The sequence below is a fragment of the Melanotaenia boesemani genome, chromosome 4 (assembly GCF_017639745.1).
Source record: "Melanotaenia boesemani isolate fMelBoe1 chromosome 4, fMelBoe1.pri, whole genome shotgun sequence".
Lineage (NCBI taxonomy): Eukaryota > Metazoa > Chordata > Actinopteri > Atheriniformes > Melanotaeniidae > Melanotaenia > Melanotaenia boesemani.
Window position 1 is genome coordinate 26,338,767 of NC_055685.1, and position 288,358 is coordinate 26,627,124.

At 37.5% G+C, this 288,358-nt stretch overlaps 10 protein-coding genes and 1 long non-coding RNA gene across 23 annotated transcripts; 5 read left to right on the top strand and 6 right to left on the bottom strand.

Moving 5' to 3' along the window:
* Positions 1-1,885: 1,885 nt before the first annotated feature.
* LOC121637686 (voltage-dependent calcium channel gamma-1 subunit-like) lies at positions 1,886-14,316 on the top strand. The gene is made up of 4 exons (XM_041981895.1): positions 1,886-2,407; positions 9,762-9,836; positions 12,911-13,057; positions 13,212-14,316. The coding sequence occupies exons 1-4, from the start codon at positions 2,170-2,172 to the stop codon at positions 13,442-13,444; spliced, it is 693 nt and encodes a 230-aa protein (XP_041837829.1). The 5' UTR covers positions 1,886-2,169; the 3' UTR covers positions 13,445-14,316.
* A 1,600-nt stretch (positions 14,317-15,916) lies between these two features.
* helz (helicase with zinc finger) lies at positions 15,917-70,787 on the bottom strand. Its single transcript, XM_041982743.1, has 33 exons — positions 70,704-70,787; positions 61,020-61,262; positions 60,740-60,776; positions 59,931-60,055; positions 59,017-59,073; positions 58,647-58,695; positions 58,434-58,509; positions 57,986-58,184; positions 56,643-56,750; positions 56,316-56,457; positions 55,235-55,390; positions 54,833-55,103; positions 53,162-53,288; positions 52,816-53,028; positions 51,554-51,684; positions 48,917-49,096; positions 45,790-45,891; positions 44,193-44,371; positions 40,121-40,239; positions 39,013-39,158; positions 38,511-38,658; positions 34,413-34,596; positions 33,386-33,614; positions 32,312-32,594; positions 27,395-27,440; positions 26,791-26,978; positions 26,353-26,557; positions 26,139-26,221; positions 25,504-26,014; positions 22,920-23,175; positions 20,907-21,549; positions 20,474-20,759; positions 15,917-20,362 (listed from the first exon to the last, which is right to left on the bottom strand). Exons 2-33 carry the CDS (start codon positions 61,242-61,244, stop codon positions 19,995-19,997), a joined length of 6,072 nt encoding a protein of 2,023 aa, XP_041838677.1. The 5' UTR covers positions 61,245-61,262; positions 70,704-70,787; the 3' UTR covers positions 15,917-19,994.
* A 1,045-nt stretch (positions 70,788-71,832) lies between these two features.
* psmd12 (proteasome 26S subunit, non-ATPase 12) lies at positions 71,833-81,803 on the bottom strand. The gene is made up of 11 exons (XM_041982097.1): positions 81,590-81,803; positions 81,152-81,211; positions 79,442-79,570; positions 79,128-79,235; positions 78,793-78,897; positions 75,393-75,542; positions 75,105-75,239; positions 74,405-74,517; positions 72,589-72,763; positions 72,367-72,444; positions 71,833-72,259 (listed from the first exon to the last, which is right to left on the bottom strand). Exons 1-11 carry the CDS (start codon positions 81,695-81,697, stop codon positions 72,050-72,052), a joined length of 1,371 nt encoding a protein of 456 aa, XP_041838031.1. The 5' UTR covers positions 81,698-81,803; the 3' UTR covers positions 71,833-72,049.
* A 4,319-nt stretch (positions 81,804-86,122) lies between these two features.
* Positions 86,123-99,004, bottom strand: LOC121637816. Its single transcript, XR_006009953.1, has 3 exons — positions 98,890-99,004; positions 98,826-98,827; positions 86,123-86,133 (listed from the first exon to the last, which is right to left on the bottom strand). It is a non-coding gene; the product is annotated as an uncharacterized LOC121637816 (long non-coding RNA).
* On the top strand, positions 88,324-160,869 carry LOC121637815 (cytoplasmic phosphatidylinositol transfer protein 1-like). Of its 3 annotated transcripts, none has more exons than XM_041982099.1 (10): positions 88,324-88,624; positions 140,907-141,055; positions 144,716-144,804; positions 146,008-146,015; positions 148,203-148,274; positions 151,632-151,727; positions 152,253-152,408; positions 153,120-153,183; positions 154,345-154,484; positions 156,114-156,248. In XM_041982099.1, exons 1-10 carry the CDS (start codon positions 88,577-88,579, stop codon positions 156,117-156,119), a joined length of 828 nt encoding a protein of 275 aa, XP_041838033.1. In that variant the 5' UTR covers positions 88,324-88,576; the 3' UTR covers positions 156,120-156,248. The 3 variants fall into 3 exon arrangements, with proteins under 3 accessions (XP_041838033.1, XP_041838035.1, XP_041838032.1); XM_041982101.1 differs by having other exon boundaries at positions 154,345-154,478; positions 156,114-156,196; XM_041982098.1 differs by lacking the exon at positions 154,345-154,484 and having other exon boundaries at positions 156,114-160,869.
* A 4,175-nt stretch (positions 160,870-165,044) lies between these two features.
* On the bottom strand, positions 165,045-189,479 carry LOC121639049 (von Willebrand factor A domain-containing protein 7-like). Of its 4 annotated transcripts, XM_041984218.1 has the most exons (19): positions 188,392-188,517; positions 185,095-185,463; positions 183,524-183,731; positions 174,679-174,764; positions 174,465-174,558; positions 174,019-174,147; positions 173,729-173,918; positions 172,365-172,537; positions 172,119-172,231; positions 171,823-171,939; positions 171,492-171,683; positions 171,287-171,416; positions 171,043-171,195; positions 170,864-170,956; positions 170,451-170,560; positions 168,147-168,311; positions 167,301-167,633; positions 165,900-166,302; positions 165,045-165,800 (listed from the first exon to the last, which is right to left on the bottom strand). In XM_041984218.1, exons 2-19 carry the CDS (start codon positions 185,284-185,286, stop codon positions 165,706-165,708), a joined length of 2,976 nt encoding a protein of 991 aa, XP_041840152.1. In that variant the 5' UTR covers positions 185,287-185,463; positions 188,392-188,517; the 3' UTR covers positions 165,045-165,705. The 4 variants fall into 4 exon arrangements, with proteins under 4 accessions (XP_041840152.1, XP_041840151.1, XP_041840150.1 ...); XM_041984217.1 differs by lacking the exon at positions 188,392-188,517 and adding an exon at positions 189,348-189,479 and having other exon boundaries at positions 165,045-166,302; XM_041984216.1 differs by having other exon boundaries at positions 165,045-166,302.
* A 2,544-nt stretch (positions 189,480-192,023) lies between these two features.
* On the bottom strand, positions 192,024-195,028 carry LOC121637677. 3 transcript variants are annotated; one of them, XM_041981886.1, is made up of 3 exons: positions 194,931-195,028; positions 193,372-193,501; positions 192,024-192,921 (listed from the first exon to the last, which is right to left on the bottom strand). In XM_041981886.1, the coding sequence occupies exons 2-3, from the start codon at positions 193,492-193,494 to the stop codon at positions 192,079-192,081; spliced, it is 966 nt and encodes a 321-aa protein (XP_041837820.1). In that variant the 5' UTR covers positions 193,495-193,501; positions 194,931-195,028; the 3' UTR covers positions 192,024-192,078. The 3 variants fall into 3 exon arrangements, with proteins under 3 accessions (XP_041837820.1, XP_041837819.1, XP_041837818.1); XM_041981885.1 differs by lacking the exon at positions 194,931-195,028 and adding an exon at positions 193,996-194,129; XM_041981884.1 differs by lacking the exon at positions 194,931-195,028 and having other exon boundaries at positions 193,372-193,636.
* Positions 194,094-196,058, top strand: LOC121637679 (ecto-ADP-ribosyltransferase 4-like). 2 transcript variants are annotated; one of them, XM_041981887.1, is made up of 5 exons: positions 194,094-194,191; positions 194,286-194,331; positions 194,469-194,501; positions 194,710-194,849; positions 194,958-196,058. In XM_041981887.1, the coding sequence occupies exons 4-5, from the start codon at positions 194,712-194,714 to the stop codon at positions 195,828-195,830; spliced, it is 1,011 nt and encodes a 336-aa protein (XP_041837821.1). In that variant the 5' UTR covers positions 194,094-194,191; positions 194,286-194,331; positions 194,469-194,501; positions 194,710-194,711; the 3' UTR covers positions 195,831-196,058. The 2 variants fall into 2 exon arrangements, with proteins under 2 accessions (XP_041837821.1, XP_041837822.1); XM_041981888.1 differs by lacking the exon at positions 194,094-194,191 and having other exon boundaries at positions 194,286-194,343.
* Positions 196,059-198,325: 2,267 nt separating this feature from the next.
* Positions 198,326-201,285, top strand: LOC121637738 (ecto-ADP-ribosyltransferase 5-like). Of its 3 annotated transcripts, XM_041981980.1 has the most exons (3): positions 198,326-198,500; positions 198,706-198,791; positions 200,189-201,285. In XM_041981980.1, the coding sequence occupies exons 2-3, from the start codon at positions 198,726-198,728 to the stop codon at positions 200,933-200,935; spliced, it is 813 nt and encodes a 270-aa protein (XP_041837914.1). In that variant the 5' UTR covers positions 198,326-198,500; positions 198,706-198,725; the 3' UTR covers positions 200,936-201,285. The 3 variants fall into 3 exon arrangements, with proteins under 3 accessions (XP_041837914.1, XP_041837915.1, XP_041837916.1); XM_041981981.1 differs by lacking the exon at positions 198,326-198,500 and having other exon boundaries at positions 198,516-198,791; positions 200,195-201,285; XM_041981982.1 differs by lacking the exon at positions 198,326-198,500 and having other exon boundaries at positions 198,516-198,791; positions 200,198-201,285.
* An 8,812-nt stretch (positions 201,286-210,097) lies between these two features.
* Positions 210,098-214,340, bottom strand: ftr84 (finTRIM family, member 84). 2 transcript variants are annotated; one of them, XM_041981928.1, is made up of 7 exons: positions 213,656-214,340; positions 213,311-213,406; positions 212,957-213,190; positions 212,109-212,265; positions 211,966-212,022; positions 211,803-211,856; positions 210,098-211,632 (listed from the first exon to the last, which is right to left on the bottom strand). In XM_041981928.1, exons 1-7 carry the CDS (start codon positions 214,226-214,228, stop codon positions 211,088-211,090), a joined length of 1,716 nt encoding a protein of 571 aa, XP_041837862.1. In that variant the 5' UTR covers positions 214,229-214,340; the 3' UTR covers positions 210,098-211,087. The 2 variants fall into 2 exon arrangements, with proteins under 2 accessions (XP_041837862.1, XP_041837861.1); XM_041981927.1 differs by having other exon boundaries at positions 211,803-211,859.
* A 2,755-nt stretch (positions 214,341-217,095) lies between these two features.
* tppp2 (tubulin polymerization-promoting protein family member 2) lies at positions 217,096-220,520 on the top strand. 2 transcript variants are annotated; one of them, XM_041981893.1, is made up of 4 exons: positions 217,096-217,243; positions 218,228-218,419; positions 218,659-218,827; positions 219,733-220,520. In XM_041981893.1, exons 2-4 carry the CDS (start codon positions 218,229-218,231, stop codon positions 219,922-219,924), a joined length of 552 nt encoding a protein of 183 aa, XP_041837827.1. In that variant the 5' UTR covers positions 217,096-217,243; position 218,228; the 3' UTR covers positions 219,925-220,520. The 2 variants fall into 2 exon arrangements, with proteins under 2 accessions (XP_041837827.1, XP_041837828.1); XM_041981894.1 differs by having other exon boundaries at positions 217,103-217,243; positions 218,674-218,827.
* The last annotated feature ends 67,838 nt before the right edge of the window (positions 220,521-288,358 follow it).

Sequence of the window (288,358 nt, forward strand, 5' to 3'; positions counted from 1 at the left end):
GTGAGGTATGATGGTGATGGTATCATGATATCTGAAAATAGTTCAGTTAAACTTTTGCTTGTCTATAAATTGGAAGTGGAATAATAATCACAACAATTTTAATCTAATCCCTCCATTCAAACACCCTTCAACAAAACTGAAGAAGTTGAATGTTTTAGAGCTCTGGATGCTAACAAATATGGAAGGAACACTGAAGGTTTTGAAAGGCAAAAGAAGACAAAGAAGGAAATAAGTAAACTGTCTCTCTATAGAAAACTTGACACATTGACCTTGATACAGCAAAGTGTAAGTTCAGCTTGGCTTTGCAATCGATTCCCTGAAGCATGACACACATCATCCATCAACTGCTCTGAACCTAACATTCAACACTGAATTCATTTGGAAGCTAAAACAAAGATGAAAACCTGCTGTAGGTATTATATAAATACCCACCAGCTTTCAAGCAGCACGGCCTGTTCAGATGGATGCGTGCAGTAATTCGTATGGTCACTTTGGATCCAAACACCTTCACTTCACTTTCTGTCCAAATTCTCTCTCTGCTTATAAGCCTGATGATTCTGTTTACAATATCATGCAGAACTCATTGAGCTCACATGTTTCCATGTCCCAATGGATAAAATAGCAACTTAAATAGAATCATTACTGATAGAAATATGAATAAGATGTACCAAACATGAAGCAGATGTAAAGGAAAATCTAAAAAATAGATGACAGCATGTGAGAAGGTGAGATAAAGCAGAACATTGGGGTTGTCGAGCCCAGTTCTGGTTTGCAGTGATCTCTCAAGCTTTTGACTTTGTTGTTGTGGCAACCTTTTGACTTTGACTGGTCAAGCCAGAGGGAACTGGGTCACAATTCTTATAAAGAGACTTGAAGTGGGCCAGCTCTTAAAAATGCCTCACCATATTTTACTGCAAGGGAGTTATCAAAGGGATGAGAACACCTTCATTTGGTTTTCTTTTAGTTTTCTGTCTCTATTTTTCCTGGTGTTATCCTAAATACTTCCAACGATTAACCAAATCTCAATGATTGTGTTATGCATGATGTGATCATGTATTGTTACAGGGAGATGTTTCCTTGCTCTTTTACATGTGTGTATAATATGTGGTGGCGGTCCACATCTCTAAGTGTCAAGAGCTATTAATGAGAAATGCTCCAATGTCCATAAAAGGGTTTTGCTTTACTACGTCTACTTAATTCACAGTTTTAAGAGTAATCTTGATAAGGTTAGAATGATGTGTAAATTGTGCAGGAGCAGAGTGTGTGCTTTGTTTTGAGAGATAAGTGATACCTTGAAACACATCTGCAGCAGGGATTATTTAATGTGGCCAGAAAAACAAGAAGCTTTGAATAGGTTGTCAGGTCCAAGAAATTTTCATTTTAATATTAACTAACCAATAAATATGAACCTAAGTGGGATTTTCTGACAGAAATGATTAACAGCAGTTTACCTCCATCAAGGAAACTCGCCTGTTGGCTGCTGCTCATTATAAACATATCCACTTTCTTCTTCTAAATAGTTTATAGAGTCAAATCCACACAAGTGCAGTGTAGAGGAGAGGCACAGTGTGCATAAATGGAAACTAGAAGCAGGGGAAGCTATTCTCACATGGCTAAAATAACTATTTGAAAGTTTGCATGTACTGCAGAGGAGGAAAAACTGTTTATGTTGGTGTGCTTCATGTGGCACATTATGAATCTCAATACACTGGTGCTGTAACCGGATAAGCAAGAAGCCTGACAACTTGACTCACCAGTCACATTTATAGCATACGACACCCCAAGAAACACACCCATTACCCACCATGGTAGACAGTCTGGTCGTCAGCTTCCCTGATCTACCTCAACAGCTGACTATCTGAGCTTGCAGCTCCTCCAAAGTGCAGCAGCTCGTAGTGTGTGGGGAGAGAGGGACTTGAAAGTAGGACAGAGGAGTCTGGCCCCCTTCCTCTCGAACCAGAAGCACAGATTTGCGACAGGGTGAGAGAAGACTAGTCTTGGGTGGAGAGAGAAAAGGTTTTCTGGAAGACTTGCTGCAGTCACTGAGTAAAGAAGCCTCTGGGACACCGACCAGTGAGTCCACACTGCAGAACCTCCAGTGTTACAGGTTTTGTTTTATCTCATCAGGAGAACAATATTCACTGAACAGGAATCACACCACCGGGAAAAATGCACAAGCGCACCAAGATAAAGATTGCCATCTTTGTGTTGCTGGTGGGTATGGCTTGCATGTTCACGGCAGTTGTAACGGATCACTGGGCAGTGCTGAGCCCAGAGGTGGAGAGGATCAACATAACCTGTGAGGCTGCCCACTTTGGCCTGTGGAGGCTGTGCAAGAAGCACATCACAATCACTACAGAAACCTACGTGGAGGGGCATGGCTGTGGACCAATTAGCCTGCCTGGTGGTAAGTAAAACTCTTTTTGTAACTGGCTCAAAAATCATTTGAAATCTAAAAGACATGTTTCACTCTTTGTCTCTGGGGCTGTAAAGTTTCATAAAAGATTGATCACTATAAAACAATAAGCTTTTTATGTAACACTTCAGCTAACTGAGTGCTTCTTGAAACACAGTCCATGAGGATTATGTATGAAGCTGAATGCAGATCCTGCAGAGTCTCAAGACATGTCGTGTGATTTTCTAAACTGTCTTATGTGACACCAATAAAAGTCCAGCTCACATGTTTATGGCTCTTTAGAATGCAATAAGCTGTCTTTGTTTATTAATACATCACATAAGGCCCATTTGATCAGACTCAGGTCTCAAGAAGGTCGCAGTGTAAAATAGACATAGGCCTTTACTTTAGTCACACCCATTTATTCAGGTTATCTTTTACTCTGCCTACACTGTGGCTCTTCATTCATTGGTCCAAAATTTGAAGCCCATTAGTCAGAGCATTAATGATATCAGTGTATTCATAATTTCAAAGAACTTTTTATTTTTTTACTTTTATTTACTTCAAACCTCCTTATATTTTAATATAAAAACCCATCACGTGTTTTGAGATAATGAGGAGAAGATACTGAGGAGGTCGTGTGATTAGTAGTTTGTTGGTCTGTTTTATCTGCAGAATCAAGCAAAAATTACCAAGCAGAATCAAATGATGGTGGAGAATTGAGGTTTAAGCAAAGATGGGACCCATAACAATTTAGAGACTGGGATGAAGTTTATTAAAATGATTAAACACAGCAATAGTCTTGGAAGCTTCCCCTTATCTCTTTTATTTATGTTTGTGCTGCTTTATTTTCTGTACTTATGTCTAACTTTGAATTTACCTGAACAATGTGCTTTAAATAAAATATTTTCATTGTCCAATGTTCATTCCAAATGTAAATTTGACATGATTATAAGTAATATTTGTTGTACAGGAAATAGTTTAGTGCAACAAAGTTTGGTTTATTTCAGGTTAAGAGCGACAACTAAACTTTACAGAGATTCAGAAAGATGTTTAAACTCTTATTTCCATAAAGTATTTTTATCTGGTATCACTTTTAAAACCAGCAGGTACAATCTAATTTTTTAAAGTTTGTACCACATTTAAGCTCTCTTTGAAAGTGTCAGCTCCTCCTGTCACCCATCACCACCTAAGGTGACCTCGAAAATGAGTATTATACCAGTATGTTGCATCAGATTTGAACATGCAATGCAAACAATGAAGAGAGGATTTTAAAGGCTTATAGAAGCAAGATATTTGATATATATACCATGGAGTCTTAACAGACTTCTAAACACCACAACAGCTGTCAACAGATGACCCTGACATGCTCTTATATTATTACAATGAACAGTGTTAACACAAGTCCTGTACTTCAGGAGGATTTCCAGCCATTTTACTCATACTGTTAATATTCTATAACAGTTTCACATGAATTTCTAAACAATTTATCCAAATAATCTGTCTTTTCTTTGGATGCAATTTGGTAGTTATGAAAGGGGAAACTGTTTGGCTTTGTTTTCTTTTCAATATTGTCCGTTTTGTTTTATTGCACTTTTTTAGAAATTAAAAAAAAAATAAAAAAAACAGCTTAGCTTTCATCATACCTAAAGCAGTATAAGGCTGCATACATCAGAAATAGAATCATAATTTTATTATTCATATAATAATTAAATAAAATAATGACTAAATTTCTTCACAAATGGTGACAGGGATGCTTTTAAGAAGTTTTCTTAAAACAATTTTACATAAGTGGCTGATCTGAACACTTTGTCCACCACAGTTTGCAGGTCGTGTGTATTCTGTTGCCTTAACAAGGATTTCATCTCACTCTGAACATCTCAAAATAAACATCAGGTGACATAATCATCTCTTATAAAACATTGATTATAAATGACTAAAATCCATGAAGATAGCATTGAGCTGTTGCTGTCAACAATGACTCACATGACATGAGTTTATGGTATGAGTCATTCATCTGTAGGATGAAGGCTTTCCTGCTGGCACATTAAGAAGCGTTATCAGTTTGTGATGTCATATAATTGCTTTGCCCTTATGTCGATCTTTGGAGACAGTACCCCAAATCTCACTACTCACAAAGGGGAACTGTTGTGACTGCTGGTGGCTGCTGTCTACTCTGCAGAACTGTGCCAAGAGCAGATGAAATGCCTGGGGGTGGTTCACTGGTGCAAGCATGTGTTGGATATTCTAAGTCAGCTTGACCCACCCAGACATACAGGAATTCTTTAGTCTGCAACAACAAGTGACAAATGTCTCAGCTAATGGAGGATTTTACTTAATGTTCTCTTTTGAATTCATACATTAATATATAGTGAAAGGTAGGATCTGTCGCATTATCATGTGGACATTGATTTATTATATTCAGTGTGTCCAACACTGAAATTTTTACCTTGCCACAGTACAGTACATGGAAGCTAAGTACAGTAGCTTCCATGTCAACCATACAACTTGTGGTGACCATAGCAGCCTCTATTTAAGATATAAGTAAATTTAGCTTATGTTGCACCAGTCTCCGGGGGCTTCCCCAGGCCCAATAGCTGTATTTGGAAAGGAACATTATTGTTTATTGTAGCCACGTGTCTACAGAGACATGTCACCGTCTGATCCAAAGCAGGGTTCAAACTGTGCGCGAGGAGATCCTCCTCACTGTGAGACAAGCAACTGGAAAGAATGGGATGGCTCATTGTTGAGGTCAGCTGCTGACAAAGTACAGATGTTGGATGATAGCAGATAAATGTGAAATGTGTATATAATACAGGTATACTTTATAACTGATGTCAGCTGTATAAAAAAAATTCCAACCACAAAGCTGTCTGAGGACTAAATATCTAAAGTGCTGCTACAATTTCATGTTAAATTTGGATCTCACTTCACATTGACATTCAGAGCTGCTGCGGGCTGTTCATAAACAACATCAGATAAACAATTAAGCTACAAAGTTCTTCCATTCAATCACCCATTTAGATTTTAAGGGAATGAAAAAAATACCTTTTTTTCATTTTGGCAATTATTTTTTTAGAATATTGTGCTCAGCAAGCAGTGCTGTAGTTATAAAAATAGTCCACGTAAATACTCAGCTGTGCTGGGTGAAACACATGAGGGTCAAGTGTTCACACAATCCTAGCATCTCTCTGAGTGACAGGGACATCTGACACAGTCAGCCTGCACTCCCACCAAAGACCTTCCTGCAGCTTCACATCTCCATGCATCCTACACAGCCACTCACATTACTTCAAGTTGTCTGGATGGGATGCATAGTCCAAAAGGGAAGTGGAATGACTGGTATTTAGCCCTTATAAGTACTCAAGCTTCATACCAACCTAGGGATGGGCATCTTTTATAGGGACAGGGTCCCAGTGAAGTTTGTAGCACCTACACAGACATGTATACGTTTTGTAAAGTTTAAATTTGTCCACAGTGAGTGTGTTTGCATTTATAGAGCTAGAAATAAGTTAAGTCAATGCATAAATGGTACAGGCTTTTACTACAATTAATACATTTTGCTAATGATTGTTACAAAAGTACAAGAGAAAAAAATCACAGGTCAATCCATTCAATAATTTAGGTAATATGCACATTTTTCTTGACTTTCCCCACAACATTCTTCTTCAAAATAGCTCACAAACTAAATAACAAGCCCAGAAAAGGTGGCTGATTAGTACATATGGTCAAAATAGGAGTATAATATGTGAGTGGTTGCCAGTGAACTACACACGCTTATAGAATTTTTTATCTCCAGTTTGTCCTCATATTTTTGTTGAAGAACACAAATGAGTTAAAAACCTTTATACAAATCAAACCATTTGCCTGAAGGAGACATGAGTAGTGAGTTTCATAACCAGCAAATGCTGTATGAAATTAAATGAGAGACTCTTCACCAGCCAAGGTTTTTGGTCTCACATATATAAAGGTAATCTGGAAAAATCAGAACATGTTTCCTGTGTTAAAAAGAAAAGACAGTCAAAATCTACAGAATGTGTAACAGCAAAAGGATAAAAAGGATCATTCTCAGTAAAAATTCCCAGAAACACAAGAAATTCCAGAATATTGGGCTGACTTTTGAAGATGCCTCTCATAAAAATGTGAGGTTTTACTCTGAGGTACAAGTAGTTAAAAAGCCTCTATCACAACTGTCTACAGTGAAAACAGCAGGGCTTGTTGCTTAGTAACAACCCCTGTGTTTTCTCTTTCTCTTTTTTGTCCAGCCCCTATCCTCATTCATAAAAAAATAAATAAATAAAAAAATAAACAGATTTTTTTAATGAAGGCCCACACAATATAACACACAGAGCTAAAAGCTTTTGTGCATATTGTTGTCTTAGCTTGTAAAAATATTAATCATAGATCTATTGTTTGTGCGTAATACATCAAATTACTCAGAGTTGTTTCATTTTTGGAGAGCCTGACACCTCTTTTAGCTGATGTTAATGGTTCCCTGAGTAAATATGAAAATCAACCTAGCATGGAAAATGATGCTCTTTCCATAATTTGTAACCGTGCATTGCTACATATTTCCACATGACAGTTTCACCTAAGTGTCTGGAAAGAGATTAGAAATGTATGTGAGTGGAGCCATCATATCACCACAATCACTGGTATGGATTTAACTTGGCTTGATACTAATGCTTTTAATCTTTCAATCTTTCAACATCCAGGATAACCGAAGTCTTTGTGTTATGTTTTGTTTTTAATGCCAAGACATTCTCTGGCTTTCAGAGACTTCTGTTACAAGAACAGGGCTTTGAGTGTTAGGTGTAAGCCTGCCTACATGCTCTTATCACTTAACCTCAACTGGGTTTACATTTTCAACATTCAAAATCAACCAAGCGATAAGTTAAGTGAAATGTCATTGAGATCTGACAATTAACCCAGCCCTACTCTAAACTGGATTTAATCTTTTATAGCCTCGGCACAGCATCAAAGAGTGTTTCCTCAAGCAAAAAAGCACTGAGTGAACACATAAAGCAGCTCGGCTTTATTCAAGCAAATCCCAAAGGTTTAACACCCCATCTGCAGGAGAAAAAATAAATGTGATGGTTGTTGTAACTATATTTACTTTGAGAGTCAAGCCATCCAAAGTAGACTGAGGTCCTATTCTGTAAACATTTTTGTGGTCATATTTTCCAGAAGCTGTCAGCTTTCAGATGCTTTTAGAGGATAAATGTAAGATGCATGTAAGAAAGTGTGAAGAGTGCAAGAGAAGCACTGCGTTTGCAAGGTGATCAGCAGCCGGTGGAGTTCAGAGGATGGTGCGAAAGTATGTGGGGCAAGACTTCAGGAGTGGGAAAAGGTTCTAGGGCTGAGCTTAGAAAGAGGACATGACTATAAATACAACTTCTGATTAGCTTTTCTTACAGAGATTCATTTTAAAACATTGAATAAGATTTAGAGGAAAGAGCAGTATGGGTCTTGACATCCTTGTTGTAAAGTAAAACAGCTTTGATGGTGATTAGATTCATTTGCCAGTCACTGAATTTTGGTTGAATTTAAAGGGGTAATATACGACCTTTGGTAAGTGCTGTGTGTAAAATATTCAAGCAGCTTATAAATCTTTCTCTTAAATAAAAACAGGAAAACATGGACTTTAATTTCCTCTCTTTTTTGTGGGCTGAAACATATAACAGAAAAATTTGGTTGGGAAAAATTAGAGCTGGAAGCTCCTACAAAGGCGGGTGTGTACAAATAAGAACATGAAATAGGGAGAGACAGGCTGCACATGCTGGTACAATCATCATCACACAGCGATATCTTCCAGCAGCAGAGCATTAATGCTTTTACAGGGGTGGATGGGCTATGACCATGATGTCTCAATATTTTCCACATTTCTTCCTGTTCATATTTATTCCCATCCCATGGCATGATTGCTAGGTAGAAGTGTTAAGGTAACTTGATACCAGAAGGTTTTCAAAACTGCCGATAAGAAGTTATAAAAGATTTTTCACCTAAAACATATAAAATAACTACAGATTTTTCATGCAGCATTCATTTCCAATGCTTATGAAAGTTGTTTTCATCCTGCAGTCTTTAAAGGTTTAACTAAAATTAGGACTAACACTTAAACATAAACAAAAATAAAAAAAAAAATATGTAGATTCTTCACTTACTGCACATATAAACATATTAACAGCAACTGTGGCTGCAATTAATTATTTATGCCAGAAAAAAAAAAGTTTTTCTAAAGCCCACAAGAGATTAATATCTTCTTTAACATCTTATAATTAATTAAGGTTGGCATTACAGTTAGGACCTGTAAAAAATATTTAATGGGTAGGGTGTCCAAACCCATGTGTAAATTTCTTTGCTGTAGTTTGATCCCTCCACTACAGCCTGTAGCTGCCCATCAGATAATCCCACTGTCTGCAGTGGTGAAATAATTAACTTTACTAGGCCTAATTAACAAAATACATTAACTTATTATCTTGGATTGATATAATTAGAAAAATGTTTCCATGCATGTTTTTACGTCTGTGCAAGTAAAACCAAAAGGTGGATTATTTGTACTGGGTGTCAGTATGAAAACAATGAATGGCTGCAGAATCCATGTTAACATGTTCTGTTGGGTCATTTTCATGTAGTGATGACAAATTTCACCAACCGCATACAATGCAAACACAATCCTCTCTAGAATTATTCCTCTGAAAACAGAAATACAAGAAGAAGCATTGTATAAGATTTAGTGGTGTGTAGCTTACATTGTGCAAAGTTGCAACCTTTAGAATTTCCCTCTGGGATTAATAAAGTATTTTTCATTTCATTCCTTTCATACTAACCTCCCCCCACAATCCACCCCCTTATTCTTCAAAAGGTCAAAAAGAGAAACCAGCGGCCGCTACAAACCATAAATATAAAATCTACAGTCAGTTCTGTTTGACCCTGACGGAAAAGAGATGGTCCTCAACGTCTGTAGATGGAAATGATTTACTCAAAATCAACTAAAAATCAGAACTAATTAAAACACTTATGATTATATTGCACTTCTTTTGTTATTCTATATGTCACTGTGCCACATACATTAAAAAAAAAAATTTTTTTTTTTCAGTCGTTTTGGTTTTTCTTCATTTTCACTGCATATTTCATATTTGTGCAGTAATCTATATTTTTATATTTGTATGTGTATGTTTGCAACACTGAAAAATTAAAGTACTAGATGGCTTTAATTACTTTCTGATTCATATTAGTTTGATGTTTAAGTACACCTGTTAGCCATGAAGATTATTTCAGGTAATCGTATATTAGTATTAGCCTATTGTTGGACACCAAGTGGTGAAGAACTTTGAACTGAAGTCTGTTTTGTCTCCTTTCACAGATGAAAACTGCACTTATTTTGGCCACTTCACTCCGGGGCAGGACGCTGAGATATTTGAATATAAAACGCAGAAAGGTAGGTTTTCTTCATTTGTTTCATATTAATAAATACTTTATCCAAGGAAAGAGATTCATTTTCTCAATACATGTTATAAATACGTTGCATCTATGTGTGAATTTGAACATTAAACAACTCAAACCACTTCACAGTTTCCTTACTGACCTTTCCTGCTGCTGCTGTGCAGGTACAACATTTCACTTATGGCTCTTTTCATAGCACAGCTGGCTACTGGTGTCAAAATCTGTCACAAGACATGAAAAGTACCAAATAATAAAACTACAGAGTTTTCCTCCACTTTTTTTTACATCACCAATCAGTTGGTATATATCAGGTAATACAGTTCACCCACTAAATTACAAGAACCACAGTGTGTGTACTGACATAAACAGTGACAGTTTCGCCTTAAAATAAACCCCAAAATTGGTACAGTTTGTACAGTTAATATTTCAGTGGCTGCATGTTTATTCCAGCCTGAATTTCCCTTCACCTTCCATTTCTTCTAGCCTCACACCACTGACCCCGTCAGTCCCACTGAGCCTGTGTGTTGGGGGTCAAGCACATGTGGAGAACTGTCACACCCAATTATTGGGGTGTGAATGTGAATAGGCCTGCATGTGAAGTCACACACGTCCCCACAAACTTAAAATCCTAGATGTTACTGCTAGCTTTCATGAGTGCCCCTCTCCCCATCCTCCAACACAAACAGACACACTCAGGCTTCTGTACACACACATGCAAAATCCTTTTGCTCTTCAGAGATCCTAAGTTTCCTGTAATAACTGCAGCGCTGACCTCAGTTCCCTGTGTTTTTTTGCACTGACAGAAAAATTAGGCTTTTCTATGATTGTGCACAACACTAAATAGTAGACATATGTAAACCTAGCCCATCCAATGTGTTGAGTTTAATCTGCTGTAAGCAGGTCGCCAATAAAAGGTAAATGAAGTGTGTGAAGTGAAAATTTTTCCAGACTGAAAATCAGAGGAATATTACAATTAAGAATTAGGCTGCATTCAGCTTCTATGCTCCACATGTCTGGAACAAACTCCCAGAAAGCCTCAAATCAGCTGAAACACTAACCGATTTATTTAAATCCATGTTAAAGACCCACTTGTTCTCTGCTGCATTTCAATAGGTTTTATCTAGAAGTCCAAATCTGCATCTGGTTCTTTTAAGCTGGAATCATGTTCTACTGTTGTCTTTCCCAACACTGGAACTTTATTTCTTGCATTTTATCTATTTTATTTTAGCTTTTTTCTTTCTTTCTGCACTCTGCTGTAATGTTTTATGTAAAGCACTTTGAATTGTCTTGTGCATGAAATGTGCTATACAAATAAATTTGCCTTGCCTTACAAGGATGAAGCAAAAAAAAATGAAGTTTAGGGTTTTGTTAAATCATAGAAAAGACAGAAATATTCAATTTACATAAATCTTCATATCCTTTTATTCATGACACCTCCAATTTGTTCCTGGTGAATTCCTTTGTTGGTGGAGCTACCTGACTGAAGACCACTTTTCTTAGCTGACATAATGAAAAAAGGCACACACCAGTCATTGATGGGGGTGAGAGGGAAAATTAAACCATAAGGTTCAAAGCTTTGTCTGCTGACCTTTGAGATGGGACACATTTGTGGGATACAAGAAAGTTCTTGCAGAACTGAAAGTATAAACCTCCAGTATTCTCTGGCTTCATCTCTCAGGAACAAAGAAACATGGTCTCCATTCTTTTGCCACATCCAGTCGGTCTCAGGGTAGCTGTGGCTACGTATGAAGCTTAACTCCACCAAGTATGACTGTGGAATTAATGAATGGATTCAATGTAAAGTGCTTTGGGTGCCTTGAAAAGTGCTGTATAAATCTAATCTATCCATCTTTTTAATCATACTGAGAACTTGATGAAAGAGATTTTTTTTCTGGAAATGATTATGGAAGGACAAATGTGAATGCATTTGACCAATCTAGGCCTTCCCTAAAGGAACTTAAATAATTGTGAGACCATAAATTTGAACAGTTTGTATTTTCTTCAAGTAATTCACTCAAATGAGATAATGTCTGTATATTTTTATGGTCATGTTTTCTGGTGACATTGTATGGAAAACTGGTCAGGATAGATAATAAAAATAGATCTTAAAAAAAGTCAGGAGAGAGTTTCACTTTTTACTGAGACAAGGAACTAAGAGCAAGAAAGCACAAGTGAGTTTAGTTGTAGAGTGACCATATCACATCTGAAACCAGAAGAAGAGCAAAATGCGCCTGCACCAGCACTTTCATTCATACTTTAAACGCATTAAAACACATCTATATAAATATACGAGAACCAAAGCAATACATAGATTAGCAATGTCATACTGTGTCATTAACGCACTGTTACTGCAATAGTACGATTTAAGTTTAAAATGCTTTTTTGGCTTGAAATAAGTTTCAAACGCCTCCATGCTCAGGGAATCAGTGGTAAATTTGGCCACATGTTCCTTTCATATTCTTTCTCAGATGTGAGGAACCTTCCAGCTGTACAGTGAAGTATGTCTTGTATTAATGAAATTCTTAAACCTTTATGGTGTTGCGAGTCAGAAATTTGTTTCAACTTGAGTTAGCTTCACAGGCTTGCAATATATCAGAGAACGCATTGCTCAGGGAGCAGTTCCTCTCCTGCCAGCACAAGATGAAGGCTCTGACCCCCAAAGGAGTGCCTCTCCCATGGGTATGGTTCACAGGCAAAGAGGCAGCAGATCAAAGGGCTCTGATCCCATCCACCTCTCCGCTCGGAAAACAAGCCAGCTGCTGTTCCAGTTAAATAGACAGTATCTGTAAACACAAAAACCAAAGTACTTTTATACTAATATATCTGCAAATATCAAAGCTACTGCCTTTGTAGCTAGTTACATGTCTATATTTTGTCTTACCATCAGCAAATCTCATGAAAAGACCTAAATGATCAATAGCAGGATCTTCTCAAGTGTTACTAGTGAAGCCAAAATAAAGTGACCTCTTTCTGAGCCACAGACTTATCTTCCACCTACAGTTATGTGATGTGGTTAAAATGGAATAATTCACTGATTTACGGATGTTTTTGTTTTGTTTTTTTTTCTAGAGTACAACATCTCTGCTGCCGCCATCTCCATCTTCAGTCTGGCTTTCATAATCCTCGGGTCTTTGTGTTTGATTGGATCGTGTACTGGGAAAGGCAAAGGAAGAGAGTACCTCCTTAAACCAGCTGGCATGTTTTTTGCATTTGCAGGTGGGCTCAGTTTAGCCGATAAAATGTCTCCTCCCCTGCAGATTTTACAGTTTGAAATGCATTTGCCTTTCTTTATTTAAGGCTCGATGGTGGGTCACCATGGGAACCTATGGTGCACCGCTGTTACCATATTTACGCATCTTTTCTTTCTCAGGTTTGTGCTCTTTCATCTCAGTGGAGGTGATGCGTCAGTCGGTCAAACGGATGATCGAGAGTGAGGACACGATTTGGATGGAATACTACTACTCCTGGTCTTTTGCTTGCGCATGTTCTGCCTTTGTCCTGCTCTTTCTCTCGGGCATTGCACTCCTCCTCCTCTCCATGCCTCAGATGCCTAGGAATCCATGGGAGACGTGCATGGATGCAGAACAGGAGCAAGTCGAGTGATCAAAGGATGGACAAAACTATATCTTTTGTTTAGACTAAACGTGTTAGATTTGTTTCAAGAGTTAGAGTTTGGCATCAGAAAATAAGGTAACACAAGGAAAACTGTGCTGGTGTTTGTGGATCAGTCATCTTCCAAACAGAAACTGAATGGGCCTTTTGTAGGAGTTGAGTTCATCTGCCTCATCCTTCAGTCACAGTTTTAATCCAACTTGTTGCTTAAAATCCACCGTTTCTCAACAAGAGCAGAAGTTGCCAGGTGGGGTTTGCAAACACTTGACAGCACTTTTAATATACTTCTCTTTTAATGTACAGCTCATCCTTCACTGCCAGTAAATTCAGTAGAAACTTTTAGCAGTGATGTTATTTTTAATACCATCACACGCCTATGAGCTTCCTTACCCAGGTGTCATTATGACGTACATCTTGGCTTAAACAGTCATTAACAGTTTTAGAATAAAAACATTACAGCAACAGCCTGACATCAAGGTTACTTGATTTTTATACACCACATAATGTTTGATATCTTGTACATAACTAATATTCTTCCATATTTTCTATTGTATCACTCAAAGAACTATTCGCCTAAATAATTTCATGAGGATCTAAATCTGTGCATGTGTAAAATTTATTAAGAACCTTTACAGAAGCAGAATATTGCATTACACCTAGAAGTTTAAAGGAAAGATTTGGAGCAAAGCAGCTGCTCAGAGCAGGTTTGTGTGTGTGTGCAGGGAGGGGCCAGGCTGAATGCTAAACACCCACACAGCCTGCAGCACCAGTCGTGTTGGAAACGGTTCAGTTCTAGCAGGTGCACTTACAAGGCCTTTCACTTCTTATTTGCCTCCACAAAATAAATAAATAAAAATATATATTAAAAAAAAAGAAATTTTTATTTTGATGACACCTTGGTTCATCAAAATATGTCAATAAAATTTAATCATGTAATAAGTCTATTAATATATAAAATTTAAATCTATACTGGTTACTATATTTAAAAAAAAAACCTTATCACACAATGAAACCCAGAAATAAATGAGTCATCTGTTTACTGTAAAGTTTTATTTAAGGCATAGCAGAGTAAGCAGGACTGTTCTGTGACTTTCATTAGCAGTTTTGAACATATTACCTGGGTAGATATGGAAGGTGAAGTTTCGTTTGCAGCTGTACACACTAAGGGTTGGAGTCTATGCAGAGGAAAATAGAAAACCTGAAGAGATGATGCCCGAGAAAATGTTTTAAATAAACGTTGCTCTGCTTGATTTGATAAAGAAGAAAAGTTTATACTTAGCATCTTGTTAATTAGATGTAATGCCATTAAAAAGCATCCAGAAGTTTGAGCAGTGGATATTTTAAGGCACTGTTGTTTAAGATGTTTTGTATTTCTCTTGAATTCACATATATCAGATGTTGCCTTTTTTTTTTTATATGGTTTGCAGTGTGAAAGTTTTCACCCAGTTTTGGTGCAATTTCAGAGAGGAGCAAACTGCTGTTTTGTCAGGACTGCAACTAAAAATAATTTTGCAGTGTTTTTTTAGTAATATTATTTCAACCGTTTCAGTCTCTTTTATCTCCAACAGCTAGAAAATCCTTCAGTCACCCTTCTTTTTTATGTTTAACTTCTAAGCAACCAAACTTTTTTGTAATCTTTTGAAGTTAACTTGAGCAATAGTTCTCCTGACTTTCAGGTCTTTCAAAGTTTTTAAAAACCTTGAACCACTTTACTAGTTGTATCTCACAAAGACACATAATTTCTTATTATTTACACCTACCAAACATGTCAAAGATAAGTTTGAAAACCATAAAATTGTATCTCCAACTAATGAAGTGTCTGAAGGTTATGTCCTTAAGAAGCACGGGGAAAAAATTATTCAACCAACACCTGACAGAACCTGAGAGATGCATTTAGCTCTTTAGCCAAGCTGCTGGCCTTCATCTATTCAGAAAAGGTCTCCATGAAAAGGTGGCTGGCAAGCTTTTCTCAGAGAAGGGAAACGGGGAGAAAAGGTTGAGGTATGTCGAAGATCAGCAGCAACAAGTCTTATGAATGAGTGATGAATCCTTCCCAGAGCCTGGAGCTCAACATTAATGAAGCATTGTGGGATCAACTTGATAGGAAACAGAGCAAAAGGCAGCCAATGTCCAAAGAGCTTTGGAAGGTAATTCAAGAGGCCTGGATAATGATACGAGGGTTTTGAAGGCTGATTCTCTTTATTAAATACCTAAAGTTCAGTTATCAGACTTAAATTTAATTAATCCTTCGTTGTATCTTTTTTAACTGACTGTGTCTCACTGTTAAATAGGTTTTTGAGTGTGGTAGATGATATGTGTTTGTTATATATATATTACAACTTTGTAAAGAAAATAAAATCTTAAGCTTTGGAAATCTTGACTGGGATAATTTTGTTCCTGCACATGACATTTGAAATATCCTGCAGATTAAAAACAAAGAAAAAAAAAACTGAACTCAAGCTGTTTCAATAAAAACACTTTAATAGAGAAACAAATAAAATCAAATAAAAAAAAGAAAACTTTAAAACACAGACTAAATCCTTTATTATGACCACCACCAACCGAAATGAAGAAGAGTAAAACCAATCTATTCATTATTTTGTACCCACGAGGGAGGAACCAATGGGAGTGGGAAGCTGAGACAACAGGTGTGCCATTGATTCACTGCAGCGAGGGAAGAACAGAGGAGTCCCAACAGATAACAAGAAAAAGATGGTGTTTATCGAAGGCTGAACACAGTGCTCTCTGCTGGCCGGGCAAAAGGTTGCTCCCTCTCCTTTCCTTTCTATCTGCCACACCCAAGTTAGCTTCACTTCATTTTAACAAAGCAAAACAGGCTTTTTTCTCCATTTCATATGATATTTATTGAAATGTTGGGAGCTGAAACACTTACAAACTAACTTAAATGCAGGAGTAAATTTAGTTATCGTTCCTTTTTAACTGAGTTAAAAAAAAAAAGGCTGGAAATAAATCCCTTTAAAATGACTTGGCTTAATCTCTTCTGCTTTAAAAATAAATATAAGCGTAGCTAAAGAAGCTGTCATATATTAGTATTGCAAAACTTCAGAGATTAACCTTCAGCAGGGAGCAACCTCAGCTTTAGCCTGCTAAGTAACTGCAGGGGGGGGGGGGGGGGGGGGGGGGGGGGGGGGGGAATATAGGAGCACTAACATGACCATTACATTATCTGATCAACACATTAGTAAAAGTAGCATAACAGTTTTGTTGATAATGTAACAAGTTATTGTACACATCAAATAATATACCAGAAATTTGACTTTGAAGGTTGAACAAATGCTTTTTTTTTTTTTTTGCCTTTTTTTCATTTTTCATCCATCCATAAAATCAATAAAAACTGATAAAAACAGGGATAAAAACCAGTCAGGTCATCTCAACATGCATGAAAAGAAAAAAAAATATATATATATAGACATTTAAAAAGTAATCCGTGTTGATTGTTGTACAGCTGTGGTGAGAAAACATAACAGGACAAATCCAGCAACATGTAATTAAAAACATGTATTGTACAGTGAAACAAGTTGTCTCAAGGGTGCCGAGAAGATTATCTGCCAAATTAGCCAGACACCGTCTTTTATTTAACAACAGCAACAAACTAAAAATAAAATAAAATAAAGGAAAAAATCTAAAAAGTTATAAGATGTTGCAACTACCAATCTGGTTGTTGTCCATTTCTAGAATGATCTCTTTTTTTTTTTCCTTCCTTTTTTTTTTGTGAATTTGCATAATTAAAAAGGGCATACCTCTTCTTGGAACAGCTTCTACAAAATTGAGGCGCTCCCAAAGTTTTCGTTTGTAAATACATAGAAAATGCATATTTACAAGTACGTGTACTCTGTTAAGTCAGAAAATCTGGACCTTTGAATTAAAATGTCAAAACTTGAAAAGAAGACCACACCTTTAACAAAGCTTTCCACTGACACTTCAAAACACATCTGATATCAGCTGAGGGATTTCTATGCCACTCTGAAGCTTTGTAACAAAAGGAAGATTTATATATATATATATATATATATATATATATATATATATATATATATATATATATAAAACCATCATGTCATCTTTTTGCAGAAGGGGCAGTGATGTTTAAGAGTTATTGAATTAAAGACAACAGGTTAACGTAAAATTTCTGTGACCTACTTGGCCTCCAGTAATTCAGTCAAAGACAAAAAAATAATGTGGCTGCAGTAAAAAGCAGAGCAGGGTCAGAGATATTGTACCAAAACAAAACTAGATTTATCAACAGCTGTAACAATTTATCAGATGTATCAGGTCAGAGGTGGAGAATTTAATACTTCGACAACTTCCACATTCATTCTTATTATGCAGAGCCAAAAACATACTAACAGTCAAAGGTTTTTGAACAGACTTTTGTTTTTGTTAAATGTTGGTGAAGGAAAATCTTTTTATATCTATTTATCTACCATATCCGAAATGACATCATGTAAAATAAAAGCAAGGCTCACAAAGTGTCTTTAACTCTCAAAATGACAGAAAAGTGTGCAAATATCACATCAGAAAAGAAAAAAGCTGACTCATCAAAAGGTCCCTTTTACAGTATTAAAAGACTAATTCTATAGAAAAAAATGGCAAATGATCTTTGGCCATTCTAGTATTAAAAAAAAAAAAGCCACTGAGAAATTGAGACACATTAACGGTAAAAAAGAAAACTTGTTAAACTGCGTGAGGCTGTTTTTTTTCTCCACAGCTCATCTGTATCACAGCTACATTAAAGTTGAATGGATCAGATAAAACAAAAGTTTTCCCAAAAATCATTGATCGACTTCCTGCATGGAGACACAAATGTCCTTTGTCTACAACATTGTGGTCAGTTTGTCAAGTTTAATCATTTGTCTTTATATATGGAGTGAAATGTAGGCACAAAATAGAAAAATCGAATAATCTTTTTTTTTTTTTGCTTCTTTTATATTTAACATCTGACCTTTTGATTTTCATGTCTACTTATTGACAGACCTGTTTTCAACCATCAGTAGCATCAATTCTGCAAAAGCAAAGGTTTGCTCTAAAGTAAAGAACGGGGGCCACATGATCTTTTGTTTTTAAGCAGATGTAACAAAAGAAAACAAAATATTCGGGACTGGGGCTGCTGGTTGACTGTTAAAGCAAACATGTCTGACATATGTGAGTGAAAAGATAATTCAGATCACTTCAGAGGACATATCAAAGCTTTAAATGTTTTACACCATCTTTGTTACATACACTTCCATTTTCAGGGCATTTACTCCTTAGTACCAGCAACTTTAAACCAAAAATGTTTTTTTTATTAATTTTTTTTAGTTTGTTCAAAAACATCTGACTGGAAGCACGGATCATCCCACTTACTGTATGACACACCACTCTGACTTCACCACTCTCTTCACTTACACTAACCTTCAGAGTACAGCAAACGTTCCACACAATGTGGTAAAAAAGGCTGAAAACGAATTTCTAACAAATTAAAAAAAAAAAAAAAAAAAAAAAAAGATCACCCATTCCCAGTAGTCACTGGAACAATGTTCCTGGGAAACATGCTGGGAAGTCATCCAACATAAAAGGGGTAAAATAAAACAATAGTCCATCTCGTGGCAGAAAGCAAAGTTTTGTGTTTTTTGATCTGAAAAGATGACAGGAAGAATGGCATGGTTGTTGATATTCTGACGTTTTCACACCGTTTCTATTTTTTTTTTTATGAGCATCAGTGAAAATTAAATGATGAAATCATTATTTGTATAGTTATTTTTCTATAAATAATCACATTTCCCACTAAAATCACTGAAGATGATTCCCAGGTCAGGATGACTAAGAATTGAAGAAGAGAAGCTGAAAACAAACAAAAAAAAGAAAGAAAGAACTAATAATACAATACTAGCATGATGTCTTAGGCATACAATTCAGTCTTTTTATTTTCTTTATCTGTACAGATTAGAGGAAAATTCATCTACTTCTATACACTGTTCCATGAAGTTTGTGTCAGTTGACCACTTAGCTTTCGTCTATTACCACAACAACAGTAGTATGAAATTAAAGACGCCACTCAAATCTGAGGAATAGAAAAAGAAAAAAAAAAGTCAACAATTTTCTTAGTATCAACAAAACTACAGTCAAGGAAAAAAAAGTGAATAGCTAAGTGGTCAACCAAGATTTTTTTTTTTTTTTTTTCTAGTTTTTTTAGCATTACGTACATATACAAGTGTAGATAATATAAGTATATATTCATATATACATAATAAGTATGTATATATACCAGTAATGCATTCATTATATATACTTACTTTCTTCACAGATATGTGAAACAGGAGGAAAAAAAGACAGTTTACGATAAAAAGTTAAAATGAAACAAAATGCAGAAAACAAACCTACTAATAAAACCAATTTTAAATGCACTGACTTTTTTTTGTCTATTTTATTTAAGAAACTTTTTTCACTTTTTTTGTTTTTATTTTTTTAAATCAATGTTTTTCTCTTTTTTTATATATATTTTTTTCTTATGCCATTACATATTATGAAGGAGAAGTGAAACTCATTTAAAGTAGGAATAGTACCCATTGCTACCATTTGAACTTCCTATACTCAGCTCTTGTAGGAGGGAGAGGGGATCGCTGTTCTTTTTGACCTGTTCGGGCCGAACAGCTCGGGGCTTGGGTGGAGCGCGGAGGGCGCTCGCATAGGACATGGTGGGTGGTTTGCTTAAATTTGGAGCCCCCTGGGTGGGTTCTGTGGGAGCCTGTGGTGGTGGCGGCGGCGGCGGCTGCTGCTGCTGCTGCTTTTTGTTTGACATGAGTGGAGGAAACTGATGCTGAAGGGAGTTGATGGTGTGTGGATAGGTCTGCTGTGCTGCTGTGGGCTCGGCCTTTACCTGCTCATCTGTCTGACGGAGGACCTTGGAAGCTGCCATTTAAAATGGGGCCAAAATAAACCAAAGTGGTAGATTAGACATGGACATGAGATGTCACCAACAGAATAGACGACAATAACAACACTGGCCATAGTGATACTTACCCAGAAGGTCCCGATGCTGAGCGAGTGTGCCGGCTCCGTTACATGGAATGTTCTGAAACGGACCGGGACCCCCACCATTACTGGGCCAGAGGTGGTCGTGTGAGAGATAGTTGTAGGGTGCGTGTGGATGCTGATGATGTAACTGTGGGTGGTCCTGGGGTTCTGATGGACAGGGCTGGGACTGCTGGGACAGGGTATTGTGGGTGTTGGCTGGAGATGATTCATCTGGGTAGCTGGAGGAGATGCGGCGCTGATAGAGGGGCCGACCTGGACCTCTGGGTTCATACTAGATGAAGAAGTGGGAAGCAGTTAAATAAAGTTACTTTTTTTTATACTTGACTTTGATAGCAATATCAATAAAATGAGAATAAAGCAAGCAACAATGAGCAAAGTCATACAGCAGAACATTTAGAATATGCAGAATGATTATTACCTCATCTACATTGTGAAGGGCTGTTGCTGCTGATGTTCTCGGGGACAGTGGGTGGTAGGCTTCCTGGTCTGGACCTTGACTTTGTTGTTGTTGCTGTTGATGATGATTATGCTGCTGCTGCTGCTGCTGTTGTTGGTGCTGATGGTGAAGTTGCATCAGGTGCACCTGCTCTTGCCTGCTGGGGTGAGCCATAATGGGCAGCCCATAAGGGAGGCCGTGCCCCTGGTTTGCTAAAATGTGGTTCTGTTGTGATGCAGATGTTGCGCCGCTTTGGGACCACTGGGCTTCTTGCAGAAGGTATTTGACCTGGGAGGGAGGTGGGCTGCCAGAATGTCCTGGTGGCTGATGCTGATAGCTACCAGTATTGTATAAGGGATTCACAGGGTGCTGTTGCAGCAGAGTTTGATTGTTGAGAAGGTTGTCATTAAGGACACTGCGTCCAGTTTCATGGGAGTAAAGTCCAGCTGGATAAGGGCCAGAATGATTGGAGATGGCAGCTAAAGAGGATGAAGGGTCACCTGAGGCACGGGACTGGGACTGTCTGTACTGGAGGAGACGGGACTGAGGTGGGGGCTGCATCTCAGCTGCTTCTCTTGCTTCAGGTTGCTCCTGTGGAGGCATCTCTCTCAAGAGGCCAGGATACCTAGGGAATAAAAATGCACATAAAGACCTAAAAGTTGCATTGAATTTTAAAATATCATCAATGAGCAAAAATTATTCAACAATTTAACTATGTCTAAGGAGGGGAAACAGCATAGCAGTTGTTAGAGTCAAAGGTCGATTTTAGTTATCTTGAACCCTGTTCAATAAAAAACACACAGCCTGGCCAAAAAAGAAGTCGCCACCAAAACAGAAAAGGTGACACTAATATCTGCACCACCTACAGCTTTCATTACGGCAGCATTTGCTGTGTCATTATTTCGTTTCTGCAATGTCACGAGATTTATTTCCATCTAGAGTTGCAGTAATTTTTCATCAAGATCTTGTAGTCATGATGAGAGAGTCCAACCACAGCACAAAGCCTTGTCCAGCACAGCCGAAGATTCTCAATGGGGTTACGGTGTGAACTCTGTGGTGACCAATCCATGTGTGAATGATGTCTCATACTCGTCTCATACGTGAAATACTCTCACAATATGAGTGATGAATCCTGGCATTGTCATCTTGGCATATAGCTGTTACATCAGCGAAGAAAAAAATCCATTGTTACAATAATCGGCTAATTCAGTATATTCAAGTAGTCAGCTGACATCATTCTTTGGACACGTAATGTTGTTGAACCTAGACCTGACCAGCTGCAGCAACCTCAGATCACAGCACTGCTCCCACGGGCTTGTACAGTAGGCACTAGGCATGATGGCTACATCATTTCATCTGCCTCTCCTCTTACTCTGGAACAGGGTAAATCTGGACTCATCAGACCACATGACCTTCTTCCATTGCTTCAGAGTACAATCATTATGCTCCCTAGAAAATTAAAGCCTTTTTCTCCAGTTAGCCTCACTGATTAGTGGTTTTCTTATGACTACACAGCTGTTCAGTCCCAATTCTTTCAGTTCCCCTCACACTGTGCATGTAGAAATGCTCTTACTTTCAATACTGAACACAGCCCCGAGTTCTACTGTTTTTCTTTGATTTGATTAAGTTTCAGCGATTGCTGATTAAGGTCAATCAGGATTTTTTTTTGACCACTTTCTTCCTGGAAGACGATAGTTCCTCATTATCCTTCCAGTTTTTAATAATGTGTCAGATATGTTTTTTGACATGACTGTTTAAGAAATAAGACACTACTCATTGCATCAGCTGGGGTTAAATAACTTATTGGCAGCTGAAAGATAATCACCCATGTAGTAGTTATTCAATAGGTACAAATTTGCTTAGTTACATCCAGATGGTGACTTTTTTTGTTTTTGGTCAGGCAGTGCATAATACAAGATATTAAATAATAATAGTGCAATATTACTTTTGCATCTACTTTCAAGACTCCTGGAGGCAAAAACAGTCTAGTCTAACCTTGTGAACGATGGCCCTGTAGAGGCAGCGGGAGCAGCCTCGTCATCCATATTGGCACTAAGCCCCCAGCTGGCTGCCCGAAGCAGTTGATGGGGAAAGCGAGCCATGCCGGGTTGAGCAAGGTGGGCAAGATGTTGGGGCAGAGGAAAGGTGACGCTCCCTTGAAGGAAAGGGCCTGCTGCCTCCCCCAACTGGCCCAGCCTGGCTGCCTGCTGTTGCTGGCTCAGGGCCTCTAGAGCCAAGGGACTCTGGAGGTCTGAAAGGACAAACGTGATTAGTCACTGCTGACAACACACAGCTCTTTAGAAATAAACATGAGTTGAATAAACATGAACTCTTTTTATATTTAATCAGTTATGTAAAATAATAGCAATAATGATGAATATGTCTGGGAAAAGTACAGTGAAGTAAACACAGGTTTTACATTACAAATTACAAAATGTTGTACATCTTTCATATTTTTAACACAACACAAACCCTGAGAAATTAGAACCAGCCTTATGTTTTTGTCTATTTCCAGTATTCTTACTGCAAAAATTGGAAATTAGAAAACCACACAATTTTTCTCAGCTTTATCATTTAACAGACATGCACAGCTTTTTTTCCCCTTCAAATACACGTTATTTATTATTTGCCACCTACAGTACATTCAACAATTTCAGGGGAGAACAGGACATGCATGTGTGAAAATCAGTCAAATAACAGATCCATCAGAAATTTCCTATGGACAATATCTGTCCTTTGGACATCCAGAACTCTACTTCCGTTAACTAAAACCTAGTAAATCTCACAGATCATATTTCCTTGCCCTAAACTCTACTGGTTTGGATTTTCTCATACATCTAACAAATCTGAATATCTTCTAGTGATGGCTGTTAAATAGTTACAGACTCAACATTACATTACTTAATTCCTTTCAATTCAGTATCTTACTGTATATGAAAGAGTGTACGCCTTGAGACACGACATTTCCAAAAGAATATTTTGGTAAGATAAAATCTAATTAAATATAAAAATGACTGTTAATTCTCGCACCATGTATTAGCAAAGTCATATTACCCCGAAGAGCATCAATCCTCCTCCAAGACAATTAAAAATAAAACCACAAAAACAGAGTTTCATTACGGAGTGTCGCCTTCATGCTCATTATCGACTTTAGGGCACATGTTTTGTGCTTTTTTAATCAAACTTTAAACCCATTAGCTATCCTTATGATTGAAAATGAATGATTTAAATGGAGAGGAAATGACTGCTTGAGCTGTGGGATAAACAAAAGTTTTACTTCCACAGTTAAAATCCAAATATTGCTTCTGAGCAAATGAAAAACAACTGAGGCTGAAAAGTGCCTTTAAAGACAGAGGAGGAAGCCACTGATTGGCCTCTGAGCCAACAACATTAAAATCAGGCAATATATCGAGATTTTCAAATACATCAAGACTTTATCAGACACAATATAGAAGGAAGGAATATCGTTTATATCGAGATAGCTTCCTTTGAGTTAAAAGCATCTTTTCTTTTGCATTTTGCACAGCTGTATTTTTTATGGTCATTGAAAATTATTTTTAATTTATTTTGTTTTAGGAGTATTTAATTTAATATAAAGGTACTTTGATGTAATTCAGCTGTTTCAATGCACATGTGCTGCTGATCCTTAATAAAAGTATATTTGGCACTGAACGCTGTAAATTAGAACTGTCTTTTTGGTTACTTGACAAAAAAAAGTATTTCGAGATATATATCGTATATCGTGATTCAGGTAAAAAAATATCGTGATATAAGATTTTGTTCATATGGCCCAGCCCTATCAGGTCTGATTATTGTCAAACTAACGCTTCTAAAAATAAACATGTGTCTTCATTTCTAGCCTGTTCTTTCTGAAAAACACTGAAGTATATTATAATAGTATTATATAGTATAATAGGCTTAAGACTATTTTAACCCTTGACACAACTGTTACAAATCTGCTACAAACCATTTGCAGTTTATTTATTTTTTATTTTGTACTAATTAATTTAATTTATTTACTGTTATTTCTAAATTTAGTTCTTATTTATTCGTGATTTTTTACTTATTAATATGCTTATATAATAGCATTTTATTTGTCTTTTATTTTGTTTTTTTCTTCCCTTTTTTTCCCCGAAATGGGAAAGATACACGAAACAAAAAAACTTTAATTTTTTTATTTTTCATTACATCTTTCTTCCTTTTAGTCCCTATTTCTGCTAAATGTAATAATAATAATAATAATAATAAATTTCATTTGTAGAGCACACTTTAAACTAACAGCATCTCAAGGTGCTTTAGAGTTCTCAGATAAACAAGCTTAAAAGCAATAAAATTATCAAGATTACAACATAATGGCCCTAAAATAACTATATTAAAAGTGACAATCAATTAAGAACATGACACCAAAAAAAAATAAATAAATAAATAAAGGCAGTCGGCTACAAGACTATTTTACAAATGATCAATTTGTCTAAAACAGCAAAAAGTAAATTAGTAGTTTAATTTTAGCTCTCTGGAAGCTTGATCAATGTCATTTAAAATGATAATTTAAAAAAAATTAATTCTGATTTCAACTTACCCAAACTGTCTCCCAGGTTTCCATCCTGTCCATCCTCCCCAAAGTTGCCAACCCTGTTATGTTGTGACAGACCTGGGTGGTGCCCCCCTTGGTGGCCCATTGCAGTCCTAATGGAGCCAATCTCCTCCACCCCTCCAGTCTCTGGTCCATCCACAGAGGGTGACTGGACAGATCTGTGAGAGGGGATCGGGCCGCTGAAGAAGGAAGAGTTATGGGTTCCACCAGCGTAGGCAGGACTGAGCTGTTGCTGCTGCTGTTGACTCTGCTGAGCCATTCCTGGGTGTTGAGGCTGGTTTACTCGGTAAGGAAGCCTGGATATTGGATACTGCTGGGGGAAGGCTCTTCCACCTGCAGGATGTGGAGGAAAAGCTGGACTGGGGGGTGCTAGGTGATAGTTGAGAGGTCTTTGAGCAGCTGATGGGTCTTTTCGATGGAGCAAAGCATTAGGAAATCCAACTATGCCTTCGGTATGCGAATCCAGATTTCGACTTTGGCCTGTGTCTAAATCTCCCTGGACAAAAAAAAAACAAAAAATTAAACTTATAAAAATCAAACATCATTGGCAAATTTATTACTTGCTCAAAGTTGGTCATCATCTTTTAGTCTATCAGCAATTTGTGTGAAACAAAACTCACCTGTTTTTCCTTCATGTCTGCATTTTTTCTCTCTGGGGTCTGAAGACGGTTCTGTTCTGATTTTGGACATCCTTCTACTTTACCTTAAAAAGTCAAAATAAAAACAACAAAAAGAACATTTTTAAACATCTGGCTGTTCTTTATTATTGCCTTTTATTGGTTTTTACTGACTATTTGTGGCTGAAGCTAAGGGAGAAAAAAAATCCAAGCACACCATTTCTGATGGGGTCAGCCGGTAGCTCCTTGTCAGGGCTAGGCTGTCCCATTCCTAGAGAAGAGGGGTGGGCCACCCCGCTATACGGGATGGGGGAGCCTCGATTTTGTGCCTGCAACAGATTGAAATTGTAGGCCATGGCTGCTGGGTGGCTCATGATGCGAGGATCGACAGCAAAGCGGTTCTGGTAACCTGGCCATGGCAGCTTAGGAACAGAAAAAAATATATATATTGATAAATAACACGTTTTCTCCATATAAATGAAAGGCTACTATGTAAGAGATTTACATGGAAGTTACTTTGATCTGTTTGCATGTCAAAAATTTAAATAGTTACATTGGTTTAAAGTCACAATAAGAAGAATAAATAAAAAAAGAAACAAAAGAAAAAGATATATGTAATAGTTGACAGGGAAAAAAAAAGCCTGCTGAAACGCACCGGTAGAGGCATGGACATGACCATGTTCCCACCATACACAGCTGGAACGTAGAGAATACTGGCGCCTGTATGAGGATCGATTCTCTGCACGGGGCTCGGTGACTTGCCCATGCCAGCTGCTGTGCCACCCAAAGGTGGTGTGAAAGCACGAATAGGATTTCCCATCAACACAGCAGGGTTGGGTTGAACTGCAATGAGAAGAAATGGCAAGGTAGCACAACTTAAGATAGCTAGCAGTAAATCTGATGTATCTTCATTAAAATCTACAATGGTAAACAGCTGACAGAACTTAGTCTTCTCTGAGTAAACATGTTCATGGATGCATTCTTTTGATGGCATTAACAAGTATTTATGCAACCATCTGGGTTCGGGATTAAAGAGCCCGCGTTGTCCTTATTTAGAGGTTGATCTTCAAATTGTGTGGTTGGTGTTCCTGATCATTTCCCTCACCCACATTAATAGCATTATGGCAGGTAACTATCAACAAACCTTAAAAGACTTGTTCAAACAAATCTAGAAAGTTCAATGAAAATCTTTTCGATTGTAACTTTCTGGTTCAACTTCTTTAAATGCCCCACAGTGCAAGTCAAGAGGACGCACTCACCATATCCTTCAGGTGGGAGGTGCTCTGTGTGGTTTGCATGTTTCCCCTGTAAGAGAAAACAATAAATAATAAAGAAACAACCAAGTACCGATTCGGAGGAGAAGGCATGTTGGTACAGAACTGTGGAGGAAACTTTTTCTTCTCTTTAAAGAAGTGTGGGTGTTGAAAGCTCTCACCGGGAAAAGTGTTGGGGATGAGGGAGCATTAATTCCATTTAAAAAATGAACGCAATTAATTACATACATTAGTTAAGGTGTTAATGCGTCATTTTTGATAGCCTAAATATTTATTTATATAATCATGTTCTGTGGCCATGATGGCCCCAGAACATGATTATATAACAGGACTGAGCTATTACAGCAACATTGTGCTTAGTCCTAAAATATGAAGTGATGAGATGACAAGTACTGAGCATTTAACCAAAAAGCAGTAAATTACATTATAAAACAATCAAAAGTGAGAATTAATTAAATTCTGCTGATAAAACAGGTTTGATTTACTTTAATTTGGAAAGTAGGACCGCATCTTAAAACTGACTGAGGTTTAACATGTGGCAACAGAAGTAGCTTTGCCTGGATGCTATTTTAGGGTGTAACATAAACTGGTCACTGGTTCACACACCCAATTAAAACTAGGGCCTGAAGTCGTGTTATTTAATTTAAAAACTACTGCTAACAAATCCCGGTTGAGAGTATGAGTGGGAGACTTCGTCTCAATTGATAAATTTAAACAAATACCAAGAATGAACTGAGGCTTAAAGATTGTTTAGTTGATTTTAAAAATGCTATGTGACTATGTAGACACCAATAAATAAGATTTGGCTTGTTTTAATTTTGCTGAATTTAACCAAACCACCTTATTATTCAAATGCAAACAAAGAGCGAAAGGGAAAAAATAGGTTCAGGTTGTCACAGATGTTTTAAATGATCTAAATAATTAGTCTGAGAAGCAGTAATGTTTTATATTATGCTGAGAAAGACTTGCTTGAAAATATAAAAAATAAAAGAAAAATTTAAAATTAAAAATTTGTTTAAAAAAAAAGTTAAAAAAAAAACAAAAAAAAAACATGGCTGTAAATTTTCAAGTTTTGACACGTGGTTTTAATGATTGATTTCTATAAATGGCAAATTTTTTCCTACAATGACCCCTTCAGAATAAGGTCAGAATCTCAACCCACTCATATATAAGTAGTTGTTTAAGTTATGCTGCACAACACTTATAAAAATAGTCAACACCAGAAGCACTCAGGTGTGCACACCTCCGTCAAGCCATTCTTGTTTTTTTTTTTGTGACAATGATTGTGGGCATTATTTTTTATTTAGAGGCTCTAATGGCAAAGTTATCCCTAGCTCCCCATAGTGAAGAATCCTTTAAAAAAAATCCTGGATCTCCCCCAAATCACAATTCCTTATTCCATTTCTGATATTTCTTGAAAATTTCATTAACCCCATCCAGAACTTTTTGAGTTATATTGCTAACAGACAGGAAGACCAAAGCTGCCAAATACCTGACCTCCACCTTGGTGGAGGGGGGAAAAAAAAAGATTCTAGACAGTACATGCTAAACAGTTCCTAATAAATGAGATTTCTATGTAAAGACACCTTTAATGTTATGACCTTTAAATTATCACACTGCAGTACAGAAACCATGAACTGCATAGTTTCCTTGGTGGTAGCTCCATGTCTGAGCGCTGCTTAGTGTGAATGTGGAGAGAAAGGAGAGGAAGTGCGTGTTTATCTGTAACACTGGCTGATACTGCAGAGCTTCAGCTCATTAGGCTCAGTGGGTGATGGCAGCAGGTTGGCAGCTGTGCTGATTTCGTTAACCTTTACCTCAGGGCAGGCAGGGAGGAAGAATAGACACACACACGGAGACAACACAAACTGAGCTAAACAATCTAATAAGAAACACTTTCCACCCACAAACCCACAATTCTATTTTTTTCCTGGTTTTGTAATCTGTCCTTCTGGAGCTGAAATTACTAAATTGCAAAATCATGTCCTGTGGTGAAACTTAAACGGAGTCATTTCAATAGATTTGTGATTTGTCCCCCCTATAGTCACAGCTTTTATCTTTTTTCCTCTGTAAATACAAGAAGAACTCGTTTGTTATCATTAAACCTTTATAACATTTGAGCCTCCTCTATCTGAGTAGATACCATGTTCTTTTCCACATTACAGGGACCCAAAGCCAATGAATATACAATTCTCTGATTCACTCATCTTGATATAATGATAAGCGGAACTATATATTAGAGTTATTTTTATATATCAGGTTAGGAATGGTGCTTAATAGAAACATTTATCTAAATAATTAAAGGCTCTGTAATTAATAAATCTCAATCGCATTTTAATCACATAATATTTGCACCAAAAAGCAAGGAAATTTTTTTTTATTTTAATGGATTGTAGTGGATGACTGAATCAAATAATAAACATTAATATTGTAAACTCAAACTCTAGTAATGTCTGGAAAATTAATTTCAATTTCATTTCAATTGAGAACAATAAAAAAAAAATCCCTGACTAAAATAGAACAGACCTAAAGTTAAAGTGCCATTTTAATTACTTTAACTAGCAGCTCTAGCTGTTCTCTGATTAAGTCTACATCATGTTACAGTCCTTTTAACTTTTTAAAATGTTTTCGTCCACGCTCTTCATTAATGGGCATTAATATCTGACAGTAAGCCAGGTTGGGATCAGCCAGTGGCAACTTTGCATGTTTCATTTTCAGTCTGGTCATGGAGCAGAGGTGAACGTCTCCTGCTGCAGCCGGACTGCTGCGTAATGGGCTCGACACACGGGAGGCGACCAACGACAGCGATGGCAACAGTGCAGTGCATCGCGCCATAAGATCGCTTTTCTCCAAGAAATTTGACTGGTGATGATATTGGTGGGGATTTTGACATTTTCAAACCAGTCCATGACGTGACAAAGTATGACAGAGAGTCAGAAGATTTTGCATGAATTGATAGAAATCTTGCTGTTTACTGTATAAAAGAAAGACAACCCTGGGTTCATCCGAGTGTACATAATAGGAAACAGCATCATGAATATCATCATTTGATGGACCTCTAGGTTGATCCGGATAAAAACAGAACCTACGTTGGGACTAATTCACTCTGGCACCACGCGGCTGCCTTTTATTCAGCTAAAATGATCTATTCTTCCATGTTCGAAGTGTTTGCAGACTGAGCTGGCTAGCCTGCTCTCATTGGTCAGTCCATGAAGCCCCTCGCTGGTCGGTTGTAGTGCCATGCGACAGCGACAAAAACTAAACATTTTTGTATTTTCTTGTGTCGCGTCGCCAGCCTCGTGTGCACGTCTACATGAACGAGCAACATTTCACATGCAAGAATGTCGCCTGTCGCTTGGCTGGAGGAGGACAGAGATTTTTGCCTCAATACGCAGGTTCCATAGGAAATTAATAAAGAAAGTGCAACGTCGCCTCCCGTGTGTCAAGCCCATAAAGGCCGAGCCTCTTGTGTGTTCTGTTTGACGGGGAGGGGTCTGCGGCAGCACCCAGTTGAGAAGAGTAAACTACACATGCTTTCAGTCTCAAAGTCTCCAATTACATAACAAAAAGTCGCTAGATTTGTCGCTAGTCACTTCTTTGAAACTAATTCACTAGGGGGATCTGAAAACTTTTTAAATATAGCACCAAAGGCTGTAAGTTGTTAGCCGAGCTCTACCGTGTGCACCAGTTTATTTGGTGTACCAGGAACACGTGCACTGACCAACGTATTGCGTTGCTTTTAGAATTTAAACTGCGGTTAAATGTGTTCATTTATTGTAATTAATTGATGATAAATAACACGTGAAAGTCCCACCACCAATAAAAATACCAAATACACAAATAAATTAACCCTTTTCCCGCAACTGGCAAGACATTCTGTCAATTGTGTCACAATGATTTCTTGCAATTGCTGAATTTTCCAGCAATCCGTATTTTCTCAGTTATAATGTGGAGATCTTCTGGAAAAAATGGAAGTCATTTTTATTTTCATAATTTTGAGAATATATTTTGTCAGTGACTGAACTTTGGCCACCAACACTAATCAGTTCATCACTGAGATGAATGTTTGTGACAAATCTGAAAAAAAGTCAAATAAAAAAAACCTCAAGCCATTCTAGACATTGAGTTTGCCTGAATGTTTATTTGTACTCTGCTATTTTTTTATTTTTTTATTTTTTGTAAAATGAACAATATGGAAGTGTTTATAAAAAAGGCTAAACTGATATGTGGAAGAATTAAATTGACGTAAATATGTAAAGTTCATAGTAATCTGCATCTTTAAAGGTTTTGCTGTCCCTTAACATTCTGGGGAGTGTTGGGATAAACCCAAACTTTCAAAAAGTAACTATTTACTATTATTATATTTTGTTATTTGTAATACAGTGTTAATTTTTGTAAATGAGAATAATTTGTTTTATCTTGAAAGGAATAATTTTTAATAAGAGATTTTCTAAGTTTTTTGTTCAAAATCAATTTTTTTTTGCTGAAAAAATTTATATTTATTTATTTGTTGATAACTCAAGAATGAATCAAGATAGAAAAACTTTTTTTTTGGTTAAAAGTTTAATTATTATTATTTTTTTTTATTTTATTTTTTTTTAAATAGTCACAGTTTACATAATCCTAACATTTTCAGTGGCCCTTCAAAGATTATTAGATATGATCTTAGATATGTTTTCTCTTTATATGATGTTTTGTTTTACATTGCAAATTTTCTTAAATTTGTTCAACATGAAACTGATTAGTCTCTCTTATGCTGCTTGACTTGTTTTAAGAAATATATCTCACTCTATAAATATGCTTACACTTCTTTTTAGTGTCAGTATTAATAACATAATTCAAGGATGTCCTTGAAAAATAAGTATATAGGAGTACTGTGGCATTCTTCTTTTTTTTTTTTACCTTAGGGGGTGACTGCTGCTGTTGCTGCGCTGGCCCCGGCTTGTTGGAGGCTGGCTGTAAATGCTGAGGATGCGGATGATGGAGGGAGTGGAGGGTCTGTGATGAAGACTGGTGTCCTTGAAGTGGCCTGAGGGCACGGGGAATGAACTCTGGGGCCAGAGGGTTGAGGACGTAAGTCTTCTTGAGCTCTAGGGCCTCCAGCTGAGCCTTGATCTGCTCAAAGGTGATGCCATGTAGGCTAGAGTTTTCATGGCAGATAGAAATAAAGTGCTCCCAGAATTTTCTAGAAATAGAGAAAAAGCAGGAAATAATAATGTGAAATGGTTTTTTCCACTTGGATACTAAATGTAACAGATGATGTTTGTTTAGATCAAAACTTGGAAAATGATTCTAACTGCATTTTGACAAGAGGGATGAGAGAAAAAGGAGGGAAAGCTAAATATAATCACACACAATTATCAGTTGTATAGTCTTTAACTAGTCAGGGTTAAAGCCATTAACCCTGACTCACCAACAATGCTTTCTATTAAGTCTGTTTTGAGATGTAATTCAGCTGCGTAATCAGCCTAGACCTTTGTTCCCGAATACTTAGTGCTGGGTTAACAACACACACATCGTTAGCACATAAACTTTACTGGTTGTTGTCTGCAGGCTGACATTTGCAGCCAGACAGTGAAACCTCCAACATACTGCACCAACTAGAACAGACAAAACAGTCACAAAGGAGATAGTTTGTGGTGGTGGACGGAACTGATTATAACAGAGAAAGGGGATCAACTGGAACCTGATTATGGCTTCATCATATTACAAGATGATTCAATCTAATAAAAAAAATACTTAAAAAAAAAAATAAGCTAGCTTAGATTTATGTTATGCAACTGTAAAAATCTATCAAACAGCTTAGAAATATGTGGGAATATAAAACTATGATGATAAAAATAAGAATAAAAAAACCTATTAACAGAAGAGCTTTCAAAGTTTTGACTACCTTCTAAACGACTTTAAACAAAAATCTTCACGTGACAGAATTAAGGGCAATAGCTACAGATTAGAACATTTTATTTCAAAGGTTACCTGCAGCGTCCAACAGAGCACAGAGCTATGGGGTCTCCCACAACTGCAACCAGGGACTGAGCTCTGGTGATGGCCGTGTTGAGTAGCTTGTAGTTGGACAGGAAACCGTAGTCGAGATCTTCCGTTGAGTCTTCGACAAGCTGCTCTTTGCGTTTGATGGCTGTTTGCTTGTGCTTGCAGGTATGCCTTGTTCGCACTGTGCTGAGGAACAGCACCCGGAACTGTTTTCCTGTGGGGTAAAAGTTTGCCGTTTGTTTACTTTCCCTAATAAACTTTTACATTTTCTGTATAACTTTAGAAAAACAAAAAAATGTGTGGTTGTCAAACACTTAAACTATGAAGAAAAAAAAACTAAAATTTTATTTCTGTTATCTTTACTATCTTTCGTGTATGTGCATCCTCACCTATTTATTGCTACAAATGAACTCACCACAACAGGAAAAAGGTCTAGTACTAAATTAATCTTTGTGTAACTCCAGAGGCTGTTGACATAGAGAAACACCACATGTTCATATTCATTTAAAATTCTAAACACTAACTAGAAGATAGTTTTCTTCTGTGTGTGCACATGACCACATGTTCCATGAGTGGTTAATGAGGGAGTTAATGACCTGTAAAAAGCAGCTGGATGCAATACAAATGGGAGCAGCGCGACACGGGAGCAGAGCAGAAACTAGTATAAGAAATCTTAACTGCATAATTTTGCTCTTAATAATAAGATCATAGATGCTTAAAAACTGCTCGGTCTTCAAGATAATGCATTGCAACCATCGTTTTAACTGCAGAAAGACGTGACCATCTCACACAGAATGTGTGTGACAAGCTTCACAGAGGAAATAATGAGCTGGTGAGGGATTAAAATTTTAGGATTTCTTTCTAATCTATTTTAACAGATTTAAGATACTACAAAGCAATCACATGCAGGACCCCATTCAAATCAGATCAAATATATAAATACTGAGACAGTAGTTCCTTAATGTAGCTCTATTTTCAGTGCATAGGCATATTTCATGATATAACTGCTCACCTTGGACATTGAGCACTCTTTCAACGCTGACCTCTGGCATTCTTTTCTTTCGGAGCTCAGCACGAATACGAAACACTTGGTCAGCATATGGCGACACCACCCCAATGCTTCCCTCATCCAGCTTACCCCACGCAACTGGCCACTTTTTGCGCAACTCCTCCACCCGCTCCACAATCTCAAATACCTGGAAAGATGTAAGAGGAATTAAACAGTTTAATACAAGATTTCTGGGGACTTTATGATGACTTTGATGAGCTGAAAGACATAACATTTACAACACAGAAGTGAAATGTTGCACCATTAGACCCTGGGCCAGCAAAAATACTGGTTCATGAAAGCACAGGGATCAGCTCACATCCATCTATCAACAGCTGACGCTGGTGAGTTTGCTCTCACACTCAAGCGTCGGGGGTATCATGATGCAGTTTCTTCTCCTAATCTGAAGGTAGCAGCAGGGCTGGTATCGGCTGGTAAACTCACCCGGTTGGAGTTCTTTTGATGGTTCCCTTTAATTCCTGTACGTATTTTCTGTTTTAAAACAACAACGGCGTCCAGTTTGGTTCACTGTCTTTATTAGCTTGTTAAAGAAAACAAAATAATTTGAATCTCGTCAACTTGATCCATTGGGTGTTGTTTTTAAAAATGGTGGTTACTACACAAATTCAGCAAGAAGATCCAGAAATCGTAATCCTAATTTTACCAATCATAAGGGAGAACATCTGCGTAGCAGAGGTGTACGTCAGGTCTGGAAGAGGTGGGCATCGGGCCTCTGCGGAGCTACGCAGTACCTATGGCGGAGAAGCAGACACCCTGCGAGTATAAATCCCTCTTTACAATGGGAATATGACCCATGATAATGAAAAAATAACCTTATTTAAACATCATGTGAAAGCTAGACTGAGCTGTGAAGTCACGTCGCATATTAACACTTTATTGCGGGTCTATTTTTCACATATGACTGGAAGGCAGTGAAAGAAAAAAAACACTCGTCAGAGAAAGCAGTTAAACTTTTTAAATGTCGTGATGATGATAGTTTTACTTAGTGGAGTCAGTCTAAATATTCTTAAAGGTCAGATCTCAGCTAACGTGTTGACGTTAATAAAACCTATAAAATAGTGGATCCATTTAAGCCGTAATGGAACTCAGAAACGACTACAATGACGGCAGATTCTGCTTGTTCAGCTGTGCATGTTCCTACGATGGACAAGTTCTCGGTCTAACATCGGAGCAGGAGAAATACCCGGTTCTAGAAATATAGTATAATGGTAAGGGAAACACTGACTTTAATTCAACATGATATGATTGGAATATATTCGATTTGACTGTGTTATTTAACATGATCTTGTTGGACTAATGGTTGAGAAAAAAAAGGCATTTGCACTTTATGCCACACAACGATGGCTGAGATCCACTTTTTTGTCTGCCGAAATAATTCTTTTCAATGCAAGAAAATGCAAAACTTTTGTTCTTGACCTTTGACTGATCAAATAGTTCAGACAGTTCAAGAGTTACTCTTCAGACAGATGTGGTCTCTCTGTTGAACAAATACATTTTTTGCTTCTTTGTGGAACAACAAACACAGTGAAAAGACAAGATGTGAGAAAATGGGAGCAGATGAAAACCACCATGCCATTTTCACACCATGAGCCTTCTATCTACCTGACCTGAAACAAACTGTGGGAAGTCTGGGATATTTTAAACTAGGGTTAAAAGGCATCAGCAGGGGATAAAATATTTGAAGAACAAAAGAGGCTTTGTTACTTGTGTAGTAGTGAGACATCAAAGTGAGCCCATCAAAACAGGAGGCCATGACTTTCTGAATGTGGGAGTGTTTGAAAGCCTGTAAGATAAATACTGACCAGCACTGAATGAAGTCCTGAGTTTTGATTTAGCAAAATAACTTTGGTTCTCTAACAAAATAATGGCATTTCAATCTACATTTTGTTCTAGGTTCCCATTATTAAAGAGCTTTTGGATAAATTTTATTTTCAATGTACGTGTGTGTGATATGTGCAGATTTTTTCTTTCCCCCTTTTTTGCTTTTGTTCCAAGTTCAGCCATATTCCCTAAGGCTTGGAAATGTTGTCTCCCAAGACACTTGCAGAAGGAAAATTAATGAACAGTTTTGGTTGTCTGTTTTGTTGTTTTTCCCCTGGTGTATTGTAATTCTCCAGGATTATGATCATGTAGAGGTTCATTTGCTTTTGCTGACAGTTTTAAAGCAAATATCAACAAGCATCCATGGTCAGTGTATGCCAGCAATGGGTTAGGGGCCTCAGTTGGCCAATTGCTGTACTTTCATCTGATTGGTTATAGTGTTTTGAAGCCACGTTTTGAAATGTCACTTATGGGAAAATGTGCATCAGGCATGGTTTCATGGTACAATGGAAGGTGGCAGGTGTTAGCATAGGCAACATCATACATGGATGTAGGAAACAAAGCAGCAACCGCTAACAGAAAACAAAGCTGCCTTGGACTTACACTGTGTGAGAAAAAGGAGAGATTATTCAATCCCAGAAACTAAATTATCTAAATGTGGGAGCAGCTAATCATCAATATTCTACAATATTTCTGCAGTATACTTGTAAATATATTTCTAAATTATTCACCTACACTGCCTGGCCAAAAAAAAAAAATAAAAAAAAAAAGAAGTCACCACCTGGATTCAACTAAGCAAATGGGTACAAACTTCCTGCTTGATAATTACTGCATGGGTGAATATCTTTTAGCTGACAACAAGTTATTTGATCCCAACTGATGCAATGAGTACCTTCTCATTTCTTAAACCACTATGTGAAAAGACACATCTTGTGGTCGTGGAAAAGACGTTTGTCTGTTTAAGAAGAGTTAAAGCATTTGCATGCATCAAGCAAAGAAAACATCTAAGAAGATGCATAAACTACTAAAACTGGGTCAAGAAATGTCCAACGCATTATTAAAAACTGGAAGAATAGTGGGGAACCATCTTCTTCCAGGAAGAGATGTGGTAAAAAAAAAAAAAAATCCTGATTGACCTTAATCAGCAATCGCTGAAACTTAACCGAATCAAAGAAAAACAACAGTAGAACTGAGGGCTGTGTTCAACTTTGAAATTAAGAGCATTTCTACATGCACAGTGTGAGGGGAGCTGAAGGGATTGGGACTGAACAGGTGCGTAGTCATAAGAAAACCACTAATCACTGAGGCTAACTAAAGAAAAAGGCTTTTTCCAGGGGAGCATAAAGATTGGACTCTAAGGCAATGGAAGAAGGTCATGTGGTCTGATGAGTCCAGATTTACACTGTTCCAGAGTGATGGGAGCATCAGGGTAAGAAGAGAGGCATGATGATGCAGCCATCAAGCCTAGTTCCTACCATACAAACCTGCGGGGCAGTGCTGTGATCTGGGGTTGCTGTAGTTGGTCAAACAAATGTTGCAAACAATCCGGAACATTTGTTAGTGCACAATTTCCTGGTACATCGTTTACACTGGTGCACACATCACAGTTCAGCCAACACAGTGTTGCCAACTTAGCTACTTTGGCGCTATATTTAGCGTCTGTTCAGACCCCTTTAGCAACTCTACTAAAAAAAAAAAGCGAATAGAGACAAATCTAACAACTTTATCTGGTGTTATTGGAGACTTTTGGAGACTGACGTTAAAGCATGTATCATTTACTTCTTCTGCAGCGGATGCTGCCACAGGCCCCTCCCCTTCACAAAAGCACTCACCGCTGCGGTCAGAGCAGATGTTCACCTCTGCTAGAGGGTCAGACTGAAAACCTCGCGCCTGGCTTACCATCGGATATTAATGCCCAGTAATGAAGAGTGAATGAAAACATTAGAAAGGTTAAAGTACTGTAACATGTTGGAGACTCTTAATAAGAAAACAGCCAACTAATGCAGTGTTGCCAAATTAGCAACTTTAGTGCTATATTTAGCGAGTTCTCAGATCCCTCTAGCAGCTCCATGCACAAGTACAAAAATCTATAGTTCCAATTATAAAACAAACCACCTGTAATGGCACCTAAACTGATTAAAATATTAGTTTCTTTAAACATGAGATAAATGACAAATGTTTAAAAAATGGTTTTAGTGTCAGATATGCCGCCATCCATACCTCAGCATTGTTGTAGTAGGCAGTGCTATTCTTCTCCTGGACATCTTCTCCTCTGGCTGTGAAGAAGGTCAGAGGGTAGAAGTCCTTATGGGAGGGTTGCTTGCCACTTGCCATCAGCTTCCCATCATAAAATAATTCGGATGTGTAGCTTTGGGATAAGGGGGAAGAATAGGAGGGGGGAGGGAGATAAGAATATGTATTGAATTTGCTTTGAAGATGATCACAATTTTGATGCAATTAACTTGACTCATCAGGCAGTACACAGTAACAATTGTTAACTAAAAATCAAGGACTTGTTCTAAATTGAATATAACCCTCTCTTTCCTGCAGTAAAGTTTCCTATAGCTCCAAAGTTGTCCCTTCTGTTTGGTCAAAACTGTTCTCAGATGAAGAAGTTTTATCAGGGTTTACGTCAACAGTGTCACCCACCCCACCCGCTCCACTGTTCCTGTGTTTACTACCGTTGTTTACACACGAGGCAGTGTTGAGTGCTCAGACCTACTTGATGATAGCTTCATGTGAGCGGTAGTTTTCACACAGGAGGATGCGACAAGGGAATTCAGGAGGATAGTGCTCATACAACCGGTCCAGTAGTGACACATGCAGATTACGCTCCCGTGCAAACTCGCTGTACACAAATGGACTGAGCTGCAAGTTGAGGGACAGAGAAAGACATATATGTCAAGTTTCAATGCATATCCCTTACAATTCTCTCGTGACACCGCATATAGGGTTTATTCCAACAATCACAAAACAATATGAAACCCTGTTTCCTTGTTAACCAAATGTTAATGTAAAAAAAAACAACACACAAAAAAAAACAAAAAAAAAACTTGGGTGCATCACATGTAGTAGCTGACTGCAAAGTTCTTCAGTCAAAGGTTTGGACACAACTACTCATTCAAAATGCATGGGTGAGTGAAGACTGATATGTCCGCTCTAATATTACTGATCAGAAGAAGACACAACTTTCAATTACAATTAAAATGTTTCTTGCGCCACTGAAAGGAGAACTATTGTTGTGGCAGAAAATGGCACAGATTAGAGTCTAAAAAATATAAAGCTAGCATGTTTACTTTACTTGGTAAATGAATAAAATGTTACTCATGATACATACAAGATGAAGGAACGTGAGGAAGTAATTGAGACAGAAATGAACATTGATGTGGACACTGTATAAAAGCAGTTTTCTTGGCTCAAAGCAATGAGAGATTGAGTTCAAAAAGCTGTTATTGCATGACAGACTCTCGTCTCATCTTCATCCACTTCTTACTGGTAATCCTGCACACTGTCTCAAAGCCAGAAAACGAGGAAATTAAGTTTTAATTCTTTATGTTGGTTTTCAAAGCTTGACCGAAAAGGCTTTATATTTTTGTTATCTCTCACTGACGTGGTCTTACAACTCTTCAATAGAAATACCTCTACTTGATTTAGTCTATATTTACAGTTCAGAATATAAAGAAAAGCCATTTGAAACATTTGTAATAGGTAATAATCACTGGTGACTCATATTTTCTCCTCCGTGGCAAAACTTACAATTTCAACATAGTAAAAATACAATAAATCCTACGTATGAATTTTACATTTACCCCTGTTGCCCCTTCATTTACCTGCATATGGTCCCCAGCCAGCACAATGCGGGTGGTCTTGCTAGCCAGAGCAAAAGGCATGATGGTTTCACACTCCATGGCCTGAGCTGCCTCATCCAAAAGGATATGAGTGAACAACCCTTCAAAAGAAACAAAACATGAGCATCAATTTACTTTAAACTACATTTATATACAGTTATGCATACGATCAATTTATCATATTCATACCACACCATACTCCTCTGTGCAGTTTCAATATAGTTTCAGGCCAATCGATTTAACAGGAAGAAAAATTCCCATCAGTAAAATGGTTTTTCACTTTCTGCAAGGAAATACATTTGAAGATGAAACCTGTATATTATCTTAAAATGTTGTAATCTGTTTTTAACCAGCCCTGCAACCCTAACGCAGGGTTTTGTGAAAATATTGAAAAGGGTTGAACAGTAACCTCACCCCGATTTAAAAAAGCTCAAACAGTGCTGGGGATAAAACAGCATGACAAATGTGTGCTGGAGCAGCAAGCAGAGAAAAAAGGGGCTGAATATCAACCAACAAACAGCCTCTAAAGCTACACCAGTTCCACAGGAAAGTATATGCAGACATGAAATGTGACAGCTGGAATAACAAAATAAACTTGGGGACTGTCAGAGAGTAAACAAACAACAAAAACATGCCTGGCATGAAAAGAGGAGGAGCAGTCTTTAGTATATTCCTTTGGACAAATGCTTGCAGAATGTATTTTTCCAGGCATTTTTTCCAACAGTAAAGCCTCAAAACAGCTTTCTCCTTTGACTGTAAAACATTTCACTAAAGCATAAGTAAGCACGGCTCCCCCCACTGCTATCCTGATAAAAAATGGCACACACTTTGCTACAAAGGTCAGTGTACGTTCATACTTATTGGGTTAATTTATCACATTTTGTTAAGTGAGAAATCCTTTAAAAGTTACAGTTAAGTTGTATCAAACAAAAGCATGCAAAGTGTGGATAACTGTGACTATGATTAAAACCATGACATTCAGTGCACACATCTTACAGTAGAAGTCGTGTTTTAACAAGATGAGTGTAACTAAATGCTAAAAACATCATTTCAAACTATGCTGCTAAACCTTTTGACCTCTTTATTTTTCCAAATCCCTATATTGACTATAACCTGTTTATATGCAACAATAACATCATGAAACTTTCGGTAACCCTTGATAGAAACTGTGAAAAGAAGCCTTAATGCATTTTGCATACCTTTTTTTTCTCCTTTTCATATCAACACATATCAGTCTAATAAAGTTCCCAAATGATGCACATGGGTCATTACAAATGAGAATACTTCCCCTAGGCAAGGAAGATTAGCTGATGCAAAAAGAAAAAAGGGTTTTCATGAGCAGCAAATTGGCAGAGAAGCGAACATGAAGGAACACAGCACTTTAATGTTTCACCTGGGACACAGCCGCCTGCCTTATAGAATACATGTATAACACAAAACGTCCAAATTACATTCCTGTTGCTGCTATTGGTCATTGAGCTAATAATGCTGACTGAATTTGGACGAAATAGTGGAAAGAGCAGGGTGAGGGTGGGGGGGATTGATGACTTTTTAATAATAAATGGCAGCTGCTTCCACTCACACACCCAGTCTCTCACACTCTTCCTTTGAGTCTTTTCATCCTTGTTACTTCGCAGATGAGATTTAGAAATGTTCTGAAAGGATATATACATGCAACTTCAATACACATCACAGGGTTTGTGAAGTCTGGGTTAATAAAGGTTTGTATCCCTATCGCAATGTTCTGAATGAAAGATTTGGTAACCTAATTAGTATTAGCTCAGTCCTTTCATTAACATCAGTCCAAGTCTTGGAGTTTAATCAAACGGCTTTATAATCCAGTGCAATCAACGTGTATGAATATAAACAATATCCACGGCACATTTGCTAAAGGGGGAAATATGACAGTTCCAGACATCCCGTGCATGACTCCTGTCATTTCTCCCCAATTAGAGTACAGCCTAAGAGTTGAGTGGGTAATATGTAAACTCATTGGCATATCCAGCAACTTCTAAGTTGTCCCCATCATTTTCCATCACACAAACAGCTGAGAGAGCCGTGTTTTCTATGTGTAGCATCCCTGCTGCAAGTCCAGCATTATAATCCATTTCAACTGTTGTGATTGGCGCTGCTATTTTGTTTCTTGTTAATATGATACTGAAATGTAATCAAAGTTACATACTAAAATGTCTACTTGCCCTTCACATAATATTGTACACTTGAAGAAAGAGACTTGTTTGGTACACATAAAAAACAAGGACCATAATAATTGTAACATGTTTTTAAATTAAAAGAATAATGAAGCAAAAATGAACATTTACTTTAAAAATCACAAATTCTATATAACTGCAATGACTCCAAGTGACCACATAGAATTTCTTTTTCCAAATGATTAGGTACTTTTTAACAATCACTGTGTTAATAATTATAATTGTCATAGTTTCCTTCAAGCTTTCATTAAGTTGATGAATTTAAATAGAATCATTGTACGGTGTAATTAAAGTTCATCTCTGTGATGTTGATGATTGCACCATAGCACAGACTACTTTCTTGTGTGGACAATATTGATGTGCAACAAATATGTCAACAGTTATCTTCAACTCAAAATGACAGAAAACATAAAGTAACATAATCCTGTATTAGAGTTTAGCCAATTACCTAAAACAAACAAAAATCTTCTTGTCAATCTCTGCATGCAATATTTTGATTTTTCATCTTCTTGTTTGTATGCCCTTGCCACTCAGTTACGTGATACTGGAAATAAACATTTATCATAAATGTGACGAAAGACTTTCAGCTGATCTGAGGCTTTCTGGGAGTTTGTTCCAGACATGTGGAGCATAGAAGCTGAATGCAGCTTCTCCATTTCTGGTTCTGACTCTGGGAACTGATAAGAAACTGGATCCAGATGACCTGAGGAATCAAACTGGGTCAAGAGGTCACTGATGATTTTGGTCCTAAACCATTAAGAGCTTTATAGACCATCAGCAGAACTTTAAAGTCTATTCTCTGATGAACAGGCAGCCAGTGTAAAGACCTCAGAGCTGGACTGATGTGGTCCACTTACTTGGTCTTAGTGACGACTCGAGTTCTGAATTTGTAAAAACACTGTTACAATAAGCATGGACTACTTTTTCCAGGTCCTGCTGAGATATCAGATCTTTTACCCTTGATATTTTCTTAAGGTGATAGTAGGCTGATTTTGTGATTCTGAGGTCTGAGTCCATCAATACACCCATATTTCTGGCCTGGTTGGTGGAAGAGGAAAGCCCCCCCTTCAATAAAAAAATAAAAATAAAAAAGATTATAAAAATGGGTGGGTGGGGGGTGGATTTGTTGTTGCTACTTAGGACACTTGCTGACTTTTAATTGCCTCGTTTCCTAGCAATTTTCATTACCATCAAACACCAGGAGAGAAGTAGAGATGAACACAGTGAGGATGCCTGATGATGTCAAGTATATTAGAAACAGGCAGATTGTGTTCCCAAGCAACAGACAAAGCCTCCTCCACTGGTATTAGTGTCGGTTATTAGCCTGCTCTGACAAATTGGTTTTCCACGTCGTTGGCTAAACTTAAATGAGATCCATGCCTCTCTAAATGATGAGCCCCAACAAGTGCTGGTTGCCATAGAGAACAACCAAAGAATTCACAAACATTAAAACTATATGTGCAAAACAATATGCATATTGGAATTAACAAGTGTAATATTTATATGAAAAAAACACAATACACAACCACAGAACAGTATAATTTAATCAACCTGAAACAGTGTGCTTGCGGTAGCGTGTTTAGTATATTGTGCCATTTGACAGAATCTGTTAATCTAAATCCTGAAAGTCAAATATTTCTGCTACTTAATTACTTAATTTTAGTTGATTTAGACTAACGGCTGCTGACATTTTATGTACCATGTAGTGAAGGAATCGTAAGCTATCTGCAAGGCCTGCCATAAGAAATAAGAGTTACTGAGGGCAACCGTTGTTTGCATCAGCAATCATTGGTAAGCCTTACTAAATTATACTGGAAATGGCTAAATATTTTTTCAGGACTTACCAGGCTCCAAGTCAAGCTGGCAGAGGTACTGGGAGGTGCTGAGGGTGACCACAACCACGCGGTGCCTGAGGATGTCCTCCCTTGTGGGCATCTGGAAAGTGATCTGTGTGCTGGAGATCAGACAGTACTGCTGCACTGCTGGGTGGACCGTCTTAACCCAACGGTTCCTGAAGTATACCCTGAAGTGAGGAAATAAACCAGAATGATAATGAGAAAGGGGTACAGCCAGGAGTTGACAAGGGCAGCAAAATAAATTCAAAAGTATGCCCATTGCCTTTCTTTTAAGCATGTTTACTTAGAAGCAAAACATTTCATTCAACAACTGCTCATTTACCATTAAGCATTTTTCTTGGTTAATGGTGGGGAAAAATGTTGATGAAGCATCAAAAACAGCTCAGGTGTAATTTCAAGATGGGTCTTGTAAAAATACCAATTTTTCATTGTATTTTACAGGTGAAAATGTGAGGTGAAAATATGTAGACATGCATGGGTTGTATGCTCATGTCTCAGCATTCATCATCATCAATTTACTTAGTGTTTTAACACCAACCACAGATGAAAAAAAGTCTAAAGTTTTTCCAGTATAATAAAATTAAAAGTAGTAAAATAGATTAAAACAAATCCAAACAATAAAAACTAAATGAAAATAAAAACCAAATAAGGTCAAGTCTTAAGCTGGTTTGAGGATTTTAAAATGGACTCTAAAGTGCACATGCAGCGAGTAAAGCTAGCATTTAATAAAATTCAAGTGAAACCATACAAAAAGCCTGAATGTAAAAACCTTGTGGACATTCTTCATGTAATGTTGCTCTGCAGCCTCTGTCTGGAGTAACTGAGTCCATTTAAAAGAAACAACTGAAACACTAGTTTGCTCCACTGATTTAGGAGAAGTTTGCACGTGAAACTGTTGACATCAGACTGACCACTCAAGTGAAAGAAGCCATTTGATTGTGCCCATGTTCCCTCTCCTTCTATGTGATGACACAGACACAAAAAACACTGCTGTCACATTGAGCCTGGGCCTGTCAAGGCAGACATTGCCTCCCTGTCCTTGGTGCCTTCTGAGGCTGCTGAAATGTGATTACAAGTCACTGATGCAGTGCAAGAAAAAACACAGCAACTGTGCTTCTGTGTCTACGTGTTGCCTCAAGGTGGCTTTTGAGATCACGTCCCCAAAGTCAGCAATTGTCTGCTTGTTGCCGCTGTGGGGCAAAAAACAGTCTGGTTACTCTAGAGAGTAGAGAGGCTCTGTGCTGTGCAGATGTATCAGCCTGACCGCAGGCTTCGCAATAAAGGCAATTCAGTGGATGTATTGGTGTCAAGAGAGATGTTCTCGAAGATGGTCTACTCTGACAGAGGCCGCAGAACAGATCATATACGGAACTGTTAATGCTAGATGGCAGATATTTAACCAGTAGGATATTGCTTTGACATCAAAAACATGTGTCACTGACATAAAATGTGCTCTCCTTAGATATATTATTTCACTATTTTTAGAAGGAAAATATACACACAGCATCTAGTATGAGTGGAGGTGTATGACATGCTTTTTGGCTGTCATGAAACACATGTTTCTTTAGTAACCAAGTTACTATACCTGAGAGGTCTGGCGTGCGCATTGCCTGCTTCAACATAAGGATGAAGGTAGTCCTTAATGTAAAGGTCAGCCGCACTGTTGGAATGAGTGCAGATCAGGACCCTGTAGACACAAAAGAAATGATTTCACCAATTAACTACAATACGCAGGTGCTGCTACGTTCAGCTAGAAGCATCCACAGAAAGATTTACAGCAGGGATCACCAACTCCAGAGCTCTTGGGCCAGTGTCCTGCAGGTTTTAGATGTTTCCCTTGCTGAGCAGTGATCACCCTGATCACGGACCTGTAGTGAAGGAATTCACCGACTTGTGCAGGTCATCCTTCTTAAATATCAACATCAGCAAAACAAAATTGTGGGCACTTTCGGAAGAAATCTCTGAACATCTCTCCTGTCAGGATTGAGAACCAAGCAGCAGAGCTGGTTAACACTTGCAAATATCTGGGCACCCACTTGGATGACAGGCTGACCTTTGATCTTCATGTGGACGCTGTGTGCAGCAAGGCTCACCAGAGCATGTATTTTTATTGGAAGCTTCATAGTTTTAATGTTGACAGGACTTTTATGCAAATGTTTTATTCTTGTTTTACTGAATTGCTTTTAACCTGCTCTTATCGGTTGGTACGGCTCCCTTTCCCTCAAGAACAAGAACAGATTGCAGGGGATTGTTAGACTGTGTGGGAAAATTGCAGGGATCTCCCTGAATGACCTCTCAGTCGAGTATCAAACCAGAGTGCTAAACAATGCTCATTTAATCCTTGCGGATCAAAGCCACCCATTGGCTCGTGAATTTTTGCTGCTTCCCTTAGGGCGCAGGTACATCCTACCAAGATGCAGGACTAACAGACACAAATACTCTTGTTCGAACAAGTAGCTCTACTTTGTTTTTACATATCATAGTCCTTTTAGATACTTATTGTTGTTTGTGTGTTTGTGACGGATTGTTTTTACTGCTGGCTGTACAAAAATTACCCTCAAGGGATAATAAAGATTCCTTGAAAGGTTACTTGAACCCTGCTACTGCACACATGATTCAAATTAATGGTTATTAAAAGGTTGGTGCAGAACTTGAAGCAAGCTGGTGGATAACCTTTTGATTTGAATCAGGTGTGTTGCAGCAGGAAAACATCTAAAATCTGCAGGACACTGGCCAACATGTCAGGAGTTGGTGATTCCTGATATACAGGATATATAATATTAATGATTATGATCTTTGGGCCCAGGGCAGCACTACATTAACACCAGACAATTCTTGACTGAATAGACTCTAGAAGACTTTAGAAACCATCGTTAATCAACAGGCCACTGCTGCATCCACAAGAACAAATAAAATGAATAAAAAAGCAAAACATTGCAAAGAAAAAAAGCTGCTGAACAACATCAAGCAAGTTTTAAGGCAACTTTAGTTGATGTCAAAGGAAAATTTTTAAGGGAATTTATGTGAGTCAAAAACCAAACACACACTGTGCATGAACAACAACATGGCTTAACAATGAAAACCTGAGTCCAGACCTGTCTGACACTGACAATTGTTTGCTGTATGATCAAACATGCTCCTGCACAAGTTTCCCAGTTCAGTGCAACATTAAAATAATCACATATTAAAAATAATAATAAAAAAAATCTCATTTTCAACATTTGATGCTGTCTTTGTACCATTTAACAACGTTTTGTCAAAATGGTTTGCAAACCAGTGCATCCTTCTTTTTCAATTAAATACTTTTCTAAAGTGTAAACTTGTTTGTAAATTTCAATTTATTCAGAGATAACAGTGTCTGTGGAAATATAGTCCTACACTTAATCAAAACATTTTCCTAAACTGCTGCATTTCTCAATAACCAAGTTCAGGATAATTAATGAAGCAGGTTTCACGCTTGTGTGTAAAGTACACTTCCAAATCTAACAGTAAATGCAAGAAGAACAGCGGAGCCTGAACTGTACATTCATAAAACCGAAAGAAGTGTGACTGTCTTCACAGTTACATATTTAAACATCAGTGAAAAATCATACTGACAAAGTTCAGAAAAAAACCTCTGGCATTGAGAACAATGACTTCTGAACCTGAGTACAATATAATATTTTCATTGAACTTTGTTCTTTAGCCCAGGGGTTTGCCTCCCCTTGACTTGGCTTTTAAAACATCTATAATTCTTCCACACAGCGAATATTAAATGTACTCAGAATAAAATAGGAATAAATATCACAATGCGTTTCTCAAGGGCCTATTTTTTTCTTTTATTACATATACACACATAGCTCTCTTTTATTAAAAAACAAAACATTAGCTTCTGTTAGGGGATGCTGGTGTGAGATATTGCATTCATTTTTTATGAGGACTAGGAAACTGTTTCTTTGCTGGTGCTACATCGTTTTGTTTCCAGCTCTAGAAACTGCTAACTTTCCAGTGGGTATCTGCACAAGTGGGGGAGCTCACTAATGAAGAAAAATGCCCACTGAAGAAAAAAATCTCACAATGTTTTATTGTTATGCGAAACCGCGTGGTCCACTGAAATGACATAATTTGATTTCATGTATTAGGGTTCAATTGGACTTCACATTTTGACCAAAGAAATGAATTGTAATCAAACTAACCATGTGCATCAACCAAAAATGACACAAATTCAGCCAAATGATCAGCATGTTTTCCCCTTGAATGAAGGAACAGGCATAGCACAAAGCACTTATAGCAAGTCAACAAACAGAAGAAAATACACACACACACACGCACACAAACACAAACCATATAAAACACAGGGAAGTTACACAATGACCTGTAAACATGGATTTCAACTCAGAGATGTTTTGCTGCTGTGAAATTTACAGTAAACCAAAACTTTACATAAAACCGTAAAATATCTCGTCACATGTCACGTGTAAAATGTGGGGACCGGGGCCGCCCCTCGGCGAGTCCAGGGCTCAGGGCGCCGAGGGGCAACCAGTCCACCGGGGTGGGCTTTGATATACACACAATTAAAATATGTTGTCCACATTTTCAATATCACCTATCAACTATAAAAGAGGGTGGGGACGTGTGCACAAAAACACAGCTTTCCCTGCTATTAGCAAATACTGGTCAAATGTTCAAGCAGATCTTAAAACAAAAAACAACAATACAATGCATGCACAGACCTGCTGTTCTCCTGGCGAAGGATGTGCTTGACGGCCTGAGCCAGGGTGAAGGTCTTGCCGGTACCATAGGGCCCGATGATAAGGATTGGGGGCAGATGGATAGAGACGGGTGTGGTGATGGCCAGAATGGCCTCTTTCTGCTTGGCATTCAGACGAGGATCCAGCTGCTCATCCCACTGCCTGGGGGCAAAAAGAAGATGGAGACATTGTTGATCTTTAATTATATGTTTTGTCTCAGAGTAGCCTCTTCCAAACACTTAAGAAATGTACACAAACACTGTCCAAGATTTTACTGACTAGATTCGTGAATCTATGATAATGAGCTGGATAAACAAAAGATCTTGGTTGACGCAACAGAAGAAAGCTAAGGTGTGTGAATCCAGTGAGAAAAGTCTGATATATTGAAAATGTTTAAATCTAAAAAACAAACATTTCAGATTACAGATAAGTTGCAAGTACCTGAATTTATCTTTTGGTAGTTTTGCTGGGGTTTTTGTTATTATTTTTGCCTTGGTCACCACTATAATTCTACATGAATGCTCAAGTTGAGAGTACATTCCTTTAAGAGGAGCAGCACACATTAACTGTAATACAGGTGTGGGTGAATGTACAAACTAGTATATTGAGGATTCCACACAGCAACTTATTCAATTATTTGAATAAGTAAAACTAGACTTAAAAACAGCACACAAACTCCAGCAGCTTCATTCATTATTTTTCTTTCTCACTGGCTTGTAAGCAAAGAGGACTCTCGCTCTGAGAGGCCTAGGCTGATGACCAACAAGTGCACATTCATGATCAAGTGAGTTATTGTGTAGTCCATCTGTCTCTAAGCATCCCCGTCCTCATTATGACCCTCCGAAGCTGTGAATACACAGCTGACTGAACTACATACATTTATTTCAGTTATGAAATATAAGGCTTCATTTTTCATTTGATCAACAAATGTAATCATTCACTTAGCCGTGATACAAGGTACGAGTCACTTATATAAATGGCTATTTTTATTTGTATTGTGTTAATTTCTGACGTTATGTCATATTTACAGACTGACAGCATAAACATGACACAACCAAGCTCTGCACTCCTCTTAATTGTAGTGAAAACTGCACAGTCTGAAAAACCTTGAGAACCACACAGAATGTCCTTTCAATAACCAGCTTTACATTAAACTCTTCAACTTAATCTGTCACTTTCTGCTATGATGCACCATCATACAAAAAAAGATGGAAAAATTTTTTACTGCTTTGAAAGAACTGCCAATGGAGGTGTATCCACATGTACACTAATGTTAAAATTCAATCAAAAACTATGTAAAACAGTGGGCTCAGACATGATGTAAATTCAAATTCTGGCACGCTGTTCATTAAAAACTCCCTCACTTATGCAAAATCCAATTAAAACAAAAGTCGACATGAATGCTATTCTGAAGTCCAGATAAAGCAGCAGCCAAGAAAAGCACGGGGGATTATATGACTTTGGCTCTTGTCAATAAAGATTAGTGCCTCACTTCCATCACCTGTCTAACTGCAGAGAGAGATATGTAAAGCTGAAGGGAGATGAAAGCATTTCTGAATGGCCGACAAGTCAGCAAGGTGAGGGATATTCACTCAAGACTCGAATTGAGGTTGTGTCCCCGTGTGAGGGTATTTGTCAAACTAATATGATGAGAAGGTATTAAAGAAGTTTCTGCATAATATAATTTTTTAAGGATTAGCTGCATTTACTGTATAAAATGTGTGTGTATGCAAACATAACAGCCTAACTTTTGCGGCATTATAACCTAAGATGTAGTCTGTGCAGCACTCAACAATATGAAAGACAGCTCACACTCCCACACAGTGAAACTACAGCTAATATTTGCAATAAGCTTTTGTTTGCATCAATTTATATGAATAACGCCTCATGGTTGAATATACCAATCTTGCTTTTCCATCATAATAGTGATAAAAGAATATGTGCAGTATAATATTTGTTGGCTTTATACAATATTATAAATGTAAAGGCCAGATCCACATGTTCTACTGTTAATATATTTGTCTTTTGGTTAATCATTTTTATACTTTTTATCATGTTTAAATGAAAACTTGTGCTTCCAACATCTTTTTTTTTTACCAACTGCATAGAATAACAGGGTTGATAACGGGCAACAGTCACATTGTTGTACATACAATGCCTAGCGGGGCTAATCCACCCTGGTTATTTGATACATTATTTGCAGAACAAATACTGACGACTTCACCAGCTCTCACTATCTACAACCAATTTACAAGAGATGCCTGCCTGATTAAACAATTTACTCAAGATTCAGTTCCCCGGGATATGCAGCTTTATTAAGTATTTTAAACCATTACAATAAAGATGCTATTAAGCCACATGCAGCTTCTACATGCACAGCAAAACTATGAATGCTTGGCTGGGGAGAAAATAAATAAATAAATAAATAAAAACAGGCTGGGGAGATTGGGAACATTGTGTTTTGGTTTTATGTGTGATAACTTCCAAAGGTGGAGGAGGCTTAAAATGTTTGATATTAATTGCAGCTGAGTTTTCTGAGGTCAGGCAGTGATATCAGAGATGGCCTACTACATCAGTTCACCTCACGCATATGCATTTGTCACATGGTTGGATACAAACCTGTTGGGGCTCCAGGGGATGGTGGGTACCAAACTAACATCAGGAAAAAGGATGGTGTTATCTTTGATGCGATCCAGGGCATATTGCATCTCACATAATGGCAGTCTGTTCAGCTGAAACTGGAGCTCCACCTGGGAGAGAAGCAAAACCAACAGCTTGTTTAGCTATCTTATTGATCCATATAAATCTACAACGTCTATGATTTTTCTATCATAAGCAATACAAATCAACGCTCCATGATTCAATGCAACAAGTATGCATTTCTTCAGTAAACTGTGTCAAACAACTCTGGTTCAAAATTTAAGCATGATTATTTTATGATTTAGAGAATCCACATCCCACAACAAAAATGCGTCACATTTGCAACATGGGTATCTGTAAAATTACATAAAATGGTAATAAAAAATTATATTCAAAATCTATCTATTTGATGTTTTTTTGTAAACGATTCTGTACTCCCTTTGCCACACCTGAATATGTTAAACTGTGTTATTTTTAAACATAATGTTTGTAAGAACAATTCAATGAATCATCTCTTCCACCAAAAGTTCTTTATAATCCTTTGCACAAAATGTATACATCAAGGACAGGTTCTTTTTAAATGCTTAGCCAAGTCACCTAAGAAGCATGTGATGCTTTTAAATTGGGGAAATTGAAATAAAGATATAATAAATTTAAAAAAAGAAAGAAAAAAAATAAGGATCAGCAAAAAACATAAAAGCCTGGTAAAAATAAATATAGAAAGAAAAAAAGGAGGGGAGTGATTAATGGAAACAGAAATTGAAATGACAAATACAAAAGAAGAGTAAGTTTTAGATATGCAAAGGATGGAAGAAGGCTTGAAGTTTTTTGGAAATAAAAACCTATGAAGGAGACAGGGAAATGAAATTGTAGCACATAAGCAGGCAGACAGGAGAAGCATTTCCAGGAGGAGGAGGAGATAATGCCCCCACAGTGATGGAAAGAGGGCTGTTTGATAACAGAAACACAGCGCCTCGCTCCCCTTCCCAAAATATTTTTTAACCACATAATGGCATTAATACTCATACTGATTAATTCATCAAACTTTTATGAAAGAACTTACTGATAGAAGCACAAGCCATGTTTTAAAATTTAAGTAGGAAAAGCTGCCTAACAAATATGTAACAAAAAAACTGCCTGTAAAGAATGAGATCATTTAATTGCCCAAATCTTTAGGTATTAATTTACAGAGGTGGTAGTAGAAAGGTGGTACCACCTGGTTAAGTGGCATGCACCCATACCTGTAACTCTCTGTCAGGCAGCAGCCCCAACTCATCACAGCAGTTCTTGCAGATCCTTAGGAAGATGTAGTCCTTGGTTTTCTCCTCAATCACAGCCTCATAAACACGCTCTTTGACGCCAGGAGGCGGCTGGCTGCTGCCCACTTCGCGGCCCAATGGTAGCAGCAGAACTGAATTTACCTTAGTCATCACTAGCCGTCCAGCCAGTGTGTCCTAACATAAGATAAAGAGTTTGGGACGGCAGGTGAGAACATGGTTTTGGGCTTCAAGCAACACAGTAAATACACTTCCTTATAACTGAGTGAAAAGGCACAACAACATGAGCAACTGCAGCCAGCATAATTACCTCGGAAAGTGTTTCAGTAAGTTTGAAACGCGCAAAGAGCTGTCCGTTCTGAGCGTACTTGGCTCCAACAGAAATGCCAGTCAGCATAAAGCTAGTGACCAGCTGCAAGTTCACCTTGATGTTAAACCTGGGGGACAAACATAGACACCAGTTATGCATATTACTAAGCATAAACGCTGACTAATACCATACCAGCTAAGAAAAGAACAAGCAGATTATCTTAACAAGATGAATCTTTGGAAGAAAAAAATAAAAAATAAAAACATTGGCCTTGCAGATATGTGGTGAAAATTTAAGTAGTTTGGAGTAGAGAGAATGTCAGTTTCAACTGTTTAAGATTCCCTCTGTGGTCTCTGTAGTAGGTGAAATGATGAAATGGGAAGAAATATTCATGCTGAAATCTGATGGATGATTGACATCTGCAGATAAGTAAATGCATTCTCTATTAGGACACCAGCAGTGTAAAGGAGCTTTAAGGTTTCTTAAAATGGCTTTGCATCAGCTTTATGACAAGTGACTCTACAAGGGAGTCCTTCAAAAGATACAGCAACTCGACTTTTTCTCCTTCAATGATCATCTTAGATCTGACCCTCTTATACTAAACAAAAAAGAGAAAATACAATTTTTATAAAGCAAAAAATAAAAAATGAAAGGATCATAAAACAAAAAGTTCTTAAGTTTTGTTGTATTTAATGACTCCAGAGTGTGTTTTAGTGACTGCTCATCATACACACATCCAAAGGAATTCACATTTTATAAGACACCACCTGCTAGAACATGATCAACCATGAGAAGCAGAAGGAGATTTTCATCCACAGAATGATAGTTGTTGATATTAAAAGAACATTTTAGGCTGAAAGTAATAACAGTAAGGAATCCATTATTTAGCTCCATATTAAGTTAAATGGCAGGATTAGTCATTCCACAACATCAATTTAAGAGACATTTAAAGGGCAGAGAGAGACTACTATACTTAATAAAACTGACTTTTTTTTTTTTTTCTAAAAGCGAAATCAGTTCTTAGTCTATGCAAAGAAAACCCTTTTTCCTCTTATCAAACCAAAAGGTATATTTACATCCAGTATAAACATTTATATATAACAGTTTGTGATGCTTTGTGTCAGATATACACACACTCCTTGTTTAATGCTGCAAATTTCTGAGACTCAAGTCTGACACCTTGTGTTAACATTTCATCACAACCAACTCTCGCATGATTTCATCTCTGTGTATGTACTCATGATTGTTCTCAGCAGTCTGATTATATGAATTCAATAAAAATGCATAAACCTGAACTCAGACAAAGAATCTGGACATGTGTCATATTTACACTAAAAAGCTTGTAAATGTGTTTCTTAAACACAGACAATGGCTAAAACAAGGTGACAAATCTTTCCAATTTTGTGTAGTAGCCATCAAAGCTCTTAAGGCTAAAATGTACTAGTATAGTAAACCTCTACCTCCCAGAGGACAGGTGTGTCACTAGACAACATAAAGGGAGGACATTAGAGTGTATCCTACAGGCCGTTTTGGATAATAACCTGACTTGTTTTGTACTTCAAACTGGACCGTGGGTGTTAGCCCCACCCAACAGGACAGAAAAAAGCTTCATAGCCAGCGATGAAATCACAAAACCCCAGAAAGAAGAAACCCAAATATCCAGCTACTCACTTGCTAACTTCCTTATATTGTGCAATCTCCTCTATGTAGAGCAGGTCATGTAGTCGGGCCTGGTAGTTGTCTTTGGTCAGAGACTTGTCCAGAACTGACTGGGTGAAGAGCTGGTCGGCTGACAGAGGTATCTGATAGCGGGAAAGGAGGCTACGCTCCAGTTCACCCATCGTCTCATTGGGACAGAATTCTACAATGGTCTTACAGGAAGGGTCCCAGCGCTTTGCAGTCATCAAGAGTTGTTGTCTGGCTGCCATCAGGTGTTCTAGGTCTGGAGAACAAAAGACAAAAGAGTCTGCCAAAGAAATCTTCCCACTAACGTCTTATAGGTTATATAATACAATTCATGTCTAGCATTTAATATGCACTTATTTTCAGATAAAATTGCTTCATTAATCATACCCTCAATGGAGGCAGCATCCACCATGATTCGCTGCATTAGCACTGGCTCTGAACCAAAGTCAAAAACAATGGTTTGTCTGAAGGTACCAAAGATCTCAGTGCTGAAGCCGACTGCTACCTTGTAGACACAGTGATCGAGGCCATTGTCTGCAGCCACTGTTAAAAAAGAAAGTTTTTTTGTTTAGTGCATTAAAAATCAAAATCCACTGTCCTCAAAGAAACCTGTCACTTAAATGTTTACAAGAAAGAGCACAGCATGTTATGAGTTTGTGTCTATGACTTTAAGAAACTGTAACGGGAAAAACTGCATATGATTTTAAATAAAATCTTATGTATGAGCTACAAACAAGACAATATTACTATCTAATTTATTACATCATGGACCAAGTACAAATATTTAGCAAAGAAATAAGAGATTTCTACTCAATTCAACCCTGAAACATGCCCTTTTCTTTCTACTATCAGACTACTAGACTGTCTATTAACCAATCATGAACTGGAGGGACTTAGAAGTTGTTTTATAGCTCATGCCTGCAGCAACACACAAATAACATCAACAGACAAACTATTCTAAACTAATCTTGTAAAAAACTACTGAAATAAAACTATTGATTAACACAAGGACACAGTCAGGAATTTAAAATAAAATCTGAAGCAAGTAGCTTTCATTTAATCTTTCAGCTTTCTTCAGAGAAACCATTAAGGTTACAGTTTAAGGGTTTCTTTAGTAAATGGCCTCAGCTTTGAATATGTTCAGACTTTTCCAATAGGCTAATTTTAAAAATGCAATAGTGACAGATGGAAAATTACAATAAACACATGCATTTGAGCAAAAGAGCATCTTATTTAATGCAATATTAACTACACTTCATATGTTTTAAAAAGGTAAAAGACTAATATTTATGTTTAAAATTTTAAAAAGTATCCATAGCCTTCAAAACCGGACCAGAAAATGTGACGACAAATAGGAAGAAACTTTTTTTAAAAAAAAAGACAAGACATAAAAAAGTTTGGTGATGTTCAATAGACATCAAATGAAAATTAATACTAAATTCCCTACCAAAAAAAATAGACTACAAACCTGCCGTCTCCTCTCCTGGTGTCCACTCTTGGCATCCTTTGGGAACAGCTTGGAGGCGTTCCCCAGCTGACACACCTGTGATGAAGAAGTGCGGTCGATGGGCATCATAGAGCAGAGCAATGCGGTACAGCTTTCTAGCCGGCTGGAAGAGAATAACGCAGATAATCAGATCATTTAGTAAAACACAATCAAGCAGCACTGACAGGAATGTAGTAAAAACATGTTCTACTCCAAAATGTTTTTTTTTTTTTTTTAATAGCTTTTTCTCACAATAAAAGATGATCTGGTTAGACAAAAATAAATAATAAAACAACTTTTTCACCTTACCTTGCACAACAAGGAGAAGATCCAGGAGTGGGAGGATTTTTTGGTGGTGACTGTAACAGAGAGGCTGGAGCTGGTCTCCACATTCACTCCTTCTAAACTGTCGCTTAGCTAGAGACAAAAAGAAACAAAGAAAAGAAGAGGAGGAAAAAGAAAAGACTGAATGACAGTAAGTAATGGCAGAGGTTTCTTAATATTCTCCAGTGTCACACCAGTGTAAAATCTATAGTTCTACAAAAAAAAGTTACTGTTTAGCTTTAAATGCTGAGGACAAGAGGACAGGTTTTCACCATTTCTTTTCCAAATTAAATTTCCAGATTTTACCTCAAAACACATTTCTATGTTGGAAAATAACTGTGAAAAAGGTGCTTTGATGTTGTGCATCTGTACTGAGGAGCTAATTAGTCATGTAGTAATTATTTTGCAATATTACAAAGTCTCTGCTGGGGGGGGGGGGGGGGGGGGGGGGGCTGGAAAATTGTTACTACAGAACAGTATTTGCATTCCACTGAAGATTAGCCCACTAACTCTTATCCCTGCTTTCAGATATTGTCTTTTAATACAAGTAATTCCCAAATAAAGCTGTTCTTGTTTACATTTTTATCTTTGTGTATCAAGACAGCAAAATTAGTCAGAAATAGCAACTTAAATAATGCTTGCTGAGATGACACTTAAACCTGCAGAAACTGGTTTTTAAAATTGCAAAATTCTGATAACAATCACTTAATATTGCCGGGGGAGGCAGCTGCAGCGCAGAGAGGACAGAGTAACTCTTCTCCCTCCTCATATTATAAGGTGGGCTTGGCAACCGTGGGGAATGCAACGTCCAAACTGTTCCCAGTGAGAGGTTTAGTTAGTTAGTTAGTTAGTTAGTGTCTTCATTTGAACAGTATATAACAAAACAAATATCATCAACATCTAAATAACACACCAGTGTTCAAAAAGTAGTGGGAAGATAACTAAGCTTACTGAATCCTACCCCCTTCTTCCTGTCTTTTACTTCCAACTAACCTGCTTCCCCACATTTCTTGCATTTTCTATACATGTACAAAATCTTAACAAGAACAACATTAGAAATTATACTTTCACAATCCACTTTGCTCCATAGCAGACAAGATTCATCATAAACTGATTTAACAAATTAACATAACAGCCTAAGAAAGAGCAATATAATTAAGACTAGTAATAGTAACTGGTAACTAGTGTTTACATCTTTACCTCTCTCGGTGAGTTTAAAAACCAGGATTTCTGTCTGATTTTCAGGTGTAAAACTTTGGCCACTTTAGTAGAGTTTTTATACATTTTCTACAGTTACTCATGCTTGTATGCACCACAAAGCCACTCACCACTTTCTCCGGGCAAAGGGAGTTCATCCACTTTTCTATCAGAGTCTCCATGTAGTTTTCAGTGAAGTGTTTGCTCTCCTGCTGCTGTTTGAGGCGAATGAGTCGTGATGCATAACGCTTCTGCCACTCCATAAGTTCCTCCTGCGAATGGGCTGACGTACACTGGGCCCCATACCGGCACAGGCCCTGCTCCAAGAACCTACAAGAAAAATGAAATGGCATACTAATGCGGTACGAAAACATACAGATATTAGATAAACTGTGGAGCTAATGGTTTTCACATCGTGACTGTGCTAACTCAAAAACACTGGGTTCTGTGTTCAGATGGGTTCAGACAAATATGAGAGAAACAACAACTGCAAAAACATCCAAAACCTCATATTCTGTGCAATAACTTCTATTGTGTTTTTATACTCATGTATTTGAATTAAAAGACCATCTGTATTACCTTTTACAGAGGGTGTACTCCTCACTGCTAGTGACTCCTCTGGGAGGAGGCCGGAACTGCCAGCCATCTTGAACCTCTGTCAATACACAAAACAAGAGGTCAACAAAACACTGTGCCAAAACCTTTAAATAATATCAACTTTAACCTATAAAGAATGTGCTCATATGCATTAAAAGAACTTTAGAAGGAATATTAATATAAATAATGGTTCACCTTCATCCAGGTCGTCTGTGTATTCAGGTGCCATGTCTCTATTTACAGCCTGACATGAGATGGAGCAGGTTGGGGTGGATATAAAAGATTATCATTGTTATTATGTAAAGTAGTAACTAAGCTGCACACAAGCAATTGGTCAACTATATTTGCATAAAATGATAAATAAAAAACAGAAAGAAATTTATGCAAAGTAGCACAAAATAACTAAATCCTAAAATCTGGACCAAAATAACGTGATCTTATGATTCTCATCCAGAAGCATTGAAACATTATTTGGGATACTAACAAAAACTAACTGAAAGGCTCGAACAGGAGGGCAGAAAAACAGTAAATTTGACAGTCCTAACTCATAAACTTCAGAACTTGCCTCTATTTCAGAGAAGAGCATTTTTAATCGGGTCAGGTCCTTTGTAACAATGCCATTCTGTGAAGAAGAAGAGGATCTTCGTTAAATCATAACAGTAATGAAGTCGTTAATACCACTTCCTTAACAAGTATATTTAACTCTCTTTTATCACATTATGCACTATAAAAAAGATTGCATATTAAAATTTGCATTGACAGGGAACTAACACCTTAAAATCTGCCACCTTGCCATATTTCTACCCTTCTTGGTCATAATATACGTTACATACAGTTAATCAAGAATTCATTATTTGCTTCCTCTGTTCTTTTTTTCCCCCACAGTATTTTCATTGTTTGTGTCAGCAATTATACATTACAGAATATATTTTGATCTCAATGTGATTTTTTTTTTTTACAACAGTGACTCTAGTTCTTCTCTGAAAACACATTTTAAATTAAAAATGTCGAGGAGGGGCTTTTCTGTGGCATAAACATGTTTTTACTGCAACCTGATGTGTGTATTGCTCTTTTAAATATCAAGAATTAAAAAAAAAATTATTAACATAATTGTATTGTACAATGTCTTCTTTGCCCTCTGACCTGGTATGTAACGCAGTGAACTTACTGTCATATTTCAGTCCTAACAGCCTTACATAGCTTTTTTTTTAATCCACCATCTGCATTGTTATGTTCTATTTACTCATGTATTTGCTCATGAATTTGCCACTTAAGTATCATTTGCTTCTACATATTTATCAGTTTCCTGTGAAAGCAAAAATTAGAAAACCAAAAATTATGGATTCTCCATGATACACATATACAATTATTTCAAACCTGAAAATAATACCGATGTTTTAGCTTTATAATCTTATTATTGCCAATGTGTAGCTTGACCATATGCATGCATTTATTGTTTACAAGCCTTGTTAATCATACCATTGGTTCTCCATACAAGGCTTTGGAGAGGATGCTGGCCACCTCCTGCAGGCTGCCATCCAACAGCATGGAGCGCAAACTAGACTGTAGCGAACCGTCTCCCCGAGCAATTTCTTCAGCCAGAACTGTGATTGAATAGAGAAGAGAAGAGAACAGCTCAATAGATTTAAATCATCAAGGTTTCCAACAATGTGTCCATCTGTAAGTCTCTTCATGAGAAAGAGAATAAAGTGATGGAATAGGAATACTGTAACACATCGCGATCTGTGTGGCACACTTATAAATCATATCAACTACTGGGGGCTAAAGCTTAATCATTAACAACATTTTGAGCCAAAACATCAACATCTGTTTGCTTGTTTTTTTTCTTCTTCAAGTCTTTGACTTAATTACTCCAGATCTATTAATGGTCACTAAAATATGTGTTGCAGCACATTTATACATCTATTTTCTAGGATTTTCTTATTTAGGAGTATAAAATCTTATTTCTTTCTAGGACTTCACATTGATTTAAGTTTATTACTAATATCAGCAACTTTAACAATCACATACTTGCCACAAAACCACAAAAATAAATAAAGTAAAAAATAAAAAAGATGCAAACGTAAAAAAAAAAAAATGTACATGTGTGCACACATTACATTAATAGTTAGCTGGCAACCTGCTTTTTGGCCTTGACCTTAGCTACCTTCCATCAACAGAGACTTCTTTAGTTTGCTTGGGGCAGTGGAAACTAGTGCTATTTTGGCTAAAAGACAACATCTACACGTCAGGACAACACCTCATTTCCTATTTGAATTGCTACTCACCGTGTTTGCTGTCTTCATCTGCTTCATCATAGTTTTTCTGTTTATAAAAGGAGAAAAAAAGAAAAAAGGTGACATTTAAAGCAGATAAGGATAGTTTCATATAATATATAATATATATATAAATATTTCATATTTTATTAAGGCAAATTAGTCAATTATCATTGTTCACAACATTTATTCAATATCATTCTAAAAGGAAAGCGAGTTAAGTTTTCAGATCATAAGTTACATGTTTGCTACTGTAGGGAAGAGAAATGTATAATACATTAATTGCCCTCACCAGCTGTAGGAAGGCAGCAATTCGGTAAAGCAGGGCACGGCTGCGGAGGGGCCCGGCGGCAACAACGGATGAAGGACTCAGTGGGACAGGGGCACTGGAGGATGGGGTTTGGGGCCCAAGGACCACCAGGGCATCTGTGCTGTGGGTGACAGCCGCCTCGTACTCCCGCCTGGCTAACGATCTGCTGGCTTCTTCACATGACTTCTCCGCTCTCCTGTCTGCCATGACTCAGGGACAAAACGTCTGTAAGTACAAAAGGAGGGGGGGGGGGGGGGGACCAGCAAACAGAATTTAGTAGGGTCCTCTATGGGCAACAGTCTTCCCTATTAGAGCATCAATTTATTGGTTTTATAATTGATATAATAAATAACATCATTAAACATTAAATCTATAATTTCCCTCAGACGATTAATAAAGTATTATTCATTTCTTTTAAAATCCCTAACTACAAAGATGCTAGCATCTTTTGCTAAACTTTCCAGTGTCACAACAAATGTTAAGACATGTTTTCTACTCAGAGTTTTAGACTGAAACCATCTTATTCTCATTAATTAATCCTGTATATTTAGTCATATGTCTTTTCATATATATATTCACATATATATTCTCTTATCAGAAATTAATCCACAAAGAAGAACAGATAATACAATTGATTTTACAATCAAAATATCAGAATGTTAAATGTTTATTAACATAAATTTTCAGTATGACGGTGTAGTTGCAGCCAACAGTTCCACTCACAGGTTTTAATCCATCCGTTTGTAAAATGTCTGCATGAACATTTAATTATCAGTATTTTTGGATTCATGTCAGATGTAGGAACCGACACCAAACACAGTGACGTCTGATAAAATGCATCTAAACCTGAACTTGACTCATTGTTCAGCAAATAGTAAGGATCTAAGTTATTAATAATAATTAGTGTTTATGCATCGTAACGACTTTTCCCGTTTCTTGTGAGCTTATCGTGGTGAGGGCATTTCTTTTCAGGGTGTTTTAGATGTCTTTTTAACACAGTTTACTAGTGAAAATCCTAAATGTGTAAATGTAAACAGTAGCTGGCTACACCCAAAATGGCGAAGAATGCCACAGCCATGTCTTGTGTGCATCCTCTATTGCAGTGGTTCCCAACCTGGGGTCCAGGACCCCCTTGGGGTCCCTGAGGATTTGAACATTAGAGCCATTGTGATCAACGTCCACAAATTGTTCCTATTTTAATGATTTAAAGTAAGGCTGTATGTTGTTCATTTAAATTTGGCTTTATCAAAGGACAGGATTCAACCAGAATACATTATTTATGGTGAGAATCTTTAGAATCTTAAAACCAAACATGGTTTCAGCACAGGGTGGAGCAGGGGGTCCATGGCATTTTAGTATATGCATGAAAGGGGTCACTGAGGAAAAAAGGTTGGGAAACACTGCTCTATTGTGTCCGCTTGAAAAGCAATAACAACTTTTATATAGACAACTATATAGATCTTTTTGTATAGACTTTTTAATATAGTTTTTGTTCTGTACAGTTTTTGTTCTCCCTGTAATGCTGTTTTCTTGCACTGGTTTTATGCCATCACCTTTGCTGCTGTAGAACCAACATTTCCCAACTGTGGGACAAATAAAGGATTATCTTATCTCATCTTATCATGGGGACTTTTATTGCTGTTGGTTAAAATGATCCCCTTATTATCGGAGCATTTACTACTTATATGAAGACAATGGGATAAACACTGTGCGGTTCTGAATAACAATTTAAACAGTACCGTTTGTAATTTAGCTCCAATATCTACTTGACATCAGCCTTTGTGAAATGCAGTCACTTACATATCAGTAACATTGCAAAACAAGCTGGCTACTTTTTCCAGCTAATTTCAACACAACTTGTATAAGAATCTTTCACTGGAAAATCTCAGTTATCCAGACATGTCTAAACAGCAAATTGAACAACAGCTCTGACTCACATAAACAATTTCTCACTGTTGTGATTTGTAAAGCTTAAAAATCAGCAGAAAAAGCACATATTTCAATATCTAGTCTTTTTTTTTTACTGTATAGACAGTCAAATTCTAATAAATATTCAGTGTAAACCTTTGTGAACCTCAGATGCCTAAGTGCAACATGCAACATTAAATGTATTCTGTAACTGTTTTTCTATACCAGGGGTGTCCAGCTTTGGTCCTATGAGGTCCACAATCCTGCAGGTTTTCGATGTGTCCCTGCTTCGACACACCTGACTCAAATTAATGAGTCATTGTGCAGAGCTTCATAGGCTTCTGGATCCATTTAATCAACAGTCCTTGAGAACCAACCCTGGACACCCCTGCTGTATACCATAGTTCTACATCAACACTACCATGTTCTTGATCATAAGGCGGCATTTATCCAGCATCATCTTACTAAATGCCTACTTGGGTTATAATATTTCTGTCTAACCTGTTTGTTTACATTTAATGAAGAAGATAAATGAAGTGTGACAACTTTGCAAAGTTAAATGGCAGTTTTTGGCACATCTCAGTCATTTGAGAAATTAGTTGACGATCCGGTTTGAATATCCAAAGTGAATTCACAGCTGAGTGTGACTATGTGTAAACTATGTTTAAATTATTTTGTTATTTTCGCATCTCATTGGCACCGTCAGGCTACTTTTTACAACATTAAGAGTTCTTTCTGAATACAAGATTCAGCAGTGCCAATTTTATTGTTGCTGAAATTTGCATCCCCTGTTTATTAAGCCAATATGTCAGGTCACCTATATGAAACCTGTACTACTGGGTCAAAACAAGCAAGTCACAAAGTCCTAAAATATCTGCATCCCAATACAAGAAGGGGGATACACGGTTTGGCAGATTTTGGGGTTTCTGAAATTCGCTTGCCTTGTTGATCCTATTTGCAAGTTATATTCATGAGTTTTTCATGAAACTCATACTGATGAGTCAAATTATACTGTAGGAAACATAATTTCACCCTTGAGTGTCGGTGTCAATCCATATCATTATTGATGTATTAATGGGAATTAATGGTATTTTAGTCTGTGATTACATTTAACGATCCACATCAATAAAACCAAAGCCTGATTTTTCCATCACCTGTCTACAGTTTGTATAAATGCAAGTATTTTTTTTTCAGGAATCAGTTCACCGTTTATACAGATTTAAATCTAACGCTATCCGTTTCCACTGTGAAGCTATGCTTATTGCTCATCACATATTGCACAGCCACAGCCACATCTCTACTGTTTTATCACCAACACCACTTTCAACTAACAACACTTTGTCTGTGGCAGGGCGGGGTTGTGCACGCGGTGGTGTCCATGTCTTCAAACGTATATATATTAGTACTTTCTCAGCATCTTGATCAGCCGTTTATTAAATAAGTCTCATAAAGACTAGAGGGAGTTAGTGGAGGGGCAGAACAAGAGAATATGGCCAGAGAGAGCAGCTGGGAAGCTGTAGCCAACTTTCTGTACAAGAGAACGGAGAGCTTTTCAGAATCATAAGAACTTCAATAATCCTAGACTGGAAAATTTTAGTCTTACAGTAGCATTATAAAATGACAGATTGAAAAATAAAAAAGGCAAATTAAACTGTAAGATGCCAAAATACTATTTACAGGACACACTTAACAGATATCCAGTTCATAAATAGAATAGAGATGTAAAAGAAAAAACAAAATTAAGGTGGTACATGAAAAAAAAAAACCCTCCCCCACAGATTAATAAGTCCTGGAGGAAACCCTGTTGCTCATCATATATTGCGCAGCCATATCCCCGCCTCTGCTGTTTTATCCACAACAAGGTGAGCAACAGAAAAAAAATTCTACTTCAATCTGTGGTCAATTTAGCAACTCTGTCTACACATATTAAAAAAATAACTCGCACTAAATGTAACAATGTGTTGGGCAAAACATGGTCGCATTGCCAGAACAGCCCCCGTGAGCAAGAGAACGAGCTATAAACTTCTTCACCTGTTTGCCCAGCAGCACAGCAGCTTGCCTATGGCCTATCCATCCAAAAATTACTTCCTCTACCAAAAATCAAACTTTACAAGTTGTCATAGCTGGTTTTAATTTGGCAATATCACATAAGCAAAACCAGTGGCTGCTGGTAAACTTGTCTTAGCAAAAGCTTATTTCAGTGATTATATCTGGCTTAACAAAAGCCAAAAATAAAAGTAAATAAGGAATTAAAATTCATTTGCACTACAGTACATGCAAGCAGACGGTAGGATAGAAGCAAACAGATGTTGACTACAAACACTGGCTGACACTTTGGGCAAATCTCTTTATCATAGTAAACATTTTCACTTCCAAAATTCAATGAGACCAATCAATAACTGAGCAATATAATCAGCAAGACTTTTTTTTTCACAAGGTGGATCCATCTTGGACTGCAGCTTTTGACAGTCAGCTATCTCATTACGAACAGTCTTTATGGCATCTGTACTATGCTCTGCAGCCTTAGTAAACTTGGCACAGCGATACGCATTCATTCTCCACATATTCCAAGTTCTGAATGAAGAGGTCGTCCAGCTTGTACATATTTTCCTGAGAAAAACAAGGACTAACAACAATAACTGCCGTTCATGACACTGAAGTTGAGTCTAGTGGGGAGGCAAAGATAATAGCACAGAGGACCAACCCGCAAGTAAGAAAACATGAGCGGGGACAGGCTGGGGTGCAACAAAACTTTCAAAATGTATTGTTATGGCTGACAGCAATAGGCAATCAGTGTACGGGAACCAACTTGTTGTCTGCAGCATTACTTAGTTACTGCACATTATCAAGTGCAACCATTAGTCTAGCTGCCAGAGCACACAAAACCCTGCAAACTTTCATTTAATGTGACATCACATCCATAGTTTCATTATTCTCCCACCAACTCCCCAAAAAACAAATTATTATAAATTTTATAAAGTTGAAATCATTTGCATGTTATATAATCTATTAAATATTTTTAGATTGGTCACAATAGCACAGGACCAGGTTTTAGTCATCTCCACTGTTATACTTTTTACTACATGGTTCCAGTGCACCTGTAGGAATCAGTGTTCAGTCTTATTTAAAAACCCAACTGTTTCTTTCAAATGCTGCTGGCAGTACGCAGGATGATAAAGCCTGATCAGATGTAACTAGTAAACCAAAAACCAAGTTTACCCTTGCAAACAGCATTCATTTGCCTTTTATAAAGACCAAGATAGGAAAAGTTGTCATTTATAATGACTCCTGGATTAAGTTTACAGTATAATGTCCACCCGTTTGAAACCCTTGCCACATTTCCCATTGCCACGCCTTCCCAAAAGCAGGCAGAGGAGCCAATCACAGAAAATCTACATGTTTTTGGCATTTTGCAATAACATGGTAGTTTACATACAATATGGTATGATACCACACAGTACAGCTTTGAACCCAACTGGAACCTTGGCTAAGGTAGTACCAAAAGACTATCAGATGGTATCTGTTACATGGCACTGCCTATAATGGAGGGAGAAAAAAAACTGTATTACTTTTTAGTACAATTTGTAAAAAGGAAAGCCATCATGGGGGACAAGGCCATTCTAGACACGGATGTTTTTGTCACTTTTCTGTAAGTATAAGGTGTTACATTGCCTCTGTTTGATCTGCAAAGATGATCACTGAATAATGAGGGAAAATTATCTGCAACAATAAATCAAAATGTCGGTGCAAACAAGGTTTTTGACACTTGTGTAACATTAAATTAATACCTCATCAAACAGCAAAAAGTAACTTTGAATTTCACTTTGTGATTACATGAGGCAGTGTGGCCTCATTCCCACCAAATAGCACAGATGAAAATAGGAAGTGTACACTGTGACTTTCTGAAGAACACCCATTCCTCAAATACTCAACCTTGGCCATCAGCCTAATGACTTTTGATCCTATAAACACCTTACTGGTTTACCAACTGACATTGTAGCTTATCACAGCATGGCTGATAAAAAGCTTTCATATATATATATATAAAAAATAAATAAATAAATGTGTCCCTAAAAGATTAATTATAGTCATTATGTGCAAAAATGGCTGGCATTTCTATCCAAGCACTCACCACAGCCTGGAACAAATCTTTGGGTTATAACTGGCTGAAAAAGAAAAGTCAAAGCACAGCTTGTGGCCCAGTAATTCCAGTACTATATTTGCTATAGTTAGTACCGACCATGAAAAAAAGGGGTGGGGGTGTAACATAAGGAGGCTTACCTTACCTTAAGTGTTTAAAGACTTAAATCAGTAAATATGCTTTAAACAATAGCTCAAGTCACAGACCAAATTGTTAGCCAATTCTGTCAGACCAGCCAGGGTATGGACAAAAAAAAAAAAAAAAAAAAAAAAAAAAAAAAAAGAAAAGAAAAAAAAAAAACACGAGGGTGCCCTGGTGTGTGTGGTAGTAGGAAGCTAGCCAGTGACCCTTTGGACCCCTTCTCATATGTGTGGGATATCTGTGGATTGGGTTTGCTTCCCATAGATGACATTAGATCCCATCACATTGGTATGTGGGGATTTTAGAGTCCAGATTAACTTCTTAGATCTTTTGTTGTGTTGTCTGAACCCTTCCTAAGGATTCTTTGCAGACCCACTGCTGTCCTGCTGGGGGTCTAGGTTTAAATAAGTGTCAAAGGTAACATTAATGCACATGCAAAAATGCAGATTACTCCAGCATAATGTTGCACCAAATGAGTGGTGTTACTTAGTTTAGCTGTCTGTGGTTATACTGTTATGACTGACTGGAGTCAACCATTAACCATGGGTTTTAGATGCTTTGACTCCATGCAGAATTAACATAAATTAAGTAACGTGCAATTTTGGACAAAAGTTTTTTTTTTCTTCTTTCTCTCTTAGTGTGCAATGAAGACATCCCACCCATCTCTAAATGACACCACAGAAATAAAACTAAACTGAAGTCATTTTTACTCACATATAACACACTTGAAATGTTCTAGAGATGTTTTAAGGGGTGGCACGTGGGAGTGCAGACATCTGTAGCTTTTGCTCCTGAATTCTTGAGGATTTTTTCCAACCACCCCTTAAGTAAAAATAAAAAGTCCAGACAAAAAGGTCTCCACATTTTTCTGAACATCCCCAGTGTCCTTGGCTGAAGAAAGGGATGTTACGATTACTTAATTCTACAAGTAACAGCTATGTTTAACGCTATGATTAATTAACTGTAAATATACCTCAACAAAGTCGCTTTCTATAAAAGATAGGGGGGGGGGGGGGGGCGGGGGTGTTATAGATTGAGAAAAACCATGTTGTCATTGTGGAGGACGGTTCACCAGCCCGCAAAGCATGACATCAAGATTGCAGATAAAGAAGAAACTACATCAAACATGCGTCACCTTCTGCAGGATAACCACCAGCTTTTTATGCTAAAGGTAAATGTAGTTTGGTTAAATTATGTTGTTTTTTTAACATAACACTGAATGCTATCGTGCCATTTGCTATTTTGTAATCATTACATGTGAACATTACATTATACAGATGAGAAAATAAATGAAAAACGTCTTTTGTGACGGACAGTTTAGCCATAATTGACCCGGCATGAGGTCCATGGCTTTCAGTAGTCAGTGTGCAATGGTCATTCAGTAGAGGAAATCCTATTTAATTCCAGATATCTGGTCTTTTTTTCTTTATTTTCACTGTTCTAGTATTATTTATGTGTCAAACAGCAGCTTTTCTACTGAAGGACAGCTGGAATTCAAAGCTAGCTAGATGTTTTTCCTGTGTTTCTAACACTACCTAGGTTGAAAAGAAATGTTGGAAAACCATTTTTACAATGTAGTTTACAGAAAGAAGTCTCCCAAGTCCAGGTAGAGATCCGGTAGCCTTTTCCATCTATTTTCTCTGAAAAAAAATCCAGAGTTAATATGTAGGATTTATTTATTCTTTATACTGCAGAGTTGAATTTAGTTGAAATTAGGCTTTTTGGTTACATTCCTTTCCTTTGTTAAATTATTGTTAAATTATTTTGTTACGTTGGCATCAAAAGATAAAAATAAATCAAACTGAATGCTCATGTGGTTTTGGGAAATTAACACAGAATAATTGTAAAATCTGGATTTTTTTTTTTTTTTTTTTTGACAACAATCATACCAAGAAAATCTATAATCATGACTCCCTATGGGCTGAGATCCCTAAGTTTGCCTTTTATGTTTTATATTCGTATGAAAACCATAGGTCTGATACTCTCAATAATGTCTGCATTTCCAGAAGATAAAAAGTAAAATGATGGCGATTTAATTTCTTCTAATAATTAAAAGGTATTCACAAAAAAATACAACTTTTTAAAGGTTACATAGCAACATCTCACTGCATACCATGTTCATGTGACAACTTTCCAAGCTGTAATTCAATTCAGCTTTTTGTACAGTGCCAATTCACAACAATGTAATCTCAGGACACTTTACTGATGGTAAAACACACCTGAGCTGTATTTGAAATGCCATATTATTTATTACACACTCGGATGTAATTATTATATAAAAAAAAACAAAAAAAAACTGAGTGGTTATTTAAAAAAAAAAAAAAAAAAAAACAGCATGCAACTTCTTGGATGCACATGACAGTGTGTACAATCTGTTATTTCCTGGAAGCTTTGTTTGCTGTTGGAAACTTGAATTACCATAATAAATCCACAACCTGTCCATATAAACTGGAAACACCTATTTTAAAACATTAAGTACTTTCAATGTAAACTAAAAACTAAACTGAAGAGCTAATAATTTAACAGAAAAGTTAGCTTTGTTTTTGTGTGTCAACTGCACTGCATCAAGAGGAAGTTGTGTTGATGTAGTGGACACTGCTTCCACACTGCAATATCCCCACGAAAAAAATCCCACATGCCTATTTGTAACAGCATTCACTTTTGTTTGGCATCACACCTTAAAAGTTCCCTACTATATAGAGGCAACGACGAGTGCTTTGGCGGGATACAAAGGGTGGGCACCTTCCTCATTTTTGTCGACTAAATAAGTCGACTGTAAACTGGATGAGAAAAGCTGACTTTGTAGCCTGTACACAGCTACTGAGGGACATCGACTGCTTTCACCCTGACGTTATTTGGTTTGACAGCATCATTACAAATAACGTGCAAAAAACACGGACACACAACATGGAAATTTATCTAAGTACATAAAGTAGACATTAATAAAGGGTGCACTTCTATACACAGATATTTGGGATGACTTGGTTCGTCTTTCAGTGGATAGTTGTGGCTGTTGTTCGCCTGGCAAACTTATGACTGCTGCAAATCAAAGCGATGACGGCAGCGTTACAAAGCCCTGAAAAATGTCCCCACAGTGTTTGTTAACTTATAGTTCTTGTTTGCATTGGTTAAACAATGTTGCTACTAAACAGAATATGTGTAGCTAGCAGTTAGCTCAGAAGCCAAAACACGGCCTTTCTTGGCACCAAACTGGCGAGCTCACAACAAGAATAGCTGGCTGGTTTGTTAACGCTAGCAGGCTAAGCTAGCTAGGTTCACCGAAACAAAACGGGTTCGGGCCTGAAATTTTGCCACGGTGTTTAGGCGCATATAATCCATATGACATTTTGTTGCTATCCGTGCATGAACTTAAGGCATTCTTCAATATGCTAATGATTTGTGGAGAGGATTCATGTTGTTGGCTTTGCGATCTAAAAGACAACTGAAAAGGCTGAAAATGGGAAGTCAACACTTACCTAGCTTTACTTTCTACGCCATCTTGGATCCACTTGTCAGACCATCGCAAAGCATAGTGGGATGTACTGATCTGAAGGTTGAGAGAGGACTGCTGTATGCGTGCGTGCGTGCATGTGCGTGACTCTGTGTTTATGTGCCTTGTGATGAACAGGATCTTTCATGTCAAAGAACGTTTGTCTGAAATTAACGTGGTTTTTACCCACTTAAAATGTTAGTACATTGAGATGACAGTCAGTGGTCGGGGAAGAATTTTGATCCTTTATGTAAAAATGTTAAGAAAACTTAATTTCAAGTTCTCCGTGTAAAAAAGAACCACCAATCCATTGAAAACAATTTAGTCAATCAAGCATCAATCATTTAAGCTCATAAACATATGTAGTACAGTGATATTTGACTCTGAAATGTACTGAAAAAATGATAAAGTAGCATGAAATGGAAATATCCCAAAACTTAAGTATGGAACATGTAAACTATGTAATCCCTTTAAACTGTTGTATATTTCTGTATCTATGTCCTAAAGGTATACAAAAAAAGACCAAGTTAAACAAATGAGGAAATATTGTATTTGTTTACATATTTATTGAAATTTATCCAACACTACCCATGTGAGTGATATAAGTATATGAGTGTTAATATCTCGTGTGGGCCATTTTGTGTAGCAACAACTGCAGCTAGATATTCCTGCTTGGAGGGATTTTGGTCTGATTCAGCTTTCACTCAGCTCCTCACATTAACTTAACTGAACCTGCTACATGGCTGACTTAATAAGTCAGAGAGTAAACAATAATGCAATTCAATCTTCTAGTATGAAAATTAGATATTTGGGGGAAAAACACACAATCACAAATTATACTATAATAGCCTAAACTCAGGTGGTCCAGTCATGCCTGTTCATTATATTTACATATCAGCTTTTGTTGGCAAGTTTTCAGTCTCACTCACTGAAACCTAAGACCGGACAAACATTAAAGTGACATACAAGCTTTTAACCAAATGTGAGGAGTTTATTATTTAAGTACAGTATACAATGAATAGTTCCCAAACTTGTGTACAGACCTCATGCCAATTGATGTGTAATATTTAACCAACTAGAAATTGAGTAGTATGAAACAGAAAGAGATGCAGAAGGAGGTACTTATGTATTTATTGTCAATGCTTTAATGGACAGTAAAAAAGAAAAAAAAAAATTTTGGGGTACTAATTGTGGTTGACAATGTTTTTCCAACCACATGACACTGCAGTTAGGTTGCAGTGAAATTTTGCTAATACAACATATACTGAAAAGCACGCCCCCAAAAAAAACAAATACGAATCAAAACATAAAATAATAAACTCTGTTCTTGTGTCACTGCAGGTTGTGGATCATCTCCTCCTTGGCAATAAGATGTGTGGTCTTGTTGACCAGAGACATAAGAGAGTTGAGTTTGTGCGACCAGTCGTTCAGCAGGTCATTGGGGTCTTTGGGCCTCTGAAAGTTGATGATGCCAGCCAGCCGGTCAACCTTGGCATAGATGGTTTTGTTCACAACTAGGCTGGAGAGGAACTCTTCTGATTCCTGGCAAAGTATTTTGAGTAAACAGACATTTTGTTAGTGGCTTTCCAAATTCTAAATATCAATTTTTTTTGTTAAGCGTCAGTCTGCTTGTAAAAACACTTGCTTACATCAACAGAAAGGTCAAGCAGTGCTGCCATCCTCTTCATTGTGATTCTGGTGTAATATTTAGCCATTATTCTGATGTTCTGTGGAATAAGGCAGAATCTTATTAATATAAACATGAATCTGAAAAGTTTGCAGGTAGGAAATTAAAACATTCAACTATCAACAGAGCAATAAAAATAAAATAAAATATTGAATCAACAGAAATCTTTGTCCGTGTGACATACATGCTCCACCACTCTGTTCTTCAAGTCCTTCCACCTTTTCTCTGCTTCCTCTGAATAGGAGAAGACATCGGTTGCAGGGCTGTCAGGTGATCCCTCTCTCAACTCCTTCCCATAGTCCTCCACCAACGAAGCCCAGCGCATCAACTCCATAGTTGTGAACTGCTTTAAAAGGTCCCTGTGAAAAGAGGACAGAGATATTGAAAACAAACCGCATAAAACATCAAATGTTTTTAGTTGGTGAAAGGTCTGGACTGCAGGTCAAACAGATCAGCCCCCCAAACTCTTCCACTGTGAGGCCATGCTGACTTTATTGATGCATTTAAATATAACTGCACAATTTCTTGCTGAATTATACAAGGCCTTCCCTGAATAAGACATCATCTGAATGGGGGCATATGTTTATACCTTTCAGCATTGACAAGTGTTTCTCCAGATGTGCAAATTGCCAGTTTCATAAGCACTAACGCCAGATGGTATCTCTGACTCTTTAGAGGACACAGTGTCCAGAACAGTTTTCCACTTAGTCATAGTGCATTTTAAATATGCTTCAGCCCAGAAGAGATGACAGCAAATCTGGATTATGTTCACACATTTGGGTGTAGTGGAAGTCTAGTTACAGAGGTTCCACAACAACAAAAGGGATAAGTGCAGTAAAAATGATTTCTATCCATCAGTATTACATATGGCTTTGTTGCATTATAAAGCTTGAATCTGCATTTGAGGATGGGACAGTGAACTGTGTTTAGACAGTGAACATCTGAAAGTGTCCATGTATCGATTTCCACGACAGGTTCATACGTGTTTTTAATTTTAGAGTGCTCCCTGAAGCTCACATGTACCAAATATTGCTTTTCAACCATGAAACTGCTCCACAATTTGTTAAATATTACAGACAACTAGACCTCTGTCCATTTTTACTTCTGAGGGACTCTACAGCTGTGTCCCAATTCAGTCTCCACACACTTCGAAGTGCAGGTTCGTCGGCTGCATGTCACAGTAGCAGCCAAGCACTGCTCTCATTTGAACGTGCACAGAAGACATAGGCTACAGAGTGTCCTACATAGTCTGTGCAGTCTGAAGCCGTTTACTGTTTGTGAAATGAGACAGCCTACCCAGCAACGTAGGACGTTGACTAAAAACCAAATGCTAATGTTAATCATGTTATTATTAATAATGTTAAATTATACATTAAATTAATAATAACATAATAAATGCATATGATAAATTATATTTAAAAATTATAATTTTACAAATTTATAATTATTATACTAAATAGTAATATTATTATAATATTACTATTAAACTGACATGACAAATTATTACTAAATAATTTCTGAATCACTTAAAGCTCCGAAATTCCTTTAGTGAACGTTGAAAGTCTACAAATATAAATTACTACACAATTTTAATGCCACCGTTTAACAAACATGTTTTAATGTATTTGGTTTTGTCACATTTCTATTGAAATGAGGTAAACAAAAAACCTAATCGTCTGAGCTTTGTTGCTAATTCGCTGCAACCTTCAACAATCTGCGATAGCAAAATTAATTGTGGGAGAAAAGAGGCCGCGAATGATCCACCACCAGTAACCTTCGCTACAGCCAGAGTGCTTGGTTGTTCCCTGCTTTAATACACCTGACTCAAAGTAATGGGTCATTGTACAGAATTTGACGAGCTGTTAAGATCAATTTATTTTAAAACAGGCGTGTTGGAGAACAGAAACACCTAAAACCTGCAGGACAGTGGCTTCTGAGGACCAGAATTTGACACCTCTGTATTAGGTTCAAGTGGCCACAGGACACAAACTATGACTTACTTGTATTTAGGGATTTCCTCCAGTTTCTTGTCTGCACTGATTCTGTGCACAAGGTCCGACTGCTCGTTGTCGTAAGGAGAGAGGATCACATAGAGCACCACACTCTTCAAGGCCTGCAAAATAACATTATGGATGCATTCACTGGTTTGAATTCAACCCATAAAAGGCAACAAGAGAAGCAGAAATAAATCTGAAGAGTCTATTTCTTGAAAAGTCGTTAGCTTTCATTGCCAACTACCGTAACTCGGTAACTGTTCACAGGTAAAAACGCTGATCTAAAAGATGTTCAGGTTCGAGATATTTGCTCCTGGTACCATTTTGATGAAAAATCTAATCAGAAATGGCAATGCTTAGGGTCCAGATTTCAGCATAAAAACTAAAGAAAATCTGCCCCATGAAAAACCTCTGGGTTGGTGCAGTTATATAACTTACCAAACAAAAAAAATTTGAAACACTGGGTTAAGTCTTCAACAATGGCAAACACGGCAATGACCATGCTGAATCATTTCTGGTTAGCTGCAATTAAATGTATCCTAATTTGTTCAACAAATTCTTGAAATAACCAGTAAACACTTTACAGGAAAATGCTCAATAAACCAGCAATTAGGCTGTACTTCATGTTTGAGCTTTATATTGGCTTGCCAAAACTAATTCCAGCCACAGTCTGAATGATGTGCTTTAAAAAGAAAAAACTCTGTACCTGCTGCCACTTGCTACTATCCTCCAAGATGCATGGGGTGTCGTAAATCGCCCGGTAGTGCTTGCATATGGACAAGTAGGAGCCCTCATGCTGGTCCACCTGAATCATCAGGTTGTAATACTTCAACTTCAACTCCTGCATTTTTAAAAACATAAAAAAAGTAGTGTCAAAAATGATGCAACACCTTCAGAAAGCTTCTGAAAGAGAAAACATGCCAGCAAACTCATGTCTCAATGCAAGGAAAGAGTAGTTTTTATTTATGTTCAACTCCTAACAGCTGTCACTTACCTCAGTGCCCTCCTCTTGAAAGAATTTGGTGTTTATTTTCTTGCTGATAATCTGGGTGCGAATGTAATCCTTGACAGCAATGCAAAGTCTCATCTGTTCCAAGATAAACTCCACCTTCTCCTTTTTCTCCATGGAGCCATATGTCTCCACCTGACCAGAAAAAAAAAAAAAAAAAACATGTAAATGCATAATTTTTTTTTTTTTTTTTTTACACAGCAACATCTTCATGGAGGTATTTATATTGATGAAGTAGAAACTAGAAACATCCGTGATTATTATCAAGCACAGACAATAAATAAGTAAATAATTAAACTGAATGACAGATTACATGGCTAAAAATCTTCAGCTTACTGGACAGAAATAATGCTGAAACTAAATCAAATAAATCCAACAAATGCATACTTCACTTGATCATATATTTTTGTAATCATATACACTCGTCATCTTTCATTTCTAAAACCTGCAGCAACTGACATCAATTTGCTTTATTGGTCAACAGTAATAATAAGACTATTAATATATGGCTAAACATGCTAAAGAACTTAGTAATGTTTTTAAATATAGATATAATGACAAATGCAGGTTTATAGCAAATTTTTTTTCTGTTGAATAATTGCATAACATACAACATAATGACACTAAAAGTACCAGTAATATATATTTTTTGTCTTTATTTTAAAACCTAATAATAGAAATAAAAATGTGCTTCTTAAAAAATGACAACAAGTTTCCTACAGTAGATATTTAAAAAAAAAAATTATAAGTTGTCTTTTAAATAAACAGTTTTAGCAGCAGTTAATTATATATATATATATATATATGTATGTGTGTGTGTGTGTGTGTGTGTGTGTGTGTGTGTAAAATCAAATATTTATAACAAATTTTCAGGCTTTAGTAACTAAAAAGTAAAACACAGAAGGAACAATATGTGATGAATATCAGCATCAGGTGAACAGACAGAAAGCAGGATTAGAATCTCACAGCTTCTAGATGGTGAGGAGAGAGAAATATTCACAATATGCACAATAACTTCCATCCATGCACCTTCAGTGTTTCATTATCCAGGTTTCTCACCTATAAATTCTCTAATTTTGCACTCTTAGCTTGACTGTTCAGCTTCATCTTTTGCGCCTGCACCCTCTGCTACCAGAGGGTTAAGGGGTTAACATCTGGTCTTACGGGTGTAGAGTCAGGTCTGTAAATGTAACTGTAAACATGTGTGGTATCCACAGAAAGTCCAGAATCTCAGCCGCTCAGTAAACAATTTTATGACCACTAAACACAGATAAAACAACAAACAATTAACAGACCAGGTACACGAAGTCCAGAAAAATATGTAAACACAAATTATGGCTCCCCGTGTCCACTAGACGGCATGAACATGGACAAACAAAACCTCCACTGAAAGCTCACATCTCACAGATTCTAAAACTGTAGGTTTCTCTCACTATGACCAAGATTTACCGAAGAGAGAAGAAGGAGAGAGAAGAGAAAGAGAGGCAGCCATTGTGACATTTGAAGCCTTGTAATACAGACGACTTTCTTTTCACCCAGGTCCCACGTAGCTATCGTTTGTCTTAGACCAGCAGCTATGTTCTGCCCAGTTTGATCTGGAAAAATTTAGTCTGGAGACTTTTCATTTTCATGTTATAATCTGCGTCAATTAAATGTAGCATGACATTTATATACGGATCTATGGTGCAGCTTGACCACAGGTCTGTAACGGTGGCCAAACATTGGACTGTAGCCATGTCCTTCATAACACCATCACAACCCTCATCATACAGGGCAGGGGAGACACTTCACTAAAATGGTGGCAACATCGCAAGTGATACCGTTTGTCCAAAGTGTTGATGAATTTCTTAAATCCCGGGTTGTTCACTGTGTTAACTGAGCACTGGTCTTTGGTGAGAAAAAAAAAAAAAAGTTATGTATGTTTATAACGTTTGTTATCTCTTTGTGTCTGTGGGAGCTGGTGGATCATTTAGTTGTGATTCTTCAGTCTAACTTGAGAGGTGTTGAACATCGCGTTGAATAAAAGCAAAGCGGCTGGGGCTGTGGGAGGAGTCTGCAGCAGAGCGTTGCAATGCCTGTTACATTCGATTTGCAAATGAAAACAGCACAAGAGTAAACTATCAAGGAGCAAAACAAATAAATAAATCATCATTTAATTTTTATGACCGTTGAAAACCCAGATCGTATTTGAGATTAAAAGTCAATTAATTGCCCAGCCTTAACTCTAATTTGTAAAACAGTCATAAAATGCCGTATCTTTGCTGCCTTGCCCAAAACGTATATCCACCAGTTAAAAAAAAAAAAAAAAAAAATGTGATGTTTACCCTTCCCTAGGGTAAACATCACATGTCCAAGGGTCAGTAAATGCAGCATATTATGTACTTCTGTCTTGTTCTGCATCATCTCTACCATGTTCTAGATCAGGGCTACTCAATTCGGTCCTACGAGGGCTGCAATCCAGCAGGTTTTCCATGTATCCCTGCACCAACACACCTGAGTCAAATTAGGTGGCTCTAACAGCCAATCAGGTTCTACACAATGACTCATTAATTTGACTCAGGTGTGTTGGTGCAGGGATACATGGAAAACCTGCTGGATTGCAGCCCTCGTAGGACCGAATTGAGTAGCCCTGTTCTAGATCATAACACAGAATTCATACAGCATCATCTCACCAACCGTCTAAACAATGTCACACAGTGATAATATCTGTCATTAAACCACCAGATATGGAAAACTGAAGTTAAACAGCTGATATTGACGAAAAACTGATGAAACTGATGATTTGGTTAAAAACAAAAACATGTTGCTTCCTTTCTTTTGTGATGAGTGGTTCTGAAGCAGAAATACAGACATAACGGGTCTTTTACGCAGAGAGTTTAGCTGTAACGTCCTGAAAGATGATTCTGTAAACAAGACTAAGTTAATTTTTATTTTTATTATTATTATTTTATTTACTGCTGATCTGAAGTGAGTTATCACAGTGCGTCGTGTCTCAGATATCACCTGCTGTTCAGCAAACAGCTGATTTCCAGCACAGATGTCCTGATAATTCTACAAGCAGCAACCTTTCGACAGCTGATGTGGATAAACTAAAGAAGTTGGAAACGGTGCTAGAGCACTGCAGGCAGTTTACTCCTGTTCATATGTTTGTTTCTTAATGACAGTGAGGCTGTCAGATGTGGTAGGAGAGAGTATGTGTGTGTAAAAGGATTCTGTGTGCATGCGTGTATGTGTGAAAAGTCACTCAATCTAAGGTGAGTAAATATAATAACTAAACTAACTTATTATAACTGCAGGTACATAACTGCTTGCCACATCCTGTTTGTAGCATATGACTTCACAGATTTTTAATCAGAGATGAGAAGTCAAATGAAAGCTGTCTTACCTGCAGTTCCTGAAGAATGGAGGCTGCCTCTTTGACTTCTCCATTCTGCTCCTTGATATTGGCGAGGGTCTTTGTTAGCCTAGCACGCTCAATCTCTACATAGATCTGTGAGGTGGACAAATGTGGTTTATTAGTGAAACAAAAGGGCTCACATATCAAGCAAAATGGTCACTTTATCATTACAACACTGTTCTTATGGAGAAAACTGGACTGCCACATGCAAAGGCAATGTATTTGTTTCAGCCAGAAACAGAATCAAATCCCTGAATGTAGATGCACATAATTTATTTCTGTTGCAGTCTTGTGCATTGTTTTAATGCTATTATGGTCCACACCTTGCCAGCAGTCACAGTGCGAAGTGTGTCAATCAGTCTCAGCTTGATGGTAAGATCTGTCACAGCATCCACATACTTGTAACATTCTTGCACCATTTTGGCAACAGCCTAAGACAAAGAGAAAAAGGAAAAAGAAAAACATTCTCAACAACAAGAACCCAACAAAAAAATTGCTGTACAGTAGTAATATAAGCCATTTCTTTCACAGGATTTTATTTTTAAGATTTCTTTTTTTCCAGATTGTAGGATTCATAGGCATATTTTTCAAAAAAGGAAATAGCAATAAGGGTTGAAAAAATAATAAATGTATTAACCTGTTTGAGCTGGCTCCTCCTTTTGGTAAGCAACATGATGTTTTCATTCAGGGCATCCCAGTCCTTGGCTTCATAGCACATTTGGACCACAGCCACAAGGATTCTGGATGTGGACACCATGTCTGATGCCTGAGAAACAGCAAGCAAATACACAGATTAAATAAAACATACACAAACTGTGCTAAAAGTCTTATCTACATTTGCTATTAAATATTATTTTCTAAAATGTTTATCTAGGAAATGTCAAGTAAAACGGGCAAAGCAAGTCTAGAACTTTGGAGATAATTGTAAGTTTCCAATATGTTTGATCAACTTTCAAAATTAAAATACCACTGAACACAACTAGATAATACTTAGTTCAAACATTTAGCTTGCTCAAAATTATGTGCATAACTCCTATAAGAATCAACCACTGTAAAACACGTGGATTTATCACTGAAAAGTATACAGCCCAATGTGAAAATAGCAGGTTCAAACAACCACCCCGTCAAAACCTACGCCACAGTGAAAACTACAACATGTATCAAACCAACCCCACACAAGATAAAAGCGTTGTTCCCAGGAATAGACAGGGTGGAACTGTCTGAATGGCAGAGCCACTCGCTCAAAGGAAAAATCAGCTGTTTCTAATCTAGGTATTTCACAAGCAAAAAAGAAAAAAAAAAAAAAGAAAAATGTATGAGGATGAAGAGCTCCCCCCTTCCCAGCAGGTGACACAGAATTGTCAATGATTCAGCAGTCTTAAACTTTAGCACTATGTAGACAAAAAAAAAACTTTACTAAGTTGCTGGGTAAATCATTTTACTTCTCATTTTCTATAAATATAAGGCAAGGCAAGGCAAGGCAAGGCAGTTTATTTGTATAGCACATTTCATGTACAGGACAATTCAAAGTGCTTTACATAAAACAAAGACATTACAGATATTTAGAATAGTAAAAGGCATCAACACATAATCAACACATAATCACAATAAAATAATAAATTACATTAAAATGATTAAAAGCAAGATAAGTTAAAAAAAAGTTACCGTGCAGATTTCATGCATAGGCGCATGAGAAAAGAAAAGTTTTTAACCTGGATTTAAAAATGTCTACATTTGGGGAAAGTTTAATCTCCACTGGCAGTTTGTTCCATTTGTTTGCAGCATAACAGCTAAATGCTGCTTCTCCATGTTTAGTCTGGACTCTGGCCTGGACTAGTTGACCAGAGTCTTTGGATCTAAGAGCTCTGCTAGGTTTATATTCTCTGAACATATCACAGATGTATTCTGGGCCTAAACCATTCTGGGATTTGTAAATGATCAGAAGGGTTTTAAAATCTATTCTGTGACTGACTGGAAGCCAGTGTAAAGATTTTAAAACTGGTGTGATGTGTTCAGATCTCTTAGTCCTGGTTAAAACTCTAGCAGCAGCGTTCTGGATGAGCTGCAGATGTTTAATGCTCTTTTTAGGAAGTCCTGTTAAAAGACCATTACAGTAATCCAGTCTACTGGAGATGAATGCATGGATGAGTTTCTCTTGGTCTTTCTGGGAGACTAAACTTTTAATTCTGTTGATGATATTCTTATGTTTTTAAAAATTTTATATAATTTTTTTTACATATTTACGTGCGCCTATTATATTTCTGTTTTCTTATTTATGTGTACTTAGATCGAGAGACTTCAAAATTTCGTTATGCTGGCATATGACAATAACGATATTGAATCTTACTGTTCTGGTTTGCTTCTCCAATGACAACAAGCTCTCGACGGCCTCCTGTAACTTCCCCTCCTGCAGCAGGAAAAATATACAAACGTAACGTTTGTTAAACCCAATTTGAAAAGACAAACAAAAATGTAGCACAAATTCTTAGCACTTACAGAAAGTTAATCTAACTGATTAGCAATTTTGCTAATCAGTTAGCTTCCAAAGACCTAAACAATTCGGATTTAGAAACATGTTACTGAGTCTTAAAACCGCATACGTGAAAATAACAGTATCAGAAATTTGTTAAAGCACTAAAACACATTAAAAAATGTCCCATTTTTGGCCATAATTTACATGGTAGATCTAAAGCTAGTAACGTTAATTGTTAGCTTGAATGCTAACGCCATGACCGATTTTGCACCATGACTCAGCCGGTGCTGGCCTTTTCTACAGCTCCCTTACTTTAGCCATTTTTTCACATTCTGGGAGACGCTGATCTACAGTGGAACTGTAGTCGACCTCCATCTTCACAATCCTTCCATCAGATCTTTCAGATCGTTCCTCGGACATCGTTGTGGAGTAAAAATAATGCACAGATCTTGTTATCACTTACGACAAGCCACAACCTAGCACTGTTTGGCTTGTCAAATGAACGAAGCTGAATTGTGACCAATCAAAGACGGGAGATGAATAGCTGTTCGAGGCGCCTGAAGGACCCAGGTCAGACCGTCAACATTTTCTTCTTCTTCTGCAGTTTATTGGCGCTTGGCAAACAACGTGCAGATGTGCATTACCGTCACCAATTGGTAAAGGACTGTGGGACAGACAGATAAAGAAGCCTTCCCCACTCTCGCCCGAGCTCCGGCGATTGCTCCACCAGCGTCTACTTAGCCAGGAGTTTGTCGCTTAATTGGATGTGAAAACGTTTTGCCGGTGGAAAGAGTTTACTTAAACAAAGGAGGCATAATAATAATAATAATAATAATAATAATAATAATATTGATTATGATATAAAGAACACATGTTTGGAATCAAAATAACCCTTTTTAAAATTAGACTGAAAAGGGTGGAGACAAATTTCTTATTTCATTATTAATCTGATTTTTATTGCCCTACATTTATTTGTTTAATTAAAAAAAAAATGTTATACATTTATTATTTATAGGCCTTTTTTTTTATTTTATTTTTACAAAAGCAATCTTAAATTTAATTTTTACATTTTCTTCAATCCAATGTTCTGCAAGTTAATGGGTACACAAATCAGTGAAAAGTCAGCAATGGCAAATTACTGCAGAAAGCAAATGACAGATACTTGAAGATTATGTGCTATATTTGCACCAGCAAAGGTGGAACAAGTTAACTGGACCAAGGTGTTCTTTCATATAACCATAAAACCTAGAAAATAAAAGCAAATCAATAAGTCAAACAGTTTGACATTGAATTAATTTTTAATACTGTTGTGAGAAGGATGACTATGTTGACAAGGTTTAAAATGATATGAATAAAAATGCAACAGTAGTCAAACTCTGGATTATAATGACTGTAATGATGATGAAAATATGAGAGAAGAAGATCAGCAGAAATAAGGATAAGAATTATAAAAACATACACACAATACAAAAGCATTGCTAACATTGTGCAGCCAACAGTCAGGCTGAATGAAGAACTTTGTGAATGAGCTTGGGCATCTGAATGAACAGAAAAAGTAATGACCACAGTCAGCCAGTAGGTGTCCTTTTAATGTCTGCATGGTTTGCACTCCTGTCTCTACACAGTTCACTGCTTTAAAATGCTACCCAGGAATAAAGCTAATGTGGGTTAGTGTTTTCCTGCTCATGGAAGAGAAAGCCCCTTGGCCCTGAGCTAAAATCAGTTTAAACCCAGTGCAGGCTGACTACAGACTAAGGAAGACCGATAAACATGACTCAGATTCACCAAGAGCAAGGTCAAATATGGAATAAACACAGACTGCAAAGGGATCTAATGATCTAAAGCTCCAGCCATCATCCTTACTGAACTCTTCAGAATTCTCTTCATTTATGTTAGGCACAGCACCAGTGCCAGTTTTGGCATGTGATCGTTTTTGTTAAGGTTTGCAGGAAGACAGGCAGGAACCAGGAAGGAGCAGACAGCAGATTCTGTAAAGCAGTAACAGTTTTATTTAAAGTGAATCCAGAGTCCTTGGGAAGCAACTGAGGCGGGGGTGGTAGCAGGGCAGCAGGCCAGAATGACAGCTTGTGGTGGGATCTTCAGGCTGGGAAGGTGGCACTCTTCTGCAAAGGTAGGTAGACTGTACACAAAAACTCAAACAACTCTCTTAATGGCCAGTGTTATACCACTAGGGTAAGGCAACGATCTGGCGACAAGTGGATTGCAAACTGGCGCTTATGTGGGCTGGGAAAGTCAAACAGCAGCAGGTGAGTGGCATCTTCTATTACCACCAGGTGAGGAGAATCTCCAATTAGCACCACCACACCCAGTAGGATCTCTGAACCACAAGTAACAAAAACAGAACATGACAAAATAATACAATCCTGACAATTTTTCTATTAATATACAAGACAATAATGAACAGAAAGAAAAGTAATGACAGTAAACCTTTGGAGGATCAGTGTGGTTTTCTTTTAAGTAGTAGGCCTAAAAAGCAAGGCCAAGGTAGGCCTACTGTATTTGGCTACTTCAATCCTTACAGATTCTTTTAGTATTATTGATGCAGTACAACAATTCTAATAAAATCAGCCTCTAGTATCCTCTCTAATCAACAGAAACTCTTTAAAAATGTGTTAGTTCATCATTAGGTCATGGCTAGTTGTTTCAGACATGCCATTCACATGAAAGGCTGTCACTGCAACATGCATCCATTTGCTTCAGGACATGATGTTTGAAATAAATAACCACTGTCCAAGTACAGGCCTGGTACTCAAAGAAAAACAAAAACAAAAACTGTTCCTCATATTATGCTGTGCGTCAGACACCAATGAATGAAAACTTTGTGTGATTGCACATCAGACTATCACCATGTTTTAGATATCTTAGGACCTGTCTCGAGACACATTCCATATGTCTTGAGGCATTGTCACAATTTTCTTATTTGTCTTGGACATGTCTATAAAACCTTTACACAGTTTTATGGTGCATTAGGATGTTTTTAGTACAGTGGAACAGGACTCCCAAAGTCCTCTTGACTTTCCAAGTGTCCTCCTCTCGTTGTTTTAAGTATGATAAGCCGTCATTAACATAATTAGCTTTCTCGTTAAAACCTGCTATTTACAGTAAACCACACTTATAAAGTTTAAAGAATTTATTTCTTGATCTTATTGGCATATACTTATTTGAGAACCAACACAAAGCCATCACTGAAATATGAAATGTGTATGATGCAGTAGCCAATGAATCGATGTTTTATGTATACAGTCCTATTAAAGTGCTTCTTTATTAAAAAAAAATGATTGTAGTCGTATTTAACATCTGAAATGTTGACTATATAACCATTACACTAACTTAATGTTTTATATCTGAATGCTGCCTGACTACAAACCAGTTTTTTATGTTGAGCAGTTTTTGCAACAGTACATAGGCTACAGCACAGAACAAATCCTCTGTATCTGTTGGTTCAGATGAAGAAGCATCTGTCTGAAGACACCTAGAGAGTGTACAGCGTTTTCTGTTATGTTGAAGAAGCTGTAGCAGCAGTACATACAGCTGTAGTCCCCAGTATGGAAGCAGCCTTCTGTATTAGTTTGTTCAGTTTCTTTGAGTCACTGGCTCTTGTGCTGCTGCTCAAACAACTGCTCCAAAAAGAAAACTGCACTCTCCACCACAGACTTACAATAGATATGCATCATCCTGCTGCATGCACTGAATGACATGCAATACAGGCAGAGAGAAGGCATACAGAAATTTATGCCATTTTTATTAAAGTTAGTACATGTTTCATGTGAGACTAAATGCATGATGCATTGACTCAAAAACAGCTGCATTTAATCACAGTTTTAACTAGGAAGTTAATCGGATTTTCCCTTTAAGCTTGATATACCTATTTATATGGCAAATTATGGATTTAATTAAAGAAATTAGTCTCAGTTATATGAATGAGGTAACAGACTTACACAAAGTAATTAAATTTGCAAAGACCTTTTATTTGCATTGCAGGTTTATTGATTTACACTCTCAGTAGATTATTCTTTATATAAAAATACATTAGTGTATCCAGTGTAATCAATAGAAGTGATTCATAAATTAGACTATTTATTAAAAGCAGAACTTAATTTGATATGTTGCTCAGAGGGTTCACAATCCCAGCAAGAATATATTCTGAAGGGGAAATACATGCTGACAAAGCACAATTTCAGCATCTTCAGTGCAGAAACAAGGGCTGGGATTTTGCTGAGTGTATGTAAATATATTAGTAGTGTCAGTTAAGCCAGCAGCACTACTTGTTTAATTAAAAGTGACGGTTTCATAACGTTTTAATGCTGTTTTCTTTTTTTTTTATGTCAAGACAAACAGGGCCTCGGGTAAATAGGTGTGACTAATTGTATTAAGAACACTGTAATTTCAGATACCAGGCTGTCAAGATTGTCATTTAACTGTGCTCTTGTGAGCAGGTAAATATTTGTTCAAGGGCAGCAGCATTCATGGACAACAGCATTAGTTTCCCTGAGTGAAATTCTTGTTTACTCTGCAGATATCTGATTAAACATACAAAGTGTGCTCTTGTCAACCAAAACTGAGGAAAACATGTTGAGGCAGGAACATTTCCAACAATAGCAGCAATTAGTACATAAATCCTCCTACTAGATCAACTAAATAGGTTTGTTCTTAAATACAACAAGGGTGTTTCCTGAGTCAGTAACTTCATCAGCAGCAGGAAAAATATTTGACACATCTGGCTAGAATTAGGCTAAAAAACTGCTTTATTTGTACAACCAATGGGTTAGTTATCTGTAGATTAACTTTGTTGACTTTTCAGGGATCAGCACAGTCCATGACAAGTTAGACATTTTCTTCTTGTTCTCGTGCCAAAGGCCACTTCACAATGTAAAATGCAGAAGGGTAGCAAATTAAAGGAAAAACCAGGAATCAGTGGGCCACCACAAGGTGCCAGAGGAGCTTCAGTGTTGTTACTGGTTCTACACATTATTTGGAACTAGGTGTTCAATTGGGTGACAGTGAAAGGCCATAACATGTGATTCAAATAATTTTACTCTCAACAAAACCAAACAGTGACCCATCATGTCCTATAGGGAATAAGTATCATGACAATGACCACATTCACCTAGACAGGAATGCTTCATCATTGGATAAGGATGATCAGGTCAGTGTTGTATTGAGCCTTGGCTTATCTCAGAAGGGAAAACATTTTTTTCTTCATCCATATTTAAACTTTTTTTTTAAAGCTAATTGAGTAACAGGGAAAAGAACAATCAAATATGTCATTTTATATTTATTCTGGACATACTTTGGATTCATCGTTAAGAAAACTGGCCATTGGCAGACAGAGCTTTTGGCATGCTCGCCTTTTGCCTGGTTTAAACATTCATGTTTAGGACCGAAATCTTGTGCAGTTGCGTAAAGTTGTGCAGGACAGTAAGTTCTCTGTTCAAATAACATTCAGTAACTTCAAAGCCCATTAAAATACTGGAACACTGTCCATAAGCTCACAAACTACCCATGAAATGGACAGAAATCATCAGTGGGTCTGTCATGCAAAAGTAAAGGGTGTTAAACCTAAACCAGTGTTTTGAATATGGGTGAGATTTAAACAGCGAAGGGAGCAGCAAAGACGTCGTTTCCTGCGCTGTGGTCGACTTGAACGATGTTTCCATCAAGCGGCGCTTTTTGTTTTTCAGCCGACCAAGTTGCAGCAGGAGGAAAAAAAAAAAAAAAAAAAAGCGAAGTAACCGTTAAGTGCTGACATTTTCCGACAAACTCTGCGAGTGGTTTTGACAATACGAGTTGTGGCGAGCCAAGAGCTACCTTCACATTTTATTTATAGTTTCGTTCTTAACTTTAAGAGCCCATATGAACAACCCCTACGTCTTGCTTACGCAATTAAAAAAGAAAAAATATTTATTTATTTAATTTTACTTCTAGAGGTACTTAAGACAAAACCATAATCGACTAGCCAACGTAGGTCATACAACTTCCGGTGTGATATCTTTCAAAATTAAGGCCAGCGGTTTTAGAAATCAGAAAAAAACCGACAAAAACAAAACTTTGTTTAAAAACTCAAATAAGGTTCTGACTTCAGTACATTGCATATAACAAAACACAGTCTGTAGCCAATTAATGATATGTCAAAAGAACCCGTTTAGAATATTTAATGTGGAATTTACTAACCATTAAGTCTATCTTAGTGGGAGTCATTAATGAAGTTCTCAGAGCTTTTGTCTTCAGACATACCCCCCTCTAAAAATAAATAAATAAAAAAAAAATGTGCATTTCACTTTCAGACTGCAGGTTTACTTGAGGTTTCTGAAGTTTCCAAAAGTAGGAGGGGAGGCAGAACCGTCATTGTCAGGCCCCTTTCTTATGGAACCAATTCTCAGTTTGGGTTTGAAAACAGACACCATCTTTACCTTTAAGATTAGGCAAAACCCTTCCTTTTTTAAATAAAGCTAATAGTTAAGGTTGGCTTGGCCGTTAGCCATCCTTTCTGTTATAGGCGTGACTGCTGGAAGATGTCCCATGATTGCACTGAGCTCTTCCTTCAAATTTTCTCTTTTCACTCTTTATTATTTCATTATTTATTTATTTGTTTTTAAATTATTTTTTAGGAGGTATCCCTGGCTTTGGGTTATGGTGCTGTTAACTCCTTCTATCATGTCATCTCCACCCCAACTGGTCAAGGCAGATGGCCACTCTTCTTGAGTCCAGTTCTGCTGAAAGTTTTTCCTTCCTTTCTGTCACCTGCTGTCCTGTGCATACTTAGGAAGGACTAAATCAAAGAGATTGGATTCAGTTGGTTGTTTTCCTTAACCAAGCAATTATTTGGATTAATTAGCTCATATGAACTCAGTTATAATAAACTGGACTAGTGTGGGTTGTATGATAGATTTATTTACTTATTAATTAAATAATGCGTTAATTAAGATTTTTCTGTGTATTGCTCATATTTTGAAAACACCAAATTCCAGACTTCCGGTCTTGCTCAGTGCTGTCAACATACAACTTGACTCATTAGTACGATAGGAGGGGACAACCCAGAACCATCCGAGCTCATTTCTCCTCTCAAATTCAGTGTCGGAGAAAGCGCCCGCTGATTCCGATGAAAGAAGTCAGGCGTAACTTGGGGTGCACTGAATAACTCGGACCGTCCGTACTCTCTCATGAGCTGACACCTCTCCAGATATTACACACATCCCGTAGGACGGCGGAGGGGACTCTTACTTAGGCGGTTTGACACATTGTAAATATATAGCAAGGGGGGACACGTAGAGGAGGAAGATGTTAATGAAGGAGTACAGGATATGCATGCCTCTCACAGTAGAAGAGGTAAGTTTTCTACCAATTCCCTCTTCTTTGTTGCATTTTTTTCTTGACTCGACTGGGGGAGACTCGATGCCTCTTTGACGACCTTGGCTGCTAATGCTCAGGGTTTGTTGTTTCTGACATGTGGCTGGAGGTTAATTTAAGTATGAGAACCGCTTTTAAATGAACTCTGATTGCTTCATTTAAGGCCAGCTCATTCTCTCATCTCTTTTTTACTCCCCGTGTCTTTGCTTATCTGTCAAAGCAATGAAGCAATTCTACAAACCCCAAGTTATTCACAGTGCCTCCAAAAAACGAATATAACTCTGTTGCCTGAAAAAAGCCCATTCCTAAAAGCATGCAACATAAAAACACGCTGCACTGTGGAAAGAAGAGAAAACCTGCTCAGCACTCCTCCTTGTCATGTAGACACTCATGTAATTGCGTGTAAATTGGATTTGCATTAATTTAATCACGCCATATTCGTTGCACGTGACACTAACAACGCTGAACAGTTATCTCCATGGTTAACAGTGCTTTCACGATAGCAGTTACACCTGTGCAGCTCTGATTGACAACCTTCCAGATAGAGGCCATTGTCTGTATTCAATCTCGCTTGTCTATGAGGTCTCACGACACAATCTAAAATTAGCAGATGGAGACGACTTCTCTCCTGTCATGGCATGTATACTGTAACCCCCCTGCACATCTGTCTATTATCACTTTTGCAATTTTTCCAATTCATTCCCCATCTCTTGTGTCGTTGTGATGTGTGGGTGTATGTTGGTTTGCTCATGGCCAAAGGCAGGTAGTCACGTGGAATTATGGTCTGCTCAGTGATATGTTGTCAGCTCAGATCTTTACATCAGATATCAGCTTGTCTTCTTTTGAAAGAAAGCACAAAAAGACTGAGCAATCTGAATATAATTAAAGATGATTTTTAAAGTTATTGGAAAGTGAAGACTGCATTTCTCATAGGATGCTGTGCCTATTTTCAGGTTGCTTTTAGAAGCCGATGCAAGACTTGAAGAAAATCTATGATGGTGCATACCTGTATTGCAGTATATGCTGATGAGATACCTTAACATTTAAAATCATGTTAAAATTATTTTGTTCTCTATAATTTTGTCCACCAGTGCCGTTTTCTCAACAAAGAAAAAAAGCAGCGGAAAAGGTGTTACACCACTGAGCCATTTAGAAAGCTGAGGTAAAAAAAGGAAATGCCATCCTCTCCAATACAGGGGCGTTGCAGGAGGAATGTGTTCGTGAATACCTTTGCAGTGCAGTGTGAGAGGCAACAAGCCTGCATTTTACACGGCTCTTAGCATTTACAAATGAATTTTCCGTTCGGTGAACAAGCCGTTTCCTTTACTGCGCATATATTTCAAGCCTAAGGGAGAGGTGAAAGCCTTCCTGTCATGTTAGTTGAACTTGTAAACAGTAGTTTTGAGTAGCGAGAGCAGCTGAGTTAAAGACAATGAGCAAGAAGGGTTATCCCAAATTCTAAATACAGCATTAAATATTGACCTGTGGTTTAGAACAACGCTACAAATATTTATTTTATAAAATTGCCATTTATTAGGCCATTTCCATCAATTGTACTTGAGGACAGGATGGATTGCACCTTTGTAATGTTAAGGCCCATCACATCAGCATGTGCTGTTGTCACTTCCTGTCTCTATAAATTGCTACAGATAAAAGCACTTCCTCCATAACACAGGCTAAAAGTTACTGTGAACTCAAAGCGTCAGAGCATTCTGTTTACCAAATAAGTTAGCCCCAAGATGGGCACATATGTTTACAATGAAGCTAAACAAGATGATTAATTAAATATGTCCAGAAATGCAAAAAAAAACTTGTGCCCTTCAGATTATTTAACACTGACTTTTTAATAGTGCACTTATTTAAGGATGGATGGCATTAATTTTTCAAATGCCAGCATCACTGAGGTTACTACTTAGATAAGGCCTAAATGTAGCTGTTTTATTTTTTTTTTTGTTTTGAATGAGTCCCAGAAAGCAGAGCGTCATTTGTTTACATCCTAACTCGGAGTGAAATCTCATAATGCTCCTGGGTAAAAGTACTGTTGAGGAGGCAGAGGCTTGCTCCGTTTGCGCTTATCATGGCTGAACACATTGCACAGTGTCATCCCGCTGCTCCGAAATGTGGACTCAAAAGTTTCCTGCTTGTCCTGAGAGAACGGATGGAGGAATTGATGGAAGGGTGGAGTGGCTAGATAGCAGCGCCCAAGGATGAATTACTTTGTTTCGGATGCTGAGGGGAAGGTGAAAAGGGAGGAAAAGGATGAAGGGAAGGGAGGGGAGGGGGGTGAGGTCACGCAGGAAGTTCTGGGAGATTTTTTATTTTCTTTTTGAAGCTCCCCAGGGTCATACACTAATCCAGTGTTTGTGTGTGTGCACACTTTAGATTTAGAGTCACGGGGACATGCAGGGTCACGTCTCTTTGTGTATTGTCTTTGGGAGGAGATTACTGTCTGTCGCTTGGCTGTCTGCGTCATCGCAGCCCAAGCATCGCAGATGTTGGACCGGCTCTCCGTGCTGTGTTTATACAAGTTTTAACAAAAACCATGTGCACGGATGAAATCGTTTAGCAATCCCAGAGTGTATGAGCTGTTCTGCGAGTCTCAATTCTTTGTACACTTACTCATCTGTCTGGGATTGGGTGTGTGCTTGACTTGTTACTTCTTTTCATCCTCCATTTTCCTCACTTTGGAAACTTGGAGTGAAACCGTTGGGTGAATCAGACTGTGGGTGTTTTCTGGATGTGCTGTTGAGGACCTCTGCGTATACATGGAAAGATGGCTGTTTCTCTTAGCTCTGCAATAGCAGTCAAAGTTTCCACTGTTAAAAGCTTGCCAAGACTTAAGTGTGGATCCCACTCTCTTCAAATATAAAAACTTTTGCTCAAATTTGGTGTAATTTTCTCTGTGTAATAAGTAAAGAACCGTCTGTCTTTTGGGAGTTCAGCCACATCACAGCTTATGTGTTTGGCTATTGGTTTAAAGTTTCATCTTAGAGGATTTTAGATGTAACACTACCCAGAACCAGTTAGGCTAGAAATAATCATTTCCCTTGAAGTACCCGTGGAATAACTCCCCTTTCCTCTTCTGCTCTAGCTGAGCCAGTCATCAGGCACAATGCCATTTTTTTTTTATTTATTTTTTTTTTTTTTATTTCTGGGAAAGATCGAGAGGCGATGCATCACAGAACAAATGTGGATGTTTTCCTGTCTTCCTCCTCCTGCAGGAGCTCCCACTTACACCATCACATCATTGTCTGACATGCACTTTTCCAGCTCACCTGATAAACAGTGCCCGACCTTTTTGGCTGACCTGACTCAGTGCGCGCCTCAAGCTGCACCCCGGCTTCACTGATCGTAGCCTTTTGTTGATGAATCTCTAGTTTTCATCACAACTACGATTTCATGCTCTGATAGCTTCATCTGTGTAGCACACAGAGTACAGGAAACTTGCCTCAGAGTTTTGCTCAGAGAATGAGGTTGAATAGAGTTTTGATAGAAGTACAAAATTCATTTAGTGGAAAATAGAACAGGAGCAGGACTTAATCGTTGGAGGTCAGTGTCTTTTTAGAGACTCTTAGCTTAGTTGAATAAGATGCATTCATATCTGAATTAGCTGAATATTCACACATTTGACTGTTTGATTTAGTGTGAGCTGTCTCATTAGCGTATGGACTATGATACTGCTGTATTGTAAAAGACAGAAAACATCAAGTAAGGCTTGTAGAAGCATTTAAAAGTCCACTGGTTTTTCCTTTTTTCACTGTAAAGAAGTATTCTGTTTTAGTTGCTGGCAGTGATAAAGCAGAGGAACAGTAAGGTCACCCACAGAATCAAAGTAACTTGCTGCTTGTTAAGGTGGTATTGGCAAGCTGAGAAAATGGATGGTCTGATTTGTAGAGGGATGAATGGGAGGATGTGTGGCAGGCGGTTTGAATGAATGGCTGGCTGGAGCAGCACCTGGGCTGCTGCCTCAGGCTGACATTTTTCAAGGCATTAGCATCTCTGCTAGTATCAAGCGTCATTTAAGCTCCTACAGTCAGGTGGAAGCTGCACACCTGCATCTGCAGAGCTCATGAAATGGAAAAAGCAAAAGGAAAGGCATTTGTCTAAACCAGATGATGCACGGAAGCACAACCAGTGTTAAACTGAAGAGTATATAAAAGTATGGAAATAGGATTAGAAGTGCTGTATCATATTGGGTTCTGGGTGGGGTTATCTGTCATAGATTGACATGGAAGTGTACAGTTGTAGGTGTTGTATCAGCCTCTTAGCAGGACATTGAGAGCATGAACTATTTCATGCAAACTGTTTCTTTAAGTTGAAGGTTGAGTGGTTGATGAGTTATTTAAATGCTGGCAAATGTCTTTTTTTCCCAGCTCATTTTTCAAGAACTGGTTTAGTCAAATCACCCTATTAAGGACCCTTCAACTTTACTGGATTTTTTAGGTAATGTCATGTACCTGCAGGTTGGAGAGCTAAACATGATTTTTTTTTCTGTATTAATCCATCTATTTAGGTAGTAAATGAAGGCTGTTGGAGAAATGGATGCTCCTTCTATTAGAATAGTTGGTGCAATTATATGTTCAATGGGAAATGTGTGGGATTTTTTTTTTGTTTTCTCTGCTAACAGAGGGTGTTATGACTAATTAGATGGAAGTTTTCCAACACATGACTTCTTCCTCAGATATTTCGTTAACTACATTAACTTGCTGCCCTTAGTATTACATCACCAAGTGTAAATTATACCTTCAGGGTATCCAAACTTATAGAGTGCCACTCTTCCTCACAAACACTGCTGCCCCTTCATTGAAAAGACTGCTTTCTTTCTTGATGGTAAGATTTTTAAGTTCCACTCCAAGTTTGTTTAGGAAATGTGGTCTGTTAGATGCTGTTTCTTTGGTTTCATAGTGAAGCCTTTTTGCCATCTGGTGTACATAGAAATGCTGTGATTCAATCAACATCCCATTTACTGCCATTTGCTCTTCTAGAGGAAACCATCATGGGTTGTGATGGACCATTATCCTCATGAGGACTATTCTCATTTCCTAGATGGCTTTGTGTGTTGGCTGGGTGACAGTGTCCCCATGTATGTGTATTATATTATCAGAGAGGATGTTTCATAACGCCAGCTAAATGAGATTGTCACGCCTTGCTGACAGTCAAACTTTGAGAGAGGCTCTTTTGTTTACCTGTGGAACAAATTCTCTTTGGCTTCGCACCAATTCCTCCAGCTGTGACCCCACCTGTCTGCATGCACCCTTTTCCTTTGGGATAAAATGTGAGTTATATGCCCTTTAACCTGAATGTTGCAGGGCGAGGATGACTTAGTCTCACATATTCTTAGTTTTTCTGTTTAAATGCCATTTCCCTTATTTAACAGTCACACATGTACCCAAGCACAGATACATGATCATTGTCTTTATTTTGTTAGCTGTTAAGGCAGCTGAGCTTACAGCATCCAGCCCGGCTGAGATGCTTATAGAGTGATCCTGATATAGTGGAAAGGAGAGTTTTTTTTTTTTTTTGCATGTTTTTTTTTTCTTCTTCTAAAGTTAATAAGAAGGATAAAGTAATTACATTTAGTTAAATTATAAATGACATGGACTCTTTTTGTACACTTGTTTGTATGGAAAAAAGCCTTAAATGAAGCACATCCCCCAACATTTCTGCTGGTAGCCAGAGTCTGAAGGCAGCTGCTAAATCTGTAAAATATGTGCACAAAATGGAGACAAAGCAGCTGATTCTTTAGATCAAAGCAACCCTTTTTCTCCCCTCCTTTTAAATTTGTACTGAAACTGCTTACGGTTGCTAGTGAGGTTTCACATGCTGGATCTAAGAGATGGAGCTTGCTGGGATGAGAATGAAATATGCCTTTAATTTATTTTTTGCTGTACATCCTGATCCTGAAGCGTGAAGCTGCCATATTTCTTTTTTATAAGATCACCTCAATAAGTACAAATTTTGCTTTTTTTAAAAAAAAAAAAAAAAAAGGCTAAAAGAAAATTAGAATCGGTTAATGAAATTATGTGTGATGAAGGCTTACAGACTTTTTACGGTACACATTCATTTGATGCCCTCAGCTGCACACCATCAACTACACACACGTCTTTGCTTGCCTGGATTTGTATCGCAGGCTGAGGTTGAGCAGCTTTGACAGGAAACATGGTTAGAGCTGCATGGCAAAGTTTTTTCTTTGCTTGAATGTGTTTTGTCCTTATATAGTGGAGTGTAGGATTGTTACCTTGTTCCAAGAACAACAGGATTATAATGGGTTATAAATTGGCTCTGGTGTGTGAGATAACCATACCACAAAGCTCTCCACTTTATCCTTTTTTTTTCTTCCTTTTATTAATTTAGACTTTATTGAACCAGGCATTAAAAGTAATAAAAGGTGATTCCCTCAATATTTTCCAACCCTGTAATGATGTTTATAATATGTTGGTTTGTGTGGCCATGACTGCAATGCTTTTCAGCTTCCCCATTAACTGAAAAAGCGACTATGTCGGTTTCATTCTTCAGGGTGAAATAAAATAAACTGAAACTGATTGATAGTTCCAGCACTGTTGGGAGTCCTACTGCCCACAGCTGACCTATTTTCATCAGTGGGGTTCTGGCCTTCACAACAACTCCTGCGCTTCCAGGTGACAGCTTTAACCAGCACAAATGCATCATCTTATTTATCTGACCACAGCTGAATTTCCTCTACCTCCTTGTGTGTGTGTGTTTGAATTATTAATATATCTACCAAACCATATAAATACAATAAACAAATGGCTTTGCTGTCACACTAAAGTGTTGCAGATTATTCTATAAACATAGCATTAAGTGAAAATGGCAGTGGGAATTGGATAGCATAATAACTGGATAAAAAGTGGTTTATTTTCCTTGTAGGTAGCTCATCACGTGTGTTTTTGTTCTGCTGGGTTGTAAACACTGATGGTAGGTGCCTAGCAATAAGTTTACAATAGAATATTTTTTGCACCAGTATCATCAGGACTGGGCAACATCTGGGAAATTTACCACCATTGTGGTATCAACATCCATCTTATCAATCCTTAAATCACCTTATACTAAAGTATTTGTTTATAGTCAAAGTATTTTATAGATTGCAAGTCATATTGCAAATTATTTGACAGTGATACTGTAAAATACTGTAAATCTGACGTCGTAATATCGTGCAGCCATAGTACAAAGCAACAATGACCATATAGGGACTAGAGATGCACCGATTGCAAAATTCTTGGCCGATACCGATTTCCGGTTTTTGAGGGGGTCTGACCTGTCAAAACCGGTTTTACCGATACCGATTTTCTATCTAAGAAATCATTATAATCATACAATAGACACCATATTTACTTGGCTTGAGAATAAAACATCAAAAATAAGATATAGTGAGTTTCAACAGTGCCCCCTGAGCAGTGCCATGTACTCCATTATTTTTCGAGTGGTGGCATTAGACTTCTCAACACTCGTGTCGAACATAGGGGCGACGGTGGGGTGTTGTTGCTGTGACTCAGGTACATCCCTCTTAGTCTTAGCACTAGCAGCCGTGTCTTCTTTATACTTGCTAAACAAGCATGGGTGCTTCTTTTCCAAGTGGCGTCTTAAGTTGGTTGTTCCATAAGTCTTAGGCGTTGATCCTCCACGGCTTACTTTAGACTTACAAGCATTACACATAGCCTGTTTCGGTTCGTCCTGGCACACGGTAAAATATGTCCAGATCAACGACATCTTTGTTTTGCTTTGGTCCAGTTTTGAGCTGTCCGCTCTGAGCTGCTGCGCATGCGTGTCAGCGTGACCGGCCAAAAACCGGAAATGACGACAGTGACCGGCCGGTCACCGATTGGGCTGATTGGATAGAAAACCGGCCTTTTTGATCGGCGGCCGATTGACCGGTGCATCTCTAATAGGGACTTTATAGTGTTCTTAATTGGAAAATGCAATACTTCTAAAACTATTAATTAACATTTAGAGATGCAGTGACTGGTGACAGACCCATCACTGTTATGTATATAAAGCTGCTTATGTGTCTAAGTTTGTGAAATTGTGAGTTTAGAGGACGCAAAGCTCATTGTTTGTACTGGTGTGTTGTGGTTTTGATTTTGCATACAATATAAGGATTTATATAGGGAAGTGGCAGACCATGGCAGTATTGCTTTCACATTGTTACATTAATTTACCAGATACTTTTTTCCCAAGTAGTTTACAGATGATCAGCTTTATTTAACTAACTAACTAACTTTGGTTGCTCTTAAGAGTCAACACTGTTATAAATGCTAAACGAGTTAAATGTCACTCAGCATAACTTTATAAAACATTTAAATAATTCTGAACAGACCAAATAAGCTCAACCTGTTTTTCAGTTAAGAATGAAAATTCTTTGTTCTCTATGCCAGCTTTTAGTCATACAGACTTCACACTCTCGCTGGACCACAGCTTCCCTGTCACACCTCTACAATGTCACCCTGCACCCTCGTCATGGACCTTAACGCAGCCTTCCCTCTCACTCTGAGACCTCTCCTGCCTCCCCGTCCTGCCTGTCTGTCTCCAGCAGTCAGGTGAAGAGGCAGCTGGAGAGACTGAACCGGAACAAGGCTGCAGGCCCAGATGATGTCAGCCCCAGCGTCCTGAATTCCTGCACGGAACAGCTTACAGGGATGTCTACGACACCTCTTCAACCATATTGTGTCAGGAGGACGTTCCACTGAACTGGAAGTACAACACTGAAGCTGTAGAGACAGAGTAGATTTGACTTAAAAAAAAACCAAAAAACAAAACTGAGGTCATTTGTTTGCAGCAAAATGTTGCATATCTTAGTCTGTGGTGACGAGTGCAATCTGCTTTGTAGTAATCTGTTGGCACTGCAGCACCAGAGGAAAGAAACTGAACAAACTGATGTAGAAGTCTGGCTATGTGCTTTGGGCTTTTCTGTGGCTCCTGGAGCGAATTAAGCTGAGAAAAATGTTGCGAAAGCTGATCAACATTAAGGACAACACTGCTCACCCTCTATATAACACTATGATCTAACAATGAAGTGTGTTTTGTTGGAGGGTTCTTTAGCGCTGCTGCAGCAAAGATGAGTACAGGAGGTAATTTCTGCCAACAGCAATAACACTACTCAGTGCCTTATTTAAAAAGACATAACTGACAACGTTATTTACAGTAAAAACAAGTTTCTTACATTCAATGAAGGCAGTTTAAAAGATGCAACAGAATTTTAATTAATCATATACATCAAAGGCTTCCTCCTTGACAGCGTGACTTTTTTTGAGGCTGAAGATGAGCGCTATCACAAGGTCCACATAAATACATTGTGGTTCTCGGAATGCTTATGGCTTGAAATTTCTCCATTACTTCAGCAAATGTCACGTAGATAATGCTATCACTTAGGAAAATGGCTTTAAAGTGGCCTTGTGCTTATTTGGCTCCATCATCTGTGGCCGACTCTGCAGCATCCCATGTGTTTCACCCTCATTAGCGCTGTGGCTTTCTAACTTGGTTTTACCACTAGAGGGTATGAATCCTAAGTTGTCATGTGATCTAATTTAATGTTCTGGTGGTCCTTTCTCACCCTCTGCAGTCTGACATTGTGCGTGCCTGTATTTGTGTAAGTAAACGTGTTCACAGGCACGGTGCTGATGTCCTTTATGCAACCTGTACTTGGATAACAGCTGCTAGTTCCTGCTGTAACTCTAAAAAGGGACAGAGAGGGGAAAAATGCAGTGAAGGTAGAGACATAGTAAAGAAATGTAAAACGAGCAAAAACTCTTTAATGTTTCTAATTGGTTTATGAAAAAATGAGAGGGAAAGATTTAGCAGAGGTTTACTAAGATAGGACGAGGGCAGGCAGATGGTGAGTGGTAGGGCTGTGCATCTTCACTGGTCTTCTGATTTTGATTATCTTGGCTTTGATTCAGCAATGCATCATGTTGCATAATCAGCTTTCTTTATCACTGCACATTGCTACTTTCTTCATCAATGAATACAAGTGAGATAATTATGAACTGTTATTTATAATTTTTTTCAGAAATCAATCTGAATGTCCTGATATTGACAAACAACATAAACCGTATCCTATCATAAGTATTCTAGTCAATTTGTAGTTGAAGACAGAGAATATTGTTGAGGTAAATATTTGCTGATGGACAAAGTTAATCCCTATAGTCCATTTGTGCATTCTAACTGCTAGCTTGCCAATGGTATTTTCCATAGATGCTAGCTTTAAGCTAACTTATTGGTTTTTATACAGTGTCATTTTGTGTGATTTCCCTGAGACAATAAATGTATTTCCAGTGAGATACTGATGTGTTTTCTGTATGATTGCTTAGTTTTACAGTTTTCCTAAGTGAAGGTTTCAAAACGGATTCATCTTCGGATCTGCTAAGCTATTGCAGCAGGCTAGATTATACCAAACACACAAGCGGTAGCAGAATATATACATTACACGATTTATGTTTAGTTGCCGCATCCACGCAGAATTGTCCATGTCCGCATCTCGATGCAGCGTAGAAATGATTAAATTCAACAGCCCTAGTGAGTGGAGGTTCAGCAGTGCTTTCATGTCAAATATATGCCAATGGATGGAAGAGGTAGATGGAGGGAGGTAGAGAGAAGGCTTAGCAGTCTCATGAAATATGAAGAAGATTAAATAAGTTTACAAGGAAGTCATGTTTGGTTTAATGCATCTAATAGTTTCCGAGCTCAGGGAAACTGTCTACTGATGCATTAACACGTTACTAGTTGCCACCGCTTTAAGAACTCATTGTGCAAGTGCTGTGTTTTAAAGCTCCTTCAGTTACCTTGCAGACTGACAAACAAAAGCATGCCAGATGAGGTCCGTTAATGCAGAAATGTGTATTAGAATATGTATGCTTTATAAGTGCATGTGTTTTGTGTGTGTTGAGAGTTTTGAGAGGTTTGTTTCCGTTGTCACTCAGGATAAAAATGCACTTGCACACACCGGTCATCATGGCGTTCTGTGTTGCCTGCAACCCACACACAGGTGCAATGCTTCTTTGGAAGAAATATTGGCTCAGCCCCCTCCACCCACACGCATATATAAACACAGACATGCTATAGATAGCTTTACGCTGAAACGCTTCATTATCATCTCCTGTTTCTATGGCAACCAGTACCATCCATGCCTATCATTACTTGGCTAGCAGAGAGGATTACAGTGTTTTTAGACTAAGACTATCCTGTGGATAACTGTCAAATAATGAGGCAGTTGATGAAGTCTTTACCTTCCCTCAAGCCTGGGATTTGACACAATCCTTTTGATGTGTGTATGTGTTTCAACTTTGAGCTTAGACACATTAATTGCAGGAAAAAAAGCATGTTGGTACACCCCCCCAACCCCACCCTCGGCCTGGTGGTCCACAGTTAAACTGAATCTAACTTGCAGAAAGGGCACAAAATACAGTAGGTGCAGTTAGTCAATGACAGTGATTTGTCAGTTAATTCAAATCAATATGTAATGCAAGATGTGCCTAATTTAGTCTTGAAATAATCTAAATGTGCTGAATTAAAGCTCTCTTGGCATGCTAATGCTTGTCAATTTCCGCAATCCAGCTGAGCCCATTGAAAATCACAAAATATGTTGGATATTGCACTAAAGTAAACATAATCATGTCAACATACAAGTACAAAACCCCAAATGTCAACTGTATCCCAACCAAAAAGGAAAAGGAATAAGATCAACTGCAAGCTTTTGTTCCAATTCATCCAACATACTTCATATTTGACAAGATGAAATAGATTCTTGAGCTGTTTGTGGCATTAAAGCAAAATCCATGTTCTCTTAAAAATGTCTGAACATTTCCATGTCAAAGCACAGAAATATTCAAGATGGACTAAAGTGGAGACAAATGTCAGCAGGACAGAGCTTTGAAATAATCCTCTTATGTAGATTATGGCTATCTGTAGCTTTGACTGGTAAAGGTCTCACAAGCTAGTTATCTCCAGAAATTCATGGTTTCTCCTTAAATAACCCCCTCTCACATAAACGTACTTCTCAGCAACAAATGTGTCAAACACTTCTGTCAAAACATTTTGAACAAGGTCATTTTGGTGGCTGAAGCTCATACTCGGACCTCATAAACCTATTAATAGTTTTACATATTTGTTGCTTTGTCCAACTTGGATAAAATGATAGTCACTCATTTCTCTGCACAACAAGCTGGCAAAGTCATAAGATCCATATTTCATCTGCCACTTCCACATGAGGGAATCCTGCTAAAGGAACACAGAGATCATCGGCTCACTGAACGATGCTAATAAACTTTCTCTTATCTTAATGGCTTCATAGTGAAGCGTGATGCTCAGTCCTTGTTTTCCACTGGCAGGAGAACGTGGGGATGAAATAAAGGGAGAGAGACTGTGTGTGGTTGTGAAGAGGAAGGTGGTCTTGACAGAATTACTGTCAGGACAGAATTACTGTTAGTCACATGACATTCTCAGCCTTGCTTTACTTTCCTCACTGGTGTGTGTGTGTGTTTTCTCTCCTATGTTAGTGTCTTTTAAAACTGAGTCAGCCCTGACCGTGGCTGATTTGTGGTGTGATTTAGTGGATTAGGAGGCAAAAATGCCAGCTAAGATGTATTGACTAAATGTGTATGTAGTGTGTGTGTTTGCACATGGAGGCTGCGTGATACTTGAAGGAAAGAGGAGGAGAAGAAAAGTCTTTGGGGGGAGGGTATGAGGGCTCAGAAGTGTTGATCATATGATGGTTGGCAGTCCTTTTATAGGAAAGTAATGTTTTCAGTGTGACCATGAGTCCATTGCTCTTCTATGCAGTTTTATGAAGAACCAATAATATAGATGATTTTTGCTTCTTTTGTTTCTTCTGTTGTGAAACCTGAGCTTATTCAGCCAACAATTTAAATGCTACAAAATGCTTCCTGTAAAATGTTTACAATCCCTTCATCATTCTATATATTTGGCAATTCCATCTTTTTAAATTTCCTATGCATTTTTTTGTTCATACTGATTGGAACAATCAGTAAGAGCCTAGAAAGCCTTAAAACACTTGTGGTTTATTATGGTAGAATCACCTGATTTGGGTCAGACAGCACAAGTTAAAACATGGACTGCACATGGCAGCTGGAGCCAACTGACGCAAAAGAGCTCCACCCCCTTTCCCAAGAATTCAATTTGAAAGCATAATTAATCCTTTTAGAGGGGATTAAAGGGAGAGGGAAACGAGATGTTTCTGATGAAGAAACGTATCTCTCTCGCATGGTTTGTAGGTCAGTTATGTCAAGTAGCCAACTCACCGTTTAACATGCAGCTCGGTGCATTTGTGCTTCACATCGATGAGCATGATCACGTTGCCATGATGCTCATTTTTGTTAATGTTTTTATTTTTCATTTTGAGAATAAGAAAACAAAATTGTCAACATTTGGCAATGAAGACCATATTGATCATTTACTGAGAAGTTCTAACCAGGAAAAAAAGAAAAGTTTCATTCTCAGAGATAAAAGTCTTATTTGATTTGACCAGTGTAGACAGGATGGTGGTATGTCCATTATTAATGAAACTGGAAGACAACTCAGATTAAAGTAAGACTACATAACTTTCCAACCTTATAACTGTGTCTGACTTGTTTTGATGGCACACTGATATTAATTATTATGTGCATTCCTGGAGCCATCATTGCCTGCAGTGTATCGAGGCAGAGACACTGCATTTCCAAACATTATTTTATTTTTTTTTCTCCATCCCAGACCATCACTTTACCACAGCTTTTCGCTTTATGGCACTGTGTCACATGCCAGCAACTGGATATCAACACACTAGCTATTTTGAACTGGCTGAATTAGCCAAGAAACCCAAGAATGTGTCATCAGCGGAAGCAAATTAAAGACAGACAATATACTGATTTTTACTGGTTAGGAAGAGCTCAGAGCAGAGAATGGATGCAATATAAATGCTGAAGTAGTTGTTGGTAGAAAGCACCTTTGAGTGCCTCGGTGTTGTTCTAACATCAGTGGCTCGTCAATCCACACCGGGAGCGTGTCAGGTGTGGAACGCCCGCGAGTTCAGTGCAGTCCGCTAGCAGGATGCCCAAGATCATGAAATCACAGGAGAATTGGAGAATCTTGTGATTCTCCACTTCCAGGATAAATATGTCGTTGTGCATTGATGGGGGAGGGGGAGCAGAGACCCCCTAACCGCTTAAAGACATAATGTTTACATGGTTCAGCAGCACAGATCTGCACGAGGGCTTTTATTTAGAAAGATTACACAGCTCCCGTCTGATTTCCTGTCTGCCCCTATCTGAACTGCAGAGTTTGACACATTCTGGGAGTGTGCTTTGTCAAAAATAGACTAAATTGCGCATATATTTAGTGGTGAGCGCGACAAGGCGCCTTTGGAATGCTTCTGACAGGCTGCGGCGCACCCGGTGGGAATCAAACCATTGACTAAAATGGGCACGAATAGCAGCGGTGGCCGTGGTGCAGCCGTAACATGGCGTACACACACTCGGTGGAAAGAGGGGTAAGAAAATCTACCACACTTCAATAACAAGGCTTTAAAATCATAATGTAAATAATGATCAATAAATAAACATAGCAGCGTATGTGGCCTTTCCTTTCAGTGCTGTCCAGTAGCATTTTTTTTTGCCTCCTTCTCATGCCTTCATTCACTGCACTGAACAACCAATCAGTGAGCTTTCTTCCCGACAAACCCAGTACCAATTAACCACATTAAATCAGCTAAAAAAAACCCCTTAAACTCAGTCTGACAATGCTAACGGTTACATTACGCTCACTGATGCTCCATTTTTTCCCGACAGCTGCTTGCCAGCTTGTCGTGTAAGAGTTCCCCTGCTGTAAATCTATGTATTGGGTTTTATGACGTAACAATTATGGGGGCTAAACATGAGAGAATTCAAAACCATGTGATCTTTCATCTTTTAAATTAGAGTTTAGTGGTTGGAAATGGTGAAAACTAAAAAGATTAAAATATAATTTTGCTAACACATAATTGATTTATGTCTAATATCAGAGTTGCCAAATTTCTGTCTCATTTAATTTGGGAATACTGACATAGTTAAAGAAAATCCATAATGCAGCTTTGATTGTCTTATTATGACCTTGGCTAGGCAGTAAGTGGCAAAGAAGAACTCTTCTACAAGTTTCAGTGTTATGCCCATTGCTGCTCATTTGCTGCCACCGGTGCAAACAGTCTGTCTGCATTTCATAAAAAACTGTCTTCCATCTCCACCACAGCGCATCCTACAATTACTTTCCAGGTTTTACAACCCTGGAAAGGCAAACAGGGGGCAGATGTGCCAGCTCTTTAAATAGACCTAAAGAGGTCTTAACAAGCGGACCGTTCAGCTCTGGCTCCGGTTAAAGCCTGCTTGCTTCTTGCAGCTTTCCGATATTGCAGAAACCCCATATAATTATATTTGTTTGTTCATTCTCAGAATGCTTATTTTCCTTCTTTGTGAGGTTTTATCTGTACCTGTTTGTTTATTGTTAAGAATATGTTTTATTAAAAAAAAAAAAAAAAGGAAAAAAATGTTTTTTTCGTTCCTTTTTTTTCTTTTAAATGGCACAGTATTTAAAACACATTCAGCTTAAATGCTCCAGATCTGCTATGTTATGTTTGTGCAGTGGAACTGATAGACAGAAACACATAATCAATACACAGCAAAGTAAGAGTCAGCCTGGCAGGTCAGGCCTTGTATCGTACAGTTTAAGCCGTTGACTATTTTTACACAGCCTTAGTTTTTGTGATTGTAGTTCTGAGCTTTTTTCCTAAACATTGAGCGGCTACATGGGATGATTCCTGGAATGATTCATCTCGTATTGATCACCCTGTACGAATTTTTTTTCTTTATTTTTGCTTGTTTCTTTGTGACCCACAAATTTGGTGTTTGGTGAGTGGTAACACTCTACTGATCACTTCCCACACATTTCTTTTCTCGGTGTGCATGGTGTTGTGTGTATGACTCACGCTCATCCCACATTCTTTTCTCCCAAAGAGGACCCTTATCAAAGTCCTCTGCCACAATCCCAGAGTTCACTGGAAGGAGGGGGTAAGGAAACAGCAGTTTTTGCTTACTGTTTTTTTGGGAAGTGCTGCATAGGAAGCATATGCAGTACTGTATTGAGACCCACACACTACACAAGCACAAATTCAGGTATGATTAAAATCCTGATTTTCTAAAAGTTTACAGCTAAATGAACAAAAAAGGGAATATGTAGATAAAGTTAATGTTAATCTCTCAAACTGTAAAAATGCCCCCTGGATTGCACAGGCCTTCCTATTAATCCCATTTAAAAGAAAGGACTCCATCTGAAACAGAAAATATTTGCCTAGTTCGTTAATAATGACCAGCATCTGTTTAGTTTTGGTTCAGACAAAATAATTCAGATCTTCTTTATTTTCATGTTGTGTAGCAGACACAAAGTTTTGACACCAGTTGGAATTCAACAAGGCTCATTAACAAACGAGACAGCAAACTGGACGACTGACGAAGACGGACGCGGTAGCAGTGGCCGAATACAGATGAGAATAACACGAACTTTTAGGCCTCAAGTGTCATGTTGGTGAGATGGGCAGACAAAAGCATTGGAAACCTCACACTTCAATATGATCATCATTAGGAGGGATTAAGGACAACTTTTTTTTTTTTTTTCTCAAGGAAAAGAAAAATGTGGGATTTTGTGTGTATGTGTGTGTAATGAGACTAAAGAGGTTTGTCAAATATTTGGCCTTATTTTTGAGTCTGGTTAAAGCTTTTACATCATCTACTCAGTCGTCCACTGGATGACAGCAACTACAAGCAAAGTGTTTTCCTAGATGAAATCATACAATGTTTGTTTTTTGTATACATTTTTTTATTTAAATGCATGTTTTAAAAAAATTTAGTTTAATTTTAGAATATCCAAAACGCGTTTTGTAATTCAAAACACAAGTTGGGCTGGGTCCAGACCGGGTCCAGACCGGATCCAGACCGGAGTCCGGACTTTGAGAATCCCAGATGTAGTGCATAATTGGTGTATCTGGACCCTTTAAGCCTCACCTCTGAATCTTTGGTATCCCCAATGATAAACATAAATAAGGTTTTTTTTTTTTTGTTTTACCAAGGATCGTCTTTATTTATTAAGAGGAAATTAGTTTAAGCTCAATTTTTACTAGAGATGTTTGTCTTTGCAGTGGAGTTGCAGACCTTGTGGGATGCAGTCACATTCTGTTTGACTGCGACCATGTAAAAAACACTGCTAAATGTTAACAGGTGCCATTCGTTGGGTCCTCTTTATGTTGTGTTTAACACTAATGTGTGTGGTAGTGTCAGTTTATCGATGGAAGGGAAACAGTAGTAAGACTGAGTGAAGCCAGCACCTACTGGTTCTCTTAGATGGGAATGTTTTGCTTGGTTATTAAAAAGACAGGGCTCTGTCTTGTTTCCACTCAACTCCAAACATTTTCCTCTTCCAGCTCTCTTCCCCCCCGTGACCCTTATGATGTCATTGCACACAACCACAGCAACGCAAACATCCAAAGCCACACACTCATGCATGTGAGCCAAGAATGAACAGTGGACATATTTTGGTAAAAGCTGAGTCAATTTCTTGAAGAAAAGAAGAAGAAAGTATAATTATTGTTTTGTGGGGCAAGGAATAGGGAGAATAACATTGGTTCCGGGCTGATTTGGCATTTAATAAGGCTTTGTCAGTGGGGAGGTGAAACTGGACCAGTGTGCATATTCTGACTTTCTCTCATTTTGCTGTTAGACTGAAGGTGATCACTCTCTCGTGTCGCATTTTTTTGTGAATTCGAAGTCTAAAAACACCAGAATATTGAACACTTTGTTATTGTTATAAACCTGCTACAGTTTTCCCTCCCTTATTAACCCTTAATAAGCCCTTGCATGCCTTTTATAACATCATGTCGATTATTCTAATCATCCAAAATTGGTGACTACTCTGACATCTCTAAATGTTTCAATGAGCATGCATAAAAAGCAAATTTGCAGGATGTTTGCAGATGTACAATGTAAGCAGCTTGCAAGGAAAGTTGGATCTGCTCCAGAGGGCTGAACTGTTTCCTGAGGCTGAACATCAAGTTCCCTTCTGTGTTTGTTTTTTGTGAGATTGACTTCTACTCAGTGTGAGCACATGTGGAGAAGGAAAGAACAAAGGACGAAGGAGGTTCTCAGAGGGAAATAACGAAATGAGTTGCAGCTGCTTTGACAAAGTTGAAAGTTAGTAAATAAATAATAATCATCCTTAAAACTCTTAAAGATGTTCTCAGAGATGGCATCATGTGTAGAAAATTTCTCCTTTATATTATTTAACTTTAGCACACAATTAGCCACATTCCTATGCATGATTGTCTTATGTAAGGATTTCTATTATGTTTGAAGGAAATTAGTTTTGAGAAAGTGAAGCTGTAAAGGTTAGAACAATAATATCAAACAGTAACCACAATAATGGTTTAGCTTTGAGTCTTCCCAAAGACTTGAGTTTTATTCATCAAAACACGGCTCTTCTGTGTGACTGAAAACATGGAAACAAAAAAGGTTGAAAAAATAAAATGTGGGCATTTAGAATGAAGTGTTTTTGTGGTTTGTTACCAGGCTGTGGTCAGGAATCGAACAGCTCAATCTGTGAGCACAAAAACTTGATGCTCTGTTTGAATTAATAATCATATTTATGAAGCCACAAATTGGCTCAGCATCATGGAAAAATCAGTTATGGGCACGCATAGGAGAGGGCACACACTGTACATGAAGCTGCCTTTAGGGGTATAAAGGCTTTATCACTGTAAGAGTGAGCTCCATTCACTTTTCGTTGCTTTATGTATGTAGGTCACATTGATGGCTGATGTCTAACGTTTTGATAAAGTATTAGAAAATCTGTAAATAAGACACTGATGACTTGATATACACTTATGTAGGGGATTGGAGACATTTAAAAAGAATGTCTGCTGTGAAAAATTGTCTTTGCTGTGTCTTTCTGAGGCCAAACAAAATGAAAAGCCAGATTTTGCAAGATCATCACGAACCTACTTTGTGTTTGTGTTCTTGTTTTTGTTACATCGTTAGGTCATCTTACTGATCACTGGCTTTGTCAGGACCAGTGGTGCTTATAAGTACCAAACCCCAGTCCCAATGATGCAGAGTCCTGGTCATAGTTGGAGCTGAGATGTGAACATATGAGCTTCCTGTGTGAATTGTTAACTGTTTATATTTTGTACCAAAAATTTACAACTTGAGTGTGCACAACTGACTGTTCTCTAACTGGCCTACCCCTTTTTTTTAATGGTGTTTTGACTGAGGTAGCCGGGTTTCATCCAGTGTATATATGTGTGTTTGACCTTGGATCAATAGCCCATGTTAGCAACACTATTATGGAAACATGGGTAGTTTTCCTTCAGCCATAGAAACGCTGATAGAAAGCCAAGGGCAGCCAGACAGATGGCTTTTAAGTCAGTCACAATACTTCATTAAATGCTTTTGAAACAAGTGGCTTCAGTCGGCATGCTTGCCAAGTTAAGCAGAGTAAACTCACAATCCCATCATAGGCACTCATGCAGGTCTTACATATGCAGGTCCAAGGTTTTTGTTACTAGTTCTTTATAGAACAAATGGGAAATATGTAGGCTTTAGTATTGGTTAAAATATATATGTTGGCAAATAACTCAAAACGTTTTTCTTTTTTTTTCTACCCCCACCAACCTCATACTTCTAATGTCTTAGTTCTGCTTTTTTTTTTTTCCCCCGTCTCTGTTCCATCCCACAAACCGATGGTTCTACCATCTTATATTTTTGATACTAAGAAGTCTTTGTAAACCTATAAGGAAGTTCTGCTTAGTTGTAGAGGTCCAGTCTTTTACTATTAATCTTAATTTTAGTCTGTTAGTCCGGTCGGTGCCAGTGCCCCTCTTCTCTTTAGCTTTATCCTCCCCATATAGGGTCTGCTAACATCACAGCAGGACTGTTAGCACTTTGTACCTTCAGTGTGTGAAATGTCATTCTCTGTGGCGGGTTACGCTCCAGACGACCTTTGCCACTGGAGGGGAAGTGCAGTGTTGTCAGCATTAATTGATTTTTGGTCAACGGGGGGGAGCAAAATGCCAACGCAAGTCATCAGATGCATTTCTTGTTGTTAACGCTACTAGCAAACATTCATCCATTTGCATTCAACAAATATGGGCAACATGAACATTTGTTTGGAATATTTTCCAGCATTTATTCTTTTTTTTTTTTTTTTTTTTTTTTAACTTTAATGGCTGTTTGCCATTAGCTGAGTGCTTAAAAACATTTCCATTAATACAAATGAATTTATAATTACATTCGTCTCCATTCCTGCTGATGGTGGTAATGTACCATAGCAATGTTTGCCAACCACAAAATGCATCCAAATAATCAACTAAGTTCATTCTGTATCTATATGACAGACCATTCAGTGTTTGGTCAGCTTCAGGATTAGATGTATGTCTCGGAGGAACTCCAGATAAGTAATAATTTATTTTTTATTCTGCTGACCAATAGCAGTCCCAGGGAAACGTTTCTGATCTACTCTGTAAGAATTTGTAATTTCACATTGTAGTTGTGCTGTATTTCATCATATTTATTATTATTTTTTCAGTTTTCATTTTGACTGGCCTTTTATTTTTTTCTCATAAAATTGCCAAACTTTTGTATCTAGAGGATAATTTAGGACCCAAACACCACCAGCAATTTATTCCACAGTGCTGTATGTTTGAATTGTTAATGCCATGATGAGGCATTGATTGGATCAAAATTCATGAATGTATCCATAAGTTTTATGTAGTGCTACTGCCTGGAAAGTGGGTATTATTAGTGATGAGTCCTGGTAATATAAAATGTCTCGATCTGTGGCTCCTTTCTCTTGAAGATTGTCTTCACTGTGGCCTGGCTCATAGCTGTTAACTTTAACAAACTAATTCTGCAATAACAACAGAGAATATGAAGACTTTGTCTTTGCTTCAACTGAGGCTTATTTTCCATTAATAAGATTAATTGGATAAATATATCTATCCATCTACCCATCCGTCTCCAGGAACTTGAACATATCTAAGCAGTTAATGACTGAATAGAGGCAATCTTGGTTTTGATGTTAACAAAATAATTAAAAATTAAGGCTGTCAAAAATAACACGTTAATGGAAGTAACTAATTAATTAATTAATTAATTGTATTAATTTTTTTAACCCGGTGAGAGGGTTCAGCACCCACACTCATTTAAAGAAAGAAAAAAAAAAGTTTCCTCCACAGCTCTGTACCAATGTGCATATCTTCATCTGAGGAGGAGGTAACTAGCGATTTGTGGTTTATCTCAACTGTACTACCGAAGTTCTACCAGCATGTTAAGTGTGCTACAAGGGGGGAGAACACCCTGGATCATGTCTACACTAACATCAAGCATGCATACAGGGCCGTACCCCTCCCCCACCTCGGACAGTCAGACCATCTTTCCCTCCTGCTTCCCCCAGCCTACACCCCCCTCAGACGTAGGAACAGGCCCACCACAAAAACTGTAACAACCTGGCCTGAAGATGCCCTCGCCAAACTCCAAGACTGTTTCCAACAGACAGACTGGGACATCTTTGAACAACAGGAGCTGGAGACACTCACAGGAACGGTACTGGACTATATTCAGTTCTGTATCGGGAATGTGACTGTGGACAAAACCATCAGGGCTTTCCCTAACCAGAAACCCTGGATGACCAGCCAGGTCCGCGCACTCCTCAGAGCCCGGGACGCTGCCTTCAGGTCAGGGGACAGAGCACTGTATAGTGCTGCTCGTGCTGACCTGAAAAGAGGCATAAAAAGAGCCAAGGCGGACCACAGGATGCGCATAGAGTCCCACCTGTCCAGCAACAACACTCGGGAGGTGTGGCGGGGCATACAGGACATCACTAACTTCAGAGGTTGTGATGTGTCGACAGCAGATCAGAGCGCAACACTGGCAGAGGAGCTAAACTGCTTCTTTGCCCGGTTCGACTCTCAGCAGCATGCATCTGCTCCAACCATGCCCCCACCCCCACCCACACCGACACCCCCATCTGGCTCCCGCACCACCCCACTCACCATCCAGGAGCACGATGTCAGACGGGTGCTCCTGGCGGTGAACACCAAGAAGGCTACTGGCCCAGACGGAGTACCTGGCAAGGTGCTCAGAGCGTGCGCCCACCAGCTCGCCCCCACCCTTACCAGGATCTTCAACCTCTCCCTGGCTCAGGCAGTCATCCCACACTGCCTCAAATCCTCCACAATTGTCCCGGTGCCGAAGAAATCTCCCATCACCAGCCTGAACGATTACCGACCGGTGGCCCTCACTCCGGTAATCATGAAGTGCTTTGAGAGACTTGTTCTTCAGCACATCAAGGACCATCTCCCCCCAGACTTCGACTCCCACCAGTTCGCATACCGCGCGAACAGATCCACTGAGGACGCCATAGCTGTAGCTCTTCACTCTGCGCTGAACCACCTGGAGCAGCAGCAGAGCTACGTCCGGATGCTCTTTGTGGATTACAGTTCTGCGTTCAACACAATAATCCCGGACAGATTATGCACAAAACTGGACACTGTTGGCCTCCCCCCTCTCACATGTGCCTGGATAAAGGACTTCCTAACAGACCGACCCCAGACTGTGAGACTAGGTCCCCACCTCTCCTCCACCAGCACGCTGAGCATCGGCTCCCCACAGGGCTGTGTGCTGAGTCCCCTCCTGTACTGCCTCTACACCCATGACTGCAGGCCGGCCCACAATGACAACCTCATCGTCAAGTTCGCTGACGACACTACAGTGGTCGGACTCATCTCCGGGGGTGATGAGGCTGCCTACAGGGAGGAGATCCTGAAGCTGGCTGCTTGGTGTTCTGAGAACAACCTCGCTCTCAACACCAAGAAAACCAGGGAGATCATCATCGACTTCAGGAGGTTCAGCACAGACCCAGCCCCCCTCTACATAAATGGCGAGTGTGTGGAGAGGGTCCACACCATCAGGTTTCTTGGCGTCATCATCTCGGCCGACATCTCCTGGTCAGAGAACATCACGTCAATCACCAAGAAGGCTCAGCAGCGGCTACACTTCCTGAGAGTCCTCAGGAGGCACCAACTGAACTCCAACCTGCTGCTGACCTTCTACCGCTCATCCATTGAGAGCCTGCTGACATACTGCATCACAGTATGGTACGGCAGCTGCACTGTAGCAGACAAGGAGAGGCTACAGAGAGTGGTAAAGACAGCACAGAAGATCATTGGCTGCCCTCTCCCCTCCCTGACGGACATTTACACCTCCCGCTGCCTCAGCAGAGCCAGAAACATCATAAATGACAGCTCCCACCCTGGCTCTGATCTGTTTGCCCTGCTGCCTTCTGGGAGGCGCTACAGGTGCATCAGGACTAAAACAAACAGACTCAAAAACAGTTTCTTTCCAAAAGCAATAACTGCCCTGAACTCCTGTAGGACTTCAAATCTGAAATACGCTGGACACTAACAACATATGTGCAATACATTCTGTCACATGACATGTACAACATATCATGATCCGTGCAATAATACTTTGAACGTGCAATATATTTTTTTTTCAGACATAGACATCATACTTATATCTGCAAATAACTAGAGTGTGCACATCTGTTTTATTTCTGTAAATATTTTATACCTTAGATCTTTTATTTATTATTTATTTCTATACTGCTCTCTCTGCACTGACACTGGGGATGGCTTAATCTCGTTGTACATGTGTATAATGACAATAAAAGGCATTCTATTCTATTCATTCATTCTATTCATATTTAACCGAGAGTATTGTTATTGGACACACTAGCAATAGCAAACAATTATCAGTCTCATGTGAAGCAGCCTATTTCATTTAGATATTTGCTTTTATATTACTCTTCAGTATTAATGTGGCTTGCTAGTGACAGCTTTAAAATCTACTAGTCATAAGACAGCTATGCCATGTATGACGATAGATCAGGTTCAGATGTCTAGTGAGTGTGAAACAGACTAAACAAAACAAGGTTATGTCTTTGGTATAAATCATTGTTGCTGTGGAGATGTTGGAGGCACAGGTCTGATCATTTAGGGGCCATTAGTGTAGTGAAAGAAATTATGAACAGGTTCTGAGATGTAATGCAGAGTAGGACCCTTCTTTAACAAAGTAGTTGGCAGGTGGTAAAACGGGTTTATACTTAAGTTATGCAAGGCTGGGTCTAGAAATGTTTTGATGGGGGGCTAGGCAGGGGCTCTGGTCAGGAAAAGGGAGGCACAAATGATACCTTTTTTTTGTTGTCTAGACTTCTTATTACAAGTGATGATATATTGTAGAAAAGTGAAGGAAAACCCAAGTAAAGGTTAGTTAACGTTTAATATTTGTTAGCATTGGCTCTTTCTGTTGATACAATACAGTTGAGATGGGCATATTTTAGGCATTTTCACAAATGGTTTCACAAAATTAATCATGATTAATTAATTTACTATGATTTATCTGATAAATGTTTTATAGTTTAACCTATGCTGGGCCATTGAATGTAACAATATCATACATCAGTCTATAATGAATATAATTTATTTAAATTATAAATTTAATAGACCTCTTAATAAAATAACACAGGTATCGAATCGGTACTTGGTATTGGTTAAATACCTAAACCCCAGGTATCGTAATCTGTATCAGGTATGAAAAAAAGGGTATCTGAACATCCCTACTCTCCCTTGCTGCAAGGGTTTCCTGCACTTTATGTTCCTCTGAAGTTCAAACTTGAAATCGTGTTAGTTTTTCTTTTTAGTACTCATTTTAAGTAAAATGGTAAAGCTGGTAAAGATATTAAACTTGAATTTTCAGTTTTTCTTTATCTCCTGGTCAGAATAATGAAATGCATGTTCAGTGGCTTATCCACTGTTAGTCAAAGAATTTTTATTTTTATTTATTTATTTATTTAGCGATGTGTAAGAAGGGCTGTGGCTGGTTAGGTTGTCACAAAATGTTTGAGATTTTTTTGCATCCATTTTGCTTCAAGATGGCTCAGAAATGTGTAGAAAGCACACTACACACACAGACGAGTTGCCTGTCTCATTCTTAGACGGTCATTTTCCCTCAGGGAGCTGCTGCAGTGGACACTCAATAAGGGCAGCTCTATTGATCTATCTGCAGGTGGGGAGGTGAAAGAGGTCCCGTTACTGCTTTGATAACACACTCGCGCAGTGTCAGCTTGCCACACGCTTCTCGGCCTGTGTGGTGCACAGCATTATGAGATCAGAACTATGTTGTAAGGCAGCCTCACGCCTGATTGTGTGTGTGTGTGTGTGTGTGTGTGTTTTTTTTTTTTTTAAATGTAGACACAAAGCTATAATGGCTAACATTTAGTTGTTTTGGAAATGAAGATGTGTTATGTAATTGTTGTCATGTGAAAAATCGATAGCACTCCTTTTAAGGTCGTAAGATTTTACCAGTACATCACAAACAATCCTGGTCCTCAGATTATAAACACATAACATAACATTGTGTTCCTTATTTAATCAAAACTAAGCCAAATGCAATGCTTAAATCGGTGTGCAATGTCAGTGTTCATGGTTTTGTTGTTCACTGTTTTCATTTGATGACCACGTCACAGTGATAATGTTCATCAGAAATGATCAATTTTTTGTAACCTCACTTTGATTTAATGTGTTTTATGGTACCTTTCCTGTACCCCTGACCTTTACCCATCGCCATTACCATGGCTGTTGACATAAACCTCCAATTAGCAACTCTGGGAAAATGACTTCATTCTTTTATTCCTGGAAAAGAGCAGAGGTGTTCCAAAAGACAGAGAAAAAGAAAGAAAGGGGCCAGTTTGGAAAAGCTTTGGTTCCCATGTTGACAAACTGCCAGCTGAGCTCATTTCAGAGCTTCCACTGTTCTGAGCTTTTCAGGCCTTGTAATACCTCATTCTCTGGTTGATTTGTTTTCTGCTGTCTGTTTGTGGCTCCGTTACCAAGGCATTTGGGGTGGAGGTTAGAAACTCACAAGTTTGGAACGACTGTGGCTGTTTTCCTGTGACAGTGTAGTTCTGAAAAAAAGAGCGCTTGATTTAACAGTCTCTGCTCATCTTTCCACTTCTGCCAGGTCTACTAGGTTGCATCTTAACTTTAATTCACATTTACAACATAAAAGATGCAGAATATCGTTTACAAATTTACAACAGTTTGATATTTTGGTTGTCAGACTGAACAAATCACATTTAATCATAACATGAATTCAGTTATGTCTGTTTTGCCCATTAAGTTTTCAAAATGAACATGTAATATTAAAGATTATAAAGAGGAGAAAAAATACTTTTTTTGACAATTAAAATCCCTTCTATAAACTGACCAGGGGTCTCATTTATAAGTGTGGCGTACACACAAAACGGGGCCTGAAAGTGGCGTATGTATGCCACTCTCCACGCCGATGTTGTGACCTATAAAAACAAACGTGACAGGAAAATGTGTGCACCTGTATGTAAACTCTGACCCATGTGTAAAGACATTTTGGAGACAGGGAAAATCAACGATGCAGGTGGTGAATTGCAGTCAGAATGCATAATACTCCTCTCATACATTTAATTTCACTTCATACCAAACATCAGTTGTAGATCCAAGTTAACATTGCTGGTTTGAATGTTTATGATGTCTGTACTTCGGCTTGTAGTGAGCCGTAACTATTATATAAACATCTCTCATTATAAAAAAATATATAAAACAACTCAAATCTCAAACCCTGGAGCAGAGAAAAGAGCCGGTCTGTGTGGCAACTAACAGATAAATTTATCATCATGGTTGTAGCCTACACCACTGATTGACACAAGCATTTGCTAAGATGGGAAGCAAACGGTCTCACCCATGGCCTGCCCCCACCCAGTATGAGGACTGTGACCCACAGCCCCCTCCCCGACAGGAAGGCTTTACATGGGAGCACGGATCCGTGATCCTTCATTTGAGATGACAACAAGGCAAAGGTTAATTTTTTAAGAGGTTTTAATGGATTAGATTTGTCACACATAACCGTCACTGTGTTACACGTCATAGCTCTAAGGTTTTTTTGTTCATCAGCGATGACGTTAATGGCGCTGATGGTGTCCCTTTGTTTAGAGTAAAGCTTTGATCTGAACCCGGTCACTTCCACCGGACATACTTGTGCTGGGGACAGCCGGAGCTCTGCAACATCTCCCTCGTCAGGTCGGGGCCTCCTTGTCCTCACCACCTCTTGCCTCCTACTGTGGAAGAAATGAAGGATACAGCACATCAGCCTGATGTTTTCACTACATGTGTATAAAATAGTTTACACAGCCGTGACATAAAATATGTAACAGACTTTTACTGGGTTCATCTATAGTATCTGCCAAGTCAGTGTCTCCCTTCATTTTATGATCCAGCGGTGTGAGCTCGGGTGTGCTCTTCCTCCTCTGGTTGCAAACACACTCAGTGGGAGGCAAGTCTTTGTTTTCATTTTTTATTTTTTGCCTCCACTTGAGGTCCGACCACTGTTTTTTTTTTTTTTTTTTTTTTTTTTTTTTTTTTCCCTCTATTAGCTCCGCCAAAGCTAAGGTCATTTTGAATAAATTTTCAGGAAATGCCAGAAATGGAACAAAGGAACAAGTGATTAGATTTTGAGGGTGATCTGGATCACCATCTGGATCCAGGAATTTTTAAAGGATTTTTTACTGTGGGGAGGTTAGGGATAATTTTGCCATTATAGCTTCTAACTAAAAAATAATGACCCAGATCATTTGCACTGACTCTACTTCCACTTTACCTCCACTCCACATCAATTTCTGTGTCAGAAAAGTTTTTTTCTTCTTTTTTTTGTTTGTTGCCATGATTTCCTCTTTGAACAGCACCTTCTTCAAATGCAACGATATTCATGTTCTGCTTTGCTTTGACCATATAAAGCTGGGTTGGCCGTGTTCAGGGCGGGATGTGAGCTAATTAGAAGCACACATTGATTTATATTTACTGGGAAGGGATATGGAAGAGCATTTCATTGGAGGCAAAACTGGTACCTTCCCCCAGGTACTGATATGTAAGGGATAATGCCCGACGAGGTGGCCATTATCATAAATTAATGGACGACATGGAGGCGTGAACCGTTTGACGCAAAGCAGAGTATTACAATTACTGTAGTTCAGATCTCAGATAAAATGTTGACGTTAATAAAACCTACAAAGAGTATTGGATCCATTTTAATTCATAATACGACTCAGAAATTACTACAATGATGGTAGATTCAGTTTGTTCAGCTGTGTCTCCGTGATGGACATCAGGGCTCCAGACTAACTTTTTTTATGAGGAGCACAGTGGCTCCTAACTTAAATTTTTAGGAGCGTAAGCAGAAAACTTAGGGGCTCACACTGAAATCTCCTTGCAAAGCAAATATTCACATTTCCTCTTATTTTCACTGTATTAGTGATAAATACTTGAATAAATTCAGAAATTACAGTGTTTACAATTCATTTTGTTGCAGTTGCCAAAAAAAAATCTTACTGGCCGCACTAACACAAAACAAGTAGACATAGAACTTGTCAAATAAAATCAAGTCAGATGTGATAGAGGTGTCGATATAGAAGTAAATCGCAGAAGTGAAATGGAAACACTTTTTTTGCATTTACACATCGCCGGATGTGGTGAAGAGGTTCATGCGACTACTTCATTTTTAAGTGAAGAATCCATAGTATGTATGGATGGAGGAGGAGACGGAAATCTTTTTACAAATAATTATGGAGACAAATATAACCGCCAACCTTGATGGTGAACAACTGTGAAATGCAGAGTTTTACAAGGCTTATGCTCCAAATACCATTCAATGAAACACCTGCAAATCGCAATTGTACTTTGTTTTCTTAATTGTACTTTGAAGTTTTAGAAATATCACCTTTTATTTTATGAAAAACTGTAATGGAAACATGTTCTGGTGTGTCTGAAAATGCTCCATGCTGGTGAAGTGTTCTTAACTGAGAGATTATTGTTAGATGAGTATCTGAAGAAAAATAATCCAACTTTTTTACATATTTTGGGCACATCTAACAGACATAAAAACTAAATGTGGGACAGTTAATCATTTCCAATTATCCAGTATTATAACTTTGATTTCAACAGACGAGTGTTGTAAATATAAATCTATAAAAAAAATATAAAACGGGGACACCTGAGTTAGTGTTAATGTCTATTAAGATAAAACCAATCAGTTAGGTGATGGGTAGTTATGATCTCATTATCTTTTATTTTCAGTACATTTACTACTTTAATATGTTATTTAAATTGCATATCTGCACCCAGCAGCTGTTTTAGCTTCAGTCCTTTGATGAGTTTGTCAAGCTCGAGTCCAGTTTAAACAGGATTAGATTTACTGTGGCATGCACAGTAATTCAGAATATTAGCACTTCATCTACAGTTTTAATCCACTGTGCATCTGCTCGGTCAAATCTCGTGCAAACCTCCTGCAGTTTTCAGCGAATGCTGTCATTTGATAACAACATGGCAATTAAAGTCGACATCTCTCTGACTCAGACATGTTTTGAGTTACAAAAACCACTGGTTTTGTAGTTGCAGTATATCATACAAGGCACAGATCAAGTTAAGGGTGGTTTAAATGGCTCTGTTTGAGTAGTGGTTTATGTACAGGTAAGGAGAAGTTAATGGAGTGTCAATGCAGGTTATGAATGACTGCACCCACTTTCTCTTTGTGAGGAAATTGTAGCTGTCCAAGGTACTGAAGTGTATTTACTGCCGATGGATGCGAGTGTCTGAAGTGCCAAAGCTGAAACCCCTCACATCAACCCATTTATTTACACACACACACACACACAAGCATGCATGCACACATACACACACACATTAACACAAAAATAAATAACCTGTAACAAAAGAAAAATACTGACCTGTCCTACTCATTAAACCACAGACAGTGTAAAACATTTAACTTCTCTGTAACGTTCAGCTTTCTATAATTCTTCTAACATTCTATAATGTTGTGGCTGATTGTTGGTGTCATTAATTCTAGCTGTAGCAGTTATTAATCCACTGAAACTTCATCTATGTTCATTAAATGGGACATTTAAGTTTTTGCTCCAAATTGGTCTAGAATGTGACTTAAAGTTTCTACTTTAGTGGAGATCTAATATTTAGAGATGCATCAATACCACATTTGTTTAAACTAAACACATGTACTAACATTTGAATACTTGCTGATACCAAGTACCAATATGAGTACTAATGAATTCCATTGATGATCACTGGTAAGGACTGTGGACTAGAATGTCAGATGCAATGTCTGAGTGGTTAATTGTGTGATATATCAAATAGGGATGTGAATCCTCACCTCTGGGGCCGATTCAATACACATCTCGATACGCTACCAGTAATATGATACACTAACAACACAGTGAAGGCCCCTGCCGATACGATGTGATACGATTCACCGCGGTTCACGACTCAATGCGATTCATTAATGATTTGACAACGATCTGACTTGATTCAATGTGATTCAGTTCAATACATGATGCAGCTCAGAACGATTTTAATACAATACAAAAAAATTACAAGCCCACAGCTGATTTCTAAATAACATTGCAATTTTGTCATCTTTGTATGTATTTGATACTTGTTTTCTATAAAGCAAATCAATAAATCCAACTTAAAAAGAAGTTGCAATTCAATATGATCCAGAGGATTTTTTATTTCTAATAAACACTAAATCATCAAATCAATCAAAAAACAAACAAAATATTTAATTACATTTGTTTTAAATTTCATTCTCTACTTATACAATACATCTCTTTAGAAAATTTCTTTTTCGTCTCAAAAATAAAATAAAAAAACAAACACATGGACCAGCAGTCCTTTTTCTCAGGTCTGTTTAAAAAAGTGTTCCCTGTAATTTTACAATGTTTCACAAAGTACTGTAAAATCTTACATACACTGAACATCTCCTTTACCTATTGTCTCGATTCCTTCCATGTTTCTTGTTTTTCTTACCGCGGCTGCCTCACCCCGCTCCCGCATGTTTTTTTTTTTGTTTTTTTTTAAATAACAAAATGCCAAAAGATGGTGCTGATGCATTTAAGGTGGCACAGGTACCAGCTACAGGTACTGTGACAAGGCACCTACATGCCCAAAATCAGCTTCTGTCGATGAGTTAATGCCAAATTCGGATTTTTAAAATGGCACCAATATGTTTCTGGACAACCAGTAATAAAAACTCGAAATGTAAGGCTTAAAAAATATCAGAACTTTCATAAATAAGAAAGATAAAGCGTTTTGGAGGATTTAGTTCACTGCTGTGATAAAGCACTAATATGCCCAAAATAAGCTTCTGATAAAAAAAAAAACAAAAAAAAAAAAAACAAATGTCAAATTTGGACTTTAAATATGTCAAGAGCAAAAAATGTGTTAATTTCACAGATGAATTGCTTTGCATTCATGTAGTTTTTCACATTGGTATTTGGTTCATTAGTATCTGTGGATCCTTACTATTTACTCACTTCTAATATTGGGGTAATTCAGCTGTGAACTTTTTAACTTGAGACAAGATATTAATAAGGAATCTAAACTGTACAAGGCTGCATGTAACTAGAAATACCAATGTGTTGATGTGTTCACTTTCGGTCACTTCCTGCAATATCACAAATACACCTCTTCCTGGCTGGCCAGCTCTCAACTAGACTGACCCGCTTTCAAGCTCTGCCAGCCAATGTTTCCTGGACAGTTTCTGGATGTCCTTGCTTTCACCATCTTCTCCTACAGCTTTCTCTAGGTTCTCCTTTTATTTGTTCCTCACAGTAAATGCAAAAAGCCACATTCAGCAAGAAGTCAGGGCTGGTTCTTGAAATATTTTTCTTGGAATTTATGGAACATCAGAATAATTATTTCTGTGTTTAATAGCTGCCTGTAAATTAGAAGTGTAATCTGCAAAACCAAGTCAATGTATGACTTAAATTCACCTATTCACTTGATTAAAATCTCCCATATGCACACACCTCTTCATCAGATTGAGCATCTTTGTTCATTTTTACTGCGGAATGAAAACTGGATGTATTGACAGCTACTCTGCGTGCCTCTTCATGTGTATGCGCCTGAGAATGAGCTTGTATCAAAGAGTCCACAGCTAACTATAATTAGCTCTTGTGTTTTGGTTGCCATGGTAACGCTACAAAATCTTTGCGACTGAGGTTTTGTATGTATGTGTATGTGTGCACTGGCAGTTTAGATACATAGATGTGACAAAAAAAATTAAGTTGGACAGAAGTTGGTAAGAACCCGAAAAGCACACATGGCTGCTCCTGAATCAGCACACAGCACTCATTTCAACCAGTTCTAACACAAACTTTTGAGGCCATCTAAAAGAGCCATTCTGCATTCTTAAAGAATAAAGCCTAATCCAGTCCAAATTACAGGGTTTTCTGGGGTTCATGAGAGCAGCATTGAAACCTAGGAAGGGGCCAGCCATTCCTTAGGCTTTAAAAGCTTATACAAATAAGGGCAAATTCCTCTTGCACCAACACTCATCTGTTTCTTGGTGTTCCTTCCTGGTCTTAATGTGCAATATAAAATGACAAAGCACAGGCGAAACAGGTCACTGTGTTTGGTTTAAGTAACAGCAATTGGAAGCAGATTTGTTTAGATTTTTCCCATTCAATACCAGAATTGTTAACACAGGGCAACAGGCGGGCTTATTTATGTTCTATAAATTTGCTGTTTTAAGAATATGACACTATTTATTTATAAATGCTGGTTTGCCTTAGCTTGGCCGTGTGACAGTTCAATAAAGCAAGTCCAAAAAATGTTTGTGAGCTACGTTTTGTATGCTTCAGAGATGGGATAAAGTCAATTATGAATGGAAAGATGGCATCATTAACACTTATTTTCGTGAAAAATGAAGAAAATCCAAACTCTACTTTGTCCTGCAAAAGAATTGCTCTTTGGGATCAATAAATTCAGTCTAAATCTGAATCTAACATGCAAATTTAAATGTATGGTTAAAACGTTGCATGTTTTTCCTTTTGCCACTTTTCTTCATAGGTTTTGATTAACTTAAAAAAGTTTAAGTTTACCAATGTACATGAAGTAAGAACGGTCTTTTTTTTTCTTTTTTTTTTTTACTTAGCATTTCTGAAGTTTATAGTTCCAACATTTGGCTTTGTTACTGTGCAGAAATAATGCAACTGCAGCTTAAAGAATAAGTTACATAAGTTTCCAAACTTTGTGCTTCAGAAACATTTTGATGTTGCACTGACATTCATTATGCACCTTCGTTGAGCCGTCATTGAACTCAAGCGTTCCTGGGATGAAAAACTGTACATATGGGATTAATAAAGTTTTCTGAATCTGAATAAAACAGCTTTTTTACCCCCATCATGTGACATCTGCATTTTGCTTTATGGCGCCTTGTTCCATGCTTGAAACTGGATATCGACACATTGGCCTGGAGAGAGCTCAGAGACAAAATGCAAGACAAACTAAAGCAAGATAGTAACCATAGCAACCACAAGTGCACGTGTCCCATCTTCTCCTCTTCGTCTGGAGGCGTCGTCTGCAGCTGGATTAAAGTCAGTCCGACTCGTCCTTGCTAAGTGTAGTAAGTCACAATTACAAGTTTAGTATGTTCGGATTTTGTCTGTAGATGCTTCCTGATGTTTTACAGAGTTGAAGTTGCACAAAATGAAACAGGATGAGTTGCCTTTCTCTAAGATGAACTTGTGTAAACTTGTCCAGGTTAGTAGTAGTAGCTGAGTGTTCCACCACGGTTCCTCTGTGGCTAGGATGTGGAAGTTTGCGTGGCTAGATCATGATGGAAATATTCGCATTGTGCTGGGCGTTTGTTTTGTGTGAAATTTGATCCATGGATCCAAATGTCTCCAACTTCCACTTTACTTATAAAGCACTTTAAAAACAACCCAGTTGACCAAAGTGATTTACACCAAAATAAACTCATGATGATCTTTAGGTTGACTAGATTGACTTTGTTCATCAATTCAAAATTTTGTTAAATCTCTCCTGTTACATCTGATATCTGCTGAATTTTTTTAGTGTCAATTTAAAAAGAAATTCCTTTTGCTTTCGCCCAATAGAGGAAAAAAATATTTTATATATTCTATATGTAATCTGCTTTGGCATGGGTCAGACACTGAATTATTAAATTGAATTTAGTCCTCTTAAAAATTCTAAATTCATTTGATAAATGGGGTCTGCCAACAGTGATCAGTTGCCCGCCCTAGTACTCATACTAGTACTAGGAGTGCTTCATTGACGATAGTGTGTGTAAAATTACACCATGCTGAACAGCAGCATTATCTGGCTATTATGCAACAGTCTGTGCAAATGCTGTGTATCGGTAATGCGCAGGTCATGAGAGGGTGATGTAGATGTTAATGGATGTAAAAGTAGAAATGAGAATGATTGGGTAGATAGAGGAAAAAATGGTAGATATGAAGGGAAAATAAATGTTTCCATGTCAAAAACACCTGCATGTGTTGCTACACAGGACAGCACAGGTTTCAGGGGGGGGGGGGTAAGGGAAGGGTCAGGTGAGATGGATTGAGGTGTTCTGTCTGTCTTTTATTTATTTGTTTATATATATATATATATATATATATATATATATACACACACACACACACACACACACATATAAATTATGTTTTGGTAAACAAGAAACCATTATATGGAAGCTGTATTTCAGTATCTGTAAACAACTTATCCAGCATGCTAGCCTGCCGTTAAACATTTGGGGGTGGGAATGTTTAAATATGTTATTATTTATTTTTTTAAGAAAGGCTTACTACTAATATAAATATGGGACTTCAAAATAATCATTAGATAGTCATATGGAGAGAGTAGCTCTCCACCAAGCCCGGTTTTCCCCATGGCCAGTTGACATATGATATCCCATGGTTTGATCTGATTCAAGAATTATATTTACTGCAAACATCAGTAGTTGGGCATTAGGTTATTCTCAAGTTTTTTTTTTTTTTCTTATTGTTGTGTGTGTACCCGGCTCCATTATTGCACATAAGAGATTTTTCAGCCAAAGTTGTTCCACGGCTGATTTGGAGCCAGAGCCAAACTCTGAACCAGTTAATTCTATTTCAGTTGCTGAAGCACTGACTCCAGAACTGAAAAACTGGTCAGTCATGGTGAAAGAATTTTGATGTAAGGATGCCACAATTCACTTGCACTAGTAGTATTTTCTGATGTGTTCCCAATCATTGAGTTGACTTTGAGAGCGACTGGCAAATGTTGATTGTGTAGCCTTGTTCATTTAACTCCTCACAGTGCTAAGGAATAAAAGTTCTAGATGAATATAATACAACGAAGTGGAGGGGAGGACATGAGAAAGATAAAAAGAAGCAACTGAAGCTGATTGTCTTTAGTCCCCAGTGATGAAGTTTAACTTAGCTAGCCATTCTAAAATTTGTACATTAGGAGGCTTTCTTGTTTATCTCACACACTCATACATTCACAAACAAAAACAGCCCAGTAGGGATTCCCATCAAAGCTGCTTTCGCCCATCCTGACCTTTTCATTTATGTCCATTCACTCCACCATTGACAACATCCACAAGCAATGCAGACCATTCACCTGAACTCCCACTCTATACCACTACGTTCAAAAGCACTGACAGACACAAAGAGGCTCTCTCATTTATCCCACTCATATTCAGTACAGATACACAAAACACGGCTTTATACTAGTATCTTATGATTTTCAATGTGTTGTACAATGGACCTTTTTTGAAAATTCGGTTGAAACATTTCACACTAATTTCCTCAACATGCATACAGCTACAAAAACAGGGCACAGCAAGCACACAGCACACCCTTTAATGTGCAGCCTAGAAAATTACAAGAGAAACATGAAGGCATTCAAAGGGGTTTGTTGACATATTGTTGTTCACCAATTGGTTTTAACAGATAAACAAAATGCACCATGTGAAGCAATGAGAATTAAGAAGCTTTTCTTCTCCAACATATTTAAAATTATAAATACCGAGACATATTACCTCAGCAGCAGTTCTTGTGATTTCCTTTCATTTACATGTCGTCAGTGTGCTGTTTGCCCAGCTGCAGAATTGTAGATTGCCTCTCAAGCACTTTAACAGTAACCATTAATAATTTATTACTCAGTAAAGGGGTCTTATCAGGGTGACCTTATGGAGGAACAGTTTGTGTTTGAACAATTTGTGTATGTTAAGCTTTACACAGAACCAGTGTGTGCTTGAAAGTGGTTTTGTGCATTCACAGCCTATGAATCATCCCCTATACTGTGGATATATTCAGAGACCTTTAAGCTTAGAACTGGATGCACTACAGTGCACAATGGGTGAGCACTTGAGATACTCTAATGGTCACGTTCAATTATAAAGCATGATTTTAGAGAGAAGTTGTGATTTTTTTTTTTTCATACACACTGATAGTTTATATAAAATGGATTAATACTGAGTGATCTCACTTCCTTCAATAAAGAGAGCATCAGTAAGCCCTTTACTTTTAAGGATTATATCAGTAATTTTAGAAACACATCTATTTGCTTTCCTGCCGGGGATTGTGTAAAAGATTGATGACATTTGCAGTAATGAATGCTTGTCATTACAGTGAGGTGAGCAGCTTCTGGTCTGTGCTTCATGGCTGGTTTCAATGAAAGGTAGCAAAACTTGGATTTAGAAAAGTTGCTGATGTAGATAATGTGCTTTGTGCCAACCTTTTTCATTTCTATGTTCTTTTTATGTTACTAAAGCAGTTTTTTTTTCCAAATAATTTTCTTTTTATGTTAGAGATTGAACAAGTCTCAAAAGTGGCCCTTTAAGACTTCATGTTGTTTTTGGTCAATTTCAAATGATTGTAAAGCGCAAACAAAATCAATTGTCTTCATGAGCTCAGTTATGTTCTGACAAAACCACCACACTCTACTTCGAAAGGAACTTTTTCCCTGTGAGTAGCTTTTTCCTAAACTAGATCACCTTTGCTGCTGAGCTTTGAAAACCAGCTAAATTCCAAAAAGCAAATATGCAGTCTTTTTTTTTTTTTTAAGCCTGTTGGGTTAACCCTAACAGATTTGAAAATGGGAGTCAACACTACATCATGTGTTCTATTGGCAAGAAATAATTCTTACCTGAATTTGTTTTAAATGCATCCAACTTTAAATGTGTGTTACTTTTGGGCTGAAGTCTTGGTCGTCTTCTTTGTAACTCTTATTCAGCTGGTCCAGATCAGATCTGAGGAAGGATAATGAAACATGAAAGCGGACAGCTTTTTGCTGTTCAGACTACAAAGAAAACATCAGATCCTTATCACCTAAAGAAGTTGGAGAAATTGTAAGAAAGACTTCCTGTTTAAGTTTTAGTCAAACTATGGCCATCAGGGATGCATTTAAAGCAGATATGTATTAAGACTGTTGTATAGCCTAGTCTTTATCTTAATGCTGACAGTTTTTAACATGATCTTTGTTTTCTGTGTGCTGTGGTCATCCTCCACAAGTGCTACTTGTTGTGATGTGTGCATAAGTAGAGTATACAAAAGTAGTTATGTTAAAACTTTAGTCAAGAATGAAAATAAGACCTCCAAAATTACTTTGACATTCTCTTGTTTGTGACACAATCATATGTCTCAGAAATCTGACCATCTGCAGTCACAGTGACATTGATAAGAGCAAATTCAGTGTGAAAAGGAAAGGCAGATTGAGAGTTTCAACAGCTCCAGACAATGAAATGGAGGTGAAAGAAAATTCTATGACCAGAGAGGGCGACAATGGAGGGACATAATGGAGGTGCAAATAAAGTAGCTAAGTATAGATGAGAGGATTGCAGTTTAGAAAGGAAAGGAGACTTAGACACACACAGTGCCATGGGAGATATTTGGGTGTGAAGGCTTCTTATTGGCTTGAGTGCTTAAATGACACCAAGGGTGTCCACTTCCTTGTATCCTCATATGTTTTTTTCATATTTTATGGCCCTTGGAGGGGATTCAGTGTCCTCTAATGGCAGCTGTCATCAACTCCATGTAAAGCACAGCTTTACAGAGCTACATTTATGACTGACTGCCATTTCCTTATTAGCTTTTGCAAGCCGCTGGCATCGCCTTCAAACTTGAGCATTCTTTTCCAATGTCAGCAGTAATGGTTTACATCTTGCAAATTAAAAAAAGAGTGAGAATTGCATACATGTACCATTTATTACCATATGATGTCAGTTATTGGTTTCATGGAGGCTCATCCCTGGTTTCTGGGGATGAAAGGATGGATTACTAAAATACTTTTGCGGTTTTACTGCAATCTGGTGTCGTGGGGACAGCCCCTCAAACTGTATCAAGTATGATATATATATATATATATATATATATATATATATATATATGCATGATACCAAAGGATTAAGTCAACAGCTCACCCTTGGTCATCCTTTGAATTTGCACATCTCGTGTGGTCTAAAAAGTAATCATTGATTTAAATTATTTCTCAGCCTTTTCTGTCACTAGTAGGCTGGAAATTTTGGTGTTATAATTAAATGTATTTGCTATTATAAATACTGGTAAACCTTAAATAGCATTTCTATGTCAGTCTAAATTGTGAAAGGTTATAAGTTCTGGCCATAATTATCTTTTGCTAGTTTTAGTTTACCCAACGCATCTGAGTAAATTCTTCTTTTCCCTACTTGAAATTATGTCATGACATCATGAAAGTAAATGCTTTTAGCGCTGCTAAGATTTTTGTAAACAATGAACCGTTAACCTGGAAAGCTTTTTTTATAACTGGTTCTTTTGTCTATAAATGTGATGGTTTGAGTGTTGAAATGGCAAAAAGTAAAGTGAATGTCTTTTTTTATTTATATGATAGTGTCTTTAAAGGAGTCTGCAATTGGTGTGTCATATCGGTGAAGAACTCAAATCTTTGCTTATGACTGGAGGTTGAACATTGAGGGGAAAAAAATCGCAGGTGGAAAATGACCTAAATGGAAGTCATTTAGCAGTGAATGATGATTTGTGTGTGTGTGCATGTATATGATTGATGGGTATTCTCTGTGTTCTGGGCCGGTAGCCCATAGCGTTCCAGGACAAATTGTGAGTCATTTACTTCAGAAGCAGTTGAACATGAGAAGGTTTCATAATGTTCGTCTGCCCAAATCAAATGTTCCCTGTTTAAAAAAAAAAAGAAGATAAAGTTTCTTTGAATAGGAACTCTGTAGAAGTGACTATACCAGAATACCTTCACCAGCATTTCCTTTGGTTTGCTCCAATTTATTTGTTTAGTTTATTTATTAGTCTTGCAGGTATGCACAGTCGTTTATCTAAGTATAATAGCAAGGTGACCATTTCTGCACATTTACACCATTTTGTGTGTGTGTGTGCTTGTGTACTGAAGGTGTGTGTGTGTGTACACCCTTTCTCCAGTGGAACAGGCTAACAGTCTGTTTACATCCTCTCAAGTTTCGGGGGATTTACAGTCCTTGTGTTGGCCAAAGAGAACAAGGAGGGAAGAGCAATCTTTATCTTTTGAACCTTGTTCCTCTGTCTTGGTTTACTCTATCCAAGCACATTTCCTATTATTCTCACATTTTGTCTTTACTTCTTATACTGATTTTGTCACAGTTTTTACTTTCATTCTCACCCTGCAAAGTCCTGACTTGATCACTCCATTTGCCAGCTTGTAGAGCCCCACTTTATTCTCCCTGCATGTAACCATTTGTTCCTTCATGTCTTTCCTTACAAGTCCAATTTTCTCTTTCACTCTTGTAATTTGTCTGGGTCAAAACTCTTTTCTTCCTCAAACGCTCATCATATTTCCTTCATATCTCCTCTTGTAACTTTGTCAACTCGTCCTTGTTAAACAGCCTAGATGATTTACCATTTTAAATCTGTTTTGGCCATCCCTCTGTGAACGTTAGCCTCTCTCAGATGGAGCCTGTTGCAGTAATTTGCATTTACCAAGTCATGCTGAAGATAAAACGTGGCAAAACTGTTCATTAGGGAAAATCTTACAAAGAGGTCCTCATAGAAGAAAGAACATCAGCAGGATGCCACTTTTCAATCAGTTAAAATAAAATTTTAAAACATCAAAGCTTAATTTTAAGCATTGAAATTGAGACCTACATGCAGCTGCATACCACTGGATTAGTAATAAGGCTTTGACACACCATTTACCTCCATTATGCTTCTCCTGAAAGCCTTTCGTAGTCATTTATTTATTTTTGCAAGTGTGCAAGTTACTCTGTGCTGTGGAATGAAACCAGTCACGTCCACACACATGCAGGCAGGCAGGGAGTAAGAATGTATTTGCCCTTTCTGGAAAGCCAGCAATAACATACACTGCATTAAACTTGTTCCTCGCCACCCCCTGCATCTAAATTAAAACACCATTCACACATATGCACACGATACACACACTACGGTGACCTATTAGAAGCTGCTTTTTTCCAATCCGCAGATCATAGCAGACTCGTACAACCTTCACCTCAATGCCAACATCTGGCTTGGTTTCAGGACCAGCTCTGTACAGACGGGGGATTTCACTCAACTTTATTTGCTATAACGAGCTTTCACCAGCTGAAATTGGTGTAACACTTTCCTGAAAAACCACCATTTGAATTGGACATTGATAAAAGTTTCTAAAGTGAAAACGGAAAACCTTACATCCTGGTGTGTATTTAATACTTCCGCCTTGGCATTGGTTACTTTTTGGATCAAAATTTTAATTTACAGTAATGACATTGAAGAGTTGTCAAATGAGTCACGACCAAGTAGGGCTGGGTGATATGACATCAAATTAACATCATGATCAATTGAACATGTTATGTCAGTTACAATTAACAAGCAATTGTTTTAGTAGTTTTTATTTTAGCCCTCATAACTAGCTCAAAGTTTTTGTTGCAAATATTTTAATAACGGAAGAGCAGATATTGATTTTAAACAAAGTGAAAGAAAACATACACCGTTTTAACTATATATGGTCATTTAATGAATAATTTTAGATATAATAATTTAAATAATTAACACGATCAAGATTGATTTATTGGTTCTGAATGTGTTTTCCGATTATTTTTTTATTAAATGCCCAGCCCAACAACCAAGCATTTACAATGACTCAACAACGGACTGTGATTATGAACATCATAGTTTTTCACATCTTTTTCATGAGGCAGTCTTTAACTGTATGGACAGAGTTAAAACCACAGAAGTACAATCAGAAAACTGATTCTGATGACCATCTACTTTATCACAGGGAAATTGTCACCTGTCCCCAGTTGTAACTTGATCTGTTGCTATAAATGTAACTGTGCATCGTCTATGTGCAAAGACCTGTCGGTGTGTGTGATGATATGATGTATACTGATAAGCTGGGTTCTGTCTGAGGCGAGACATGCATCCTGGTTGTATGCCTCAGCTGGCCAGCACTTTATCCCACATTAGCAGCAACTTTGAGCTGACATGTATCAGGTTAAGTTACGGATGGACGCTTCCGTTCAATTTGTTTACTTAAAGGTCAAGGAGGCAGCCATCAAATTTGGCATCTGTTCGAAAATGAGTTTTTAAAATGTAATTATCATTTAGATGTGATATTTCACTGGTTGCTATACTTAGAACGTTGCATTACATTTTTGAGTTGAGTGATATTGGAGAGGCAGACATGGTCATTAGTGTTCAGAGGTTCTTTTTTTCCCCTTTACTGAAAGAAAATATATATTTATGTGTTAATGAAGAGCACATCATGCACATCACAGGCTAGTTTGTGTCCTGTTAAGTCATAAGCCTACATGCTGACTACATGGATGTATCTGTGCGACTGTACACCAGATGTGTCAAATGTATGGCCCGTGGGCCAAAACTGGCCTGTCAGAGAGTTCTAGAATTTGGGATGAATTTGGTAAAATGGAAAAATGACATGAAAGATACTTTATTAACTTAAAATTAATAGAATTTTTAAATATTAAGTACTTAGAAGGCAAGAGGATAACGTATGCTTTATATATTTCTTACTTATCAGATCTCACTTATATATAGATTTCATAGGTATCATCATAGGTGATTCAGTTCAGGTAGTCAGGACTATTACACAGTGATGAAAATGTGCAGGTATGTACATTTAAAACAAATTTCAGCTCTTCACAAATGAGTCTTTATAATGTGAATACAGTATTTTTTATTTCTGGTTATCTGATTAAGTTTTGTGATTTTGTCGATCCATTGATTTGTAAGTTGTAATGCTTGTGTAAAAGATAAACTGAGACAAACTACTGTTGAAACTGCACTTAATTTCCTCAAGAAATTTTCTGATTGTTCATATTTTCTTTATCTCCTTTTTTTAAGCTTTTCCTGATTATTTAATTTCTTTCGTTTCTTTCATGTGATTGGTCAAGATGAAAACATGCCATCCCAGCTGCAAAACAATTGTTGCATCTTTAGTAAAGTAGTAACTTTGTGCAACGGTGCAGAGAAATAAAATGTTCCGTTTCACATGAAACTAATGGGATATTGTACAGTACCAGTCAAAAAACTGGACAGACTTTCCCATTGAATCTAATGGAAAAATGTGTCCAAACCTTTAACTGGTAATGTATGTAAATGCACTCTTGGCCATTTGTAGCCATGACAATAAAAACACTCAAGATTTGTCGTGTGAAGTCTTAATTTAAACCCTCAGTAAAACATGTAAATGAACAGACTCGTTTCCCTTCTAGCAGGTTGTCACCGCCTCAGTGCAACTGTTACAGGCACAAATACAAAACCTTCGTAATGACAAGCACTGTACAGAGATGGACTGCAGGTGTTTGTCTATCCTTCACATTGATTTTGTGTTTGCTCTTTGTTTTTTGTCTGACGGACAGATTGTGCACGCTTGTCAACTCAAATAACTTTCACTCAGTTATTATCTTTACTACCTTTATTGTGTTCATTTGCTCTTTTCTTTCTCTAATTAACCTGGGGTCCACCTATTGAGTGTCAGGCCCGTGGCTAAAAGATAATCTTATCCTGAGAGAGCAGCCTCACATGCTGCCACCCAATTGATTAAATGTGCACAGAACTGGGCAAAGAGATTGCATAGCTCCGTGGCTCAGTGTGTGTATATGTGTGTTTGTTTTGGCTATGATGGGTAATGAAATTGCAGTGATGGAATCTGATCTGTGCCAGCAGTATGGAAAGTGTGCATTAGTGTGAGACTGTGTGTGTGCTATAGATGGATGAGGGAAAAGCATTTCAATATTGGCTGAATATCTAAGTGACCCCCACTCCTGTTTATTTCGTATCAGTTAACTGGAAACCAACCTGGTAGAAATGGTTAGCTGTGATCATGCAAATTGTGTACTTCCATTAGTGATGCTCTATTGTGCTTGTGTTACCATGTCTTTGCTGCTAAGTTCACTTAGTCTGGTCTAATAGTGCATCTACATCCAGATTTCTACCACCTCCGTCTGTTACTCATGTTGCTGTTGTAGTCATTGTCCTGCTGATGTAGTTATCCATCATTATATAAGGGGCTGAATGTTTGTTAGGGTGAGAGGAAAGAAAGGAGACGTGCTAAGAAAAGTAAAAAAAAGTGTGATTTTCTTTACTTGATTGATGACAGCCTTTTTTAGTTTACTTATATTTACACAGGCTTTATGGCTTCAAAGAAAGAGAATGCACTTTTTTACTTAAATTTGTAATAATTTTGATTATCTAAAGGTTATGTTTTTTTTTTTTTTTTGGTTTTATTAATGAATATAAGTTTACTACTGTCTGCGCTAAGATCTTGTTACCCAGGTCCTCCTTGTTGAATTGTAATGCCACTACTCTCACAGGTGCTTCACACTCAGACTCTTTACTCAACAGCCAAAGCAAACTGAGCTAATTTCTGCAAGCTGCGAGGCCAGCGTTAGTTTAATGCCTTGCTGCCTTGTCAGAAGTCATTTCACTCTTTCAGGTGGAAATTGAACAATTAAACTTGCATGGCACCAGAACCTGGAAAGAATCTTTTCTTTCTGAAGCTGCTTTTTCAAGTTGCCAGTGTTGTATTCCCTGACAAGCACAAAGTGGTCTGTTTTGGCTGCCATGATGCTCCCAAGGGGCATTAATGTGGCTCTCTTTAAGTCAAACACAGTGATTATCAGAGCTATTAGTGTAATTATTACCTCACATTGACGTTTAAACAGAGAAGCTTGTGGAAAAGGCTGCCAAAGAGCAGTCTTGATGGACTGTGAGTCAACTTTATCCTTTTCTGATACTTTTGTTATTGATCACAATCGTTTTCTGATGTTGTCTATTTATTTCTCTTCTAATGCAAAAGGTCATTTTTAATAAATTATTGAATGTAATAATACATGCTGAATACAAATTAAATATTGTAATAAAGCGTGTGTCCTTATCTTAAAGACGGTTTCTTTAGATACACATATTTTCATCATACTCAGGTAATGAGAGATTAGAGCGCACCTCATTACTGAAAGCAAATCTGATTCTCTAAAACATAATTTGTACTCAATCATAGTAATTACTGAGGTGTTCAGTATTTAAGTAGCAAGATATTTAAGCTTATTAGTGTATGTGTAATTATAATTACATGATGCCATGGAGGAAAGACATCAGCTTAGAGAAGCAGTTGTAGCTTCTTATCAGTCTGGGGAAGGTTTAAAGTCTATTTCCATTTTTTAATGCAATTTATAATTTGTCATACTATTAGGATTCACCGAACCGGAGTAGGTTTGACATCAGTTTAAACATATTTTAAACTATTTTACACGTAAATATGACTCCCCTTCAGATGGGTTTAAGTGTATCTAAGTGTTTTTGGTTTGTTTGGATGTTTTGTCCACATGGAACTAGCATGTTGGGAGCCTGAAAATGCACATTTTTAAAGCCAGGTCCCAATATGAATAAATCTGAAAATGCCACTGTTTCTTTTCCATGTTTATGACCTACACGCCTCTTTCCCCAAACAACAATGCAGTAGTTCCACCTCTCCGTTAACCAGCATGCAGACACCCTGCCAACGGCTGCAGTGATGGCAATTACAGTGTTGTGTTCATGCTCCAGAAGCTACTAAGCATGATTTGACTTTTGCAGCAAGTCCTTCTATCCTTTGATCTTCTTGTTTGTATGTTTGTTTACATCTCATTAGTTAATTTTATATCTTATTTTATTTTCATTTCATTTTACTCAACTGTATTTTGTTTGTTTATTTACTTACTCTTAGCTTATTGTTAAGGTTATTTAATCTTTGTTTTAACTCCAGTGTTTTCCTCATGGGGATCCTCCTCGCCAGGGACTCTGCCTGCTCAGTCTGGGGGTTGTTGCTGCAGTGATCGCTCTTGTCTGGGTGGCTGGGGTCCTACACCGCAGCCTTATGGCTGTGTTGTGGGCCCCGGTCTGCCCTGATCGGGGTGGTTGCCATGATGGCAGCTGCTGTAGGACATGGGTGGACTGGCTCCTGGTGTGGATGGATCCCCATGATATTGTTTACTCACAGCAGCATCAAGTCAGATGTTTATCACTTTTTAGTGTTTTATACTACTTTTAGTACAGAGACAGAAATCAAGGAGTCATGTGCAGAATGGGAGTGGGGGGGTGGGGGTTGTATCTGCTTTGTGTGCATATATGCATGTTCCTGCAACTGTATGAAAGACCGACTTTTTTTTTTTATGTAGTCTCTTTTGATGTGTGCAAAGGCATGTTTTGTTTTTAATATGCATAAATTGACTTTTCATGTAAAGCATTTTGTGTTGCCCCCAGCATGAAAAGTGCTTCATGAATAAAGTTTGATTTGATTTACATCACACAAGTTTATGCATGTATGTATGTATTTCTGTGGAAGCGTAAGTAAAGTAAAAGTTTATTTATAAAGCACTTTTCACAGATAAAAATCACAGTGATGTACATAAAATAGATGCAATAAACATAAAATAAAGTTACAGCACCATTTATACACTAGAGCATTTTCAGGGGTTTTATGTGGATGCCCAGATTTTTTTAAACAATTCTGACTTTTCAGAAAACCTATTTTAAATGGCTACCATTTCTTGTGTGGATGTAGCCTGAGATGGCTTTTTTTTTTTTCCCTGTCCAGCATCATAGCAAGCAGAATGATGGTCTAGCCGCTGTGCTGTGCTGAACAAAATTCCTTTGCCAAGAGGAGCTTTAAATGTAAAAACCCCTCTTGATAATTAAGTAGTATTCTTTATTTTTAAATGTGTCTGTTGCTGAATTTACTTATTAATACTGGACCTGACAAAGGAGATGAGGGCAAAAGGTAGAGAAGAAAAAGTAGACAAGGATATACAAGATAGTAACAGCATCAGCTATTCAGTTGAAACAGGAAAAACCAGACAGCCAGCTGCTACACCTGAAAGGAAACAGAACACCACCTGGAACATCGGCAAGAAAAGCAAAGCTGACAATCACCGGGAATGCCTATAAAAAGACAAACAAGCTGGGAAAAATCATGAATACAATAACATCAGCAACACAAAGAAAAAACAAACTAGTTATTGGTGAATAAACCCACAGGACAACACAATGACGGTATCAGCTTGCAGGTTAGTAAATGTTGGAGCAAAATAACAGGCATTAGCAGTGATCATGCAAATGCCTGAGATGGCTCTGATTGACCCTTTTTTTTTTTACATTTTAAAATATAAGAGGTCTTCAGATCATGTGTACAATTTGAGAGGAATTAAAAAAAATCTTTAGAAGAATCAGAATGAAGTGAATGATTTGTTGAACCAGGTAAAATAAAGTAAGATTCTTGTTAGAGGTGCACCGACTCAAGTTTCTTTCAAGATAAAAAAAAACCTGTTGATTCAGCTGTTTGTCCTACTGTCACTTTCTTGTTGTGCTATTTTAAATATTTTAATGGTGTCATTTTTATTTAACCTTTATTTGTACAGGCAGTCCCAATAAGACACACCGTCTCATTTACAAGCGGGACGTGTTGAAATTTTAGTTTCAATGAAACATTTAATAGTAAAGAAAAAAAAAAAACAAAGATCATTGTAATTTCCCACTACTTATTCATATCTGCCAAAGTACTGCAGATATTCAGAATCCACTTTGTGCATAATGAATGTGGTTTCCTTTTTAATTTATCTCGTCATTCAAATGGCTGCAAGTCGCTTCATCTTTCAACTCATTTTGAGCTATTAAGGACTTTACTGTTACTCATTCTCATCCAGGTGATCCACACAACGTGGATTTTTTATTTTTTAGGCCCCATTTCCATATTTAATGAAAAGTTGCATAAGTACGTCAGTGAAGGTGAAGCCTCTTATGCGTTCATTTTTTATGAGTGCTCTTATGTAGAATAACACAGCAATGAAGAGAAAATGATGAGGCTCTTTTCTCTGTCTTCTTGCTTGTCTTGTTTTATTGCTCTCATTCACTGGAGCTCCCTCTTCTCCATGAAGTGGGCCTGGAAACACTGTGATGTACAGCCTGCTAATCATAGTGCCTCCTCCTCTGCCTTTCTACTGTCTTCTTTTTCTGCCTTGTCCTTTATCTTTTCCCCCTCTCTCCTCTCCTAACCTCCCTTTCTAATTCATAATCTGATCTCTACCCTCCTCCCCACACCCCCACTCCCACCCCAACAACAGCACCACATAGAAATGCCAACATCACTTTCCTCCTTTACCCTCCTGCTATACTTTCTTGATGACGATGCTGCATCATTATAGACCACATAGAAATGCAGATGGTGTCCAGATAGACATTGATCGATACCGCTTAATGCAGCTGTTTGACTTATTCATATCAACTCAGCTGCACTTCTGTCTGAAAGCTAGTCTAGACCTTTGTTTTGGTAAAGCTTTAAAAAGAAATCAGCTGTATGACTTTCCTAAGTTAACGTTGAATGGAGATATTTCTGAAAAGGACGAGACTGTATCAAAAGCATTTACCGAAGATGTTTGAACTCTATATTAATGAACTTGGGTTATTTTCCAACTATTGCAGTGGGTGATGTTTTTCCCAAGATTAAGACAAGACAGTAAATGCAAAAAGCGTCATTCAAGCCACTCAGATGTAAACTATTAAACCGTACGCAATGTATTTTTAAATGGAGAGTAAAGCTGTAATTTACTGTGATCCAGACCTCTGAGTACAGTCTTTGTTCACAATTGGAGAAAACTTTTATTAGGAAAAACAAATAAATGAGTTCACGGTCATGAGTTGGGTTTTATTTGATTCACAAAGACGATTTGAGAAATACAGACGTTTGAATACTCCTGGACCTCAGCCTAAGAAAAGCTTGTAAATGCACACAAAATAATAAAAATCAACAGCTACTGTAGACAGTCTTTAGATTTTACACTATATTTGGAAACAGGATTGTGTAACCTTTCCAAATTTAACTAAATTAAAGACCCTTCATTGGGAAATTTCACATCTGTCAGGATGCTGCCCTCTAATGCTGTGGATTTGGGTTTCCATGACCCAGAGAAAAACTCTGTAACAGGAAGGGGTGACGATGACAACACACTTTAGTTTATTGGCATTGATTAATGAGCAGCAACAAACCAGAGTGCCTTGTCATCAAACAAATCAAATGAAGGCAGTGCATCTACTGCTCTCGTAGCTAAATGACTGATCATGATGTGAAGATTCTAGACAAGAGAGAACTGTTTTCCTGTTTTGCTTCATTGGGGTGGATAACAGCGGGCAGTTCAGTCAGTACAATATCGTATTTGTCGTTAAATAAGCCATCTCTAAAATAAAGTTGCCCGTTTTTATCTGGTTATGTTTGATTCTTTTAATGCTGTCTAATCACAGTGGCCCTCTTAAGATAGATAATGCAGGCGGGTCTTAGATATTTTTAGCTGTTGATGACCGCTGCAGCTTGTGGTCAACAAAACAAATGGATAAGCGCATCTGTTGTCTAAATGGACTTGTAATAAGAATGATGTCACTTTACCGCCTCTGTAACCCTGCGTCTCAAGACTTTATTTCTGTCTGCTTGCACATCACTCTTCTGTCAGTTTGTCCCCACAAAGGACTCAGAAAAGCTCCCCCATGAACTCCTCAGTTTGTCCTCTGTGTCTTTCAGTTCAGGCTACTTGTCCCGCTTGCTTTGTGTGTCATGGAGAAAAGGGAAGGCATGCATCTGCATTATTTACAGTAGCTCTCAACCTGCCAGGCTCATTGTCCCTACTTCCCAGAGCTGTTTTTAGAATGGCTCCCCTTTGCTTTCAAGACTTCAGTGAAAAGGAGAACTTTGATTAATGGAGTAAATTATGCAGTTTATGATATAATGGTGGAGAAACTGATAATGGAGGCTGTGTAAAAAGCTTCATTTAATGACTTCAAACTAGTCAATGGTGGCGATATGTTTCCTTATAGAATTAACACAGAAATGGGCAGGGCTTTTCCTTCCCCCTTGTGTAAACACTGACTGTATTACAGAGACCTTAAGTGTAATCACTAAACACAACTCATCTACGGCATTTGAAAAGCAGCTCTTTAGCTGAGTGGGCCTTCCCTTTTAGCAGTATTAAATAACACGTAAAGATCAATCATTTATTTCAGAAGTGAATTTCTGGCTGTGCTGTACTAAGCATCACTCAGTGCATGGAAAAATTTCCAGACCGAGACTGCAGACGCTCAAAATGTCTGGAAGGTACGCTGCGGGTGCTGAAAATATATTATTGCCTGATAATTTTTATAATCTTGACAGCCCTCTGCTTTGCTGCACTTATTGAACTGCCACTGAACTCTTTAGTGGCTACTTCTGCACCACTTGCTGCTCAAGTCGCTGTAGGGAATTCCAGGATAATGTGGGTGTTAAAAGGACAATATGAGTGATTTTGGATGACTGGACTACTAAACAATGGTGTGGTCCATCTCTTGAATATGTATCCCTCAGTTTGTTGTTGTCTCTGGCACCATACTTTATGCAGTTTTCCATCATCATTTCTTTAAAACAAAATCCCAATAAAACTATGAAGTTCAGCATTATTTGTTTTCATTAAAGTAACTACACATCAATCCACATAAATAATTTAGACACAGGAAGTGTGTAAAATGCAAAAGAGATGTTTTTTTTTATTAATTTTTTTCCCACTCCAGCTCTATACAAAATCAGAATTAGTTAGAAGCTATTCTAACTCATCACCTGTATCTTGTAGTGCAGGGATCACCAACTCTGGACTCTTTCAGCCAGGGTCCCACAGGTTTTAGATTTTTCCCTGATGCAACATGCCTGATTCAAATTAAATGCATCTCCAACAGCTTAAGTTCTGCACAAGACTCTTAATGACCCATTATTTAAGTCAGGTGTGTTGCAGCAGGGAAGGATTTAAAAACCTGCAGCACGCTGGCCCAAGAGGTCCAGAGTGTGTGATCCCTGCTATAGTGTGATAAAGCCTTTTAATCTGATAGGAGTGTCTATTTTCAGATGATTACATGTCAGAGCGACCATTTTAAACTTGAGATAAGTTGTATGTGCAACACAAGAATGTTCAGTTGCAAGATAAAATTTTGTGTGTGTGTGTGTGCATCTTGTATAGAAGTCGTGCTGGAATGCTTGACTAGGGCTGGACGATAATTTGATAACAAGATATATCGACTGAAGTAGTTGGAGGTCATTTCTCATTTACGGCATTAGATCAGACATTTGTCATTTTTCTATTTTTGGTTTTTATTCCACATAAATTTATACATCTTAAGACATTACAAATTATCATACAAATGAATGGGCTTGATTTCTTGAAGCCACAGATTTCCTAAGAAATCCCTCATGATGGGTTTGGTCATGATTCTTTGGTTTTCTATCTTGTCACCGGGCTTCGACTAATGACTTTGGGGGTTCGACTTAATCATTTCATTTATTTTACCACATACCTATAAATGAGTGTTTCAATCAGAAATTTCTCCAACAGCAGCTACAGGTGCTGACACCATCTAGGAAATCTCCTTGGGAGCTGTTGTGTGTGAGCACCTCACGTTTCCCCCCTAAACATTTCACGGCTCAGCCAACGGCTATGACAGGTAAAGGTCAGGAAGTGTGCAGTTCAGGGGACTATGGTTGATTCAGCTCCCTTTCATTATCATGGCCCAGCTCCCACCTTTGAGGCCCTGTGTGTGCGTGTGTGTGTGTGTGTGTGTGAGGAGCACAGACTGGAGAGGAAGCATGTGGTGACTGAGCAGGAAGAAGCTTCTCAGCCTGCAACAGATAAAAGGATTAGGAGTGTTTACCATGAAACTGTTTTACTTTTTCCTTTTTTTTTTTTTTTTTTTGCTTTCCTCTTTTAACTTGTTGCTTTCCTATCTCCTCTTTTTTTAAATAAGTTTCCCTTTCTCTAAAATTAATTTCTCTTTCTGTCGGATCCTTTTCTCCCAATTCAAAATCAATATAATTTACACATTTTCCTTTTCTTTCTTTTGGAAAAGTTTCAGAAACAGAAGATTTAATTATCAGAATCAGACAGAGGTGCCAACATATTCTAGTAGCCTAGTTCATTGACTTAATAAAAGAAAACGATTAGATGAGTAGTTACTTTATAGCTGCGTTTCATGATGAACTCAGTGTGATCCACGGTTTTGTACATCGCTATAGAAGGGGCGCTGCAGCAAAACTACTTGTCTGCCCTTTAACTGAAGATATATTATTGCAGAGCAGATAGCATTCGGTTGACTTTGTGTTCTGACCTTTTTCTCATTGATCTCTGGAAAATAAAGTAGGGCTGCAAAAATTAATGCAATAGAAAATAGTTATGGTTACCGTGGGCTAAGCTGGCAGTACATGATGAAGCTGAAATTAAAAAAAGATTTCTCCTTGTTATGGATTAAAATACTCCCGTTCTTTTGCTGCCCTTCATGCTGGAAATAAAAAAAACTTGGGTTTTAGAACATTTTTATTCGATTTATGACTTTAGTCCAATATGAATAAAGGACTATTCATAAATGTATATCTCTGTAATAAATGGATCCAGTGTTTAGTATTTTTTTTAACACATTGACACATATTTCTATTCAAACTCAACGCCTATCCTTTAAACCATTTTTAAGTTACATTTCTGTGACAAGGTTGAGGTTTTTTTAGTTTTATTTTTATTGGACACCCAATTTGACTAAGTTGCTGATTGTCTTTGAATGCGATATGTGGTTAGTGTACCTCTTGCTGAATGCAGATGCAATTTATCTCTATTTGTTTTTGCACATTTCCAATGAAATTGGATGAAATCCTCTCAGTGCAGAAGAACTAAAAATGTGACTGAAAAACTTCCAAAACTAATTCAGTAAGAAAGCAGATTTTCTTACTGAGCTTGTGCTGAACCCTGTGTTTTTGTGTTTCGTCCTCCAGTACCGGATCGGCCAGCTGTACATGATCAGTAAACACAGCCATGAGCAGAGCGACCGAGGGGAAGGGGTGGAGGTTGTCCAGAACGAACCGTTTGAAGATCCCACTCATGGCTCAGGACAGTTCACAGAGAAACGTGTCTACCTCAACAGGTCAGTGGGATGTGGGTTTGTCACAGTTATTGCCCAATGTGATTCTTTCTTTGCTGGCATGTGGAGTTCGATTTAGCCATTTCCTAAATATTTATGTTGGCTACCTTTCTATGCTAACTTGTCTTGCACACAGGAAAACAGGATTATTCATCATCACTGAACAGCTAAAGATGAGAAAAATTCTCAATTTAACCATTTTAACTGTCACACAAACTGGCATTACAAGCTAACCACAGTGGTTTATAGTAAAATAAATAAAATTTTCTCTGAGCAGTACAAATTTGAAATGCCTCAAAAGTTGGCTTTTCAAAAAGCCAAATACCCAAATGTCTGTTGGCTCATTGTGGTAAAAGTCTGCTCACAGCCTGGGACTTCAGTGTTTTTACAAAGACATTTGTAGAAAAAGCTAGAAAAAGCCTTCACACGTTTTGCAACTTCCCAAAACGTAATTATTTCCTGCACACACGTGGCATCTCCAAATATTTACAATAAGCCTTTTTTTTCTTTTTCTGTGTTTTTAAACAGTAAATGCTGGAAATGTGGATAATTTTTACTTGAGATAAGTATTGAGAAGTAATATTACATTTAAAAATTTCATTACTTAGCTATTCAAAGACCATGGGTACCCAAACTTTTGATAGTTACTTTAATACCCTTTAGTGATGCACTGCAGTGGATCTCATCTGCCTGGATCTAGCTCCACACACAAAACAGCTTTGTTCCAGTTGATTCACGAAGAATTGTGCTGATCTCACAGGTAGACAGACAGAGAACTTGTAGAAGCAAAGACAGAAGGGAAAAAATGATGTAAATGGAAGGGGTTAGAAGATGCTGTGGGTCATTTGTCTGGGCACAAATACCTGTGTCAGCATTCGCTACGCAGGGGAACCAATTATGTTGAGTCAGCACACCTCTGCTCTGCAGAGGAGAGGATAAAAGCAAAGGCAGTGCTGTACACAGAGATACGCTTCCTTTTCATTCAGTCTACTTTATATAGACTCTGAGCAATGACATAGAAATTAATATAGATAATAAACAACCCATCTCTGCTTATGTATGTTTACATTTCTGGCATAGATGTAAAATACAAAGCTTCAAACTCTTCAGAGTAGGTGATATTTTGCTTTCATACCAAAGGGCAAAATAATGTTGTAGACAGAGTGAGAACGCTTCTGAAAAAGTAATGATCACAATCTGTACTGTTGTTTCCCATTCAAATAGCTATCCATCTTACTCTGCAACAGCTTTACATAAAGCTTTGACTCACCAACTGGAAAGTCAATCTGGACTTGTCCTGTCACACTTTGACCACCACTGTCTATTTTGTGCCGTATTTGACTTAATCCCATATCACCTGAACACTTTAAGAGTAGAACAGAGATGGTTAATGATATATAATATACATTTCCTTTTTTTTTTTTTTTTTTTTTTTATTCTTCTCCCCTCAAAATACTAAAACAGTCTGCATGGGAACAGCCACTCGTTGCACTTGCAGGCTTGCAACGTGGGTTGTGTCTCAGCAGATATTGGCCAAAATCTTTAAAAGGACAAGGAGGGAATGGGAGAAATAAACAGATGGAGGTGTAGGAGGAGTGTCAGTCTCTTTTGTTGGGGGAGAGAGCAAGCAAGCCTGCCAACACTCAAAAAATATCACAGCTGAAGGCTGATTTTATTCACAGCTGTCACGATGCAGTGGGCGCCATTTTTATCCTTCTGAAGAAACAGTTGTTTATTTTTTTATGTTAGCAGAAGGAGGTGCAGAAGAAGACTATAAATGAAAGTGTCTTTTGTTGTGTTTGATGTTTAAGAATTAAGTTTACTCTGCTGCTGTTTGATTTTAGAGTTGAGAACTAGAAAATATCAAATATATATAGGACGTTTATAAGAATTGTCTGATTACTGGGACTTAGCGGGTAGAGTGGTCATCCTCCAGGTTATGAAGGGTAATAAACTTAACATGAAAACTAAGGAAATTTGTGTTTGTTCAAGTTTTTCCCCCATTTTATAATACCAGTTGGTGGTGTTTATACTTGTTAGAAAGCCCGATTAGTCAACCTTTACAAAAAGGTTTAATGCGTAATACAACATCAGTTGGCATTTTTAAAGAGAAGAAATAATGGAGTAAACACAAATATTCTTACTTTTTGTACTAAGTTTAAATACACTCTTTGTAAAACCTAGATGTTCTGTATTAGTGTGGACTATTTACCATTTACAGGGATGCTCAGAGCACCAAAACAGGCAAGTTTTAGACTTAAACTATGGACATTTAAGGAATTTTGGACATTTACAGAGCAGACCTGTTTTTTTTCTGGTTATGATTAAACAGAATTTACAGGTAGAGGCAGTAACATCAGAGCTTAACTTGAGGGAAGTGGTTGGATTGATTCAGCCAAAGCAGATATTTTCAAGACATCTGCTTCAGAGGTAACTCAATAATACCCACCACAGTGTTTATATCATTTTTCTTACTGGTATGTGGTTTACTTGTTGGTTATATCATCTATGAAGGCATTCAATTTGGCAGATCTACTTTTCCACAAGAAAGAGTTATTGAACTCGACTATGAGTTGATAAGGGACGACATTTGAATAATCTGTAGCTGCAGGGAATCTATTGTTTGCTGACAATGGGGAGAGCTCTCTCACTTTATGCCTGCAGCATGGGTGAATTTGATTAAATGTGATGAGATTATACTCTGGGTAAAATATCTTGTGGTCTTTGTTTCCATATGATTGGCGGGAGAAATCAAGTTGTATTCTGAAATGTAGAAAGTATAGCTTAGACAAATTCTGTTACCTGGTTTAAGGTGCATAACGTGACCTCTGTACTGGCAGAAGGTGGAAGTATAAACTGGATTATGCTTGACTGTAAGTAGGTGTTAAAGATGGCTCACCAGAAATAAAAGTTCAAAGAAGAGGAATCAAAATTAAAAAATGGAGAGAATATTCTTTCATTTCAGCCAGTATTGACCATGTTTTTCTTTTAGTGAAAGGAAATTAAATATACCTTATTTATCCCAGGGGGAAATTGGAATAGTTATATTCCTATTTATAATATATATGTGGATGTGTGTGTGTGTGTATGCATGCATGCATGTATATATATATTATAAGTAGGACTTTTATGTGATCTGTCATGTGATTTCTTTAAGTACAAATTTATTTGAAAAAATGTTTCCATCTCCTCTTATGCATCACTTTTTAATGGCAAAACTTCAAAATTTGCCTTAAAAGAGGCTGGTGGACGCATGTTCACTGTCCATAATAATAAAATAAACATTTGGCTTCTTCATATGTCGTAGTTGAAATGTGATCAATATGCAATCAATACTCAAGCTAACTTAAACAGTACTTTTTTTTTTTTTTTTTTAAATCTGCATTGTTCCAGACATCTTTAAAAACACTATGCATTATGGGAAAGATTTGCTCAGTTTTTGACCCATTAACTGCAGTAAAAAAAAAAAACTTTATGACTTTAAAGTTTCTTAAATCAGAACTTTTTGAATGCTTTGTCTTCATTTCTCTCAGCTTGTTTTCTACGGTCAACACTTTTTTTTTTTTATTGAATACTGCTATAAAAAAGAAACATTTTCACCCCCACTCGTCATTCCATTGTTCGTGCTCACAGTCTTTTCCATGTTTCAACGTCTCCCTGCAGTAAATTACCCAGCTGGGCTCGAGCAGTGGTTCCTAAAATCTTCTATGTCACGGAAAAAGCATGGAACTACTACCCTTACACCATAACAGGTGAGTATACTTTGCAAATGTGTTTGGCAGGTACTACTCTTCCTCTAAGAGCCCTGCTTTAAACACTCCACCTCTCCAGAAGTGGCCAGAATAGCTTTGCACGCCAATCACATGAAGCTCACCACTGTTCTCAAATGTGACCTTATCAACTAGTTTTCAGATTTGTTTTCTTCTCAGCACTCGCCACGTGATGATTGTAGCGCATTAGAACAGTGTGAAAGAGAAAAGACTTGGTCCAAGACTCATTATCTCCACAACACATTTTAACACATTTTAAAAATGTCTTATTCACCAAAGTCCCTGTGAAACCCTTCACATATGTTAATTTAGGAATCACTGATGCTTGCTTTTTAGCTCCTCCGTATGTCATTTCTGAGGGACATATGGAAGCTTATTACAGAGCTGAATTGGTTTATGTGCATGCATCAGCCCAGTTGGAAGAATTTAGTGTCTGCTAATCCCACTATTAATGGTTCGGTACTCAGTTCCTCCACATACAGATGTGGCACAGGACAAGACACTGAGCTCTGCTGCCGCCAGTGTGTTAGTGTTTGAATGGTTAAATGAAAACTATAAAACACTTCATAGTTCCTGCTGAGCCTTATATACAGTATTGTAATTACATCCAAGTTACTGTGGGGCATGAGCTGCAGCTGAGACTTTATATAAGCAAAATGCTACAGGTAAAAGTGCAGTGACTTCTCTAGATAAAAGTGCAGGGGGGAGGGGGGTTAAATATTGATCACTATTGATCAGTGTAGCATAGTCTTAAACAGTAAATAACTGACAAGAAATTAGGTGAAAAACATTATAGATTTTGAGGATCCTCAGTGCTGACACAACAAGTCAGTGTCACAGCTGTCAGTTTGTCACCATTTCAGCTTGCTAGCAAGACTCATTGTGAGAAATCGAAATAGAGACGCAGGCAACACACAAACATGTTTACATGTTTTGCCATGATCCAAAGCTTGTTATCCACACTTAATGTAACAAGGATTAGTGCAGCAAACACCCAGAGAATGTTTCTGATGCTTTAATAATTCTCATTATTTAAGAGGAATGTTACAAGATGAAGAAAATTTGTTTTTGATGGAAGCAAATGACTCTGGAAAGTGTTATATCATAGAAATTGATTAATTGCTGTTTGTCTTTGTCTCCTTCCACTGCTCTGACCTGATGTTCTCTTCACTCTTTGGTCTGAAGAATATACTGTGAGTATAAAAATCCACATCAACTCAAGCTGTTTTTGAAAATGATAAGCCCTAAGTGTCTTTATGATTGCATCATGTTTGGTCTGTGGCCAAATGTTACGTAACACACTAAAACTATGTTGTCCTAAATCAATTGTAAATTTACTCCATCATCGTTAAGACATGGTTTTTAATTAGTGTTTATCTAAACACTCCGAAACTTAGTCTGAATTTATTCAGCTTCTTTTTGCATAAAGGATCTGAAGGCTTGTGATGTGCCAAATGGAACAAAAATCCAAACATATTAAAGCCTTTGGCATTCACTCATTTTAAATGCTGCAATGGTTGTTTACACCAGAGAATTATGCAGTCTTCTGTTTGAATTGGTGCTCCAGTATTTTTCCACAAAAGGGTTTTTGATAAGTTCAGCAGAACATGTATCTCCCATTTTGCAACGATCAAACCAATTTTCTCAAGATGCACACAGATACCCTCAATGTCTTTACTGTGTGACCTGCCATTAACCCCCCCAGTGTACAAGAAGCTTTGGCAAAACAAGCAGACGTATTTAAACACATGCATGTGATTAGACTCAGCTACAGTACTGCTGTGGTGCAGAGTGAGAGATGTGGACAGCATGAGTCACATCGCTTTAGTGTGCAGGGATTAGAAGGGAAACGGGACAATGTTGTGACTGCAACAAAAAGCTTAATGTGTGCATTTATGAGTAGGAGCGTTTTATGTTGATGTATGAGTCAGTGTTCAGTAAAGACACCCAGGCAGGATGTTTTTTTCTTTTCTTTTTTTAAGCAAGAAACACAGAACTTCTTAGAATTGAGTTAGGTTTTTGTTACTTGACAGCTTGATTTTTATTTTTCTGTTTTTTTTACTCAAAAATTGAGGACAAGTACAAAGGTTCCAGCAGCAGTTTTGACAGTCGGGCTGATAAAGAGCTCTTTAAAAGATTTTACAACAAAGCAAGTTGCAATCACTGATTTTTATATATAGACACGGCATGGACATTGGAATGTCATTTGGACTGGAGAAATGTGGTCAAATGTTAACAAATATAGGGAAAGTAGTCCATAAACAGGGCATTGCACTCCCAGAGGGCAGAATAGCAGATGCTGAGGAGAGCTACAATTACCTTGGCATACCACAAGCAAAGGAAAAACCACGAAGAAGCCACAAGGAAAGCTGCTACAGCCAAATATCTGCAATGAGTAAGGAAAGTCCTGAGAAGTCAGCTCAATGGCAAGAACAAGATCCTGAAAATTAACTGCTATGCCTTGCCAGTGATCAGATACCCTGCAGGAATAATAAGCGAGTTCACACTACAGATTTTAAAACATAGAAACTGTTCACCATGCATGGAGGGTTCCACCCCAAGTAAGTGCCATAAGAGAGGCCGAGGACCTGTGAGCATTGGGGCCACTATCCAAGATGAAACATCCAAGCTCCATGAATACCTCAGGAAGATGAGCCCAAGGGATGAAGCACTGAGTGTCTCAAGCAATGGAACCTGGAGGAGAATGAAATGGAGGAACCATCATAGGACAAGCCCCTGCATGGGATGTACCACCGACAGAGCTGAAGTGGCGGATATGAACAAGTCCTACCAATGACTAGAGAGGGCTGAAGGATAGCACAGAGGCGCTAATTGTGGCAGCACAGGAGCAAGCCCTGGCATTGGCATTGCCTCCAGGGCAATGGAGGCCCAGATCTACCACACCAGGCACGACCCCAGGTGCAGGCTGTGCAAAGAGGCCTCTGAAACAATCCAGCACCTCACAGCAGGGTGCAAGATACTATATCCCCCACACTAGAGAAGAGGCTCCAACAGATACCTGGAGAAACATCAGACATCTCCATCCAGAAAAGTGCAGTCCTAGGAATAGCTAAGATACTGCGTAGGACCCTCATGCTCCCAGGACTCTGGTAGAGGGTCCGAGCTTGAGATGAACAGTCATCCAGCCTACCCAGGGGAGATGGGAGGTTGGGTGAGGGAAGAGTTTTTAGTTATTATTATTATTATTATCATTATTATATTTCCCACATCTTTAAATGCTGTGTTTATTACTGTGGATCCCCATTAGATACAGGTCATTGCTGCTATTGAAAATTTTATATAAATGCAGTAAAGCAGCAAAGACAGCCATTATACAGTGTTTGGTTAAGAATTTAATTAATTTTCATGTCTGTCCACAGTGCTCATTCCTGCCCAAGTTTTCCATTCACATAGAGACAAAATACGAGGACAACAAAGGATGCAATGACAATGTAAGTACAGTGTGTTCAAAGTAGTTTGTAGTGGTAGTGTGGGTACTTCTTTCCAGTCACATGCTTACAGGAATACAGTACAAAAATATGTATAGCAATTTTAATCTTTTACTGCATGTACGGTATAAGTCTGTTAAAAGGGATGTTCTGCTTCCAGATGGCCTTAAGGCAGATATTGCTTGATGTTGCACAGATCTTAATGTGCTTTTGGGCCAATTTTAAGCTAAAATGTGCTCCGCTAAAAGGCTGCAAAGTATTATGTTTTTGGCTACTTTTGTTTGACAGTTGTACTATATGCACCACATCTAACCCCCTCTGTATGCAACATTAAAGACAGCAAATTCTTCATTACACCTTAACCACACACATCACTATTTCTGTGCCTCATTCCTCTGAGGACTGTAACTGCAGTGCTTCTGATGTCAGTCTAAAGACACAGTTAGTTAATTAAACATGCTCCCACTCCAATCTCTCACCTTTATATAACACTGCTGCCTATCTCTGCTTTCACCTCATGCAGAGAGATGTTAAGCAAAATAAGTCAGTTTAAAACACACTATCGCACGTATGAATCGTCTCTGCTAAGGCTACATGTGTAAAATGATCAAAAACTGCTCACGGACCATCATCGCAGGTCAGGCCAACTGTACGTCAGCATGGAGAGTGTGCCAAATACTGCTCCATTTGTTGGATGACTAATTTAATTTGGGCTTTTGGACTACACACTCCTTATGCTACAGTTTATAAAAGCATTAGTCATAACGTCATGCTGCCAGTGCTTGGACAGCAAGGAAGAGGGATGAAAGTCCGGTCTGCAACAAAGAAATGGCTAAAAAATGTTTTGTATCATGGTGAGCTGGTTTATTTAAGTGTTTTTTTTTTTCTTTTTTATATTTTCAAACTGTCTAATTTGGAGACATAAAGATGGACGTCATTGTTTGGATTGTGATGTGTTCTAGTACTCTTAAAACTGGGATATAGAAACGGACAGACTGTCAGTGAACATTAAACATTGAAACGTTGAAATTAGATTTTAAGAACAGAAACTACCCTCAGCGAATTCACTTCATGGATGAAAACTGAGACGTCTCATAAATGTTCAGATGCCAGACAGACTGAGATGCCTGTGGATGTGAGTTAAGATACAAGTGAGTGTGCAGTCTGCACACATGTGGACACGCTCAGTTATTCAATAGTAATAAGACAGCTGGACTATTTTGGGTTATGTCTTTAGGGTAAATGAACAAGAGTTTTTGCATGTTTTGACATTGTATAACCAGTTTTTGGGTATGAGCTGTGTATTTGCTACAAATAAAGCTGTGCAATAAGATGCTGCTGTCTGGTGTTTGGTTATGAAATTTTAATATAACAGATTTTCTAAACAGCTCTTATGTTTCCCCTTGTGTCTGTTATGTCATAACGTATATCTGCACACCCATTTCACGGTTACATCACCTGTGAACTTCAAAGACATAAGACCAATTGCATTAAAAAGAATTGGGGATGTAGGAAGAAAGAAAGGAGGGGAGAAGTGTTGCAGCTGAGGGTGGAAAGTCGAGGATATGTGGACAGGAAGTGAGTAGGCCTGCAAGTAGGTGTGGTTGCAAGATTGCACCGTGTCGGCTTTCTGCCTGGGTTTTGCATTTTGTATTTGACCCAGAGCGGTTAGCAATTTTTGGATTCTCGTGTAATTTTTGTTCTTTTATCTGTTTTCCAAAGAAATATTTGTTTCTGTTATATAATGAGGCATAGGCTTAAAGAACAGGCTCTAGTCTTTGTTAAGAATATTCACAAATTAATTGGAGGAAGGGTTTAGGAATTAAAGCTCTTTTTTATGTAAAAAGGCACTTTTGGGGGGGGGGCTTAACTGCAATTGGAGCGTAATTAAATGTTCATTTTTAATACTTTGTGAGAATCCGTTTGAAGCTTGGAAGGTTTGGAAATCACCAGAGAATGGATTTCTTGGTTTTGGTGCTTTTCCAGGTCTTCACTGCAGCCGTCTTCAGATGTTGTTTGTTGGTTGCTCTTTCTGATTTTAATTTAGTTATATTATAGAGTGAAATGCAGCACAATCATATTAGAATTAGTGCTTGATTTAGAAATTGACCTGGATTTCTTTCAGATTATGTTATGGGTCAAAGCAATATTCCAGTTGTACTCGGATTAAGACCATGCTCTGAATAAGATAATGAGATGTGAACCATATTTTCTGATTACATTAACCTGAGTAAAGTTGTAGTCTGAGTATTAATTAATTTAAGCTGTATGGAGTATCATGTTAGTGGTGTCTGTGGAGGACTTCTGGTCAGAGGAATGGGAAACTTCAAAGTAAAGCTCAGTGTTTTGATAGAAATGTAACTGATGTTTTGCTCGAATGCAAACATTGCACTGGTGTAAGGTGACGTAATGTTAACATGTTATACATTTCATGCTCTCTAATAAGCACCAGATAAAAACTAATCTGGCTTTTGTATTCTATATGCTTGTGAACAGTCTTACTTTGTATTATCTGACAAAAATATGGCACCCTCCTACAAAGCTTTCTTCATTTATTAGGATGTTGTCAGGCTTTTTATTGTTATTAATCCTAGTATTTAAATCATTCTTTCTATACCATGGATGTTGTTATCTGGGTGTCCTGGGACTTTGTTACTGAGCATATTTGCTTTTTTTGTTTTTGTTTTGCAAGTGGACCAAAACCTTTCATCAGCTTTTTGCTAAAGTTTACTATTTTTTCCAGCCTAAGGAAGACGGGTCATTTTACCCCCTGAAAGCTTCTTTGCACACAAATAACTTCACAGCAACAGTTTTAAAAACATCACAGTGGGAATGAAATTGCAGACTTGTTAACTGCTTAATAGATGAACAAAAAAAGTAATGATCCTCATTTTTCCATGCAGCAGCTTTTATATAAATGTCTAATATTTGATAAATGTTAGACTGATAAATGGACAAACTCATATTTCATGTATGAGTGTCATACATTCAGTTATTAAATTTACAGCTTTAAAACGTTAAATGGTCTGAAAAATACTGAAGTTTAACCTTTTAAAAATGCAAGAACAGAGTGAAGTAGGAAGGTTGCACTTGCTTTTTGCTAAATCAGCTGACTGAACATATGACCCAGTAAAAGTATTCAACCCTGTGTTGTTGAGCAGTCTGAAGATGTGGGCGTAGAGCAACCCCTAATGGCTGAGAAGGTGAGGTGCTTCTGTTGGTTGGGCTCTGTGCGGACACAAGATACACGGTCCCAACTCAATGAGAATATCTTCTAATGTTTGAGCTGAGCACATTTCTGTCAGGATGTTATGCTGACTGGTTTCTGATCATTAGGTAACCGTTCTGTGTTGTTTCCAGATCTTTGACACCGAGCTAAAGGACCAGGAGAGGGAGGTGTGCTTCATTGACATCGCCTATGATGAAATCCCTGAGCGCTACTATAAAGAGTCTGAGGTGAGCTTGTGTAGGGGTGTGTGTGTGTGTTTATTAGATGCTCATGACTATTAGAGGAAACTGGGGTAAAATGATTGGATTTAGACAAATTGTCATGATTAAAGTATCTTTTATAGATTTTTCTGTTTGAGTTTTACAGTTAATCAAATAATTTGCTGTAGAAATTAATCTTAAGGAATATGTGATATCTGAATTTACTTCGGAAACCCAAACACACCCTACAATATTTCCATTTAAGACTTTATTTCCTACTACTTTAAAATCTCTCTTGCATCTCTTACTTGCATTTGCCTTTTCATAACTCAGAGAAATTTGCTAATCATTTTCTTATGTTTTTAATAACAGATTGAGCCTGGACTAACTTTTGTAAAGACATTTCCTTACATGCTAATTTAATTGGTATTTATTTCATGCAGCATTTACCCCTCCTGAAGTCAGTTTTACACCAAGGTGTACAAGGAAGCTGTCTGTATGATTTGGTTATTTACTGCGATATAAAACGTTTTATTCCCCCTGCCTCTGCAGGACCTGCGATATTTCAAGTCGGAGAAGACAACGCGGGGCATGCTGCAGGAAGGCTGGAGGGACACACAGAGCCCCATCATGTGCTCCTACAAACTGGTCACTGTTAAGTTTGAGGTTTGGGGTCTTCAGACACGAGTGGAGCAGTTTGTACACAAGGTGAGAGTCCAGCTGTGTGAAGGATGGAAGTGTTTGGCCTTTTATTGTACTTATACATATCATGTTATCATTTTTGGTTTTCACCGAAATTCGTATTATTTTACTACCAAAAAAATATAATAAATTACTTACCAAAATCTCTCATATCTCATGCAAAAATAGAAAAAAAAACTGTTTTACACTCAGATGAGTTTTGGATGGTCTGTGCTGCTCTCAGTGTTATCTATTTAGCCGGTGCCCACATACAGTTGTTCCCAGTGAAGAGAACATATGCAACGCCTTGAAAAGAAAAAAAAAACAGCTAGTGTCTCTATTCAAAGTGTTCAGATGAATATCTCCAAACTTTTCAGAAAGGAAAGGCACTGGTGTCACTGTCACTACTTTTCAGGCCAACAGTAATATGGACAGAAATAGTCAGCTTGGTAACCAAGACAACAGCAGAGAAGTCGTCTGCCGTATCTGTCTGTGCTATCTGAACTTGCACAACATATCAGACATAAACACAAATGCAGAAAAGCTTACTGAATTATACACTTCAGTGTACTTCTGTGTCTTAACAGACCTGGATGGAAGTGGATTTGTGATAAGGTGCTGCCCTAATCCCTGACCACCATTTTGCTGCCTGGAAAAATTATATGTGCATGTGTCTCCAGTTTAAGATGAATAAATGGAATAAAAAGATGTTTAGTCCATAACTGTCTTCTGTTTTAGGTGGTCCGGGATGTGCTGCTGCTGGGACACAGACAGGCATTTGCCTGGGTTGATGAGTGGATCGGTAGGTCTGCAAGCATATTTTAAAAATGATCTAAATATTTACTAGTCAAAATAAATGTAACCTCATTATGTACTCCAGAAAATCTTCAAATGTAATGTGCATTAATTTAAACTTTCATGACTGTTGGAGTAACTGATTGATTCTTTAAATATTTAGCACTGTTAGCTTCTTGGGTTACATAGGTTTTTGTATTGTCATTACTGTTGCATGAAAAATCACCCCACCTGCATTCAGTCTGGTTCTTCTACCTTAGCATGGATCCTTCTCTCACCACTAATCCACTAAGCACTGTAAACATTTTCTGGGCATGGTCAGAGTTTGCTGCAGTTATAATGTGAAAATAACCATGAAAAACCGTGAAAATGAGGCCACATTATTTCATGTTTCATCACAGATTCATGCATATCAAATCGGGCTAAATCAAAACGAGACATAATGTGGAAATGGTTTCACTATTATTCATCTGAAAATTAATGCTAGTAGAAAAAAAAAGTTTATCTTTGTTTATTAGTCCTGTGTGTTGGCTTAGAGACCTTGCATACTGCTTGGCTGCAATTACACAAAGAAGTAATTGGATATTTATATCGCTGAGGAATGTTACACTTATTGAAACATGAATGCTGCCTCTGTTCTCTGGCTGCACACGAGGCAACACTGTGTACATTATCTAGAGGCTGCAGCACATTTACTCACTCAGCTGTTTAGTGTTTTCCTCTGTTGGGCATAAAGATGATAAGGCTATTATCAATCATTCTCTTGCCATAATCACCAACCTTAATATTTCTTCCTCCCTGATATGTGAATTTTCCCATATGGAATGATTTTTCCCTGTGGAATAAGTGAACCTTTAGGTCTTTTCTTTAATATGCTTCTAAACCTTTTTATCCTTTTCCTTAATCTTGAAGCATCCTTGGCCTCATCCATCATTTTTCACTCCGTGTGGCTTGGATTTGTCTTGCTGTAGTCTCTTTGGGTCTTGGAAAGCTTGCGCTTTAGCTTTTTAAGTCTCTAACCTCATCAAAGCTTACCTTTGCCACTGAACCCTCCCCTCCACTTCCTGTTTTGTTTTTTTGTTTTTTTCTTCTGACTTTGGTGTTCCACCTTAGAAGAGTTGTCAACATTTCGACCCCGGTCCCTCCCCTTCCCTCCCACCTCTTTCAGATATGACTTTGGATGACGTGCGGAATTACGAGAGAAAAATGCATGAGAAAACCAACATTAAAGTTTGCCATGATCAGCAAGAGCATTCTGCAACAAACCCATCTTCACTGGATGACATAGAGATCCATGACAAAGCAAGTGTATGTCTTTTTCTTTGTTTTGCTTCATTGCTCCTCCAGTGTGTCATATTTTTACAGTTGCTGACTGGCCTCTGAGGCTGTTACAGCTGCATATTACTGTCCTCATACATCCACTCATTCCGTCTCACTCTGGGTTGAAATCTGAATTCATGAATGATTGACATGGAGAAGTTATATCAACTGAATGTGATAATTCACATGTATTTTTTTCCTACAATTCAGTTTTGGTCTCTCTTTTTTCCTTTTTTGTTTGTTTTTAAATATAAAAGCATTTAATTCTGTTCCCTTTCACAGAAGGTGGGCCAGATTTACAATTTCCACTTTGTCATTTAGCAAAGCTAGGGCTCAGTTTGGGTTTGACGGGACTTGCTAGTCTATTATCTTTCCTATGGGAATCGATGTGTGTGTTTTGTGCTGTGCTTGTGGGGCTGGCTGATGTGGCATAAACAGAAAATCTTCAGCTTGTTTACTTTATTTCTTTTTTTTTCTACTTTAAATTTCTTTTTTAAAAAAACGACTGCAAATTATAATGATAAGTTATTCAAAATAAGTTTTGCTTTTTATATTATAACACATAAGTAAGTTTTCCTCACTAGATTAATAAATTTAACTTTACCTCTAGGCTTAAAGTGCAACCCATGCCATCCTAGAGATGCATATTTTCACTGTAGCGCCCCCTAGAGAAGGCTAATTCGGTATCTCTCCATGTCTATACTCTGAGCTCTCTTCAGCCAGTAAAAGTCAGTCTGACGTTGACTTTTGTGTTACCTTTTGCTCTGTCCCTATTTGTCTGTCTTTCCCTCGCTTCCCCCGGTAATGTCCTCTTGTCTTTTTTGCTGCCATGGTTTGTGTCCAAAACAGCCAGACTGCTCACATCCAGTTACTGGCATGGGACGTGGTTTCTGAAAGCAGACACAGCTGTAATGCGATGGTCAAGGCTGGAAAAAACGTTTTGAAGTGCGGTTTCTCAGCCTCGGGATGCTGCAGAGAGCGACAACTGTTCCATCAATGTACATAATAAATGTCTGTGTGCCATCAAAACGGGACAGACGTTAAAAAGTTACAAAAGTCTACAAGTCACTGCTCAGTTTGGAACTATTCTGTTGGACTTTTGTCTGATGGTACAGGTACCTAGTTATGGACCATGCTGCTGACAGGAACTACTGTATGTGAATTTATGAAAAACCTTTAACCTGTACTGTAGAAAACACCATGAACCTTTACTAGCTTATTTGCATTGAGATGTTAATATTTGCATTTGCATTGCGATTTTTAAAATGGTATGTTTTGAATATAGAAAAGATTAACTTGTGTGTAGGAAAAAGTTTTTTATTTATTTCTTTTCAAATTACAATAGAATATCCTAAAATCTCAAAATAGCATACATATGTCCGAAGAAAAATGTCTTGCCCACATTGTGAATCTGAATCAACTGGATGAATCATTCCCCCATGGTCCCAATAGATTAGATTTTCTATCCTTATAAATTCATCATTTATCTCAGCAAAATAAAAAAAAAGATTAAGATGGGAACCACTGGTTGAATTATGGAATCATCTGAAAAGACATTGATCAATTTTTTCAGCTCTACTTCTCATTGGTTTTGCCGTTGATCTCTTTTCAATCTAGACATGACAATGGATGAGGTGAGAGAGTTTGAGCGTGCCATCCAGGAGGCCACCAACCAGAAGATTGGGATGTTTCCCCCTTCGATCTCCATAAGCGAGACTCCCCTGTCCTCATGTGCCCTCACCGGCCCTGCCAGCGCCCCCTCAACCCCCATGTGCACTGATGCGCCTGAGTCCCTCTCTGTCCCCAAGGACCGACCCCGCAAAAAGTCTGCTCCGGAAACCCTGACCCTTCCAGACCCTGTTCCAAGTGGAGCTTCGCAGGGCTCTTCCTCAAACCCATCACCCACATCAAACCACATCCAGTCCTCCACACCGCTCTCCAGCTCTGACCTCGCTGAAACAGGCGAACAGTAGGACAGAGGAATGTCTTTCCCAAACCCTTGTTTTACCTGTTCCCCCTTTACCCATTGTCTTATGAGTCCAATGAGACTAGCCAAGCCTCCAAACACCAGTGCCCTGATATTAAAGTTCTTTAGCCATATCCAATGATTTACTACAATCCTGAACACACAACAATCAGTCTAGAAGTCTTCATCAGCGTCATTATTACCACCCAGGCAGCTGTAAGCTCAGCCATGTTGCTGACTGAGTCTAGCCAGCCACAGGTCACATTTTTTCTGTTTATTTTTGAGTGTCAGTTTCAGATGTGAATAAATGATTCTCATTGTTTCTTTAGTAATGTTTTTTAATCAGATGAGCTGGCTACTAACAAATACATTCTGAATTAGTTGCCTTTAAATCAGAGCCAGTGGCAATTTAGTTCAGATCCTATGGACAAATTAGGTAATATTGTCCATTACTAGTCTGCAACATGGTTATTTGTAGTCAATTAGAAATTAGCTCAATCTGATACACTGGAGTAGCACAGTCTAAGTAACGTGTCATAATGGTAGGCATTGGAATGACAGCCAAGTGTCTTCATGGCAGATCCACCTAAATGTTTGGCCATCCAAACAGGCCCGTGGATCAAATCGTATCCATTTTTCCATTCCAAACTCCAAATATATAAGAGATGTAAGATTAGTACAATCATAGTGAGAATACACCTCAGGTCTCTCTGACTCTTACGTGGCTCACACTCTGAAGGCAGGGATGTTACTGTACATTTAGTCTCCTTGCTTATTGCCAAACACTTGCATTTTATACCTTCACATATATAATAAGAGTGTAGTATACGAGTCTACTTAACCCCAGGACTGTTTACACATCATTTACACCTTTCCAATTTCAATATATCTGCTGTTGCAGTTTTAACAGAGCAGGTTATTAATACTAAATTTGAGGTTAATTACTTAGGCATGTATCTTAGCTGAATTTGACTGAGGGGTCATAAATAAACAAATGACAATACATTCAAATGTTGCCTGAAACTAATGCTAGACATCCCATGTGATATAAATGTGACCTACTTTGATCAAATCAGCATATCACTTTTATGTCATATGTAGGAACATGGCCATTTTGGGGGGATTTTTTTTTTTTTTATCTTCATGCACAATGGAGGTAATTCAAAGTCTGTGTTGATTTTGGAGAGAAGGGCACATGTGTCAAGCTGACTTGAATGTGTGCTTTTATCAAGTGAATAGCATATGCAGAACTGCTTTCCCAGCACTGGTTAGTATTACAAATCCAGTGCTTTAACATGAGCTGAAAAATGTTTTGTGAGGGGGAGCCTCCTTTGCAGAGAGCCATTAATCCTTTCTGGCTTATATTACCAGTTGCCATCAAAACCCCTAAAGGAGAAACAAATACTCTAGATAAGAAGCTTACTCTTTGGTGGGACCCCTCCCCCCCACCACTTTTTCATACAATATTATTCAAAGAAAGGGTTTTTATATGCTGCATGGAATGTTTGCAACATATATACAGGTATTATGTGAAGTATATATGGTATACTGTACATTGATGGAATGGAACAGCATATTTAGTAATGCAAATAGATGGAGAAACACTGAATGCTTCCTTTGGAAGACTGAATTAATTTTTTGTATAATTAAAAAACAACACAGATTTCAAGTGAAACAAGCATGTCCAGAGAATATACTGTAGGCCTATAAACTTTCAAACTCAGTGCCTCTGCATGCTTCAATTGTATCATCACCTATGTGTGTGTAAACCAAAATCTCTTAACAGTTTAGCTACTCAAATTCATTTTTTTCTCATCACATATTACATTTAAATAAAACGTCTTACAACCCAATGTAGAGTAGATATATTGGAACATAATCTGATCATTTCAAGTGTTGGGTACCTCTGTATCCTCACTCTGACTGTATGACAACTTTTGGGTGCTGCTTGGGCTTTGTTGTCTGTTATGAATTAGCCACACTGGTGGGGAAAGAGGGCGTGCCTGAAGACCTGATGAGGCTCACAGGGAAGGTCACTACTCTTGTTGCTGAAGCTCCCAGATTTGCACTGCATCCTCATGTCCAGGGCTTTTCACAGTCTAAGGAGGCAATAAGCCTTCACCAGAGGAAGTTTGGAAAAAAGATCACACTCATTCCATCTTTTTTCATATTAACAAAATTCCTTCATGCTGTATGATCATTTATTGTAAAGCTGTGGTTGCTACAAATTATCTGACATGTAGAGATTACACTATGTCGTCATATTCTGACTTCAGATCACATCACAGATATCTAAGCTATTCATTTCATTAATAATGCTGGCCCAACATTTTTTTTATTTTCTTTCACCGACCCTCCAGTGAAACTTAAGACACTGGAACATCAATGGAAGCTTAGTATCTCTAAGGCTTTTTTTTTTGCTGCTTACAGCTGTTCTATGATGCATCTGTATCCTAGAGCTATTATGGTAAATCAGACCCAATTTATTCATCAAGGAGGATAAAAACATAAACAAGCCCTTGTACTATCTTGCTTTTGATTTCTAGATTAGCCTTCTTGGCTATTAGGTTTTTCTTCCTGTACTTTGCATTTTGTGCCTTTGCTGCAGATTTTTTCTTACTCTTAACTTACAAGAAAAAAAATTAATTTCTGGTCTTGATGTGGTCCAGAGTCATTCCTGATACTCTGCAGCATAGATGCTAGTAAAGTTCTCGTTTATGATCTGGCTTGTGGTTTGCAACAAATTCCAAATAAAATGTTCAGAAAAAGAGCAAAAAAAAAAAAAGTTTAAATCTTGTGGATGAAAGGCAAATATGAGCATGACACATCCACTTCGAGCCTCTCCAATTTTTTAAAATACACCTTTGCAGAGGTGAATGGTAAAGACGTTGAAGCTGAAGCAGCACCTTGAATTTGTGGAGTGGAGATACAGATGGTGTAACACAAAAACATATCAAACCGTATCATCAGACTTTATTGTAACAGGGCTAACTTGTCATCTTTTAGGAAATCAGCTTTCTTCCCTACTTCATACAGTTACTGACTTCACAGCCCAAATGCATTTTGCACTTTCCAGTCTTTGACACCTTAATTGACAACGATGGAATGTGTCACATTACTGTGTTGTTGGGTTTGTCGGACCAAAGTCCCATAAGTACAACATAGTAACTGAAGAAGTTCAAACATAAGCTCCTCAGTGGTCTTGCCATAAAATGTTAATAACTTGTACAGTTTCTCACCTCTGTTTGTTTAAAAAAAACTGTAGCTATTTATCTGTAACTGTAGCTTTTGTCTTTGCCTTTTTAAGGATTACAATGCTAAATACCAGTTATTGGCCCTCTGCATTGATCTATTATGTATAGATTATACATGCTTACCAATCTGGTATTGACCACGACTCCTGTCAGGAACACAGCGATCCAGGGACACGTTTGATCTACCATGGGCTATTAAAATAATGCGAAACATATGTTGTACATTAATCTCTGCTCTGTTTAAAAGAGTAACACAATAGCTGTTGTAAATACTGCTGTTCATGATTAATATAGTAGATTTCTTACATTGAACATGTTCCAAGTTTCATGACTGATGTGACATGAATGTGAACAAAAGATTTAGATTAGACAAGGAAGGATAATTTTGTGTTTATGTGACGAGGACGACATTTTCATGAGTGAAAGGTCCAGTTTAATTTACAAGTAGGCTTAATATATCAGTATCTATGAAGTTGTCTTCTATTAAACTTACTGAATTCAGTTAGGTTAATTTTTCTCATTCATTTTAAGGCTCTTCATTGTAACGGTGCACTTTTTGCTCTCCAGTTGCTTCTGATAACCCCGCAAAAGGAAAATGAATTTCAAAGTTTTAAAAGAAATCAACACTTTGCATTTTAGTGGTGTGGCTGCTTCGATGTTCACTCGCCATGTTAATTGAAAGGTGATTGGCTTTTCTGTTTTCTATCAATTAAGTAGTAAATTTGCTGTACTTTTGATTTTGTGATTGCTGTATTGTTTGAAGGAAAACCTTTAAAAAATCTTTCTTTGGGTAAAAAGGACCAAGCGTTCTCTTCTTCCTCTTCTCCTCCTGATGCAGTTTGCATTCAGCCATGTTGCCGTGCTGTCCGATACCTGGGACCTGTTTCACAAACCGGGATCGCTCGTCAGGGATGCGTCACGCCAACCGCAGCTCGCTGTGCTGCACATACAGCCGTGGTTCAAGTGAATCCTGTTTTGTGAAACGGAGCCCAGAGGTTCTGTTCTTGTTTAGCTGCTGGAAGCTGCTCTTTGTTCTTCCACTTTAACTTTTATTGTACTTGTTATATTTTTACTACCCTTTGAGATTCAGTTGGTTCTTTGTTGTAATTATTTCGGTTTTCTGAAATGGATAAATAAACTTTATTAGCTATTGTGACTGTGTTACTATTCTTTCTGTTTACCATGCATGTTTGACATGAACCAATAAAACTTTACAGTGCAGCTTTCAAGCTAACAATGCTAACTTTTCTCTCTTTACTCCCAGCTGAAAGCAACGTTGAGTTAACAGAAAACATCTTGAGTAATGCATTTCTGGAATTTATTTGGTTCTATTTATTAGTCTTAAAGAGGTTAAAAGACTTTGCTTTCACCATCTGGGATTTTGAAACTCTCCTTTTGAGATACTGAGTTGGAACCAACACATAGTAAATAATCTGTCTTTATGGACCCCGTGGTAAAAGTTTTAAAGTTTGCAGTTGTACATCTTCATATGATAAATTGTCTTTGGACAAGACTGAACTCCAAGGTACTTTGCATAGCAGCAATTCACATAATGAATGAGTAAAACCTAGTAAAAGGCAATATGACCCTAGCTAAGCTTAAAATGGGTGATCTAAGTTGTGAACCATTGACCTTATCATAGCAAACTCAGTTGTATGCTATCCAAGCACAAAGCCTAATTTTTGTCCTTTTACTTTAATCAGGACTACAATTTTAGATAATGAACTATTTTTTAATCTCCTTTTTATTTAGTCAAAATCTCACTGAGATGCAATATCTCTTCTTCCAGAGAGTCCTAGTAAAGAAAAAAACAAAGTTGCTATACTGAAAAATATTTCTTGGTCTGTAAATGTTACTTATAGCCATGTTATACTTAAAATCCCTGTTTGTGTTACAAGCCACACCCTGATTCATTTAGTAGGAACCCTGTTTTACAGTCAAGTGATATGTCCACCTATTGTATAAAATTTAAAATAGGCATTAGGTGGCAGTATGTCCATGTTAGTCTAATATTTCAAACTTGAATAATTCTTTACAATAAAATTGAAAAATTCAGTTGCAGTCTTACCAGGAGATGGCGCTTTCTCATAAAAAAAAATGTCTAGCAAACAGTAGCAAAGGCCATTGAATGATTGTTTAACAGGGATTGTCAGCAGAATATTTTCAAAAACTTTCCATATCTTTGGCTTTAACTTGAAGAGGAGAGGAGAGATGTGGAGGTACCCACAGAAGAAAATGTCCTTTGAGCCTGATAAGCTTATCAATCTGGAGACGGGAAATAACATTTTCATGTTGGAAATACATAAATATTTATAAACATTTGTTTAGTTTATGGATCTCTATTATTTACAGTTTAATTATTCATATTTTCAAGCATTTTTCACATTTTATTATATTTTTCATTGACAGATGAATAGATTAAACATTGAATTCATCGCGTCTCTGTTTCACAATGAATTTCCAGCTCACGTTCAGGCTGAAGTCTCGCCCCTCAGGGACTGCACTGTCTCTGCAGACCTCTGCAGTTTATTCATTACCCGGATTTCTTTTGGTTTCTCTCCCCCCTGCACTTGGTACCCTATGCACAGTGTATGATGTGCGTGGTGGGAGTGGCTGTTGGCAAATAAATGTCTGCAGTGAGAACAAAAGCAGTTTGTGTTGGAGTTTAATGGGATTCATGATTTTGATTAAAAATAAACACATAGGTAATGATTAGAGGAAATAATGAGTCACACATATTCTCAAAGTCAGTGTTAAATTGATTGAGGTTATCTGAAAACTTAAGGGATGTGTGTGTGTACATATAATGTGTTGCGACAAAACAGTAACTTATCTGTGGGCTAAACTCAGGGTTATCTGCCAGACGCGTGTCCCAAAGTATTCTAAAGTACTTCTGTGTCAACAGTGATATGTTTATTCTTTCCATGCACAGTTCCAAAAAACAAATCCAGTTAACAAATAAAACGGCATCGTAACTGAGACAGACTTAATACAAATTATATGATACACGGTCAACAGAAAATGTGACCACCACCGAGCTCACCCCACTTCCTCATCCATTCATTCTAAACACAGGTGAGTTGGTACTTTTTAAACTTTGTGACACACACGCCCACAGCAATGCACCCACCACCCAGATGCCAATGCTGCGTGTCACCTGTGCCACCTCATAAATATGCAATATGGCCCCTACATAATGTATGCAAAAGTGTGAATGTTCTTTTTGGCACATGTTAAACATCTAAAAAAAGACACAAAGGGTAAGGGTGTGTAAAGTTTGTACCTTAAGGACTGAAAGGACTAAGGAGGCTCCTTGCTTGACTTTCTCCATTATTCAAAACATCAACATGTCTTTAGAATGTATCAAATTAAGTAGCTGGTCACTATGTTTGTTCTGTGTTTCAAGCACAAATTTCTTATTGTCAAGAGTGGTGACAAGCTGGAAAATCAGCCCAGGTATCAGGCGTTTCAGAGATCTTTATGCACATGCTGTATCATGTTTGAACATGTTTCTATTTTGTTTGAATAATTTTGCCAAGATATAATTATAGAGTAATTTATGTTAGCTGGAGTTGGGAGAGGCTGAAAACAATTTCATGACAAAGAGGATTGAGAACCAAAAGCAAGAAATAGCAACTAAGCACAGATGGAAAACACAGACAGCTAGACTATACAATAATAACCTTTTAACACTTAATTTTACTCCATCATAAAGCATATATTTACCTTTTCTAGCACATTAGTTGTGTTTTGTGGGCTAATGTATTTACTTTTTTTTTTGTTTGTTTTTGGTTTATTGTTGTCCACATATCCACAAAGCAAAAAATGAATCAAGTACAGTTCAGGGAAATTAAATTCACATTAAGTTTGAAGTAACGAGCAACCAATTTGAATTGATGAACACATGCTTGTTAGAGTATATTTAATGGTCCACTTAACAATTACAATTATAGATTTAGAGTGGTGTTTGGCTATAGAATTAGAAAGAATATATATATAAAATATGAAACTCTTCCCTCACCCAACCTCCCATCTCATTGGGTAGGTTGGCTGGCTGTTCATCTCAAGCTAGGATCCTCCACTAGAGCCCTGGGAGTTTGAGGGCCCTATCTGAGCTGTTTCTAGGATTGGATGGAGATGTCTGTTGTTTCTCTAGGTATCTGTTGGAGCCGCTTCTCCAGTGTAGCGGATTCCAGGATCTTCAAAATAAAGATTGGAACTTTTGTTTAATCGTGACTGAATTAAACATCTTTGAGGATTTTTTTCTCCTTACAGACAAACAGTCTCTCACTCCCAAAGTGGGGGTCTGACTCAAATTTATGCACCCCTATGCACCTGCACCTTGCTGTGAGGTGCTGGATTGTTTGAGGGGCCTCTTTGCACAGCCTGCACCTGGGGTCCTGCCTGGTGTGGTAGATCTGGGCCTCAATTGCCCTGATTCTCAAGGCTTGCTCCTGTGCTGCCACGGTTAGCGCCTCTGTGCTATCCTTCGGTTCAGCTCTCTCTAGCCATTGGTAGGACTTGTTCATATCCGCCACTTCAGCTCTCTGTCGGTGGTACATCCCATGCAGGGGCTTGTCCTCCAATGATGGTGCCTCCATTTTATTCTCCTCTAGGTTCCATTGCCTGAGACACTCAGTGCTTCATCTCTTCGGGCCGTCTTCCTGGTGTATTCATGGAGCTTAGATGTTTCATCTTGGATAGTGGCCCTGATGCTCACTAGTCCTTTTTTGCACTTAGTGTCTAGCCTCTGGACACTGGATTTGGGGTGGAACCCGCCATGCATGGTGAACAGCTTCCATGTTTTAACATCTGAGGTCTGAACTTGCTTATTATCCCAGCAGGGTGTTGGATCACTGGCAAGGCATAGATGGTAATTGCCTGGATCTTGTTCTTGCCATTGAGCTGACTTTTCAGGACTTTCCTTACTCATTGCAGATATTTGGCTGTGGCAGCTTTCCTTGTGGCTTCTTCTTGGTTTTTCATTTGCTTGTGGTGTATGTGTGTGCGTATCTGTATGTATATATATGGATATGTATGCATATGTATTTGTATATATATGTTTATGTGTGTATGAAAATGAAAGAAATTAATAGTTGTATTAATTTACAATAGCAAATATCTGAGCAAAGAGAAGTAACAAAAAGAAGAAGAAGAAATGGTCCGTATTTACATAGCGCTTTACTGTACCCGGGATGATACCCAAAGCACTTTACATCATACATCACATTCACCCATTCACACACACATGGCGGAAGCTGCCATGCAAGGCGCTCAGGAGCAATTAGGGGTTCGGTGTCTTGCCCAAGGACACCTCGACATGAACTCGAATTGGCCGAGGATCGAACCGGCAACCCTCAGGTTACAAGACGACCGCTCTGCCTTGCTGAGCCACGCCACCCTCCAAGGAGAAGAAGAAAACGAAAAAAAAACCAGACAGACGTAAATGTTCACAGGTGGCACCACGTTGCAGAGGTGCAGAAGAGCACCTCTGCAAAAAAAAAAAAAAAAAAAAAAAAATTGGACCAAAATCTTAAAGGAGGCTTGTAGGTTTAACATGAATTCACATTTAAGAATGAGATTTCTTACTTCGTCATCTAAAATCTTTTTTGAAGAAGAAGACGTGGCTGCACCATCCTGTGTGAACAGAGAGAAGATAATTCTGCCCCACAAGTCCTTGAGGTTGCAACTTTCAAAGCAATTCTGGATTATTTTGTCTAGTTGTACTAAGGATTTGTGTAGATAAATATGAGAACAGTGGGGTGAGTGAGAGCAGACTGTGGTAGAATATTTACAAAACTTGTAGTTTCAATGATGCACAGCTTAGTTTAAGTGTGGTTAGGTTCTTTTGCTGCAAGCAAGGCCATCCTAACAAATTTCTTTCAGTAATTTCTTTAAATCCCATGATCTCCAGCAAGGTAAAGGAAGAGTAATTCCCAGACTATGGTTCCACCAAACTCACAAAATTAATGGGTTAATTGACTCCAAATTACAGAGTTGATAAAAATATAGCACTAAATGAAAGCACTATAGGTAGCCTGCAAGAAGTAAAATAGTGACGGTAATAGGCACTGAAATAATGAAAATTATAATGAGGTGGGCAGTTGTGTGGCTGTGTCCTTTTCCTTTCATCTCCTGAAAAGCATTCTGTTGCTTCTGCACGGGTGTTGATGGTTACAGCTATAGTCATGGCGGCTGATGTAGGGGTGACTGTAGTTGTAGTTGTGGGGGCTGGTGTTGTGGTAGTTGTAGCTGTGGGGACTGGTGTTGTGGTAGTTGTAGCTGTGGGGACTGGTGTTGTGGTAGTTGTAGCTGTGGGGACTGGTGTTGTGGTAGTTGTAGCTGTGGGGACTGGTGTTGTGGTAGTTGTAGCTGTGGGGACTGGTGTTGTGGTAGTTGTAGCTGTGGGGACTGGTGTTGTGGTAGTTGTAGCTGTGGGGACTGGTGTTGTGGTAGTTGTAGCTGTGGGGACTGGTGTTGTGGTTGTTGTAGTTGTGGATGCTGGTGTTGTAGTTGTTGTAGTTGTGGATGCTGGTGTTGTGGTAGTTGTAGTTGTGGGGGCTGGTGTTGTGGTAGTTGTAGTTACCTGGAGACATAAACAGGAAGGGAAACTTAGTGCTGGTTTGATGTGCAGTAGGTGCAAGAAAATAAAAAAGGAAGTGTATATCATAGACTGTAGAATATATATAATAGAAAACAATCCAAGTGATAAAAAGTAAAAAGTAAAATAGGCTGAAGTAAAATGAAAACACTTGCTTAAGCCCTTATTGGCATTACCGATTGTTAGGATAATGTCATATTAGTGTCCACAATTCAAAAACACATGCATTATTAAATAAATAAATAAATATAAAATGACTTCATATAATATTAAAATGAACATCTTCTGTCATGTTTAGGGTTTCACACATCATGACACAATAAACACACACACACACACACACACATATATATATATATATATATATATATATGAAGGGTAGTGACATTAGTAGTAGTAGTGACACCGTTTCACCTCATATTTCCCTAAAAAGATAGCTTTCTGTGTTGTTTGTCCTTTCAGGGACACAGTAGCTCCAAACTCTTATTTATTATTATTATTATTATTATTATTATTATTATTATTATTATTATTATTATTATTATTATAGTCGACAAGTTCACAGTCCATTTAATGGTAAAGGATAATTATTGTGTGCATGTAATTTGTAATACTATCTTTAGCACCCCTGACTTAACACAATAGTGTTAAGTCAGGGGTGCTAAAGATAGTATTACAAATTGTAACAGGGGCTCTGTTACAATAGTAACAGAGCAGTGGCTAGACCTATATCTTTGCATGGAAGAGTCTGCAGCCTAATTGCTACTCTGTTCTGTGCTTTACATTACATTATAATTTTGCTGCACTTTTTGTTGCAATGACAATAAAGTTCTATTCTAAATTCTCAAGGATTAGAAAATAAATCGATTCCACAAACTGCACGTTTATGAAGTTAAGAAGCAGAATTATTGCGAGCATTTCCAAAGTAGTACTTGCTACAAAAGAAAAAAAATTTATACCGCCTCTTGATATTTTTTGCTTACCCTGGAAGCCACAGAAAAGCTACGGACAGAGAAGTTGATGTCAGCAGAAGCTTCATTCTTTGCTTGAATAGTGAGGGTTATATCTGTTCCTAATGCAGTGCTGGCTGGAACTGCTACGGTCACAGTGCCGTTAGCTGTACCTCGACTGCCTGCTTCAATGGTGACAGTTTTTGGTGAAGTGGAATCATAGATACGATCATTCATGGCATTGTTGGCTTGAATAGTGAACGTCCCACTCGCAGAGTCATTAACAGTTCCATTAGCATTTATAGAAACTGTGAAAGGGATGGTGACATTGGATCCAGGTTCTGTAATGGTAAAATCGGGTTTGATCTGCAAAGTTAGAAAAAGAGGAGCAGGGAAAGTAAAGCAGCAAGATGAGGTTATCATGGATGCTATGTTTTTAAAAACTATGTAAGATTAAATTGATGAATGTTTAAATCAGTTAGTATTAAATAAATATATCACTAAATAAGTAGAGGGTAAGTCAATTTCCAAAAAGCTGGGAAAACGACCATAGTATGACTGTAAAGTCATAATAATAATGATTTAAATGTTATGTTAGATAAAATGGCATATCAAATGGCATATTTGATTTTGGAAAATATAGCTAAAGTAGCAGTGATAAAATATAATAAATGTGTTGGAAAAACATAAAATTATTTAAATATATTCAAGCTAGGAAAATGACTGAAAACCAGTACCTTATCTTATTTTCCTGGAAAGTATAGTAATTGTTATAAAATGACCAAAAGGTTCATATCCTTATATTAAAAAGAAAAAAATAAGAAAAAAAGAAAAGAAAAACAATTCTTTGTTGGGAAAACACACAAGGATCTTTCTTACCGTGACAATAATGTTAGAGGTCTCAATCTGTGTGGCACCCTGTCTCTGGAAGCTGCTTGGTGCAGACCTAGTAAGAGAGCTGCTGTTCTCTCCTTTCAGAAGAAGTACAAATTTACCTTCAGGTATCCCAGTAAATGTTGCCAGATGGATGTTATTTCCAAGTGACTGTGTATGACAAAGAAAAATGTTATAAAAACACAAAGAAAAAAACTAATAATAATAGTAAAAAATTATTATCATTATTGTTATTATAAGCAAGTAAATTAAAACATAACTAAATATTGATGATTTAAACCCACAGGGTAACACAGCAACTTTAAGTGTGTAATAAATGAGTGTGTGTAGCATGTGTGTTTGTGTGTGTGAGAGAGAGTGTGTGAAAGAGTATGAGTGCATTGCATGTGCCTGCAAAATATATGGTATGAATTCTGTTTAGTGGTCAGGGTTAGGGTGCAACTGTTCAAATGCAACCAAGACCCCCTCAGATCAGAGACAGATAGAAATGGCCCCAAGGCCCAGGTAACTAGCAGCCCTCATGGAGCATGGAACCCAGGCAATACACTGCAAGGACAACCATACACCCAGCTAGAAGACAGAAGTAGAAGATCCTAGCTAGAGCCACCATAGCCATGGAGCAAAGCCCAGGAAACCAGGGATGACAGTCTGCTGGCCCCATTAGGTACTGACTACCCAAGTGTGAACTGAATGAGGGACCCAGGGCCCTCCAAGCCCAACAAACACCCAGGCTCCTGCCACAGGCCATGTTTAACATCAGAAAAAACTGAGCCACCCCCGACAACCATAGCCTGTAGGCCAGCGCCTTCCCCAAGGCCACCGGCAGTGCCTCAAAGACCAAAATGTGCCCACAGGTGGATGTAGCAGTGGGAAGGGGTGGGGACCCTGCTGTACGAGGACATAACTGAAGATGAAAACAATGGTACCAATCTTCTAATAAGACTGAGGTGGTATAGTTTGAGCATTTGTTGAGTTGAATTCCTCTTCTTGTTTTACACCAGTTCTCTTCATACCACAAACTCTGACAATAAGTTCAAATACCAACATACAGAACATGGACATTCCATGTATTTGTGGATTCCAGAGACAAAATACATATTTAGGATAGGATTTAAAAAAATAGATACATTCACTATTCTTACTACACTATTCATGGATATTTTAGTATTTACTGGAGGTTATTTTTATGTTTTTGATGGCATTGATTTGTTGGTCTGTCTGTTAGCAACAGAACTCAAAAAGTAATGGACTGGTTTTGATTTTGGGGCTGATCTGGATCACCACCTGGATCCAGGAAGTTTTTAAATGATTCTTTAAGGTGCAGGTCAGGCATAAACATCCTAGTATTTTGCCGGTGAAAACAAAAGGTGGCTAAAAGTGTAACACCATTGGATTTTAAGGGTCAATCTTCATAGTTTTCTCTTTGATTTTTGTAGTTTCATTAAATATGCCAAAAACTGTGCTGTGGTTGGCTGCCATAAACATACAGTATTTGTTCCACAGACAACAAGAGATAATTCTTCAAACTATGGAAAAGATACAAAAGCTCAGAAAGATGTAATAACTAGCTAGCGGCTATCAAGTGTGTCGAAGCTGACAATTCACCTTGGACTCCTTCGAAACGTGAAATTCTCAATGTTTCTAGTTGGCAGCTCCTTCACAATGTTCAGTTCAGTTCATTTGTTCAGTGCCACTGGCTAGCTTTGCCTCGTATCTTTTTCTAGCCTTGACAATGAGGGTGTCATTTCAATAGTTTCTATTTATAAGTCCAAATCTGCATCCCTTTTTTTTCAGCTTGAATTTTTAAACTTGTTCATACTGTTTTCCTCCCAGTGGAACTTTATTTCTTGCATTTTATTTTAGCTTTTTCTTTCTGTTTTTATTTATTTTATTTCTTTTAATACTTCTTTTTAGATGCACATGTTATTACTCCCTGCTGTAATGCTTTTCATGTTTTATGTACAGCACTTTGAATAGTCTTCTACATAAAAAGTGCCACACTTATACTACACAATTATGTAACATATAATACATACAAATTTATATATATATTTTGTTAGATTTTTTTATTTGTGTTTTTTCTTTGTCCTCCGTTCCTTCTCTCTTTTGAATAACATGTATGCATAGTGAATATCCCTTCTTTGTTTGCTTAGACATTTGTCTTTTACTTCCTTACATCTTTGTTTAGCTTCTCATGTTTTGTCTTTTGTAAGCATTGACTTTATCACAATAAAATAAAAGAAGTATAATCCATAAAGTTTATCAAATACAGTAGAATAGGTGACATGCCTGTGATGAGCCATTGACCTTTATTGACCCTGAGTTGTCAATTAGAGTGACTTCGGTGACCCTTGTTAAATCACTTCCTGTCACAAAGATCAAGAAGCTGGCGTTACTACCTGAAAGTTTTCACAAGAGCAGAGGGGAGATTAGAATATCATTGGAGAAAGTGTCACACCTCCATTTCTAGATGTGATAATAATCTTAGTATACTCTAAACAAGTTAAAAACAAAAGGGAATTTAGTTTAAGTTATACTTCATAAAAAGGATCACAACAGAGGAAAGAGTAATAATTTTTCCAGGCTCTAAAAAAGATGATGACAAGTCAGTAAGAATGAAATTTAGGTAGTTGTGGAATACAGACAAGTAGTTTACTGTACAAACTAAAAGGATGGATCTATTACTACAGTAAAGGCCTTACCAATGAGGGGACGTCCATTCACTGGAAAAAAGTCCCCATGAATTCCGATCTGTCTTTCTACACGTTCATACATAAAGTTCAAAGAACTTTGACCTAATGGGCAGATAAACAAACACTACTGTATAACTGGTGAAAGTGCAAAATACAGCACAAAGTGGCTAAATTTGCATACCACAAACCTGTGACCCTAACGGAATAGCGGCCATTTGAGGTAACGTTGATTTTCCACAATCCTGCTTGATTTTCTGTGTTCAGATCTAAACGGTTAAAATTTCCCCCTATTGTGAAGGAGCCCAAAGGGCCGCTGGACTGGCTGGAACTCTGAGATACACCTGAAGGACAGAAAAATGTCACTTTCTTTTTCACTGGAAGTTGATAGAGGATGTAAATGATTGCTGGATCAATTCATAAAGTAATAAATACCTGTGGAGCTGGTGACACTGAAGGTAAGAGACGAGTTTCCTGTGATATAAGCAGTCATTTTTTTTAATGAACTATCAACAGTAAATGTGAACGTATCAGGATTATCCCTGACCACCTGGAAAACTGTCACCTGAAAGATGAAGAAGAAGAAACTTTAGGTGCACAGCATAATCTTCAGATACCGTTTTCTTGTTTAGTGACGTACCACAGCGCTGGTTGATGAATCCTTTACAACATCTATAACCTTATAGAGATCAAACTTAGGGACCACAATGGCCTGACCTCCTGATGCTTCGGCCAGCTCTTGGTACAGCTGGACATCTGTTTGAGTCAGCGAACGTGGAAACACATGCCGCCGCCGTCGTCCGGAAGAAAATCCTGTCAATAAAAACGTGACCTAAAAAGCATGTGCAAAAAGTAAGTAAATAAAAAGGTCATATATACCATACACCATGTAGCACACAAGTCATTTTATGATGTCAGTATGGATTATATTGACATGTAAGCAGGAGGAATGGTTACAAGCAAACTCTTACCGTGGACTTTTTACTCTCTATGAGAGCACTGATGGTGTTTTTTAGTTGTGAATCTTTAGGTGGAGCATCGGTGAAGACAAAGATCTCAGAGGAAGGTGGAGCTGCTACCAGAGCAAGCTGTTAATCACATACAAGACAAGAAAAATCTATTTATCAGAAATGACACAATTTTTCTTGGCTTTTGTATTTTTTTTTTTTTTTGGCAACTCAAGCAAAATAATATGACAGTATGTTGTTATTGTGGGTTCTTGCTTTTTTACATTTTGCTACCTATTAAAAAAAATGTTTTTAGATACCAGCAGTCCAGAAAAAGCCATCTCTGGGTTGTCTCCTCCTCCATTTGCAGTCAGTTCACTCAGTCTGGCCTTGAAGATATCTGGATCTGTTGTACTAGTCACAGGCCCAAAACCTGCATTTTAAAAATACAGTATTTACAACAGAGATGGAAGAAATTTGTACATCAAAAGAGAGACTATGTTGAAAAATTAAACTTATTTGGTCAAATCCTGCATCATTGTCTGCTGTACCAAACTCTTACCTACCTGGGTCATTGAAAGGTACCAGTATGTAAGCAGAGGGTTCCTGCTGGGTTCCTCTCCTGCTGTCAATGATGTCTTTAGTAACCAGTTGAGCTTCAAAGATGTCGTCACTCATACTGCCTGTGGTGTCAATGACTAAACACAACACATTTCCCTGTGGCCCAAGGCCCATTAATCTGAAGAAATAAGAGAGGAAGAGCGAGAGAGAGACAGAGGGAGAAAGAGAAATAAGCATTTTTTTTGTATAGCAATCATTTTGGGTTAGCAAACATGTCTGGCAAGAAAAAAGATTTAGACTTGTTTTTAGAAGCAGTCTAACAATGGAACATTTTTTAAACCCTATGGCTTTTAATTTCCCTGTTATTTATATTTAGAAACTAATTTGTGCAACATCAACTACGAGATGCAAGACTTCATGTCATCAAGTCATGAATCTCATAAATTCTCATTAATACTCAAAAACATGAGATGCTGTAATAAAGGTGCACTTCTATTCAAGTTCCTTGAATTCTAACTTTTATAGCTTCATAATTGTATATTTTGTAATTTACCTGATAGATTTAATATGAAATTTGGTTTTATGGTCCCACTTGTTAGACTTAGACAAACCATGTCTTAAAGGGTTGTTACTTGTTAGATTAAAATCCGGCATTTACATCTTTCAAAAAGAAAAAAGAAAATACAAAAAGTCCGGACAATGTTTTCATCCTTGAGCCCTAAATTCTTTGCAGCTTATCAATCTATTAGTGACAACAGAACAGTATTACACTTATATAATACAGTTTATGAAGCAGTATGCTGTTTTGATAGGTGGGTTTCATAAATATTTAATATTGAAATTAGTTATAATAATTTCATAATGAAACATAACATGTTCAGCCTCACACCGTTTGGGAGAAGATGCTGGATGCTAATAAGTCAATGCGATAATACGTGTTTAAACAACCTCTCGAGCTTACTTGCAATAAAAATTCACAGAAAACTGCAGAGATCACAGATCACTAAAATTCAACATACAGCATTCAAGTTAATTTTCCTCGAGCTTTAGTAAAAGTGATTCAGTTGAGCAATCTGTTATTAATATTCTAGCGGCTTAACGGTCGGCTGCAAACATAATTTTTGAGTAGTGAGATTGATGATTGATGGGGTTTTTTCCAGTGCTATGCATGCACATTAATTAAGTTATATTATTAAAGTGAGAACATTTTAATCATCATTCATGAACATCAACAGTGAGTCAGCACATTTCTGAGTTTATTTATTATCTATTTCTTATTGTTTGTCGGCTGACAGTCAGATACTTTTGGGTCAAATGCTTCTGTGTAGATGGTGATTTGTCTCAGTCTGCCTGTGTATATGTAGCTTACCGCAGAAAGGTCTTTGCGTTTCCTACATGTGATCTTATGTCCTCCAGTAGCTCCATGGAAGCATTCAAAGCCAGAGCAGCTGCTTTTGCATGATGAAAACCATGGCTGGATCCATTCTCATCCTTACTGATGCCCCCTACTGGATCCTCCTTGCTTGTACGATCAAATGGTCCTCCATGACTGCATTTATCTTAAAACAGAGACAGCACTTTCATTATATGACTCATGGTGCACACAGTCTCAAAAATTAATAGAGGAATGCAAAACAAATACTGATCTCTTCAAGTTACCCCGAGGTTTTGCTGAGGAGTAGCTGCTGAAGTAACCTGAGGTGAGAAGACGCTGCAGTAGCACGTCAGGTAGGAGGTTGTCGGTGCAGTTCTCACCTGTACAGTTTCTACATGTTGGAGTACTTGGTCCTGTATCAAATTTATCCCATTAAAACAATCACTTCATGACACACTTTAAACAAAATTTAAAACTTACATTATTTCATCATTTAAATTGGAATGACTTTAATTATATGTTATCGATTTTCTTATGTGCAAAATTAAATATTTGATTATTAGGTAAAATCTTAAATTTCATGTGTAAGTGTATCTCTGCATGCACGTTAATACTTTGAATAGTTAACATGAACAATGTGAAGTAACTGTGATTTGTCATAAAGCATCAATGTCACCAGACAACAATTTATTCAAAAGAATTTAATCAGATACAGGAGGGACTTCCCTACCTGTCAGGCTTGTCAGCGGTTGCTCTGGTTTTATTAGTGCACTGTACGGAACATTGTTTTCAAGCTCCACCCAGTTACTGTGGCTGTAAAAGTCCTAGATAAATAGATTATGACAACCGAGGTCACAGAGTTTACATTTTGGAACAATTCTGCTTCACTATCTTCCATTATCCTCCAAAAATATTAAGATAAACAAAACAATCGTTGCTCTTACCTGTAAGGTGTGCAAGGCCTGTCCTAAATTCTGCCTCCCACAAACGTAATTCTTTTCATTTGTACAGTTCTTCACAGCAGCAACAACTTGTCAGAACGAAAAATATAGCATGACACAAGCTACATTTGGCAAGATGTGAAAAAGTTCTGTTCTGAAAATACAGAGTAGTTTATTCTAGAATAAACCCTAAACTCTAAAGGTTATCAAACTAACGTTCACTACCTTTATTTTTTTCAACACTAAACAGAGAATATTACGGAAGCGTCCAGCTGCCACAGCCATGAAAAAAATATCGAAGCAGTTTCTCGTTAAAACGAGATAGATTCTCGTTATAACGAGATATAAATCACGTTTTAACGAGATGTATTTATCTCGTTATAACGAGAATCTTTCTCGTTATAACGAGATAAGTTAAAAATGTATTTATCTCGTTATAACGTGATAGGCTATTACAGTAAAACGTCACGTTGTCGCGGGATGTTTGTTTCATGGGACGGAGTGAGATGATGGAGAAGGACGTGGAGCCACTTTATGCCTTTTTGAGGACTCGAAATCTGTCCGAGGAACGTATTTCCACACTGAAGGATGACAAAGTAAGTACTTATGAAGCAATCAGTGTACATGAAACCTGCATCGATCTACCACGTTCATTTGTGACCGAATGAACATGTAGTGTATTGGTCTAGCTTTGTACGAAGCCTAGCTTGAAATGACTTTGATTCCGTGCTTGTGTGCCTAATATATTCATAACGTATTCGCCCTGCACGATATTGGGTTAAACCACTGCTTCACGGTAAAGCTACATGAACGTTTATTTACATTTCATTTTGTGTCAACACCAAGCAGTCGGTACAGAACTTTACATTAGTCAAGAAAAAAGCGAGGGAAACTCGTTTATATCAGCTGCATCCTAACATAACCAAGCAACCATGGTAACTGCATTTATGCAATAATAATATACAACCAATGATACGCATTAATATGTAAAATCAAAAATCCATAAAATCCCAAACTGATAGTCATGATTGGAGCTAAATCATTAGTCGGGGGGTGAGCGCCTCCTGTCGGTACGATGCACGTAGCGTAGCTCCAGGGAGGAACACCAATTTAGATTGTTCAAGTTGTTTGTATTTATTTTATTTTATCTTAATTACCAATTCTTTGTCCTTCCATGTGTAGTTTATAAACTCTGCAACCAAAGGGTTTTATATCAAAATAGTAATACTAGTTACAGAATAAGAAATAATCTTAGTATACAACATTTCTTTAGCATTTCTTGTTTAACTGTAGGTAGGTTATTATTGAATTCTGTTCTAGCCTAGCCTCTGCATGTCTATTATAAACAACTACTTTTCTATGATTATATTTATAGGAAAATACAAATTTAACAAACATAAAACATAACTGTTGAAAATTTTAAGGTGGCTGCAATAACTGTGCTGTGTTTCATTTTGGAATCAATGTTTGTCTTAATACTCAATACAAAGTTACTGTTATCTACCTTTTTGAATTTTGAGCCTTGAGTCTAAGTAACCTATACTGATTGTCTAGAAAAGTTAAGTTGATTCAATTATTTTAACCTTATTTAAAAGAGAAAATAAACATATCAACAAAACAATGACAATGAATTTCTTGTGTCCACAGATTGACATTTCTGACGCTGAACACATGGATAATGGATGTCCAGCCATGAAGTGACAAGATTCCTGTTTGAAGATTTTGAGGAATTGGAAAACCACAAACTTTATTCATGAATCTAGACAGAGAACATTTGAACTCTCTAATCAAGACATACTTCTCAATGGGATTAAACCATAAAGAAATATTGCTCTCACTCAGCACCATTGATGGAGTGGTGATCAGCCTTCGGACACTTCGAAGGATTATGTCAACACTGAGGCTTCACAGAAGAAAAAATCAAAGTGACATTCTTGATGTTGCATTATTTCTTATGGAACAACTGCAGACATATGGTAAACTGAATGGATACAAACTGCAGCATCTTAGATGCATACAGGAGGGATTTGTTGTCACCCAGAACACAGTAAGACAGTTCTTGAAAATTCTGGATCCCAGAGGTGTTGAGCTGAGACGTCGTAATCGTCTCAGACGTCGACTATATCACAACCCTGGACCAAACTTTGTTTGGCACGTGGACTCTTACGATAAACTGAAGCCATATGGAATTTGTGTGAATGGGGCTGTGGATGGGTTTTCCAGGATGGTTATCTGGCTTCATGCCTACTCCACAAACAGTAATCCTAAAGTTATTGCTGGGTATTTTATCGCAGAAGTCGAGAAAAGAGGGGGTACTGCAGCCAGAATTCGTACAGACATGGGGACGGAGAATGGTACAATGGAAAACATTCAAAGATTTTTACGCCTTGAACATGATGACAGCTATGCTACAAATAGCTTCATTTTAGGAGCAAGCACCCACAACCAGCGTATAGAGAGCTGGTGGGCTTTCTTGAGAAAACACCATGCACAGTACTGGATGAACCTTTTTCAAAAACTGAAGGATTCAGATAACTTCACTGGGGACTTCTTGGATAAGCAGCTGGTTCTTTTCACCTGTTTGAAGATCATTGAGGTGTGTATGTGTACCAGCAAGACATAATTCACATATGATAAGAACATACTTTTAAATATCTAATTTTGGAGCATGTTTTTTGTTGCTTTCAGGAAGAACTCCAAAATATTGCTCATTTATGGAACACTCACATTATTCGTCAGAGCAGAAATGCCATTGCCCCAAGTGGACGACCCTACATGATGTATACCGTTCCGCAGCTTTTTGGTGGTCAAGATCATCTGAAGCAAGTTTCTGAGCAAGCTGTGGAAACTTGCAAAGCACAGTGTCTTCAGAGAGGACCATACCCATGTGATGAGACAGTGTTCTCACTGTCCTGCCTTCTGATGACAGATAACTTTCTACACGCACCATCCACGCCAGATGAAGCAATTGAACTGTACTTATTTTTAAGAACTTGCATTCGTACAAACCTGTAAGATATGTGACACTGGCACATAAAAACTGAGTTGTCTGCCGCTTTTTATCAACCGCTATGTACTCACAGTTGAGTCCATATTGTCCTAGCATGCCCCTTCATTTATTGTCCTCATAGCTTTATGTTGTGTATGCCTGAAAACATGCTGTAACATATACAGTATTTGAACATCAGAAAGACACCGGCCTTTGTTTACTCAATTTGCCTTGAAATTTATATCCTTGTAGTTAATTCTAGATTACACAAATTCTTTCAATTTCACTTTTGCAATGTGTAGTCTTTGGAAAAATACATAACCTATTCAAATTAGATATATTCTGTAAATCTCACACTGCTCAGCAAATACATACAATATACTTTCCACGTCTCATAGAAAAACTTCCCTCAAGGTTCTTTGTATAATTGCACAATGGTGTCATTTATAAACTGATCATTCTTATTTAAATATGGTGAAATGAACTGAAAAATAAAGGTCTCTAATGACATTCAACATGTTCTTTTTTTAATGAACACTTTGCAAAAAATTTTATTACAAAACTAAGTATTGGCAATCAAACCAACATTTGTGTTTTCCCCAGAATTATTTAACATTTTCAGGAATGTTGCAACATGTATTTCACAAAGTAATCATATAAAGTGCATTTAACAAGTGCTCTTAAAATTCCTTTTGGCAAGAGATTCTCTCCTTCAAGATGATAACAGTACAATATAGTGCAGATATGTTTAACAAGTGAAAACAGAAACCTCAAAAGTAAACATAAGATAATATTTCTACATATATGATTAGAAATACAAACATATATTTTTGTTGTAAACCAGAACATCATGCTTAATGCACATGAAATGAGAAAGCAACATGAAAAGAAAAAACAATGCCCTGTGAAAATAAAAATTTTAAATCATATGATAGACCCTATTCTTCAAACTTAAACTGATGAAAAACTTTGAAAAGCTTTATACAGTTATACGTTAATGTTAGCTTATATATCTGTCTTTCACATTGTTGGAGTAAACTTTTAACCATATTTAAATGACTGATTTGTTTCACTGACAGAAATGAGAAATTCAAATTGATATTAGTTTTACAGTTGTGCACTGCCTTTGAACATGTTCCTGATGTTGTCTTCACTCTTGTAAGTCAAAGGCAAATTTTTTTTCTGAAATACATTACATAGGAATAACACCTGTACACCAAAACATTTATGGCAAATCAGTGCACATTTCTTCCGTTTCTGGAAATGATTCCAGCAGGAACTTCATTTCGCTGTTATCTTAAGCGATGTTCATGACATAGCAGCTGTTGCTGCTTAGTATATTGTCAAGCTCCACACGCAGTTCTGGGAAGGACGTGTATGTCCAAGGTAGTTCCAGGACTGGACCACATGTATGTGCTACTGGCCGTCGTGCTATTCCATCTAAAGATGTGAAGATAACTTCAATTTTATTAATACAGAGCACATCTGACCCAGTTGTAAATCGCAAAAACTTTCTGAGACCTGCTTGATCCAGCCCCCTGATGTACTGTTGCAGGTACCGCAGGCTCTGGCTTTCAGCTTGTGTAGCAGGATTAGCATCCAATAGTTTCAGTATCTTTCTTGTTGTTGGTTTCATGTTTTCATACATTTCATGAATATGTAGTTGGCTCTTGAAGGTATGTGCAAATGTTGTTCTTGCAACTTCTGACATTTTATCAAGGGCATACTTTGGCTGTTGAATGATCAGCTTATGGGCAACATTTAAAAGCATGGCTTTCAAGTTTTCTCTTGTTGGGACAGATTTGGCACCCAAACGATCTAATAGATCAAGCAGTTCCTCATGTTCTTCACCAAGAAGATCCTCCAGTAAAGCCTTGTTCACAAGATCTCTCTCCTCTGGACTGATGTACAAGAGGAGGGACTCAAAAAGTAAGTCTGGTGACACAGAGTGCTCTCCAAAAACTAGTGCCACAATGAAAGCTGGCGCAAGGCGGCTAGGAAAATAGCCATGGTCCTGAAAACCCTTCAAAAGGATTCGTCCAACTGATTTCCATTCTTCCTCTTGCCACTTTGGGGAAAGTAATGGAACTCTCATGTCTTGCCCTTCAGCAGCACAGTCCAAAAACTCTGTCCAAAAAGCAGAATAGACATCTCTGGAGACTCCATCAGCATCTGCTCCTATTTCATCAATAAAACTAAATTTGAGTTGATAGGTGAGCAAGCTTGGATCTTTGAACTGTGTTATCAGTTCATCCATAAGCTTTGTTCTGTGAAGTTTTATGTTGACAATGTCATATCCTGACTGCTCAGTGTTACTGTGTGCTTCACTATATGAAGAACTCACATTAGATGTGTGGAGCACAGAGGTGGATGCCAGCTGCTCATTGACACTGGAAGTAGATGGCACAGTGTTGGTTGTGAGAGACTGGTTGTTTGGACTTGCCAGGTTAAGGGCAGATGAAGAAATATTAAGAATCACAGAATCTCCTTCATAACCTGACAAAATGGACACAGCAGATGCTGGGAGCAGAATAGCAGATGTAGGTTCCTCAGTGGAAGTAGATGTCAATGCGGTAGAGTTGTCTGAGATAGACTGGTTGACAGAACTCACCAAGTTCAGGGTAGTTGATGAAACATCAAAAACCACAGATTCCCCTTCATCACTTGATAAAATGGGCACAGTGTCATCCAGTTGCCATGCCAGTGGTTCACCAGTGTAAGGACCTATCATGACCTCAGAGGAGTTAGATGAATGTGAGATATTGTTTTCATCTTCTGATTCATTTTTCTCTGTGTCTTCTTCTGGAATATTGATGATTTCTGTGATACTCTGTTTCCTTGTACAAAGATAAAATCTTAACATTCCCATTTTGAGCACAGAATAAAGATCTCCAACTGTAATGTCTTCATCTAATACTGCATCCTCTTGATAATCTAAGATATCAAAAGTGAATTCTTCCAGTTTTCCATTTTTAGATATTCCATTTGGAAAAAATAGTTCCTTTGCAACACGTAAAATGTCAGCTTTTTTAGCTTCCTTTAGCAAATCAACTCTCCTTGTTCCACCTCCATTTTTTTTACGTTGTTGTTTCCCTTCATGTATCCATCCTAACTCAACTTTTCTGGTCTTTCTCACTGCCAGTTTGTTATTCCTCAAATATGCCTTCGGATGTGTTTGAGTTGCCTCAGGTTCTTCATCAGGTTCCTCTGGTAGTTTTCCAATTCCCATCCGTTTTCTGAGCTTTTGAAGCAATGTCTGCCGCTGTGTGTCTCTCTCACCATTTCTTTGGTACTGAGAACAAAATCTTCGGGTGGCAATCCTGTCACCATAGATGGGAATGTAGGTGGCCAAGCTGTTGTCATCCATGCTTTCAATCGTTGACATGCCAATCTGCAAAATAGATGTACAGTTATTTCAAATATAAAAAAGGAAAATAACAGTTTTAAACAATACTAGACAGCAGCCTACTGCACCTTACAGAAGAATGTATTACTGTAAACACGCCATATTCACAAGAAACAAAAATCAAGACAGTTTATGACGCTGGATGTGTTGTGTCAATAAAAGCGTATTGAGTATTAAGACAAACATTGATTCCAAAATGAAACACAGCACAGTTATTGCAGCCACCTTAAAATTTTCAACAGTTATGTTTTATGTTTGTTAAATTTGTATTTTCCTATAAATATAATCATAGAAAAGTAGTTGTTTATAATAGACATGCAGAGGCTAGGCTAGAACAGAATTCAATAATAACCTACCTACAGTTAAACAAGAAATGCTAAAGAAATGTTGTATACTAAGATTATTTCTTATTCTGTAACTAGTATTACTATTTTGATATAAAACCCTTTGGTTGCAGAGTTTATAAACTACACATGGAAGGACAAAGAATTGGTAATTAAGATAAAATAAAATAAATACAAACAACTTGAACAATCTAAATTGGTGTTCCTCCCTGGAGCTACGCTACGTGCATCGTACCGACAGGAGGCGCTCACCCCCCGACTAATGATTTAGCTCCAATCATGACTATCAGTTTGGGATTTTATGGATTTTTGATTTTACATATTAATGCGTATCATTGGTTGTATATTATTATTGCATAAATGCAGTTACCATTGTTGCTTGGTTATGTTAGGATGCAGCTGATATAAACGAGTTTCCCTCGCTTTTTTCTTGACTAATGTAAAGTTCTGTACCGACTGCTTGGTGTTGACACAAAATGAAATGTAAATAAACGTTCATGTAGCTTTACCGTGAAGCAGTGGTTTAACCCAATATCGTGCAGGGCGAATACGTTATGAATATATTAGGCACACAAGCACGGAATCAAAGTCATTTCAAGCTAGGCTTCGTACAAAGCTAGACCAATACACTACATGTTCATTCGGTCACAAATGAACGTGGTAGATCGATGCAGGTTTCATGTACACTGATTGCTTCATAAGTACTTACTTTGTCATCCTTCAGTGTGGAAATACGTTCCTCGGACAGATTTCGAGTCCTCAAAAAGGCATAAAGTGGCTCCACGTCCTTCTCCATCATCTCACTCCGTCCCATGAAACAAACATCCCGCGACAACGTGACGTTTTACTGTAATAGCCTATCACGTTATAACGAGATAAATACATTTTTAACTTATCTCGTTATAACGAGAAAGATTCTCGTTATAACGAGATAAATACATCTCGTTAAAACGTGATTTATATCTCGTTATAACGAGAATCTATCTCGTTTTAACGAGAAACTGCTTCGATATTTTTTTCATGGCTGTGGCAGCTGGACGCTTCCGTAGAATATAAAGGTAAAGATCTGTGTATATTTTATACTATGCCCATTTACTTTTGCTGAACTTAAATTACAACCTTATAATAAAAAAAGAAAAAGAAAATATAATGAAATGATGGTACAATACACCTAAAGCGATCAAGTGGATTGTAGGCACTGTGACCAGTGACTAAAGGAAAAAAAAAAAACAACAAAAAAAACCCCCAAAACAAAACAAAACAAAACAAACAATCAAATAAACAAACAGGAAATGACCATTAGATCTTTTAGGCCTTTGTTGTCTGCTGAGAACCTTTTTTTTTTTTTTTTTTTTTAAGAAAAGTTTTCAAATATTTCCTTAACCTGAAACACTGCAGACCTGTAATCTCTGAACCCCAAACTGCGGCATATACATACATACATATATATATATAATATGCAAGTAATCTTGTTGCACTGCTTATTGGAGATCATTGCACTGCTCAGAATAGAATTAGCCATCCCAACTCTAATCCACCCTGACCAGACCAACGTTGGGCTACTGTACAAGCCTGTGGGGGCAGTTCTATGATCTGGGATGGCTGCAGTTGGCCGGGTCTAGGTTCAGCAACATTACATTGCCAAAAAATGAGATCAGCTGACTGCCTAAATATACTGAATAGGCAGGTTATTCTATCATGAATATGCAACTCTGGATGAAAATAAATGTTGGGACATTTAAAAAGCTATTTGAAATAATGCCACTGCAAATGCTGCTGTAATTAAAGCTGTAACAATTTATAATAAGGCCCACAAAATTGGCATAGCTACTTAGTAACTAATGAGTAATGAATCAGGGACTAATAATTACCTAAAATGTTTTGTTGTCAAAGTTTATGAGATTTGCCAATCATTGGCAATCAAGAATTTACATTTACTGCTAGCAGTACAGTTGTATATGCCCAGAATCTGGTTTTAAAGTTTTGTTAAATGAAGCTACACTATAGTTTATACTGTGTCTTATTGTTTTCTGAATAAAATTGTATGCATGTAATATGTCTGTTTAAGAAAAAATACATGTCAACTGTTTATTTACTTCTGGTGCTCACATTGTGTGATGATATCCCGGCCTTCCTGAAAGGCTTCGTTATGAAAATGATGTGCTGCACTTTGGTCAAAATCAAGGTCCACTACTGCATTGCTGAAGATTATTGAAAAAATGGAAGCTTGGAAGTTGGAAAAGGAGATGGGAGATGTGGAGGAATCTTGAGAAAAGCAGGCCTTTTGCACTGTTTCAGCTGACAAACTGTTATCGATCTGGAGACAAAAAATAAAATTTATTATTATTATTATTATTATTATTATTGAATATTAAATGAATTATTCTTTAACTTCCATCTGTTAGCATGTAATTTTTGTGTTTACCCCAACTGTGGGATTTATTTTCATGTCCACGTTTTAAATTTTTCAGGTTCTGTTTGTACAGTGTGCACTTTTGCTTTATTATACTAAATGAGGCCAGACAAATAAAATTTCCCGAGACCAGACAGTGAAAAGCTGATGGTGTCAGTGACTATTTAATTTTCTAGTTAATAATGCAACTTTTTCACCTTAACACTGGTTTGTCTAAATAACTAAGCCGAGTACAGAGAACAGAAGCTGCCACAGTTCACTAGGCCACAGAATCAACATGATATGTAACTTGTAGTGCCTCGAGAGAAGTGCTGCTTTTGCTATTCCTCTTATTTTAGGACATCTTTTTCACAAACCAAGAGCATAAATTATTTTTAATTTTATCACTTGGAATAAATTAAAGAAGTACAAATATAACAGAAAAATACACAATTAAATTGATAATAGATTAATAAATCAATAAATGCAATTAGACAAAGTTAAATGGTTGCAGTTAAATATTAAAGCAGAAACGTGTTTTATATTTCTTCAAATTATGTTTTACCTTCTTAAAAATGTGTTTTCTTAGTACTTAATGGCATTTTAAATTATTGGAGTAATTTTGAATAGTTTTTGTTCAGATTATGGGTGTTTCAATCCTCCCTATATTTTTGCATTTCGTTTTTACATTTGAGAAAATATTTAGGAATTCCAGTAATACATATGATTATATTTATTAACTGTGCTGTGTGTGTTCAACGCAGTTTGGCTTACTCTGGGGTTAACTGTCTACTCTTGAGAACTTTGTGCATTTTGTAGCTTTGTAGACATTTTGAGAACTTTAGATATTTAGATACTGTGGAGCAGTTTTCGTTGTTTAATGTTATTTAATTTTCCACATCTGTGTTTAGCTTATAGAGCATTTGGGTTTTGTTGAGACCATTTTCTTCTTCTTCTTCTTAATAATAATAATAATAATTTTTGTTTAAAACACACTTTACATTTTAGAAAAAATCTCAAAGTGCTACAAGTTAAAATGACAAGTTAAAATAAAAAGAAACATAAAAACACACAAATTCATAAACTGATAAATACACTGAAATGATATAAAAGCCTTTCTGAATAAAAAAGTATTACACCTTATATTCTGCTTTGTTACAGATAACCAACCTGTGAATAAATGCTTTTAAGTATTTGTTTGTAGGTTTAATGTTCACAGCCCTAGCAAGCTGTGGGTTTCCAACACAAACTGAAACAGTAAAGCATTTAAAGAAAATTTCCAACTCACATTCAGACTGAAGTTTCGTCCCTCAGAGGCAGCGAGGTCGCGGCAGACTTCAGCCGTCTTTCGGAGGATTGCAGTTAGTGTAATGTTAAAGTGAGTGATAGAATTTTGAGAGAAGATTGGTCGGAAACTGCTGGTGAAATCCACTAAGCAGATAATTATGACCAAGAACAGGACTGCCTGTCTGGCTGCCATGGTGGAGTATGTTGGAAAAAAGATGGTCTATACCTGCATATCTGTTTAAAGCTATTATCTCTTCCTGCTATCGATGGTGTGTTGTTCACATTCTTTCTGTATTACATGCAAGTCCAAAATAAACAAGAAAAGTTTCTGACAACTAAACAGATGTAACCAGGCAGCAAATGAAAACACCTGAGGAGGAAGGAGAAGGAAAAAAACAAATTATGGTGGAAGAAATGAAAAAGTGCTGTATCCACATGAAATTGTAAACTTACACTACAGTAATCATCTCACTTGCTTGTGAGGTATTAAAGTTTACATTAAGACAGTTACATTGATACGTGATAATCTCCAGGACAATTCCACGGTTTCCACCTTGAGTTTCAGATTTTCTGATTAAATATCCTTCTGGTGTGATCTGAATCCAGGCAACCCAATTACAATGAGTAGGTCAGATTCACCCAAGCAAAACCCTTTGTTTCCATTTTTCATTTTCTTCTGCTCATCCAAGGTCAGACCACTGAAGCAACAGGTCCGGGAGAGAAACCCAGACCTCTCCCTAGTGACAGTCTTTGGTTCCTCCTGTGGGAAAGTACTTAAAGTATTCCCAAGACAGAAAGGGTAAATATTTCTTCCAGTATTATTTGGGTCTACCCTGGGGTCTCCTCCCAGTTGTACATGATTGGAAAAATCCCAGAAGGAGGTGTCAATCATTATTTCATCTGCTTCTATTTACAACCCCATTCTGTGCATCACTACCCAAAAGGGTTGGAATGAAGATAGACCAGGAAATCTTAAGCTTTAGTTCCCCATCTGTCTGTCCTTCATCTTATCATCTTTCATGCAAAACTTTCAGACATTTGAACCCCTCCGACATCTTTTCAAACAAAAAAAGTGTCCCATCCTTTCCCAGCCGAGCACCATAGCCAGAGATTTGGTAAAGCTTACTTTAAACCCAGCTGATTCACATTCAACAGCAAACTAATTCAGTGACAGTCAACTGCAAAGAACAGAAGTAAAATTGAGGGTCCCAAGACAGACACTTTGATCTCCCCCTTAAATAACTTATTTGTGCTGTTGGAGTTATTATTTTATTATTATAAAATCAAAAGCTCCCAGTTTCTGATTAGCTTGTTAGAATTTGTTGAACCTGCTTTCTGGAGCTGATGCTGTTGTTTTGTTTGTTATTTGTTTATCTGTCTTTATTTGTTTTGTTATTTGCTATTTATTTGGTTTTAGTAGTTTTAAGGGTCAGATAATGATAATTTTGATGATAAATGATAATTTGCTTTCATTTCTTTGGTTAGTTGGTAAATCTCTAACCTGCACCATTTCTTACAACAGAGAAGTGAGAAACTGATTTAAAGCTGATGTTTTTCTGCTGTTTTTAGGATTTACATTTAATATTTTAAATTTTTTGACTCAGAAAGAAGTAAAAACTGGACTGAACCTAAAACATACTTTATTTGGGTTGTTTTATTTTATTCTTTTAGGTGGGATAGGAGGACATAATGAAAAGAGGTGAGGGTAAAGGGTTAAAAATGAAGGAAGAAGGAGAAAGACCCACTGAGCACTGGACGCTGATTCGTGATGAAAAATAAATTGAAATTTCGTTTGAATGTCAGCAAAGGATTGTCATTGGGATGGTACCTTTAAAGGTACTACTGTTGTACCATTAACAGTATAGTTTATAACTTATAAAGACCCATACGGTACCTCTGGGGGCTGTCTAATCTTTATAAGATATAAACCTCTGACGATACATCAGCAGAAGCTTTGAAGGCACCACCCTAGTGACAATCCTTTACACCTCTAAAGGTACAATTATCTGAAATATTATATGGACACTAATGTCCCAGAGATGCATCTCAGATATTAGACATTTTAAAAGAACAGTTTGATCAAAAAAAGTAAAGTAATAATTGAGAAAAAATAACATAAAATATTTATATTAAAATAAAAAGTAACAACAGTTTCTATAACAACAAAGAATCACTGAAGCACTGAAATTAATCATCTGATAAAATCAGTGTCCAACGGGATTATTGTGGCTGTATCTCTGTACAGCTACAATCATTTCTATCATCATTGTGTGGCTGTAAATATCTGTTGAACTATACAGCTACACTCTCAGGAAATAAATACCTAAATGTATCTTTAGGGGTACAAAGGATAAGGTATAAACAGTACAGTTTATATTTTCTAAAGCCCAACCCTGTTCATCTGGTGGCTGTCAGGTCATTATAAAGTACAAACTACACTGCTGAGGGTACAAACGCAGCACCTTTGAAGGTTTACGCCCCTTAAGTACAATTAGGTACTTCATTTTCTGAGAAAGTAAACAATGATCAGGAGGTCAGTTTAGATGTCTTTTGGACATCTTTTCAACCAAAGAAGTGTTCAGTGGGGGTTAAATGAAAGGTAGAAAGTGAACACAAATGTATGGAAAACTTTTTTCCACCACTATTTTCAAACATTTAGCATTTATAGCGTATCCAGAAGAGCTCAGCAGGAGCTTCAGGTCATGGTAACGTCTTCACAGAACAGTTTAAGGAGGTTTTAAGCCAGGAAACAGAATTTTTTCCACCTGGGAAAACTGGACTTTACTGTCCAAATGCCAAAGATATCTTTACGGTGGTAAGTAAGAAGACTATAATGAGGTGATGGCTTTTTCAAGAATAGCATAATTAAACAATGGTTTGCCACGATTAAATGTATTCAGTGTATGGAAAGGTTGACTTTCAGCCTGAGTTCATTAGAAGTAAAATGCAACATTCTCTGGGAGAAATGCAACCCATAAACTGCATTGTGGTGATGGCCTGTATTTTTTGTTTTATAGTTTATCATTCCCCTTGTTTGTATTTTTCTTTTCCTCTTGAAAACTTTGTAGATGTTTTGACTTTAACAGCCTTTTTCTCCCGGTACTTTTTAAATAATTTTTTTTGCTTATAAGTAGTTCATGTAAATAAAGTACATGTTCAGCCAGATCTGTAAGATTTCTATTCATTTTCCATCTCTGCTTTATTCATTTCAGGGAGTTTGGGGTCCAGAGCCTATCCTAGCCATTATATCACTATGGTACACCTATCAATATAGTATACAAAAGACGGTACCACTTACCTGCGTGTTCTGCTTTCCAGAGATCAGTCATATTCAGCTGTTGGAAGCTAATGAGTCAAACTATCTGTTGCCCAATCAATTTAACTTTGACTTTGAGAATATGTGTGACTCATTTTTTCCTCTAATCATTACCTACTTGTTGTTTTTTTTCTTTAAATCTGAATCATGAAATTCCATCAAACTCCAACACAAAACTGCCTTTGTTCTCAACAGCCACTCCCACCACGCACATCACGCTCTGCGCATACGGCAGCAATGCCAGGGGAGAGACGCCAAAAAAATCTGACTGCTGAAAAATCACCATAATTATATTAATGACAATGAGGAAAATAAATAGTTTAAAATGCATTATTGTAGCATTTTCTTTCCCAAGAGCAGTGAAGCTGCTTTGCCTGTCGTCATGGCAAAAAAACTAAACAAACAACAAAAGCTCTGCAAGCAGCTTCTTATTGCTGCAATGCCAGCTCCTTATTGTCTCTTTAATGACACACACACACACAAAGATAAAATAGGAACAACTTCCAGCCACATCAGGTCACAGACTTTAAATGAGACAGATCATACTTCATTGCTTTCAGTGACAGCTTTTGTGATCTCTGAGTTTCTAACAAGTTGAATGACTCTTTGTGAATGTCAGTAGAATCGTTACAGATTACTCTTATTTTATCTGAACACAGTTACACGGTAACACCCTTTAAAATGGTAGTTACATATAATGTCATCCAGTCTTAGTGTTTGTCTCAGTGATCCCTGGTCCTCAGGGCCAACTATCCGGCAGGGATTAAATGTTTCCCTGCTGCAACACACCTGAACACCTGAATGAAAATCTTCCACATATGCAACAATTTTCTGAAAATGTTTAGAGATAGAATATTTTAATAGCTACACATATTTTTTTTTGGATTCATCCATATGTTGCAAAAATAGAACACTGTTCTTCAATGAGCATTACTTACTCATACAAAAGGTCCAATGACTGAGTCCGCCCAGCACCCACAATGGCAACCAAAGTAGAATTACTGCCTATTAAACATGGATAATGTCAACATTGTAGCAGGTTCATAAAGTCATGTCAAGTTGCTACACTGGTATTCATGATTACATCAAAAACATGAGACTATGACAAAGTGAAGACAGACATTTTTACTGCCAATGTGTGATTACGCAACCAGGCTTTTAATCAAAGGGAAACCATTCGGTGTATGTTTATATAACTCATATTTGTAAGTAGAAATTTTCTACTTGAATGCATTACCACATTATATCCAGGCATTGGTATCTGTAGCCATTAAGACTTTGTTGTTTAAGTGATTAATAAAACCATCTTCTATTCTCTTGTATGATTACATTTTTTTAAGCTATCAAGTAGAGGAATGCAGGTAATCATACCTCTGCTTTGCTGGTCTGAAAAGCTTCTGAATGATTGCCACAAACCTTGTCAGAAGAGCTCATGCTTCTTTCACTTAAAGATTATGGAGTGCATGGAAGACTGCAGGAAAAGGTGTGAAAACAAACTCCAGCAGAACAACAAGCGGAACGTGTGGTCAGGATTGAGAAAGACCCCAGCCGTAAAAGTCAAGTGAGATCAAACTTAAATCTGAACATTTCATCTATCTGTTTTAATTGACTACAGATCAGCTGCACTAATATCACACATCATGAAAGTTCTGGAGACTGCTCAGTGAGCCGGTGAAAACCTTTCAGGACACTTTGCTTACTGTGATGGACCTGGGATTGAAGATGCCACTGCAAGGTCACTTTTATCTGGACAAATCAGGCAACACAGAAAATCCTGTTTTAATGTAACAAGTGCTTTTAAAATAACAGTAAAACTAGATTTTCTACTTCACCAGCAGATTAGTTGTTTCTAACTTTAGCAGTATTACGTAGGAAAAAGAATGCTTTCTTAGAAACCTGTTTTGTTTGCAAATCAGGATATAACTTTAATAATCCCACAATGGGGAAATGAATGAGAAAAGCAGATGAGCAAAATATAAAATAGAAATATTAAATACAAATTCATTAGAATAAAAACTGTGTACCACAATGACTGGTGTTTTATGTACAGGCGTACATAGTGTGCATTAAGGAGGACGGGAAATGGAAATATGCAATTAGGTAATATCTGTCAATACGTATGGACATGCATATGTCTACCCATACACATACACATACTGTATATTCATACGCCTATAGATTTAAACATTTTCACATACATACACATACACATACTGTACATAGATGAATGTCTACACACACAGGAGCGACATTATGTGTGCGTGAACTGGTGACAGTGGAGGTAAAGTGTCAGAGTGACTCATAACATCATGATGATTTATGAGTCTAACTGCTGTCAGGATGAATGATACGAAAACGCCCTTTCCTGCAGCGAGAATGTTTTAGCTCTGACTGAAGGAGCTGCTCAGCGTACCCACGGTCTCATGCCGATCAAAGCACAGATCTTGATAAAAAATAATTCAAAGTTTCCTTATTATTGTTTACGTAACTAAACAGTGTCTTCCTGAAACAATCGGATCCATGTACTGTAACCTCAGTCTTGCTTGAATTAGGAAGCAGACACGTCCAGACATACTTGTGGTCTGACCAACTAATTAGTTTTGCAGGAGAACTTTGTCTGCATGGTGTCACAACTTCCCCTGCATCAACCATATCTTAAACCACAATACATTTTTGGTTTATCTGAGCTTGGCATTTGTCTGCAATATAGTTAAAAAAAAACACTTCCCTGTTTGGAAGTTGTTTACACTTTGACAAAGGTCAGTTTTCAATTTGTAATGTGCAACATACAAGAAGCGATTGTTAAATTAATAAGATAGATGTGTGTCAGACTGAGAAAAGTTAACTTGTAGATTAATATTCAAACATTATAAAACATGGGATATCTATTGTTAAAGTAGCTTAGTATGAATGTAAAATGATCATTTTACTCACCAGCAGACCCTGAAATGGACACGAGGAGTTTCTGGATGTGTATAATGTTTTCCCCACCACAGATTTCCTCAGAATATTTTTTACTTTTGTTTACACCTTAAGGGAAGAGGAAATGCCTTTACTTGCATGATGTCTAGCAGCACATGTGTGGAATATATGCACACAGTGAATATAAAGGTCTACCTAAATATGTTCTCCAGAGAAATAATTGAATTAGTAGCTATAAAAGTACTCCATTTTGTAAAGTGGATTTTTGAAACCTTAATAAGTAATTGATTTTTTTTTACATCTGGTAGTGATCTCAAACATTCTGGCATCCAAATAACTTCTGTGGGAGTATCCAGTTCCATCAATGACATAGTTCTACTCTTCAAGGCTTCTGTAAAGAATGCCAACAGGTAATTCTTAGGCTTTCCATTCAGAGCCTCAAATACAACAGCTAGTAGTGTCTATGCAGGGTCTTGTAGAAAAACCTCTTAGAGTGCATTACAAACATCTTTCCAGTTCTCTCATTTTGGTCATAGCCAGAATATATAAATTTCTCTAAATATATCAGTTCCCCCAACATAAGCAGGGAAATGCTGGATCCATTTGGATTATTTTTTCTACTTCTTTAACTTTCCTCACCATTAAAAAAACAAACAAACAAAAAAACATCATACACATAACAAGCATTAATGTTAACATTTCTCCACCTTTTATTTTTGTTTAGGCATTAACAGCAGTGTTCCAGTCTCATGTGGGCAACAACATGATTGCTGCATTGTTATGCATAAATGAAACACTATAAACTGGGTTCATTTTATGGTATATTTTTAAAATAACAAAGAGCATTAAAATAAATATGATGATAGAGCAAATAATGGTAAAAGTTAGCCAAAATCCCTTCACTGGTAACGCAGATATCGAATGCAACTGGTTGCTCTCTCTGTCATAAACACAGTTCAGGTTGCTTCTGAGTTTGTAAGTAATGCTACATGCATTACTTTGTTTCTGGATATCAGTGAGTTTAAAAACTTCATAGGGAGGAATCAGTATTTGGTTATATTTTTTTAGCGCAGAATATTTTGTTATATTGGCCCCAAAGCATGAATATATCTCAAAACAGGAAACATTCCATGCAAAATCCCACTCATCATGACCTAAAATGAAGGTACTGAACCTAACCTGATTGGCAGAGATACCAGGTTGTAAAGTTGTTTTTGTCCTGTAACTTGTACTCATACATGTCACCTGACTGTGTTTCAGAATCTGAATGGCTTGACTTAGGGATGAATAAAGGGAACGAGACTCAAAAGTGCCTTTATGTTTCATAATGTCTTCTGGCTCAATGTTGTCATTGACAGATTCCAGCGTCATATTTGTGTACAGGCATAAAGCAAATGAATGACGTTTCTCCATGTACTGAAGAGTAGGATTTCTCAGGTTTAGTGAGGAATCACTGGAGGCTTGACCGAATCTTGCACTGCAGATATCCCATTTGTTCCTCATGGCTTCATCAGTCATGACTGTAACTTCAGATCTGCAGTCATCACTGATGTTGTCACAGTGGCCAAAGATCAGATCCCAAGCAGAACTCTGCAAAGAAAAGAGTTTCCAGTAGATGGCGACACAAACCAGTATATACGAGCCAAAACAAATATTACTAAGCTAGAACTTTTACACTATCTACACATTTTCTCTGTTTTCCTAACTTTCTGTTTTCTCTGGTTTTCTCCTGCAAGAGAAACCATCATATAAGCATGTTCAGTAAAGTCCTGCATTGCATTTAGAAATGAAACCCAAAAGTTTAGAAAGCAAGAAGGAAGTCATATACATACACTGTACAGAAATATCACGTTTTCTGTGTACAAGCTGTTCTCAGACAGACAGAAAGACAGTGGACATGTTCTGTATTTCAGGTTTTTTTTTGGGGCGGGGGGGGGGATTTCTGACTCTGTGTGCCAAAGATACGAAAAACCATGATAAGTGCAAAAAGGAGCAAATGCGAAGATCTGTGGATATGTTAGTGGCCAAAGCATGGGTCACCTGCAGACCTGCAGCCTTGAAATATATGACAGAAAATATCAGCAGTCCTTCCACCACAACAAGCGAAGTAATGACAAATGCAGAGATGTTTCTCCAACAGGTTTTTCTCTGAGCGGATGGCATGGTGCATCTGGAAAATAAAAAGTCTCTCATATACATCAACACTATTGTCGAAGTGATTTTGTTGATTTTGAAATATTTATAATATTTGTCTTTAAAATATTTTTTGGGGACTTTTAGAGCATAAGGTGTATTTGTGTCAATATAAAATGATGGTAAAGAATTTTCTGAACTTCATTTGTGGATCATAACATTAACCCAGGTTCAGAACAGAAAATCTGTTGTCATCAGGATTTTACTAAAAACGATACCAAACAGTCAAAGTTTCAAGTGAACCATTTATGTCAAATGATTTAAACTGTCACCAGTATTTTTTCCTTTTTATTTCAATAGAACATGAAAGTGACACATACATGTTAAAGTTACTTTACTGCTGACTTTTCTTTACTGTCAGCAACAAAAACCCTCTGCGGCCACGTAGATCAGACAAGAGACAATATCACATTTGGAAAATAACAAGCATTTTGGCTAAATCTAACATTTTTGGATTACTTTGTAACTTACCACATGATGAGCAGCACGTTGAAGACTACTTATGCAAAATGTGTTTTACACCTGACTTGTCGTTGCATTCTCTGAGCTTTCTGCCAAACAGGATTTGCCAGTATTACTGCATATGGAAACTTCCTGCAGCAAGGTAAACAGTGATGCCTGCATGTCAGAGTCAGCGTGGAGCTAGAGTTTTAAATGGCCATGAATGGTGAGTGAATATTAAATAGTAAGTTTCAAACTAAAACAGAATTTGTGGAAAAAAGAGAAAGGGTTGAAAAGCTCTGCTGCTGTTTTGTTTCTAGTCAACCACGAAATGGAGTGCAAGCATTATGAGGAATCTAAACAAAGGTGTGCAAAGAGGTGTGTGCATGCCAGTTGTACCTGTAATTCCTGTAATGCAGCACTTCCGTGTTGGTAAAAAAAAAAAAAAAAAAAAAAAAAACACACACACAGTTAACCAGCACTTTTGCTTCTCTGACTTGCAGCATGCAATGGTCAAAAACACTTGTAGGACAAAGGTAAGCCACAAAGTTTTCTACTTTTTTTGCTTAAGAGTATAATAATGTTCTTTGAGGGATAACAAAAATTCTTATGATGTTACTGTTCAAGGTTTATTGCTCATCATATAAACTATCAAGTATGTGTATCCAAGGTGTATATGCAAACAGGATCACAGTTCAAAGCCTGACACATGCCCATGATTCTTGGTGCTTTGTTTTCATCCAGATATGAATTCTAAGAAGCGATCAGTGTGTGAGCTGGGATTCCTGAGAAACTGTGCAGTCTATTGTGTGGTGGTGGTGGTGGTGCTGCTGTTGTATAATGACCCATTTCTGATCCTCTGGTGGCCTCAGAGACCTGCAGAGGTGAGACTACAGTTCTTTTTCTAATAAGCTAAAGAACTAGCTGTGTTTGAGACAAAAAGCATCGCAAATAGTTTCACTCACTATGCTCTTTCTCATTTGTCACTGCAGAGATCCAAGACTGTTGTTTTACCCCTGGATTTGGCGACAGATTCTATCGATGACATGTATGACGGCTGCCGATCTGAAACTGCATCTCTGATAGACTTGTTTGGTGTGTTTGAGTGGAGTTTCAATAGAAACTTCAGTAATGCCTGGGCATTTGTTGAGAAATATGCAAAGAAACCTGCACACAAGCACATACAAAAAGACCATGCCATAGTCGTGTTTATGTTCACGTATTTGGCGTTCATCAGACAAGATTTCAACGAAGCAGTAAAAACAGGAAAAAACAAATACAATACTGATAGATTTAGGTTCCACTATTTCTATTTTTACTTAACTGATGCCATTCAGGCTCTGCGTCACGATCAGATGTCGTGCAGAACCACCTATTACAGGTCCCAGTATCAGTTTGAGCAGAATCTCATCAGTGCATACATGCGTTTTGGATCTTTTACTTGGACAACTTCAAGCAAGCAAACATTTGGATTCAATGGCAACACCTCCTGTTTTGAGATCTACACGTGTTTTGGAGCAGATATATCATATTACTCTAGTATAAACCAAAAGGGGCAAGTGCTCATTCCTACTTATGAAGTTTTCAAAATTACAGATGTTCTGACAAGTGACCCTTGGTGCAGCGTGGTCTATAAACTACAGAGCACCAAAATACCAAGAACAAATCAAAACTGCAAGCTAAGTCAAAGTCTGACAAAAACAAACTTTTTACCTGGTTTAACCGACTGTGTTGTGATGTCTGTGTATGCAGTACTGTTGATGATCATTTCTGTCATTCTTCTAAAACACAAGGAGAGGTGTTTTGTGACTGCTGTGCTAGGTGCTCTGCTAGTGCTGATTGTTATTGTGTTAATGTTGAGTTAGCTAGCGAAGTACAGAGATCTCATGGCAAGATAATGAGAAACCTTGTCTGATATAACTGAAAGATATCTATGGAGTTTACATAGAAATCTTCTATAAAGCTGTTAATCTCCTTTCTCAGTATTCATGATTTTATTCAGTCTTGAACTGCATCTGTACTGTATGCTGTGTAAAGTGTTGTGGTTGATCCACCTTGTGAATTATTATTAAAATAAACCCTTTGTTGGCATTTTCCAAAGAGTGCCATTTTTGAGTTTTTGCTCAGGCTCACTTTTTGTGCCAATCAAGAAAACCATGAAATAAAAGTCATAATTTTACAGCAGACTATTAAAACTACTTATTTCAGTGCATATCTATTTGTTGAACTTCAGCTTCTAAATTAGCAGTTGTTGAACTCAAGCTGCTAAATTGAGTTGAGTCTCCTTCCAGTTTGCACCCTTTCTTTGTGGTAATGACAAGCAAAGCAGGGCAGCTTTATTTGTTCAGCACATTTCATGTACAAGAGAACTCAAAGGGCTTTACATAAAATTTAAAAGCAAAGTGAATAAGAAATGAAAACAAACCAATAAGAAGATAAAAAAATAGGTTAAAAGTTATAGGTATCTATCTGAAATACATTAGCTAGTTTTACATTAGCTGCTACAGACAGGGAATAGACTTTCTATCTATTCCCTGTCTGTAGCAGTCCTTGACATCAGTAAAGGAAGAAGAAAGCTTCTGATTTTATTCTTTTTTTTATTTTTTCACATCTTGTGTGTGCAGGAATATTCTAAAACACTGCTAGCAGAGCAGGTAGAGAGTTCAGCATCCTGACAGCCAAACTTATTGTAATCAACTATACTCACACACATATATCACATAAATATTTGTCATCTTATATAAATGAAAGAAAATATAAAATAGTACCTGACTGTCCTTTTGTTTTCACTGAAATATCAGAATAATATAGTTTAAATTTGGAGGTTGTAGATAACCTACTGAATTTTTTTGTTTAGGTGTTTGATAGAAAAATATTTATTTCAATACAAATCGAGAATGTTTACTTTGCTGTGGTGACTCTTTAAAGAATCATCAGGTCCTTTAAGAAGGAAAACAACTCAGCATATACCGATTTTACACATGCAATAGAAAGTTAAGTTGTTATTGTATAATATTGAGGTCAAAGATTAAGTTTCTGTTGAAAACTGGTGCGTAAGCACATATACACAAGTTAAAAGTACAACTAAGAACAGAATAGTAGGCAGGTGGGTGTTTTGGTAGGGAAGTGGCTTTATGGATTAAAGACAGGCCTGAAAAGCACTGCAGAAACTGATCCTTATAATCGATTTTGAAGTTCATCAGAAAATGGACTGAGACTGTAAAATATATGTGTAAATGGACAAAACAGGCTTCAGACATTTTAGGATTTTTTACAAAGAACTCTATCTGAAAAATTCCAAAACAACAGATTCATCCATTCTTTGCATAAATAAGTAATATATGAGAATTTATAAGGGAGGAAGTTTTGTAGAGGCTGTCCTCCCAAAATCGATCCCATCGTTCTTTGTCCATGAAATTGGTAATAATCTAAAAAGTACAGAGAAGCTATGTGTGTCTGCTATGAACAAGTGATGTGGTAAAATAGAAGCAAATGAGATGACTGGTGTGGAACATTGTGCGAAGGAATAATTTCAGAACTCTACAAAAAAAGTTGTAACATTTTCTAACAAGATGGAGGAACAAGACAGTTCCCTATTAACGTCATTTTCATGTTTGAAAGCACAATACACCCCTCCTGCTTCCTCAAGTACAATTTGTTGTACATTAAAGGAAACACTTGCAAGTAATAGAATTTGTAATGTGGAAACACTCATGTGAGTTGCATTTCCTTCCTGCAACCTGTAGGGGCAGCTGTTTAGAGCAGTGGTTCTCAAACCTTTTGAGACGCGACCACCAAAATAAGATTTTTGGTATTCATGATCCTCATGAGACAACTTAGTGATTAATTGTGTGATGTATCAGATGTATCATCCTACATTCTCTAAGTATAAGGCTGGAAACTGTCAGAATCTTCATAAATAAGTAGAATAAAGGGGTTTTTGGTGGTTCCCGGCTGTGACAAGGCACCTACATGACCACAATCAGCCCCATGGTAATTAAGTCAAATTCATATTTTTAATATGGCATTGTTGTTTATGCATTAATGTGTTAACAAATTAAGATGCTAATTTCAGATTTATCTCATCATTAATGGTTTAATTTTGACAGTCTGGTAAAAATCACATATTTATTATCTGGCGACCTCTTGAAATGATCTTGTGACCCCCACAGAGATCCTGACCCTCAGTTTGATAGCTACTGGTTTAGAGGACAACCTTATGGGTTTAAAAACATTTTTTATATACTTTTTATTTTAAGGTTTATAGGGATATGTTATATGTCTAGATAACTTCAAATGCTCTAAATCTCAACAAATCCGGTAGAATCGCATCATCATTCTTATGCTGGTCTTACATCAGAAGACTTTGAAAAGATTTACAAAAGACTCTAGAAAACTACCAGCTCACACCTGCTCACATCTAAAGACGAATGTTTGGAGTTTTAAGTTCACAGTCCCACCCATGATTGCAACGACCTGCAGCTGATAAAAACCAGCAGAAGCGCCTGTCTTCAAAAAGTTCACATTGAACTGTGGTAAGAGGATAAAAGTCACAAATTATTTCTGTTTAAAACAAACATTTTCAAAATAAGCATGGAGCTAGAGATCATGTTATTGAGGGTAGACGATTGAATGATTTCAAATAGTTGAAAACATTGAGGAATTGATATCTAGCCCTAGCCTCAAATCAGAGTCAAAGTACAGGATCACACCAACAGAAAAGCTTTTTTTTAAACACAGATATTGTTTGCTGAACAAAGATGGGAAAGGTGGCAGCTTGGGCAACAGTGTTTATTATGTTTGGAGCCTCCATTGGAACGGCAAAGGTAAACTGAGTGGAAGCTTTTTTCAGGATGAAGTCTGTACAGACATTTGTACAGGGCCGGTTCTAGGAATGCATACATGAGGGGGCAGGCATAAATTTGAAGGGGGCATTATGAGTACATACTTCAGCATTTTCTTGTTGTTGTTTTTTAAGTGTTTCTTTAACGGAACTGTGCTGTTAGTGGAGTCCAACTTCAAAGAAATGGATTGCACTTTGTCAGGCCTCTACTCTAAGACCTGTCCAGCTTGGGTGTCCCACCTGAAACCAAAGCTCCTGCTGGTATAGCTCTTAGAGTCACTGAGGCACGCAAACCCCCTGACCACAATAAGGTGGCAATCCCTCAGGGGGGGAACAGAAAATATCAATAACAAAATGAAGTAAGAAAAAAGAAAAGAATGATCCATTATCAAAGCTTTAACAACCAACAAAATAACAATTGCCCTATTGGACAGCCATTAGATGTCTAAGCATTTTGAATAAATTTGAAACTAATAACAATAAACTCAACTATCTGTGTGTTTGTTTCTGTCTGTATATAGACCATAATGATTAAAGAATCATAACTATCAAGCACAACAATAACAGAGCAAAAAATTAAACCCCCTACCAAAATAAGGCAGTGAACCTTCAGGGGGAAATAATGATAATAATAAATGAAAATGAGTAAAAACTAAATGATCCTTCATCAAAATTTTAAGAACCAACAAGGCATACATGAAGCTCTGAGCTGAACTGCTGAAAGCAGCGGGAATGTAGAGTGAAACTTTCTGTTATTTTTTTCTTCAAACTAGCATGCTGAACTAAAGGCTGGGCGGAGCTTGAGGGGTCTCATATGCGCAGCTCGTTTTCCCTCAGTCTAGTACCGAGGAGGCAGTCACATCTATGGCCCGTGCGTGATTGATCACTGCTCCTACTAACAGGCGTTTAAATAGAACAGAAACAAACCCCAGTTGACAGAATAGATGCAATAAATACGTCTGTTATTATAAGTATTTATTCAGTATCGCTACAACACATTTAACAGAGCTTTACTCTATAAGTTTTACCGCTGGAGCTCAGCAGCCGCTCTCTCTACGAGGGGGAGAAATATGACACCGCAAGATCAGGCTGTATGTCAACTCATTTGCATACTAAACACTGATTGGTTGTTTTCTGTGGTGGTGGGAAGGACTTGTTGAAGACAGTACAATGGATCCTGTGAAGCTCCGACACACAGAGTTCAGTACAGAGGGGAGAGAGCGTTTGGAGAGATTTGCCCATTTCGGCGCATTTGATTGAGGGGGCAGAATGTTTGTTTGAGGGGGCACTGCCCCCTCTTGCCCCTGCGTAAAGCCGGCCTTGCATTTGTATGTACAATAATTGTTTCTTCCTTTTTGTTTTCTTCTTTATGTGCTTAACTTTCAGCAGAACATTGTCTCCCTGGATATGGCTCCAAACTCAGTTGATGACATGTACACAGTTTGTAAAGACAAGATGGAGAAAAAGGTAAAAGCAGAGTTCATCCTGAATGAGCGAAATGGAGACAAAAATTTCTCGCTGGCTTGGAAAGCTGCAGAAGTCAACTACAATAAGAAATGGAGTCACAGACGTGGAAAGAAACCATCCAGGACACTGGGAAAAGAACAGATTATAGCTATTTATGTTTACACCCTGGACAAACCAAAAATCTATCTTGAATTCAATGATGCAGTTCGAACACAAAGATTTAATTACAAGACAACTTTCAAGTATCACACGTTGCACTTCTTCCTTACTACTGCGCTTCAAACTCTCAACGCTCGTAATTCTCAGTCAGAAAGATGCCTCACTGGTTTCCGCAGAGTCAGCAGCTACTTCAGTGAAGATATGCTCAATAAGGAAATTCGCTTTGGCTCTTTTATTTCCAGCTCAATGGGTGAGTATCCTAGTCCTGACAAATATGGTGACCAAACTTGCTTTGAGATTTATACATGCTTTGGAGCGGATATCTCCCTTTACTCTAAGGTTGGAGAGTCAGAAAGGGAACTCCTGATTCCTCCTTATGAGATATTTAAAGTCACATCGATGGAAAAAAGATCTGCGCAGAAGCAACTTCCTTGTGATGTTGTTTACAAACTGAAGAGCACTGAGAAAACACTTTCCAATGTGGACTGTGGCCTTTTCTGACATGAACAGCTTGACATGTTTTACACATCAAGTCTGGAAGATTAGGATGGATTTGCAGATAAAGTCGGGTATGACTGCTGATTGATTATTCCCTACACAAGGTTGGTAGCAAATATTATTCAGCAGCTTTTGTTTAAAAAAAATGGATCCATTATTTCAGGAAAATGCCCACTCTTTTATTTTTTTTAATCACAGCTTGTTCCTTAAATCCTTCTGATTGGATAGATTATAATTCACATCTTGACAAAATGAAATGACATGTCTGTGGAACGTTACCCGAACCAGCTGATGCTTCATGTGTAGAATACCAAGACTTGTGAAAATAATGTCTAAATAAATGTAAAGAATAGGGGGAAAAAGATTTTCATTATTTTCTGATGTTCAAAACTTTAGTTAAGTCAGGACAACAGAAGATTGCTATAGAAATGTGGAAGGGATGCTTGGGTTTATCTTAGTTGTCTCTGTCCCTTCTTTCCTTCTGTTTATAATCCTGAAATCATTTTCATTGAGGATCTATTGCAGAGGTGTTTTTTAGTAAAGGGTACAGTGCATACTAAAAGTGTCCCATTTCTTTCCAACAAAGTCCAAATGTAGCGTGTCATGTTACGTTTCATGGACACCTTTGTTATGGGTATTAAACAGAATGAAACTGCAGTAGGCTGTAACAGAAGAATGACTTAACTGATACAGCTGAGTCACATTTAAAAGATGTTTGTTTAAAATCACTGATCCAGATGGAAAGGTCTTGTTTTGTTCAATGCTTGTCACCTCACCTCCTGTGATTGCAGGTTTGGCAGGGATTAAGACATGAGGAGCGGCATAAAGGATTTAATAAAGTCTAGAAATTGGACAAGGAGAAAAGTTAAATTATTTAAACAGAGGACTGTATTCAGTATAGGAAATGTATGTTGCAAGGTGAAGGTTTGAGGCAGTGGGCTCCTTTTATGTCAAACATCTCTTTAATATGTACCAAAAATAAAAATAAAAAAATAATAAAATGGTTGTGTAACTACATGTACACCAGATTTTTGCTATTATTGCAACTGAGAGTAGTTCTGTTTAAAGTGGCAAAATAACAAATAAGGCTAACAAACATACATACAAACATACAATAAATGGAAACAAAACATCGTGTGCATATGAGAAAAGGGTTATCAAAACATTAGGAAGGCTGGAGATGAATTTCCACTTTATTTTGTCTCATTTAGATTATTATAGCACAAATCTTTTGCTTAAAAAAAAATCTCTATCACCTGTAAATATAACAAAAGACTGCAAGGCTCTTAACTGGAGACAAGACTCGTGTTAATTTCAGAATCAAATATTTGAAGTCCTAGTTTATGCCATATAAAATGATAAAGTCATGGCATTAACTTGGATCCTTGACATCTAATCAGAAATTGTTAGTGCATCCAATTTAAGACTGGTGGTGATGCTTTTCAAGCTGTTCTTACATTGTATTGCATCATTGCATTGATTTATTTTAAAAGCAGCAGAAGATGTTTTTATTTAGAGGGTCCTTTCAGCATGTTTCCTGTTTTTATGTCATTTTCTTTCTTTTCTCTGTTTATTTTTCTTAAATTGTGTTCTACTATGAAGTGCTGTATAGATTAACTTTACTTATTCGCTTGCTTATATATCTTTATTTTGCAAAAGCCACAGATAGTATATAGTCAGGTTTTGAACTTTGTGTGACCAGGACATCTTCAAGGGGCATAAATTCTGCAAGTATGTGACACAGAAAGGATGCAACCTCATCTAGTGGTTTAACAAGCAGACCCGACTGAAAAATGCCTGCAAAATCCACACCAAATCATAGGTGTTTAGTTTGCCACCTGTAGATGTTACTTGGTAATGGTGGTGTGTGTCATGGAAATAGAGACAAATGCAATAAAAACACAGAAAACCAAAGTGTTTTGTTTGGGAAATTTTAAATAGAGATGGAAATGCGAAGCATGCATTGTTTGCAATGCATCAGCTGTGCAACCTCAAGCAAATAATACTCAAATATGTGTGGCTCATCTGTCACACATCAACAAGTAATCAAACCTCTGTAGAAAAGTGACCAGGTAGCAAGTGTTTTTAGATCATTTATTTATGTTTAGTAGAGTTGATTTCATTATAACATTAACAAATATGTCAAGAAATATGCAAAGCTTTAAACAATGAGAAATAACATTAAAGAGCAAACAAGTAGTTAATTGTCTAGTATTAGAGCAGTTTAGATCAAGAAATAAAATGTAATCAGAACAGAAAAGTACTTAGTATTAGTGATATACTTAAACATAGATAATTCTATTTAAAGACCCCTGAAACAGAAGAGTTTTCCATTCCTGTGGAGGTAGAGGAGGGGCTGTATAAATCCACTTACAAGTGCTAAGCTTGTGCAAATAATTAAAGCTCTATTAAAACTCAACATCGTCATACAACATTGCAGTGGGATGGCAGCCTCATATAAAAAGAAATTAATGGTCATGGAAATCATGATCAGTAGCATTATTTTTAAGGCCCTTCTCTTTGCTGCATCACCCTTCTTCCTCTGGGGGACTTTTTCCCCTGGTCCAGGGTTTTTCAGAGCTCTGACGGTGGCCAGGCAGCAAAAGAGCATCACGAAGAGGAAGATCAAATTTTGAATAAAAAATCCATAAAGATACAAATTGTTTAAAAAGGTGTGTGTGAAATATAAGCAGGAACCTAATGTTATCAGCCAGAAAACACAACAGGAAGTCACTTTGTACCTCAGGGGTTTATACCGGAGATAAAACACAGGGTGGACAACCCCAACATAGCACTCAACACAGATGGAACACTGGAACAGTGGACGGGCTGTGAAGATAAAGCCAAGTGAAAAGATAAACACTTGGAAATAGAGGAATAATTGCATTCTTGTATAGGTATAGGCAATCAAGAAAAAGCTCAACAAGGAGTAAAGGATCTCTGACAAAGCCAAGTTCAGAGGAAATAACTCTGAGGCCAAATTACTATTGGCACCTCTTAAAATCAGCCACATGACAGAACCATTTAAAGGAAGACTTAGGATGCCATTAAGTATGATTGAGATAATAGAAAAAGTCGAGTCGTAATATTGATCCATATCAGAAGGGGCTGACGAGCCATTCTTTGCAACAACGGAGGTCATCTTGTATCTGGAATAGAAAAACGAAATCCAAATGTGAGCTTTATGATTAATGCAAAGCAAAAAAAACTGTGTTCACCCTCAGCCAGAAACAACCCTGCATTCCAACCTGTTGCAGAAGTATTGATCCCAGGTTAGTCTGCCAAGAAGAGAACACTTCACCTGCTTTAGTCTGATGGAACTATTGTTTAAAGCTCTCTGTGGTTCAACACTAAGCTGAAATCAGTATCAGCCACACCCCTCTTTCTGATTCAGCCTCTGCTCTGCCTTCCTGCCTCCAACCTTGTCCTATCCTGTCAGTGCATGTGTTATGACTTCCTACTGACTTCTGTGTCATGCTGGAAGCCCCAACTCCATTCAGGATTTTCATCAGTCTCAACAATGCTTTCCTGCGTTACACTAAGCAAAAAATGTCCTAAACTGCGAACCACACCCATTTGATTTGATTTGACTAGCTTAAATGAGTTTATTTATTAATCTAAGACTTTTATGGTGTCCATGCTGCCATTAGAATTAGTGTGGTTGTGCCCCAGTTTCTCCAATATTACCATTAAAAACTCATATTCTATATTGATTATTGAAATTAATATTTTATCAAAACATTTTTCCTAAATACTTATTTTACATACTTTATTTTTACAGTCCTACAGAACAGTCCACAGGCAATACTGTAGTACTGTACTCATTGAGTACTGTTTTAATATACGGTACTGCCATTTTCTGGTGGGAGTAGATTTTTATCTATTCTTATTTTGGAAAGTCAGAATGATGGATGCTACAGCGTACCTGCTCATGGTGGCCTCCATTGCTCCAAATCAGAAGAGCTCACCTGTTGTCCTTTTATGCTAAAGCATTGATTGTTAAATGTAAAACTGTGACAAGTGTTTGTCCATGTGGCAAGTCCGTGTGCATAGGAAGGCAAATAACCTTGGGATTTTGAATGACAGTATGTCAAACAAGAAATTTTCTTCATTAACATTGCACCAAATGCAGATAATTGTATGTAGTGTTTTAAAAGAAGTGTGTTTTAGAACTGCAATTTGAGTGTAAAGCAGGAGTTGTGCTTGTTTTTTTTAGCAGAACTGGTTCAGGGGGTTGGTGCAGGAGTTACATGTTGTAGTCATTGTGTCATTTCCATGTGAAACCCATGACGCATTGTGCACTCTAGCATAACAACTGGGCAACACTCCTTAGCAATGTTGCTGCAGTCCTGTTCTGAAAGGAGAGAAGCTGCAGACGCACCGTGTGCATCACAAGCCTTGTGTGCTTATGATTACTTACAGAAATATTACATACTGTCTGCAGAAGATTCTGACTTTCTATGAAAGTTATGTCAGCCTGCACTGAAAAAGCAAGTTAGAACATCAGCCTCATCAGTGACGTGCGGTCAGGGGAGACCGGTGAGGCAGTGCCTCACATGTCATGATAAAGAAAAAAAAACATACAATAAATATTAATATTTTCCACTGATCTGTGTTAAAAATGCATTTTCAGTATGACTCTAACACGTTTTTGACAGTTTATTAAGTAAAAATGGCCAAATGTGAGTATTTCCCGATCAAATCCAGTGCAGAAACCTGGTGGAGGCACGGGCGAGCTGTGCCTCAGCTCTGACTGTGCTATCCAGTACAAACTGGGTTGCATGACAAGTGCCTTTTTCTGTTCCTCAGCATATCGTCAATATGAACTTTACAGAAATATTTGTTATACACCATGACTCTCTTCAGTCTGTGTAATGTTTTTAATGTATTTGTAAGAGAAATATTCCCACTTATCGTACAATAAAGTGCACAGAAAAGTCAGCAGGTGAGGCAAACAGTACTTTGCCTCACCTCAAGGGGGCGCACTCACACACCAACACGGTGTGTGAGTGTTGCCAACTTAGCAACCTTTGTTTTTTTTGTTTTTTTTAAAAGCGATTGGAGACTTTTGTAGACTGACGTATATGAAAGTAGTTTATTCTTCTCAATGAGGAGTGGGTGCTGCTGCGCAGGCCCCACTCCTGTCCAAAAGCAATCAGAAGAGGCTTCTGGCAGCAGCAGTAGCTGCATTCAGAGCAGATGATCACCTGTTTCATGACCAGGCTAAAAATGAAACATTCAAAGTTGGTGCAGGATGATCTCGCGCTGGCTTATCGTCAGATATTAATGTCTATTAATGAAGAGTGTGAAGGAAAACAAGTGTTGTGAAATGCTGCAGCCTCCTAATTAGAAAAACTACACTTAATAAAATTAAACTACAATAAAAGAAAATATTAACCAAAGAATTTGTTTTATTTTTATTAGTTTTGCCTTTTTAAACATTTTTAGCCTGTCTTTTCGTCCATTTTTGCCTTTCCTATGACATTCCTCTCCACAGCAGCCTCCATGTACCAGGCTATTATGCACATTAGATGTCATTTAGCGACTTCTAGCGACTTTTAGAACAGTCAGTAGCTACTTTTCTCACTGAAGAGTTAGTAACAGTGGGTGTGTGAGTGTAATTGAAAAAGGAATGCTGATAGGATATGAAGAATTACCAGTTGTTGCATGCTGTTGAATGAATATTGAAATAAGATGCTCTTTCAGTTCTAACAATTGTAAATCAGTGCCTCACCAACCATAAACCTCACCGCATGTCACTGAGCCTCATCCACTTCTAACTTGAAGACACATGGAGTTGAAGCATCTGTCATGTTTGAGAGGATAACTACAAGTCCTCACCATAAAAAAAGTCATTATGAAAGGGCAAGACCCCCTGCCAACAGCCCCAAACGACCGAGATCACACTGCCTGCAGCCTTCAGGGGCATCACTTCCCAGCAACAGGTTAGTTGGTTGGTTTCTGATTTCTCAAGTTTGGTCTTTAATTCTTAGATGTAACTTAAAATAACTGAAACTAGAACTGAACTTTGTACTAGTCAATGAGAAACATGAACTTGCACAGTGGTCAGCAGCACTGGGGCACCACAAGGGACTGTATTCTTAACATTTCTTTTCACACTGTACAGCTCAAACTTCTAATACTTCCAAATTAGTCAGTTCACCTCATCTTGAACACAAACAAAACAAAAGAGATAATTGTTGACTTCAGGAGGAACAGAAGTAAAAAACCACTGTTTACATCCTGTGAGAGGAAGTGGAGGTGGTGGAGAAATACAAGTACGTCAGCGTTCAGTTGGACTACAGACTAAACTAAAAATGAAACAGAAGCATCAACAAGAAGAGACAAAGTGGACAATTTTTTAAGGAAGCTAAGATTATTTAATGTCTGAAAAGAGGTTGCATATTTTCTATAAGTCAGTTGTGGAAAATGCAATCAGCTTTGCAGCAACTGTTGGGGCAGCACATTAGAGCCTTAAAGAGATTGAACACACTGATCAAGAAGGCTGCTTCTGTGCTGGGGGTAACTCTGGAGCCCCTAAAGCTGACTGTCCAGATAAGAATGGTGCACAAGCTGCCGAATATAATCAATGATTATTCACATCCTCTACACACAGTGAAGAAACAACAGAATGCGTTTAGTGTGAGGCTTCGACAAGTCCACTGCAAGACAGAAAGGTACCAGATATTGGTCCTGCCAGCAGCCATTGTCTATGTATGGAAGCCCATTTCCGTCACTCTGATGAAAAAAAAAAACATAGTATCTCATAATTATGACTTAAGTATCTCATAATAATGAGATACTATCTCATTATTATGAGATAGTATTTCATTATTATGAGATACTATCTCATAATTATGACTTAGTATCTCATAATTATGAGATACTATCTCATTATTATGAGATACTATCTCATAATAATGAGATAGTTAAGTCATAATTATGAGATACTATCTCATTATTATGAGATACTATCTCATAATAATGAGATACTTAAGTCATAATTATGAGATAGTATCTCATTATTATGAGATACTATCTCATAATAATGAGATAGTTAAGTCATAATTGTTACAACCAGCCTTACGGTTATAACAAAACAACGCCGAACAACCAAGAAAACCAATTATAATTATTTATTAAACCAAAACTTAAGACAAAATAATATAATCATGAAGTGTGATTGTCTGCAATATCAGTAATGTCAGGGCGTGCTTGGTTGTGTGTACAAATATAATGAGTGCAGTGTTGTATGATGTAGAACTAAACCAAACACAATAACGAGGTGCAACGGCGCAGGTCCGGCCTGGGAGCGGAGCAAAGAAAGAAGCTACCAGGCCGATTGTAGGCGGGTCTTATATAGCTACGCCCCGCCGAATACTCCAGCTGCACCTGCACACAAACATAATTAACAAAGCCACAAAAGAAGAAGGGGTCGTAACATAATCATGAGATAGCATCTCTGTAGCAAAACCACTTTTGCTTTGCTAATTTTTTGGCCACAAGGTGGCAGCCTGCATGGTTAAAAAGGTTGAAGTTTAAGAAAGTTAATTAAGCTATTTTTTTATCGCATCTTTTGGACTGAGGTATAAAATACAGTTCATGATTTGGGTTTATCATAAGAAAATGTAATTCATGTGTTCTATATACAGATCGCTTAGTTGAAGCTTATGATTATAATCAGCTTTATTTTGAAGATCGCTTACTACTTCCGGTCGGCACTGTGCCTTCCGGTAACAACTTCCGGTAATAACGGCGGGTAGAAAACTCGAAGGAGACACGGAACAAGCTAACAGTACACGGAGAAAAGGAAAACGGTTAAAGTGTAACGGTGAATTACTTATTATGAGATAGTATCTCATAATAATGAGATACTATCTCATAATTATGACTTAAGTATCTCATTATTATGAGATAGTATCTCATAATAATGAGATAGTATCTCATAATTATGACTTAACTATCTCATTATTATGAGATAGTATCTCATAATTATGAGATACTATCTCATTATTTTGAGATACTATCTCATAATAATGAGATAGTATCTCATAATTATGAGATACTAAGTCATAATTATGAGATAGTATCTCATAATAATGAAATACTATCTCATAATAATGAGATAGTATCTCATTATTATGAGATACTTAAGTCATAATTATGAGATACTATGTTTTTTTTTTTTCATCAGAGTGACGGAAATGGGCTTCCATAATTGTCCTATGAAATAAAGCACAAAAAAAAAAACAAACAAAAAAAAAAAAAAAAAAAAAAAAAACCAAAAAAAATGTAATTTCTCTCTGGGATAAATAAAGTATTTTTAATTTTATTTTATTTTCTATCCTAAAGGGAAAAAAAAATATATTGGGAATGGACCTTTGCTTCTGCATTATAATGTACACCCACAACAAAAATGCATTCAGCAGCCCTGTGTCAATTAAATGTTTATTGCATAAAAAAGAATGAAAATGAACATTTGCCCCATCAGGCATACAGCCATGAGGTCACTTTGGTGGAAACTGAATTAAACATCATGAACACCATAGGGAGACACTCTGATAGAAGAATGTAGGTCTAACCTTCTCTTTTGTCTTCAGCCCATGAGAAACAACATTATTTGATTTGAATCAAATTAGGACTGAAATCCTTTTCTGTGTCTCCAATATTTATTTGCATTGGTACCCTAACTTGGTAGATGGTTAAAAAGGCAAGGCATATTATTTCACTTCATGTACAAGACATGTCAAAGTGCTTTACATAAAACATTAAAAGCATAACAGCGGGGTGCAGAAAGCAAGTACAAGTGCATTAAAAACAAACTGTAAAAGAAATAAAAGAAATTAAATAAAAACAAAAAAGAAAAAAACTAAATAAAGTTCCAGTGTGAGGAATAAATAGTTGTTTTGATAAAAGGCAGCAAATATAAACGTTTTTAACCCTGATTTAAAACTTCTAAAATTTCAATAGACCTGCAGTTTTCTAGGAGTTTGTTCCACATGTGAGGAGCATAAAAGCTGAACGCTGCCTCTCTGTGTTTAGTTCTGACTCTGGTAACAGAAAGTAGATTTAACCCTGATCACCTGAGGGATCTGGTTGATTCATAACAAACCAGAAGATCCTGAATGTATTTTGGTCCTAAACCATTCGGTGCTTTGTAAACTAACAGCAGGATTTTGAAGTCAGTTATTTGTCAGACAGGAAGTCAGTGTAAAAATCAGAGGACTGGAGTTATATGATACACTTTCCTGGTCTTGATGAGGACTCGAGCAGCAGCGTTCTGGACTAACTACAGCTCTCTGTTAGACTTTTTAACATGGTGTTTGTTGTACAACATTCAGTTAAAAAAGATGTTTTTCTTAATCCTGGCATATTTATTCTTTCTGTCTCAAATCACACCATTTGTTTGTTGATTTGCGAAAGGTCTGCAACATTTCTTTCAAGCATTAATCCTGGATGGCTCCATTAAAAATGAATTTAATAGTCCCTGTAATCTCTGAAAATTGTGTCTTTGCTGACCTCCAGTGGTTTAACTCCTAATTTTGTTGAAGGAATGTACAGGAGGATCCCACAGGATATAAAGGTCGGCTGTTTACAGGTGGAGGAGGGCACAGTCCTAGCTGGGCGTTCTTAGACATAAAAGATGGTGAAAACCAGAAGACGTTGCTGTTCACTGTAGTGAAGCTGATTCTTAAAGGAAATTTCAACGTATCCAAATGCAACACAAACATGTTAATCATGCTCCTAGATTTAAATTATTTGTTCAAACAGTCAATGTATAAAAATTAACACAACATTCCATATTTGATTATAAGAAAAACAGACATATAAAAAATGGATTCTCTATCACTCTTTTCACACACTCTTACCATAAAGCATCTGCTCAGCACTAAACAGTAGACAGGCGCAGTCAGGAACTCATATGGGGTTTAGAGATAAAACTTATTTAAAACAGAGAAGATCTTTTTCTAGAAACATAATTTGAAAGAAATGACGACTTGCAGCTGCAATAAAGAAAGAAACTGTACACGAGTTTACTATATTGTTGGATTCTTTGAATTTGCTGCAGGTTAAAGCAAAAAAAACTGATTTACTTTACATCCACTTCCTATTTGTGTGAGTCCTATGATTCGATAATGGATAATTTCCCTGTTTTCAAGTGTATGGCATGGTGTTCTGCCTTAGTTGGCAGAGAGTTACTGAGGAGCCCACACCAAAACCAGCATACAAAGGCTCACTGAACTGAGCTTTGAATCTGTGGATGAGCTGCATAGACTCTGACACTGAATAAAAAGCCAAAATGTGGCCTGCATAGTCCAAGTACACACCTATTCGTGTAGCCCTGGGAGCATCAGGAAGGTCTCTGTCTGCTTTGTTGTGCCAGGCTGAGTAGCCTGAGTCTGAGCAGAGGAGACTCCAGGACTTGTCGTTGTAGCCCAGCAGGCTATGCGAATTCTTGCCCTTGCGGCTGATGCTCTTGTAGGCCACCCCTACAGAGAACTCCCCGCCCCACTCAGCTTCCCAGTAAAACCTGAAACCAGACAGAGGCTCCTTGCACAGCACTTGGGAGAAGCCATCAAAGCGCTCTGGATGATCTGGGTAAAACTGGATTGTCTTCTTTCGAGTGACTCTTTGATTTCCATCTGACAGGACTAGTTCTTTGTAGACTGTGTTGGGATCAAAGGACATCTTGCAGGAATCTGAGCAAAATAACCAAAGCTTATATTTTTCAGTTATTTAGGAGTAAAAATGCATTAGTACAACCTGTGTATGTATGTTTAAAAAAAGGAAAAAAATACACAAACTACACAGTTCTTTGTAAAAACAAGGAGAGGCAGTGAATGGAGTAAACCTTTAACACTTGACTTACATCTCAAGAAGTCTGCTCTGGTTTTTGGTTCCTGAAAATCTACCCTTGAAGGAACTGCTTGGATATAAAAACATTGATACTCATGTTTGGTAAATTATGTATAATTTTTTTTATCTTAAATAAACAAAACTAGAATTTAATAATTCAGTTGAGAGAAATTTACCTTTGAGCCGGTTGTCTCCATTTCTTGGCAGCACTAGGTAGACAGGAGTTTCACTAACTGTGAAGATTTTCAACATTAGGGTTGCCTGGTACACCGGATAACTTCAAAGTACTGACAGTATATACACTTTATCAGCAATGTACCTGTCTTGGAAATTTTGGCCAGGTCCTTTTTACAGATGTCATCCAGATTTTCTTTTATGTCTGTGGCTGCTTTGCTTATTTCTCCAAAGGAAAACTGAGGGTTGATTAGCACTTTGGGCACCATGGCTTCAGGAGGAACGCACAGGGTTGGGAAATTCTGATTTTAACAGGAAACAGATGTGATCAAATAATACATTTCAAAAAGTCAATAATCAAAATAAAAAGATAGCTGAAGTTAGCACATAGATATCAGTAGAGAACCAATAAGTATCCTTTTACAAAAAAAAAACAAAAAAAACAAACATGTATTTCACATGTAACCCATGTGGTTTTGCACAAGTAAAGCACATGTAAGACATATGTGGAACATATGTGAAACACATATTTTTTACATGGGAAATGTGGTTTTGGAAAACTTTTTTGGTAGCATGTCAAACCCATATAAGCACATGCGAGACGTATGAGATTACAAGTGAACCCCATGTGATTTAGTATGGTCGGGTTTTACATGTTAAAAGCATCCACACAAACACACATAGTTTAATCACATGTGATTATATAAGCTACACATGGGAATTTACATGGGCTTCATATGTTATTACCACAAAAGTGCTCCAAAATGTTTCATGTTTGACATGTGCTCCACATATGTTTCATTTGTGTTTCACATATACAAAACTACATGGAGTCACACATGAAACATGTAAGTGCTAAGCTAAGATTTGCAAAAAAATTTTAATGTGATGTCATATTCAGTCAGTAACATTTAAAAGTTGTCAGTTAATGTTTTTCAATATATCAGAAGATATAGACATGAATTGCTGCAGTTCTGTTTAATTATCCAACACCTGCAAAAAGTGAATGTTGTCCTCTGTTTCAAGGATCTGTCGCAGCTCTGCATCTCGACGTTGTAGCTCTATTATCTCCTGCTCCAGGCGTTCCACGTAGCCCTCAGCTTGTAACATTGCTGTCTGCATGTTGGCCGTGATCAACTGGCTGATTTCAGACTTCCAACGCTCAACCGCCTGCAGCATTTCATGAAAGGTCTTTTCACTTTCTGCCTGCGCTCGCTGGGCAGCACTCTGAAAAATAGCAACAGTTTGTTTGGAGTTTTTAGGCAACATTAGAATCACATCATACACCAGGTCACATGTCAGTTTACCAAGTGGAAATACTTCTTTTTTTTAGGCATCTCTTCTTACTTTTAGCACATCCACATTATGCTTGAGCTCCTGCAGCTCCTTCAACCTCTCTGAAATGATGTGCTGCACTTGAGATTGTGTGACCACCAGAACTTTCTGATGGAAAAGAAAAAAAAAACATATAGACAAGGATTCAGGAGTCAGGATTTTCACATCACTCTTTAGAAGCAAATCAGATTTTAATTTCAGTCTGTTTCTTGTGCAAGACCACAAAACTGACAAGGCACAAAAACAACTTGTGAAGCAGATTTTAATACTTCACTGGGTATAAACTGACCTTATGGAGCCCATACAAGATACAAAAATGACAAGACAGACATGCTGACCCAAAGAAGAAAGACCCACTTGTTTCTCGCTGCGCTCTTCTTCTGCCGAGGTAATGTTGTGGCTTCGGTGCTCTCTGACAGTACACAGCACACATATGCACATCTGGTCAGAACGACAGAATAGCTCCAGGCCTTTCTCATGTTGGGGGCAGATCTTCCTGTCCAGGTGTCCCATCTCATCCACCAGCTTGTGCCTCTTAAAAGTAGATGACTCATAATGAGGTTTGACATGAGTTTCACAGTAGTAAGCCAGGCACATCAGACATGACTTGACAGCCTTGTTGCGGCGGCCGACACAGAAATCACAGTAAGATTCACGGTGCAAGCTGGGAGAAGTAGTGAGTTCTGGAAGCTGCTGCCGAGGCTTGTGCTGAACATCAGGCAGGTTGCGTCTCAGGACAGGCCGTGGTGTAAAGGTTGAACGGCACTGCGGGCAGCTGTACACACCTATGTGGTCAAACTGATCCCAGTAGATCTTGATACACTCAAGGCAGTAAGTGTCACCACAGGGGATGGTGACTGGGTCTCTCAGTCCATCTGCACACAGTGGACAGAAAGAATCTGGTGGTAGAGGGAATCCAGATTCAGCCATGATGTAAATACGGGAAGCAAAAAAAGAAATGAAAACGGTTATTGTTAGTTAATCAAATATTAAGTCAGAAAAAGATCCATAAAGAGTCCGATAAACCGCTCCTCTGATCCCACTCCTCCTTTTCTAAGAACACAATGCAGTTTTCTGATGATATTTAAAGGTAAGCTTTTGTTTTTGCTGTAAACACACAGGCGATGTCTTCCCACACAACCTGTGTTCCAGTGTCTGAGTAAAAGTACTGAGGTCTGTATACAAGGTGGAATCTGCTGACAAGCTGGAATACAAGTTGTACCAACAGTGAGGTCAAGTTGTCAGCAAAATAAAAATACTGTTTACCATCCTGAACATAACATGCCTTATAAAAGCACTCGTTCAGCATCAATATAGCAGCCAACTATAGCATTGTTTACTCAGATATGAAATATCATGAATAGGTAGATTTAAAGACAACAATCTGTCTTTAAATGGATCTGAAATTTAACAGATAGATAGATAGATAGATAGATAGATAGATAGATAGATAGATAAAATATTTATCTATCTAGATATTTTTATATTTTAATGTATCAAATTTACAAAGAGAAGGGTAAGACAAGAGAAAAAAGAGCAAAATATGAGTTGTGCCTCTTTGATAATATTCAGAATAGTTATGGCAGAGGGAATGAATGAGTTTTTGACAACGTTTTTCTGGGACTTTGTAATATCTCCCTGAAAAGTGGGTGGGAGGGGTCCTCTGTGATCATGGTGGCTTTCCTGGTCACAGAGCAGCTGTACAGTTCAGACAGAGGTGTTTGGGGTGAGCTGATTATTTTATTGGCTGAACCAGGAGGTAATATTGAAGGTGAATACAGACTCAGTCAGTGAGTCAGTCACTCAGTCTTTACTGACACAGAAAGCCTAAAGTGTCCCGAGCAGGTAGAGATGCTGCTAGGCTTTTTCTAGACTGTTTCAGTGTGTTGTTTGAAGCACAGGTAGGTGTCAATTTCAGTTCCAAGATATTTAAAACCTGTAACCTGCTCCACCTGTTGAGTAGATACAGATAGATTTCACAGCTTTTTAATGTTTAAAAACACCATCTAATTAAAAATGGGTGGCATCCTGTCTTGACTTTGTTGCCTGTATTTCTTTAAATTTACAAACTAGGTTTCATCATATTTTACATCATCACAAGCTTCTTGACAGTTTGGGACAAATGAATATGTCAGTCTCTGAGTCAACTTTTGCTGGCCTCAGTTTTTGTTTCCATGAAAGGGGTGATACCATGGGGGAGGACTGCAGTAGTTTGTCTTTCATATGCTGAAGAAAAACTTCTTTATGCCCTTCAGCTTTTCATGCGACTAAGCAATGAGTTTCATGATGGTATCTGATGTCAAAACAACTTTTTTTGTTTGTCATGGTAACAAAATACATATGGGTTCCCACAGGAGCACAATGGAAACCTCAAAATAATTGGCCCGGTATTAAATTCATTACAGTAACAAATGTTGAGACAAAGGCACTGAAATGCACACAATTAATTTTTAAAAAATGACACAAAAATCTCTTTTTTGATAACATTTATCCCTGGATATAGTGAAAGTGACAAGAAATCTTCAACTTGTCGAAAGGAGTCTCTGGTGGACTGTGAGCATGCTTGGGACTGTTATCCCGTTGTAGAAGCAATCCTCTTCATTTCCAGCCTTTTTCTACATGTCCGTTTTTGTATTTAACTGGATCCCTTTGTTGTTCACCATGGCACTGGTTGCCACACAAACTGAAAGCATGTGTGAGCCATGTGTGTGTGTGTTTGTGTGTGGTTGAGAGAGAGAGAGCGAGAGAGAGATGTTTTACTTTTTTTTGTACCATAAATTTGCTCACTGCTGTTAAATTTCTTCTTTTAAACCAAATGAACAAACACACTGAACAGATCTTATTTGCAAAATATATCAGAACTGATAATGAACTTTAGGATGAGAGCACAAAAAAGAAATAATTTTAGTATCTTTTCCATGTTAATCCTTTATGTGCAGGTTTCAGTTTTCTTGGTCTGTAAATGAGCTGAATCAAATTTTAGCTTTACTTGTTTGGTTATTTTGGTTCTAGTCCTCCTTCAATCTTGAGTGTGACAGCACTGTAAACTGAATAAATAGTCACTAAAAGTAAAATAAAGATGCAGTGGAGGATGCCTTGCCACTATCGTCTGTGGTTTCATGCTGTTTGACCTTAACTGCCCCCATCACACTGTCATTCCATGATGTTAAGATCAGGGCACTGTGAGGTTTATAATGTATGTTATATACTGTGCTTGTTGTTTAGTTCTTCATGGCTGGGGCAAAAGCATTTTTTTCAGAATCTTTGTCATGTCACAGATTGACCTTGGTACAGATATTTAGTTTTAATTATACGAAGCTGGTATTTATAATTCCTTAATGTGTCAGCTTTATGTAGTCAATGCTCTTTGTTCTATGAAGCACCACTCTCATCTTTGCCCAAACAACAGGGCTTTTGTGACAATGACAGTTGGAGGGAGAAAGACAGAGAGTAAGAGCGTGGTTAAGGGATGGGTTTTGGGGCACAGAAGACAAGCTGTGGCTTGAATTTAGTCTTTCAGATATGACAAAAATAATGAGAAGAACTAATTCTGTAGTTAAAGGAGTGTCTGCATGTATCCCCAAAACAGAAAATAAGAACAAAGATTGTTATTATACTGGGGTTAAAAACAATTATATATACAAAACACAGCATATCCCTCAATAGAAGCAAGTCTAACAAGACAGAGAGAATGAGACTGAACAGAGGGACTGAGTATCCATGATGTCATTGACTGTGCTGGTCGGTACGTTCTCCCTCCTCCCACCCCATCCTGTCCCACCCCTCCCTCCCTGCGCTTGCCTCCCTGCATCCCTCCATCTTTGCTATAACTGTGAAAAACCCTGGGAGTGGCAGGAAGGAGGAGAGCCAGAGTACAAAGACAAAGACAGACGAAGGAGAGGTTTCCTAAATATTTAAGCAGCATCCCTCCTTTTACAACAGCAGGTACGTCTTATGTTCCGGTAATTTAGGTCTTACTGATGTAGACACTACAAGGGCAGTAGATATTGTCTTAACAGCACAAAGCAAGGCTTAAGACTGGTTGTTATGCTGTATGTTTAAGCTCATATCTACACAGAGATGTTTATTTAAAGACACAACTGTGATATTTGCTATTTTCTTAGAGTCATAATAAACAGATTTTCATGTTTACTATTTAACTAAATGGCTGCCATTGTGTTTTGCCTCTACCAAAACACGTTGTCATATTCAATCAAACTGTATTTATTCAATGCAGAGCCAACAGGTATGAAAACTACTTGGTTGGTGAGTTATTTTGTAGGACACGTTCAACTTAAAATCCATCTACAGATGATGTTTTTACCACTGTTTAATACCCAGTCTTATTAAATGTTTGTGCTGATCTTATTGAGCAGACTGATCCTCAGACATCAGGTTAACAGGTCTAATGTGACAAGTAAATCTGCGCCAGTTTGAACGTGTGTGTTTCATTTAAAGAGGAGGATTTAACAGGAAAGGAGAAGAGAAAGAATGTGTTCCTTCAATTGCTGGAGACTGGATAGCACAGAAGCCATTTAGAAAAGGAGCTAATTGAATTAAATTGACTTGAGAGCAGCTTCAGTAGCACTAAAGCTATGATGGATATAAATGTGTGTATCTGCACATGTGTGTGAATCTGTGTGTGTGAAAAGGGCGAGAGAAAATTAGGCTGACCATTATGGCAGCAATTTCTTGGCAGGAAAGCAGCCAATTGCCTAATGGGGAACCATTAGAAAAAATCTAAGTAAATTCTTCGCTCACGAGGACGGAAAGTAAATGAATATTGTCTGCTGTGAGTGGAGGTTCAGGCAATGTAACCATACACAGCCATCACTTTGAAACAAGTAGCTACTACATATGCCTCATACAGCTGTTGTTTTACCAATATTCAGTTTTTAACTGACCAAAAACTTTATGTATGTGTGTTAGCATGGCCGAGGGTTCGGTGTCTATTGCTCAGGTGGAGAGCTCCTTCCAGAAGTTTGCGATCCATGGAGACACAAAGGCCACGGGGAAGGAGCTTAATGGCAAGAACTTTGCTAAGCTCTGCAAAGACTGCCAAATCATTGATGGGAAGAATGTCACCACCACAGATGTTGACATAGTTTTCAGCAAAGTCAAGTAAGATTCAAGCCTTCACAGCCACAATATAATTAATACAGAAATGTTGCACAGCTGACATCTGATTTAGTCTCATCCAAGGATTCATTCAGACAGAACAGAATTTATACGGTTAATTCCTGAGCAGTACTTGCTTGTTTGATCTACGACTATCTCTCTCTTAGACTGTATCATATCTACAGTAAGTAGGAACACGACTTTATCCATCTAATTTTGTTACTTTCCTCATATGGCAACACTGTGTGTTTCCTCAGGGCAAAGTCAGCTCGTGTGATCACATTTGAGCAGTTCAACCAGGCTCTGACTGAGTTGGCTCCAAAGCGTTTCAAAGGCAAGAGCAAAGAAGAGGCACTTCAGCAACTCTATGGACTCGTTGTTGGGAAGGAACCCACCAATGCTGGAGTCACTGTGAGTTTTACTTAATTATCACACTAACCACAACACCTTCTCTCTCTCTGGCCTCGAGCCTGCAGCAGGTACTCTGCTTACGGTCGTCCACTGTGAATAAAAGACTTCTGATTTACTAGCTTTCATACAGTTATGTTTATGCTTTCAAATGGATTCTATATATATATTGAAATCTGGTTGTTTCTCTTCTTAAGGTAACACAGTTTTATTAAATCTAGTGGTGTTTCAGTCTATGTATTAGATTTCTTTTGGAAGGTGTGCTATGAGGAACTGTTCACAGCCATATTAAAGTGAAAGCAAACACATTCAGGATTCGGTGGTTTAAATGACAAGACTTTGAATCATTAAACCCAAATTTAAGATTATTTTATTATAACTATTTTGTAACTTAATTCCATAATATTTAATGTTATTGTACACCAGCTGTTCCCTTTTCTTTCACCTGTTGTTTGGTTAGCTTTAGGCACCTTCTTCAATTGGTATAAACAGACAAAACACTTCACTGCATATAACTCAAATAAGCTCTGCTGCAACCTAATAACTATAGAAATAAGCTATTTTCTAAAACACCTTTCAAAGCAGTCGCAAGAATTTGTTACATGCTGCTACACAACTTTGCAAAACAGCAAGGCTTTTTGTGACATGATTATTTGAAAATACAATGTGATAATTTAGTATTTCATATGGGTCCATGTCTCAGTTAAATTATCCAGTGGGTCACCCTTGGATTACTTCAGCAACTGCAATATTCCCTCTTTGATGAACATTTAGGTCACCTCTGCAATACACCAAAAATACAATACATCATAGTTTGTGTGTTTTCTCGCTGGTATTTGCATTAAATGAAATAAGTGCCTGTTTTTTTCTGCATGTTTGCTTCAAATTTTACTTTCCATTGTTTTTAGAAAGTGACAAAGGCAGCAGCAGTTGACAGACTGACAGATACCACCAAATACACCGGTTCACACAAGGAGCGGTTTGACGAGTCAGGAAAAGGAAAAGGAAAGGTGGGGCGCGAGGACACCCCAGACACCAGCGGTTATGTGGCAGCATACAAGGGCAGTGGGAGTTATGATGACAAAGTTAAAAATGCTTAATCATCCCGAAGAACTTTGCTTGACTAACAATACTGGCAACTCTATTTTTGAGACAAACAGACTCGAGTTATTAGTGTATAGCATGTACAACTAATACTGCTACTTATATTTTCTGTTTTCAGGGACCAACGATGAAACATGTGTTTTGTAGCATAACCCTGCTTTGCACTATGTATAAACAATTTGCCTTACTGTGCACATAGCCACCTCTGTATATGCTCTGGTATATCATGCTGAAATATCTTATACAATGGATGATACTCCTTCACCTGCTAAGCTAAGCTTTTGCTTCATGACAGTGCTTGTTATTACGCTTGCCATGGAATTAAGTAATAATACAATAAGCCATGAAGAACATCAATTAAACTTTACTAATGAAGCTGCAGTGTAGTGTGTCATATGATGCATTCTTCTTTCTTTTTTTTATCATGTTGTGATTCTTAAATGTTATGTATCATGTTATGTTGATTTATTTTCTTTTCAAGCTGAATAAAAAGATGCTGTTAAAAATTCCAGTGACAGAAATCATTATAATATAATTTATTTAAGAACTTTACAGATTGCTTTATTAAATGCATAGAAGGTTTATATTTTAACCTTTATGCATGAAATTCTTATGATTTAAATTGCATTTTAGTTAAGGGATTTGAAGGATGAAGATATTTAGGATTTCTTATTTCATAAAATAATACACACTTGTGCTTAAGTGTGTTGTATATATGTTTATATCAGCATATTAAAGCAGATTTTGGACCACAACACTGGCTTTCAAAGATGCAGTGGCATATGCTTATCCTTGCTATTATAGAAGTTTTAATTACATTAATTTTTAAATACAGAATAAATCCAACATGCTTTCTGACAATCACATTTTAAAGATCCTCTGAGATGAAAAGTCCTGGGCGATTAGCAGAAATAGTTAGGATACAGTTTCACAACACACAGAGCCTCTGAAGCATTTAGTACCTACAACATCAGTTTTGTACACTCCTTGTAATGTAATACTTTTGATATTTACAGAGGATCCTTTAAGGCTATTTTTGAATGTCTTTGTGCTGGGAGCAGGTTTAATAGCATTTTTTCTATGTGTATATGGCACACACTGATAAGTTCAGTATAGTGGTTACTGCTATTGGATTGCTTATTTGAGGTCCCGTTCCTGGACTCTGAACTTTTCTTGTTCATTTTATTATATTGACAACAATGTTCGAATAAACTCAAGGAACATTTTTTTTAATTAAATAGTCTATCTAAGCAACTGTAGTTGGATTTTTCTAGTATTTTCAAAGGTTCTAATGGTTGGGGTTTATTTAAATTTGCTCATATGAATCAAATTATCTTATCAAGTGAAATGTCAAATTTTCTTGTTGCTCACCTACATGTCTACTTGATTTGAAATTATCTTCCTCTTGGAGATGTGTTTCCATCAACCAGAGAAATGCAAAGAGGAATGCTTAATTTTAAAAGCTAGATAGTTACTTCTTCATTAGGAGCTTCGCTTTTGTTTTCTGTATTTACTTCAGCTTTCAGTTGCTGGTTGTATCAGTTTGTAGGCATGTGGTTGGATTTAGGCACAAAAACAACTTTTGGGGGGTTTCGAATATATAAGGGTTTGCCTAAAAATAAAATCCTACATACAACACCATTTGCAAAAGACAAAAAATATGGGTTAATCATGAAAGAAACCTGCTAATAGAAAAATAGAAAAAAAAAAAAAAAAAAAAATCTGGTCAATTTGGAGGAATGCAATACTTATTTAACGTTCTCCCGTTAGACAGAGCAACTTCTTATAGGCCCTAAAAAGCTTAATTGAGCCAAAGAATATTCACCTTTTTTACCGACTCAATCACTACCAGAAAACATTTTAAATTACATAAAGTTATTTGACCCCATGCTAACATAACATTATAAAACACAGATGCTGTAGAACAACTGTTCTATACTTATTTTTGTGATATCGAGATTGCCATTGAATTGCTATTTGAAGCACCAGCATGAACTAAACCAGGACATTCTTTGATGTAATGTTATCAGTTTATAACATAAGGACAGCAGCAGAAGAATATCTGCTGCGAGGGTTTATCATAAACAACAAACTGGATGATCCTTTTTGCAAACAGGATACCACCGACCAAATAATATAAGATTTCCCACAGACTGTATCTATAAGATAAAATCTTTTGGGCATTTTGATATACACTAGGGAAATCATTAAGCTAGTCCCAGCTGAAATTTGCCCTCACACTTTATATGTCACATCTATCCTAGAGCTCAGAGCTGGAAGTGGGTTTGGAGGTGACACCTGACTGGATATAGAAATCTCTCCACCCATTAAGGAAAAATAGAAAAGGAAAATCTCTTACATACTCTCATCGTTTACACACTATGATCACTGTGGAGCCTCAATGCTTTTAAAGCATATTATGCTTTTGATTAATTCGGATAACTTAGTTTAAATGTGCTGTGTGGATTATAAGGTTTCACGTGGATACAGGTACAGAAGAGGAGATCTGCATAAACTTAAAGTGAGTCGAGACAATTTTATACATTTATACATTTCACAAACAACCCCGCCATGACAATGCTAGTATTGATAACAACTGAACAGACACAAAACACCCAGTCATTATCCAGCACACCGCTTTGTCCAATGAAGGGTCACGGGGAAACTAGGGAGAATTTAGAGTCACCAATCAACCTAATATGCATGTCTTTGGATGGTGGGAGGAAGCCGCAGTACCCGGAGAGAACCCACGCATACACGGGGAGAACGCCACTGTTCGAACCTCCCCCTAGCCAAGGATCAAACCAGCGACCTTTTGCTGTGAGGCTGCATTGCTAACCACCACACCACCGTACAGCCACACATAAAACATGTTAGAAAGAAATTTAATAAAGACAACAGTGGCCTACAAGTGGTACTAGGTACTATCATGTTGAAATCTGAAGTCTCAGGGGTCTCTGCAAGTTTCAAGTTCTCCGTTCAAAAAAACTGAGGTCACTTCATCATTACTGAGAAAAAAAATCCTTCGGAAAACGGCTTAAGAAGACAACTGGAAGTGGTAGTGATACTGATGACTTTATAGAAATGATGTGGCTGTTAATTTGCTGCTTATTTACCTGTTTTTAATGCATATAACAGTGATGAGAAGATCAATAACCTAAATCAATCTTATCATATTTGAAATAAATTTTCAGAAAATTGAACTCTTATTTTCTGTTGTTTAGCTTTGAAGAGATAGATAAAGGGATGGACACCTCCAATCCAAATCATGAAATAAATGATGGCCTCCCACTTACATGAAGTGTAGTCTATGGCAAAATCCAAGTGGAGAGCGGTAATCAAAGAACTGCCATCACCTGGAAGATTAAAACTAATCTGAAGCCCTTCTTTTGGGCAAAATAAATTTACACCAAAGATAAAAGCAAAGTAAACTGTGTTAGTTTAAGAATGGATTATTTGACACAAGAATATTTGGTTAACACCAACCAGAATGGATTGCATTCAAATTATACAGCAAAAACTCATTCTTCATTTCAGGGATTTATACCTGAGGAAAGCGAAGGCACTACACTGCAGGATAGTTTTCGAAGCACACAGTGCCGTGGAACTGAACTCTGGCCTTAAATATAATTGCTAAGGAGTTTCACCACAATCTTTGCCACTTCAGTGTTAAAATAAAAAACTTTTGAGTATTAGAGATGGCCCCACAAATCCAAAAAATGGGACTTAGAAACTTCCATTTTGTCCGTCCAAAAGAGATGATATCATCAGTTGAAGCACCCAGCTGTTGGCAGGCAGAGAGATGAAGACATATGGGAGAACTGCATGAGTAAAGCGGGTAGTCTGCAGACAGGCACCACACCCACATATGACTGTCCTGTTTGTTTCGCCTTGTGTTAGGTTATGCATGGTTTCTGGAAAGCCAAACAAAAGGAAAAAACCTTTTCAGAGCAGTGCACTGTGAACATTCTGATGCAGTTTAACTCATTCAACTCAAGAAAAAAATCTTTTTTGCAGTTAAAAACAGCCTCCTATTAACAGGGATTAATGAAAAACCTGACCTTTAAAATGTGTATCTTACTACTATAAAATGTAGATGGATGTGGATGAAAAGTCTTCTACTTTTATGGTGTTTTTTCCTTTCATGATAACAATCAAAGTGGTGTTTTAAGGCTGTTATTGCAACATAAAATGTGCATGTGTCTTCCACTGTAAAACCACTATTCATGACTTTGGGGTTTCTAATAGAAAGAATTCTGAAAATTGAGCAATAAAATATATTCAGACGCAGACAAAAAGTCCTTAACAAGTTTAATTTCAATATCATCTTAAAAGTTTTCTTGCACAATTTATTATATGGAATGTACCCTAAAAATGTCATATGACATGCCTGTTGGCAGTATATAAAAATATTATAAACTATCATCAATTCTTAAAAATTGTGGCAGGCCAGAAATTTTTAATCTTAAAAATTTAGCCAAATAATAAGCTCTAAATTATTTACAGCACTTTATACTTCTATACTGAATGTTCCACATGTTGCTAATACCGCTCACTTTGACATAACTATTTGTGCATGCTCACATCCCACAAAGTTATAGCATGATACAGCTGCTCATACACACCAAAGGCCCATTTATGCTCCCTTACGTACGTAATGCCATTTATACTTCCATGCATCTTTTTAGTTGGCATGGTTATGAAGTCAATTCATCCACTAATGGACAGTTCTGAGTTGTGACATAGCTTTTGGACACTGCTTGGTGGCGGTAAAGCATCATTATAAAGTTGTTTGCAACTGCCCCACGCACCCTCAACACTCACACAGCCTTTCTTGAAAAGCTCACAACATCTCTACAGTTGTTGTCCTTGTCTTCTTCTTCCTCCCGTTTCTATTCTTTTTCTCTGATTTGTTCCATTCGCTGGTCGCATGTCAGCTATGATGCTCAACACTGATCCCAAGGTTTCCTGTGGTATTCCTCCATTTGCTGTGTCAAGTGACAGCTCTGCAAGGCTCCTGAAAACGCAACGATTATGAGTGTAAACAACTCAGGAAATGGATGAAAGTGTCTGTCTGTCTGCGTATCTGTCTTCTGCGTCGTGCCCATTTATCAGCCTTGAGAACTGTTAGATACTGTTTTGAAGCCTTTCCTTGCTTTACTAGTGTCACTGATCACACAAGTCACTCTGTACTTAGTCATAATCAGTTGTTACATAAAACACTGAAATCATCCTCATTCCTGATTATTTCTTCCTGTGATGTGATGGAGTACTCATGGCTTTGATGCAACCAACAAAACTGTAAAAGTGATAAAGTACTTCACATTTTAATGGTCATCAGCAACCATAATCATCATGACAAGATTATAATGATAAGATCATTTTACAGCGGCATTCTAATCAATGTGCGACAGAGACAAAAGAGATCCTGATTAAGAGCTAATTATTTTTGAAGATGCAGCTTTTATGTAAAACTAAATCTCATTTGATGCATTGAGCACAAAAAAAGAATAAGAAATTAAAATATTTTGCTAAATGAAGCAAGTAATATATAGGTAGGTTTACATACGTTATCTTTAAATATAAAAATGGCTTCAGTAGATATTCAACTTTTCATTGCCCACCATCTAAATAATGCCGCTCTCACTTTTTTTAGAGTCTGTAGTAAAATGGTAAACACAGCAGAGTACAAATCATCATGTTAGCCTTCATGGCTGCAGTTCTGCAAACAGTTTCTGGATTGAAAACACACAAAATATGTTTGACGTCAGTAATATTTAGTCAACCATACAGCCAAGTGAAATGTTGAACAGAACATATTCTAATAACAGACACACCAGCAAATATACAAGCAAGACAGCACACACATGCAAACACAATTTTCCACATTCACACGATGTAAATAACCACAATTGTGTGTGTGCATATCTGTGAGTGTGGATGAGGGTGTGCTTTATATGGTGGATTTAATTTTTCATATGTTGCCTCTTTTCCAAGAAGTAAGATAACCAGATGCGGACAAGTTTAGTTGAAGAGTAGCTAAAAATGGCAGAAGGCAAAAGTCCTCCCATGTTGCAAGTGCTTTTTGTACGAAAGTGCATGTAAGAGACATGAAAAATAACTGAGCCAACAAAACACAACTTAATTCAAACAAACCATAGTTAACCGAACATCAGCTTCACTCACATGGATTCCCTTACACAGAAAAATGCCAACACTTAAATAACCTTGGCTCTTCTTCACAAAAAAGGGGTTCACTTCAAAAGACTCAAAGAGAAAACTCTTTGAGTCTTTTGAAGTGAACTCCTTTACAGGAAAGTCTGTTTACAGGAATCCAGAATCAGAAGAAGCTAACCATTTACAGACACTTTGTTAAATAATCCCTCAAACAGTTAAGACATTTTTTCTTCAGTCTTAAATAATCAAACAATAACAACAACAACAATAATAATAAAAAGAATTTTTTTTTTACACCTTCCAGAAGTTAAAGAAAATGACCAGCAGCAATTGTTGCTGGTGGGTTTAAATTGGTTAAGTCATCTCGAAAGATATTATATGATTGGCTTATGACTGACCGGGTCTCTTTCACTTGAAATGGGCTAGTGACCTGTTCCGGATGCACAGTCCCCTTTACCTGATGGCAGATGGGATACAGACTGAGGTAGGTAACCAAGCCATCATTAATTTGATGTTTCAGTAAGATTTAGAACTGTGCTCTTTATTTTCAAAATGCCAAATGTTAGGAGAGTTTGATAAAATTCCAGCAGATGGCGGCATTGTTCAATGTTTTGACCTCAAATGTATTTACAGAAGCAATTGACACTTTACTGTATACAGAGGTTTATATACACTACCAGTCAAAGTTTGGACACACTTACCAATTGGACTTAATAGGAAAGTGTCTCCAAACCTTTGACTGGTAGTGTATATATACAGTTTAGTTTATTTCGTTCTCAGCTGAGGAAACATGGTGAGGGACAGAAGCAAGGGCAAGGAAAGAAACTTTGGAGAGAAATGGAAAAGAGAGCAGAGAGGAGTGAATGAATTTAAAGAGCAAGCAGCAAGAGGAAATGCATGATCCTCTGTTGATAAAAGACATAACATTTGCAAAGCTGGGATGGAAGTTGGTACATCAGGGAAAAGAGGAGAAAAGATTAATAAAGAAAGGTTTACATAGACCCACATAATAGAATAAAGTGCCCTGTTACACTAAAGGAACAGTAGTGATTTTAGAACGATAGATCCAGGTTTCGAGGAGACAGAGTCAGCACAGAATGAAGCCAGAGAGCAACCACTTGGGGATTTTAAAGCTTCTGAGAAGCTGGGAGGGATTGGTTAAGAGATTCTGGGTTTTGCAGATGCATACCCAGAAGAGATGTGAGGGATGGGAACACAATAATAAAGCAAAGCGGGAGTGTAGAGAATGGACCCAGTGGAGTTAGAGCATACTAACAAGGTATGAGTGTATTTATGCATGTGTGGGTAGGGGGATGTACTGTTAAGTGAATTACTCCAGCATTTCCACAGAGGGAGAAAAAAGAAATGAATGAAGCTAAAGAAAATATAGAGTTGAAGGGAGTGGAGAGCAAAATACAATAATACTTAAAAAAAAGAAAGGAAGAAAGAAAGAGAGAAAGAGGAAAAATATAAACAAATGGGACAAAGTCTGCAATAACATTTGAGAAGAAAGGAGGGTAGGGGGAAAAATTGGGAAATTAAGTATTTGGGATGAGATAAGCAGCAGAAATTAATGAAAAGAAAGCAGGGGAAAACTGTAAAATGAGAAAAAACTTTGAGAAAGGGATCTTAAAAAAGAAGAAAAATGAAGCAAAACAGTATAAGAAGAGAAGTGTGTGGTGATCTGCCATGAAGATTGTTGTAAATTATAGTAAAGAGGGAAGGAAATGCATCCATCCCAGGGAGAATAACACAAAAATGCAAAGAGCAGAGTGCATAGAAATGCTGGGAAGGGGAGGGAAGATTCAAAAGGTGTGGGAGCAAAGGGAGCAGAGATGCATCAGGAGAATCTGTGGGGGGATGAGAGGAGTCTAAAACATAGAGGAATGGAAAGGACAGAAATGAGATGAGAGTAGAAAATCAGCAGCACTTTTCACTAGAGAAAGAGAGATACATCAGAATAAATCAGATAAGGTGGTGCTATATTGTAAAATTTACAATGATCAAAGACTGAACAAAAGTGTAAACATATTCTTGTTTTGTGATAAGGTAGGGTCTTGTGTGTCTTTGTGTCTCTCACCTGGCTGATTAATCTGCACGTGTGGCCCTGCAGAGGATAAATGAGTGTGAAAAGTGGATGGATGGAGAAAGGTTTTACCATGTGTTCGTCTTGGTTATAATTACTTTTTTCACATCAACACAGGGATTTTTACAAATGTAGTTTTTTCATTATTAAAATACTGTTTTCATTTGTCGCAAGTCAACAAAACTTAGCAAGATAGCCAACTTGCAACATGTTTTTTTTTCTGACTGTACTGAGGAATGGGGGTGCCAGAAAAAAATGTGGAGGGCAATGCTTACTAAACCATCACAAAACATTTCTTTCTTCTTTTCTTTTTTCCTTTCTTTTTATTTAAACATTCACTTTTTGATGCACTTTAAAAGGTTGACAGAGGTGAGTTCTGTCACAGCAAGTATTGGCACAATAATACTAACATGACTGATTACATCAATGAGCAAAACTTGCTGGAAAGGACGAATGAACACCTGAAATTTCTCTCTTTTTTTCTTTTATTTATGGCCAAGTCCACCATTTTCCTTGAAGTCTTCTCGTTGGTTAAAAACTTTTGCACCATTACTGTTAAGCTGGATTTACACTGCGTCTGCGTAAGGTCGGCTATGCCGTCACCGCCGTAGGCACCACGTAGGTCCGCAGAGGCGCAACGCGCACCTCTTCCAAACCTGACGCTCACTGTTAAGCGGAGGAACTCCCTTATGATTGGTCAGTTTGGAATTATGTGTTTCTGGATTGCTGGATCTTCTCATGAATTTGTATGGTACCCAACTTTGTTTTAAAAAAACAATAACCAGTGGATCAAGTTGATGAGAGGCTGATCGAATTTTCCATTCATTTTCTTCCACAAACTAATAGACACTGAACCATACTGAACGCCATTGTTGTTTTAAACAGAAAATATGTACCGGAACTGAACCATCAAAAGAACTCCAACCTGGTGAGTTTACCGGCTGATTCCACCCCTGCTACCACCTTCCGATTAAGAGGAGAAACTGCAACACCATACCAAAACGATGAGTACCCCCTACGCTCGAGTGCAAGAGCAAATGCACCAGCATCGGCTACACTGTAACCGACTGCATGCAGACGCCACGCGAGTATAAATCCAGCTTTATGGTGTAATTTAGCAAACACCGCCACCTCCTGACTACACTGTGCAGGCAAGTTTACTAGCTTCAAACTAGAAAATGAAAACTAGCTTGATGAAGCTATAAAGCTGCATTTGAAAAAAAAAAATGGTTTAATATTTGCTTTTGGTGGAAAAACTAGCTATCATGCTTGAAATAGACGTCCTTTAGTAGAAGCTAGCTAATTCCACTTTTTGACATAACAGTGTTCTGTAAGAGCTGTTGTCCACACTGTGCCATCTTTGTGTACTGAAACATCTAATATAAGTTAAGCTAACTTATTGCTTAACCTGCTGGGTGATGTGCTTCCTTTCCAACTGTTGATAAAAGTTGGACATGGATTGATAGCAGCCTTAGTAGGACATGCACTACAGAATTAATATCATGCTACATGTTTTCGTTATGCTATGTGAGTTTTTTTTTAGATGAACTCTTTTTAGTTTAGGTCGTCATAAAATAATTAGTTGCATTTAAATCAGGAAATGCATCCAGTCACAATTTGACAATCCATTGACAGTTTAGTATCCATGGCCTTTATAGGTCTTGAAAAATAATCCGGAGTCTAATCAGCCTGAGTCTGAGCCAATAAAAAGTAGAAAAAAATCAATAGAGTGATAGGTAATCATATATCGACATCTAGAATTTTGGGAAAAATTACAGCTTCAGTAATGTGCACTTCATGAGGAGGGATGGCGAAGATGTGGACAAAGACAGTGCTAGATAGCAACATGTTGCAGAGCGGAGGCATGTGATATATCACAGCAATGTTACTATCTGAGATATGAAGATGAATATTTTTTATGTATTTTTGTTGGGTGGGCTCCAGCTGAAAGAATAAAGAAGAAGAAGAATGAAAGGATAGGAAGAGATAAACGGTAGAAAAAAGACATTGGTGAATTATTTTGTTTTCAGATATGCAGACTTGTATATTTTTCAAAATACAATATATAAAATTTCTTTATACAGCAAAATATGTTTTGCTGTATAGAGAATGGGGATTTCACTATAGCTTCTAGTGCATTGTGATTTGCCATCACATTTGCTTAAGCTTTCAGACAAAATAGAATAGATCTAAGTGAAGCTTACATAGGAATAATGCAGTAATAGAGAAGGGGATAGAAGGCTGAGGCTAAAAGGAAAAGAAAATGTGGAAAGCATAATAGGGAAAAGGGGAAATGGAAGAAAATGTTTTCACTTTATGTGAATCAGGTCTGGCACTTACCTGAGAAAAGGGGGGTGAGTGAGGGGGGGGGGGGGGGGGGGCAGGAGGGGGGAAAAGACATGAAGTGAGTTTGAAGTTATTTTTTTCAAGTGGGTCATGTATTTCAAACACACATTTGAAAAATGTGTTTGTGTATGTGCGATTGTGTGTACGCACAAAATACAAGTCAAAAAGCTTTGACGGGGCACAGATGTTGTGGCAGGAGAGGACAGACTGTTCCTTGTTCTCTTGTGCCTCTTGCCTCTCTTGTTTTTTTGATTTTCTTTTTTCTTTTCATCATCTTAACTTCTCCTGCTTCCCCTTATTCACTTTGTAATTTCATCACTTTCCTTTATCCTTCTTATTTTTTTAGTCTTTCTCTTTCCCCTGTTATCCATGCACAGGGGGAACATGGCTCAAAGCAGTGCAGGGAAAGTGTGCTGTGCAGCCTCTATTTGAATGTGACTCGATATTTAGTGACCTTGTGAAACACTTGTATCAACCTCAAATACAGCCATATTGTATTCACAGGTCAAAGTTCATTTTTCTTATTCTTAATGATCTGCTTTACAGAACAGGGAATTCTGTATAAAAAACATATATAATGTTGAATTGAATGTATATATATATTTGAAAAGAAGAATGATTCCTGTATGATCTGCTTCAAAAGAGAGAATAAGGCACCATGTGTCTTTAACTGAGACACTGGAGAGAGAGAGAGAGAGAGAGAGAGAGAGAGAGAGAGAGAGAGAGAGAGAGAGAGAGAGAGAGAGAGAGAGAGAGAGAACATACAGACAGAACAGCAATGCATGTCAAAAACTTACTGACATTTAAAATGCAGTGAGGTGTGTCTTTGATTCCCTCAATGATCACAATCTGAATGTACCTTGTCTTGGTTTTGCTGATCTGAGCATCTTGGTGCAAACTTTGCTGCACAAAGAGTTTCCCTTATATATTCTGTCCTGCTGTCAGAAATACTGGCACAAGTACCCCCACCTGGTTCTCTGCACTAACATGAAGATCCCATATGAACAAAATTTCATCATATCTTTACAAAAAATAGTGTGTAAATAAAGCTGTCATTTAAATGTTTATGTCCAATATGCCTCATCAGTATCAGTGAGGTCTAAAGCAAAAACCATGATAGATTAGTGGCCTAATAAGAGTGTATCTCATCTCTAGCTGGAATAGGACACCACTTCTACTAAATAAAGCAAGCATTTCTAATGACTGAATATACAGGTTTTTAATTTAGAGTCTTCTTTTTTTCTGCTTGTTATTTGTTTGCATTTCTTTGTGAATATTTATCCTCTTGACCAGTGGAATAATTTGAAATCAGTTGGTAGAAATGCAGGTCAAAAACAGATGGTAATGATAAATCAAAACTCAGGAAGGCACAGGCACCATTATCATCTAGCTACATTTAGAACATAATAAACATGGATGTGTAGAGTTACTGGAATGAGCATGGCCAGAAAATGCATTCAGTTTAATTCCTGATATATTAATGGGAATGGAAATCCAGTTAAGAGATAAAATGTTATGGTCTTCTGGTTTTTTACAGGAAGTTTACTTTAATGAGGATGCTTCAAATGTATGCAAAGCTTTGTCAAATTATGAACAGAAATAGACCCACAAAGGCACAGCATATGAAAAAAAGCACTAGAATGCTCAAATGTAAAGTGGTGAATATCAGTGCGAATGTGGATCGAACTGTAAAGAGCTTTGAGAAGCCAATAAGATTAGAAAAAAGACTTTAAAATCCATTCAGTTGAGACAGCATCTCATGAGTCCATGCTTGGTAGATTTGAAAGAAGTATTACCACCTTTCTTGTGAGCCCTTTGGTTTTGGTTCAAAAAGCTTAAGAGAAAAGAAAAGAAAAGAAAAGAAAAGAAAAGAAAAGAAAAGAAAAGAAAAGAGAAGAAAAGAAAAGAAAATACACATATCTTATTACATCTATTACAAGAGTGACATACATTACTTAACATGCCAATCCAGGTATGTGAGAAACATGAAATACTAAGCAGAAAGTCCAGTTTGAGTAATACATCTATGAGCTTGAAGGCTTATTAGTTTTCCAATCACTACAGAGCAGCTTTAAATCACAAAGGTCATTTTATACAAATTAGATTTTCTAATGTATCAACTAGCCATAGAGTGCTGTGTAGAGTTGCAGCCATAATTTAGGCAGCTTTATTTTCTCTAGTCATGCATCCTTTGGCCAAGCTGTTTATATGACCATTTTGCTGTTTGACTCTTCGTGCCCACTCCTAAAAACACAGATATGCCTCATCCTAGCACCTTGCATACTGTTATTTGCATCTCATTAATTCCCTCCTTCCACAATTTTGTGTCCCTTTTGTGTCATGTATTTTTCTCCACAGTCTCTTTGCCATTCCATTTGTCCTACTCCTTTACTATCGGGTAGCACGCAGAGTCAGTGGCAGCAGCAGTAGTCCCCGGTGCCGTGCTATCACCTTCACTTCCTGCTGTACTTCAAATAAACTGAACATTGGTTGGTAGTCAGGAGTCACACTGAAATCTCACTGTGTGTGTGTTTGTGTGAGTGGGTGTGTATTTGTATTTTTTTCCAAACAGACTGGTAAGGACTGATAAAATAGCAGGTGGAAACAGAACTGTACTGTATAGAGTTTGCAAATAATGAAAATGAAGAAAACAACATGCCATATTCAGGCCACAGAAAACATGGACAGACAGAACAAATTGATGGGACATAGTCCCATGCCATGTGTGGCCCAAGTGTAGATGCTAAAAAAAGGAAATATACAGTGGGATAACCTCCACTGGGAGGCACCTCGCTGTCCATACATCCTGCTGACAGTCGCTGACCAGTCCCACGTACTTACAGAGCTTCTTCTCAAAGACCTTTGTCCAGACGGACTTTCCATGGGACCTTCAGCTCCAGCACGGCCTGCTTGGTGGTCTCAGACACATGAACAATGTCTGGATGTGGGGTGGTGGCAGCAATGTGGCTGGGAAACTTTAGCTGCTGCTCGAGGTCCATCAGCAGCAGTTTCTTGCGTACTCCTCAGTTGTGAAAAAGGCAGTGTTTCTCAATCTTTATCAAGTTCTTTGCAGCCTTTTAACAAGCCATTCATGCAATTTGTGTGTGTTTAAGTAGGGTTACTTCTAAAACACTCAGGGCAGGGGGTCCTGAGGACCTGGATCAAGAAACACTGGACAAAGGTAATGGTTCTCTTAAGGGGTGGTACTACTTAGCCCACTCAAGACCTGAGATGATGGCTTCAGCGATGGTCTTAAGGACTTGGTCACGCCTCCAACGGTACCGTCCTTCTCCATGTGCCGTAGTGCAGCTGCTGAGGATGTGTTCAAGGATTCCTCGCTTGGAATACAGAGGGCAAGCTGGTGACTCTGCTATGCCCCATATGTGCAGGTTAGATGGGCATGGAATTTAATGTAGAGAGGCTCAGCTTTCCAGGTCTCAGTCCAGGTTATCTTCATCTCAACAGCATCCTCCCATCTTGTCCAAGCTCCCTGTTGTTTTATCCCCACAGCCTTGCAGGATCTAGTCTCTTCCACTACTGGTCTCACCTCCTTTTGTCCACACTTTTGTCCTCACCTGTCCTTCCCTCTGGTGCTTAGTTGGGGAATTGAAAAGGAACCTAGCCCCGCATGGCCTGCATGCTTTGAACTTTCCAGGTAAGTTGGACTTGTACACAGACGCAGTTACATACACTATAAATAAATAATGCATGGAGTTTCTGTTACATCAACCACTGGTTTGTGAACAGCCGTTTTTGAAGCCTTGATTTTGGTGTATTGCTGTTGGCATTTTTGCTGTTATGAACTCTTCTTGTTCAAAAATTATTTGGAAAAGACCGTGAAGGTGGATAGTAATGCTTAAAAGCCCACTGGACTAAGGTATCTTCAAGTATCAATATCTGTGCAACACAGGGGTTCAAAGAGAGCAGGTTGTAACTTAGAGACTAAAAATAAAGTAGTACAGAAATATGAAAACAACTGAGAAAGAGAATAAGGGATACTTGTGTCCTCCTGTATTGCTCAGCCAAACAGCTAATTAGGAATCAGTTGGGACAACAATCACAGCTGATTAACTTGGCTTGTTGTGTGTCTAGTCAACAAATCCTATTTTTCTTGATTTGTTGACTTCATACATCTGGACAGCTGAATCTGAGACTAAAACATTAATTATGAGGGGCCGTATAGGACAGAGTTCATTCTTGATTCTCACACACACCTCTAAAATCATTTATATACAACTATAATTATTTGCACATACACATAAAATCAACTCTCACATACACACTTGAGCAAGATATCGCATATAAACTAATGAAAATTCACACATACATACTACTAACGCACATACATACAAGACACCCTATACACATTTGAATCAGTGATAACAGTGCTGTACATAAAATGTTATATGTGTATGTGTGAACCTAAAGTAGTTTGAATGAGAGGTTATATATGTGCATGTGTGAGCTGACGCTAGTTTGAATGAGAACCTGTAGTATGTGTGAGTGAGAGGTACCTTTGTCACAGAAATGACGGGGATACAACGCAGTGTGTGGAGAGCGCATGCATAGATCAGGCTCCATAGTAAAATAAGTAACGTAATGTCCAGTAGGTGGCAGTGTTGCCAACTTAGCGACGTTGTCGCTATATAGCGAGACAAATGTAGTGATTTTTTCTGGTGTTGTTGGAGACTTTTGGAGGCTAACGTAAAAGAACGTATAGTTTACTCTTTTCAATGTTGGGTCGGTGCTGCACAGGCCCCTCCCCTGTTGAAAAGCACTCAGAAGAGGCTTGATCCTCATGCAGCAGCAACACACAGTTTAAATGAAATGCACAACGCTGCTGCTGGCTGATCCTACGCTGGCTTACTGTCAAATAGTAATGTCTATTAATGAAGAGAGTGGAGGAAAACATTTAAAATTTAGAAGTGCTGTGACATGTTGCAAACTTCTAAATGAAAAACATACTACACCTAATAAAACTGAACTTAAAAACAGAAAATATTAACCAAAGAATTTAGTTTTACTTTATTAATTTCTTTGTTCTGAACATTTTTAGGTTGTGTTTTACGTCAATTTTTACCTTTCCCACGACATTCCTCTCCACAGCAGCTTCCATCACATTTGTAATTAGCTCTTAGTTCTTTTTGTCAGAATTTTGCATGAGAAACATCATTTTAAGCTACTACCACATTTTTTTCACACTGTTTTGTTAAATTTACACATATCATCCAGCTCATATGTGCGTACTTTTTTTTAAAATATCAAATAAACAATATGTGTTGCTGTGTGATCAATATATCTTCTGTGCATTCAAATACTGTCTGAGGTACTATTTGTATTTATAACTTGAGACTGTCTTACCACTGTAGTGCAGTCTCAGGAGAGTGGGTTGCAGGCTTGTGTCCAGTAGGAGATTCTGGTCATGTTCAACCAATGTGCAACAATATTTATGCTCTTCTTATTGATGTATGTTTAAATCCTAGGGTTTTACTACTAAATTTGATTTAGGCTGTAACAGAAGCAATATTCTTTTGCCAACAGAAAGATCTCTGTGTGGATGCTTCAGGTTAATAATCTTCTAAACAGATTTACTGTTTAGAAGATTATTTTGATTTGTAGAGCTTAAAATTCTTCTCACAGCTTTGTGGCTCTGCACAGAAACTGTTGCTGGCTCACTTTAGAGTTAGTCTCTGTTTGGAAGGATAACATCCCATCTCTGGTTGAAAGTTTGTCCAAACCTTTATTTAGTGTTGCATTTTAGATAGAGTGTCATGTGTTCTTTTTTTTTTATTTTTATTTTTTTCAATTATACTGTTCTTAATTTAGATAATATATTTCCAAAAATCCACAACTTCTCCACCAGATAGTTTCCCTCCTGCCAGTTGTGACTTGGTAAAGATACATAAGTGTCTTCAGACATAAGAGAAAACAGATCTCTGCAAACAGAAGCTTGAGTCAAACTGTACACAACATTACTGCTGGAAAATCAGTGTTTTTAATTTTTTTATTGTGATAGTAAGTGCAAAAATACAGGACATGTGACCCTGTACACACACATGTGTGGAGGGGAAGAGGAGAAAGGGTGAAAGAGTGAAAAAAAAAGCAAGAAAAAAAGACGCTAAATAAATTTAAACCAAAAAAGCAGGGAAAATAACATTATGGGGGTATGCAGGGTATGTAGGGTAGAGAGGGAAAGGAAAGATAAAATATATACTGTACATGCAAATATGCATATCTACACACATACATACACATGCATATATACAGTCGCTGATTGTTTTAAACAAATGGTTGAAATAAGAGTTTGTGATATAAAAAAAATAGTGAAGTAGTGAAATTGTGACACAGTGCTGGAATAACAAAGACTTGCTTAGAGCATTACATACCCAAAGCAGGTAGTAGAAATGAGTTAGGCAGGTTTATTTTCACAAATTTTTAATGAAATTGATTATAGTCACTGAAAGATTTGCTCTACCAAATGGGAGAGCAGACTGCTAACAGTTTTGAAAGAAAAAAAAAAGACTCACAAAAAGCAGGTTGCATCTGCTTTATGCACCTCCCAAAGGAGGCTGAAGAGGTGGAAAATCTCCCAGCATGTTTATGATTATTTAAAGAGAATGCACATGTGACATCACCGCAGCTTTCACTGTCATTTTGGGGGCACTTTGCTACTGTTTATGTCTACATTTTCAGGTTTCTCACTGGTAAACTTGCTAAAAACATCTAAAACACACTAAAAAGAAACGTCCCTACAGCGATAAACTCACCAGAGAAGTGAAGAGTCGTTACGATGCACTGATAATAAGTTAGAATGCTACAATTTGCTGAACACTCAATGAAGATCTGTTTTAGATATGTTGCTACTTTCAGCCTTAGACATGGTTTACCTTGTGTTCGGTTTAAGTTCCTACACCTGTCATGAGTTAAAAAACGGCAGATCATTAAATGTTTCATGCCGATCTGTACCACTGCATTTAAAGTCATGTAGTTATAGTGTCTGTAGCCAGAAACCCTTTCAACATGAATTCTCAGGTGTACCATCTCACCTGTTCTCCGATCATCCAGTTCAACAGGCTGACACGTTGTAACTGCAGCCACTTGCCACCTTAATTTCTGTTCACATAAAGCCCAAACTGTTCTTTATATCCAAACCACGTTCAGCTAAAACCACATCGCCTGGAAAAGTTTCTGCAGAAGTTCACTGTTTTCAGGGATGTGTTAATCCAACATATTCACTGCACTGCACCAAGACGAAAGCAGAGGATGAAAAGCTGCTGGTTAATTTCCTCTTTTTTTGTGTGCTGATCATGAAGCTCAAGTGTAAACAACTCCAGGAAAAAATGATAAGATGAAATACTCATCAGAAATTATGAATAAAACTGAAATTTAAAAGACAAGATCTACTGCTGAACCAATGTCAACAGACACTTGAAATGGCAAATTACTCCTACAATTTTGTACATTAATGACAGTGCACATTTTTTATTCACAGGTCACCAAATCTGCTTATTTACTCAATCTAATCTTATTAGGTTAGAGTAATAAGCCCTATGGTTGCTTTTGATAATTATAAGCAGAACCAAGCAGATTCAAACCAAGAGCTAAATGTGATTAAAAAAATTGCATGAAAGGAATATACTTAAGTTTCCGATCTTTAAACTCATTTTGATAGCCCTCTGACATTCATCATAAAGTAATATACATATTCCCGGAGCCTTCATTGCCCTGCAGCATCCTGGGGCTGTACTTCACAACTTTGTGTTCCAGCCCGGAGCATCACAGTAACAGTTATGTTTTACTTGTACTGTGTCACACACTAGCAACCGGATATTGATACACTGACCAGTTTGATTGCACCCCATGGCTGCTTCAGGAAAGAACCCCAAAAGGACATTATTAGACAAAGCAAACAAAAAAAAGGGAGAAAGTAACAGAACAAGAGATATAACTAGAGTCTACATCAAACTGACTTTTACTGGCTGGTGAGAGCTCAGAAAAGAGTCAGGATGCAAGACGGATGTTGTATTTGCCTTAGCTGGGAGTGCAAAAATTTGCCAAAGTTCAGTAGTACCGCTTTCAGTGTGATTATATTACCACTGGCACTAGAACTACAAGGAAATGAATACATCCGAGCAATAAATCATCTGTTTAAGTGCAGAGCAAATAACAACAGAATCAAACCTATTAGTCAAAAGAGGCAATAATAATAAAAATGTAAGCAAATAATTTTTTCCCTTATTTTCCAGACCTTTAAAGCCAAAACAATGAATTGTGGAGACTGGGCAGTAACACTTCACCAAATGTATTTTGTGAACTCGGCATCAATAAAAGTATCAATGGGCAGTGATGTTGCTAAGTATGAGCATTGAAATCTGAAAGGTTGAAGTTGATGCACCTATTTTTTCCCATGAAAAACGATACAATGTGAACAACGAATTGTGTTTAAAATCACAGTAACTAGCAAAAGAAACTTCAGTGTTTCCCCTACATTGACTCAGCCATGTTAGCAACATGCCTTCAAAATGCTGAGAATTAAATCGTTTCACATGAACGTCAAAATTTCTTTATAGAACATGCATTGTCACCTCCAGAAAGTGTAGGCTACCCTGAACACAGGCATGTGAACACAACATGCAGATTTCTGTGTAGTTCCAAAAGTGGTGCACACGTGAAAACGGACTGCATGCACGTTAAACACCGGGCACATGTACATGATACTTGCTGTGAAAACACACTTCGCATGGAGGTATTTCTGCACTGCAAGGAAAGCATTTGCAAGCAGAGAATTGCCCTCGTGAGAGCCTATCAATCCACTGTGTACACATATGTGGACCAATGTCCTCATGGGGGTGACCATCATGCTCTCAGTTCTGTAACTGCACGCTCGGCTAAACAGTCCTCTCTCACTTAGCTGCTGGAATTTTGAGACTTCAGAGGCAAAAACTGGCCGACTGTCTTATTCTCTGATTGGTCATTGTCCAACTGACAACCAAGCTGATGTCAGAAAGAACTTCTCTGAAGTGTCATTTGCCATGTGTGTGCAGGGTGATTCCACTGAATTCTTGGGACCCTAGATCAAATTAGACCACTCTTGATTTAAAAAAATAAAAAAATAAAAATTAAAAAAAAAAGTACATCTTCAAATCTGGACCGAATGTTTGGCAGGCAGAAGTAGTCTAAGGGTAAGGTGCAGAACAGCATGACACAGGTGAGGTAAAGGAAGCAGAGGAGTCAGGTGGAGGAACAGGGGAGGCGAATGGAGGAGAACACAATGAAATAAAATAAATTGTCAGCAGCCAGAATTCAAAATGTGTCATACATTTAACTGAATAGATGTACATATTGGTGAATCATAATTGTTGTTGTTCATGGTGCCTGCTGTTTGATTAGTTTGTGTTAATAATAATAATAATAATAATAATAATAATAATAATAATAATAATAATAAAACAAAACATTGCATCAGTTACAGAAAGAGTGATATTCAGAATGAGTACATGGTATGATTGATCTGTGTTTGTGTGTGTGCAAGAGAGCATGTTTAGGTGCTTTTGTGCTTTGATTTGTTTTTGTGATAAACTTTGGTGTGCGACTACTCGTGTTTTTAAGATGCTTTTAAGATGCAAAAACTATTTATTTTTATTATGTAAATCACTTTGTGCTGCAGTCCTGTATGAAAAGTGCTATATAAATAACGTTTCATTGATTGACCTTTTAGATGTGGAATTTTTTTCTTTAATTTCATATACATACATTAATATTTACATTAATTAAAGTCATGTCATACCATACTACCAACAAAGAAGTTTAACACTACAATTTAAGAAATAGAAGAATATAAGAAATAGAAAGAAATGCACTTTTTTAAAATTGGGGACCCAATGAATTTCCCAGGAACCCACTCAAATCACCACCTCTGGGTCCCAGTTACTCACTAAACTAAAAAAAAAAAAACATGACTGATAATGTAGTATTTATTTAGTCTTGACCTGACCATTTACTCTTTTTCTTCTCTTATTTGACAACTTCCTTTCCATCCTTCTGTCGTGGGTGAAGCCTTGAATTAATTGTCATTTGCCCTCTGGATGGGATAAACATGGCTGTTTTTTATCAGCTAAGACCATGTGATCTGCTGGTTCAGTTCAGGAGAGGAAAACAAATAAAAATTAAGTTTTAAACTGGGAAGGTGATCGCACCTGTGCTCACATTATCCTGTGCGAGAAAAATAATGAACCTTTCACCAACATTTATTCCCAAACCAACAATGTGCATACATGCTTACTCACCCGAAACTTCAAGGGTCCAATAACATCCACTTTTATAATGGCCATTAAAGTCTGGAGGGTATAGTAACAGGCATCTGTTCTTTAATAACCTAAATCAGATGTAATGTGATATAATGACAATATCCAAAGGGAATGATAATAGTCTCCTCTGTGCATGTGTGGTACTGCCTTAGAGGCTTTATAAAGTGGTGTGGATTGCAGGTGTAGTCAAAGTAATAATCTCTTACAGTTTTTTTCTTTTTTGAGTGTGTGTTTTACAGGAGAGAGATACTCTCAGTGTGTTTCATCTGTCCTTAGATTATTTCACATTGCGGACTGTGAAATGGTATGTTAACAGGAGCCATTGTGGCCACGTCATCCCATAAATAAAAACACAAAATGCATATTCACATATATAGTATGCACAGACACACATTCACTCACACATACATAATCTCTTAAGCTTGTGGAGACAGACAGGACAAATAAGAATCAAATCTGGAATTAACAGGTTGTGGATGTGTGGGATCATGCACAACAGTTTTGTCTGTATAGACTTGACCTTTGATAGTTTGTAAATGTCATCATTTTATGGTGTCACACATTTTGTGAAATTTTGTCCCACTGGACTGTAAATTCTCTAATCAAACATGCGTTTTATGATGCTGCCACGATCTTGACCTTTGACCATCGGTTTGTAATCAGGTGATCTTTCCATGTCCAAGTCAAAGACACAATGCCTCCATATGTAATTCTCAGCATAGCCTTGGCCCAATAAGGACTTTTAATGTGGGACAGGAAAAGAAACGTTTACCTTTACTTTAAAGAACTTCATTTTCTTAATATGCTGTGTGGTCTATACATACTGAGACAGAAATTAGCTCAAATCATAGCAGAATGCTGCAGAAGCACATCAGTAAGTTTAACATATTTTCAACTCAAGCAAAAAAAAAAAAAAAAAATGCATTTCTGTGGTCTTTCTTAACCCATCTCATCTGTTTTGTAAAGCACACCGCAACCCAAATTGTAGTTATAACAATTTACTGTCATTGCCACTTTTACCTCTTATAGCTCCTCCGATTGGACACTGAGGTGTTGTCCACCTGCCACAGCCTGATTTTTAATCTTAAAGAAGCTGATATAGTCCTTTTTTGTTCCTATTCAGTATATTAACATGAATTTTCTTTATAACTTTGAATAAGACAAGGCGAGGCAAGTTTGTTTAGATGGCACATTTCGTAGATAAAAGCAATTCAAGGTGCTTTACATATTAGAAAGAACATCCATTAATCTAACTTTCATGTCTTTGGATGGTGGGACAAAGACGGAGTACCCCGAGCATACAATCCACACAGAAAGGTCTGGCTTGAACCCCTCCCACACAGCCAAGGCTCTAATCAGGAACCAGAAACCTTCTTGATGTGAGGCAGTGGTGCAAAGCGCCACACCACTGTGCAGAAAAAAAAAAAAGAAACAATATAAAAAGAAATACAAACAGTGAAACAACAATATCCAAGATAACAGCTCATCTCAAACATGATTCCAGGGATTGTTGCACATTTAGTGGTCATGACAGGAACTCTAAGTGTAAACTAGCACATAGAATACATTTAAATCCCAACCATGAAAAAAAAACATTCTAATTTTGTGATTATATTCCCTAAATCCCTTAAAAACTACCTATTGTTCGTTTTGATTGGATGACTTGTTATAGTTGTTTATTTGCAACAAAAGCACTAAAAAAAAGCTTTGTCAGATCCTTAAAGTAACTTTTTCTCCAGAGAGCATCTAACAAAAACTCCACCAACTTTCAGTCTGTCTTTTTTAAATGCAGGCAGCGAGAAGAAAGGACCATTGCAATCGCACATCAACTACGTGGGCAGCCAATTTTTACCAAGTGGAAGTTACAAAAGACTTTACTGTAGTCTCTAAAGTGAGTTATGGCTTCCAGAGAAGGACATAAATGTGAGTGAGAATAAATAAGAAGTTCTTCTGTTGCCTCTAATATGACTTGTAATGCAAATATAAACCTAACAGTAAATACAAATGAATATACATGTGAGAAGATTCCAGTGTGAACATTTTTGCCCTTTCGCTCAGCTCCTATTAAATAATCTCCTTCATCCCACCACCGGTCCTTTATCCCTTACCCTCAGTTTATGTTTGATTAGTCAGACAGCAGTAATGCTGGCAGTTGGTCTATCCTTGGAAAACTGAGGGTGATGTGATCACTGCTGTCTTTCCCTGTCATGCCATTGCTGTGTGTGTGTGTTTGTGTGTGTGTGTTGTGTCCTCTATACGAATCAGTGTGTGGGCAGGCAGCAGCAGAGTGAAGTATGCTGATGGTATTGAAGGCAGAAGGATCAGGGAAGAGGTGGAGAGGAGGTCAAGTAGACCACAGCGAAACATATTCACACACACACACACACACACACACACACACACACACACACACACACACACACACACACACACACAAACAATAAAAAGTGGAGAGTAAATCTACACTGAACAGCTTGTGTTAATACAGTGTCTATTTCTCATATATTCACACCCACTCACAAGCATGCACACCTATACCGCACACCCTGCTGACTTAGAGGACAATGTATATTTAGTCAGGGATGAGCGATAACACTGCAGAAACACACATTTTCTTACATGTGCATGTGGGCACACACTCATCCACAATTTTCTTGCTTATAATTTCTGACAAAGCCACACCAGTGCAGACCTCAGGCACATAATAAGCAGAGTATAAAAATAGAAGCACTGTGTACGCACAAAGCCCAGATGCATGGCTTCCAGAAAATGCTCATTTTGTCATCGACCTGTGCAATAATGTATGAAGTGTAGCTTTTTTTCTCACTTGAACAGCAAAAAAGAGACATATATTAAATAAAGACATGAAAATAAAGAAATAAAAAATTCAGCATTTAACAGTTACAAGATGATATAAGTAAGCTACCAGGAAAAAAATCACAACGATTTCTAACAGGTAATACAAATGGTCTTATATATATACTTCTACTGTATAAATCCATCACTGTAACAAGTTTCCTCTAGCTTTCAGTGAGCTACACTTTGTAAAGCTCTCATATTTTTCTTAGTGTCAGACAGTATTTGAAAGACATCTTGCACTACTGAACTGTTTATGCTCTCTTTGCTACTCTTTTACTGTGGCTTTCACTTCATAACATGGTGATATGGGAATATCTAATTTGTGTCCTAAAATGACCATCTGTATACTATTGGTGTTATATAACTGCTTGTTCCCAAGTGACCACCTGCATGTTATATTATTCTGCTTGTTTTGGGAACTGTGTAACTGCCTATCTTTGGAAGGGTGAGAAAAGGGTGTCTTGTAAATATGTTTACAAGACAGGATCTCAGGACTCATCCTCGCCTGTGGGAAAGGACTGGCCATCCTCTCTCTCATGCGATGTTGTGTTTTTTCTAAATAAGTATAAAGACGGGGAAATCCCACATCTCGGTAGAGTCTGCTGCGGGTTACGTATACGAACGCCCAGCCGGGGTTTTCTAAGCCACTCTACCGGGACTGTTGGCTCTCCAGTCCGTGTCAAAGGTAGGGCAAGCTATGCTATGCTTATAAGGCTGAACCCATTGAGATGTAATGATGAGTGTCATGAGCTGCGGGGAATAAACCTGACACACTTATTCTAGCACTCTGACTTTGTGTGTTTCATCTGCCGACCACCACGAACCTCTAAAATCACACATTACACATGGGCACATCACATCAGAACATCACAGTGCACTTGTGGTACAATAGGAAAATTATTTAAACCACTTAAAAAAAAAAACAAACACACAAAAAAAAAAAAAAAAAGACATTTTAAGCAGGTAAACTTATTTTTTGAAAACTTTCAGCCTGAATCATCTCCCTGGAGAACCTTAGGGTGGGGTGCACCTACCTCTAGGACCCATTTTTCACTTCATGGGACATTTACAAGTCAGTGCTCATCATATTATAACAACGTTACAGCTGCTTTCCTTGCCCTAGATTTGCATGCGTGGGAGTAACGGGCTGGAGGGAATTGTGTCCAGGAAAGAAAAATGCAAACTTGTAACTAAATTTCTCAAGCACAAAATGATGCACCTGCCCATTAAAACCAAATGAGAACATCAAGCCATACATAACTCCCAGACGCATTTAAAAAACACACTCTCAAGCATGCATATTTTGTTTCCCTTGTTTCTTTACCTTTGCGTTAGTGCAAACCTCTTTGAGTTAATTACGTGCATATGTGATTGTTAAATAGAGTTCATCATTTACAGCCTTTTTTCCCCCCTTGCAACTAAAATGTTTAATTATCTCCCCTTGCTGGGATAGATGGTATGGCAAGTAAGTAATTTTAGATCACATTTTACATTCTTTTATCTTAATATTATTAGATGGTGATTTATAATTGTTAAGGATCTCATATAACATGGATTTAATTACTGCTTAATTAGCCAGGTACTGAAGTACTTGGGAAATTAGACTTTAATTAGGAAGCTAAAGTGTAATTACACAATAACAAAGATGTTGTGGTTGGTACACACCACAGCTTTAGGTCTGCAGGACACTGTGTATGTTCACTCGTACAGTGCCTTGTTATTAAACATGGCTGTGTATTATGAGAATGACTCCTGAGTGGATCAAAAATTGTGTCCTTTTTTCTTTTTCTTTTATTTCTCTGGAAAAGTGCAGCTTTGTTAAAAGTTGAGCAATGTCAACAAATTCGTGCAGTTCTCAAGTTATAATGGTGAAAAAAGAAAGGTCTAAATTAAACAAATAATAAGGATAACAATGACTTATGAATGATCGGATTGATTTTGTGCTGCAGACTTCATTCTTTCTAGTTTCGAACTGAGTCAGTGTTGTGAAACTTAAGCAGACCAATTCTCACTATGTTCTACCAAAACAATGATGTGATCAATGGTGCACAGCCAGCAGAACAGATTGTAAAATTAACACATGGGTCTCACTCTTGACAGTGCAAGCAATCAGCAACCAGCTCAGTACAAGCTAAAGCAGGTCTCAAAATCAAATCCTTCAGAGTACTGGCAAAGATACAGCCTGGTTGCTTGTTGCTGGGGAGATTAAAAACATTTTTACCTTTCCACTCTCAGACAATGTGCCAAAAAAAAAATCCTTGGTTTTCAGAGTTTTTACATAAAGAATGCTTTCTATAAACACACAGACACAAATAAAAGAATTAAAAAAAAAACATACATATGACATTTTTAACCTAAAGACTTAGACTTTATTGTCCATTGCAGAGCACAGGAAATTCATCTTTGATGAAACGGCTCACAGAATAAAAACATATTCTAATTTTCAAAGCATAAAAATGGACATTTTGTCAATTTTCAATGACTGAGATATTGCATGTGCAAGGTCTCCTTTGGCATTAGTGCTCTGATGCACTACTTGAGGCAATATTTGATGCTTGGTGAAAGCGCTTTATAAATGACAAACAAACATTACATAGAGGGGCTCTAAATTTGGCCGTGGAGAAAAGCTGCAAGACTTTCTTCAAGACTTTGTGAGACAAACAAACCTAATTACTGGATACTGGAGGATTACTAATGGTGATACACAACCTCTGCTCTGATTCTTGGCAAACAGTAAATGTTTCCAGACTGAGTGGATTCACTTGGCAATGAATATAAAAAATGACAAGCTAGAGAAAGTTCATAAACAGTTTTGGAGTGGCTTAAAGTATTGATCACAGGTGTGCGTCAAGCCAAAACTAAATCCCCTGCAGAATCCAACCTTCATTTTGGTCCAATTATTAAACTAAATCATTTGAATTTCCGAAAACATTCAGCTTTGCGTTTATTTTGCCAAGTCAAAGCTGTTGGTTTTGTCAGCTGCATTATTGATATTAAATATTTATTTGCAAAATTTCAGCTCAGTGCAAGTGGGATGTTCAGAATGATCCTATCCAATTACCCAAAATGCAACACTGTGATGTCAACTTCATTTTATGCTTATGTGCAAGTAAGGAAGATCCAGTTAAAGTCAAATAACTGAAAGCTCATTTTTCTTTAGCTGTCTGCTCTCAGTTAATTTCATATTCCTGAGGTGGAGCCGCTGTCAATCAAACAGTTTATGGTAACAGTTGTCACTGAGACGTATCGGTGCCAGACAACACACACATGAACAAGACACTTGATGCATGCTAGTGCACATTCACATGACTACCTGACAAGGTCACTGGCTCAGCGGTGTTTACCATCCCACTAGCTGTCACATTACAGAGTGAATCACACACAGGTTGCAGAGGACGTACTGTTCATAACACTGAACACTCCCTGCTTGTCATTTATTTGCTCATGGCTGGGATACATGTCCCTGTAACAGCAAGCTTGCTCTTATGGAACAGTGAATGGCTTGCAGCAGCTCAGAAGTGCCAAGGGTAAAAAATTAATTCTCAGGACCTGTTACTGTTCACCAGTCGTAGCTGATATCGCTGCTCAGTATCAGGTAGAACTGGTGGGTGGCTACTGATTGGCAGAATAAGTATTCTGTGTGTTGATCCACAGAGAGGAGTGGGCTAAAGCCTATTAGATGGTGTAGCCTGTGTGAAATAGCACTTGGAATTACAAAGTTCAGAAAATGGAGCTGCATTGATTTTTAAGGAAGAGTGGAAACATGTTGCTTGACTCTCACTTGTGAGTAAGAGCTTAGAGTATAGAATAGAGAGACCAGCCTGACGAGATAATTTTCTTCAAAGCTGAAGATAGATGATAAGAAACTACAAAGCCACTAACAATCTACTGGCTTATGTAGCCATTACGGCTGAACATCCATTCACACACACTCATTCTCATATATGGTTCGTACACAATGAATGCACAGACTGAAGTGCAGGCTCACTTTCTCTCTAATTATTTTTGAGATGACTCTGTCATGTTGTGCTCAAATTTCAGGGTGGCTGAATGATGATTATGGACCTGCAGATCATAATTTTTTGAAAAGGGACGCTCCCACTTGAGTGCATTCATTCAGGCATGCTCTCCAAAGATGTCCTTGTGCACCCACATCAACATACACACACACAACTGTTACAACAGTTTGCAAGCCTGCTCGAACAAACACCAGACACAAAATGGATTTATGCTAGCCATATGCAAAGGAATGCGGATTAATACTTGTGATGTGATATAACAGAATTTTAAATTGTTTTTTTTTTTCTGGTTGGAATGTGGGGACTTAAAAAAAGGAAAACAAGGAAGCAATTTAAATAAATCTACGGAGATCATTTTAAGGGGTGTTACTGTTTTACCATTTCATTTCCAAGGTAAGGGTGTGAAGCGATAGAAGAGGGGGATTTTCATATATATGTTGTCACTTATATTTTTAAATTCTGTGCAGGAATTACCTATATAAAATGTTTGACTAAATAAGAAAAAAAACAAACAAACAAACAAACAAAAAAAAAAACAACAAAAACAAACAGGTCATACATCAATGAACTAAGTAATTTCAGAGACTGTAATGACTGGTTTAATCTCAGTTATTAATGATAAACATTCAAAGGAAATACGTTATAATTAAATTCTGATATCTGTAATTGGATTGCTTCAGCTCCTTACAAAACGCTCTATGGACACTTCAGAAATGGTGCATGGCAGGCCTGGTGGGAACATTCTCATTGATTAGGGTTGCGGTTATCACTTATCACCCTCATAGGTGTGAGTCTGTTCTAGTCTTGCCAGATCTCGTGAGAGAAACAATCATTTATTTTTCATTTTTACATAATAAATTTACAAATAATGTAATAAAAACTACCTTGAACTTTAATTACAAGAAAATTTGCATTGATCATCTCTAATAGACATGATTTAATACAAAAAATAAATAAATAAACAAAAAAAAAATAAACAAAACAAAAACAAAACAAAAAAAAACTGTCTCCTGTCCTTGTCCTCATGAGACAGTGAAACTGATGTCTGTAAGCCTCCTTTTTTTGTTCTTGTGCCAGCATACCACATGGTCTTCGTTTAATCTCTTGCCTGAGGTCAGAACAAGCTCTCCAATGTAGTCTCTTTCTCCCACTCTTTATGACACACACACACACACACACACACACACACACACACACACACACACACACACACACACATATATGTGTATATATAATATATATATATATATATATATATCATAAAGTAACTTGACATGGTAGATGTTTTGTTTCACACACCTTCAAGCTACTTTTGTTTAGGTTAGTTTTTTTGTTTTTTTTTGTGTGTGTGTGTGTCTTTAGTACTTTGGTTGTTGTTGTGATACATCTTATTGTTGTCTTGGTTATTTATTTTAGGAACTCCTAATGACTATCAGCTTAGTTTACCTGTAAAAGCTGTAGGAAATTCTCGGTTGTGTCTCTGTACAGGTGTAGCAGTTGGTTGTCTGGTGTTAGGTTGGATTGAAGGGTTGTTGCTTCTATCTACTGTTTCTTTCTCGCCTCTTCCTTTTTTCCACTTTCCTTTTTACTTCTCTTCATTACCGTCCTTTTTTCCCTGTCCTCTCCGGTCAGGTCCAGCAAGATTACCTAAATTCCATAATCCCAAATAAATATGATAAAACAATATATTTAAACAAATAAAGACATAATTAAAAAATGAGATTATCAAGAGGAGCCTTATACCCATAAACCCCCTCTTGGCAGAGCAAATTTGTTCAGCCAAAAAATTCCAGATGTCAGTTTTAGGCCATAACATCGAGCCCTACCTTGAGGGTATGTTGGATAATCACAAAATTCATAAGAGTCATCTCATCTTGTCACAACTCATGCTCTCTGTATAGTCTAAATACAAAAGTGTGGGTTAATTAGTGTCCTCTTCTTGCAGCTGCGGCCTGGTTTAAGTGTTCTGACAGATATGCAATTCATATTAACCCAATTACTTTGTTATTGTGCATCACTGATTCAACTGGAGATGTCTCGAGCAATATGACCTGCTAAGCATCGTTTTAAAAATACCAGCCCTTTTCCATTTTTTTTTTTTTTTATCAGCTAGTGCTGTGAAACAAAGCATCTACCACGTCAAGTTACTTTGCCTACCCGGTAACAGGAAAAAAATAAAAAGTGCCTCATCAATGCAAATATGGTAATGTTGTACACTTAGAATGTCTCTGAATGAAGACAAGGTGTGTTGATGCTGAGTATGCAATGTTAAAAATACCATTTAAAGTCAACTATATGTGACTGTTGCTGTTGCTACCAGGAAAAAATAACACGATTTAAAAAAAAAAAAATTTGCATAATTGTCTCCCTAAATGTATCAGATTAGTTTTTGATCACCTCCTAAACAGAGATTAGTCTCTAATCTGAATATTGAGCCTCATTCACCAATATTTTCTTATGAATCTTAAACATGTTCATAGACTTCGGAATTGTTTGGATCTTCCCTGTTTCATAAGTTGAAAGGACAGACCAGGTAAACACCCAAAAAAGGTCATGACTTACAGGTTGTGTGCAATTCGAGGAGAAACAGATGAGGTAAAATAACAAACAGAATGAAAAATGAAGCCTGATTTTCCTCATTTTTAAAGTGTTTACTTAATCATAAATAATCACATGATGAGCTTCAAATCATATAAAATTGGTTTTCTATACAAACGGATCACTAATCTCTCCTGAACTTGGACAACAGCCTACAGTCTGGTTCCATGAATTCGTCAAGTAGTACATTCTTATTAAACAACAAATTTGTTCATAAGAACTGTTGGTGAATGAGGCCCATTGTCACCAACAAACACTGCTAGGGTTTGCTCCATACGGTGATAAAGAGAGAAGAGAGAGATCATGATATAATGTTTTAGACTGACTAACTGAAAGAGGCGGGGGAGGGGATCAATGGTGAAAATCTAATATAGGAAAGAATATGGAGTGGGGGTGGAGTAATAAACAGCAGGGGATGAAGTAGCTGTTCATGGGATAAAGTGTAATGGAGACAGCGCTGGAGTGATGACCAACATCAACTACAAGTCTTGTTAATAGTCATGCTGTGTGTGTGCGTGTGTATGTGTGTGTATTGCCATTTAAGTATGCAGGACCTGGAGTGTAATATTACAGTATTTATCCATATGACAGTCGCATATATATGAATCAGTGTGTTTCTGTGTGAGTGCCTCAGTGTGTGTACCTCTCATGAAATGTAGATACACAGACACACACACATTGTCCTGATCAATCTGATGAATGTTATTACCTGCTGCATTTGTTTCCTCTCATCATTTCCTCTTTCCCCTGCTAGTCCCCTTTGTTTCATGATGAGATTTGGAATTTACATGCACCTCTGAACATTTTTTTGTTTGTTTTTGTGAGAGTACTCGTTTCCATAATCCCCTTGTACCGTAATCCAACTAACACAGTTAAATAGCTAATGCTGCTTTGTCCTCATACAAAACGAAACCTGATTGTCACAGAAACCATTTGAATTTCCATCCCATAGTGAGAACTGATCAAATGCACGCTCATGTACTGTAAATATGATCCATCACAATCCCACTTTTGCCAGAAACGCTGTGTAATTAAGTTTCCATTTTTTTCTTAACTTTGTCAGTCTTTTTCTTGGTTTGTCTTAACGCTGTTTCTACGAAGTTTAATGCATTTTCACAGACTGCAAGGTTCAAAAGTGCAGACAATTCATAATACATTTTTATCACCTTGCTTTTAGAATTGCATTAATTTACTGCTTCAAAAGCTACAAGAAAAAAGAAGAAACTTGTGGAGGGATAAAAAAGTGAAGGATTCAGTTAACCCTGACACAAAGGAAAACAACCTTTTTTCCATTAATGTAAGAAGTCATTCTCACATTACGTCATGAAGTCCATAGCATTTATGTGTCACAAAATGCTATTTTAATTATTCCTTGGAGTTTTCATATAAATTACAAGCCATCTGCATAAAATATGATTTGAATAAATTCTCTTTTTCGTCAAGGATAAAGTCAGTGATTTTCCTTTGACGGTTCTTTGGTCCTTGATCAGTTAATTTAATATGCATTACATTTTCACTGACAAGTATTCATCAAATTGATACCAATTTTGAAGATCTCTCAAGCAGCTAAGTCTCTGAATTGATATTGGCCTTCCATTTCATTTGAGAAAGTTTTAAATCTGCTCTGTAATAATGATTGACAGGTTTCCTTGACATTTGGTTGGGTCTGGACCAAATTGATGAGAAAAAATTAAAGAAATAGAGGTTTTAAATTAAATTGCCACCAATAGCTTTTATCCCCCAAAAGCCCATAACAGTTGGTCATGTCAGCTATAAAATAGACCAAAGTCCCACAATAAACTCCTTTTAATATTCTCTGATCACCTCAAAGGCAGGGTAGGAGATGTTTCCAGGAGCAGTTTGAACTATATTAAGTTCCCTTCAAATCCCAATTGTGGCCAATTAAAAAAATACTCTACCACCGAAATAAAAACATTTAGTCACCTGTGGAATGGACAGGATTAAAAAAAAAGAAAACACCATCCAATCACTTTAACCTGTTCTAAAAGTTTGGTTGGTGATATGTCTATCAAACTCAACTGCTACTTGTCCCTCGTCCCTCAACCCCTCTGTGTACACGTCTTCGTGCATGACTTGCATGCTCTTAGAGGCTTGGAGCACTTGAAAAGGCAACGAAGCGAGAGCCAGAGCTTGGCTAGCTTACTACATCAAATTATGGTACACACTTAAATGTAAGGAAATGCGCCTATATCGAGTTGGAAAAGAAAAACCGTTTTGAAAAAAAGCTATTAGACGATTTCCAGTTGTGCGTGGTCAGCACGAGTTGGGACTAGTTGGGGGTGGTTGACATGACAAGTTGGCGAGGTGAATCTGGCAGTGTGTGCGGTTTACCAACTCAACTAAAATACACAAATCATTATGAGGAAAACGTTGGCAAAGGTTAGTGAATCAATGCTGCCCAGCGCTCGTGAACCCTCAGGAACAAGCATTGTGTGTTTCTGTGCTTTGGAGGGGAGGCTTCAGGGGTGAAGTTTTAAAAAAGGGGTTTGGACCTTTGAATTGTGTATTTTCAAAATATAGTTTGCTCAAACCGTTTTTCCAGGATCTCCTACCCTACCTTTTAAACTGGGTTTCTGCTCTTACATTCACTGTTGCACTTACAAATATCCTGCCATTCACATTGAGCCCTTCCGCTTTCACCCGGGCTTCTGATCCTCTTGAATTTTTAACTACCTGCTGTTGGATAGGTGTGTAACCTTAATTCCCCCAGCCAAAGAAAAAAAAAAAAAAAAAAAAAGGCCCAGATATGACTGACCACAAAAAAGTTTCTTCTCCAGATTATTTAGGGTCAGTCACAAATAACTCAAAGCCAGGATGGTTAAATAATACTCACGTTTTAATTGTACTACATCCGTTATCTGCATCTTATTGTTTATTAACCAAAACAGAGAATAAAGACTAGCTAACTTTGGAAGCTCTGCCTAAGCATTATGAAATAGTGCATTTTTAGAAAAGGTGGCTTTTGAGTTTGAGTATAGGCTACATGGACATGTTCAGTCTGTTAAAGCATGATGCTTTAATGCTTTTCTTATGCTGCTTCTTTTCTGTATATAGTATATGTCTGTATTTGTAAAAAAGCTCTGTATATATGCTGTAATTTAGTGTCACTAAACATTAAGAATGTTAATGTTAATAATTACATAAAATTATTGGCAATGTGGACACCATTAGAGTACTAAATTAATTAATTGAATAAATTAATTCAAGCCAGTCAAAACAATCAGTTATCATATTTATATATATGTATATACACATATATATATATATACATATATATATGTATACATATATATATATATATATATATATATATATATATGTGAAAATAATTTTAACATGGTAAACACAGGATCTTTTACTTTTCATACAAAGTCTTTGTCTTTTCCGTGGTGGGACCAGAGAGACCTTAAATTATTTTATTACCTTTTGAAATGTTAAAGATAAACATTTCTTGGTCGATGTCGAGATGTCCTGCTTTCATTAGAGGTGACCCTGTAGAAAGGGGGTTTATCAGTTTAAAGAAAAACTGTTTTAAATTAGACAGTTCTCAGATGATGAGTTCCATCTGAAATCCATAGAACATTTAGTTTGTTGTGAGGCTTAATGACAGGTTTTTTAGCTGGGCAGAAAATTAATTTAAGAAACATTCCAGATCTTGAATATCCAAAGTGTTAACCCTCCCAAGTCAGGGTTGACCTGTGACCTGTGGAGCTGGAACGAAGTCATAAAAGATCTTCCTTGATGTTTTAACAGTTAGAACCCCTCCAGGGGAGTTGTCCTGTCTGTAAGGAGAAAGAACCATCGAGTGGTTTAATTTAGTAAGGAGATTAAATAAAAGTTCCAATCTTTCTTTTGAAGATGCAGATCCACTACACATAGTAGGAACCACCAGTGTTGTGCATGAATTAAATACGTACTTTTTTTTTGTGAATGCTAAACTGAATGCACCATATTTTGAATAAAAAATGTGAATTCATTTGGATAGATGCTGTAACGTCACTGCCTACATTTTCACCGCCGCTACACTGACTTCACACTATTTCCCACAGTGCATTACGCACTCTAGCATAACAAACCGTCAACTTTCCTTGACAACAGCAGCCCTGTTTTGAAAATGTTAAGTGGAGGTGAAAGGAGAGAAGCTGCCGACGCTGAGTGTGTATCACATGCTTTGTGTGCTTATGTTTACTTACAGAAATATGACATACTGTCTGCACAAGATTCTGACTGTAAAAATCTAACTTTCTATGCAAGCTATGTAGCCTGCACTTAAAAAGAAAGTTAGAACGTCAGCCTCTTCAACTTCTAATTTGAAGAGACGTGGAGTTGAAACGTCCATCCAGTTTCAGAGGATATCTATGAGTCTTCGCCATGACTTGCCTTAAAAAAAGCCATTAGGAAAGGGCAAAACTTGTTGCCAACAGCACCAAACAACCCAGATCACAATGCCTGCAGTCTACAGGTGCATGACTTCCTAGCAACCTTTACTCATTTTAATACTTCTTACTTATCTGACTATTCCTAGTAGAGTAACAAAAAGTTGTAACATAACAGTCTGCTGGCAAAAAAAAACTTTGCATGTCTTACTAGGCAAATAAAACTGATTCATATTCTCATAACATGCATGGGGAGCTGTTTGTAATCATCAGTAGGGGACTGTTCAGTAAAAATTAGAGCAACCTCAAAGAAGCAGAGACAATTTTGATGGTCAATATTATATCTGCTTGTTTGGTTGGGTTATTTCACAACGATTCACAGAAATATAGTAAAGGTCGGAAAGCTAAAGTTTTGCAAGCACACAAATACTGAAAACCATGAGAAGCACTCAGACTGAAGTAGTAGGAGTTGTAGTATTAGAAATACAGTTCTGAGGTGAAACAAAGCATATTTGCACAAAAGATTGTGGGAGAGCAGTTTTATTTCCTGAGTGTGAAAACAGACTAAGGCTGTCAAATAACTTAAAAACTGTCATTTGTTCAAAAACCCTAATACGTACCCTAAATATTTTTCATGTAGGCTGCTCTCACAAATGGTTTACATGGTTTCTTATGAAAAATAATGCATGGAAATTCATTCATATTGTAGAAAATCCCAAACCCATCAGGGTAATGAGGTTGCGCTCTGACGTGTTGTCTGCAGGACTTTCTGGTTCTGAAGAAACAACAAAAAAGGCAGAAAATGGGGAAAAAAATTTATATCTTTATCATAATTTTACTGACAAAGTGAATGCATACTATCCATAGTTTGCTGTCGCTGTCATAATTTTTCTGACTAAAACCATAGACGGGAGAAACAAATGTGCAGGTTTGCATAGGCACACTGATGTCTTGTGTTGCTGGAAATACGTAGCAAACCCACGAAAGGTTGTGCATAATTTTTTATACAATATTCTACGAACAGGTGATGAGAACATGTTATTTTATGTTGGGCTTAGTCTGAGAAGTGATAGACACAAGCAGGTGTGACCCCACTATCTAGATCAAATTCACTCCAGCACTGAAAATTTCAGGAGGGGAGGCATGGAATAATTCCAAGGTCGGCAATATTTGCTCTGGACTTCTTGTGGAAAAAAATTCCCAGTAAAATACCTGAAAGACCATTGGGTCAGACATGTCTAAAAATGTAGGAACAAATCTTTCTAAACATTTACTTAATATAAGTTGAAAGCAAGTCATGATTTCCGCTTGAATGTGAAAATATATTCTGAGAAATAAATTTGGTCATCATCAGTCTGTAAGAGTCCACTAGGCCCCTCCACGGCTGATCACACAAATCCTAAATATTTGACACTGGGTGGACTAAGGATTCAGAAAAACAGGATATAAAGAACAGGAGGAGCAAAGAAACAACACAGATTCTTGTTTTGAGACGAGACTTTGCACAAGAAGCTTCCGCCTCAGCAAATATTACTTTTATACATGTATACAAACCAGTGCACTGATTACTGCTATTAACAGGAAGATTTCAGTATTCATTCAGCATCATTCAAAATTGATTGTTGCAATGGAAAGAAAAGTGAGTGTCGGTTTGATTTTTTTTTCATTCATGCTGTAGTTAGTAATAATTTTTTTTTATCAACAGTCCTTGGCAAAATGCAAAGAGTAATGTGGGAACTATGAGTCATACTATTTCCAATCAGAAGTGAAAACCTTTACAGTACTCTTTTCTGCCAGTGTTGATAATGAGATGAAATGAGAATGTGAATGAATACACGACCAAGTGAGAACGAGAAGAGCATGCAGTTTGTCTAGCACATCCAGTACCCAAGTTATGTTCTTTATAATCTTGTCATTATAAGAGGATGCAGAAAGGATTGTTCACACTACAGTAGACTGCTATTTTTCAGTAGACTTCTGAAAATGTCAGGTCATTTACTGTGCGCTTTTGTGGCATATTAAAAGGTAAATTCAGTCAGTAAGTATTGAAATTTGGGTTTGAAGGACATATATATATATATATATATATATATCTAAAAATATTGGCTGAAAAGTTAATGAGTGATTGGAGTTAAAATTCACTAATCCACTCATGGCTCATTATAATTCTACACTGAATTACATATTAACATTGTTAGAATACAGAATAATTTTATACACAGTGAAAGACTATAGTTATTCAGTGGGGGGCAATTACAATCACAGCTAATCACAGTAAATTGACCTAAATCAATAAAAGTGCATCATTGTTTCACTGTTATTTGGGATAATAAACAATAAATATTCACCACAGGGCACACTCTCTTAATAGAATAACAGTCTCTTTCTTTTTTTATTTTTGTTTAATTACATTAGCATCTGACTATGTAGTACAAATACTAAGTACTGATCTGTACTGTGAGGTGGACAGTTGTCATGACCACAGAAAATTCTCATTCAGTGTATACAAACAAGAAATAAAGTTGCTAAACTAATTTATTCTGCTGGTACAGCATGACAAAACCAAGAGCTGACATAAGAGTGGGCTGTAATGTTAACCACCAACTAACATGGCAGTTTTAATATTTATTGTCTTCTCTGAGTTGACGTGCTATAAGTAGAGCAACACAGTCAGCTATGTGCTCAGAATTAAACATGCTTGAAAGGACATCCTTTCCGGTGCTTTACCTGTATATATTATTTTTCAGATAGCCTCATAAGGTCTCATTATGTCTGATCCCTTATCAGACTGCTCTCATTAGATGCAAGCAATGTGCTTGAGTATAAAGCATATCTGTCACCTTGTAAATACATGATAAGCCACACAATACAATACAATACAATCCGGAGAATGATGAACATGGTTATTTTGTTGTATTTTTCCGAGTAAGAGAAAAGAAACAAAAACTATTTTAGATTATTATATTCCAAAGGGTAAGGTTCGAACCTGGGGGGGTGGTGGCCTTTCTGTGTGGAGTTTGCATGTTCTCCCTGTGTATGCATGGGTTCTCTCTGGGTTCTCTGGCTTCTTCCCACCGTCCAAAGACATGCATATTAGGTTAATTGGTGACTTTAAATTCTCCCTATGAGAATGTTTGTGAATAGTTGTCTGTCAATAGACTGGTGACCTGTCCAGGGTGTACCCTGCCTCTCACCTGCTAAAAATGCTGGGATAGGCTCCAGCTTACCCGCGACCCATAATGGACTGAGCGTACAGAGAGAATGCATGAATATTCCAAACAGTAAATTTATCACCTAGACCCAATTTTATTGCTCACCTGCGCTCATGTTAGACTAAAAGCATTGACTCAGTTTACCCAGGATCAAGTTGGGAGATTGAAATAAGATCACCAATCTGGGGCAAAATCAGTTGGTGGTATCTTTTTTTTTTTTTTTTGTTTGTTTAAGGATCTGAAAAGCTTATTTGCGATAAGCATTATGCATAGTTTACTTTAAGCAATTTTTTTGTTCACCCAAAAGCACTTACATAACACTAACTTTTTGACAAAAACTTTTCTTATTTTTATTCAGTTGCTATGTTTTTCCCTGTCTTTGGTTCTGATTTTCTGCATTTTGTCATGACATTACCCCCCATTAAAGGATCCAGCATTCATCCACCACTCTTGTCTTCAGGCAGTGCCCAGCTTATTTTGTAAAATATAGCTGAGTGTGTTCTCTTTTGTCTCAGAAAGCACCAAACTATTGATTTGGCCTTTCCTCATGTTCTTTTCTAACTCTTGGAAATATGTGTTTTGGTTTTGCAGCCTAAGGATGTCCTGGTGTTACACCACACTGAGAACTCCTTGGGCCGCATGCTGTGATCTGAAACATCCAGTCATGTGAAAAAAATCTCTCGAGGAGACATGCTGTTGTGTTATGTACAAAATCTGGGTTGGCTGGTTTTGTTTGCTAAAATAAGCTAAATAATTTCTGGAATCACATGTTATTTCAAAACAAGTATATATCATTTAGTCATGATACCTTCATTGATGTTCAGGTTAACCATACCAATTGCATTATTGCTCTGTCATTACAGATTCTGACTTTTAAACTGTGCAATGATTAAAAGGCTGGATGGTTCCTTTCCATTTTTAGCCTGGAGGAAGCAACACCCATAATTTCCAAAAAGAATTTCAAGGTTTAACTTTACAGAGCACCGGATAGTTTCCCCTTCCCCTCAGTCCCTCTTGAATAATTTGCAAGTGTGGATGCTGTCAAAACCTGCATTCAGTGACTCTGGTCTTCACAAGTGTTTCTGAGACCAAGAAGTGAATTCCCCTTCAGAATGACGTCTCTTATCAGAGCAGTGTGGCACAAGGGACGGGTGTTATAAATTAACACGTGAATAGGATGCCAAGTCATGTGGAGGTTTTGCTTTTTGTGTCTCATTTTCCATCATGCTGTCTTGCTCCTTTCTCAGTCTATTACGTGTATCTTGCCTCAAATAAAAAATAAATATGTAAAAAATCACATTTTTCAGTTTCAGTATTTTTCAAGTTATTATCCTGTTTTTAGTTGAATACAGCTTATAGGTTGTAATAATGACAGTTCATTCACGTTTCCATTAATGTAATTTTTATACAAAAAAACCCTATAAAAACTCCCCAAAAATCTACTTTATTCCAACAGTCATTAGCTGTTACTGAGCAATCAAAGAGAACACAGTGGGAACAGACTGTTACCCAAAGGATGCTGAGAACAACAGTGAAACTCATGGAACACTGAGGTGTGAATCCCACAGGGCAAGAACAGAAAACAGGAAGCAATTAATGAAATGTGAAAAATACATGATTGAAATGGCACAAGATGCCATCAGGTAGGATTCAAAAAATAAACAAAGGAAGCTGTGATTGTGCAAAGGTGACAGAATAATCAGTAACACCAGCATGAGGCTGCAAACGCTGCCAGTATCATACAGCAACAGCCAGTGACAAGCAGGATCAGACAGGTGAAAGACAGCGTGGATTAAAGATAACACACGTTGGGCTTCTGTAGTTTTATTAGTTTTGCTAATAATCATTAGCAGAAATAATTAAACTAAGTGCAACTCCTTTGTTCCCTACATTGGTGGTATTCATGATGAAGAAGTGGTAATTCATACAAATCAGTGTATTTATTCAGTGAATTTATTAGATAGTTAAAAAGAAATGTACCATGGTTGAGTGTCTGTCTGTTCATGTAAATCTATGTTCATGAAGAGTTTTAATTAAGAGAATCTTTCTGATATTCCTTCAATGAGAAGCTGAAAAGACACAGTTTAGGTTTAGAGATTAACTTGCATTTAAAAACAAGGTTAAGGGTTAAGATTAAAATTGTTAGGAAATTAATTACACCTATCATCATCTTCACAAACATGTGTTTACAAGTATGATAAGTGTTAGTGTTTATTATTAATTACTGTTCATTTTCCTTTGAGGAGAATAGACAAGGAGACACCGAAACACATACGTGCACACACCTATCAAGGCTTTACTACACACACGAGTCAGAGAAAGCGTTTACCCTAAAGACTAATGAATCAACATCGGAAATTATGTTCCTGTGTTGTTGTATTGTTCTCAAGCGAGTGGGCCTATAAGCCCATTGTTAGCCTCTCTTCAAATTCTGAGCAGGAAAACTTTTCTTAGCAACAGTTACTATGCCTACAAAGCTGCCAAAGATTCATCAAAGTCCTGTAGACTCACTGGTTATGCAGAACGTAAAGACGAGGCAGTTCAGAGATCAAATTGGAGAGAGAAATCCAAAGTCTGACAGATCCACCTGAATCTGTGAGAGAGATGAAATAAATAATTTCATCCCTGTTGAAAGAAGAAACAGATAGTGGGTGTAATGTTTCTTCTTTAAGTCCAGATACTTCAGGCCAGGATTCAGGGCAGAACAGGGCGTTCTGTCTACCTGTTTGCATCATGCCATAGTGTCTTTTGTAGATACATTTTAACTGGGTAATTTAGCTTGCTTAGGTGCCTTTGTGAATGTGTGTTGCAAGCTAGTGTGGTGGGGAGGAGGGAACACCATATGCTAGGCCATATGGGTCTGCAGGGGTTCTGCTCTGTCTGCCTGGGGGAAAGTAAACATATCTGAAACACACACAAACACACAAGCTTACAACGAGCCAAGATGTTTCTGTTGATGACACCATTTGATAAATCCTTGCTACCCCCACAGAGGTCGGGAGGGGAGAGATGGCCAGAGGCTAACAATGAACTGGCTAGCAATTACAAGTATGCCATGCAACAGTGTGGAGCACATAAAAGCAAATAATTATCACACTAGACAGCAACTAAATGCACACAATCATTTGCATTCGCAAATAATACAACACAGCAGCTGCATCAGGGTTACAATTAAATCATGAGATAATATTGGTACAGTATTAAGTTTGAAGAGTCACAGGATTATATAAGGAAAGCATTAAATGTATTCTGGATTGTTCGTCCTTCATTGTGTTGATTCAACCTCTCATTTCACCAAGAGTTGAGCTGTAAGTAAAACACAGCTCTCTCCATTTTTTACAACTGTTTGGCCAAAATTCAGTCATTTCTAAAGACTGAAGCCATAATTGTTGTTATAGTTGTTTTTTTTTTTCTTTAGAGGAGAGCGAAAACCAGCAGTAAATATATCAACCAATTGAATTACAGTGGCATCATTTGAAACTTAATGTTTAATAATATATTCAGTGGAAATGGAATGACTGGAACTGTATGGACCGTTGAATCTGTCCAGCTGTTGAACACAAGTCATTTCCCTAAACACCATTGAGGTTTTCTTCACTTTTTGACTGTGAGGAACATTTTTACTTTGGTTCTGTGAGTATTAAATGCCTCAAAGCCTACATCAACTCTCTGTTTTCTAGATCTGGATAAAAAAAAAAAAAAAAAAAAAAAATAATAATAATAATAATAATAATAATAATAACAATAATAATAATTATATATATATATATAAATACAGCTGGATGATTTTGAGTTACTTTTTTGTTTTTCTCTTCAAAATATTGCCAGCACCATCTTAGACTTTTATGGATGAAATTAGTGGTAGCTGTACCACAACCCTGTTATCATTTCTGTCTAAACTATTTGAGATGTGTCTTATTACTGTGGTAGCGCAGTTCACATTGACAATAAATACAAATTACCTTAATCTTGTCCAGAGCACCATCTTGCAGGGCTTTAAAGCTAAACTGTCCATGTAAGACACTTTCTGTGTCCATTTCTGCTTCAGAACCACAACGTCACTTCTGCATCACTTCCTGAAACTATGCAAAGAATGTTAACGTTAATTGCGCATTAAAGGAATTTGTGGTAATGCATCATTAACTTTTGGTGCTCTCCAAATTGTTTTCTTATACATTTACCACTTTCAGCTCTTAGTTTTGTCATCAATGAATGATCAGGCTATTCTTGGTCATTTCATATATGTTGTCCAGATATTTCATAGTGTCACAATGTGAACCTTCCTGCTTCCTAAAGATAAAGCCTAGAAAATTGCCTTAATTGCCTGTTAAAATACTTGCATCGCCAGTGTAAGTCCCCCTCCTAGTCAGAAAACTTGTAAATATAAGCATGTTGTGGATGTGAAAATATCAATCAATGTTGCTTTGATGTTGTAGTATACTTTACAAAGACTTCTATTAAACAGCTGCTACACCTCAGATGCTGTATTCCACTCAAACCACAAGTCACCAAAACCATTCTTTTAGCACATAGCACACGTCTTCATTTCTTAATGTTTTACTTGTTTTCTTTGTTTATTCCCTGAGTTTCTGAGTAAAGTAAAATTTCTGCAAGAATCCAGGCTTCTCTCCACATTCTGTCAGCAGACGGCAAGCTGTGGATGCCTTTGTGGCTGTTTTATAACCATTTGTGTGGTGGTCTGCCAGCTAACATCTGCTGGTTGGCACAGTTAGTGCTAGCATCATTTTACTCCTTTCATCAGTGGGATGTTTTCAATCTTTGGCTTGTTAATGTCTTTTGGGGGTGAATGATTCTTTAAAGAAATACATGGCTTTAATAGTTAATGCAAAATTTGAAAAAATTAAAAGGAAGAAAGGGTCTTTTTTAATATATTTTCATGGACATTTCATCCTCATATTCAAACCGACTCAACCCCTCAAACCTTTAATTTTCTGTTACCCACACTCGTGTGTCAAAGAGAAAATTAATTAAATTTTTATAATTGTATTGATATGGCCAAGGACATACAACATTAAATCAATGTCCAACCCAAATAAACAATCAGTTTTCCCTTCTAGCCCATTTAAAGACGTTTTCTTGTCCTGGGTGGCATGTCTGGATGGTTTATTGATTGATCACAATGGGTTTGCACCAGGTTTGTATTTTTGTGGCGTGTTTGCATGGACTTATATTTACATTCACATGATTTAACTGGGTTTCTGCTGTTTGGAGCGCGCGGTTTCCTAGCATTTATCAAAATTCGGACATTGTCGACAGTCACTGGCAAGCCGCCGGATTTCTGTGCCGGTGTGTGTCGAGCTATGAACAATCAGACTTTGGCGTTGCAGGAGCTAAATCGTAAACTGGAGGCTATTCAAGCTCTGGATGGCAAACTGGCTGCGATTTCTGAGCTTGTACGCAAGCTCACTTACTACACACACACACGCACCAGACTCACATACACCACTACAGATGCACCTCCCCGATGATTCACTGCCTGGGTTGTACCTTCCCTCCCCTCCCTCCACTCCCGGGCGGCGGGTTGATTGGACGCGCTCAGCTGAGTCCGCACTTGCTGTGATGGGAGACCCCTCCCCCCCCGCCACGTGTTTCTGATGTTGTGAATGTCTGAGTTATGTGCTTTATGTACCCAGAAGTGTTTTTTTTTTTGTATCTCAATAATGGGCCCTTAGGCCCAGTGTGGAGATGCCTTTTTTTATTCTCTCCAGCCACATCTTATTCCCCTAATGTTACCTTTCTCCTATATCTAAGACAAAGGAGCGCTGTAGAAACGGCTGCTGCCTCAGTATGCCTGATCCTGTTTGTGTTATATGTTGTTATTGTCTAATCTTGGACGGGTTGTACTGGAAACACAAACTTCCCAGAGGAATTCCAAAGGGATTAATAAAGTATTTCTGATTCTGATTTCACGAACAAAATCATTTTTATTTGATGTATGACTGTAAACACAGGCTCTTTTTCTTTTAGCATTGAGATTTCTGCTGTTGTTTTCAAAGCATGTGTGTGGGGGTTTGCACTCCCACATGCTCATGTATTCACATTTTGTTGTGTGGTAGTGTATTTGATGCAGATGCTGGTATTGATTTAGTGTGTTAGCCATTTGTAAATGCTTCAATACAACTGAAGAGTTTTAAGAAATCAGTTTCCCACAGATTTTATATGTTAGATTGTAACTTTGGAGGAAATTTTATGTATGTGTGAGTCATAATGTGAATGTGTAGAGTTTTCTTTTTAACATTAAGGGAATATGGCCAGCCAAAGTTACAGGTGTTGATGAAGGTGATCTCAGAGAAATGTACGAGATGAAGAATTTTGATATTTCACTTGCCACATGGCCTACAACGGTCTCTTCTCCAAAGCACATAGCATCCAATCACTTAATCACTTCTCTTCACTATCACTAAACACACCACTCTCTACCTTGGTTTGCATGCATGCAGCATCCCCCCACTTTTCCACTCTCTGATGATGAGCAATACTTTCTTCTTGTGGTATTTCAGAGCAACTTTGATTTGACCGAATCTTGTCTGCCATTTCTGTTTGCTTTATTTTGCTACACTAAAACCTTCATTTTATTCTTTCACTTTAAAGGCAAAGCTGCTGTGCAGACATAATTACACTGGAGTCATTGAGCCCATTTTCATGACTATTAAAATCAGATATTTGGGAGTAATCAGATAATTGCAATAATCTGATCCGATGTGTTTACGTGCATTTCTCAAATATAATATTTGAAAAATCTGTGTCTATATAACCAGTTCATTATCTGAACGCCAATCCAAGGCTGCACACTTTCCAGGATCCATGCCAGAGACTCAGAGAAGGCTGAGTACTTTTGAGAAGCACTGACTCCAATTCAGGGTGATTCCAGAAGTCCAACCCTACTCCAGGAGTTTGGTTCAAAACTTCTGCTGTGCATTGAGGTGAGTCTGACTTTATGTAGTTGGTGTCTCTGAACTTCTTTACTCAGCCTTCTTCCCCAACACTGAAGTGACGTTCTATGTCCCTACAGCTAGTTTAATCAGACAAGAACTGGATCATCAAGGCCTCCTCCTTTGACTACCAACTAAACCACTCTATAGTATCTCAGACCCTTAAAGTGCCTCCTCCAGGTGGTGGGTCTACAAATGGTCTCATGTAGCTTGCTCATATTAAGTCTTGGTGGACCCTATAAGCAATGGTCCAAACTGAACTTTGTTTGGCCCCTCATTAAGGACCACCAAAGTGTGGACTGTGATTTATTTAAACTTTCTGAGCTACTTCAACACTGATTTTTATTAGTTTTACTGTTTACTGTTACTGTTGGGTGATACTGTTTGCCCCCAGTGTTACTAAGTCATGATTTGAAGGTTGGCTGGGAGTGTGTACTGTACATGTCTAGAAGTAGGAGTACTGTCTGCCCTGAATACCTAGCCACTCAACACATGAAGATAAGGAAAACTGGAATTTTCAACCCAAATTCAACTCTGTTTAGTTGTGTTTTGAGAGATTCACAGTTTAAAATGCAATATATATTTACAGAGTACAATGGCATGAAAAACTACACACATATTATCTTGTAGTTAACCCTTTATCTCTATAAATGGTGCAGGTCTTCATCCTCTAGTGTGGCTCTTCAGCTGGCTTTTCTTCATCACCATTATTATTATTATTATTATTATTATTATTATTATTAGTAGTAGTAGTAGTAGTAGTAGTAAACATTCTTTTGTGTTTTCCTTTAACAAGCCAAAAAATCCTCACATAGAAGAAAAAGGAAGAAGAGATGGTGCAATTATGTGCAGCACTCAAAAAGATATAATTTAATTTAATTGGTCTTTTGAACATGTATGGATGTTTGTTTTTTAAAATTTAAAAGTATTTACCATCTGTGCATAATAGTTCATACCAGCACATGCACACTTAACTACTGCAGGTGGTTAAATAGATGTATGATGATAAATTCCTTTGGAGGAATGCCAATCCCTCTGTCTGACTCAAATAAAATGCTGTACATGTAGCTGGGCAGCTGGTCCATAGAAAACACAGATGTTATAGGATACATGTAGATCAATTTTGCAGAATGATCTTAAGTACTGGGATGTTTTTTTTTCTTCCTTTTCATTTCTTTAAAGCTTCGAGAGACCAGCCTCAATGAATGCCAGAAACAAAGGGCATACAACAAAACAAAAATAATAATATAATTATTATGCATATATTCACCTGACCTGGCCTTTCTTTTTTTTCCAGGCAGCCCACTTTACCTCTCAGTGTTACTCTGTGGATAAGATATGTCCTTCCTCAGGGTTACAGTGTCCCCTCCTTGGCTAAGTTTCCTGCAGTCATTATCACTTATTACATTACCAACTGTGTTATTCAAAAACCCCACAGCCAGGCACATAGGACAGTTAGGACATCCTTTATGCATTAATTACAAAGATTTTTATTACCTAAAAGGGAAAAAAGGCAGTAAGCAAGAGAGAATTAGTTATGTTTATATATATTTATGACTAATCGAAAATATCCTCCTTTTGTAAAGACTGGAGCTTGTAGAATGTACAAAATACTTTGTTCCACAGAAAAAAACATTAATGTTATACATTATACCTAATGTGTTGTAATCATGCCTTAATATACCAGATATTTGTCTCGACTTGATTGATGACCTGTGAAGACTCTTCTAATAACACGATTGAAGATGCTGTCCATATTTCTGTGTAATTATATTGGAGGCATTAACTTTGCAGTGAGTGACTGAATGTATGAAAAGGTCTGGCAATCAGTTTTGTAAAATGTACAAACAAAGCAAATAAAAGTAGTGGCGTTTTCCTTGATTATAGTTAATGAGAAAGTTTTAAAAGTTTACTTAAATTACTGTAAGTACAGGACTGAATGACTGTAAGGTGAGATTGATTACAGGAGGGTACCATGACATCTGTAATGGAATTTGTAAAAACACTGAGAAGCAGTGAACCAAGTAAAAGGGGTTAACTGCAGAATTGCATTTCCTTTGCAAATGCCACCACTGTCACTCAGGTATGGGATAAATAATGTATGATGCAACTGCTAATGCCAACAATATTTAAAAAACAAACTGCTTGAAGGAAGAATCTGTATTGTAGCAGCCTTTAAATGCCAAAGTGCCCAAGGTAATTTATATTTTAAAATGTTGAATGTATAATATTAGGTTTTGCAGCTTAATCAGCCCTACAGGTTAAAAGCTACCCTGGCGTTATAACACATTTTACAAAAATGAAACTAAACTAAGAGACATTATTGGAAATAAAACAACAAAACGCTTATTTATTGGAATAATTCTATTTTGTATTTTTCTGCTAATGCCTATGAATAATTTAAGGAAAAAAAGTGCTTTAAAGATGTGGCTGTTCAGTTAAGCTGCTAATCATCCGTTTCCCTCATTTTTCAGTGAACCTGTTAGAACCTGGCTGTCTGTATTCCCTTTTCCCTGTTGTTTCCTCTTTGCGTTCTCCTTGTTTGTGCACTTCATGCTAGGTGTGACCTCTTGTGGTTGCTGATTCTGTGCACCTGAACCTCATCATCCCCTCAGCACTATATTTATTTAAGCCTTCTTTTCACTCTTCATCAGTTTGTCACTTTACTTAGATGTTAGCAGCAGACCAGAGTTTAGTCTTGTTCTTTGCTAAATTCATACTGCCCTGTTGTGATGAAGCCTCATAAAGCACTGAAGCTTTCCAGCAAATTGGATTAGAAAATGGTTAATTTTATCAAGGTTTCATGTAAGCTTTATTGGTTTAATCGGGCAGATAACTGTAAAAATGTTAGTAAAATTATCTACAGCTCTGGGGAGATTTTATTCATTTTTATTAAGAAACAATATTTTTTCAACTGTGTTTGGGTTTAGTTGATTTCTCTTTTTTCAGGGGTTGACAGGCTTCTCCAGCCTTTGAAAATACTCTTTCATATGGCACAGATGAAGCTCGCGGCAAGATCTGAGCTGTTTTCCGAACTAGTGACATGGTACAGCGGGTAAAAACATTTCATCCTATCCATCGATACATCCAACCTATACCTTATATGCATGTATAAAAAAATGTCTATTTAATGTGAAATTTTCAAAACGCCCATGGCAAGGTCAAGCCCACATGTAAGAGAGCAGCTACAGATTGTAGATGAATTTTAAAATCTTCGTGTTATCTTGCACTTTTGGTTAAAAATATTTGTAAAATTTAAAAATTTAATCTCTGTAACTTAAGATCATCATTGCCAGTAAATACTAATATGTTTATTTATTGTATGACTTTTTTGACATATAGAATATTGTATTACTGCTCACTCCTCGTACTCTGCATGCTGACACAGTCACTGAGTTGTCCTGTGAGTCTGTATACTAACAGCTACTTTTGTTTTTTTTTCTGTTTGTTTGTTTTTTCTCTGTATGTATCTGGTACTTTGGTTGTTGTTGTGATACATGTTTGTATGTTTTTTTTTTTTGTTTTTGTTTTTTTTAATCTTATGTTGTTATATTTAGAAACTCTTGATGATTATCAGCTTTGTTTTTCTATAAAAAGACATAGGAAATTCTCTGTTTTATACAGGTGTAGCAGCTGGTTGTTTGAAGAGTTGTTGCCTTCTTTCTATAGTGTTTTTGTCTCCTCTTTCTTCTTTCTGCTTTCCTTTTTACTTCTTTTTGCTGTCCTCCTCCTTTTTCTGTCCCCTCCAGTCAGGTCCAGCAAGATTACATAGATTCTAGTGATGGGATGTTCGGCTCTTTTCAGAGAGCCGGCTCTTTTGGCTCGGCTCCCAAAGAAGAACCGGCTCTTTTGGCTCCCAAACGGCTCTTAATTTAGCACCTTTTTTAGCCTTATACTTTACATTAACTTATCAAAAGTTAATGAATTGTGTTTTGAAAACTCTTTTGTGTTTAGCATTTTTACGAGAAGCCTTATAATTGCCTGCTTTTGTGCATTTATTCTGATACAAAACCACTTACCTTTGTTTAATATTGCAACAAAAATCTTATATTGCACAAATTAACAAAAATCAGCAAAGAAATCCACAAAACAGAATGAGAACCAAACTCAAGAAAGCAGCATTAATGTCCTCAGTGCAGGTTGACGTTCAGAAAAATAAGATGCCTCATCTTGGATGGGCTGATCCGGTTTCTCCACTCTGTGAGTAGAGTTTGATGACATGACGCACTCACTCACGTACTCTGGCTGTCTGCTGTCTCACTCGCAGTGAAGCACCGTCTACCCCCATTAATTAATTTGTAAGCTGTAATTAATCTGATTAAAAATTTTGACAATTTGACAGCCCTAGCAAAGATTTAACCTGTGCTCTAATGCATGATAAAAAAAAAAAAAAAAAACAAACAAAAAACAAAAAACAAAAAACAAACAAAAAAAAAAAACTGTTGAATGATACATGATGAAAAAGTGGTTATGGTTGAAAGATGAGTCTACAAATATCTGTGAAGTTGATTTATTATGCTGGTAAATAGAGCCAATGTTGATGTTTTCTTGTGCTTGTGAACAGCGGACAACATTTACAGTGACTGTGTCATCGACATAGGTTTATTTGTTGAATAAATTATGAGCCTGAATATGTTGGAAGAGCATAGACACAATCTCCTGTGCAATCATGTCTAATTTTTTCCAGCTTAATCTGATGTTAACAGGACCAGGACATTTAGTACCTGCTACTCCAGCATGAATAAAGCATTACTTTCACACTGTAATAATACACAGACAAAATAGCAAATGGGAACACATCTTGCTGTTCCTCATTAATTGTCTGAAGCTCTGAAGTGAGAAGAGTGGGAAAAGCAAATTCAGATAAAGCCCACATTCAAGGCTTATTCTATTCTACTAGAAATCATGTCACGCCTTACTTCTTATACATCTGGTGTTCTGCATATGGATTTGCATCTCTGACCATGCAGCCTCCCCTACCCAGGTTTTTCTTTGACGTTTAATTTTAAACAGCTATGCATTACATTGTTTCACACAGAAAATGGTGCAAATGAAATATGAAATAATAAAAAATACAAACAAGCTAAACTAAAAAGAGGCTTTGGGGCATCCTATATAAATGGGACTGCAGTGCCTGCCTGCTGTGGGTTGTTTGTTGGTGGTAGATGCAATGGAGCAAGTTGCAAAATTGAGTAAATTTTTAAATTCATCATTTTCATCATTCATCATTTGAAATGTTTCAGAAAGGAAGTAAGGCTGACCACAAATATAACTAATTTATGTCATGACCTATTGCAGAGAGGCCAGAAGGAAGGACCCCAATACAGGACTGCAAAGCAGGAGGCAATTGGATGTCAGAACTCAGACTTTATTTATCGATAAATAAATGGCTGCAGAGGCAGCAAATTCCAATAAACAAAAAAACAAGAAACTAAACTCGGATAAAGACACATGATGACAAATTGAGTGACTGAAAATCAATACAGCTACAAAAAAAAAAAAACAAAACAAAACAAAAAAAACGAAGTGGCAAGGAACAAAGGAAACAAGGCAGAATACACACTGAGGGACTAATGACATACAAAGAGCAGGTGTATTGATCAGCAACAGAGAACCATGTATAACAGAAGCAGAAAGTAAAGTTTGCAGAATACTCAAGAGGAATAAATTCTCTTAAAAAACAGGAAGCAAGACTAACACTCAACCTGAACTTAGAAACAATAAAAAATTAAAATTAAATAATACAACACACAAGTCTAACAATAACAACTAACTAACAAAACTGCACAGACCAGGCTGGAATTTTAGTATTACCAAACCATTGGCTCACTGCCTTTTTATATTTGTAACATATTAAGGCTCATTTATGCACCATATACATGCATAAATAGTAGGGATGGGCATTTTAGGTGATTTGTTGAAGTCAAATAGTCAGGCCTTTGCATATCGATTAGTCAGTTTGTGGTGATGTCATCAATAATGAAATTAAAAAATACCATCTCCAAAGGGAAAATGTGTCTGAGATGCTGTTTGTATTATGTGTGTGATAAACGAGTGTTTCTTTTTTTTGTTTGATATATTTATAACATTGTGTGGGCTTTAGAGTTCTTTATTGTTCAGCAGGTAGATGAAAAGTGGGTCAAGGAGACGTCAGTGTAGGACAGGGTCAACATAAATCTTAAAAGGTCTTGTTAAAAAAAAAAACCTTTGGAACCACAAGACAGTAAAACTGATGTCCTTCAGCTTCATGGATAAGAAGGTTTTTTTTAGAAGGGCTACATGATGAGCCGTCCAAAACATTTTTCCCTACTCCTATACTTTTCTTTTATACATATTAACATATTTCCTATTTGACACTACTCCATGAAAAAAAAAACAGGACTGTTGAGTTCAATTTTCCTGTTCTGCATCCATGGATTATTGCTTTATTGTGGAAAGCTGTGAGAGAATCACTATTGCCCTCAGTGTGGATCTGGGATAGTCTTTGTGGTGGGGTAGCTTTGGTTCATGCTCCGGGATTGCTTTTGATCGTCCAGGTCTCTGGGCTGCCCTGGTCTGCCTCTAGCCTTTCGTAGAGGTGTGGTCACATTTGCATGATCTCACTCATCTCTGCTCACTCCTCATTCCTCATCCTCTGCATACTGACACAGTCACTGAGTTGTCCAGTGGGTTTATACACAAGTTATTTTTACTTTGGTTGATGTGATACATCTTGTTGTTGTCTTGGTTATGTTTTTTAGGAACTCCTAATGACTGTCAGCTTAGTTTACCTGTAAAAGCTGTAGGAAATTCTCGGCTGTGTTTCTGTAGCAGTTGTATCTTTGTTTCCTCTTCCTTTTTTCCACTTTCCTTCTTACTTTTCTTCATTACTGTCCTTTTTTTCTGTCCCCTCCAGTGAGGTCCACTAAGATTACATGAATTCCATAATACCAAATAAACAAGATTAAACAATATATTTAAACAAATAAAGAAATTAAAAAATGAGATTATCAAGAGGAGCCTTATACCCATAAAGCTCTTCTTGGCAGAGCAAATTTGTTCGGTACAACACAGCAGCCAGACCATCATTCTGTTTGCTACAATGCTGGACAGGAGAAAAACAAAAACAAAACAAAACAAAACAAAAAAATCCCTTCAACTAACCTAGCAGTGGAATTCTACCATAACTAGAAGAGTTGTGTGTATTGCTAAAGCTTCTCCCCTCAAACATGGCAAAGGTGTAGGCGATCATGATAATCCATATTGTTACTAAAAGACATAAAGAGGCTGCGCAATCGACAGCAGTGATCTGTGTGTCCATTAAATACATCCCAACTTCTTTGTTCTTTCACTAGTTGCATGTCAGTTAACACTGGTCAGCGTTGCTTCCCATGATTTCCAGAGGTACAACTCCTTATGCAAGCTCTCTGAAAATGGACTGAAATATGAAAATTCCTCATCTCTGGAACTCCCTCCCCCCAGACCTCCGTAACTCTGATTCAATACAACTGTTCAAATCCAAACTCAAAACACATCTGTTTAAACTGGCATACTCACTGTAATATTTCACACTGCTTTTATTATTGTTTTATGTATCTGTTAATTTATGAATGTATTTATTGATTTGTTTTACTCGTGTTTTATCCTGTAAGGTGACCTTGAGTGTCAAGAAAGGCACCAACAAATAAAATATATTATTATTATTATTATTAAAATGAATGCAAATGACAGACAAAAGGCTGTTTGTATGTGTATTTAACATTAAGCATAAATTAGCTCTTAGTTTATTTTTTCATTTTTTGTAGAAAGCTGGGTGTTCACTGATAAGATTTTTATTTTGGTTCAGTTGCAAGCATTTCAAAATACAACCTCTCAGTAATTAAATACAATTTCACACAAGTAAATGTCATGATAGAGGTCAAAAGCTTTAAGCAACTGAAAATCATTATTCTAAATCAACAATTAGGAAGATGATATATTACAGTAGTGCTGAGAATACTACATGTAAATTCAATAGTTTAAAAAAGTTTAGAAACCAGCTTCAAGACAAAAAGAAAAAAAAAAAAAAATCAGTTATGCAGCAGTGTGGTAAACAAATCCAAGAGAGATGCGGGTAAAAGCAAAACGTTAGAAAAAAAGGTTAAAGATCATTTACTAGGAGGAGAAAAACTAGTAAAGAAGTTTGACGAAAAGAAAACTTGTCTCGGGAAGGAGAGCACATAAAGAATATAAACTAGAAATGAAGCTTAATGACCAAACAGTACAAAGGCATCGCAGCAGGGAACAAAGGAGAGCAGGCTGACTGGTGATGCACAAAAGTGTCAGGAATGACTGAAGTGCATGAAAATGATAAAAATAAAAGAAAGCAGGAAGTGCTTAGATTAACATCATGATGACCCCCCTCCCCAAAGAAAACATGACAGTGCATGTAGTGAAAAATGTGTCATCTAGAAGACGTGATCTTTAAAGTTCTACACATTTTCTAAATAATGCTGCAATGCTGCCCTGCCACAGTAAAAAACACCGTCTTTCCTGAAGTTGCTGCAGTCCAAACTTGACCTGACACCCTCATCATTAGCACGCCTACAGAAAACAGCACACTACCAACCGAAGATCAGAGAAACATGCTGAGGCTTTGAAGTATGTGACACCACTACACTACAGCTCTACACCCTCAGTTTTATCAAATTAAATCTGTCTATTCAACTAATATTTAGATTATTTATATCATATCTTCCTTTTTTTCAAGGGTGTGGATAAAAATGATTAATGGAAAACAGAAATAATACAACTTAATTTGTTTTCAGTTCGCCATGCCTTTTTCTTCTTTTTTTCCCCCCTGACCTCTTGCACCAAACAAAGAGAGCCAAATGATACAGCAGCTGATTGACTGGAACACTCAGAGAGGCTGAGGTACGGAGGCAGAGACTGCACAGTCAGGGAGCTTTTACACCTCATTACAGGCTGGAGCTCCTTATGTAACTCCCTGCTCATCAGTGGCGGATCTAAAAAATAATTACATGGGGTGGCAAAGGAGTGGCAGGGGTCAAGGCAGGGTGACATTGGACATGCTTAGTGCAGTATATGAAAATCCCCTATATGTAAAGTATGTTTAAAAAAAGACCCGCAAGAACACTTAAAACTTTATCATTATACCTTAAAAGAAAAAAAAGACAATATCTAGGCTTAAAGTGCTTTTGCATGCTGTTTGTCAATAATGAAAATAACTAAACTGCTCAGATGATCTTTGCATTTTGCTTTATTAAACATGATGTAGTGGTAGTTAAGTTCTAATAATAAAATTGTTTCATAGTGTTAATTCAGGGATTTGCATTATATTTAGTTTCTATCACAATTACTGATCAAATAAAATGGTTACATTATTAAAGCTTCACATATCTGACGTAGCACACCTGTAGGCTGTTACTGAAAACATTTTATTTTATTGTGAAACATGTAGTGTCACTACACTGGAATTTATACAGGGAATGAAAACAGAGCATGCAGCATAGCCAGCTTAAAGGGTGGATCCCCTAACTCTATACCAGCATTCTCTCCATCATCTGCCTTCTCCTCACACTCAGCTTCTGTCCCTCTTTCTGAATCTGAAATCTTCTCTTTTCAATCCCTCACACTGACATCTTGCTCGTCTTCACTTCTTTGTGTGTTGCTCTCTCAGTGGTCTTCCTAAACTTGCAGTGAAAACCCAAAATTCAGTGTCTCAGAAAGTAGATTACATAAGATCAATACAAAAGGATATTTTAAAGAGAAATGTTAGGTTTCTGAAAAGTAAGTCCATTTTTATGCACTCAATATTTGGTTGGGCCTCCTTTGCATAAATTACTGCATCAATGCGGCATGACAAGGATTCAATCAGCCGGTGGCACTGCTCAGGTGTAATTGAAGCGCTGGCCTTCAGGTCCTCTGCATTGTTGGATCTGGTGTCTCTCCTCTTCCTCTTGAAAATACCCCAGGTCAGGCGCGTTTTGTGGCCAATCAAACACAGAATCATCATGGTCATTGAACCAACTTTTGGTACCTTTTGGCAGTGTGAGCAGGTTCCAGGTCATGCTGGAAAATTAAATCTGCATCTCCATAAAACCTTTCAGCAGAAGGAAGCATAAGGTGTTTCAAATTTCTGTGGACTTCAGAAAACACAGTGGACCAACACCATCAGATGACATGGCAGCACAAATCATCCTTGACTGTGGAAACTTCCCTCTGGACTTCAACCAGTATGGATTCTGTGCCTCCCCATTCTTCCTCCAGACTCTTGAACCTTGATTTCCAAATGAAATTCAAAACTTACTTTCATGTTAAAAGAGGACTTTGGACCACTGAGCACAGTCCAGTTCTTTTTCTCCACAGCCCAGGTAAGACACTTCTGATGTTGTCTCTGGTTCAGGAATGGTTTGACACGAGGAATGCAACATACTGCATGTAGCTGTAGCGGTATAGCACCAATATTAATATGAAAAATTAATATTAATACATTTTAAACATTAATAACAATTAACCTTAAAATTAAGCCTTTGGAGCACCACCATTCTTTATATTTATTACACTGTAAAAAAAGGAAATACTGTGAATTAATATCTAGATAGATAATTAATTCATCAGTCTCTAAATCGTACATTAAGTGAGTTCTCGTTTGAAGAAACATTTCTCTTGCATTAGTAGCCACACAAACAACGATCAGTTAAGTGTCTCCTCAAGGTTTCTTTGAAGCTGATGGTACCAGGCAGATGAAAAAGTCTTGATAACCTTGACCATCTGTTGGGGAAAGGAGTTTTCTTGTTAGGTTATACATACTAAAGTCTTCTGGTCTGGCTTGGGAGTTTCCACTAAATGGCCCATGTCTAGGATTCGTTTGTGCTTAGTGGCTCTTGATGTGCTGACTCCAGCCTCAGTCCACTTTTTGTGAAGTTTCCCCAAATTCTTGAAGGCATTTTGTCTGACTGTCCTCTCAAGGCTGCAGTCATTCCTTTTGCTGATGCACCTTTTCTCACCACACTTCTTCCTTCACTCAACTTTCTATGACAGTACTCTGAACAACCAGCTTCTTTAGCAATGAACTTTTGTGGCTTACCCTCCTCGTGGAGTGTCAGTGAACATCTCTGAACTCAGGAGTTTTTCTCATGATTGTGTAACCTACTAACCCAGACTGAGAGACCTCTGAAAACCTCTGCAGTGTTTTGAGGTAATTAGCTGATTAGAGTATGGCACCATAACTTTCCAATGTTGTACTTTTTAACAATATACTACTTTTCAGAGATATTGATTTTAGGTTTTCATTTTCTGTAAGCCATATTCATCACAATTTCAAGAAACACATGCTTGAAATAGTTCACTCTGTGTCATGAATCTATTTATTTCTGAAATGAGAGAAAAAACATATTGACCTTTTTCATGATATTCAATTTTTTTAGACGTATCTTGAGAAGTAACATCACTGACTGAATTGAATTAAACAGAGTTGGAATTTAATGAACTTGACTGCACACAACTGAACTTGAATTAAACTTTCTCTGCAAAGTTTTTGCCATCATGTAAAGCTGAATTGAATTTGATTAAAATAGAATTAAGCATTTCCAGTAATCATCTGGAGGGGAAGCTGTCAAATAAAATAAGTACACAGCTATGGCTCTAAGAACAAAAACAGTGTTCATGCGAAGCGGATCGTATTTGCACTGAAGCAGGGAAATTTTGGGTGTTTTGAAAGAGAGCTGTAAAATATTTGAACCTGAAAACAAGTATGCGCACTCTCAAATCAAAAGTGTGCTCTTGATAAAAGAGCAAAAGATATATAACCTCCTAAAAGTGTCAAAGCAACCCTGAAAGTCACGAAGCTTTGAAGGTAAAATGCTGTTCTTCTTTGTGGGCTTCTGATCTCTTTTATGAACATTTCTTATTGACCTCCACTTTTCCTGCAAATGTACATTTTCCATGAAGAATGAAAAGGTTATATAGTCCTCCAGGAGACACATGGTACTGAAAAATTTCTGTTGCTGACTCTATAATGACATTAACTTTGCTTGTATCCTCAGCTCATTCTCTGATTTTCTTTGTCAGCTCATGGTAGTATTACATAATCCCCTTTCCCTTTGATCCCTTTTGCACCATTCTCACCTGCAACTACAACCTAATTTAGACTGCTCTCACAAATGGTTTGGATAATTTCTTAAGAGAAACAGTACCCAGATATTTAATCATATCCTATGAAATCCTGAGCCTGGCTCTCTCTCTCTCTCTCTCTCTCTCTCTCTCTCCATATATATATAATTTATTAACTTATTTTACGGTTTGCAGTGACATCCAAAACAAGCACTGCAATATTTTGGCCTGGTTTTTATGTCATGATGGTAACTTGAAATTGCACTTACCTACAGGGATAGTTGAAAAAGCTTGTGTGCAAATCTTGAACTATTACAATAAAAACATGCCCAGTATGGGGTTAAACAATTCTTTATAGACTGCATCCCTCATTAAATCCTACTTGATGTTCATTTATTTAATGAAACTGGACTCACTGTATTGGATTTCAATCCCAGCGGTGGATTATTTAATTATTAATGTACAAGCAAGGCTCTGTTTTGGCTGCTGCCCCTGCAACTCAACCCCAGATAAGCAGAAGGAAATGGATGGGTGGGTGATATTAATGTTGAACTTAAACACCAACTGACTTTCTAAGGGAGCAAAACCTGTTTACTAAGAAATTTTAACTTTTTTTTTTCATAGCCATCATCAAGTGAATGCATACTATCCATAGTTTGCTGTTGCTGTCAAAATTGACAGTCATAGGCAAGAGAAAGTGCACGCTGCACGGGCTTGCTGGTAATACGTAGCAAATACACAAAATATTGTGCATAACTTTTAGTACGATATTCTACAAACAGGTAATGAAAATATATTGCATAATTTCTCAGAGAAAGTTCTTGCTGATAAATTAACAGAAGGAAAAGCAAACAAGGGAAATGAATAAAACACATTCTCCATCAAATTGAATTTAACCAAAGACGTGACTGCCATTTAACCAGCTGATTTAAAGAACAACCACCTCATTTAGCATGGCATTAGAAGACGGCCATTAGGACTGGCTGAATAAACTCTGGTGATGAATGAGAAGTTTCTAAACATTCTGCCATGCTTGGCTAAGGTCATTATGCTTAAAAGGCCATTAGCTGAGCACCCCTGAGTGAATTGGCCAGACGTCAATGTGACACACATAGGTTTGAATTAAGTTTAGGTTTCAGAGGCTGTGTTAAAATGCATAAAGAGATTTTGACTTTTAGGCTCACAATAATACTGCAATAATAATTATAATAAAAATGTTTATAACAATATTTTTGTGATTTGATAACTAGATTTCTTGTTGTGTAAGTGTTTCATTAAATCCATTAACATGACGGACAAGTAAATAGAGTATTCATGAGGATGACCGGAAATGTGTCATTTTAATGAAAAAAAAAAAAAAAAGAGAGAGAGAGAAATGCAGGATGATCTACAAAAAAGTCCATAATTTTGCATTGGGAGAAAAGGTTTGTTGTTATAAAGCAAATGAACCATGAACTCTCAAATAATCTTGCATCTCAAAGACATTGTCAACTTTCATATGTCTTTCTCAAGTCCTTCCTGTGTCCCTGGCCAAAGTCGTCTTAACCTGGTCAAAGTCTGGCTGACAGTCTGATAATGCAGTTGGGGATTGAATTACTTTACATTTTCTCAAACAATGTTCAAATATGGTCTAGGAAGTCTTTGGAAAAACTAACTTACTTTCTGAAAGTAGTTTTCTTAAAAATTATTTAAATTACAAATTACAATTAAACATATATATATATATATATATATATATATATATATATATATATATACAGTATATATAATTTTAGTGAATAAGTGGGGACAAGTAATTGTGACTGTGTATTAAACAATTTGTTCATGACTCGCACAGCTCAATTTCAGATGTGCTTGTGGATGGAACATACCAGTATAAAGTGAATGTCCCACAGCACCATTAACACTCGTATGGGTGTTTTTCTCTGACTTTCTCTTAAGAGAATCAACTTTTTTTTTTTAAGTTTTCTTGCTGTTCCAGACTTAAAGGTGGAAGACTGTTGATTTGGTCTCTGTAACCTTTTACATACATCCAGCACTTATTATAATTTTTGCCACTGGAAATCAATTAGAAGCCAGAGCCCATGGTTTTTTAGGAGTTGCAGTGTCACCAGTTATACCATTCTTCTTTTTTCATCATTGTTGATATTTGTTCATATGCTGGGAATAAATATGCAGCTGTATTTAGCATAATGATTTCATTGGCTATCTTCTGCAACACTGCTTCAGAATTAGGAATCAATTTGCAGTAATGTGTCAAAGTTATCACTGCCTCTGGGAACTGACAAATCAGTTTTATCTACAGTTAGTGCACTGGCATGCTGTTCATTTGTCCTAATCGCAAGGAATAGTGTAAGGTGAGACCACAAGATAAATGCAGCTATGGGTGCTAAAGAAAAGAAAATCTCCTATCTGCTTTCGTTTTGTCGGAAGTTGTATTTTACAGTAGAACTGCTTTGCATATTCCCTCAAAACTTTTCTTTTATGCTCTTTTTTTCTAAATCATGAGCTCACAAATAAGGTTTCCCTCTGATGGCTTTTCTACTTAGACCTTGTTTGTGCATCCATGGGTAGTAAAAGTGAATAACACACCTGTGCAAGCTAAATTGTCCTGCAGCTCCATTTGCAGTCATGCAGTGGGTTGCCTTTGTCGTTCTGATGGGCAGATAGAAGATTCTGCATGAAAAAACATCTATTTTCTTCCATATTTTCACTTAAATGTCATTGGAAATTTATAACTAGTTGTATGTTGACTGGGCCGTTTTGTCTAATGTATTTTTGATATTTTTTTAAATCACATCATAATAATGTGTGTGTTCATTTGTGTGTGTTAAGGAATCAAAAGTATGCTCCAAATATATGGAAAGTAAAGCTCAAACAGCACTAAGCTGATTAAATGAGTGTGTAATTTCAGACAAAAAGGATATTAAGTTGTGACAAATCCAATCAACTGGTTTGACTCAATTAGACCTCAGTATAGATTGGTTCATATGTGTGTGATTAACTTCATGATGTCATACATGATTATGGTAATTAACAAATCACAGGATAAGATCAAGCTGGCCATTCTGTGCAGAGCTGTCGAAGGAAAAAAAAGGAACACACACACATATGCACACACTCCTACTAAAGAGGATAGTGAATGCAACAGTAATATGTTAATGCAAATGCAATGTCCATCTATGAATGTCACCATGAATATGAGGTAGTGGGTTGGAACCAGAGGTACACAGTGTATAAATCAGTGCTTAACAAGCCCTAACGAGCTTTAACGATCCTTAATGATCGAATAAACCTTTGATAAGAGGTTGATTATCAAGATGCTGGGTTCATGCAAATGGCAGTTTACTGCTGGCCTTTAGGTGTTGATGTGAAACAGGGAGATGAGGGTGTGGGGGAGACTAAATTTGTGTGTGTCTGTATGTGTGTGCACGGGTACAAGTGAATGTGTGTGTCTGTGCCTTCAGGGATAAAGTGCAGACTTTGGGTGAAAATGTGTTTCCAATCCACTCGGCTTAGAGCAGGAAACAAAAGGGGAATTGCAGTCACCCATGAAGCAAAACAGATTCTATCCTTCTCTGCCTGTTTCTCCACCTTGCTGCTATTTATTAAAGACAGTGATCAATTGCCAGTCTGGAATTTGTGTCCTCAGCTCCACTGCTAAATGTTAATGCTCACCAAAATATTATTTCATAATAATTGTGCAGCAGACATTTCAGAAGGCCATAGCATCTATGTGGTATATTTAGAATTATATTTTCAGTAGATAATTTACATAAATTTGTTGCTTTAGTCTGAAAAAAAAAGATGGCTAATGGAAATGACTGTTGGAACAACTTTATTATCTCTTACTTAAGTTAACTGGTCTGAGAGGTTGTACTTTAATCACACCACAGCACAGACATACAGTATGAAGATGGCCAATAAAAGTGAGAATGATTGCAGTCTGGAGGTACCATGGTAACCTTATCAATATTTGTTCATAAACCCCAAAATTTGAGTAAGCATAAAGGAATCAGTGATGTTATAGCAATTTGGTCTAAGGAGGAAATGGATGTGTATCTAAAATTTATTGCCAATCTATCCACTGGTCACAAAACAGTTTCCAGGAAAAAAAAGTAATTCTCGTAGTTGCACTAAATAAAAACAAAACAACAAGCAAACTCTTTTCTTTTTTTTTCTAACTTGTCCTGTCCAGCATCATAGCAATCCATGATGGTCTAGATGCTTTGTTGTGCCAAACGTGTTCAAAGATGAGTGTAATCGTGCAAATGTGACCACGCCTCTGCGGAGGCCACTGCCAAACCAGGGTGGCCCTGAGGCCTGTGTGATCAGCAACAATTCTAGAGCCTGAATCCCAGCCCCCAACCACAAAAATGACCACGCATCCAGCTAGAAGGCGGCAGAGGAAAGCCCCAGCCAAAGCCCCCCGCAGCCACAGGGCACAGGCCACAGCGTGCCAAGATCAGCAGCGGCCGACACCGCTGGGCACTGGCTACCCTGAGGGGGCAGAGCACACAGTCCAGGTCCCCAAGAGCACAAAAGCCACTGATGGCAGTAGGCACCCCCATTCCCCGGGAGCCTCCACAGGGCAGGAAAAACAGCAACTGCAGTCAAAGAGCCGTTACCAACCCCAGAAGGCACCCAGTCTCCACATGTCAAGAAGCAGTTTTGTGCATTGACAGTATATAGTGAGATTATTGGAAGATAAAAGCACATACAGCACCTGAGATCAGTCGAGCCACAGAGTGGTGTTTGGGTCATAGTACAGCTGTTTGTTAATAAATAACTTATCCAGCGCATTCGGCAATAGATTTTTTTCTGATGGTAAAAAGGACTCTTTGCCAATCCAGGATCTCTCTATTATATCTAGGATAACTTACACCAAAGTTCGTCCCCTTTAGTTCGTGGCCTTGGTTCTTCACCTGCTCCACCTGTTTGAAGTTGATGCCTTTGCCACAATGGATCTTGGTTTACAGGAGTTGGGTATTTTACCACAAAGACAATGGATGTTTTTTTAATGCTTCTTTCTGGAGCTTTAGGTGAGTTTGGAAGAAAAAAAAATCCAAATATCAGGCCTCTATCATAGCAAAAACTGTGAAATATTTCTTTTAAGAGGAGTTGATTATCAACCTTGAGGTAGAAAAAGATTAAAAATATGTAAGTTTGCAAAACTACAAGTAATAACCCTTGCCAACACCTAAAACAGACATCTTTAATCCTTTTTTATCATTATTTGTGACCAAGAAAAGATTTAATTATCTTGAAAATACACTAAAACTTATAAAGACCTGGTCAGGAAAACACCTTAATTTCGAAAAACCTCTCAAATATCGCTAAAAAATTTTTATGCTCTCACAAGGTGGTTTTTTCAGATGTGTCGATAAAGAAGTCTCACACAAAAATGTAATGAAAACACCGTTTTTTCCCCAGGATGTGACAGAGGGGTCACGTGACCAGTTAATTTCAAATAAAGATGGTGCAGTATGAGTAGACGCAGCAGGAGACTGAAATCTTTTTACAAATAATTACAGAAAAATATATAACTGCCATCCTTGATAGCAAACAACAGCAAAATGCAGAGTTTTACAAAGAATTAGAAATCTCCGTCTTCCTCAAAGTGGAGTCTCGCGAGGCAAGACCATAACAGCTAATGTGTTAAACAGCATTCAAAGGAAACACCTGCAAATTGCAATTGCACTTTGTCAAAAAATTTTAAATATCGCGGAAACGCAGCTATTTAGTTCAGAGGACCTACTGCTCTACTGCTGCTTATCCTTAAAGTAAGTCACTGTGATACACATCACATTTCCAACAGCTGTAGTTACTTACTCAACTTACATCTTTGTGTGTGATTAGATATTGTTTATTGTGTTTTCTGTTCATAATTTGACCTCTTTCTGTCAGTGTTTCCAATCATTTTCTTGTTGGAATATTCAAGGATGCCGGTGGTCCAGTTTCTTGCGAACAACCTCTTTTATTTACTATAATGTAGTTTTGTTTTCCGAGCTGATGAAGAAACATGTTTAATGTTAATAATGTTTGTAAAACTGAACTTCTTTCTTTCCTTCTCTTTCTTTCAAAGCCATGTCATCTTCTGACTCTTGTTGCTCAACAACAGAACTAAAAACTAAGAGCACTATTTGTCCCTTTTTTCTGATCCAATGGAGCTTTTACAGAGTCTAGCTCAGCTTTTGCACCTGCTGTGGTGGACTTCTTGGTCAGTGCCCATGGCGAACAGTCTTATACAGTGTCTGCAGGAGTGTTCAAGATGTTTGTGGCAGAATAATGCAATTTTTAAATTTTATTCACCCATGGAAAAGATGTCTACATCAGGACTTTGGTAGAAACATTTGGTAGTCTGCAAAAAAAGTTGGGTAGCACTTGGTGTTCCTAAAGTATAACAACAAAAAGCCAAAGTGGTAATCAAATGGTTAACATATACCAATGTTTAGAGTCACATTTCCAAGTAATGGAACTGGACTAAGAGCCAAAAAGTCTGCAAATCATAAACTACGTTTTTTTCCACAGGAAAAGGGATATTGATCATATAAAAAATTGTATGAGTTATGAAATATGTAAACCCCAAAAATCTTTATTTAATTCTAAGGTGATATGAATCATTTTCAGTGAACATTCTGCTATATTTAATTCTTATTTTGACATTCATGGTTTCAAAATGTGCTGGGAACTTATACCAAAAGTTCTAGCCCATCAGTTCATTACTCATTTTTGGGTTATGTCACAGCCATAATGGGAAATTAATGTTTTGATAGACTGTGGTCTGTATCATCAGTCACTCTCAATTTTAGCTGGACAAAGTGAAAGACGTGATATGACTACAAAACTTAGGAGCTGTCACTGTTCAGGAGGGACATATGTTATAGCCAGTGGTATAGTCTAGTTTATTCTAGTGTGCATACTGTGATTTTCCCCTCCCAACCTTGTACATCCCCATCCTGGCTCATCATCTGTCCTGGAGCACCCCACCCAGTACAGCAGCTGCTCCAAAACGGCTCCACACAAGAATCACCATGCTCATTCATGCATAAAGTATGCATCCACACATAACTGAGCTCATTAAAGACTGGTTATGTATTATCTAAATGTTAGTGAATTGTAAGCAACACAAGATGTATAACAGTCATTAACAGCTAGACTTTACTGAACCATTGAACAGCCAGTAAAAAGAAAAAAAGTTTAAAATAAAGTAAAACGAATGAATAAATAAATAATATACTATACGAATAATAATTCGGCAATCAAGAGCAAAAAATGGTGCAAACCACACAAATAAACTTCTCCGAAGCTTGAAAAAGGCACAAAGTAACTGCTGATTTTTAACCAGCTTTGTGTCATTACAACATCAGTAGTGTCAGAAGAATGTCTATAAACAGTCATCCACAAATTTCATCACTGGTCCACACCTCAACTCAACTTTCAGTAATGATCGAACTAATGATTTTAAAACTGTTTGTGTTCCTTTAATATTATCATCACTACTGGGATTACTGTGTATTCTTGCTACAAAAGCCCTGGAAAAAGGCCAGAAGTCTTAGAGGTCGTGTTCCACCTGGCCAAGAGTCTTCACATAGTGCTCATAGGGTGAGGTAAGAAGGGGAGGATTTGGGTGGGTTAAGTAGCCTGTAGTCTACAAAGCCTTTCAAATGGTGTGCAGTTTCTCTTTCACTGTGTGGCGGAGCGATGGCTTCTCAACTAAGTTGTGACATACCCATTGATGCTGATCATCATTAAATTAGTATATTGGAGAACAAATGTAGATCTCTTGTCTGTGCGTTCAACCCCTTTTGCATTCAGTTGTGCTGCAAAAGATGATCTAGTTTTAGACTTTCAGACTCTTTGTCTTAAACACTGAAATTAGAACTGATATGGCCTAAAAATAAAATCTCAGATTTTTTTCATAACAAACCAATTTACGATTTTAACTGATTCTTGTTTTCCTTTTCTCTCTTAAAACATATTAAACTTATTAAAAACAGCATTAAACTTAAAGCTATTGCATACAAATGTGACTTCTATACACACACATACACACACATGCATATATATATATATATATATATATACAGACAGCAGAAAAAAGCTTGTAAATTTCCAAGTATAAAACAGCTGCAAATCTTGTTTAGAGATCTGCAACGCAACAGCATCTGTGATCTCCTTCCACCAGGATCTTTTCTCACCAAACAGGATCCTCTGAGGAAATACTTTATCTGATGAAGGTCGTTTCTTAACAGCAGTTTGTGGGCTAAAGCTGTCTTGTGCATCTTGCAGAGGGCAGCATTTCTCACAGTGGTTATGTGCTCAGCTAAATTCCAGCCGTGAGTGATGGCTCACTGAACTGTATATCTGTCAGAATCGTTTTGGTTCTGGTTTTGTTTTGGAGTCTCTGAACCACAGCACTTTCTGGTGAAACCGGTCTGCATTTACACCACTTTAAAGATAAAAAAGTGAGAGGACTTTACTCTGCAGAACTAAACAGGCTGGAGATTAGGACATTAAAGTTCATGGCTAAGTTGTCAGGTTTCATTATAACCTAATGTTTTTCAAAATAAACAATATAGTCAATTTCATATGTATCGAATGCAATCATTTCTCCCACTCAGCAGCTTGGCTACTGAGGTGTAGAAATAAATAAGTTGTTTTTCTATCTTTAGTATAAAAAGCTTTTAAATTAATTATACAATGTGTCATTACTTGTTCTGAGTTTGAGAAATACAAAGCAGCTCCTAATAACTGATATGGGCCCTTCCCCTGCTCCAAGCTATGGAAGCCCAAGGAAAGTGTCTGCAGTGCATGTGAAAGGGGGGAAAAAATCCAAATTTTCATAAAAATAAATCGTCTTAAACAGCAAACTGGAATTAATCAATAAATTTATTCTTTAACTTATTGCCCAACCCTTACTGAAATAGTGTTTTCTGGCTTTATTTTCATTTCAGTGTTTTTTCTCCACATTCCTTCTCCACTGACTAGTGTTGGACCAATTCAAGTTGTCGACTTGAGCCCACTTTACAACTTCCTCTTGGTTTTTGTTGGCGGTGAGCTTACAGTGATTTGTTGCAACCTGGTCTTGACCACTCTGTTAGCTAATTACAAGGAAATTACTAAGCTTAGTTTTCTTTCCAGAATTTGAGAGAAGATTGTGTTCTGTGAATTACAATTGTTTTTGGATAAATATGGCACACTGGAGATTTTTCAATCAGATTTTAAAGGCCTACTGAACCAGCATTGTTAAAGGTTATTAATCATATTTTCTTAGTATGTGATTCTGGTGATTGTCTTCTTTGCTTGACCCAACTGCTACCTGTTACACAACAGACCAACAAATTTTAATATCCTGCTTGAATCAACTTGTGGGGTTTTGTAACAGTGCTTGATTGGTTCAAGACTTATCTGGTGAATGGGTCCTTTTGTGTAAGTATTTTAGACTTGGAATCATTGTGTGCTCCTCTATCATATAGAGTCCCATTGGGGTCAGTTCTAGACCCACTGCTTTTTCGATTGTATTTATTGCCACTAGGTTCCTTCTTTAGAAAGCATGGAATCCCATTGAATTGCTATGTTGATGACTTCCAGATTTACTTGCATTTGAAGATAAAGGATGGTTTCTTGGTTAGACTTATCTTGAATTGTTTGGTGGATATTAAAGCGTTAATTAGCCCTGAACATTTTAAACTTTAATAAGTGGAGAACAGAAGTGATAATGTTTTATTTCATGTGGCCCCTGTAAATCCACATTTGTTGATTTGGGACCCTTGACAGAATATTTTAAACCAACCATTACCAATCTGAGTTTTTAAATTGGACAGCCAAATTCGGGGCTGTTGCTAAGTTTTGTTTTTATCATTTAAGGCGGTTGGTAAAGGTCAAATCTTTTCTCTTCAGCCAGCACTTCAAAACTGTGATACATGATTTTATTTCACCCATTTGGATTTCTGTAACAGACTTAATGTGGGAGTGAGTCAATCTGTACTGTCACATCTGCAGCTGGTTCAGAAGACCATTACATGACGTTTAACAGGTACTGATAAAAGAGAACATCTCACCCCTATCCTGGCTTCACTCCATTGGCTGCCTGTGCATTTTAGGGTTCATTTTAAACTTCTCATGTTTGTCTTTAAATGTCTAAATGGTCTTGCCCCGACTTACCTCTCTATTTTATGTGTTGTTGTTGTCTCTTTTTTTTTTTCTTTTTCTTAGCTGTTCTCATGTCTGATGTTTTTTTTTTGTCTTTATTTTTTTATATATCCACAACTTTTAAGCCGATCATGTTTATTTGGTATTCTGTTTGTAGAATTTCCATCAGGATGTCTGATTGCAGTGTGAACTTCTTAATGACGAACTGGAATCTTATGGTCTTGTGTCTTCCACCCTCTAAACTGCCAACAGTAAAGCAATCATTTCTAATGTGCATACTGACAGACCATCAGTAATCCTTTTCCCAATTTTGATATCAAATTGTGGAACTACAATAGCTACACCTACTTCACCTACTTATTTGTCTGTATGCTTATATGCATCTATAAATTTAGATGTAACCATAATAATGAGTAAAATAATCCTGTATTGTATGAGAGTTTGAAATAAATCCCTTATCTTTATTATGCTTGTCTAACTATGTGAAATCTACTATGGCTTCTGGAAGAATCCATGGTTGCACTATTTGTAATGGCATTGTCTTATTAATATTAACTTGATCTATTTGGATTTCTGTTGCTTTCCTGTTTGCTGTCCACCCAATGCTCTGTAGTTCTTTCACCTCTTTTTCCCCAACATGTCTTCAGTGCTTCCTGTGTGACCCTGTCCATCCATGCTTTTGGACAACAATTGAATGTCATCTGTTCTCTTTTGATGTCAAGAGGCATTTCTCCCATTTCCACTTGCTGCATTTGCTGTTGGAGTTGATTTAGTTGTTCCTGTCGAAATTTTTATGGCTCTGAATGTTGTTTAGCTTTAGTAAAGTTGTCTCTGCTGCCAAATTACACACTGTGAATCTATAGTCCGATACAGATCTTATTAACCCTATGTATATGGCCTTCATAGAATTCCTCCTCAGTCTGTTCTTACTTAACACCTCATGTTTGACACTTTCTTGCATTTATCCACCTCTTCTGAATGTGTATAGCCCAGGTAACCTTCTCATCAAACAATACTCCATCTCTCCACATCATGTCATATGCTCTTTCACTATCAAAAAGCACTTCTACAACAATTTCCTTGTTTACTTGGTGTTCTAATTTCATGCTCTAAACATAAAACTGGATCCATAGTGGTTCTTCTTCTTCTAAACCCACTCTGATACTGTGATGTATATCCTTTACTTTCTATATAATAGGTCAATCTGTCATTAATCATTGTCTCCATT

Excerpts from the sequence above, each read along its gene's own strand:
- LOC121637677 (XM_041981884.1), bottom strand. The coding sequence starts at position 193,530 with ATGTATATGAGAGACTTTTTATTTTCCAGATGCACCATGCCATCCGCT. Across the intron at positions 192,922-193,371 it reads TCAAGGCTGCAGGTCTGCAG|AGTTCTGCTTGGGATCTGAT; the intron begins GTGACCCATGCT and ends TTTTCTTTGCAG.
- ftr84 (XM_041981927.1), bottom strand. The coding sequence starts at position 214,228 with ATGGCTGAATCTGGATTCCCTCTACCACCAGATTCTTTCTGTCCACTG. Across the intron at positions 213,407-213,655 it reads AAGAGCGCAGCGAGAAACAA|AAAGTTCTGGTGGTCACACA; the intron begins GTGGGTCTTTCT and ends CTTTTCCATCAG. Across the intron at positions 211,633-211,802 it reads CAGAGCAGACTTCTTGAGAT|ATTCCTGCAAGATGTCCTTT; the intron begins GTAAGTCAAGTG and ends TATTTTGCTCAG.
- psmd12 (XM_041982097.1), bottom strand. The coding sequence starts at position 81,697 with ATGTCCGAGGAACGATCTGAAAGATCTGATGGAAGGATTGTGAAGATG. Across the intron at positions 74,518-75,104 it reads ATAGTAGCAAGTGGCAGCAG|GCCTTGAAGAGTGTGGTGCT; the intron begins GTACAGAGTTTT and ends GTTATTTTGCAG. Across the intron at positions 72,445-72,588 it reads AGAACAGAGTGGTGGAGCAT|AACATCAGAATAATGGCTAA; the intron begins GTATGTCACACG and ends CTTATTCCACAG.
- tppp2 (XM_041981893.1), top strand. The coding sequence starts at position 218,229 with ATGGCCGAGGGTTCGGTGTCTATTGCTCAGGTGGAGAGCTCCTTCCAG. Across the intron at positions 218,420-218,658 it reads ATAGTTTTCAGCAAAGTCAA|TGTGTGTTTCCTCAGGGCAA; the intron begins GTAAGATTCAAG and ends ATATGGCAACAC. Across the intron at positions 218,828-219,732 it reads CCACCAATGCTGGAGTCACT|AAAGTGACAAAGGCAGCAGC; the intron begins GTGAGTTTTACT and ends CATTGTTTTTAG.
- LOC121637738 (XM_041981980.1), top strand. The coding sequence starts at position 198,726 with ATGGGAAAGGTGGCAGCTTGGGCAACAGTGTTTATTATGTTTGGAGCC. Across the intron at positions 198,792-200,188 it reads CCTCCATTGGAACGGCAAAG|TTTCAGCAGAACATTGTCTC; the intron begins GTAAACTGAGTG and ends TATGTGCTTAAC.
- LOC121637815 (XM_041982098.1), top strand. The coding sequence starts at position 88,577 with ATGTTAATGAAGGAGTACAGGATATGCATGCCTCTCACAGTAGAAGAG. Across the intron at positions 141,056-144,715 it reads AAACGTGTCTACCTCAACAG|TAAATTACCCAGCTGGGCTC; the intron begins GTCAGTGGGATG and ends GTCTCCCTGCAG. Across the intron at positions 153,184-156,113 it reads CTGGGTTGATGAGTGGATCG|ACATGACAATGGATGAGGTG; the intron begins GTAGGTCTGCAA and ends TTTTCAATCTAG.
- LOC121639049 (XM_041984217.1), bottom strand. The coding sequence starts at position 185,286 with ATGGCAGCCAGACAGGCAGTCCTGTTCTTGGTCATAATTATCTGCTTA. Across the intron at positions 174,148-174,464 it reads ACCGCTGACAAGCCTGACAG|GACCAAGTACTCCAACATGT; the intron begins GTAGGGAAGTCC and ends AATTTGATACAG. Across the intron at positions 171,684-171,822 it reads TAGAGAGTAAAAAGTCCACG|GTCACGTTTTTATTGACAGG; the intron begins GTAAGAGTTTGC and ends CATGCTTTTTAG.
- LOC121637686 (XM_041981895.1), top strand. The coding sequence starts at position 2,170 with ATGCACAAGCGCACCAAGATAAAGATTGCCATCTTTGTGTTGCTGGTG. Across the intron at positions 9,837-12,910 it reads TGAATATAAAACGCAGAAAG|AGTACAACATCTCTGCTGCC; the intron begins GTAGGTTTTCTT and ends TTTTTTTTCTAG. Across the intron at positions 13,058-13,211 it reads CATGTTTTTTGCATTTGCAG|GTTTGTGCTCTTTCATCTCA; the intron begins GTGGGCTCAGTT and ends TTTCTTTCTCAG.
- helz (XM_041982743.1), bottom strand. The coding sequence starts at position 61,244 with ATGGCAGACAGGAGAGCGGAGAAGTCATGTGAAGAAGCCAGCAGATCG. Across the intron at positions 58,696-59,016 it reads TGCTCTTCTCTGAAATAGAG|GCTGTAAATAGAGACATGGC; the intron begins GCAAGTTCTGAA and ends ATCTCATGTCAG. Across the intron at positions 39,159-40,120 it reads TGGCTGGGGACCATATGCAG|CTCAGTCCATTTGTGTACAG; the intron begins GTAAATGAAGGG and ends CTCAACTTGCAG.
- LOC121637679 (XM_041981887.1), top strand. The coding sequence starts at position 194,712 with ATGAATTCTAAGAAGCGATCAGTGTGTGAGCTGGGATTCCTGAGAAAC. Across the intron at positions 194,850-194,957 it reads GGCCTCAGAGACCTGCAGAG|AGATCCAAGACTGTTGTTTT; the intron begins GTGAGACTACAG and ends TTGTCACTGCAG.